This window comes from Dama dama, chromosome 19, assembly GCF_033118175.1.
Source record: "Dama dama isolate Ldn47 chromosome 19, ASM3311817v1, whole genome shotgun sequence".
Classification (NCBI taxonomy): Eukaryota; Metazoa; Chordata; class Mammalia; order Artiodactyla; family Cervidae; genus Dama; species Dama dama.
The window spans coordinates 44,295,325-44,583,682 of NC_083699.1; the positions used below are offsets into that span (position 1 = coordinate 44,295,325).

Sequence of the window (288,358 nt, forward strand, 5' to 3'; positions counted from 1 at the left end):
TGACTACCTTTTTCTTTTTCAATAGTCCAGATTCTCCTGAGAGATAAGTCTCTCTTTGAGACTAATAGTCTTATTCTCAGACATGAAAGTAAACCCAGAACACTAGTATCTAGAATGGCTAAGGGGGAAGCCGTGCAGCTTAACTTCATACCCCAGGTTACACAAAGATCCCGCCACAGGAAACTTCTCATCCCAATTTTCAAAACATTGAAATACAATAAAATATACTGCCAAGAAGAAACCTGAGTCAGACTATAATTCTGTATTCCTCTGTTGATTCAGAGGACATCCTGAGATTTCTCCAGTGTCTCAGGGCCATGATTGCAAATATTAATCATGATGGCTCAGTCAGACATGGACATCGTTGTGGAGGAGACCTGTTGATAACTGCCATGGCTCAGCAAAGCCTGCCTCCATTCAGCATTGGGGAATCAAAACACTTGAGTATGGCATTACAGAGGTCACAACCTAGGATCTACCAAGCTTTAGGCTCTCCTATTGCATGCCCAAGAAAATATTTGGGGGGGAATCACAAAACTCACTTTTTCCATACATTTTGATAGATTTTTGAAGTAGGCTATAGTGAGAGTAGATCCTTAAGAATAATAGAAAAGTAGATCCTTAAGGATAATAGTGTCTTTGGGATAAATAATTCCTGCTCCTAACACTCACCCATTACATATTCTTTTCCTCTCAGAACTTTTAGAAAAGGAGATACCTTTAGAGTCCATCTATGTACACCCATAATATTTATTATTTTACAAATGGAGAGGAAAGGAGGGCACTTGACAAGACTCATGTAGTGGAGCAGAACCAGACTCAAAATCTAAGAGTCCTGGCATGAACTTCAAGATGATTTCTTACATAACCATCTCCCCACTATCTACAGTGAATGGGAATGGGGAGAACTTTTGATTTCATAAATTTTCATTATTTTTACTCATAATTTTAAAAACCCAAATGTTCAAAATGCAAAATCCATGGTATGACATTCAAGACCTTTCTATTATCTGGATCTAAACTACCTTTCAGGTCTTCTCCATAATTAACTCCTACACAATACTTGCCATTCAGTTCAGTTCAGTTCAGTAGCTCAGTCGTGTCCGACTCTTTGTGACCCCGTTAGCCACAGCATGCCAGGCCTCCCTGTCCATCACCAACTCCCGGAGTCCACCCAAACTCATGTCCATTGAGTTGGTGATGCCATCCAACCATCTCATATTCTGTCGTCCCCTTCTTTTCCTGCCCTCAATCTTTCCTGGCATCAGGGTCTTTTCAAATGAGTCAGCTCTTTGGATCAGGTGGCCAAAGTATTGCAGTTTCAGCTTCAATATCAGTCCTTCCAATGAACACCCAGGACTGATCTCCTTTAGGATGGACTGGCTGGATCTCCTTGCAGTCCAAGGGACTCTCAAGAGTCTTCTCCAATACCACAGTTCAAAACCATCAACTTTTTGGTGCTCAGCTTTCTTTATAGTCTAACTCTCACATCCATACATGACCACTGGAAAAACCATAGCCTTGACCAGATGGACATTTGGTGACAAAGTTATGTCTCTGCTTTTTAATATGCTGACTAGGTTGGCCATAACTTTCCTTCCAAGGAGTAAAGCATCTCTTAATTTCATGGTTGCAATCACCATCTGCAGTGATTTTGGAGCCCAGAAAAATAAAGTCAGCCACTATTTCCCCATCTAGTTGCCATGAAGGGATGGGACTGGATGCTATGATCCTAGTTTTCTGAATGTTGAGCTTTAAGTCAATTTTTTCACTCTCCTCTTTCACTTTCATCAAGAGGCTCTTTAGATCTTCGTTTTCTGCCATAAGGGTGGTATTATCCGCATAACTGAGGTTATTGATATTTCTCCCGGCAATCTTAATTCCAGCTTGTGTTTCTTCCAGCCCTGCATTTCTCATGATGTACTCTACATATAAGTTAACTTGCCATATAAGTAAACTTGTCGTTATCCTAAGCAAACATCAAGATTCTGCTTTTCTGCTGAGCTTTTTTTTTTGGGGGGAGGGGGGGGTCCTTTTCTGTAACTTTACTTACACAGTCATTTTTGGAATACCTTCACCTCATTACACCACTAACGCAAATATCTGCATGTTCAAATCTTATATTTTCCTCAAGATTCAGCTAAAATTCTCTCACTCCTACAGTCTTCCCTGACCCTTTATATCTGAAAATATTCTCTAATAGGAAAAGCAATGTTGTTCTACATTTACCTCTCTTATGTCACTTGTTACTTTCTATCTTGTATTATAATTATGTGCATATCTCATTCCTGTTACCCATCCTTACTTAAAAAATAGGCTCCTGATTCATCTTTGTATAGAGTAACTTGAATATAGGAAACACTAATAAATGTTTGACGAATTAGTAATATTTAGTATACATGTTTTGTGTATATGACATTGGCTACTTAGCACTGTGACAACAGATAGTGTTGATAATAATATTAAGCTGGCACAACTACGAGCTTTTTATGCACCAGGCACTATCACAAGGATTCCAAATGTTGTAGTGAATTTTATCTTCATAAAACTCTGCAAGTTTAGTTCTGTTATCTATATTTTTTAGGTGAGCAATCAGAGGTACATAGAAGTTAAAGTATGAATAAAATACAGTCTCTGTCCTAGAGAAACATAAAGTTTATCAAAGGAGAAACATAAATGATTTAAAAATACATGATAAGGTATAAGATAGCTGTCACAGACTGGGAGAACAAAAGCTGAGCAGTTAGCCTTTAGGTTTTAGAAAATAGAGGGTGGAATCCTTCAAGGTTGTCCCCATTTAAAAAACAGAAAAGGGTCCATCCACCACCACCCTGAGAGAATCTGAGGGCAGAATTTCTTCATGAAAAGTGTTAATAAGAAATCATTTCACTGGTTTTGATGAACTTGCTTAATGATGAACTTGGGAAAGGGAAATTAAACTAGTAGGCTTGTAATTTGCTGCTTCAAGATGCCAAGAATTAGATGAGACTAAATCCCTTATATTTGGGGTACCCACTTTCACTATCAAAAACTGCCCTAGTTTGAACGATAAATCATATAAGCATAGAATTTATATTACAAAATTGAATAAGAGTAGCACTATCAACACTGACACTCCAGCTTAATTCTGGTTAACCTATGTAATTGATTAGTTATGTGGGCACATTCAGTTTCTTTAGCTTTTCTATTCTCTACTAGAATGTAGAGAATATACAACATACATTATTGGGATTAATTGACATCAGTGTATTGAATTATAATTAACAATTTAATGAGATCTGCTAATATGTCAAATTAATTACCAGTCTACAAAGATTTTTTTTTTTCCTACACATTTACTGTGGTCTTCTAGAAGTGGTGAATATAAACTAGGAGGAATTTGTGACCTTTTCATCTAATTATTTTCTTACTATTCATCTTTTATAACAGATGCTCTGTCTCAAAAATTTAAAAAATTACAATTGACCATTTAAGACTCTTTTTGCTGATGATACTAAGATCAACTCATGATTATGAGTGAGTCGTCACTGTAAGATGGATCTCCTGACAGTCTCTACTGAGGATATCATTCTGAATGGTCACCAGAGTGTGAGCTCAAGGACAGCAACCATACCCACATGCTCACTATTATATCTTCAGCATCTAGAACAGTGTGTGGAACTTAGAAGGTTTTATTTAATAACTGATTGAGAAAATGAGAGTTTGATGAAATAAAGCTTTCTCCTTCACCACAAAGCCAGTTCATTTGGCAAACACGATACATCAGTCCGCAATCCTAATGGCATAAACAGGGTCATAAGTTACCTACAAGAGCAGAGAGATGATCACAGGCAGTTAACAAATGTGTTCAGTGTTTGATTCTTGGACAAGGACCGTAATTAATAAGGCCTAGATTCAAGTAACTCTTAAGCTGGCTAATAGTAGAGCCACGCTTTCACATAAGGGTCTAGGAGGCTGGAAGAATTTAGCTATAGAGGAAGGAATAATAAAGTAAATGACAAAAATTTCAAAGGGCCAAAAGATGATATGTCAGTGTGACAAAGCCATATGAGAATGACAATGCTATAGAGATGGGGTACTGTCCTTCAAAGAGCAAACATAACTTGCTTACCTACTATGTGCAAACTTCTCATTCTCTTCCTTGGATAAAGGTAAAATTACAGTCTCCCTACTCTCTCTACACTGTTGGTTGGAATGTAAGTTGGTACAGTCCCTATGGGAAACAGTATAGAGTTTCCTCAGAAAACTAAAAATAGAATTATCACATGAGCCAGCAATCCCACTCCTGGGAATATATCCAGACAAAACTATAATTCAAAAAGATACATATATTCCTTATGTTCTTTTTCTTCTAGTAGTCATGTATGGATATAAGAGTTGGGCCATAATGAAGGCTGAACACTGAAGAATTGATACTTTTGAGCTGTGGTGTTGGAGAAGACTCTTGACAGTCCCTTGGATTGCAAGGAGATCAAACCACTCCATCCTAAAGGAAGTCAATCCTGAATATCACTAGAAGTACTGATGCTGAAGCTCCAATACTTTGGCCACCTGATGCGAAGAGCTGACTCATTAGATAAGACCCTGATGCTGGGAAAGAGTAAAGGCAGGAGGAGAAGGGGACGATAGGTTGAGATGGTTGGATGCCATCACTGACTCAATGGACATGAGTTTGAGCAAGTTCCAGGATATGGTGAAGGACAGGGAAGCCTGGTGTCCTGCAGTCCGTGGGGTCACAAAGAGTCAGGCATGACTGAGCGACTGAACAACAACAGTCCTCATATTCACAGCAGCACTGTTCACAAAAGGCAAACCATGGAAACAACCTGAATGTCCATTGAAAGATGAATGGATAAAGATGTGGTATATGTATACAATGAAATACTACTCAGCCATAAAAAATAACGAAATAATCCCATTTGCAGTAACATGGATACAACTAGACATTATCATACTAAGTGAATAAATCATAAAGAGAAAGACAAATGCCAGATGATGTCACATATATGTGGAAGCTAAAACATGATACAAACGAAACTATCTACAAACCAGAAACAGACTTGTGGTTGCCAAGGGGGACCAGGGGAGGGAGAAGGATGGACTGGGAGTCTGGAGTTGGTAGATGCAAACTATTACACTTAGAATTGATTAACAAGGTCCTAATGTATAGCACAGGCTGAAATCAAGATTGCTGGGAGAAATATCAATAACCTCAGATATGCAGATGACACCACCCTTATGGCAGAAAGTGAAGAGGAACTAAAAAGCCTCTTGATGAAAGTGAAAGAGGAGAGTGAAAAAGTTGGCTTAAAGCTCAACATTCAGAAAACTAAGATCATGGCATCTGGTCCCATCACCTCATGGGAAATAGATGGGGAAACAGTGTCAGACTTTATTTTTTTGGGCTCCAAAACTGCAGATGGTGACTGAAACCATGAAATTAAAAGATGCTTACTCCTTGGAAGGAAAGTTATGACCAACCTAGATAGCATATTAAAAAGCAGAGACATTACTTTGCCAACAAAGCTCCATCTGGTCAAGGCTATGGTTTTTCCAGTGATCATATACAGATGTGACAGTTGGACTGTTAAGAAAGCTGAGCGCCGAAGACTTGATGCTTTTGAACTGTGGTGTTGGAGAAGACTCTTGAGAGTCCCTTGGACTGCAAGGAGATCCAACCAGTTAATCCTAAAGGAGATCAGTCCTGAGTGTTCACTGGAAGGACTGATGCTGAAGCTGAAACTCCAATACTTTGGCCACCTCATGCGAAGAGTTGACTCATTGGAAAAGACCCTGATGCTGGGAGGGATTGGGGGCAGGAGGAGAAGGGATGACAGAGGATGAGATGGCTGGATGGCATCACCAACTCGATGGGCATGGGTTTGAGTAAACTCCAGGAGTTTGTGATGGACAGGGAGGCCTGGCGTGCTGCGATTCATGGGGTCGCAAAGAGTCGGACATGACTTAGCAACTGAATGACAATAGACGTGTGTCTACCTGAGTCACTCTGCTGTATAGCAGAGATTGGCACAACACTGTAAATCTACTATAATTTTAAAAAATTTAAAAATTACAGTCACCCTAAGAAGAAAATGGCAAATGATAAAATTTCAACAGAAATGTTTCAGGTTGCAAGTATGCAGTGGAGGTAAGTAAGGAACACTATGAAAGACAGGAAGTGGCAGAAGAGGATATAGGTCATTTGGGTGAATTTTGTCAGGGAATTACCTGTCCACATGGTTTAACAGTGATTTCTCTAGGGACAATTAAAGGTCTAGAGAGACTTGCAGAGCAGTGAGGCAGAGTAATGATGTATGGGTAAGGCATCTGGAGGCCAAAAGACAAACATTTTTGACATTTCTTGTTAAGGACTTTGTTCGCTTGACAATATTAGAGGTTATATACAAGCCATCAACTGACCATTTCAAGGCCCATTTGTTATAATGGCATTGTTGTTGTTTTAGTTGCTAAGTCTTCTCAGATTCTTTAGAGACCCCATGGACTGCAGCCTGTAAGACTCCTCTGTCCATGGGATTTCCCAGGTAAGAATACTGGAGTAGGTTGCCATTTCCTTCTCCAAGGGATCTTCCTGACCCAGGAGATGGAACTTGAGTCTCCTGCTTAGCAGATGGATTCTTTACCACTGAGCCACCTGGGAAGTCCATTATACTGGTATAATTCCCACTTAAAATAGGGTGTGTCAATCTCATTAATGTTTAGGTCTTAAGTAGACACAGGTTGAAATTAGTTAAAACAGAATATACTTGGAAATAGCACTTTTCAACTGGTAGCTCCTTTTCACTTTGGGGATAAGAAATAACATGGCAAAGTGACATGTAAAACTTACTCCTTGAATCTGGTTGTGATCATGTTGAAGACCAGCCCAATTCTTGAGTTCTGGTGACCAGAGTAGACCAAATGTACATCAAGTTTTAAAGATGCACCAGAAAAATACCGCCTCAAAGAAATGTAGACCTTTTCAATAAAGCCATTTCCTCATCCTGTATACTTTTCCTCAAAATTCCAAATACATGAACCGCCAATAATTTTTCTAGTTAAAAACAGCACTTGAATAAGCATTACTAAAAAGTCAATGAATATAACCAAAGCCTGTTGTTAATTCATTGAATAAATATTTAGGGAAAGCTTTCTATATGCCAGGTACTCATCTAGGTTTCAGGGTATGTAGCCTATGGACTCAAAGTGTTCACATCATAGTTTCACAACTATAAAAAACTTGGTAAATCTTATAGTTCAAACATGTATCACATAAAAGTTAAGTGAGTTGAAGACAAGGACCTACTGTATAGCACAAGGAGCTCTGCTCAATGTTACATGGCAGCCTGGATGGGAAAAGGGTTTGGGGGAGAGCAGATCCATGCACATGTATGGTGGAGTCCCTCTGCTGTTTACTGAAACTACCACAACGTTGTTTGTTAATCAGCTATACCATTACACAAAACAAAGAGTTTAAAAGAAATAAAAAATACCAGCGGGAAAACCAATAAATAGATAATTTTATGTCTCAATGCTCAAAATAAAAACTGAAGAATGCAAATAACAAGTATTAGAAGTATTTTTAAAGATATATTTATAGATAAAGTTATACATAAAAAAGTATTATGAATAATTAATGATAAGACATTTTAAAAGTTAAGTGAATAAATATCCTAGAAAACTATTATTTGAGGTTATTCAGATATGACTAGGATCCTGAATATACCAATAGCCATTAAAATTATTGATAAAAATAAAAATAAACAATGATGATTCAACATTTAGGGGGAGAAAAGTGAGTTGAGGCCCAGAGTAGGGGAAAAAACAACTTTTCCCAAATCAAGTGGTGAGTTACAAACAAGAAAGTCTGCTGATGCCTCACTTCATCATGGTCTTCTCTAAATGATATGCGTTCTTTGTGTTAGAGGACTGCCCTTTTGTACTGTACTGCAAACTTTATTCAGAAAGCTATTCATTTCACTGAAGAAGTTCTCACTGAAGGGCTGAAGAATGGTAACTATTCTTAACACATTACCAGCAATAAACAACCTTCATAATGTATTCTGCATAATGCTTAATAGATGTGGCACAAGTGGGTCATTTGAGTGAAGAACAACAAAGATTTCTTTCAATACCAGTTCTCTTACTTGATGAACATCTTTCTGGTTTATGTTTATATTCAAATCCCAATTCACTCAGTGGCTACAGCTACCCAGGCAAAGTAAAATGCAGAAATGAAGCAATTCATATTACTATTGCCAAAAATCCACTATGAGAAAGGGAAAAAAAGATTAATGAGTAATTTCAGCCAACTGAAATTAAATAAGAGCCAACGAATATAATAGCATAATAGTTTCCACAGGTGTATTAACCCAAGGGCATCATTAACAGGGACTTGGAGATTCATGACCAATTGCTGATAATACTGACACCCTACAATCTACCACACACAAAAGAGATGAATGGATTTTTATATTTGCTATCTTTCAGAAAAGCATTTTCCAGATTTTTTTTTTTCACATTGCCTTTTTTCCCTCTTTAATCATTTTATCTCACTGAGACGATTTTATTGGACTACATGTTAAGGAAGCACTGATAAGGGTTGTAGACAGAAACAGAACCAAGCCTGTCACTCTGCACAGGGGGTTCTCATGCGATTTCAAAGCCTTGCTGTTGCAAGACTATGACTGAGGCCCCCTGGCCCTCTATCAGTCATTTAATGTCTGTCTCAATTTAAAATATCTATTGCTTTTCACATGCTTTTCATTTATGCCTATATATTATGACTAGCAAAACGCTTCCAAATTCATCCAGTAAACATTATTTCCATAGAACAGAGTTTTGGACTCTAGGGGAGAGGGCGAGGGTGGGATGATCTGAGAGAATAACATTGAAACATGTATATTATCAATGAAACAGATCGCCAGCCCAGGTTGGATGCATGAGACAAGTGCTCAGGGCTGGTGCACTGGGATGACCCAGAGGGATGGGATGGGGAGGGAGGTGGGAGGGGGGGATCAGGAGGGGGAACACACGTAAATCTGTGGCTGATTCATGTCAATGTATGGCAAAAACCACTACAATATTGTAAAGTAATTAGCCTCCAACTAATATAAATAAATGGAAAAAAAAAACATTATTTCCCTCTCTCTGGAGAATTGCAAACTGTTAATAATTAATACCTGTTATAAAGAGGCTACTGGGGAGGGTTGAGACTTAATTCTGGTATCTTCCTCTGTGAAAGAAAGGACTTGGACAGAACAGTCTATATGACCCCTAACACTGCATGTGGACCATAGTAGCACTCCTCATTAGAGAGTACACTGGCCCTTGGCTATCACACAGGATGTCATTGCTCTTGGCGTCAATGTCAGAGTTCATAGGGCCACTAGTGCTCCTCCAGCCCAAGTCATTTAATTTATATATGAAAGGCCTGAGGCCCACAGAGAGGAAGGCTCTTGGGTCTTAACTTGAAGTTCCTTGAATCCAAAGTCAGTCCTTTTAACCATTAACTTACTGTCTCTTTACCACTTGCCCATTTTTCACGTGAATGAAATACAAAGTACTTGAGTACCAAAATAGATTGAAGAGATGAAAGAATGGTCTAATGCCATTTAACTACTGAACAAAGAGTTACAAATCCCATCAAAACTGTCTCCTTCTACACCCGCCTCACTGCCCCTTTCTCCCCTCTTTTTACTTCTTTCTTTTTCACCACCCACATCACAACAACCATCCAAGCTGGCAGATGACTCAAGGTTGTAATAACTAAAGGTGAACAAAACTCAGTGTCATAGATCTATGGTCCTAGGCAGACTTTGCCCTCACTCTTTCTCAGCCTGGGAAATGTACTTATACTCCAAAATCCAATTAAAATGTTCCTGAGAAAATGTCTCTGAATCGCCATATTATTTCCTATATTTCATTCATACCTATCATTTAGCTATATATCTGTCTCCATAAAGCTTCAGTCTTCCTATCACAGAGCAGTGTCCAGCATATAGCAGGCATAGAGTAATCATATCCTGGACTCATTAATGAGTCCATTAGTCAGCAATTAAATGAATGATGATCCAGATTGTTTCTGGAACTTTCATTTCAGTTGACTTGTTCATTCATTACGGCTCAGTAACAAATAAAAATGAGCTTTGAATATCAATGCTTATGCCACATTGGACCTTCTACTGGGTGCCACAGTGTTGCTCATCAACCTGCTTTATTCTTGTTCTCTCTGAATCTCCAGAAACAAAGGTCTTCACTTTTGCCTTCTGAGATTTGAACTTTCCTTACTCTTTATTTCATATCCCTCTGGTCTTGGGGTATCACACCTCCCTAACTGCCCACATTTCTTCCTGCTACCACACACACACAGTCCTCATTAACAATCTTTGGGCTTGGCTCTGTAGACCTCCATAAGCTGAAGCAACATCCTAACTCAGTCGAGAGCAGGTGGTATGATTTGGGCAAAGTAGTGCTTGAATGACAAATATTCCATAGATTTTGATTTTGTTGTTTCAAGTCCTGAATGTAACTGAATGGTACTGTTTGATCTTGTTACCATCTTCCTTTAGTTTTGTCTCAGGTATTATTTCTTCTTTTAAGCAGGAAACAGAAAGTACCTTGATTCTTGTTTTTCTCCCTGAATAGAGGGTTTTTCTTTTCCCCCTTACGTGAGATATTAGCTTCCAAGGCTAAATTAGCAACATGTATCAAGAATCCACCCAGAATACAAAAAGTCACTTTACCTTTCTATTAATAATAACGAATGTGGCATTTTCTCGACTGAATGTACATATGTTTGAGAAGCACATTTAAAAAGATGATGTATTCTTGCAAGATATATTATGGTGCATTTGTAAACACTATTTCCACATTGATGCACATGCCAAATCATTTGCTACTATTACATTCAGCATTATTTGTTCTGGATAATAGTGCCAAAAGATTAATGTCTTTTAAGTATAGAAAGCAGACAGAAACTAAGATCAAGGCATCTGGTCCCATCACTTCATGGCAAATAGATGGGGAACCAATGGAAACAGTGACAGATTTTATTTTGGGGGGCTCCAAAATCACTGCAGATGGTGACTGAAGCCATGAAATTAAAAGATGCTTGCTCCTTGGAAGAAAAGCTATGACCAACCTAGATAGCATATTAAAAAGCAGAGACATTACTTTGCCAACAAAGGTCCATCTAGTCAAAGCTATGTTTTTTCCAGTAGTCATGTATGGAAGTGAGAGTTGGACTATAAAGAAAGAATTGAAGTATTGATGGTTTTGAACTGTGGTGTTGGAGAAGACTCTTGAGAGTCCCTTGGACTGCAAGGAGATTAAACCAGTCGATCCTAAAGGAAATCAGTCCTGAATATTCATTGAAAGGACTGATGCTGAAGCTGAAACTCCAATACTTTGGCAATCTGTTGCAAAGAACTGACTCATTGAAAAAGATCCTGATGTTGGGAAAGATTGAAGGCAGGAGGAGAAGGGAACGACAAAGTATAAGATGGCTGGATGTCATCACCGACTTGATGGACATGAGTTTGAGCAAGCTCTGGGAATTGGTGATGGACAGGGAAGCCTGGCATGCTGTAGTCCATGGGGTCACAAAGAGTCGGACACAACTGAGTGGCTGAACTGGGCAGATGGAGATGGAAGAATCACTAATGGAATGGTGCCTTGTTACACTTGAGATTTTTTTAAATATACATATTTTTTCAAGGGTGGAGATCATGTAACAGGTGTCACTAAGGCCTTAAATGAGGGATCACAGGAGTCTGAAAGCTATCAAGCTGAAAGGAAATGAAGAACAGGAAAATTCTCTTTTAGTCCAGTAGATAGGGCTTTACGCTTTCCCTGCCAAGGACCCATGTTCAATCCCCGTTTGGGGGAACTAAGGTCCAAAAAAAAGCAATAGTTCATCCATCTTTTTGACACACTGCAAATCAGAATTCAGAAGAGAAATCAATGCCAAAAAAAAGAAAATCTAAGTTTATGAAATTAACTTAAGCATCTTTCTTTATATATCCAATAAGATTAAAATGTCACCATTTCATCACTAGTAAAATTGTTAAGAGAATGATTTGTTCCTATGTAGCATCAGAGAATTTTTTTAAAAGACAGTGTGGTAATGTAGGAAATAAAACAACTTTCTCAGACCCCTGAAAACCCAGTATAAGGTGCTTGACTAGCTTATATTTATATTCATGTATATTGTGAATATCATATATTTAACATCTTAATCACCCTAACATCATGCCGAGTGCTTTGTATACACTATCTTATTAGATCTGCATATGAACACTAAGAAACTGAAATTCCAAGAAGGTATATTACTTGCTCAAAATACACAGCAAGTTAGCTCTAGACTTAGAAATCCAACCAGTCACTTCCCGAATTTAAATCTTTGGCCTTTGCACATGCCTCACAGACATATACTGGGTAGATAAGACATCTTCCACCACAGTGTTTGGATAAACTAGGGCTATAGGAGTTTAAGAAAGACAGCACATTTCTTAACCAGTCAGAGAAGGGCCAAGAAACCTTGAAAGATGAAAAAGCCTTTCCAGTGAAAAAGGGAAAGCCATTTCTAACAGAAGTTTCAGCATTAAACTCTAAGTGGAAAGAGAGTAGAGGGTAGATTTGAGGTGTAGCAAATAGTGTGATGTTCCTGGAGTGGGGAGGGGATGAAGACGAAAAAGGTGCTGAACCGATGAGGGGGCCTTAACACTTCCAAGATTCCCACTAGGGACACAACCATTACCAGTTACAAGGGACCAGTTTTAATTTCTGTGCCAATGACTTTTGCCATTTCAGGTAGTTGTAACAGTGTTGGAAAGAGGAGTTGCTTGCATGGACGTGCCTTGTGGTGTAACTTATTTAACTCTACTAAAACCCTGGGCATGCTCTCCACTGACTGTTTCCATACCTGTACTACCAAACTAGCTCTCTGTTCGCAAAGGCTGAATCTTGTACCTGTGTTTTCTTCCAGACCTACCCCTTCTTTTGTGGCTTCTTTGAGGGTCCCACCTTGACTTTCCAAGTTGTTGAGACCGCACAAAAGAAATATGGGCCACATGCAAATATAGATCTTTGCCCTTTGACCTCATCCACTCAGCAATTTGATCTGGGATTCTCCCTCTCCTTGACCACCACCTTTGTAGCTGACTTGCTTTTCCCTCACCTCCCTAATCAGTATGATGTCAAGATCCAATTTCTAACCTTCCAGATGTGCTTTTCTCTCTCTTCCTTAACTCTGAGCTCTGGAACAACCTTCAGGATAGCAGCCCTTCTATCTCGATGTCTCCCAGGGCATCTGCTCCCACAGAAATCCCACTGACTCTCCCATCTGTCCTTCTCTAGACGGGGGAATAAAGAGAACAATTGGCACAGAACCTGAATAGTGATAGTACAATTTATTAGCCACTTACTCCATGTACTTTGTGTTTTGTATATATTATTTCCAGTGCTTACAACTCTTCAAGTGTGTGAATGATTATTCCTAAGATTCACAAGTTTATAAGTCAATAAAGCTAGCTAGAGCAGTTAAACCTCACATGTGGTTGAACTTGGTAATCACTGGTGAACTGGATTTCAACGCTTCCCTCCCACTGCTCTTTCTCACTTAAACATTTGCTCCTTTTAGTGTTTAATATGTTACTGCTACAATAAACGTGAGAAATTGTTTTAATTTGAATGCTCATAAAATTGCGCCAAGAAATGAAAAATAACGCTGAATGTCTGTGCTCAGGAGAACTAAAGTAGGATAAATACTACCAAGTAGTTGAACTCTTATTATTCTGAAGAATATGCTAATATTTGAACTAGTTTATCAAACCACTCTGGTGGCTATTTAAATGAACAGTTGTATAATTTGACACCGTGGAAGGACACATCATTTCCCTACTTCCGCAGCTCTTGATATTATTAATATGTCTCGGTTAAGCCAGCAGATCTTTTTAATCCTTGTTTACATTCATGAAATAGTGTGACATGTATTAGAAATAACTGTTTGGTAAAAAGTGAGGCACTCTGCAATACTAATTTTGGCAATCTTTAAATCTAAAGATACGCTTAACTTCTATTTTCAGTTCTGTCAACAAAAGGTAATTATTATTAACAGTTTATTTTATGACATTTATGTATTATTATTATATAGTATTATATTACTATTATTATGATTTATTCTCAGGTTAGCCTACAAGAACCTTCACCACTACATTTCTAGCCCACATCCCAGGTCTCCCCATGCTTCTCCTTGTCTCCAACCATGTGCCTCCCATTGTTTCCCCAAGTGCGCTGTACCATTTCCTGCCTCTGTGCGTTCATCTGTATTGCCCTTCCTGCCTGTGAAGACTCCAGACTCCCTTTTCTTTCTGGCTCAGCTGGTAAAGAATATGCCTGCAGTGTGGGAGACCTGAGTTTGATCCCTGGGTAAGGAAGATCCCCTGGGGAAGGAAAAGGCTACCCACTCCAGTATCCTGGCCTGGAGAAGTCCATGGACTATATAGTCCATGGGGTCACAAAGAGTCAGACACGACTGAGCAACTTTCTTTTTTTTTTTTTTTTTTTTTTTATTAGTTGGAGGCTAATCACTTCACATCATTTCAGTGGGTTTTGTCATACATTGACATGAATCAGCCATGGATCTACACGTCTTCCCCATCCCGATCCCCGCTCCCACCTCCCTCTCCACCCGATTCCTCTCGGTCCTCCCAGTGCACCAGGCCGGAGCACTTGTCTCATGCATCCCACCTGGGCTGGCTATCTGTTTCACCATAGATAGTATACATGCTGTTCTTTTGAAATATCCCACCCTCACATTCTCCCACAAAGTTCAAAAGTCTGTTCTGTATTTCTGTGTCTCTTTTTCTGTTTTGCATATAGGGTTATCGTTACCATCTTTCTAAATTCCATATATATGTGTTAGTATGCTGTAATGTTCTTTATCTTTCTGGCTTACTTCACTCTGTATAAGGGGCTCCAGCTTCATCCATCTCATTAGGACTGGTTCAAATGAATTCTTTTTAATGGCTGAGTAATATTCCATGGTGTATATGTACCACAGCTTCCTTATCCATTCATCTGCTGATGGGCATCTAGGTTGCTTCCATGTCCTGGCTATTATAAACAGTGCTGTGATGAACATTGGGGTGCACGTGTCTCTTTCAGATCTGGTTTCCTCAGTGTGTATGCCCAGAAGTGGGATTGCTGGGTCATATGGCAGTTCTATTTCCAGTTTTTTAAGAAATCTCCACACTGTTTTCCATAGCGGCTGTACTAGTTTGCATTCCCACCAACAGTGTAAGAGGGTTCCCTTTTCTCCACACCCTCTCCAGCATTTATTGCTTGTAGACTTTTGGATAGCAGCCATCCTGACTGGCATGTAATGGTACCTCATTGTGGTTTTGATTTGCATTTCTCTAATAATGAGTGATGTTGAGCATCTTTTCATGTGTTTGTTAGCCATCTGTATGTCTTCTTTGGAGAAATGTCTGTTTAGTTCTTTGGCCCATTTTTTGATTGGGTCATTTATTTTTCTGGAATTGAGCTGCAGGAGTTGCTTTTTTTTTTTTTTTTTGAAGAAAACATGAATTCTCATTTATTTTATGGAGTATTGTTAGAGATCTTTCCTTGAAGAAGACTGGACTATAATTACAAGGCAGAATTATCAATCAGTTCAGTTCAGTCACTCAGTCGTGTTCGACTCTTTGCAACCCCATGAACCGCAGCATGCCAGGCCTCCCTGTCCATCACCAAGTTCTGGAGTCCACCCAAACCCATGTCCATTGAGTCGGTGATGCCATCCAACCATCTCATCCTCTGTCGTCCCCTTCTCCTCCTGCTCTCAATCTTTCCCAGCATCAGGGTCTTTTCAAATGCTCTTCACATCAGGTGGCCAAAGTATTGGAGTTTCAGCTTCAGCATCAGTCCTTCCAATGAACACCCAGGACTGATCTCCTTTAGGATGGACTGGCTAGATCTCCTTGCAGTCCAAGGGACTCTCAAGAGTCTTCTCCAACACTGCAGTTCGAAAGCATCAATTCTTTGGCACTCAGCTTTCTTTGTAGTCCAACTCTCACATCCATACATGACTACTGGAAAAACCATAGCCTTGACTAGATGGACCTTTGTTGACAAAGGAATGTCTCTGCTTTTTAATATGCTGTCTAGGTTGGTCATAACTGTCACTGGGCTCTCATAGAGCCCCATACCTTTGTCCTCCATGACTAACACTGCACTGTTAGTTACTAACTGTTAGTTAGTTACTGTCAGGGTGACCTTAAGTATCCCCTTTTAGAATTTAAGCTTTTCAGAGGGAAAGCACCACAGAATCACACTTACAATACCTAGCACAGTACATCATCACATCTAACAGACACCAAACAACATTAGTTGAAGGCAGGAAAGGGAAACTTCCTGAAGGAAAATCAAGGCCCATAGCAGGTATGTGATTTGCCTAATATCACAAAACTGATAAGAGGTATTGTCTCTGTAGAATTCATTCCACCTGCATCCTGAGGTCAGGTCCAATCCATTATTCTACACTGCTCTATCACTAGTTTGGGGGTCTGGGTATTTCAGAAAGAGTGGAGGTATAGAAACATTTTAAGTATTTATTTGATAAACTTAAAGAATTTGAAACAGAAATACTTAAACTAAATATATTACTTTGACAAAAACTAGAAAATCAGGCAAACACACTGACTGCTGAATCACTGACAACATTACACTTATTATAATCTTTCCAGGTAAGTGAAGAACAAGAAGAAACAACTTCTAAAATGTATACCTACATATTTACTGATGTTTAAACCAAAGAGAAGTGATTCATAGCTCAGCCGATAAAGATCTGCCTGCAATGCAGGAGACCCAGGTTCAATCCCTGGGTTGGGAAGATCCCCTGGAGAAGGAAATGGCAACCCACCCACTCCAGTGTTCTTGCCTGGAGAATCCCATGGACAGAAGAGCCTGGCAGGCTACAGTCCATGGGGTTGCAAGAGTCGGACACAACTTAGTGGCTAAACCACCACCACCAAACCAAGGAGAAAGGCGATTCTATAATTCGAATAAATATAGTCAAAATAAACATGAGAATTTTCTTTTTTTTCTCATCCAGGTCAATATATTATTTATCAATAAAACCAAAGGTCTATTATGGTTGTTGAATTTCTAGGGCCATTTTGCCAAAAGCAAGCAAAGTATTTGTGGTATTCACACCACATCTCAATCAAAGCAGTGGTTGGAAAAACCATCGTGATAGACCTGAGTCCTTATTCATCAAGAATTTCTATATCATTCTTTTTTTTTTTTTTTTTTTTCAGGTTTACATTTTTTTTTTTTTTTTTTCCAGTGGGTTTTGTCATACATTGATATGAATCAGCCATGGATTTACATGTATTCCCAATCCCGATCCCCCCTCCCACCTCCCTCTCCACCCGATTCCTCTGGGTCTTCCCAGTGCACCAGGCCGGAGCACTTGTCTCGTGCATCCCACCTGGGCTGGCTATCTGTTTCACCATAGATAGTATACATGCTGTTCTTTTGAAATATCCCACCCTCACATTCTCCCACAAAGTTCAAAAGTCTGTTCTGTATTTCTGTGTCTCTTTTTCTGTTCTGCATATAGGGTTATCGTTATCACCTTTCTAAATTCCATATACATGTGTCAGTATGCTGTAATGTTCTTTATCTTTCTGGCTTACTTCACTCTGTATAATGGGCTCCAGCTTCATCCATCTCATTAGGACTGGTTCAAATGAATTCTTTTTAATGGCTGAGTCATATTCCATGGTGTATATGTACCACAGCTTCCTTATCCATTCATCTGCTGATGGGCATCTAGGTTGCTTCCATGTCCTGGCTATTATAAACAGTGCTGCGATGAACATTGGGGTGCACGTGTCTCTTTCAGTTCTGGTTTCCTCAGTGTGTATGCCCAGAAGTGGGATTGCTGGGTCATATGGCAGTTCTATTTCCAGTTTTTTAAGAAATCTCCACACTGTTTTCCATAGCGGCTGTACTAGTTTGCATTCCCACCAACAGTGTAAGAGGGTTCCCTTTTCTCCACACCCTCTCCAGCATTTATTGCTTGTAGACTTTTGGATAGCAGCCATCCTGACTGGCGTGTAATGGTACCTCATTGTGGTTTTGATTTGTATTTCTCTAATAATGAGTGATGTTGAGCATCTTTTCATGTGTTTGTCAGCCATCTGTATGTCTTCTTTGGAGAAATGTCTGTTTAGTTCTTTGGCCCATTTTTTGATTGGGTCATTTATTTTTCTGGAATTGAGCTGCAGGAGTTGCTTGTATATTTTTGAGATTAATCCTTTGTCTGTTTCTTCATTTGCTATTATTTTCTCCCAATCTGAGGGCTGTCTTTTCACCTTACTTATAGTTTCCTTTGTAGTGCAAAAGCTTTTAAGTTTCATTAGGTCCCATTTGTTTAGTTTTGCTTTTATTTCCAATATTCTGGGAGGTGGGTCATAGAGGATCTTGCTTTGATTTATGTCGGAGAGTGTTTTGCCTATGTTCTCCTCTAGGAGTTTTATAGTTTCTGGTCTTACATTTAGATCTTTAATCCATTTTGAGTTTATTTTTGTGTATGGTGTTAGAAAGTGTTCTAGTTTCATTCTCTTACAAGTGGTTGACCAGTTTTCCCAGCACCACTTGTTAAAGAGGTTGTCTTTTTTCCATTGTATATCCTTGCCTCCTTTGTCAAAGATAAGGTGTCCATAGGTTCGTGGATTTATTTCTGGGCTTTCTATTCTGTTCCATTGATCTATATTTCTGTCTTTGTGCCAGTACCATACTGTCTTGATGACTGTGGCTTTGTAGTAGAGTCTGAAGTCAGGCAGGTTGATTCCTCCAGTTCCATTCTTCTTTCTCAAGATTACTTTGGCTATTCGAGGTTTTTTGTATTTCCATACAAATTGTGAAATTCTTTGGTCTAGTTCTGTGAAAAATACCGTTGGTAGCTTGATAGGGATTGCATTGAATCTATAGACTGCTTTGGGTAGAATAGCCATTTTGACAATATTAATTCTTCCAATCCATGAACACGGTATGTTTCTCCATCTGTTTGTGTCCTCTTTGATTTCTTTCATCAGTGTTTTATAGTTTTCTATGTATAGGTCCTTTGTTTCTTTAGGTAGATATACTCCTAAGTATTTTATTCTTTTTGTTGCAATGGTGAATGGTATTGTTTCCTTAATTTCTCTGTCTGTTTTTTCATTGTTAGTATATAGGAATGCAAGGGATTTCTGTGTGTTAATTTTATATCCTGCAACTTTACTATATTCATTGATTAGCTCTAGTAATTTTCTGGTAGAGTCTTTAGGGTTTTCTATGTAGAGGATCATGTCATCTGCAAACAGTGAGAGGAAGTGAAAAGAGACAAAGAAGGACACTACATAATGATCAAAGGACCAATCAAAAAAGAAGATATAACAATTATAAATATATATGCACCCAACATAGGAGCACCGCAATATGTACGGCAAACGCTAACGAGTATGAAAGAGGAAATTAATAGTAACACAATAATAGTGGGAGACTTTAATACCCCACTCACAACTATGGATAGATCAACTAAACAGAAAATTAACAAGGAAACACAAACCTTAAATGACACAATGGACCAGCTAGACCTAATTGATATCTATAGGACATTTCACCCCAAAACAATCAACTTCACCTTTTTCTCAAGTGCACACGGAACATTCTCCAGAATAGATCACATCCTGGGCCATAAATCTGGTCTTGGAAAATTCAAAAAAATTGAAATCATTCCAGTCATCTTTTCTGACCACAGTGCAGTAAGATTAGATCTCAATTACAGGGAAAAAATTGTTAAAACTTCAAACATATGGAGGCTAAATAACACGCTTCTGAATAACCAACAAATCATAGAAGAAATCAAAAAAGAAATCAAAATATGTATAGAAATGAATGAAAATGTAAACACAACAACCCAAAACCTATGGGACACAGTAAAAGCAGTGCTAAGGGGAAGGTTCATAGCATTACAGGCTTACATCAAGAAACAGGAAAAAAACCAATTAAATAACCTAACTCTACACCTAAAGCAATTAGAGAAGGAAGAAATGAAGAACCCCAGAGTTAGCAGAAGGAAAGAAATCTTAAAAATCAGGGCAGAAATAAATGCAAAAGAAGCTAAAGAGACCATAGCAAAAATCAACAAAACTAAAAGCTGGTTTTTTGAAAAAATAAACAAAATTGACAAACCATTAGCAAGACTCATTAAGAAGCAAAGAGAGAAAAACCAAATTAACAAAATTAGAAATGAAAATGGAGAGATCACAACAGACAACACTGAAATACAAAGGATCATAAGAGACTACTACCAGCAGCTCTATGCCAATAAAATGGACAACTTGGATGAAATGGACAAATTCTTAGAAAAGTATAACTTTCCAAAACTGAACCAGGAAGAAATAGAAGATCTTAACAGACCCATCACAAGCAAGGAAATCGAAACTGTCATCAAAAATCTTCCAGCAAACAAAAGCCCAGGACCAGATGGCTTCACAGCTGAATTCTACCAAAAATTTAGAGAAGAGCTAACACCTACCTTACTCAAACTCTTCCAGAAAATTGCAGAAGAAGGTAAGCTTCCAAACTCATTCTATGAGGCCACCATCACCCTAATTCCAAAACCAGACAAAGATGCCACAAAAAAAGAAAACTACAGGCCAATATCACTGATGAACATAGATGCAAAAATCCTTAACAAAATTCTAGCAAACAGAATCCAACAACATATTAAAAAAATCATACACCATGACCAAGTGGGCTTTATCCCAGGAATGCAAGGATTCTTTAATATCCGCAAATCAATCAATGTATATCATTCTTTAATTGAGAAGAAGTCAGATTTCCAGTTGTGCAGAGCCATCTATGGCATATAAAAGACTGGATGAATTGTGAAATAGTAACTGCACACCAAGGATTTAGGTTGTACATGAGCAATCATTAAATTCTTCCCAGTAGCACTTCCACAGTATTGTGCATCCAGTCAGGCAGAAATAAAGCTGGCTATCAAGGTGATACCAAAGAACATTTTCCAACAGCACTTGCCTACTGAATCCTCCGCTCTGCTGTGGAGTCCTCCAACAGAACTGCTCTAGGTGCCCAGGAGCAGCTTCTGCTTTCCTGTCCCTAGAACAGTGTTCACCTCTGGAACGTACTCTTCCCATTCAGTCTTTTTGCTAAACAACAACAAAAAAGATATACTTTATTGAAGTATAATTGATACACACAGAAAAACTTCACAAAATTAAAGTTCATGATTTGATGTGTTTGGACATATGCACACACCCTTTAAACCATCACCACAATCAAGGTAATAAACATATCCATTATCTCCAAAAGTTTCTTTGTGTCCCTTTATTTTTATTGTTGGTAGTAGTAGGTTGTTTTATCTTTGTGTGTGGGTATAGAAATACCATCTGGTGGCTCAAACGGTAAAGAATTCACCTGCAATGCAGAGACCAGGGTTCAATCCCTGGCTGGGGAAGATCTCCAAGACTCAGACATGACTGACCCACTTCCACGTGTTCATGAAGAGAATGCTTAACATAAATTCTACACTCTTAACAAATGCTTAACTGCATGACATAATATTATTATAAATAATATATAATATATACACTATGTTGTTATGCAGATCTCTAGAATTTATTCATCTTTCAGAACTGAAAGTTTATATCAAGTTGAAAAATCTTTTTTTGTCCAAATTCTGCTAACCTACAAAACTATCAGAAATACCATGACTTAGAAATAAAACAAAAGAGAAAAACTTTCCTGGTTCAACCAAATTCTCTTTACTCTCTTTGAAGAGTTATGATTCAGGTAAACAAATCCCATCAAGAGCTATGTATTGAATGAGTGGTCTCTTCTAATTACTTTTGTATGTTCCTGATCACCCCATAGTGAGTTTTTGGAAGGAGAGAGTCTTGTCATCTCTGTGTCTTTCTCTAGGTCCATAACTCCTCAGCAAATGTGTCATATTCACTGTAACAATCATACCATTGGAAATGGTACAAATGATCTATGTCATTTCCCTATTCTGGCTAAAGCTATGGATGCTCGCTCAGAACCATTGGTAGGAAATGTCTCTGAGCACCTACGAGGCTGAAAATGGGAAACATGCCTCATGCTCCTTTGTAGCATCTTGGGCTGGATGACCACATCTTTGTGACTCCCTGCTCTCTGAGTCACCTGCAAATGAAAGGGGAGCTTTTATCCCAGCATCTCAAAAATCTTCCACTTAGAAGAAAGAGGCTATTTTCTCTGAAGGATAAAAGTGAAATTGCAATGATGTGAAATGTGTCTCACCCAGGTACGGGGCTCTGTAGGAGTCAGCTCTGAGACAGACTTACATGTCTCTCAGTCAATAGGCTACTTTGAAACTTTCCTCTCCAAAATATCTGAAACTGAGCTGACCAAAGCAACTCAGAAACCTAAGGCATGTAACTCGGGTCACACAATGTGCCTTTCAGTCACTGACATCATCTCTTATTATCGACAAATAAGGCAAAAGCACAGTTTGCAGTAGATGAAGGCACATGACTCAAACCAAAGGTGCCTGGCTTCAGTTCCTGAAACGATTATTCTTAACACAGTGCTGGCCACTACCTACCCTAATCTCTCTGAGCTGATCCCTGTCTGTGCATGTGGCTTGTACAGTCCCTTTTCTTCTATGCATCTGCAGTTTCCCCTAAAGGAACAGCACCTTAACAATATCAGCAAACCACCACCAAAAATACTGCCTGACACATAGTTCAGTTCAGTTCAGTCTCTTAGTCGTGTCCAACTCTTTGCGACCCCATGAATCACAGCATACCAGGCCTCCCTGTCCATCACCAATTCCCGGAGTTTACTCAAACTCATGTCCATCGAGTCAGTGATGCCATCCAGCCATCTCATCCTCTGTCGTCCCCTTCTCCTCCTGCCTTCAATCCCTCCCAGCATCAGGGTCTCTTCCAATGAGTCAACTCTTCACATCAGGTGGCCGAAGTATTGGAGTTTCAGCTTCAGCATCAGTCCTTCCAATGAATACCCAGGACAGATCTCCTTTAGGATGGACTGGTTGGATCTCCTTGCAGTCCAAGGGACACATAGTAGGCACACAGTAAACATCTGTTGAATTAATGATTGAATGGAAATTGATTGAGGATCGATGCTTTTAACAGCTTTTAACAGCTCTTGAGCTCAGAGGAAAGGTACTCTGTAAATTAGGACCCAGGGCTGTTAACACGAGTTGGCTGCTGTTCAACCCCATATTGCGTATGATATAAACTTCTAAATACAGTCTGTACACTTAGAGGCTCAAAGGAGCTCTAGAGATTGCATTTACATCCCAGGCAAATGACTTCTGAAATAATGATAATGATAACCCCTTTTAGTTGGAGTTCTTTTCAGTTTGCAAAGCACTTTCACATCCATTATCACATTGACCCCTCCCAACAACTCTGTGGAACTGATCTCACCATCTTTAGGTTGAAGAAATTGGGCTTAGAAAAGGGACGTGATTTGTCACACCAGCTAATAAGCAACAAAATAGGATCTCAACATTAACCCTCCCCAGGCAGCACTTCTGGTACCACATGGCACTTACCTTTGAACTGATTTCCTTTTAAAGAAACAAGAATAATTCAGCCAAGACAGTTTAGTTTTTGACTGGACAAGTCTCAGCGATAACTTTGTAAAAAAGTATCCCACTTCGAAAATGGATTCTTATTAATCTGGCATCTTAACAGGTATTATGTTGCTTTTAAATCATAGTGAGTTGGGGTTATAAGGGACCTTAAAACTCATTTATCCCTTCATTCAGATATCTATTATGATCCTACATCACTGTGAGGTAAATACACAGTTCTGGGGAGGGCATAGTACATAGTGATGTGTTTGCCATCACGGATCCCAGCTGGGCAAGAATACAGGATATGAAACAAACAAAGTGGAAATTGATAAGCAGCATCTGCAAGTCAAAACAAGTGACTGCTTCCAGTTAGGACATTCAGTGAAAGCTTCATGGCGTTAGAAATAGAGAGAATTACACCAGTGAGAACAGATCAAGGAGACAGGGGGCTTGAGAAGCAAAAGCAGAGTCAGGTTGCCTTGTGGGCAGGAGAGAGAAGTGGGCATTTTTAGAGTACAGTCAGCCACCATACCCACAGGGTCCACATCCTGTGGAACTTCCACATCCACAGAACAAAAATATTCTAAAAGTCCCTAAAGTTCTAAATGGAAAGACTTGAATTTGCCATGCTGGCAACTATGTACACAGCATTTACATTATATTAGTTATTATAAGTAACCTAGAGGTGATTTAAAATACATGGGAGGATGTTCATAGGTTATCTTCAAATACGGTACCATTTTATATAAGAGACTTGAGCATAAGCAGATTTTGGTATCACAGGGGGTCCTGGAACTGGTCCCCTGCATATATACCAAAGGATATCTGTATGCAGAGGGGGTGGCACTACAGAAGGCTGGAGCCAGATGGCAGAGGGCCTTGAATGCCAGGTTCATTTGCAGATGAGGAAACCAAGGCCCAGAGTGATCTGGCTCTCCTCTTTTTGTCCCTTTCCCTCATACATTTCTGAAACTGCATCTGCTAATATCTTCTCAGCTGCTAACAACAAGGACAACAAATGTCTTGACTAACAAAAGCTAAAACACTTCCTGTGTATTTTCTCCCCAAACATCACACTGTCAAGAGGTAGAAAATACTACTCAAACGAGGCCCACACACTAGGCTTTGGAAAATGTTTGGACATGAGACAGGTCACAAGTGTGTTTTCTCAGGGAATGCTTCAGCTATTGCCACTTGACTGTGGCACCTCATCCCACGCTAAGCTTCCTCACCTCCTTCTACTTCTTCTAGTGTGCTTGGCTTGAGCATTTCATTGGCCCTGTCACACACACATGTGGCTTCACGTTTCCTGTAACTACGCTAGTCCCCTCTCTGAACCTGGCATCAGTAACTCTTGCAGTCTGACACAAGGCATAAGTAATCTGTTCACTACAACTGGCCATAAGTAATGCTCTTTTCTTGTGAGCACACAAGTGTACATCTACTCTCATGATGCTGTGGAGAACAAGACAACCCTGAAACCAGTCAAGGAATGAGGCAGAGCTGAGAGAGTACAGGTGAGGCAGTTAAGGAGTCAGAAAACCTCGTCTGGTCCTCTCTTTATAGACTCTAGTTTGTTCTGTGACCTTGGTCAACTGTCTCTCCTCTCTGAACTTCTTCGGAGGACAACAATAATATCTAGCTGACCAGCATACAGTACAGGTTTGTCTTAAGTATCCAATGGTTTAATGGATATGAAAGTTGTCTATAAGCTATCCATTGCTAAGCAAACTGGAGTCCTGTTATAATTATCATGATTCATCTTGTCATTTACAGGTTCAGTATTAACCATAAAAGAGACCTCAAAGATCATCAGTTCCAAAACAAAACTTCCTTTTGTTTTCTAAATAAGGAAGCAAGTCTAGAGAAAGGGGAAATGACATGCTCAAATCACACTGGAAGTTAACATTAAGTCTGAAACTAGAGTCATGACTCCCAACCCGGAGGTCACTGTACTAAAACCAAAGTCTATGCTATCAAGTAACCTTCCAAAAAAGGCCTGTATGGGACTTAAAGTATTTTTTCAGTGATATTTTATGTGTTGATCCAGAACAGGGTAAGGGAAGCTATCCACACCATGTACACTTAAATGAAAAAATGAAGGACACAGATCAAGTGATTGGGCAAAGTCCCAACAAGAAGAGATGAATAAGAAGGAAATAGCAGAAAGTCAGCTTCTCCCTGTGGATCAACCTTCCAGGTCAGACGGCATTGCCAAATTCCTGAAACAGCTACATTCTTTTTGCTGCTTCAAAATCACAAGGGCTCTCCTCTTCAGGAGCCTGCACAATACGCATCCATATATTTTGAGCTAAACATTTCATTAGAAGAATCTTATGATCCCACTCACAGTAATTAAAGTCAGGCAGACACAGGATGGCCAATTCTGCTCAACTCAGTTCTCACCCACACCCATTCTGATGATCTTGGCAAAAGCTCATTTCCTGGGAACTCTGGGCAGACAATCACCTCTGCTTAATCTTACTCCTCCCTCAGCCTCCCCCATCTATGATATCACATTTCATTTCAGTCAATGAAACAGAAGGTTCTCTTTAGTATAAACTCTAATTTCCTGGTCCAAAACCTTGGGGGCCACATGTGTTTCATACTTATTTGGGTTTAGAAATATAGTTCAGGACCTTTTTATTACATACTACACAAATCTCTGCAGGATCTGGGGAAGGATCTCATAATCAAACGCTTTACTATTTCTTCAACAAAATATTTAAATGTTCTTAAAAAATGGGCAAAGGAAGGACTATGAACAGCCTTGCTTTTTGTCAAGTCAGGTTTTGCTACTAAATGAGCTTGCTGCACACTGATAGAAACACAGTCAGATGTCCGAGCTTTCTGGACTTGGGAATTGCAGATAAGCGATGTGGATCTGTGCAGTTTCTCTGTTTATACAACCTCTCAGTTTAAGTCAGCTAACATTGATGCTTCCATTTGTCTCTCTAAAAGAGTTATCAGTGTTAGTGGTCTTATACTAGACTGATTTTTCCTGTGGACCTTTGCTTTCTTCATAAGGAAACACCACAGAAAATAAAACAAGTGTATGGTAAGGTGTCATTAGTGGTCAACACTTTTGCCTCCATTTTCAAGAGCTACATCTTTGGTGTTAGCAGTGAGACCAAGTGCCTGCTTTCAGGTAAATTATCAGTGTGACCATGGGACAGACAGAAAGACAGAGACAGGGGTCTACTCCAAAAATGACTCTGCTACAGACCAAGTTATGTCCCTCCAGAACCCATATGTTGAAGCTCTAATCCCCAAAGCAGCTATGTGTTTATAAGGAGGTAATTAGGTAAGGTGAGTTTATAAGAGGTGGTGACCTAATCCAATGGGATTAATACCCTTGTTAGGACAGACACCAGAGCTTGCTCACTCATGCGCACTCCTCTCTCCCCTCATCTCCCTCTCTCCCTCTCTCTCTCTCTCCACCATGCCCCCACCTCCTGGCTGTGGTAGGACCCAGCAAGAGGGTGGCTGTCCGCCTGCAAGCCAGGAAGAAAGTCCTCACAGGAACCAGCTTCACTGGCACTTAGATCTTAGAGCTCCCAACTTCCAGAAATGAGAGGAATAAATTTCTATTGTTTAAGCTACTCAGACCGTGGTATTTTGTTATGGCAGCCTGAAGTGACTAATACAGTCATTGCTATGACTCTGCTTCTCATCCTGACTATCTTCTTATGCTGTGTACAGTCATGAGTTTTCCTCATAGTAATTTTGTTTGGGATATACCATACAAGGCCTTACTATTTGTAGAGCATTTATTGAACACTGAGCTCAGTGTTGGAAGATCTAAATTCTAGATCTGGCTTTCCCACCAGCTAGATGTGTGACTCTAGACAGGTCACTTCCTTTCTCTTGGACTCAGAGAGTTACAGACTGGATAATCTCTAAGTTTCCTCCTGCAATGATACTCTAAGATACTGAGAATTTAACCACACTCAGTTTCCATTTCCCAGAATTGCTTTTTGGTAGTCAGGAACACAAGAATCATTATGCCATCCCTTCTCCTCACTCCAACCCCAAGGCCATTTTGATTGTTCTCACATTTACCTCTAGGGTGTTAGCAGGATCCGTGGAGCTGTGTTTGTTGCTCAAATGGAAAAACACCTCATGGGTGTCCTTGTAAGCTTGACTGTGGTTATAGCCGCCCTATGAATTGCTGATGACCTGCATTTCTGAAAAGATGCTGAGATAAATGTAAATTATGGCAGGGTCAATTTGGGGGCAGGAAGTAGTTCTTCCCAAATTCCCCATCTGGCAAAAGCCTATGAGGTAAGGAGGCAAAGATCAGGGAAATAGCCTCTACATCTATGAACTACCTTCCCGCCAGAGGCTGGGATTAGAAAGGAGATACAAAGACATGGAAATGACTTCTTCCACCAGAAGAGGTTTTGTCCTGCTTTGCTTTCCCCACCTTGTATCTGGCCAGAGATGCCTAATTATGTGACTACTGCCCTTTCGAGTCAGGCAGACAAGTGACCACTTCCTCTGCCCAGCTCTCACTTCTTCCTCCTTTCCTAAGTAAGAGCTATTCTGGTGTTCAGTTCTTCCCTGTTTTCCACCAAACCCTTCATCCCCAGGTCTGACTGCACTGCCTTTTCTCTTCTCCTTATCCTAACACATTAAAGCAACAGCAACCCTATAAGAGGAAAAGCTTAATTTTACCCTCTAATCAATATTCAAACTGCAGTACAGCTGATGTGTTATCACTGACATGAGCCGCACCATCTTTGAGTTATATTGCCATGTTCTTCAAACTTTTACAAAAGTATTTCTGCCAGAGGTTTCCCATTCTGGTTGTCAATCAGAATCACTTGAAAATTTTGTTTGAAATACAGATTTCCAGGCCAAATTGCAGACATCCTGAACCAGAATTTGTAAAGTGTGCCTTAGAATCTGCATTTTAATAAGCTCCCCAGGACTTCCTAAGTAACTAGCCAAATATGAGTCATCTGGAAGTAGTAATGTTGGTTTCTTGGTCACAGGAGCAGAAAACTCATGTCTTTAATTCTGATATTGGTGTCAATTCCCAACCTCTGTTGCATATAACAAAAATTCTAACTAGTTTAACAAAAAAAGGGAGGATTTATTGTAAGGACACTGAAGTGGACCAAGAAAAAAATGCAGTTGGGCTCAAGAACAACTAGAAAGTCAGAACTCTGTCTCACATCGTGACTGGCTTCTGAACATCTACTTCGTTTTTTTGTCTCACCTCAGATAGCCTTCTTCCTCTCCTCAGTGACAGAATGTTAACTGCCATCATTTCCAAAGTGCTGCATTTTATAGACCATACACCCAGATAACTCTCTCTCCCTCTCCCCTTTCCCCCTGCCCTCTCTCCCTCCCTCTCCCTTTCTCTCTCTCCTATTAAGAATTTCTGAATCATGTGTTTTTCTATCAGGTGGTTTCTTTGCCTGCTTACTATGGCTGGCATGAGGTTGACATGGAAGCTCTCAGTCACCCTATGGCCAGAGACTGATGGGTGGCCACAGTTCTTAGAAAATTAGGAAGTTCCTACAAAGGACAGTTGGAGGGAGCAGTGCTGGGTAAACAAAGCAATGGGTGCACTCTCCAATATATCTCTCTCAGTGCTCATCATGGTGCTCTGTTCCTAATAAATGCTTAATGAACATTCATTAATCAGAGCACCGTGCCAGAAGTAGTCAGAAGATCTGATCCCAGATGAGAGTACCAACACCGACTAGCTATGTAAACATCAACTCTCTAAATCAGTTTATCTAAACAGTGCAAATAACTGTATGGTTATTTGGTGGACAGAAAAAATTCAAAAACTTATACATACTCTTTTTTAAGTATGGGAAACCACAAAAAACTCTATAAATACAAAGTACAAGTTTTAATAACCTTTAAAAATATATGTTTGTATTGATACCTTCCGATTAAGTGTTAAAGACTTATGTCCCTGATTTAATAAGGTCACTTTATGGGAATACAAACAGAAACACAGAGTCTACCTTGTTTGAAAATGTTCCCTTTTATCAAAGTTATCTACAGTTTGAATATCATACTTCAAAGAGTCTACTTCTAGGAGCAACTCTGAAAACCCACCACATGCTAAACAATACATGCTAAGCTCTAGACCCACAGGATCTCATTTAATACTGACAACGATCCTTTGAATTAAGTGTAAATAGTATCTTCAGTTTACACAAAAGGAATCTCAGTCTTAGAAAAGTTTGGATAACTTGCCAAGGACACCCAGATAGTAAGTGGTAGAACCTAGATTCAAACCAATTTCTCAATAAAATGAGTGTGCTTGAATTTGTCTTTCTTAAAATGTCATGGAAATTTCTACCCAGAAACACATTACTGCTAATAGTTTCCCTATAAGTCACTTTAAGATATGACTACTAATTCAATAGTATCATTATAGCTAAAATATAACACATTTCATCCTCAAGACTAAAACTGTAAGTGTTCTATACTGAATTATCCCCTGAGCCTCATTCTGATGTAGTTTTAATTGAAAAACACTGTTTAGACTAAATGTGAAAAAGCAAAATCTGTTTATAAGCCAGATATAAAATGCAAGATGATTCTTAGAAGCCAATAAAGATTCAACTTGTAAATTACCGACAAATAAATCAATTTTTATCTTAATTTGTAACACTTTTGGGGTTTTTGGTCCCATGGCCTACCTCTACTCCTCTCTCTCAGCCATTTTAATGCAGATTTTCAAACAAAATCAAAGTCCTCTGACACGATATAAACACTATAATGATTTTATAAAGCATAAAATCATTGAACCATAGAATATTAGAGTCAGAGTGAATCTTAGTAATTATCTGATATAAATCAGTTTATAAAAAACAAACTGAGACCAAGAGAGAAAACTTAAATAGCAAGTCTGTTTTCTTCTCTGTGTGCATGCTTAGTCACTCAGTCGTGTTCCCACTCTTTGCAACCCCATGGACTGCAGCCCACCAGGCTCCTCTGTCTTTGGGGATTCTCCAGGCAAGAATACTGGAGTGAATGGCCATGCTCTCCTTCAGGGGATCTTCCCAACCCAGGGATTGAACCCAGGTCCACAGATAATTCCATACAGAACACTGATTTTGAAGTTAAAAAACACAGTCACGTTGCTAAGTACTATAAATCAATTCCCCATTCTTATCTCAGTTTATCCATCTAAGAAAAATAAGCATACATTAAATGATCTCTAAGAGAACTTCCACCTCTAGGGTATTTTTCCTTAATTTTTCTCACCCATAAAGGAATATGCAACTATATGACACATAGACTCACATCCATATTTCTTCTTATGACTTAAATATTCATATCCACTATTCCAAGTTAACACAATATCCAGATTTTGAACTGATAAATAGAAAGCTACTGGTAGACCAGTTTCCATAATTTTCAGCTTCAAACTCAAGTCCATCCTGAAGAGACCACAGATCTTATATAATTTTCTAGAATATGGAATTTCAGTCTAGCTTCATTGGGCACTGTTGATAATCAGAACATAGGGCAATAGAAGAAGCTGTGTGTGTTGGATCCTATTTGGCATAAGTGACAAAATCCCAGCAATCTGAAGCAAAATGAGAATATACTGGGGGAATACATAAGCACCTTGTAAAATAACTCAACAGCAAAGCCACAACTAGCTTCAGGCACATCTGGAATCAGGTACCTGAGACTCCTCAGAATGCCCTCCCCACTCCCTTCACTGCTTCTCTCTAAAAATGGCTTCATTATTCTCTTGCAATAGTTCACCCTTCCCCACATTTTGAAAACATGTCTTCCAACATCAATGACGTTTGACACCCTAATCTTTTAGCCCATAGAGAGTCACCGACCCTTCTCTTAGCCTGATGATCAAAAGTCTCAGAGAGGTGATTTGGACTTGGCTTGTGTTATGTATGCTGAGCCAAACAATTGGGGTCAATGGTTAGAGTCATGAGGTATTAATGTAGCGATTCTTTTAAAAATTGATGAGCAAAGGGAAGATTACAGAAAAGAGCCCTTGCAACCTCATTGCAAGGTTTCTACTCCAAAAATAAAGTTCTGGGTTCCATGAGTACAACATTGGTATTTCAAATTGAGGGGGAAATTATTTTCTGATGTGTCTAGAATAACTGAAAGATAACAGGGAGCTTGAGATTTGCTGCAGTGGGAAAATTAATGGCTTGAGTGGAAGTTCAACCCAAGCACCATGTGCATGCATGCTAAGTTGTGTCCAACTCTTTATGGCCCTATCGACTGTAGCCCATCAGGCTCCTCTGTCCATGGAATTCTCCAGGCAAGAATACTGAGGTGGGTTGCCATTTCCTTCTCCAGAGGATCTTCCGAACCCATGGATCAAACCAGTATCTCATGTCTTTTCCATTGGCAGGTGGGTTCTTTACCACTAGCAACACCTGCGAACCCCAAGCACATTTCTACTCATATTGTACATGCCAATATGCTATGGAGATTGCAGTCTATTTAAACTTTTTGAACAAAAATATTAAATCAGTCCATCAAAAGCCCTACTTTAGATGGCAATACATTTTTAAATTTATAGTGATTGACACTATTAGTGAGAAAATATAATTTTTAATATAAATTCATCTTTAACACCTTTAGTTCAAGTGAAGTGGCATATAATTATGTTTATTCTCAAAAAATGTCATTACTAGCTATACATTTCATACACTCGGTCACAGTTTACCTAAGATTTCTATTCCTTTTTCAGCTTGTTACCTACGACCCAGCTAGAGTTAAAATACAAGCCCATGACAACAGGAAGGAATGTTCTGTTTCTAGACCCAGATCAACCCAAGCTGTCCAATAATACTTAACCATTTTCCTGAGTTGTGGGGGTTAGAGTAGCTACCAACCAGCACCTAGCATGGCCTGAAGAGGAGACAAGGAGACCAACACTATTTCTGTTGTGCCGAGTCACAGCAATATTGTTTTCCTAGGAGCTGAGTGGAGAGAAAGGAGGTTTGTATAAACAGTTGTTTTGTTTTTTTGTTTTTTTTTTTGCTTTTTTTTTTTTTATTCAACATTTATTTTTATTTTTTATATATTTTTTTAATTTTTTTTATTAGTTGGAGGCCAATCACTTCACAACATTTCAGTGGGTTTTGTCATACATTGATATGAATCAGCCATGGATCTACACGTCTTCCCCATCCCGATCCCCGCTCCCACCTCCCTCTCCACCCGATTCCTCTGGGTCTTCCCAGTGCACCAGGCCCGAGCACTTGTCTCATGCATCCCACCTGGGCTGGCTATCTGTTTCACCATAGATAGTATACATGCTGTTCTTTTGAAATATCCCACCCTCACATTCTTCCACAGAGTTCAAAAGTCTGTTCTGTATTTCTGTGTCTCTTTTTCTGTTTTGCATATAGGGTTATCGTTACCATCTTTCTAAATTCCATATATATGTGTTAGTATGCTGTAATGTTCTTTATCTTTCTGGCTTACTTCACTCTGTATAAGGGGCTCCAGCTTCATCCATCTCATTAGGACTGGTTCAAATGAATTCTTTTTAATGGCTGAGTAATATTCCATGGTGTATATGTACCACAGCTTCTTTATCCATTCATCTGCTGATGGGCATCTAGGTTGCTTCCATGTCCTGGCTATTATAAACAGTGCTGTGATGAACATTGGGGTGCACGTGTCTCTTTCAGATCTGGTTTCCTCAGTGTGTATGCCCAGAAGTGGGATTGCTGGGTCATATGGCAGTTCTATTTCCAGTTTTTTAAGAAATCTCCACACTGTTTTCCATAGCGGCTGTACTAGTTTGCATTCCCACCAACAGTGTAAGAGGGTTCCCTTTTCTCCACACCCTCTCCAGCATTTATTGCTTGTAGACTTTTGGATAGCAGCCATCCTGACTGGCATGTAATGGTACCTCATTGTGGTTTTGATTTGCATTTCTCTAATAATGAGTGATGTTGAGCATCTTTTCATGTGTTTGTTAGCCATCTGTATGTCTTCTTTGGAAAATGTCTGTTTAGTTCTTTGGCCCATTTTTTGATTGGGTCATTTATTTTTCTGGAATTGAGCTGCAGGAGTTGCTTGTATATTTTTGAGATTAATCCTTTGTCTGTTTCTTCATTTGCTATTATTTTCTCCCAATCTGAGGGCTGTCTTTTCACCTTACTTATAGTTTCCTTTGTAGTGCAAAAGCTTTTAAGTTTCATTAGGTCCCATTTGTTTAGTTTTGCTTTTATTTCCAATATTCTGGGAGGTGGGTCATAGAGGATCTTGCTTTGATTTATGTCGGAGAGTGTTTTGCCTATGTTCTCCTCTAGGAGTTTTATAGTTTCTGGTCTTACATTTAGATCTTTAATCCATTTTGAGTTTATTTTTGTGTATGGTGTTAGAAAGTGTTCTAGTTTCATTCTCTTACAAGTGGTTGACCAGTTTTCCCAGCACCACTTGTTAAAGAGGTTGTCTTTTTTCCATTGTATATCCTTGCCTCCTTTGTCAAAGATAAGGTGTCCATAGGTTCGTGGATTTATTTCTGGGCTTTCTATTCTGTTCCATTGATCTATATTTCTGTCTTTGTGCCAGTACCATACTGTCTTGATGACTGTGGCTTTGTAGTAGAGTCTGAAGTCAGGCAGGTTGATTCCTCCAGTTCCATTCTTCTTTCTCAAGATTACTTTGGCTATTCGAGGTTTTTTGTATTTCCATACAAATTGTGAAATTCTTTGGTCTAGTTCTGTGAAAAATACCGTTGGTAGCTTGATAGGGATTGCATTGAATCTATAGACTGCTTTGGGTAGAATAGCCATTTTGACAATATTGATTCTTCCAATCCCTGAACACGGTATGTTTCTCCATCTGTTTGTGTCCTCTTTGATTTCTTTCATCAGTGTTTTATAGTTTTCTATGTATAGGTCTTTTGTTTCTTTAGGTAGATATACTCCTAAGTATTTTATTCTTTTTGTTGCAATGGTGAATGGTATTTTTTCCTTAATTTCTCTTTCTGTTTTTTCATTGTTAGTATATAGGAATGCAAGGGATTTCTGTATGTTAATTTTATATCCTGCAATTTTACTATATTCATTGATTAGCTCTAGTAATTTTCTGGTAGAGTCTTTAGGGTTTTCTATGTTGAGGATCATGTCATCTGCAAACAGTGAGAGTTTCACTTCTTCTTTTCCTATCTGGATTCCTTTTACTTCTTTTTCTGCTCTGATTGCTGTGGCCAGAACTTCCAACACTATGTTGAATAGTAGTGGTGAGAGTGGGCACCCTTGTCTTGTTCCTGATTTCAGGGGAAATGCTTTCAATTTTTCACCATTGAGGGTGATGCTTGCTGTGGGTTTGTCATATATAGCTTTTATTATGTTGAGGTATATTCCTTCTATTCCTGCTTTTTGGAGAGTTTTAATCATAAATGAGTGTTGAATTTTGTCAAAGGCTTTCTCTGCATCTATTGAGATAATCATATGGTTTTTATCTTTCAATTTGTTAATGTGGTGTATTACATTGATTGATTTGCGGATATTAAAGAATCCTTGCATTCCTGGGATAAAGCCCACTTGGTCATGGTGTATGATTTTTTTAATATGTTGTTGGATTCTGTTTGCTAGAATTTTGTTAAGGATTTTTGCATCTATGTTCATCAGTGATATTGGCCTGTAGTTTTCTTTTTTTGTGGCATCTTTGTCTGGTTTTGGAATTAGGGTGATGGTGGCCTCATAGAATGAGTTTGGAAGCTTACCTTCTTCTGCAATTTTCTGGAAGAGTTTGAGTAAGGTAGGTGTTAGCTCTTCTCTAAATTTTTGGTAGAATTCAGCTGTGAAGCCATCTGGTCCTGGGCTTTTGTTTGCTGGAAGATTTTTGATGACAGTTTCGATTTCCTTGCTTGTGATGGGTCTGTTAAGATCTTCTATTTCTTCCTGGTTCAGTTTTGGAAAGTTATACTTTTCTAAGAATTTGTTCATTTCATCCAAGTTGTCCATTTTATTGGCATAGAGCTGCTGGTAGTAGTCTCTTATGATCCTTTGTATTTCAGTGTTGTCTAGTTGTTTTGAATTGTCATAAACCAAACATGAGATTTGTTTGACTTTTCAGAAATGTAATAAATTTGTTAAAGATATTCTGGGTGTGAGAGTTTTTTCTAAACTTTTTGAGTGTAGTTTTTGATTCACAGTAAAATTAAGAATAAGATACAGAGATGTCCACATATTCCCTGCCCCCTCCACACACACATTCGTAGCCTCTCCAATTATCAACTTCCCCCACATCAGTGGTACCTCTGTTACAGTCATTGAATCTACACAAAGTCACCATTTTCACCCAAAATCCATAGGTAACAATAGGGTTCACTCTTGGTAGTATACATTCTACAGCTCCGAATAAACATATAACAACACATATCTACCATGACAGTATCTATACTGCTATAAAAATCTTCTGTGCTCTATTTAATTATTCCTCTTTCCCCACCAACCACTGGCAACCACTGTCTCCACAGTTTTTACTGTCTCCATGGTTTTGCCTTTTCCAACATGACTTAGTTAGAATTATACTGTATATAGCACTTTCAGATTGGCTTGTTTCACTTAGTAAATGCATTTAAATTTCCTCCATGTCTGTTTATGGCTTGACAGTTCATTTCTTTTAGTACTGAATAATATTCCATTATCTGGATGTACTATAGTTTGTTTATCCAATCACCTATAGAAACACATCTTGGTAGCTTCCAAATTTGGGTCATTATAAATAAAACTTCCACAAATATCCATGTGCAGGTTTTGTGTGAATATTAGTTTTCAGCTCCTTTGAGTAAATACAATAGTACAATTGCTATACTATATGGTATTTTTATTTTGCAAGAAGCCACCTAACCATTTTCCAAGATAGCTATACCATTTTGCCATCCCACCAGTAGTGAATGAGAATTCCTATTGCTCCACATCTTTGCCAGTATTTGGTGCTGTCAGTGTTTTGGATCTGGGGCATTTTAATAGGTGTATAGTGGTATCTTATTGTTGCTTTAATTTGCATCAGACAAAAAGTTCAACGCACAGAATAGAGTGCTCAGGAATAGACTCAAAAAGAGAGAGTCAACTGATCTTTGACAAGAATAAAGGCAATACAATGGATAAAGATAGCCTTTCAACAAATGATGTTGGAACAACTGAACAACCACATGCAAAAAAAAAAAAAATTAATCTAGACACAGATGTTACACCCTTCATAAAAAAATAACTCAAAATGGATCACAGAGCTAAATGTTAAAGGCAAAACATAAAAATCCCAGGTGAAATTACAGGAGAAAATCTAGATAGCCTTGAATTTATTATGACTTTTTAAGTACGACACCGAAAGTACTATCCATGAAAGAAAGATTTGGTGAGCTGCATTTCGTTAAAATCAAATTTTTCTGCTCTGTGTTAAGACACTGTCAGCTAGGAGAACACATTTGCAAAAAGTCATATCTGCTAAAGGACTCTTATCCAAAATATACAAAGAACTTTAAAACTCAACAATAAGGAAACAAACCAACCAATTAAAAATGGACCAAAGACCTTATTAGACACCAACTAAAATATACAAATGACAAATAGCATGTGAAAAGGTGCTCCACATCATATGTGATCAAATCCGAGACTTTTAGTTAAAAAAAAAAAAAAAGGAGTATTAGTTTGTTCCATTTTCAACAATAGGTTGAGATGATTATTAGATTTCTTAGTAACACCTGTAACAATATTCTATCTAATGTTTTAAAGTTGATCTGTTAAAGATATTTATTTTACTTGTAAGATAACTATTTATTGGGAATAGCATCTAAGTTGTATTCTCATTCTAAAAATACGCTTTTGGTACTAGTTGAGTTAATTAAGGAAAATTGGTGAGGTCATAGCAGGTTAATTATCACAGTTTTTAGCATGTATAATCTCCATGATAGTTCATTATTTTAAATAAATACAGTTTTCTATAACATTTTTATTAAATGAACTTAATTATAGTATATATAATCTCAAATGTATAAGCCAACTGCCTTTGGAACGATTAAAAATTGTAATGTTGTAATAAAATTTCCCTCACCCTTTTAGTAAGCTGAGACATAAACGCCATTATTTTTTTAATAACTAAACACAGGTAAGTACAGATTTACTCTAATTTTGTGATAAATGAGGATATATAAACATTTACCAACCTTTTCCTTTGTCTATTTAAACATGAGTCAGTAATTACTCCATCTTCCTTTCTCAAAAGTACTTGTGTCAACAGTTTATCAGGCCCTCAGGTTTCTTGTTTTGGAAAAAAAACAACTTCCAGTCTTAGGCTTCAATTTTCATCTTAATCCAGGATAACTGAAATATATATTTAGGATCTATAATAATGTACTTCCACAACACTATATAGTTTAATCAGAATCACAGAATAATAGAAATTTTAGAGAATGTCTAGCCCAAATCCCTTAGTTTTACAGACAAAAGAAAAACAATACTGGAAAATGAAAAAAAGATGCAAAAAATCAGGACAAATTAGCCCAAAGTTAGACTTAGGATGTTAGACTTGGGAATTCAGTGTTCTTCTGATTACCAGACCAGTGAGTTCTGACCTGCCTAAACGTTAAAATAATGTTTTCTTAGGCACAACAGAGCTAGAAGAGGCAGGAAACTATTGTATTCATTAGAATATACTAGGTTGATTTGTTGCTAGATGTTTAAGAGATACAAGCTTTGCCCTCAAGGAGAAAGTAATCTGACAGAAGAGCTCAGGAAGATACATGTGAGAAATTACATAAAATATAGCTTATTTATATTAATTTAGATTAGCAGAAGGAAACACTAGTACACTTATCGGAAGCAAATATAATCTTGAGAAATATACCTACGTAAGAGCAACTGATGATTTCTATCCCTCCTCAGAAATTAAGAACTCTTCATAAATATTACACACAGGAAAAGGACAGGTATACTGGACACAATTTAGAAGGGAAAAGACATGAGGAACCAGTGGTTCTGTGAACAACATAGAAAAGACAAAGCTGGGGCACAGATACCGGAAAATATGGTGATGTTCCCGTAATAAAGGACGCAGTGGGAGAGAGAGTATGATGGTGTGATGCCTTTAGTACATCTCAGATAGGTAATTTGACTCACATTTACAAAAATCATTTTTAAATGCTTTCCTAGGTGTATCAAGAGACACAACTTTTGATGTCTTTACTTCCCAGAGCTTGATTGTATTTCTTCTTAGAGAAGAAATGATGCTAAGGGAGATCACAATATTTCAGATCATTTCAGGCTTCGTAGATCATCATCAGCAGTTGAGTTGGACAGATCCTAAGTTGCTTGACTTTTATATACAGTGAGGGCAGAGGATTGGTGTGTATTCCTATTGAGAATTATGCCAGGCAAGAATGATGTATACACATCAGCAAAGATATTATTTAAAATGTTGGGAGAAAAAAACAGGAAAGAAAATCTGTTATCTAGATCAATTTTGGCGATTAATACTATAGTAAAAAGTTGCAAAAAACTGGGTGATTAAGCTGTTTATCTTCAGATAACATCAAGTTCTTTGCAATGAAAGGGGATTGTAACTCTTGCCTGTTTGCATAATTTATTCTATTTTAATATCACACCGCAATAGTTCTGTTATGTCTTAACAATAATTGTTGCTGCAGTCAAGAACTACTGTCCCTGGAAGCCATGTAGAAAGGAAATCCAGTAGGTTGCAGTCTCAAGCGATGATAAAATATGTGTATATCGATCATACCAGTCCATTAGGAGAAAGACATTCAAAAAGATTCCTATCACATGCATCTGGGTAACTTAATAAGCAATATCTAAAACACTAAAATGCAGCAATTTTCTGATCTTTGATATAAACCAAGTATAAAGAATTAAATCATAAGACCTAAAGGCAATTCTCAAGGGGATGAAAAAAAATTCAAGATAATTGTCCCAATTATTCTCAGAGACTTAAATCATATTTTCATCCTTTTTTGTGTGTGTGGAGGGGTGGTTGTGCACATCTTGGTACTCAGACTAACCCTTGGTACTCAGGGTTAGGGTTAGGGTTAGGGTTAGGGATAATATTTGTAAGGCACACTAAAGAAAACTGAGTTATTTTGGAGATCCTTCAGAGGGTTTGGTTAAAAAAACTGTTAGATTTTTAAAATATATAAGAAATAAAATCACATTAGGGGATATACTAATCATCAAATTTGATAAAATGTATGAATAAAATAATTCAAAAATTTGAAAAGAAAGTTGAACTTTTGTTAATGGCAAAATTTGTCAATAAAATTTTTATTTCAGGTCCTGTCCTTTAAGTGGCTGATTCCTGACAAGACTTCTTAACAATGAGCTCTTCAAATGGTCTATAGACATCATCGATGAGAAACCATTCACAAAAGTAGATGATAAAGAATTTAAGGCCACTTTTTTACAATCATCTAAATATTTAAAACTGTGGAAATTACATTTTAAAGAATCTAACAACTCTTTCTTAACTTTAATTAGCAGATGTAATGGTGATTTTTCATGTGACTTGTAAGTGGGCTTTGAATGCAAAGAAATCTTTTCATATCAAATATTTCAAAACAGTGATAATGCTTAAACTTGCAGATGGTACATATATTGTCAGAACAGCCCCCTGGAGCTAGTTTTGACTCCACTTGAAGGGTACTTTGGCCACAAAATCGGCAAAAGCCTCCCCTACTAATAAGGACAGATTTGAAAAGTGTTATCACCAGGAGCTTACAGTCAGCCCTCCACTGACCCTTATCAGCTGCACCTTGAGCTACATCAGCAATGTTTTCTGGTCAACTGGAACAGGAATTCCTGTCTCATCGAATGTCTCTTTTCCAAAATGATCAGCCCCACACTCGGTACTTGGCAGCTGAGATAGAAATCTAGGTGGAAGAGCACCTCCTGGACACTCGGGGCCTCTTATCAGAACAGAGAATGCCAGCTTTCATTCTGTGAGTTTATGAGTGCCATGGGGCATACCCTCCAATTCTTCTCCAACCACCCTACACTCTGAGGAGTCTCTAAGGAGGCTGTTTTGTCCTGAGGAACTGGCTAAAGGGCCTTAGCTGTGGCAGAGCCTCATCAACTATAAGCTGATCCATTTCTTACTGCTCACCCATGAAACTCTTTCCAGTACACTGGTTGGGAAGTTCTACTTTAGCAAACAATTAGTGTGTCTCCATGACTTTCTTTCACAGGTTTCAATGTTCTCTAGTTTTCTTAGACAAGTGCTAGAGAGCAGCAAATTCAGGACTAGGAACACTCACAAAATGTCTGTTTTCATGTAGTCCAGCTGACTGACTGACGACTTCATCTATCTGTTTGACAACTACTGACCAAGTGCTCATTCTGTCCAGACACTAAATAATCTAAATAGGTTGCAAGTGGAATTGAGGAGAGGTTCTAGGAGCCTTCACTTAGGCACTGGGAGTCTGGAATCTTAACTCTACACTGGAGCAATGGTACCAATCCCTACCCCATGCATGCATGCTAAGTCACTTCAGTTGTGTCCTACTCTTTGAGACCCAAGGACTGTAGCCCTCCAGGCTTCTCTGCCCATGGGATTCTCTAGGCAAGAATACTAGAGTGGGTTGCCACGCCCCCATCCAGGGGATCTTCCCAACCCAGGAATCGAACCTACATCTCTTATGTCTCCTGCACCAGCAGGTGGGTTCTTTACCACTAGCACTGCCTAGGAAGGCCATCACCCCTACCCCACATCATATCAAATATCAAATCAGCTACCAGTGACAACCCACACTCGCTTTTCCCAGGATGTGTGTTATCTCTCCACCAGTTGATATTTAAGGCCTATATCTCTCTGGACATGTCTTATATACTGATACTAAGTGAGGGGAAGCACCCAACTGTCAAGACATCTTCAAAACCTGGATCCTTTAGTACTTCAGCCCTAGAATTTCGTGATGTCTAGCCCTCTCAAAGAGAATCTGCAAGAGGAATAATCTCCAAGACCTGGAAATAAAGTCACCGATGTGTGAAGTAAAGCCCTCCTCACCACCCTTCTCCCCCTGTACTCATTGTTCTTGAAATCCTACAGCACTTTGGGTATTTCTTCAAGGCACTCAACACATTGTACTTTAATTACTTGCTTTATGTGTCTTAGTACCACACCGAGTGGAGAACTCATTACATCCCTCAAGGGCTTATACACGGGCTGAGAATGTACACATTACCTTCTCTATTTAACGGCTGGAAACCAACCTCTCATCTCTAGCTCAGTTACAGTTCTGCCTCTAGAGCATACTTGTATATATTTTCTTGATCCTGACATCCTGACACTTTTCTACTCGTGTCTTCTGGTCTTCCTTGCCGGCTGGGTCCCAGGACTCCTCCAGACTCTGCCAGTAACTGCCAAGGAGATGGCAACTGCTACTCTGCTGCCCCCTAGGGGAACATGGCCATCATAGACAGGCTTTGGTCTACTGAAGATGAACTTAATCAAGATGAACTTTATCCAAGCTATTGATGGACCTACAAGAAAAAAATGTTTATCTCTGTGAATAACTGCAAGTAATAGATACAAGACTAACTGAGGCCCAGGGTTGAAACTGTTTTCCATAATACGGAGCTAATCTCTTAGCTTCTTAGACTCTGGCAATGGTATTGACATAGATCGATGTCAGTTGGGCTTCCTCACTATCTGGACATTTTCTTTCTGGTTAATCTTCAACACTTTCAAATAATTTCTCCAAAATGTTTGATCCCAGAAGAAGGATAAATGATAAAACACTAGGATTAATCTTTCAGCCTTCCCTTTAGTTTCATCTTCTATTCCTATTAGCCAATAGAAAAGCAAAATTAAAGTTATGTGGAAAGAATTTTAATTGTTGGGTATCCTTTCTAATTAAACTATCCACCATACAATGCCTATAAAGTGCTCTGAAAGTCACTAGTGAAAGTAATCTCTTGTACAGAAATGCAAAATATTTTCTATCCTAGAGAGGACAAGGAACTTTAAGTAAATGCATTCCAATAACCATCACAGAAAGAACAGAAACAAAAGAATTGAATATAGATGGAGTGGAGAGTGGAGACATTTATACATCACTAGAGACTCACAATAAAGCCTGAAAAGAAATAAGACGAATAGATTCTTGTAATGCTTTAAGTTCTAAACTGGGAAAAATGTTATTCCTAAATTTGGCATTATCTAACTTTGCAATTAGTGTATGTGGCAGTCAGTAAAGAAGCATATCCATGTACAGGAAAAACATGCTGAGATCATTGGTCAAATCCAAGATTATGGACTTTTTTCTACTAAAATGAGAATATCACAAAATCATAAGTCATAACAAACCCGTCTCTTGCCTCCCCAAAGGACATCATCTATTAATGAAACTGCATATCACTGAACTGACAGAAGAATACACTTGAAACATACATAAATAACATAGAAAGAACCAAAACGACTCATACACCTTCTTCACAGCGACACCAAAGCTGAGCAAGGAAAATCTAAGACATTTAACAATGAACAGAATTTGGCAGGCTACATCAAAGTGACTGCAAGAATAAAACAGGATTTAAGAATGAAAATATTTAGCTACTGAAAACTGTCCATGGAACAACAATCAATGTAAAGAAAACTGTACCCAAATGCACTGATATGAATTCAAAACAGTGAGAGAAAAATTTGAAGATATGTAAGAGCATTTCAACTCCAAAATTTAAAAATCCAGAGTAAAAATAAACAAAGAAACGTGAGACTGTGAGACAAAAGTGAACTGAAGCTAGCAAAGATTAGAAAAGACAAAATCTTCTCAAAGTAGCATTATATTATAAGGTGCCCAAAGGATTAAATTAAAAGCATAAGAAAACAACTGAACAATTACACTTTTAAAACAACATCTTTTACAATAGCATCAAAAAGTCTATTATCTAGGAATAAATCTAATTAAAACATGTGCAAGCTCTGTAATTAAAACTGTCAAATATGATTGAGAGAAATTAAAGACAACCTTATAATGCAGAGATAAACCATATTTAAAGATTGGAAGATGCAATATTTTAAGTTGCATCTTCTTCCTAAATTGCTAAATATTCTTCTCCACAAACTAATTTGTAGATTCAATACCATTGCAACCAATCCCAGCAAGTTGTGTGTGTGTGTGTGTGTGTGTATGTGTGTGTAAACTGACAAAAGATTTTCAACTTTACATGGAAATGCATAAAACCTAGAATACGCTTTGGAGAACAACAAATTTAAAAGTCTTACATCTCCAGGTTTCAGGACTTACTTTAAAGCCACAGTAATTCACAAAGCATGGCATTGTCACTCACGGGCACACCCCCAGGGTTTTACTCTGTACCTAAACTCTGCATGGTACAAGGGCACCTGTCTTCAGCAAGGTGCCCTTGCTGAAGTGCACACACCCCACCCTTTCATTCTGGTAGAAACCTCCCTCCGGGCAAACCTGGAGAATCAAAACTGATTGTATCTTCTGTGTTTACATGACAGGAACAAGAGGCCTTAACCACAAGAAATTGGCGCAAGCTGGCTGAACTTTAAAATTGGAACAAGAGTTGTTCTACAGTTTATTACCATCTCATCGTAATAAGATCTCCACTGCCTGCACCATGGGTGTCGAACCCACTTTCGACTCAGATGCTGAAGGACCATAAAAGGGCAGAAAACAGGTGTGAACTGCACTTTGGGAAATTGTCACCCATTTCAACGGATCAGGATGACAGTACACCCTCACCCTATATGACCTCCTAAACCTGTGCCTATAAAAAGCTCGCCCCCGTGTATAATCTGGGGAAAAGCGCCTTCAGAGAGCGAGCTCCCCTTTCTCCAATTCTTGGCCAATGAATAAGGTTTTCAGTTTGCTGCTACAAAAAATGATTTCACCTTATTGATGAGAACAATAAAGGTAACAGCATTTGACATAGAATGGAGAAATCAACCATAAAACAAAGTATCTAGAAATATGTGTGTGTTTCTATAAAATCACTTGATTTTCAACAAAGGTACCTTTGCAATTCACCAGAGATTGGATGAGCTTTTAATAAAATGGTACTGGGTCAACTGGATAGTCATATGGAAAAAAATATATCTTAACCCACTACCTCACATGCAAATTTTAATTTGAGATATAAATCTAAATGGCAAAGATGAAACAATAAAACTTTTAAAAGAAATGAGAATATCTTTATGACATTTGAGGTAGGGAAAGATATCTTTACAATAATAAAAGAACTAAGAGAAACTGGACTTTGTTACGATTCAGTTCAGTTGTTCAGTCATGTCCAACTCTTTGCGACCCCATGGACTGCAGCACACCAGGCTTCCCTGTCCATCACCAACTCCCAGAGCTTGCTCAAACTTATGTCCATTGAGTCAGAGATGCCATCCAACCATCTTATCCTCTGTCATCCCCTTCTCCTGCCTTCAATCTTTCCCAATATCAGGGTCTTTTCCAATGAGTCAGTTCTTCGCATCAGGTGGCCAAAATATTGGAGTTTCAGCTTCAACATCAGTCCTTCCAATGAATATTCAGGACTGATTTTCTTTAGGATGGACTGGTTGGATCTCCTTGCAGTCCAAGGGACTCTCAAGAGTCTTCTCCAACACCACAGTTAAAAACAATCAATACTTCGGCGCTCAGCTTTCTTTATAGTCCAACTCTCACATCCATACATGACTACTGGAAAAACCATAGCTTTGACTAGATGGACCTTTGCTGGCAAAGTGATGTCTCTGATTTTTAATATGCTGTCTAGTTTGGTCATAACTTTCCTTCCAAGGAGTAAGTGTCTTTTAATTTCATGGCTGCAATCACCATCTGCAGTGATTTTGGAACCCCAAAAAATAAAGTCAGGCACTGTTCCCACTATTTTCCCCATCTATTTGCCATGAAGTGATGGAACCAGATGCTGTGATCTTAGTTTTCTAAATGTTGAGTTTTAAGTCAACTTTTTCACTCTCCTCTTTCACTTTCATCAAGAGGCCCTTTAGTTCTTCTTCACTTTCTGCCATAAGGGTGGTGTCATCTGCGTATTTGAGGTTATTGATATTTCTCCTGGCAATCTTGATTCCAGCTTGTGCTTCATCCAGCCCGGCTTTTTGCATGACATACTCTGCATATAAGTTAAATAAGCAGGGTGACAATATGCAGTCTTGACGTACTCCTTTCCCTATTTGGAACCAGTCTTGTTACAATTAAGTATCTGTATATCAAAGACATTGTTAGGAGAGTGAAAAGACAAGATATATACTGAGAAAAATGTTGACATTTATATGGTAAAGGACTTGCTTCTGAAATATATAGGGAATTCATATAAGGAAAAACCCAAAGACAAAACAGTTTCAAAAATGGACAAATAACTTATATAGGCTGTTTACCTAAGAAGATATATAAATATCCAATCGGCATAAGAAAAATTATTCAAAATTTTTAATAGAAAATACAAACTTAAATGGCAATAAGATACCAATATACACTAAAATGACCACAAATAAATACAATATTAGCAGTATCATATGTTGGCAAAGGTGTGAAAAAACTGGAAATTTCACACATTGCCATGGAAGTATAAATTGGCCAACACTTTAGATAATTATTTGGAATTATCTAACCATCTGAATCAGAAATTCTACTACTATGTGTATGTAGAATATATATATGTATATATGTACACACACGCACATACACTCAGCTGCTCAGTAGAGTTTGACTCTCTGTGACCCCATGGACTGTAACCCACCAGGCTCCTCTGTCCATGGGATTTTTCAAGCAGGAATACTGGAGTGGGTTGTCATTTCCTCCTCCCGGTGAGTGTGTGTGTGTGCATTATACACACACCTGCAAGCGGGACATGTACAAAATGTACACAGGAGCTTTATTCCTAACCATTAAAAGCTGTTAAAAACAGGCAAAATCTGAAAACTCTAGTGTTACCAGATGGATTGCAAACATAAATTTGAAAAGACTATAAACCATTTAGAAGACAATATAGGAAAATAGCTTTAACCATCAGGTCAAAGAGATTTCTGTACATGTTGAAAAGTTTGATAAATTTTATATTACAATAAAATTAAGAACTACTTATCAAAAGATAGTAAAAGGATGAAAACACAAGCCACAGAGAAGGGGAAGGTATTTGAAAAACCTAAAATAATTCTACTCCAGGATTTATGTGCAAAAAATATGTGTGCATATGAGTATGAGGGGGCACGGAGAAGAATGTTTGTATTAGTATTATTTATAATAACTGAAAAGCTAGAAAGAAGTCAAATATTTGTTACCAAAATAAGTTTGTCTTACCTGATATGCAGCAAGCCAAAACACTAAGACACCAAGCAAGGAGGCAAGTCTCAGATCTGCATCCCTTAAAGACCAGCAAGGAGCTCAGGGTATTTATGGGATAAAGAAGCAGGGTATTCAGAGGTATGGAGAGCATGCAGGGCATGGAGAACTCGGGGTAGGTGATTGGGGAAAGATGTGATAACAGTCATTTTGTGCAGGTGTAACTAAGCTATAGGCCTTCCAAGGCCACGAGGACCCTTACACACCCACTCAGAGGGTCAGTGATTTGATCCAGTTTTAACCAGTTCAGCTCCAAACTAGATTCAGCTGACTCCAGGTTCCTGGAAAACAGCTCTCTGGCAAGCATCTTATTGTTTAGAGTATGGGCAGCTTGGAGGACATGCAAGTTTTTTTTTGTAGCAGCTGTAAAAACAACCTTGATTGTGAAGGCACCATGTTACAGGTGAAACAATTTAAGTAATAATTACCTACCGTTTCACGTTCACCAGGCTTCCCAGGTGGCTTAGTGGTGAAGAATCTGCCTGCCAATGCAGGAGCTGCAGGAGACTCCAGTTCAGTCCCTGGGTCAGGATGATACCCTGGAGAAGGAACGAGCAACTCATTCCAGTATTCTTGCCTGGGGAAATCCCATGGACAGAAAGCGTGGTGGGCTACAGTCCATAGACTGTAGGGTCACAGAGTTGGACACGACTGAGTTACTAAGAATACACGCATATTCACCAATAATATATAGTTAATAGTGGTGTATTTATGTAATGGAATATCAGATAACATTGGAAATTAACAAACAACTTCTGAAACCATTTGGACGACTCTCACAAACTCAAAGGGAAGTAGAGGAAATCGGCACAAAAGAATGATTTCATTTATACCAAATTCAAAAACACAGTCAAACTAAACTACATCATCTAAAGGTGAAGAGCATACAGAAATGCTACAAAGAAAAGCAAAGAAGAGATGATAACATTTAGCAGTGTTACATTTGTTTGGGCAAAAGGTGGTTGTAATTGGGAAGAAGCACAGATAGGTCTCCAGGGTACAGGCAATGTTCTATTTCTTGATCTGTGTATTCAGCCTCTCACTTGTGTCCAACTCTGCGATTCCATTGTAGCCCACCAGACTCCTCTGTCCACGGAATGTTCCAGGCAAGAATACTGGAGTGGGTGGCCATTTCCTCCTCCAAGCGATCTTCCCAACCCACAGAAAGTCTCCTGCATTGGCAGGCAGATTCTTTACCACTGAGCCCCTGCGAAGCCACATTTCTTGATCTGGGTGGCATTTAAACTGGTGTTTGATTTCTAAAAATTTGTTAAAGTTGTACATTTATGCATTTTTCCTAATGGGTATTATATTTCATAAAAAGGCTGAAAAAGACCAGTTTCACTATCTGTCTATAATTACACGCTTACTCTTCGAAATATTATCTCACTCAGCTAAAGCTCTAATCCCAAAGGCAGGAAATATTTTTAAAGTTCCCCTTTCACTATAAAATACAAAATAGGGCCGAAAACTGTATCTCAATAATAATTATATCAATGATATAAAATTATATCCCCCTACTCTTCTCATTATACAGCCTATTTTTCTCTTCACCAGGAAAAAAAATTGCAAGTAAATTGGGATAAAAGTGGACAAAGCTGGAAGGTTAGCAAGATAAAACAAGATGTCTTCATGAAGAAGCATCTCCTATAATTTTGTCAGGACCCACATGCTGAGCTGGAAGGTGACACAATGAAAAAGGAAGCATAGGAGCTATTCAGGAACAAAGGAAGGACTATTCAGTGACAGGATAATCCGAAAGAAAATTTAGTCACTACAGAATTTAGACCCAAACAATCAGATCATCACCCTCTGTAGTAAAAACTATGCAAATAAAAAACCACTTTCTTCACAGACATTTGGAGTGAGGAGATTGGATCCAGGCCTGTTGGTTCACAGAGTGGTCCCCATCCACAGAAGGCAGGGAAAGAGTGGAGGAAGAGGCAGGCCACTGCAGACTGGGTGGCAGTTTTCATTTAGGAGGCTTGTCAAGATGAGTCCATCTCCATGCCCGCCCACCACAAACTCAAGTCTGTACAGAGGCCTTGACAGAGTTGTGATGTGTTCAGTACAGATGATGCCAATACCATAATCCCAAGCCTTGCTCTCTCAAGGCTGTGTCCTTGCAAACGACAGCCACCGTGGGAATGGTGGGCCAAATGTATATTTCAAGGGCAAGGGAGGAATCGAGGAGCCTCCAAATGCCTGGGTCAAGCTCACTGGCCAACTAGTGGTTACTTCCTTCTGAGGACCTCCTCCAGCCATGCCTTTTAGCCACCTTTCACTAGCTGTGTAGCCTAGGGAAAAAACCATTCGCTTTAAGCCTCAGTTTTGTCAATTGTAAAATGAAGGAAATAGTCTTCACCGTAACTAGCCTCTAGGATGTTCTGAGAAGCAAATGAAAAAATAATTGCCAATTCATTTTATATGTAACAAAAGGATAAACACATTTGAGTTTTATAAGCTCTAAGAAGGTGATTTTTACATATGTGGAGTGAGTGGTGGAAACCAACATGGGGATTTTTCAAACAATTCAAACTAAAACTATGAATCACTGACATCAATAGTATTGCATAATATCCCTTGGATGTGCTGCATTGGGATAGAGATAAGACTGACAAATGCTGCTCTAAAAGTTATGGTGGGGGTCAGATAGCTAATCAATGACTCATCTGAAGGGTACACCAGTCAACCTTCCAGAATTAGTTTAAGAAGTGATAACATCAAAAGGACTTGTCAAAAGAAAAACTCAGATTGTTTTGCCAATTTAGCCATCAATATCTGAGTATCTGCCAGTTTATTCAGTTGAGATAAATTCATGAGAAACTAGGAAGCAAAGAACATGTCTTACTTTAACATCCCCAGCACTGCACAATGTCTGGCATATGATGTTTATTAAATGACTGAATTAAGTGGATGGTTTTGTCTTTCTTATGCCCATTACATCTATTAAAAACTTTAAAAATGCAAATGAAGCCCTCCCACAACATGGCATCAGTTCTAGTTGATTTTAATGGAATTTCTTTAAATATTCAAGGAATAGATCATTGTTAATATTTAAACCCTCTAAATGGATTTTTAATGGTAATCTTTCCAATCAATTTCACAGGGCCAGTCTTAATATTAAATTTTTCTCTATCACTGTAGTCACTATCAACAAACTATATAATGGAATAAGAGTGGAAATCACATTTGCAGGAATGGGATCTCTGAAGACAATCAGAAAAGTTTACTGATGTACTTATATAATGGAAATAAATTCCATATTTCTAAAAGGGTGTAAAATATTAATCAATGTAACAGACTGCCTCAAAAATAACTGAAAAGGCTGGGACAAATTTTGAAACAAAAGAAAGAAAAAGAAACTTACTACTTCATAAAATAAAACATATATTCAAGATACAATAATTAAGACACTGTGGATCTGAAACAGAAACAGGATGACAGATGAGTGGAATAGAATAGTACATTGAGCTCCAAAAGTTCTACTTCAGAATTTAATACATTTTGTGACATAACAATGAGAAAAGGACAGATATAAGCAATGCTAGGAGGTAAACAGACTAACTTTTCATGAATATAGTAAGTTAAACATTTAAGATAGCCATATACAAAAACTCTAGTAGAATTACAGAATTAAGTCTTTTAAAAATGTACAAAATAAAGCATAAAAAGAAAATATATGTGAGCATTCTTACAATAAAATGTCTTTCTAAGAATAACTTTAAAATTAGTAATCATAAATGAAAAGATAAGTAGATTTCAGGTAAAGAAAAATTCAGTACTTCTCTATATGAAAAAACAATAATAGCTAAAGAGCTGTAAAATGGTGAGGTAAAGATATCGTCGCAAACTTTTTAAAGCAAACAATTGAAAACAACAATTGAAGTGAGAAAAAAAAAGTCTTTTTTGAGACAAAACTAGGAAACACCGATGTCCCAAGTCACATATTTTTGAAGAATTCCTGCCGGGAATGGTAGAGATTGGACCGAGGAAGGGAGCATACTCACTACAGAGCTCAAGTGGGAGCTGCTGATTCTAAACTATGAGGGACACGAAAGGGGGCAAAATCAATTAGCTTGAGTTTGGAGACAAGGAAGCAGCATCTGAGAGCCTCATTAGGAAAGGGAAGATTATGTGTTCAGTCCTTTCCAACTCTTTGTAGCCTACCACACTCCTTTGCCCATGGAATTTTCCAGGCAAGAATACTCGAGTGGGTTGCCATATCCTGCTCCCGGGGATCTTGCTGCTCCTGGGACTGAGCCCGGTCTCCTGCATCGGCAGGCGGGTTCTTTACCACTAGCACCACCTGGGTAGCCCTCAGGGCCTCACTGAATCTCCTTTAATATCACAGAGAAGCAAAGGATAAGGACAAATGAGGAAAGAGACAGAAAAAAGGAGCTTCCAATAGGCAACACCTGCTACCACGTAAAGAGGTGGAAACAATCTGTGATGAGGAAGAAGCTCAGCAGTTGTTAATCTTTCTCAGCCAAAACGATGAACAGGACTCAACCCCATACAACAACAAACCCTGTTTCATGCGGGCTTCATTCTGTGACCCAGAGAATTCCTGGGTTTTCCACACTCCCCTATTACAAACAACTTGCCCAAGAAGAATTTACCTCATTCAAAAACCAAGGCACTTGCCGTGGCTTGGGACCTCACGATGTAATTTTTAATTTTATCAAAACTTCCTGAAAAAAAAAACACACACACACCCACCACTATAGGAGGGGAAAAGACATGGACAATATTTTCAGTGAGATCCCTCCAAAAGTATTTGTGAGCAAGCCATCAGTAGCAGTAGGACCTGCATGAAATAACTGCTGTGTGGTGGAAGTCAACTACTGGACCCTAAAAGATACCAAAACTAAAAAATTATCAACAAGTGCTCATTCATAAGAAGAGAAATACTGTCCTGATGAAAAATTAGTATGGACTGTTCTGAGAAATAGCAACAAGGATAGACTTTCACAAGGTCAAAGTCCTGATAACAACAACAACAACAGCAACTGCCAAGAGTCATATGGATGAAAAAAGCTAAGGCTGTCTGGGCCCTTGAGGATTTCATCAGAAATAACAAACCAAGAATTATTGTCCAGAAGGATAAAGCCCTATCTTGAGAGAAAAATATTATAAACATACCAAATTGAGCAGAGCAAGGACAATGAAAATTAAATGAGCAAAGTCTCTAAGGAAGCAGATCCCAGAAAGCAGTGGGACAGCAAAACACAGTCTAAAGTTTGACTTTGGAAATACACTGTTACTACAAATTTGGTAATGTTTCTTAATGAATTCAGCCAAAAATAACAGGGCAAAACAGCACTAACACATGAAACTTATTCAATACTAAAGTCATTTCAGTGACAACTAATGTTTGAGTCTCACGTACCTTCAAACTGCTTTATTCACTTCCCATGTTGGCCAAAGATAAAATATAAAATGGTATTCTATTTCTACACAAATCTGCAGCAGATATATTCCCCAAGTTCAAACTACAGTTCCAGAAGCACTTTCCAGACTTCTGGCGAAGAAGAAAAGGAAAGGTATACCCATTTGAGTGCAGAGTTCCAAAGAAGAGCAAGGAGAGAAAACAAAGGCTTCCTCAGCAATCAATGCAAAGAAATAGAGGAAAATAATAGAATGGGAAAGACTAGAGATCTCTTCAAGAAAATTAGAGATACCAAGGGAACATTTCATGCAAAGATGGGTACAATAAAGGACAGAAATGGTATGCACCTAACAGAAGCAGAAGATATTAAGAAGAGGTGGCAAGAATATACAGAACTATACAAAAAAGATCTTCACAACCCAGATAATCACGATGGTGTAATCACTCACCTAGAGTCAGATGTCCTGGAATGCAAAGTCAAGTGGGCCTTAGGAAGCATCACTACAAACAAAGCTAGTGGAGGTGATGGAATTCCAGTTGAGCTATTTCAAATCCTAAAAGATGATGCTACGAAAGTGCTGCAGTCAATATGCCAGCAAATTTGGAAAACTCAGCAGTGGCCAACAGGACTGGAAAATTTCAGTTTTCATTCCAATCCCAAATAAAGGCAATGCTAAAACTACTGCACAATTGCCCTCATCTCACATGCTAGTAAAGTAATGCTCAAAATTCTCCAAGCCAGGCTTCAACAGTATGTGAATCATGAACTTCCAGACGTTCAAGCTGGATTTAGAAAATGCAGAGGAACCAGAAATCAAATTGCCAACATCCGCTGGATGGTCGAAAAAGCAAGAGAGTTCCAGAAAAACATCTATTTCTGCTTTTTTGGCTACACCAAAGCCTTTGACTGTGTGGATCACAACAAACTGTGGAAAATTCTTAAAGAGATGGGAATACCAGACTGCCTGACTTGCCTCCTGAGAAATCTGTATGCAGGTCAAGAAGCAACAGTTAGAACTGGAAATGGAACAACAGACTGGTTCCAAATCGGGAAAGGAGTGTGTCAAGGCTGCATATTGTCACCCTGCTTATTTAACTTATATGCAGAGTACATCATGCAAAATGCTGGACTGGATGAAGCACAACCTGGAATCAAGATTGCTGGGAGAAATATCTATAACCTCAGATATGCAGATTTCACCACCCTTATGGAAGAAAGTGAAGAAGAACTAAAGAGCCTCTTGATGAAAGTGAAAGAGGAGTGTGAAAAAGTTGGCTTAAAGCTCAACATTCAGGAAACTAAAATCACAGCATCTGGTCCCATCACTTCATGGCAAATAGATGGGGAAACAGTGGGAGACTTTATTTTGGGGGGGCTCCAAAATCACTGCAGATGGTGACTGCAGCCACGAAATTAAAAGATGGTTACTCCTTGGAAGAAAAGCTATGATCAACCTAGACAGCATATTAAAAAGCAGAGACATTACTTTGCCAATAAAGGTCCGTCTATTTTTCCAGTGGTCATGTATGGACATGAGAGTTGGATTATAAGGAAAGCTGAGCACCAAAGAATTGATGGTTTGGAACTGTGGTGTTGGAGAAGACTCTTGAAAGTCCCTTGGACTGCAAGGAGATCCAACCTGTCAATCTTAAAGGAAATCAGTCCTGAATATTCATTGGAAGGACTGATGCTGAAGCCGAAACTTCAATATTTTGGCCACCTCTTGTGAAGAACTGACTCACTAGAAAAGACCCTGATGCTGGGAAAGACTGAAGACAGGAGGAGAAGGGGATGACAGAGGATGAGATGGTTGGCGGGCATCACTGACTCGATGGACATGAGTTTGAGTGAACTCCAGGAGTTGGTGATGGACAGGTAGACCTGGCATGCTGCAGTCCATGGGGTCACAGAGTCGGACACAATGGAGCAACTGAACTGAGCTGTGTATGAAAGACTGGAACTATGTTTATCTTCTAATTCCATATGTGGCCCCTCCATAACTCCCTCTTAAGATTCTCCCTCATTCTACAACACTTTCCCAACCATCCTCATAATGTTATAAATCTTCTTAATCTTCAAGTTAAGCTAAGGCACTTCAGTCGCGTCCAACTCTGTGTGACCGCATAGACGGCAGCCCACCAGGCTCCCCCGTCCCTGGGATTCTCCAGGCAAGAACACCAGAGTGGGTTGCCATTTCCTTCTCCAATGCATGAAAGGGAAAAGCGAAAGTGAAGTCGCAGAGTCGTTTCCGACTCTTAGCGACCCCATGGACTGCAGCCTACCAGGCTCCTCCGTCCATGGGATTTTCCAGGCAAGAGTACTGGAGTGGGGTGCCATTGCCTTCTCCCTTAATCTTCAAAGCCTTCCCTAAACATTTCAGCCAAAGATTTCTCCCTAAACTCAACTCATGTGATAACTATTGTCTGGTCTTTTATTTGGCCCTTTCTGTATACATCTTTTCCTGCTTATTCTATTTCCTCTAACACAACCAATTTCTCCCTGTATATGACATAAACTTCTTGAGGGAAAAAGTTACATCTTAGAGTGCAATCTGCAGCCACTGTTGGTAATACTTGAAACATTGGAAAATGTTAGCTGATAAACTACTTGAGTAGGTATTTTTAGTTACAAACATAAAAATGATAAATGAAGGACTATAGAAAGACTCATCCACACACTGCTCTTACAAATTTAATTCAACCAACATTTCCTAGGTATTTCCTTACTTTTGGCTAGTCATAGAGATAAACCTGAAATTTCCTCTATTCCCAGAAAATAAAATGTAAGGTAGGATTATTTCCTGCAATGGTTTTCAACTAGAGGCAGTTTTGCCCCCCAGGGATCTCAGTACTATCTGAAGTGTTTGTTTCTGAGAACCAGAAAGAGCAGGATGCTACTGACATATAGTGAACAGAGTAAAAGGAGGCTGTTAGGCACCTTCCAATGCACAGGGCAACTGTCCAGAACAAAGGATTATCTGACTCAAAATGTCAATAGTACCACGGCTGAGAAACTGTAATTTACTGTGCCAATGTTGGGCTGAGATATGTGAAAAGTATTTTCAATATTTTTCATCTTCTAAATTATTACGTTTTCACCTGATTTCTATTTTATATCTGCAAATCTAGGGTTGATGTTCTCCCCTTCCATTCACTCCCATTTCACTAAACTAAAAAAGTTCATGGAGCTAAAAACTGGTTCTCCTCTTTCTTTGAGGTGCTCAATAATTGTTTGTTGAATGGATAATTAAGTACTGAAATACTATCCATTCTTCCTGCACTCCCGCAACACTAGCAGTTTAACGCTTGCTTTCTATAACAACTGACCTTTCAATAATCTCAATGAACCTTTAGAGACAGTCACATCACATGCTTCTTAATATTCAAGACAGTGGCAACTTTCCTTCAAGTACTTTCTATAGGAACTTCTAATATGTAAGGCAAATAAAAATAAGAGAGATGCTTCATTGAGTCGATGCAAGGGATCCAGAGGCTGACTGCCAGTCCATCCCTAAGGTGAATATTGAAAAAAACAACTCTTCTATGGTGAAACAGATCACCAGCCCAGGTGGGATGCATGAGACAAGTGCTCGGGCCTGGTGCACTGGGAAGACCCAGAGGGATCGGGTAGAGAGGGAGGTGGGAGGGGGGATCGGGATGGGGAATACATGTAAATCCATGGCTGATTCATGTCAATGTATGACAAAACCCACTACAATATTGTAAAGTAATTAGCCTCCAACTAATAAAAAATGGGAAAAAAAAAGAAAGAATAAAACAACTCACTTAAATTACACTCAAGTAACAAAAAAGAAAACTGAAGCAGAAAGAGAAAGTAACTAAAGTCAGAAGGCTAGATAGTGGCAGATTACTAAATGAAGCTGCATTCATTAAGCACCCTAAAAGACAGAGGCTTCCCTGGTGGCTCAGTGGTAAAGAATCTGCCTGCCAATGCAGGAGACGCAGGTTTGATCCCTGGGTTGGGAAGATCCCCTGGGGAAAGAAATGACAACCCACTCCAGTATTCTTGCCTGGGAAATTCCACAGACAGAGGAGCTCGGTGGGCTACAATCCATGGGGTTGCAGGAGTCGGACAAGACTTAGTGCCTAAACAGCTACTTAATATTTTACTATGCTAACATATTTGTATGTTTTTATATATGAGCATCTAGGGCTGATGCCCCCCACCCCCACCACATTCATCACCTAAAAACCATGAGATCCCTCTTTACATGGGAATTCAAAACCTGGACAAAATCTGTGGATTAATTAGCCATAGAGACATTTCTTTATAAATCCTTCTTTCTAGTGAGACAGGTACTTCTGTGAGATCAATTTAGACAGGCAAAAAAATTTTTAGGGCTTCCGTTGTGGCTCAGTGGTAAAGAATTTGTCTGCCAATGTAGGAGACATGGGTTCAACCCCTGATTGGTGAAGATCCCACATGCTGCAGAGCAACTAAACCTGTGTGCCGGAACTATGGAGCCCATGTGTTGCAACTTCTGAAGCTCAAGTACCCTAGAGACCATGATCCACAAGAGAAACCTGATTAGATGACTCCATTTATATGAATTGTCCAGAGGAAACAACTATATAGAGACAGAAAGCAGATTAGAGGTTGCCTCTGGCTGGGAGGGTTGGAAGGAAATAGGGATTAACTCTTAAGAGGCGTGGGTTTTCTTTTATGGTGATAAAACTGTTCTAAAATTATTTGTAGAGATGACTGTGAGAGTCAGTAAATATACTAAAAGCCACCGAATTTTACACTTTAAATGAGCAAATTGTACAGTATGTTAATTATAACTCAATAAAACTGTTATTAAAAAAAAAAGAGAGAGAGAGAGAAGCCTGTGAACCATGAGGAAGAGTAGCCCCTGCTCTCCACAACTATAGAAAGGCCTGCACAAAAATGAAGGCTCAGCACAGCCAAAAATAAATACATAAAATTAACAATTTTAACTCCTTCACTTGCACTTCTGTGTAAATAAATAATTATTAATGGGGAGAATGTTGTTGCATAATGGTATTCTGAAATTAGGACAATGTGTAGCCTGAAAAAGCATAGCCTGTAAATTTATTTTTAACCCTCCTAATACCTATAATTTTCATAATACATAGCTCAGAAAGCTTGTCAAAATATTTTTGGTTAGCTGGTGAGAATACTTACAAGGTAGTGATTCTCTAACAAATAACAGGAAAGTAGAAAAGGGATGTCTAAGAGAAGCTCACAGGAGAGGCTGAAGCTTGAAGTTTTGTATTTATCAGAAGATTGCAGGATAAAAGAGGGAGGTAGAACACAGGCAATTTCATGTAATGACGGGGGACCATTCAGCCTTCTCTGCAGCTGGTGTTAAAAACAATCTAAAGGACTTCTCTGGTGGTCCAGTGGTAAGAAAGCTGCCGGACAGTGCAGGGGACATGCTTTGATCCCTGGTCCGGGAAGATCCTACATGCCCTGGGGCAGCAAAATCTGCGTGCCAAAACTAAAGGCTGAGCACTCCAGAGCCCATGATCCACAAGAGAACCTGGTGCATCGCAGCTAGAGTAGCCCCCACTTGCTGCACGTGGAAAAAGGCCACGCACAGCAACGAAGACCCAGCACAGCCAAAGATAAACAAATGAATATTAAAAAATAGAATTTTAAAATAAATAAAAAAGAGTCTAAAGAGAACTGAGTCTGGGCATAGAATATAGGGAAAATGAAGCAGTCAAGGTCAAAGGTCAGAGATGTAGGCCAGGACCTTTTCTGTGAGGCTAAGGAAACCATTCCTGGGCTCTCTGTCAGACTTTGATTGTAGTGGGAATTCCTAGTAATGTACTTTTCACAGCCTTGAGAAATTTCATAGAAATAGCACCTGGAAAATCAGCATATAATAAGAAATTATGTTAATGATTATCGTTCATGTTTTTCTTAAAAATAATCTCCTTGTTACAAACCCCAAGGCCAGACCCAGAAGGGAGTATGACTGGGATCATAGAAGCATGGTGTTGGAATGCCGGGTCAGCATCAGGCATGAATGCCTAGGCACTTGTTAATTGTTCCCGAGACTAGCCCAGAAGGGAACCGCCTGGGGTAAACACAAGGAGATCTGGCTTATGTCAGTGTAGTCCATAACATTTAGGGGGTATGTGATTAACACAGCTTGTGCCTTGAGAAAGATGAGATCCGACAAAGTCTTGTAGTCTGCAATTAGGAATAAAAGCTGCACTCAGAGTGGACTCTGCAGCCCAATAGAGGCTACAGGCCCCCTGACCCCATTGCACCAGATTTCATGTTCTGTCTTCATTCTCGTTGCTCACTCCCAGACCAGGGCCACATTTTATTATGGTTCTTTCCCACATCATCAGCCTAGAAAACCATGAAATGACTGGAAGTTCCGTGAGAGTCCGGAGCTACACTGTGATCGTGTTAGTATCACAGGATTGTAATGGAAGACACTGCTCCCGAAAGTTTCCACCCCAAGGTAAACACATATACTCAAGAGATCAAATTTAAGTGGATTATATACCCAATCTACCTTCATGTCACACAAACCCCCACATGGCTTTTTTCCTTAGAATTCTTATATAAAAAAGCTGAACAAAAGCAATGTGTGAGTTAGCCAAGGTCAATGCTATGTTTAGCAACTTGAGAGCAAAAAAGGTTTCAGTTTTCCAGTAAGATCCTTCTGTAAGCAATAGCTTTACAAAATTCAGCAAACACAGCTGTGTGGATGGCAAAGAGATTTGTGCCTTTGACCACAGGACTGGTCTTGGGGAACTTTCTGAACAATGTCACCATCCCTGGAGTGAAATTTTTAAGAGAAGAGCAGGGAGAGGAAGACGAATATGAGATAAGTAAAAGCAAAGTTTTTCCATTAATCTAGCCTCTTGGAGCACTGCCCCAAATTTCCACCTACCTCAGTTCATCTGCAGCCTTTGCTGGGGTCTCCAAATCACACTTACCAGTCAGAAATTGTCATCAATTAATCTTCCCTCCCATCTAGTTCCTATCTTTGTGTTTATTCTCCCTCTCCAACCAACAGCTCTTCATGGAGGGATCCTTGTCACAAATCTCACTCCTCAATTTATGATAAGAGCAAACAAGACCCAGAAAAGGGAAGAGGACAGTCACTTGCTGAATTTCAATGAGCATTATGGAAAGTACCTGCCAATCAGCATAGATCTGATGTGTTTGTTGGAGGAAATTATCAACTTCTAGCTGACCCTAGAGCTGGACCCTGGCAGAGGCTCCTCATCCTTCCTCTTGTCCTTGAAATGTATGGTCTGCCCACCATTCCCACACTAGGAGCCATTTCAAGGACACAGCCTTGAGAGTCTAATATTGCTGAGACCATCTGGACTCAATATTGACTAAACCCTGTGACAGCCTCTATGGAAACTGAGATTCTGTAGGGGCAGGTATGAGATCTCCTCTTCCTGCAACCATCAAGAGAAATCTAGCCTCAGATATAAGTTCTCTTGCTTGTTAAACCTGCCACCTAGCAACCTGAGTTGTCTGGCCCTTAAGTTGTTCGTTTAGTTTCTGAATTCCCTATGCAGTCATAATGAAAATCTGATTAAATTCACTATTGGTAGGAATACTTCACATGTGATACTGCTACTTCATATGTGGTCCATTTGCCACCTCAACCAGAATTTTTCCCACATGGTCATCTCTCTTCTCCCAGGATTTTGCAGCAACAGAAAACTAACTTTCTCTAAATGATGCATCTACTCTGCTGATGAAAAGCTTCAAAGAAGAGTTTGCCCAAGGTTTTATTATTTATGCTTACCTTTTATCCAAATTTAGGTCCTCTCTAAATGCACAGAATAGAATCTATTCTAAATAATAACAGATACTAGTATTAGAGGCAGGGTGACATCATAATGCCAAGTTCTTAATTTTGGAAACAGACAAACAGTTTCAGATGTTGGCTCTGCCCTACTACTTAAGTGTCTATGGAACTCTGAATGAGTTATCTAATTTCTGAATCTTGGTTTCCCTAAATGTTTAGAATTATTGTGAGATGAAAACAGGTCCATGAGTGAAAGCATCCAGTAAGAAGATCTGCACCAAGTATTCAATAAATGTTTGCTCTGCCCCACACACGCTGGTGCAATTAATAAGATCTTTTAAATGATTATTCTGTAGAAAAGACTACTCTTTGTGTGTAAATAGGTGGATTTATAAATCTGAAATTCAGATTATTTTGGAAACAGGCAATCTTAGATTGTGAAAGCCAGAAAAGAAGGGAACAACCTCAATTCTGCATTTTATGGATAAGGATGTAAAGTCAAAGAAACCAGTTTATGCTTCTACTCACACTTAGCCACCTTAAGCTTCTGTGATAAACTGTTGGAACAAAAGATGACAGATGAAAAATGTATCAATGTGCCCATCTTTCTCAAGTCACATTACAAATCCATTCATCCTAAAAAAGAGAGGGAATGTGGTCTAAAATGCAAATATTTTCATCCCAGCTGCTATGTCAAATTAAGGCTCAATGTGTCTTTAAAGATCTTTGAACAATAATTGTTTAATATGGGAGACTAACATATTAACATTTGAATTTTCTGAAATTTCCTCATTATCCCAGACCACATAAGACACAAAAAGGCATATAGTCTCTCTAGAGTTTGATGAATGTCAGGACCCAACTGTGGATTCAAAACTAGTGGCTCAGACGGTAAAGAATCTACCTGCAATGCAGGAGACCCGGGTTCGATCCCTGAGTCAGGAAGATCCTCTAGAGATTGATATGGCAACCAACTCCAGTATTCTTGCCCAAAGAATTCTATGGCCAGAGGAGTCTGGTGGGCTACAGTCCATGGGATCGCAAAGAGTCAGACACAACTGAGCGACTAACACTTTCATTTTCACTTTCAAACTTAGACTTTCACTTTCACTTGAGAAAGCAAGGGTCATATGACATTAGTATAAAACTTAAGTGCCATATGACAAAGTTGCAGTTTATTAAACATGCTACTTTTGAACTTACTAATAGGATATCATTATAAAATGGGCATACAGAAAGAAACAAAATTAGTTAAATTTTTACAGCTTGATTTCGACTGTGTATAATGTATGTTTTCTTTAAAAAGTGAAAAAAGACTTTTGCAATTAATTAACAGAAGGTAGAACTTAGGACATGTTGCAAATAGTTCTCCATTGGGGAATATTATTCTAAACAACACTTTTTACCTATTGAGGAAACTACAGCCTAAGAGGTACATTTTCTAAACTGGCTATTTTTCTCAGAGAGGACCATTAACTAACTGGATTGAATCAGTTTAAAACTATTAATACATACATATTAACATATTAATAATGTAACAGGAAGAGGAAATGATGTCCACCCCCTTCCTTTAGTCCAAGTAGTAGTCAGAGCTCCATTTAATGGTAAAAAGGTTTACCTGCAGATTAGAACATGCGGAGTCTTTCCTCAACCCCAGATAATGACCAAATGGGAAGTAGAATAGCCACACAAGTAGTCCCTTGGGTGACTCAAAGGAAGAGGTTCTGGAGATTAAGTTTATCAGGATGGAGTTCAGTGCCTTCCCTGAAGACAACTGCCAAGCTCTGGAGCAGCAGCCCTGAAGCCCGCTGACCCAGCAGCTGCTGCTAAGCACAGCTTCCCTTCCCCGGCCGGGCCATCCTGTCCAAGGCTGAACTCCAAGTCAGGAAATTTTTCTCAGCAAGGTAATGATCTGATACCAAATAATCAATACTTACCTGTGCCTAGACAGTGGGCTTAATCCTCCCTGTAAGTGTTACAAAACACCTTAAAGAAACATCCAATTCCTTTTGTGCTATCAAGTGTGTGTGTGGTTTATAAGGCATTGGTGAGTCAGTCACTAGGGGCTCTTCAACTGGCCCTAGAAGCCTCCTCCCTATTTCCTCACAACTGACCTGAAAGTAAAATTAGCCACATATACCTGCCTCTCATTTTCCCTGAAATAACTCTGTATAGTAATTTCTGGGATGTTTTTATTTTTAAAATGACTGGTCCTGTCTGGCTCCATCCATTCTGAAACCAATCGTTACTTGCATGTTACTTCCACTTCAGCTAAGAAAGCCATAGAGTCCAGAATAACTTATTCTTCAAATATGTGAAACCAGGTCCCATAGAGAATTGAAATCCTGTTGAGTTATAGCTCATAAATTCCCACAACCTAAAGAAGCAGATGTAAGTAATACTAAATTGATAACCTCTGCCTTAGGCATTTTATATTGTACTTGAAACAGAGATCATTTTAACCAATCTTCAGGGCTTCAGAAGGACAGAAGTCAGTGATTTGCTTATGTTTCAGACAAGAAAAGGTACCAGACTACATCTCATTTCTACTCACCTTTAAGCATGTCTGACCGAAGAGCCCTAGGTTCATGGCACTGATAGCAAAGCCAAGTGCTTCCTCTTCCACATCCAGGATGCATGTTGCTGCCCCAGCATCCAAGGCTAGAATCGCAAGCATGTCCCTGAATGGAACAGATGGCATTATATGCCCAATCCCTAACTAATGACTGTGGTCAGGGAAATGGCTATCTTGACTGGCCTACACCAATCAGGGTGCATGTCCAGAGCTGGGGATGAAGCTATTTCCCAAGAAGGACATAGATTACGTGCAGGATAGGTAGATACCAGCAGGAAAATTGGAGATAGGGAAGACTGGATATTGGATTTTCACTACATAGAGACATCTGGCCTGAAAGACAACAGCAATCCCAGGGCTAGATCTACTGAAAATTACTTCTGGTATTACTAATAAGAAAACAGTTTCCAGATTACAAACTAACAAATAACAACGAAACTCCAAGGCCAGTATGTTTCTTTTATTATTACTTTTGTTTGAGATGGTTGAATGATTTCATTTTCATTCATAAGCATTACAATAATTCCCATGCAAAAACCAAGACTGCATATGCCTGATTTCAATTGGCCAAAATCCACCCCATGAGACTGGACATTCAAGATCAAAGTGTTGCTTGACCTTTCCAACAGTAGACAGCACAGTACTCCTTTGAGAGATCGGCCGGCCCCCGGCCCCCAGACACTACAGTCTGAAATGAGTCCATACCAAAACAGGGAGCCGATGCCTTGCAGCACCTAAACCTGGCAAGTAATTTCATTCTTGAAGACAGGACACCTCTACACCAAGGCTTCCACCCAGTTATTTCCTGGTTCCTGCTCTATGGCAAAACCTGCTTTTGAACTGGCATGGTATCTTCTATTTGGGGATTAATGTCATTTTTCCTTCTAGTTTTTCTCAAAACTCTCAGAAGAACCAAACAGACTGTACAAAAAAGCTTAACCCTATAATGTCAAAAGAAATACGGTTGACCCTTGAATAATGTGGGGGTTAGGAACACTGACCTTATGAGGTTGAATATCCATATATAACTTTATGGTGGACCTTCTATTCATGGTTCCAAACCCATACATTCAACTAACACATTTAGTGAAAAAAAAAATCTGCATATAAGTGAATCCACACAGTTGAAACCTGTGTTGTTCAAGGATCAACTATACATACAAAGACAACTACTTTATCAATCATACATTTTCCCCAAGTTCAGATAAAGTCACTCAGCAGGTATAAAGCTTGAAAAACTTGTCTTGGTAAGATAGGAACCAGGAAATTCAAAGAGGACCAAATAGGAACCCACATAAAGGAGAACTAAACAAACACAAAGAATCATTCTATTGATTAAGAGAAATGAGCTAAATGAAGAAATGATAGCATTTCAACAGTAGATGTCCATTTATATTGAAACACACGCATTGGAACTCTGACAATGGCAAAGATTTCATTAGTGCAAATAACAATTATAATGGTATGTTCATTAATAGGATTTAAATAAGGCTTCAAATAATTACACACACTAAAACTACCATTTGGAAACCTTAATTCTACTTGGAAAGTTGTCAAAGACACCCTTCCAAACCATCCAAAGTTCCGATTTGGGGACAATTACATTCAATGAAGTTGCTCCAAACATAATTTGTAGCATTATCACTTTCAAAGTCTACATTGTTTGGCAGAGAGGGAGAAATTACCCTGGCCACTGGTCGAAAAAAGTATCAACAAGTCCAGCTGACATACCAGGTAGTTTCCAGATTCAGATGATTTTCAAATATCTGTAGTGATGAGCATTCATTAAAAAAAATAAAGACAAAGAAAAGCAACACCAAACATAGAATCCTGAAGTATCAGAAAGAGAGATTCCCCACTCCCATTAATTTTTCACAAAGTATGAAACAGAAAGAAGGGAGATAATTCATGGGCATTTCATCTATGGCTCAAGTTCTCCTTAAAACAAACAAACAAACAAACACCAAAACAAAACAATAACTACAAAAAGTAAACAGCAAAATCAGAGGCAGAATATGAAATAGTAATATACTGTTTCAAAGTCTACACCTTCCTGCAGAACCAGGAAACTTAAGATGTGTTCTTAACAGATCCGATCCAGGCTGGATATAAAAAAAAAAAACCGGAAAGACACAAACCACACTACATATTATGAGAGTTTCAGAACCAGAGCAAAAAAAAAAAAAAAAGGCAGCAAAAATGCTCAGAAAAATTTGTCGTCAATTCTGAAATGGGGCCTTGTGACATCATCAGGGTTAATGAAGACGGAGATGGACTTCCCCGGATTCTCAGTCACTAGCTGCTGCAGTTTTTTGGCCAGACGGTCATCGGGCTGGTTGGGGTCCCCGCCATCCGACTGCGGGGAGGGGATGCTGGTGGTGCTCCCTCGCCTTTGGAGCTCCAGCGTCAGCCGGTTGGCTGCCTTGACATGCTCGATGGCGGTGCGCAAGTGCTCTGCTGGGTCTGAGCGGACGGAGGAGAGCTTCCGCGCGTGGAGCATGACTGTCTCCTCAGACAGGTGCTCCAGCATGTTGCACTGAGGGATGAAGTAATTGGGACACATCTTGTTGACCAGACAGTGTTGCAGGTCATCAATGAGGCCCAGCAAAAAGTGGGCTGCATAGTCTTCTTGGGCCAAGTAGTTGGCGGGAAGTCTGTCGCAGGCCCAGAGCATCATGCTCCGCAGGTGGTAGGGGCTGATGGCCTTGGGCCGGGACAGGAGTTTAATGATGATGGCTTTGCAGGCCTGGTACGCCTGCATGAGGCTGCTGGAGATACACTTCTTCAACTGCACCTCACTCCTGGCAAAAGACAGCCGCCACTCATTGTCCTTCTTTCCCTTGTAGGAACAAGCTGGTACCAGGTAAAACCCACTGATGACTTCTTCCTCAGTGATCTTCCCATCCCAAAAGTGGTTCTCCATGAGCCAGCTCTGGGCCACTGCCGGCCAACCTTTGAAGGAGACCACTGGGACAATATCGTACAACATGCGACTGCTCCCCACACCCAGAATGATGGAGATGATGGTCCCATTCTTTTCCACTTTTTCCACCTTTGGCATCCCTCTCTGGGGTTTCTTCTGTATCTCTGAGAGGACAATGCTGATGGAGTCATAGAACCAGTCGGCCACTTTGGTTGGAGAGAAAAAGTAGTTGGTGGCACCGTTGATGTGATCTACGATGGTGCAGCAGTCTTTCCATTTACTTATCGTCCCCTCGTCGAAGAGCCGAAGGCTCAGCCAAGAGTGACATAAGGCTGAGTGGCGCATATCCAGTGTCACAGGCTGATTACGGTCATGCAGCTTAAGGGCTGGCACCAGGAGAGTGAAGTCCATATCATAGTCGGTCCCTCGGGCATAGACATTAAGCTCATCTAAATCCAGGTCTACCACGCCTTCTCGGACTCCTCCAGAAAGCAGCAGGTACTCATTGGCCACTGGCAGTTTTTGGTCCAGCTTTTGCACCATTCCTAGAAACAGAAAGAGAAAACATGGTTATAGGGAGCACAGACACAAGACTCTTATGCATCAATACAGGATATGCTGAGCTTCCAAGAGCCATTATTTGTTATCAATACAAAACCACATCTTAGGCTGCTACATGGGCCCAGCCAAGAATACTTTGTTCATTTTTATCAGTGCTAGAACCCATCCTTTTCCAAAAGATGGGAGAATTATGCAGATTCTTCTCTCACAGTGAAAGCAGTATCATTTTCCATCATAAACCGGGGCTCCTCTTCCCTAGTCATCACCTTGGTTACTGGCATTGCCATCCATTCAGTCGCTCAGGCTGAAAACCTCAGTAAATTTCAACTCTTACTTGCCTTTCTACTGCCAAATCTTATCTGTATAACCTCTGCAACACTTCTCATTCCCTCCCTGTCCTCCATCTCTGCTGTCATCACATAAAGCCTGGCTCTTTCATTTCTTGCCAAAGCAGTCACCCTTCCCCAGGCCTTCCTGCTGAAACATTCCTCTATGCAAGAGGAGCTGTGGACACTGAAAGTGGGATACTTTCAGGGGGCAGTGAGGTCATGACTCTTCAAAATAATACTAGTACATTATTGACATTTTTCACTGTGTTGACACTTGAGCTGATAGTTGATGGTACAAAAGTAAAGGAGGGCAAAATTGCTGGTGCCTTAGCATTAGTCGAGACCGTGGCACCAACTGTATTAACAGTCATTGGATTCTTTATTGTTGGCATGCACTAGCATTAAAAAATTAATAATCCAGTTTCACTTAAAATCCTTACTAGAAAAGGAAATTGGATTCATTTTCTTCAGTCCCAAATTTCAAACCACCTTTCTGTATGATGAAATTGCAAACATTCCTGTCTCATACTAAATATCAATACAAAAGTGCTTCAAGAAAAGCCCTCATGTTTGAGTTGGAGATTAAATTTGCTGCTTTATTCATGGACCATCACTTTTAATTTAAAGAACTACAGAAAAACTATGGGTATTTAGACTTCAGTGTATGATAGACATTTTCTCAAAAACTGAACAAATTGAGACTGTCTTCACAAAAACAACTGAAATATTTATTGCCAATGAAAACATTGGGGCTTTTAAGAAAAAAATTAATCTAAAAACTTATCTCCTGCACCATGAACTTAATAGCTTCCCAAATTGTATATTTTTCTAATGAGATTGGTAGTGAAACAACAAATGTGATTTTAGGGGATGATATTATGAGTTCTTTGAGAGTGAGAACCATGTCTCAAATATGTATTAAGCAGGAAAAGAGGTCTGCACTCAGTGAGCACGCAACTCAAGCTGTGACGGAATGACAAAGGAGAAAATTGAGGAAATTAGTAGGCTTAGATATGAAGTACTTATTCAAAGGCAAGACAGAAATGACTGTTCCACGAATAACATATTAATAGAAATTTACTTTCCCTGAATCCTGTCTTTTTATTATGTATTTACCTGTGCTTTATTATCTGACAAACTATCAGCATCGCTCCATGACTTATTTAATATCTTTTCCTGAAAGATCAAAAAGAATGACTTCCCACTATCATTCCATTAGTCATTGCAGTTACTTTTAATTGGCAGTTTTTTATTCATAAGGCAATCCCAATGCAAATAAATAAACTATGTATATGTGTCTGTTATCACTGCATTTCAGAATTTGACATTCGTTGATAAAAATGTGCTCTTTTCATCTTTAAAATCCTATTTTCCAAACAACAAATAGTAAAGGATCACTTTCTTTTTAAAGCAGTCAATAAGTTATCCAACATTAAAGAGGCAACAATTCATCAGAGAGCCTTCAGTGTCCTTGACTTTTTTAGACTGTGCACAGTCTCTGCGCTGTGATATGGCCACCGGATCCTTCTTCAATAAAGGATTTCTTGTTTCAGGTGCTGGGCCTGTCAGTGCAATCCCTTGAGTCTGTGCAGTCTTACTGCACAGAGCCACCTCAACCAAGATCACATCCCGTGGTTGGGGTTAGGGTGACAGGTACACACGCTGCAAGCAATCAGAATGGAAGTGCCCCAGTACAGGATACTCTAACAAGTCACTGGAATCCAGAGTCCCCAGTGGGATCAATTGAGGCTGTCACTGGACCTGCAAGGACACCTGACTCCACCCTCCACCTGATCCTGCTTCTTCTCCCTCCCTTCCACAGGTGCAGGTCCCCAGGGTGCTTCTTTATAAACAATCGAACTCCATCTCAGGGGCTACTTCATGAGGAAGTCAATCTAAAACACTACATACTAACCCAAGCAGCCTTCACTACCAATCAGCACTGAACAATTTCTTTTCCTTTTAAGAGTGGTTTTTAAAAGTCAGACAGCTACCATAGTTGAAAGTTATCATAAACACCAAGACAAAGATGCTTATCTCACTTATCATATTTCAGTATTCATCTCACCTTGACTAAGTAATAACTACTACCACCCCAAGTTTTAGCAGGAGCTCAAAAAAGATAGGATTGAACTTTCAGAATCCCAGGTAGGTGCTGAAAATCATTTGTACTATTTTACAGACTCACATGGAGGTACAGATACTTTCAAAAGGAAACGTTTCAATACTGTAAAGCAATTATACTCCAGTTTTAAAAAAATTAAAGAGAAACATTTGATATTGAAAATAATTTACTCATTATTTCATATATTGTTTCACTCTAGCATGTGGAGTGCCACAAATATACAAGGGGAAAACCATGACATGCTGGGTTGTAATGTTACTGCAAGTTCATGTGCCTGAAGCACAATGAAGCCAAAGAAAATGAAATGTCGGAGTCTGGAGGAGAGAAAGGTTTACTGCAGGGCCCTGCCTAGAGACAAGGTGGCTTATGCCATAAGAAGCCAGAAGCTCCCCGAAAGTTTTCAGCAAAGCATGTTAATAAGCCAGGTGAAGGACAGGGGTTGGGAGGTTGGAGGGGGGTGTCGCAGGACATGTGGTTAGCTTGTGCACAATTCTCTGATTGGCTGATGATGAGGGAACAATGATGATGAGGGGTTGACTTTATCAGTCCTTCGGTTCCAGAAGGCCTGGGGTTATGTGTGTTTCTGGTGATTAAGTAGTTAACACTTTCCATTTGTTGGAGGGGGAGAGGTTTTATACATTTGCAAATGTGCATCAAGTACTATTATCTAGGTACTTCAGAGAGGAGATAAAGCTAAGGATATGGGGGAAGGCCCCATGGGGTCCTGCTTGGTTACAGCGATTAGTAAGAAGATCTGAATTGATTAGTAGCACTGTTATATGGATACCGCACAAAATTCTATACATCCTTTTGTCCTAGACAGGAGCCAGCTGGCTCCGAGTGCACTGGCCAGGATCTGTACACACAACCAGAATAACAAGTGCAGTAATGGGCGGGGGATAATTTGTTTACAAACCCATCCCTGAACTTTACTTGGACTGCCACAATTTTGTTCCAATAATTACAGGTGAGGAAAACAAGATAAAATTGCCTTCTGCCCTCCTCCGGATTAAAGAAGTTCTAACACATTTTCACGTAGTGGTGGTGGTGTTCAGTCACTCAGTCGTCTCCAACTCTTGGCGACCCCATGGACTGCAGCACGCCAGGCTTCCCTGCCCTTCACCATCTCCTGGAGTTTGCTCAAACTCGTGTCCATTGAGTTTATGATGCCATCCAATCCTCTCATCCACTATCATCTGCCTTCAATCTTTCCCAGCATCAGGGTCTTTTCCAATGAGTTGGCTCTTCACATCAGGTGGCCAAAGTATTGGAGCTTCAGCTTCAGCACCCGTCCTTCCAATGAATATTCAGGGTTGATTTCCTTTAGGATTGACTGGTTTGATCTCCTTGCTGTCCAAGGTACTCTCAAGAGTCTTCTCCAGCACCAACAGTTCAAAAACATCAGTTTTTTGGTGCTCAGCCCTTTTTATTGTTCAGCCTTCACACCCATCTATGACTACTGGAGAAACCATAGCTTTGGCAATACAGACCTTTGTAGGCAAAGTAATGTCTCTGCTATTTAATACGCTGTCTAAGCTTGTCATTTCTGTTCTTCCAAGGAGCAAGCATCTTTTAATTTCATGGCTACAGTCACCGTCCATCAAGTCACGAGTGATTCTGGAGCCCAGGACAATAAAGTCTGTCCCTGTTTCCACTGTTCCCCATCTGTTTGCCATGAAGTGATGGGACCAGATGCCATGATCTTTGTTTTTAGAATGTTGAGTTTTAAGCCAGCTTGTTAATGTGTACACTAGAATATTCCTTTTTCCTCCCAATTGTTGCTTATGTATCTAAAATGTTGACCCTTCTTTCAGAATAGCCATATAATGTATTTGCCTAAATTTGGATATTCAGGAGTTAGAATAATGTTGAACATTTCTTATTTCTTTAAAAAGGGAAGTGAGAACTTGAGCAGCAGCGAGAATACAGCTGAAGCTCATTTGCTAAGCTCTTAGGAGTCAGAAACAAGGTCCCAAAGGCCACCCTGTTCCGGAAGCTGATCCCCCGAGACCTCCACATTTACATTTAGCCTGCCTCAGCCCATTAGTCTGCAGTTGTACAAATTATTTGGTAGCACAAATTGGAGCCTTCCCCAGCACTATACAAACTCAAATGCCCTCCTTGAAAACTTTCCTGGGCTAAGTATAAGTGAAAATCAACTGACATCAGCTATCATCCCAGATGGGTTGCCAGGCAACGAAAACACAGCCAGGGGCTGAGAGGGAAAAAAAAATTCTACTGTACACTTTGGCTGTAGGCATTAGTTTCAACAAATGCCATCTCTGAACTGATCCAAGGATTTTTGTATAATTACAGGATATTTTTGTGATATCAAGTGTCTCTGACTGTGTAGCTATTAGTAAATTATCCAAAACCATGAGTGAGAACAAAAGACAGATTGAACACATATCACTGAGCTTGTTAGCAGCAGAGAAAAAGAGGGATGGAGAAAGAGCTTATTCCCCTGGGTGGGTCTCTTCTTTTCAGGGAAGCATTGGCATATGTTTGCTCTTAAAAACAAAGTAAAACTGGCCCCCAGCTTCCCCTCCCGTAATTGATTTCAACTTATTTCATAGTTTCTACTTAAGAGGACCTTAATATTACCGTTTTAGGTACTGGGTCCCAAAGTTTAACGACTGAGTTCCTGTCATCCTCTTAAGTTCTTTGCTTTATAACATCAAGTGAAAAATGGAACTCTGTCTCAGACTCCCTTATATTTCAGTGAATAAAACTTTATCTCATTCTGTTGAATTCAAATTATTAACTTCTATCACAAACATATAATACTGGATGGCTGACACCAGAACACAAGAACTAAGTATCATTTGTCTTCTTCCATCCTCACAGCTTCACTGGCGTACACATATGAGAACCCAACTGGTAAGCAGATGCGTGAAATTAGTACTTGTATGTGAAAGTGAAAGTGACATCACTCAGTCATGTCCGACTCTTTGTGACCCCATGGACTGTGGCCTACCAGGCTCCTCCATCCATGAGATTTTCCAGGCAAGAGTACTTGAGTGGGCTGCCATTTCCTTCTCCAGGGGATCTTCCTGACCTAGGGATCGAACCCAGGTCTCCTGCATTGCAGACAGTCGCTTTACTGTCTGAGCTACCAGGGAAGCCCAGTACTTGTATAGATTCCTTAAAAAAAAAAAAAAAAGAATTCCTAACTATGGTGAGGGGATAAAGATCTATCAAAGAGGTAAAACTTTTATGTCTTGCAATTAAAGCTACAGAATACCTTTTACCTCTCTCTCATCTTTGATTATGTATATAAAAAAGATTTCTATGTAGATAAAAAAGACCTGAATATCTCAATAATATTCACTGTTTCATAAAAAAACTATTACCTTTTCACCTCAACTTATGTGAAATATCAATAACAGTGCCTTTATGGCACTGATCCTTAATAGTAGGAAGGGTACAGAATGGGATAAATTTGACAAAGTCCTTTTATGACTCTGATATATTCTCTAGGGGAGCAGTCTCCTCAGCTATTAATAAACCATATAAAACCTTCTTGGAAGAATATAATAATTTATGCTTGAAGTATTTTTGTCAAGCTTGATTGTCTGAGCTGCATTCTGAGAAGCGGGCATGGCCATCCTCTTAAAAAGTCACCAATCTTTGGGATTTTTAATGACTTCAATATGAGAAAAGTTTTTGCATTTTCTTTATTCACAGATAGAAATGATCTATATGATGTCCCTCACTTTATATGTGAAACACGTAAGTTCAGAAAGGAGAAATAACTCATTCAAGGTCACAGAGCCCGAGGGACAGGATAACAGGACTGTCTTATTCCCACAGTGATTGTGAAGGTCAGGGTGGTACATGCACACCATTCTCCCTATGACAATACCCGACTTGACATGAATGCCAAAATGGCTGGGAAGGGAAGTAGCAGAGGTCTCAAGGCAAAATGTCAGCTTTGCACCTCTGTTGGTCAAAGCTTTAGTGTGACCTTGACAGGCAGCAGATCATGCCTGATCATCCACATTTATCAGAAGGAAGAATGCACCTGGTCAGTCTTACAAGAAGCGACTCATTTTTCCCAAATAAATACACTATGAAACACAGGAAATATAGAAGTAAGACACCAACGGGGCTTCCCAATAATCTGCTGAGTGATCACTAATATTAACAACTATATGTTTTATTAATATAAGTCAGAAAGTCTGTTTTATTTAGCATAACTCTGAGACAACTGCATACAATTTTTCTTTTTTATGTAATTTTAGCTATGTTGCGGGATGGCTAAAAATGTGGGATCTTGGTTCCCTGACCAGGAATCGAACTCAAACCCCCTATATTGGAAGTGCAGACAGAGTCTTAACCACTGACTGCCAGCAAAGCCCCCAACTGCATGTGATTTTGTTTAAACCTTTTAGGGAACTGATTAAATCATGGATGGTAATAACCTATTGGCTACATATAGCAATAGTTCTGATTTGAAAGATGCTTCCTCAAAGAAGTCTTTCTTGATCTTTTTCCATCTTAAGACTAATAATGTCTGCAAAAACATTGGAATTAGAGCAAGATAGGCTTGAGTTTGAATCCTGGGTTTGTCATTTACTACTTAAGTAAGGCTGACAAATTATTTAAATTCTCTGAGCTTCCAATTCCTCATCTATTCAAAATGAACAAAGAAAACTACACTTCTAGGGTGGATATGAAATATCTAAGCACATACTGGACTTCCCTGGTGGCGCTAGTGGTAAAGAGCCCACCTGTCAATGCAGGAGACATAAAAGACAGAGTTTTGATCCCTGGGTCTGGAAGATCCCCTGGAGGAGGTCATGGCAACCTATTCCATTATCCTTGCCTGGAGAATCCCATGGACAGAGGAGCCTGGTGGACTACAGTCCATAGGGTCGTAAAGAGTCAGACATGACCAAAGCAACTTAGCACACATGCAAGCACATTGAATTTAGTTCATTCTCCCCATAAATTCTTCCCTTTCTCCACTACCTATAAAACAGGATTAGCCAAACAACTCCTATCCCACAGAGCTGATAATCTATCTCAAGGCTCTGAGCACGTGAAGGCCTACAAAGCACGTTAGATGAAGGGACGTGAGTGGAGCATCCTTTCCTCCAGCATCCTTTCCTCCCTGCACCCAGACTGAAGCTGGTCCAGGGACACCTCCCCTGGTGGCTGCCACGGGCTAGCACGGCGCACAGACTGGCATGTGAGGGTGAGCGGGATTCCAGCCCTTTCTGTTTTTGTCAGAACAAACGCCCTGTAAAATGAACAGTCTACACACCCCTATAGGACCTTGATTTGAATTCTTACCTTAGCACTTTCTATACCTATAATCATAGTGGCTACATTCATGACTTACAGTCCCTCCTTAACAAGACAACAACATAATGCATTTGGCACAGTATTTGGCAAAGAGGGTCAGTAAATGAAAGATGCTCTCACCCTCACCCATCTGTGAGCTCCTGCTGTCAAGGTTTTATTAATACAGACTTTGGGATGGGTGGGCAACTCCATAGTGGGTGTATTGTTTGGTTCAAGTCAACTTGACTATTTCAGCAACCACAACTTGAGAATCATGGTATTTGCCATATAATGTACTAGGAAATATTATCAGCACATCTCTATAAAACCAAAGATTAGGTTGGGGAAAAAAGTAAAAGCCTCTCTAATCTTTCTTAAAAATTAAAATTCAAGCTCTAAAAGTTGGTGGATTTTGGCAAAGTTTACTAAGCTATTCCGAATAGAATGAACATGGGTTAGAGCTGGTTCAAGTACTACTCATCGAGGACCAACCTAATTAAACACTCTGGGCCTCAGTTCCCTTCTGTGAAATGGGAGAATAGCAACTAAAAGCTTGTTCGGTGGCCAGGAGGATAAAACAATAAAATACACACCAAATTACTTAGTGTGTGGTCTGGTTCTTACATGGCAATCAATAAACAGAGGCTTCTGGAGATGTGCCCACATTATTAATATATTTTTCCCATCTAATAAGTCTTGCCCTTTTCCTCCTTTTAACTTCTTGGGATAGTTAAAATACCTCATAGTTTCTACCAAGCAAGACTTACTGGCAAGACTCAAAGGAGGGCGTCTCATTAGCGCCACCTAGCAGCCTCCCACAGCTACAACAGGGCAGGAACGCTAGGTTTTAATTTACAAAAGGAGTGATCATTTAAGGAGACTCATTCTTCAAAGGTAAAAACAGCAGCAAGTGAAAAGCAAGAGTGATGCCAATATGGTATCATAAAGCTACACAAGGATACAGAAATATATCAGCAATGACCATACTTCCTCTCTCCTGATCTTCAAAAGCAAGAAACTTCTAATGGAGATGTTCAGCATTAAGTTAAATGTATCCTCCCTGGTAGACTGAAGGCAGGGGGAGAGGGGTACAACAGAGATGGTTGGATGGCATCACCGACTCAATGGATATGAGTTTCAGCAAGCTCTGGGAGATGGTGAAAGACAGGGAAGCCTGGCGTGCTGCAGTCCACGGGGGTCACAAAGGGTGGGACACAACTCAGTGACTGAGCAATGACAATGACAACAACAACAAATCCTCTTTGTCTCTGCCTGTGACAGCTGAGTCTGGCCTGCATTCTTTCCTCATTTGGGGATGTATATGCAAACTACTTTATGACTCTGGAACTGGAAAGCTGGGTTTGATAGGCAGGGGTAGAGTCTCTTATTTCAGAGGAGGAATAGTGAAGGAAACCAAGTCCAGTAAATTTCAAGGATGGAAGTAGGAGTCAAAACTCAGATTTGATTTATTCATGCATGTGACCCACAGGTATTGGTGCCTCCTCTGGGCTAGTACTCTGTCAGATACTGAAGACTCAAGAGAAACCCACAGTCCCCACTGCATGATCCTTATCATGGAGTGAGAAAGCCAGATAAAATTGCTTCGATCAGGAGAGACGAGATTATGATGAACCTAAAACTCTGATGTCAAACTGCAGAGTCTTATTTTTCATTCATGCCATGTGACCAGCAAGGGTTGCTGGCTGGAGCTCTTCTTCCCTTTATTCAGGATCCAGACAGACAGAGTAACCCTCATCTAGAACTTCACAGACTCTCTACTGGAGGAAAAGGAAGCCCTGGAAGATCTCTTTCCAGCAGCTACATGCTTTGGCCTGGGAATGATGTCTATCACTTTCATTCACACATCGTTGGCCAAAACTAGTCCCACCCAACCCCAGGGAAGAAATTTCAGTTCTACCTCATTCAAGGAAAGCAGAGAGACAGAAATATCTGATAAGCAGCACAAACAACTCCCACACTAATCAAATAATCACACACTCTAATGAACATATAGTTACAAGCTGAGATAATAACTTTGAAAGAAGCGAATAAAGGTCCTAGCCAAAACAGAGTGGAGGAGGAGAAAGGCAAATTGCTTATCCTGGAGAATGGAAAATTCAAGAAGACCATGAGATATACCTCTAAATATGTGATGAGTTGTCCTGGTAAAGGAGAAATGAACTTTACCTTTATAATTCCACTAAGCAGAAGGAGTATAGATGGGGAAAAAAAAAATCAGTCTAATCTATAAATGGAAAACTCATCTATCTGGTAGAATTTTCTAACAATGCTGCCTACAGCGGGAGGGAACTTCCTGTCCCAAGAAATAAGCAATCAGCATCTTCAGCAGGGGTGAAGACTAAAAATACTAACATGTGATAGAGCCTGAGTACAGATGTCTGCCAAGGTGGCCGCCCATCACCAAAGTCTACTGCTGGAGGCAGACAACGGTAACACAGACTCGTGTAGCCACATGTGACCGTCCAATGCGGGCTCCATAACAGGCGTAAGAAGAAATCCAGGCGAGCATTTGTTATGTTCTAACACAGGAGGCTCTTCTCTCTCATCTGATTTACTCTGTCATTTCTGATCTGCAGCCCAGCTGCTGTCCCACCCCCCAGCCAACTTGCCAATTTTAAAAAGAGATCTCCGTACTAGCAATAACACGTCACAGCAAAAGAAGGATTGACTTTGCAAAGCACATTCTCAAAGTATGTACATCTCGTGCAGAGGGCTCTCTGAGAAGGGCACAAACGCTGATCGGCTCTGCTATGCAGAAGGGCACGGACTGAACGTCCCACCTGTGTCATTTTCTTCTGTCCTCTTGGCACTTTCAAGTAGGTCATCTTGTCCCCATTTCACAAATGAGGAAATCAAGATAACTAACAGTTGAATGAACTGTCCATTGCCATAAAAGCTGAGCTGGGATGAAAATTCAGGTTGATTCCATACTCTTTTCACTATCCCATGATGCTTCCAGTATTAAATGGGCTCTCTTGAGAGAGTAAATAATTTAATGTCTACAGACCTTTAAAACATTACAAGAAAGTTAGTGGAAGCTTCTTTCTCTCTCCAAAAATAAATTCTATTTTTGAGGAAATGATTTTTAAAGCAGATTAAAAGCTTATTTTAGCCACCCCTGGGGAATGAAGTATTATGAGCAAAATGGGTCAAGGATTATAGGAAAGACATGATTACAAATGACTTTTTTAAGGGAACATCTAGTCCTGTGACACACAGCAACGTGAGCATGCACGTGTGTGCTGCATACCTCACTCTTTTGGCAATTTTAAACGAGCATGCCACAAGTGTTTTAATTCCAAGGGCATCCTTGGGATTCCTTCAGTCCCTCAAGACAAACTCTGAAAATGTTCCTATATATTCAGGTACATAGGTTAATTTGCTTACTTTAATCCAATAGCAAAGCCTGAATTTTAAAGTCATTTCCCTAAAGTTTTTACTACTAGATTAAAGAGACAGACCGTAGTCAAGAGCATTATTACCAAAGGACATACTAACCACAAAGCCAGAAGTTCTTACTGAGTTCTGAAGCAAGACAGTTTTTTTTTTCTTTTCTGGACATAATAGTATCTACCACTATTACTTTCTTCCTCCGTGCAAAATTCAGCTCAGATATGCTGAACCATGGGGAAATAAACATGAAGAATTTTGTGTCTTTTCACTGGAAAAAAAAAAAAATCAAACCCAAACCAAAACAACCCAAGTATTATCCTTGAGTCTGCAGTAAGAGATATTCCCCTTGTGACCCAGCAGCCTGAGGAAATGCATCACTCTTGATTAAAAAGAGACTCTACTGGTGGTTTAGACAGTAAAGAATCTGTCTGCAATGCAGGAGACCCAGGTTCAATCCTTGGGTTGGGAAGATCCCCTAGAGAAGGGAATGGCAACCCACTCTGGTATTCTTGCTGGGAAATCCCATGGAGAGAGGAGCCTGGTGGGCTACAATCCATGGGGTCACAAAGAGTTGGAAACGACTAAGCGACCAACACCTTCCTCTTATACTAGCTATGGTATTCTATACTACACACTTATAATTGCTACATTAGCTCAAAAACAACTGCAATTTATACAAACAAGATCCAGCAAAGGGATTTAAAATCTGTCACTGGCTAGCATAAATCCTGTCTTAAATTTTATTTACTTTGGAAATTTTCAAACATACGAACTGTAGAGATAATAGTATAATGAATTGCCATGGACCCACTACTGAGTTTCAACAATTACTTTTACCATTTTTTGTTTCATTTATCCCTACATTTTTTGGCTGTAATTCTTTAAAGTAAAGCCAAGATATACTCATTCCATTCATAAACACTTCAAGATATTTGTCTGACAAAATCTTCTTAGAACTGTAACCATTTTCATAACTAAAGAAGATTTAAAATAACTACTTATTATTATTATTTTTTATTATTATTTTTATTACTATTATTGACTTCACAGATTTTACCCTTTTTCCTAATATGTATGAATATCCTAGTGTGAGCGTGTGTGTGTGTGCGTGTGCGCATATAGGAGAGCTTGTTGATGCCATCCCTACCCTGCAGCGTGGTAGGTGATTTCCTACAAGATGTCAGCTGCCCTCCTCAAGGTCAGTGATTCTGCTCCTCGGCCAGACAGTCATCTCTGCTCTGCACCACTGGGAGGCACAGGGGAGTTCACGCAGAACGGACACCAGTGGAGGGCAGGAATCAGCAGACAAATGTCCCAACTTCCCCAGATTGTGGTGAGACGATTCTAAGATGAGTGCTACCCAGCTTCCCAGAGGGCCCCACGAGATGAGTCTGCTCACCAGCAGCCCCTTAACTGGCTTCTCTCCCTTCGTCTCAACTGCTCCCCTTGTTCCCTCAGGCTTCTTACCATCATCTCGCAAGTAAGCCACTATGTCGAGAGTTTACCAAAACCCTTCAGGGTGAAAATTTTCAATGATATCCTTGGAGGGGCTTCCCAGGTGGCGACAGCTGTGAAGGAGAACACGCCTGACAATGCAGGAGACATAAGAGACGTGGGTGTGATCCCTGGGTTGGGAAGTTCCCCTAGAGAAGGGGATGGCAACCTACTCCAGTATTCTTACCTGGGAAGTTCCATGACAGAGAAGCCTGGTGGGCTACAGCACACAGAGTTGCAAAGAGTCGGACATGACTGAAGCAATGTAGCATATATACTTGGATAGAAATGTCAATCTGACACTTTTCCTGACATGAAGAGAGACTCCAGAGCTACTATATCTGCAACCAAGGGACTCCTATTACATACTCTAAAGAGAAGAAAGTGAGAAACTAGGAGTCTGTGAATAAGCTGACCATAAACTATATGGCAATCTAAAGGCATCTCCTCTTGTTCTCTGAGAATAATTTAACTCTAGGACACTCTCCAAAGCACCAATTTTCAGCCAGTGATCTTAGTCGAAGACTAAAAGAAAAGCTACTATACAATTACAGTGTGAACTAAGATCATAATTTAATACCTGATTAAAAAAAAATTATAACAGTGCCTCTTTCCTTTGATGCCCAAGAACAGATCAGGTAAATAAATGGAGTCTCTTACAAAGCAATTTCCAACAACTGCCAGGAGATGGCACCAATGCTCTGTTCATTTGCTAAGAGTTTCTGGAACCAAAGTCCCTGGTGGCCCAGATAGTAAAGAATTTGCCTCCAAATTGGGAGATCCTGGATCAGTCCCTGAGTCAGGAAGATCCCCTGGAGAAGGGAATGGCAATCTACGCCAGAATTCTTGCCTGGAGAATCCCATGGACAGAGGAGCCTGGCGGGCTAGAGTCCATGGGGTTGCAAAGAGCCAGACACCTCTGAGCTACACACACACACACACACACACACACACACACACACACACACACACACACACACACACACACACACACACACACACAGTCATAAACTCCTCAATGAAAGCTCAGAGTCCATGGGGTTGCAAAGAGCCAGACACCTCTGAGCTCCACACACACACACACACACACACACACACACACACACACACACACACACACACACACACACACAGTCATAAACTCCTCAATGAAAGCTCTGGGGAGACAGAGGCTTAAGCAAGGGACCAAGACTTGAGTTTCCCTGAGTTCCCCTGGTGGCTCAGTGATAAAGAATCTGCCTGTCACTGCAGGAGACTCAGATTCGATCCCTGAGTCAGGAAGATCCCCTGAAGAAGGAAACAGCAACCCACTCCAGTATTCTGGCCTGGGAAATCCCACAGACAGAGAAGGAGTTTGGCAGGCCACACTCCATGGGGTCACAGAGTTGGACACGACTTAGTGACTAAACAACAACAAGCCTTATAAGACTATAATAGCACACCACCCTGAGACCTATTTGCCCTCAGCCACTCAAAACTTCTGTCTTTTGGCCTCCCAAAGGAAACCTGGTTATTCAAGAGCTGACAGGCTCCACCTAGGAGGAGCCCAGACTGAAAGATGCTTTGTCTGGGCAGGCAATATGGCTGTCAACTGATTCTTAAGAGTACACTGAAGATCTTGTTGCAAAGTACAGTTTCAGCTCTCACTGGTTGCAGCTGAGATGAAATAAAGAAAGAAAGAAACATGTATAAGGCTTCAGGGGCTAGGAATAAGGGAGACAGAAGGCAGAGGGAAGTGTTTGACATTATGAAGTTTAAGGCACTGCTCTTCAGGTAAAACTGTTTCACTCTGACTACAAACACACACACACACTCAAAAATTTCAGGAGCCCAATATGGAACTGATTTTTCTAAACCTGGCTTCAATCCATTCCCGTGCTCGATTGCTCACAGACACGTAGAGTCGTGTCTGCCTCTTTATGACTCCATGGACTATAGCCCGCCAGGCTCCTCTGTTCATGGGATTTTCCAGGCAAGAATACCAGAGTGACTGCCATTGCCTTCTCCAAGAAATCTTCAAGACCCAGGGATCAAACCTGTGTCTCCTGCACTGGCAGGCAACGATTCTTTACCACTGAGCCACCTAATCCAAATAAACACTGTCTTACATTTACAGTGCTTTGCAGTTCCTAGAGAATGGTCACAATCCTTTTCTCATTTGTTCTCAGCAGTAATTCTGTGAAGAACACTTAAGTTCTCATTGTACAGGTATGGAAGCAGGTGCATGGTGGCTAAATGCCCAGTCAGAATAAGAATGCAAAATATCCACAGAGTTCTTTGGCCAAAACAAGATTAAAAATTAGTCTGACCACATATAATTATTTGAAAGATAGAAGGGTATGTTATTTGGGTTCTTTACAAGTTATCAATTTGCTTGTTGCAGAGTGAGCAGAAAGGGGAAGAAAGCGCTGAAAATGTAATGCTTGCTTTGCCGGAGGCAATCTACGGATGGTAAATCTAGAGGTCCAAGTTACGCCTAGACTGGGTTACCAACAAAATGTCCATCTTTCCAGGTATAAACAAAAACACACCAATTATAGAAAATAACTTGTCTTTATGTTTCAAGACATACCTAAAATTACTACTTAATTTTTTTCTATATTGTTATAACACCTATTATTAGTGATGATCCCTTGTCTATATTGTCTTCATCTTCATTTAACTTGGGGAAAAAAAAAGTTATTTCATTGTAATAATACCCTCCATAAAGCTTCCAAACAACAAAGTACTTAACATTCTAAAAAATCTGCCACTTCAAAAAATAACATCTCAATTAACAAGTCTTAAAATTTTCTCCACTATACAAAAGTTCAGATTAGTACAACTACACCCATACCTGGGGCTTCCCTGTGGCTCAGACCCTAAAGAATCTGCCTGTAATGCCGAGGACACACATTCGATCCCTGTGTTAGGAAGATCCCCTGGAGAAGGGCATGGCTACACACTCTAGTATTCTTGCCTGGAGAATTCCATGGACAGAGGAGCCTGGTAGGCTACAGTCTCCAGTCCATGCAGTCACAAAGACATGACTGAGTGACTAACACTTTCACACCCATACTTACAATTTAAGGAAGGACTAGGGAATTGGTAGAGAACCCTCCTGCGAATGTAGGATTTTTAAGAGACGCAGGTTCAATCCCTGGGTCAGGAAGATCCCATGGAGTAGGAAATGGCAACCCACTTCGGTATTCTTGCCTGGAGAATTCCATGGACAGAGGAGCCTGATGGGCTACAGTCCACAAGATTACAAAGAGTCGGACACAACTGAAGTGATGTAGTGCACACACACAGGGAATCAAATAAATGTTTCCAAGGAAAACAGACGTGGAAAAAAGTCCTGACAGCTTAATAAACAGCAGAATCTGAGCAACAATTTTCTCCCTGATAATTACTTCCAGTGTCTAGATAAAAACATACTTTATTGTTTGAGCTTGAAAATGTTCACATCAAGAGAAGCTAGACTTGAAAAACATCTAGCCAAAAAGCCCTGTGCAGAGGTGGAAATTTGCAGTTTAAAAGCATAAGTAGCTCATTTAAAAGACGGTCAAATTGTTGTGGTGTTTTAAAGTCCAGGGTGGCACAATGAAGAAAAAAAAAAAAAAAGAGTTAAAAACAGTCAAAAAGAGAGTCTCTTCATGCTGACAAGTCAAAGTGATACTTTGAAAGATGACTTCTTTCTCCTACTTTTCCTCCCATCATTAAAAAACACCGAGAGTTAATGGTCTGAGGACGAATAGGGAAATTCAATATTCTAGCCTCAGAAATTGTAAACTAAAATGGTGGCTAAGAGACATATAAAAGGGCTTGGTTTTTGCTTTAAAAAAAAAAAAACAAAAAACTTTACACTGTTGAAGGATGTTCTTTGAACCAGCTGCCAACTTGGTAACTCGTGGACTCCAGGGGATGAAGTTGAATCTGTATGTGTGCCGTGCACAAAGAATGAGAAGGAATCACAGGTTATTGAGGTCAGAACTTATCTAAGGTTCTGCAGTGCAACTGTCATGGGACCCCGCATGTTGCTGAGGCCGGGTAAGGGGGACACAGCGCAACGCCCGAACAGGTGCTGGAAGCAAGCCCTCAGGCCTGACCCTCCATCCCGGGCTCTCCCCACTCACGCCGGGTCACTGACCCAACAGCGGGAAAATCCCGGCCCCCATGCCCCACCCCACAAGGACTGAAACATAATCTCTAAGGAGATGTGTGTGTTTTAAACCAGCAATTTTTAAAAAATGCTTTAAAAAATAGAGAGTGTCTGTTCCCTCCCTCAATTTCAAAGCAGAAAGTTTAATTACATGGACTCAAGAAAGGCAGAGCTGTCAGGTTAGAGGAAGGGATTCACTGGATCCATGATTCTCTCAAACCTTGAAGAGCTAAGACGAGCCATCCTTCAAATCAGGAAAGATACAACTTTGGTGGGACTTTTAGAAACAGGACAGTAATTGAGATGGGGATCTCTCTCATGCCTCACAATTGGGGGACTCATTTACATCTCCAACCTCCAAGTTATTCAATTTGCTTCGAATGAAAAGGATACTTTTGCTAGATTCCTGCCAATTATTTTTAATGCCCTCTATCTCTCTCTACACATCAGACAGTGGTTGATTTCTGTCTTCTATTTAATCTTAAACTTGAGGAACCCAATTGTGTAATCAACGGAAATCTTTAAAGTGCCTTGTACACACTCACCCTCACTCGGGAGCCCGTAATGTGGGCCTGAGCATCCACTGTGGGGCTGACTGGCAGCCGAGCAATACACCTGTGGCGATGGGCACAATTACAGCTCAGTCCGTGAAATCAAAGATCATGCCGTTTAGACAGAAGTGTACAGTTTCCAAAGCTATCAACTTACTGCCCAGGAGGTGAATTCAGGTGTGATGAGATTTAATACAGACACCCATATTCATACTGTGTCCCTTCCAAAAATTCAATGAAATCAGGTTTCAGTGAAATGGGGAAAAGACTAAATGACAAGCATTCTTTTAAAAGATGATGCCAGCTTGAGAAAGGTCCTTAGAGAGGTCATTAGAACCCAAGTGTGATGTGACTGTGAGATGCAGAAATCTTTTTAAGGTCGTTATAAAAAGGACATGTGTGCAGTGATCCAAGTCTTGTCACGAGACGTTCACCTTTCAGATAAATAACTCCATAATTTCATTTTACAAGGGGGAAGAGGCGGTTTGGTGAGAAACCCTCCAGCAAAACCAGAAGACATTCTCCATGTTTCCACTAGAGGGCACATCTTCCTAATTTTTCTTTAAGGTTGTTGGCCAGGCTTCAAGCTGAAGGATAGACAGGAGAAAGGCCTGAAGGGTGGATATACATTTTACAAATTCATACCTGATTGTACTAATATGCTTCCAGAGTGAGTCTGAGATGGACCTGGGTTTCAGAAAGTGTTCCTTACTGATGACTCCCCAGTGTCCACGTGCTGCTTATGGCAATTCTTTTGAAATGATGGAATGTCATACAACCACTGATAAATTTCCATAGCTTTAAGATCAACAGGGTATACAGAAGAGAAAGTAGATAGGGTGGATGATGTGATGGAGAGATGATGACTTTAGGATATAGAGAAACTCGAATGTGAACTCTAGCTTTGTGACGTCTGGATAAAAGTATGGAACTTCTTGAGATTTTAGTTTCCTCATTAAAAATAAAAAAATGAAGATAATATCGCCTCTTTCACAAGGTTATTATAAGACTTGCCTGCATAAAGCTCCCAATACAGTTTCTGGAACTTTGCAAATGCTGAGAAATTGTAATTTTCTTTTTAAAACAGCATTCTGTTCACACTTCTCTGGGTCACTTAACCTTACTGACTTTTAACTTGCTATTTGGGCATGTGATTTTTTTTTTTAGGAAATGTTCCAGTATTTGCCTATTTATTCAACCGTCTCCCTCTCTTCTCTTTTTTTAAATTTTTTATTTTTGTTTCTCCATATTTGTCATGTAATGTGGGCTGAATGAATCAAAGCTCCCAACAACTCTGCCAACTTTTAAGGGACAGAGAAGCATTTTTAATGAAACGTTAGTGCAATGTACCTGGTTGATAGGAGTGACTGATGGAGGGAAGTGAGAGAAACAGAGAAACACAGGTGTACTCATGGCTCCGTGGGTAAAGAATCCGCCTGCAACACGGGAGGCACAGGAAATGTGGGTTTGATCTCTGGGTTTGGAAGATACCCTGGAGGATAAAATGGCAACCCAGTCTAGTATTCTTGGCTGAAAAATCCCATGGATAGAGGGAGCCTAGTGTGCTACACGGAGAAGGCAATGGCACCCTACTCCAGTACTCTTGCCTGGAAAATTCCATGGATGGAGGAGCCTGGTGGGCTGCAGTCCACGGGGTCGCTAAGAGTCGGACACGATTGAGCGACTTCACTTTCACTTTTCACTTTCATGCATTGGAGAAGGAAATGGCAACCCACTCCAGTATTCTTGCCTGGAGAATCCCAGGGACGGGGGAGCCTGGTGGGCTGACGTCTATGGGGTGGCACAGAGTTGGACACGACTGAAGCGACTTAGCAGCAGCAGTGTGCTACAGTCCAAAGAGTTGCAAAGAGTCAGACACAACTGAGCAACGAAGCACACAGCCACGGATTTTTATGGTCCGTTTCGTTTGATACTGTCTTTTTTGTTCTCTGTGAATTTGGTGTATGAACAAAATGTAGTGAAATCCTTGATCCTGAACGGATTCTGTCTTATAACCACGGTGGTCCTCTAATGACCACGCAGAAAAATCATCTGGAGAAATTTACTAAAACAGACTGTTGGGCCTTGGCCACCATGGTTTCTGAGTCAGTGGTTCTGGTGGGGACCCCAGAAGGTGCGTTTCTAACCATTCCCAGGTGATGCTGATGCTGGTGGTCCCGGATCACACTTTCAGACCTGGTTTAACAGAGCCACAAAATTTATAATCCAACTGCGAGAAAGAACATGGAATCAGCTTAAGAAACCTAGGCACTAATCCTGATCTTCCCTTAACTCACTGTGTGGGTAGGAAGGTTCAGTACCTGTCATGTCCAATTTGCTTACCTGGAAAGAGGAACCATGTCTCTCTACCAATGAGATCAAAGGAAGATCAAAAGAAGAAATGAGTAAACTCAAACTTTGAAAAATTGGAAACCACTCTGGAAGAACAACATCATGGATCAACAATTCAAATAGCCTATGGGTTCATCTGAGATGACAACCTGACTTCCCAGGTGGCCCTAGTGGTAAAGAACCCACCTGTCAACACAGGAGACATAAGAAGCATGGGTTCAATCCCTGGGAAGATCCCCTGGAGGAGGAAACGGCAACTCACTCGAGTATTCTTGCCTGGAAAATCCCATGGACAGAGGAACCTGGCAGGCTCCAGTCCCTGCGGACACAAAAGAGTGGGACGTGACTTAGCACGCAGGCACACCAACCTGATTGCATCAGGGAATGCCCAGATTAGGGGGTCTGCAAGGTGTTTCCAGAAGAGATCAGCATTTGAACTGGTAGCCTCAGTAAACTAGATGGCCCTCCCTAATGTGGGTGGGCAGCATCCAATCTGTTCAGGGCCTGAATAGAACAAAAAGGTGAAGGAAGGAAGAAGTCAGCCCTTTTACTTGCCTCACTTCTTAGCCAGGATATCTTGTCTTGCCTTCTCCCGTCCTCAGGCTGAAATTTACTCCATCGTCTCACCCCTAGTCCCAGGCTTCAGACTCAGACTGAGTTACAGCTCCAGCTTTCCTGGTCTCCAGCTTGCAATCAGCAGATAAAATTCTCAGCCTCCATAATTTCAGGAGTCGATTCCTAATAATAAATCTGGTTTTATATCCTGCTGGTTCTGTTTCTTGGAGAACTCTAATATACAACCATTACTTTAAAGATTTCTTTAAAAGATTGGAAAGTGAGAGTCCTAGGTTTTGGTCTGGGTTCTGCCTCTGACCTACCCTGGACACACACTTGACCTTTCTGGGTCATAGTTTACCATCCAACGAAAGGTATAGAGATAAGAGGATTTCTAAGGTCTTTTTGAATGTAAAAATGCTGTGGTCCTAGATGAGAACTTGAGCAGGGACTGGGGCTGGGAGCAGGTAGGTAGGTCTCAATCTAGGGAACAGCATCTCCCCTCCCAGAGCTGAGGGCAAGCTCTTTTATTCCGTCTGCATGGATCTACCCAGCAGTAACCTGAGGGCCACACATAAGCATTGCCCACACGTCAGTATAGATCAGTCTCAGAACCTAAGGGTGCCACAGCCCTGCTAGCTCTCAGCACGAGCTCACAAACATTCCAAAACCAAGCTCTGTATTGGATATCATTACTGTAAACAGTACATTTGTCATCATTAGACCACCAGAGCCCTATACCATCCATTCGGTTGACAAATGCTTGAGATTCTGGCTCTAAAATGTCTGCTGATCATGCTCTCCCCATACATCCCATGAGCTTAGGCTCTCATGTCTCTCACAAGGACAACAGTAACCTCTTAATTGGACTCCACTTCCCTCCATCATCTCTCAGCATATGCAGCCAAAAGGAGCTCTTTCCAGCGTAGCTCTGACCACTCACATGCTCAAAACTCTAGAGGGTGACCACCACCCCTGCAGCCAAGGCCCCCCACATTCTGAGGCCAACCTCCATTTCAGCCTGCATCCTGCTGCTCCCTTATGCTTCTCAGTGGTTCCAGCCCCACAGTGGATCCCTCAAACTCTACTGGTCCCCTAAACTTGTCCTTGCTTTCCAGCTCCCAAACCTTTACTCATTCTCTCTTCAGGGCCTGACATCCTTGCCTTGGGTCCATACAGTCAAAGCTATGGTTTTTCCAGTAGTCATGTAGGCATGTCAGAGTTGGACCATAAAGAAGGCTGAGCACTGAAGAGTTGATGCTTTCAAACTGTATGCTGGAAAAGACTCTTGAGAGTCCCTTGGACAGCAAGGAGATCAAACCAGTCAATCTTAATGGAAATCAACCCTGAATATTCATTGGAAGGACTGAAGCTGAAGCTCCAATACTTTGGCCACCTGATGCAAAGAGCTGACTCACTGGAAAAGACCCTAATGCTGAGCAGAAGGAGAAAGGAGCAACAGAGGATGAGACAGGTGGATAGCATCACCAACTCAATGGACATGAGTTTGAGCAAACTCCAAGAGACAGTGAAGGACAGGGAAACCTGGCGTGCTGCAGCCCATGGGGTTGCAAAGAGCTGGACACGACTTAGCAACTAAACAACAACATCATCCTTGCCCACAGAAATTTCACCAACTCCATCTAAAAGCTTTTGCCTCCTAACCTTCACAGTCACACGTATGATTTCCTTTCTTTCTTTGTACAATCTTTTGATGAATCTGTTTTATGAGATTTATGTGGTGCCTCATACCACAGCCATCATTCCCAAATTTCACACAAGACCGTAAGTTTTTTGAGGACTCACTCATGTCCACCAGAGTCCTGTGTTTAGGCTCTGACATCTAGAAATAGTTCAGCCTGATATAGAATGTGTCACTGTGATATAAACCACCTCATACACAACTGGCAAATAGTGAAATTATGTTAGCACAATAAAGTTAGTGTTAGTTCATATGCAGTTTTCCAAGAACATTAATATTTTGCAGAACCAAGAAACAGCCAAACAAAACATGCTCAAATACAGCAGACTGCATCAATCCACAGAGCTAATGGCGCTCAAATTCTTCTGGACTCAAACTGACATGTCATCTGTCATGGAAATACTTTTTTTTTTTTTTATTGTTTTCTATGATGTTAGTGCATTTTATCTTTGTCTCCAAAATTCAATGTTTATCCTTTTTTTTCTAAAACCCTTTTCATAAAGCCACCTTTAACTTTTTTTCAAAGGTTAAACTCCTATAATAGAGTGATCTTTTTTTCTTTTTTCAGTATTGCTATAGCTTCCATTGACTTCTTGGTTACAAGATCAAATAGGTTTGGGGTGATCTGCTCCTAACTTTATTTTCCCTACAAGCCCTGCTGTTTTCAGAATGCAACTTCAGAAAACATGAGGCTTTCATGGACTGTGTACACTGTATGGTTACATAAATGCCTAGAGTATTACTCAACCAGGGATAGAAGTTCAGTCGGCTGGTCAGAGGATAGGAATGTTTTACCAAGTCCCTCCATACAAGTCCCTCGGGTGTCAATGGTTCAGGCCAGCTGCGGACAACCTGCTACTCAGACAGGGGCGGGTGGCACTCTTCTGCTGGACCTGGGCGTGGAGATACCCTTGGGGACAACAGAGCTGACCTGCAGTGACATCGGAACACAAGTGACTCTTGCTTTTCCTGGGGAGCTGAGCATGTCTGAAGACAGCTGGTGCCAGAGACCCCCAGGTTTCTGAATAGGGAGAGGACCCCTCGGGGCAAAGGCATAGAAAGTGGGAAGAGAAAAGGAGATAGAAAGAGAGGCGGGAATCAGTGTTCAGGAGGGTCCGCTGTAAACCAACATATGTACTTATACACAAAATCTCTCAGGCTGACATTCTGTCCTCAAATCGCAGAAAGAAAGTCAGGTTCAGGGCTTAACGGTGTGCTGTAGTGACTAACACAAAGTTGCCTGAGCCCCACATATGGGCTTTTCACGGCAGTGCTGGCTTCCAAACGGAGCGCCTCCAGCTCCTCTTAGGTTCCATAGTGAGTGGAGGGTGGGAGAGGGTGACGCGTAAGGAGACACTGCATGGGCAAGGGATGGGCAGTCCCTGGGCTTCGCATCCCCACTTGAACCATTTTTATGTGTTTTACACATTGGGCTTCCTCTGATGCTTCTATGTGAAGTAAGAGTCCTACAGTTTTAAAAGGGAGAAACAAAAAGCATTGAAAATCATTGCATCCTATCAAGCTGGCTCTTTCCCAATTCTGCCTGAGGCTGGCCTTCAGCAGGAAAGTAAATCAGTTGCTTACAAAAGATCTAGTCTATACAGAGCGCTGTTGCGGGGTGAGGGTAGGGGGGGGGGGGGGGTCCCTCAAATTCCCTGCTCTAATCAATCCAAAGCTCCAGAAAGACTTCACTTTATGCCAACTTTACTCGCTCATTTGACTCTCGCTCCCCATTTCCAGGTGTTCCAGGCAGGCTGGGGGCTGGCAGTATGGCGGGAGCCTGGAACACTGATGCTCACTGGGGAGAAGCATCCTGGGGAGAAGCCGGGATCTGAGCGCCTGGGGCCCAGTCTGAGGGAGTCCGAGCAGGACACCCGGGCCCAATCCTGGTGCTCCCTAAGAGAGGCCGGTTCATAGCCCCCAAATGAGCTGGTCAGACAGGCTGTTCTTTAAGGTTCTTTCTGACTAAAAGGAGTGACTGTGTCAGAGCTGAGGGAAAGGAGGAGGAGAGGTTTTAAGAGTAAGTTTGTAGCAAGCAAATGGACATAATGATGGAAGGCTAGTGGGTGCTGCTGAGTGTACAGCGCAGGCCCCACTGACACACGCAGAGGCAAACACAGACCTTTGGGAGGGGCTGTTTCTCTAAAGCTCATGAATACTAAGGAACAGATGGGAGAAAAGAAAGCGAAGACGTGATGAGTACTGCTGTTACTGAAGCAGAATGGAACAGAACACATCTATCTTTAATTCCCCCCAAGACAACAATGCCTAAAACATAGAAGTTTGTTTCAGATCTTTTCAAGGACCTCTCCAAGTCCAGTGGGCATTTATGGTGGCTCAGTGGTGAAGACTCCACCTGCCAGTGCAGAAGACCCAGGTTTCACCCCTAGGTCGAGAAGACCCCCCTCCAGGATTCTTGCCTGGAGAATCCCATGGACAGAGGGGCCTGGTGGGCTACAGTCCATGGGGTTGCAGAGAGACTTAGCGGCTAAGCAGCAACACAACTCCAAGTCCAGTGGTGAAGCTCCGAGTTTCAGGGAAAGGATGTGCAGGGAAGTTTCTTTCAAGTGGTTAGAAAGAAAAGAACGGGTGCCGGATTTACAGCCAGTCTCTGGGCAATGACTGATTTGTCACCTTCTCCTGATATTGATTCTTGCCTCATACAGATGACAAGTGACTGCAGATGAAAGCACGCAGGCCTGGGTGACTGCTCAACCGGGGTCTGAAAGCTTCCCCAGACTCCTGTCCCCCTGGCTGCAATGGCCCGTCCTCTTCCCCCGTGGGGCAGCTCAGCTGGCCTCAACTGCACACACCTTCAGGTACCACCCCGGGGCACCTATGCTGCAGCCTTGCCAGTTGTTTTCCATTCCCAGAAATCTATTTAAGACACACACACACTGAGGAGTGTGCCATGATGCACCCTTCAAATAACAATGTCCCTGTCACTGATGTGAAAACTCTCCTTGATGCTGCTGTCCTCCAGATATTGCTAATGCCTGCATCCAACCACTCCTGGCCTTTTAATAACAGAGCTCATTTAGTGAGCATCTACTTTGAGCCAAGGATTTTTAATGTATTACCATTCACCTTTATACTGCCACTGAGTGGTTATGAAGAAATGGAGGCTTGTGAGGTTAAATAATTGCCCAAGGTCACATGGTCTGTGGGTCTGATCTTTGAACCCAGGTGTCTGATTCAGAAGACAGTTGACTTGGGAATTCTCTGGCAGTCCACTGGTTAGAACTCTTATGTTTCCACTGAGGCAAGGGGCATAGGTTCATTCCTTGTCAGGGGGCATGGGATGGTGAGTGGTGCCACCAAATTCATATATATATAATATATATTTTGTAAAAAGAGGAAGACAGCTGACTTACAAACATCTCACACTGGTCAGTGGGAACAACTAACCACATCCCATTTCCCCCTTTTCTTAAGCTCCTTCTCACAACTCCAGGGACATGACAAGGGAACTAAGGCTTTCAAACATGAGGGGGTGCAGAAACGAAAGAAGCTGGGAAATCTAGGGGCAGCCCAGGAGAACTGAACCCAGAGACAGATATTCAGGCCAGGATTTTCTCTTTTCCCTCTCCTCTTGCCTGAAATTCTACCCATTAGGTTCATTTTCACAACTAAAAAGAGAACATGGAAATTGCTTCTTGGACATTAAGGTGCTAATGACCATTTCCTCCTTGGTGTATAAAAGTGTTCAATAGAAGTGAGACATCCGACATCCCTCCCCCCCGCCCCCCCCAGCAGTGGAGACCACCTGCCTGGCCGGAATGTGAGATCTGAATCAGAGTATATACTGTGGTTTGTGCTGGAAGGCCAAGGACAGACATCAGAGACAGTGAGGCCTCCCAAGGCCAGGTCGAGGACACGATACACCAGTTTCAAAATTGCTCCTCTGCCTTCCTCCCACACGGACTCCTACCCACAGCTCAGGCTAGGAAGACAAGTGTTAGGGCTCAGCTGATGACTGAGTTAAAACGGCACCGGTGAACCAAAGCATTATTTGGGTTTTTGTTTTTTTTTTTAACAAGGAAATATGTGATCTGATTGCAAACAAACAAATATATATTCATCGTATTTCTAAATGTGAGGCTACCAAGAGACATTATTCCCGGCAAGTTATATAGAAGCTAATTACATGAGCACAAACAAGCTTAATAGAATCAACCCCAAGGAAAATGGGGAGGGAGGGAATCTGCTTCGATTCTTCACTCCCACAGGAGTTGTTTCTGAATGTGGCTGAAGAGAAGAGCCTGTGAAACCCTGGAGAGTGACTCTTACTGTTTCACTTTAATTATCTGTTTCTCCTCAAAATAATATGCAATAAAAAAGTAATATTAGTTCATTTCAGACCCCAATTTTTATAGGCATGGTGAGATACAATTTATTATTAAAACTAGATCTTGCCAACTAACTTTATTACTTTTGTGCTTTTTAGACATCTACCTAGAAGTTATTCAATAGACCCAAGAGCAAACGTAAATCATTGGCTTTGTGAAGTGTAAAGTCCAATATCAAGTAACCAGGAGGGAGCATGAGATCCAAAAGGATGAAGAGGACCAGAAAAGGTAAGAGCCTGACCTATTCTTATTGAGCTGGTGATGCTACCTGCAGCCACTGGTAGACCATTTTATCTTTCATGGTTTTGCTTCTCTGTGTGCAAACGAGAAGGAAGCATTCATCACTCACACTCATCCATCACAAAAGTGCCAGGGTCCTTAGAGCGTCTAGTCTTCATTTTCCAGATGACAACACTTAGAGATGAGAAAGCCAAAGCTATGCTGCCTATGGTTAAAATCCACAAAGCTAGTGAGTGTCAGCACCTCGACCAGATCAAGGTCTCCTATTTCTCAGACCAGCACTGACATGCTGGTACAAGAGTCAAGTTCAACCACACAGAAGTGCTGAGAAGGGCTATAAATGCACAAGCCTAAATCCTTCACAGGACAGCCTGATCATCACACTAATACCAATAATCAGTCTGCATGCAGATTCTCTAGTTTCTCCTAAACAGATATGACAGAAGGTTACAATATGATAAAAGTCATTTTTGACACACTTGGAAGCCACTCTAGTATTCAAAAATTAAACTGCCATTTTTAAAACATTATTTCACACTGAATATCCTGAGTTCTCTATTTATAGGCAGATGTAACCAGACACATTCAAATTTTTTTAAAAAATCAAGAATACCTGCAAAGAAATTGTTTAGAAAAGATTTAATTTTAATTAATGCCATACAAAAATGAATCCAATCTGCTTTAAAAACATTGAGTCTGATAATAAATGTCTGATAATCTCTAAAACAACTTGTAGCTGGAGGATTCCTAAGTGGGTATAATCACAGCTTAACAAAATGCATCTCTCCAAGATAAAGAGTACTCTTCTGACTGAGAGCTGAAGGGACAGAAAAAGATTACCCATGGCTGGTTTGGACTTCAAGATTCACATATCTGTACATAAAAGGTTAATTTCAAAAGTTCAACACTTTTGCCGACCCATTTTATTCAAATCCATTTCTGCTTTTAAATAAAAGTAACATTAAAAGATGCTCAGTTGCATCTGACTTTCTGCAACCTCATGGACTATAGCCTGCCAGGCTCCTCTGTCCATAGGATTATGCCAGTAAGAATACTGGAGTGGGTGGCCATGCCCTCCTCCAGGGGATCTTCCCGACCCAGGGATCAAACCTGTGTCTCATGCATTGGTAGGTGGATTCTTTATCACTGAGCCACCTGGGAAACCAGAATTTAAAAGGTTAAGAAAGTATAACAGTCACGGAAGTAATCACTGACTCCTATGTTAAAGCATAACAAAAATATTTCTACTAGAAGGACATCTCACAGATAGCCTAATGACCTTTAGGGCAGAAAGCCCTGGGAGGTACACAGAGGAAAGTCCATCCAAACATTCTTCTTCCTCCCAATCTTCACCTTGTTTCAAGGAACAACTTAAAATAGTACATCCTCTGAGCAGCCTTCCTTGATTCCCTCTAGTTACTACCACGTGCTGCCCCAAGCTTATCCCTGAATACACTCTGCTTACTTATCCAGCTCCCAGTTAGAATGGCAGCTCCTGAGGGTAGGGGGCTGGTGGAGTTCTGGCCTATTCCCTTCTTTATTTCTAGTGTCCAGCACAGTAACTGGCCAGAGTGAACATCCAACTGCCTATTGAGTGAGTGGAAAAATGAATGGGGGGAATAGAGACTTGGAAGAATGTGTGTGGGGTGGGAGGGGGAATGCAATTCACTTTAGACAAATTCTCTTGCCACGCAAGTAAAACACAGAGCATAGAAGAGACCTCAGAGATCATCTGGCCCAACCCCCTCATTTTCCAGATGCCAAGTAATCTTGGCATAATACTGCATGAAACACAAGTGAGTATTTCAGAAAACATGTGAAAGAATATTAGGAGAAGCAAACAATCTAGTAAACCTAGATACCAGCCTACACAATCTGCAAGCAGAATTTAAACAAGCAAAATGTTCACAGCACTAATTTTATTTGGCTTTTCATCAGTGCCTTCAAAACTGTCCACTTATTACCCAGCAGTGTCAAGTCTCCATCATTCAGGCTCAATTACTTAGTATGTAGATCAGGCAAGATTCTCCCTTCCTCTCTGGCCTGTGTTTCTCCAGCTTTTCAATGCTCATTAGCACCTCCAACAGAAGGCTGAGGAAATGAAACTCCAATTTATCAATGTCAACTGTTGAACCAGCAAATTGCTGGTTCCCGCCCCCACATGGAAGTGTTTGGACAATTCTGAATCAACAAGATGTTGGCAGCTGTGTTCCTATGGTTCAGTAATTGCATTGTTTCCTACTGTGCTTTACGGGTTGTGAAATGAATTTATTAAATAATCGACACAAAGGGAACATGGTATGGGCTAGTGCAAACAGCTCTGAGCTGGTGGTAGGAGACTGTTCCACTTTGACCACTAGCCTTGACAGTCAGTTTTTCTAGGCCTCAGGCTCCTAACTACCTAAGAGGATAATTCTGCCCTAAGCAGCAGAGAAATCTCTGGCACCTAAACCACTGTCTTATGGTGCTTGATAGAATACACTAGAATCTGTAACTGACCACTTCATACTGGTAGACAATGGTTATGGAAGGAAAATTCAGTCCACACACATGAAATATATAATGGAAGGGATTTAAACATACCTAGTGTAGAAACCAACACTAGTGTCTTTGGTAAGCTTGCCAGTTGGCGTTTGGCTAGCTGTCTTGGGCTATTAAAACCAGTCGGTATTTTGTAAATCCAGCTGTGTGACAGAATGAGATTTTTAAGTGAAGATGAGAAACACTTGGTATATTATCACAACTGTAAAAGAGGAAAAACAAGTAAGTTTAATAAAAGTCAACCCTGAGCCTCGTTGACCTTATTTCCATTAGTGTTAAACCAGACTCTCAAATCTCAGAAGGCAAAAGGATTTGGGAACATCCCCAAAGAGCCGCCCTGCTGAGGGATGGAAGGAAGAGTCTGCTCACGCGGCCATGTCCAACTCTTTGTGACCCCATGGACTGTAGACCACCAGGTCCCTGTGTCCGTCGGATTTCCCGGGCAAGAATACTGGAGTGGGATGCCATTTCCTACTCCAGGGGATCTTTCTGACTCAGGGGTTGAACCCGAGTCTCTTGCATTTCCTGCATTGACAGGCAGATTCTTTACCACTGTGCCACCTGGGAATCCCAGGAAGGAGAGTCTCACTGGGCCCTAAATAGCTCAGGGTCTTTTCGGTCGTTGGCATATTTTTTTTTTCCTGGATAATAGTGATGATAAGTGATGATAAGACTGGGAAAAAATATCTTCCTTCCAACTGGGAGTTTGGTGCTCACTCAGGGCCCATTGTTTCCAGTTGCTTCCCGTTCCTTCTTAAAAAGCAAAAAAGCTCAAGTAAGGTGGCTTTTTCTCAAATTAAGAAGCAAAATTCCACTCCCTTCCAAATGCTGTAATCAATTATTTTATAAATAGGACTGGATTCATATCCACAGTGGTTTACTAAAGTCTATACGTAGCCCAATGGTTCTGACCAGGTGGTATAATGGCTGACACATCATTACCCCAGGTTTGATCATTTCCACAATGGGTGTCATGATTGTTAATATGCGTCACACACAAACCCATGGCTGCCACACTGAAGTCTATCACAGCTGGGCTAGGTACTTTATTTCCCAACTCCTATCTATACTTTGCAGAAACCATGAGAGGTAGGTACTAGGATCACTATTTTTCAGACGGAGAAGCAGTAACTCAAGGGCATGAAGTTAGGAAGAGATTTAGGAACTCAAACCAGATCTGGCTCACTCCAAATCTCACCAGGTTTCTACAACAGGATGTTGGTGTGAATCTCTGGGATAATTTGTTCTTTCTAGACTGGATGACAAAGTCCTGCAAGGCCCTCTTCCAAATAAATTAATGGTCCTACACTGAGGCTTTTCTTCCCAACAGTCAATGGAATATGTACATAGAAGTTCCACGTTGGAGCTTCCTGTGCTTTGGTTTTGGCTGGATGCTAATTTACTCTCTAATGAGGAGTCCTCCAGCCAAACTGCAGGTCAACAGTCTGATGAGCAGCACAATAGAGTGTGAGTTTTAAAAAGCCACCCATGGAGCTGTCTTCAGAGTTGAGGATCAACATTTAGTTCTCCCTGGAATGCACCGTGGACTGAGACAGGAGGCCAGGGTTCCAGCTTATTTTTGCCTCAGGACTGGGGCTGAGAAACCTGTATCGCCAACTCACAACCACTGTAGCAATTCATTCCCTCATCTAGGGCCTGCTTCCCCATCTGGAAAATGGGGACTTTGGACCAGTTGATGTATTTTTTAAAGTCCTATCTACTGAGGTAAGACTTACATACAATCAAATCCACCCCTTTGAAAGATACGGTTTGATGAGCCTGACAGAAGTACAGTTTTATAACCGGAGCCACAGTTAAGACACAGAAAGATCTCCATCATCCCCCAAAATGTCCTCATGTCCTTCTGCAGTCAGTCCCCTTCCCAAGCCCCAGGCAATCTCTGATCTTTCTATCCCTATAGTTTGATCATTTCCTGAAAAGCACACAGGTGAAAAAGTATGTAGCCTTCTGTGGCTAGGTTCTTTCACTTAATAGCATGGAATTAATATTCATTCATGCTGTTGAACTCATCAAATCAATAGCTGGCTTCTTACTGTTGAGCAGTACTTCCCTGTATGGATGTGATACACTTTGTCCATCTACTCACCAGCTGATGCTCAGTTTGGGTGTGTCTACTTTTTTACCAATGTGAATAAAACTGTAGGCCTTTGTGTGAACATAAATTCCATTTCTCTTAGATAAATACCTACTTAATGGGAGTATGACAGTTGAGCCATTTGTTAAGTGTGGGGCGTGTGTGTTTAACTTTCTAATAATGTGTCTCACTGTTTTCCCAGTGGCTGTGCATTCTGCATTTGCACCAGCCATATATGGACTGGTTGCTATTCAATGGGTAGCCTCAGATAATGACTCTGATGCCTATCAATGTTCCATGAAAGCATTGACTCTTTTGGAGCAGAGGTCCCATGAAATGCATCTTGGTAGCCTTCATAGCACCAAAGACAGATGTGAAGGAAGTGCATGGACTCGATGCTGGGAGCCGTTTCCAGCTTGGCAGTGCTATCATTCTCTTTTCCCTCCTCTAGACATCTTGTTCTGTGAAAAGTGAACACTAAACACTTGCTTTAGGCTGAAATCAGTCTAGAAAGGCCTGCGAAACTCTCACCTGCTGGCTGTGTAAGGTAAAGGCTTTCACCTCCCACAGGCTTGACTTCCTCTTCTGCAAACTGGAGGTGATCATTACCTTCCATGAAGGTTGTTGGAAGATTAAGTGATGTCATGATATGTGCTCAACACACAGTAAGTGTCCAGTAAATAGCAATTTTTACCTTCAAAAGTTGTAAACTGGCATGGCTGATAAAGAAATGGGAGGTGATAAATTGGACCTCCTTCCAAAGGTCCCCAGTGACAATCAGAAATGTGTATTACATTGATTGATTTGCAGATATTAAAGAATCCTTGCATTCCTGGGATAAAGCCCACTTGGTCATGGTGTATGATTTTTTAATATGTTGTTGGATTCTGTTTGCTAGAATTTTGTTAAGGATTTTTGCATCTATGTTCATCAGTGATATTGGCCTGTAATTTTCTTTTTTTGTGGCATCTTTGTCTGGTTTTGGAATTAGGGTGATGGTGGCCTCATAGAATGAGTTTGGAAGCTTACCTTCTTCTGCAATTTTCTGGAAGAGTTTGAGTAAGATAGGTGTTAGCTCTTCTCTAAATTTTTGGTAGAATTCAGCTGTGAAGCCATCTGGTCCTGGGCTTTTGTTTGCTGGAAGATTTTTGATTACAGTTTCGATTTCCTTGCATGTGATGGGTCTGTTAAGATCTTCTATTTCTTCCTGGTTCAGTTTTGGAAAGTTATACTTTTCTAAGAATCTGTCCATTTCATCCAAGTTGTCCATTTTAGTGGCATAGAGCTGCTGGTAGTAGTCTCTTATGATCCTTTGTATTTCAGTGTTGTCTGTTGTGATCTCTCCATTTTCATTTCTAATTTTGTTAATTTGGTTTTTCTCTCTTTGTTTCTTAATGAGTCTGGCTAATGGTTTGTCAATTTTGTTTATTTTTTCAAAAAACCAGCTTTTAGCTTTGTTGATTTTTGCTATGGTCTCTTTAGTTTCTTTTGCATTTATTTCTGCCCTGATTTTTAAGATTTCTTTCCTTCTGCTAACTCTGGGGTTCTTCATTTCTTCCTTCTCTAATTGCTTTAGGTGTAGAGTTAGGTTATTTAATTGGTTTTTTTCCTGTTTCTTGATGTAAGCCTGTAATGCTATGAACCTTCCCCGTAGCACTGCTTTTACAGTGTCCCATAGGTTTTGGGTTGTTGTGTTTTCATTTTCATTCATTTCTATACATATTTTGATTTCTTTTTTGATTTCTTCTATGATTTGTTGGTTATTCAGAAGCGTGTTATTTAGCCTCCATATGTTTGAAGTTTTAACAATTTTTTTCCTGTAATTGAGATCTAATCTTACTGCACTGTGGTCAGAAAAGATGACTGGAATGATTTCAATTTTTTTGAATTTTCCAAGACCAGATTTATGGCCCAGGATGTGATCTATTCTGGAGAAGGTTCCGTGTGCACTTGAGAAAAAGGTGAAGTTGATTGTTTTGGGGTGAAATGTCCTATAGATATCAATTAGGTCTAGCTGGTCCATTGTGTCATTTAAGGTTTGTGTTTCCTTGTTAATTTTCTGTTTAGTTGATCTATCCATAGTTGTGAGTGGGGTATTAAAGTCTCCCACTATTATTGTGTTACTATTAATTTCCTCTTTCATACTCGTTAGCATTTGCCGTACATATTGCGGTGCTCCTATGTTGGGTGCATATATATTTATAATTGTTATATCTTCTTCTTTGATTGATCCTTTGATCATTATGTAGTGTCCTTCTTTGTCTCTTTTCACATCCTTTATTTGAAAGTCTATTTTATCTGATATGAGTATTGCGACTCCTGCTTTCTTTTGGTCTCCGTTTGCATGAAATATTTTTTTCCAGCCCTTCACTTTTAGTCTGTATGTGTCTCTTGTTTTGAGGTGGGTCTCTTGTAGACAGCATATATAGGGGTCTTGTTTTTGTATCCATTCAGCCAATCTTTGTCTTTTGGTTGGGGCATTCAACCCATTTACATTTAGGGAAATTATTGATAGGTGTGGTCCCGTTGCCATTTACTTTGTTGTTTTGGGTTCACGTTTATACAACCTTTCTGCATTTCCTGTCTAGAGAAGATCCTTTAGCATTTGTTGAAGAGCTGGTTTGGTGGTGCTGAATTCTCTCAGCTTTTGCTTATCTGTAAAGCTTTTGAATTCTCCTTCATATCTGAATGAGATCCTTGCTGGATACAGTAATCTAGGTTGTAGGTTATTCTCTTTCATTACTTTCAGTACGTCCTGCCATTCCCTTCTGGCCTGGAGGGTTTCTATTGATAGATCAGCTGTTATCCTTATGGGAATCCCTTTGTGTGTTATTTGTTGTTTTTCCCTTGCTGCTTTTAATATTTGTTCTTTGTGTTTGATCTTTGTTAATTTGATTAATATGTGTCTTGGGGTGTTTCGCCTTGGGTTTATCCTGTTTGGGACTCTCTGGGTTTCTTGGATTTGGGTGGCTATTTCCTTCCCCATTTTAGGGAAGTTTTCAGCTATTATCTCCTCGAGTATTTTCTCATGGCCTTTCTTTTTGTCTTCTTCTTCTGGAACTCCTATGATTCGAATGTTGGGGCGTTTCACAGTGTCCCAGAGGTCCCTGAAGTTGTCCTCATTTCTTTTGATCCTTTTTTCTTTTTTCCTCTCTGCTTCATTTATTTCCACCATTTTATCTTCTACCTCACTTATCCTATCTTCTGCCTCCGTTATTCTACTCTTGGTTCCCTCCAAAGTGTTTTTGATCTCATTCATTGCATTATTCATTTTTAATTGACTCTTTTTTATTTCTTCTAGGTCTTTATTAAACAGTTCTTGAATCTTTTCAATCTTTGTTTCCAGGCTATTTATCTGTAACTCCATTTTGTTTTCAAGATTTTGGATCATTTTTATTATCATTATTCTAAATTCTTTTTCAGGTAGATTCCCTATCTCCTCCTCTTTTGTTTGACTTGGTGGGCATTTTTCATGTTCCTTTACCTGTTGGGTATTTCTTTGCCTTTTCATCTTGTTTAGATTGCTGTATCTGGAGTGGGCTTTCTGTATTCTGGAGGTCTGTGGTTCCTTTTTGTTGTGGAGGATTAACCCAGTGGGTGGGGTTAGACGATTGGCTTGTCAAGATTTCCTGGTTAGGGAAGCTTGCGTCAGTGTTCTGGTGCGTGGAACTTGATTTCTTCTTTTTGGAGAGCAATGGAGTGCCCAGTAATGAGTTTTGAGATGGGTCTATGTGTTAGGTGTGACCTTGGGCAGCCTGTATGTTGATGTTCAGGGCTATGTTCCTGCGTTGCTGGAGAATTTGCATGGTATGTCTTGCTCTAAAACTTATTGGCTCTTGGGTGGTGGTTGGTTTCAGTGTAGGTATGGAGGCTTTTGGACAGTCACTTATTACTTAAAGTTCCATGTAGTCAGGAGTTTTCTGGTGTTCTCAGGTTTTGGGCTTAAGTCTCCTGCCTCTGGATTTCAGTTTTATTCTTCCTGTAGTCTCAGGACTTCTCCAACTATACAGCCCTCCTTTCGAAGACAATGGACTGCTTTTCTGGGCGCCTGATGACCTCAGCCAGCGATCAGAAGCTGCTTTGCGAAGTTTACTCTGCGTTCAGTTATTCCTTTGATGAATTTGTAGGAGAGAAAGTGGTCTCCCCGTCCTACTCCTCCGCCATCTTCGACAATCAGAAATGTGAAAATGGAGTGTCCCGTTTTTCACTGCAGAGACCTCACCATGTTTTCCAGATAAGATTTAAAAGGGTCAAGAGTTCCCTCTCCATGTGTTAGGCTGCTGCATTCATACCTCTCCTTATTTAAACTGTATATACATGTGTGTTAAACACATACATAGAGAGCCACACAATAGTGAGAAATGAACACAAGAAACACAGGCGCTCTCTTGTTGAGCTTACAGTCTAACACATTCCTCTTAACTGACGTGTAGGAAGACACAGGACAAAAGTTTTGCCACAGGCAAAGAGGCAGAGCTTTCTAGATCTCAGCCAAGCAGCTTAAAGTGCGGCAGCATTGATGGGATTGCTTCAACTCTAATTTTCATTTTATTCAGGGAAGTATACTGTAGGGTCTAGAGTTTTCCTGAATGCTAATGCGTGTGTTTTAAAGAGGGAGAGAGGAGAGAGGCAAGCAAGGAGGATGGGGAATCCACTGATGGACATCTGAGCTCTGAATAATGCATTGACACGTTTCATTTTAAGCACTGTTTGTGTTCCATCCCACCCCCCACCCCCCCACGCCCTGCAAACTAATTGTCTGGATGTTTTGAGCGCCCAGCAAGCTGCCTGCCTAATGATGCCTGGGCTCTTAACAGCCTCATGCCTCTCTTTCCTTTAACCAACGTAGTGATGTGGGCTGGTTTCCCTAGTCCCTTCCCCCAAACCATTAGTCTCTCGGCCAAAATAAGAGGGGCAAGTCCCTTTGAGAGACAGGAGCTGTGGCTGCCCTGTAACAGGAGGCCTGCCGGGCTCAGTTTATTTTCCTGCTAAGAAAGTCCTTCATGAACCAGGAGCCTAGGGCGTCACGGGAGCTCGTTAGAATGCACTCTCTGGCTGGACACTAGACCTACTGAGTCAGGGGACCCCAGGAGTGTGCAGGCACATTAAAATTTCAGAAGTACTAGAATGGGATATAAATCCCAGAGTTTTCATTCCATTTTAAGAATCTGACCATAGTTCATGAGATGGTCAAGTGAATTGGGACAAAATTATGTTGGAAAGGCAGTGTGGTGTGAATGAAACAGCCAGCTCCGATGATCTTCACCTTCTGATATTCACACCCTGTGTAGTTCCTGCCCCACACTGAATCAAAGTCGGTCTACGGCAAATCGAATGTGTAGAAGTGACAGCGTGAGGCTTATAGGGCGAGGTCATAATAGGCACCGCAGCAGTTTCCTGGCTTGGTCCTTTGTATCACTTGCTTGTGACGGGGGTGGGGGGCATCACTATGCTGGGGGCTCTTTCAAGAGCTTGTGGAGAGGCCCACATGGAGATACATTGGGGCCTCCCAGCACCATCTGCCAGTCATGTGAGCAAGTCAGCTGATAGCTGTAACCTCCAAGCCCAGCCAAGCTTTCAGGTGACTACGGATCCAGTCAACACCTTACCCGCTACTTCATAAAAGACCGAAAGCCAGAACCACCCAGTTAAGCCACTCCCAAACACCTGATTCCAAGAAACTTTGTGAGCAAATCAATGTTTGATGCTATTTTAACCCACTGAGGGCTTCCCAGGTGGTGCAATGGTAAAGAACCCACCTGCCAATGCAGGAAACAAGGGTTTGATCCCTGGGTGGGGAAGATCCCCTGGAGAAGGAAATGGCAACTCGATCCAGTATTCTTACCTAGAAAATCCCATGGACAGAGGAGCCTGGCAGGCTACAGTCCATGGGGTCACAAAGAGTCAGACACAGACTGAGCATGCATATGATATGAACCCACTGAATTTTGGGGTATTGATTATTCAGTAACAACTAGAATGAGGACAGAGGGCTGGAGAGTGCTGGGTTTGAGTCTAGGCTCCCCCAACTAGGAGTGGTTTTCCATCACCTCTTCACCTTCTTCATGCCTCAAATGCCTCATCCATGAAAGAAACAAACACAGTTCATCCAATCTTCAACCCCTTTGAATATACAGATGCACCATTACCATTATAAATCACTAAGAAAAGGGTATCATAAAATTCATACATCACTGGTTCTCAGATGCCTACCAACTCTAGAGACTAAAATTGTGGGAAGATGTGCATCTTGAAGTCAATGGAATGATGATGATGTTTGTTCTGCTCGCTGAGTGGAGATGGTAGGAGGATCAACAGTACAACAGATGCAGGGGGAACTGATGGGCAGCATTCTGAAGCATCCTTGCTTGAGAAAGGGAAATGACGCTATGGTTCCAGACCAGCTAATTAAATGGGCTCTGCTGGGCTTCATCATTTCATTTTTAATGCTCTTGCCTCAGGCTCCTATCACAATTTATGCTCAAAATGACTTCTACAAAGCCCAACTGAGAGGGAAAAACAGTCAAGGAAAACCATCTATGGCAGTGCTCCCTAAACTTGCTGGAGCATAAGAAACGACTTATTGCATTTGTTAAACATACACCCAGGACCTTTGCTAGAAACTTTGATTCAGTAAATCTGGGGTAGGCATTGGAATCTATATTTTAACAAGGGCCCCAGGCAGTTCTTATGAACACACAAGATTTAAAACACTGATCAAAAGGAGATAATATCCATCCACTTACTAGTATTTTTTCTTGCACCAAAGTATAACAGGAAAGTACAAGTCTGGAATGCCTTAGCTATGTCCCCTCACAAAAAAAAAAAAAAGCCTTTGATTTAGCAAAAGGGTTTAATGAAGGTCAAAAAAAAAAAAAAAAGAAAAACTGTCTTACCAAGGAGTCTGCCATTGTTGGAAAACTTACTGAAGTCACGGAAATGTATACTATTCAATGCTTATAGTGTAAAAATTTGCATAATATTAGAGGAAATATATTAAAGAATGTATCTCCTGACAGGCTCACTGGTTTCTTTTTTTTTTTTAACTGAGGTATAGTTGATGTATAACATTATGTAAGTTTCAGATGTGTAACACTGATTCACAATTTTTATAGGTTATACTCCATTTATTTGCATACAGTGCTAAGTTGCTTCAGTTGTTCACAACTCTTTGCGATCCTCCTAGGTCCATGGGATTCTCCAAGCAAGAATACTGGAGTGGGTTGCCGTTTCCTCCTCCAGGGATCTTCCTGACGCAGGGATAGAACCCGCGGCTCCTGCACTGCAAGCAGATTCTTCACTGCTGAGCCACGGGGGAAGCCCTATATTCCACTTATACTTATTATAAAATATTATCTATACTCCCCATACTGTACAATATATCCTTGTAGCTTATTTTATACAGAGTAGTTTGTGACCTGTTTCCTTTTCTTTTTTTTCCAATCACTGAGCAAAATTGCTAAGCAACCATATTTTCCTTTTTTGCTTAGACTACCAGGAATCTTTCACCTAAAATTCATGCCCCCAAATGATAACAATATTAACAATAATTAATATTTTTGATAGTTAATGCTGTACAAAGCTTGTGAGGTTTTGGCTTTGTTGTGTATTTTAATGGTCATGTTATAGTCACGTGCATTTTCTTAAGATTTTTAAGTTTTTTTGGAAGAAGGCAAGAAACAGATTTTAAAATCAATACTATTTGTTTTTGTTTTGTTCTGTTTCTAATCATGTTAAGACTAAACAGCCACCAACCAGTTTCCAGCCACTCTTCACCAAGTTACGTGGGGTGTCTCCTCTCATGCCAATCCCTTGGCCAGGTTTTAAAATATTATAGGAATGCTAACCCCATCTTAGCGAGGAAAGTTGATTTCTGTTCAAGCCAAATACTTATGAGAATAAACAGAAAATAATTTTAAAGCAGCTTCTCATAAGCCTCTTCCTGTCTCTCCCTGGTGCATAACATCATTTTCTGACAATCTGACCCAACTATGGCAGCTGAGTCAGTCATTAAAATCTTTCCCTGTAAGAACCAAAAAACAACACCTTCCACTTCATTTTTCAACATCTTACTCGTGCGTTTTCAGTTTTGCAACAGAATTTCATCCTTGACCTGAACTTCTAAATATCTCACAAACAATAATTAACTCGCTAGAACCCTGCTGTGCAAAGGTCATCTTCTGACAGATGGGATACCGATCCAGAACACGGAAACTGTTTCTCCTCTTCCCCAGCCTTGCAGAGCAAGACAACTCAGGGCAAGGATTTTCATAATCAACATGGAGTCCATACACACCACGTGCTTGGTCAGTTTGTATGAATGAAAGAATTTAGCTCAGGAATCTGAGGTCCCTCAGATTCTCTGTTTGAAATTCAGTCATTATGCAAGTAAGAACATCAGGCTCAAAGAACTGATCTTTCCCAAAGTTACACCAAAAAGGGAAGCAAGACAGACAAAAACCCAACTTCTCTCTTTCCCCACCCACTGATTCTCCTTGACTTGACCTCTTATACAACCTCTGACTTCTCTGTCAGATCCTTGTTTTACGTCACCACTTCTTGGACCTTCCAATTTAGTTAATCATCTCCCTTGTTTCTCAACTCAGAATCAACTTCTCTGGGAGAAACCTTCCAGCTTGGGGCAGACTCCATTACCTGCTCTCATACCTCCTTGATTCATATTCCTTGTAGAGAATGTATCCCAGCTTGCAACTGTATTTTCAAAAATGAAACTATTTCATGAAGGTCTGGCTTTCTCACTAAACTCCCTGAGAGGAGAAATATATACATGTTGCTGTCATTCACTTCTATACTCCTAGTGCAGGAAGCCTCACTCAACTGATTATTTGTTGAATGAATACATCATTTTAAAACTCTCCAAAAATAAGGAGTGGGTCAGTGGTACAAATATTCTATCTCATAAATAGCAGAGATACAATAAAAGCAGCAAATCACTCCTGTATAATATTTAAAGATATCTCTATTTTTCAGTTCAGTTGTGTCTGACTCTCTGCGACCCCGTGAACCACAGCACGCCAGGCCTCCCTGTCCATCACCAACTCCCGGAGTCCACCCAAACCCATGTCCATCAAGTTGGTGATGTCATCCAACCATCTCATCCTCTGTCGTCCCCTTCTTCTCCTGCCCTCAATCTTTCCCAGCATCAGGGTCTTTCCCAGTGAGTCAGCTCTTCGCATCAGTTTGGATTGAGATAATTCACTCTATAAATAACATGTAATCAATGCTTAAACTCAGATGGCCCTGTTTCAGACTCTGAGAAAAATCAGGGCAGACTTCCTCTTTCAATGGGTTCAACAGGAAATGTTTATTATTTTAGCATGAGACTAAGACAAACTGGGACCACTATGTGCTGCTCACAGAATTTGACAGGATAGCCTGAAATTTCTGAATTATGTAGGCAACTGTTTTCCACAACTGTTAATGTAGACACCTGTTTTCAGGTAGAGGATGCTTGAGAGGATTATTCTTATTCAATTTGCCTCTGTATCTTTATAAAGTTTCATAAAAGCATGTAGCAATATTTGCAAATTTTATTCCACTTAATCCAGAGAAAGGGCCAGGTCACTTCTCTGATCCTCAATTCACTTACAGATTCCTAAAAGAAATGACAACAATTTGATGTCATTGCTTAGAACATTTTAACAATCTGTTGGGTCTAAAACTGTTCAATTTGGCATCAAAGATCGTTTCCAATTCTAACTCTGAAATTAAACTTAAAAAGTAAACGGCTCACTACTGTTTCTCTCCCTTTTCCACTTGTTTAAATATAACAAAACTTTCGTCAGTCTGAGGGTTTACTAGCCTTGATCCTACAACTCATGGTGAGAAACCTGCCCTTCTTTGAAAGACCAAGAACAAAGTGTTAAGAAAAGCCCTCCCTTGGACAAAAAGCTTTTGATTACAGGATGTCACTATTTGGGGAATGTTCTCAGCACAGTGCCGGTGAAGCACCATTATATCTTCTCCTTCTTGGACCTTGAAAAAATGTCCTACCACTCCTAAGTCAGGGTATCTCAGAGGTGTTGGAGTGAGGCACAACCGACGTCAGAGAGTATGCTTAGGTGCTCTGATTTGGCTTTGAGTAGACAGAACTGGGTTACAAATCAAGAGAACCAATTATAAACGTAGCACCATCCTTCCCTGGACCTCAGCCTCCTCTATTATTAAAGAAGGGGCATTACTCAAAGGTCTCCTCCATCACCAGCATCCATTCACTCTGACTCTACTAAGACACACAGAAAATCTCAGAGCTTGTTTCTGGGAAAGCAGAGGAAGGACCAGATACCTTGAGGGGGTTTACTGTCTGTTCCGCTTCTCCACAGAGGCCCACGGGTGTCCTGAACCCCCTGCCCTCAGACTGCTGCGTCACAGGGGCCTTCTAACACCCAGAGGTCATGTGGATGCTGGTTACGGGCTGGACTGTGTGCCCCTCAAACTGACAGTTTGAAGCTCTAACCCCCGGGATCTCCAATGTGACTGTGTTTGAAAACAGGGCCCTTAAAGTAGTGTTAGGGTGGGTTCTGATCTCATGGGACTGGTGTCCTTAGGAGAACCGGAAATGACGCACAGAGACTCGGAGGAAAGGCCACGTGAGGACTCATGGGAAGGTCTCAGGAGGAACCCAATCTGCTGCCATCTTGGACTGCCAGCCTCCAGAACTGGGAGAAAATAAATGTCTGTGGTTGAAGCCACTCAGTCTGTGGTATTTTGTTACAGCAGCTCCAGTCAACTAATACAATGCTGAACTGATTCACCTGTTTAGATGAGAACTTGAATCTTCTCGTCTGCATTTCTTTCTCCAATGAAAAACTTCAGTTCTAAAGCAGAAACGTTACCATTCCCGAGGTCACACAAGTACTTAGTGCCAGAAGGGACGCTAGAGCAGAGCTTCTGAAGGCAAATGGGCAAGGTCAACAACCTGGACTTCTTTCCTTAAAAACAATACATATCCTAACAACACAACATTGAGACTCGGCACAGGCATCAGAGAACGCATATTCAGGGTGCACTCATAATAAGCTTGAGTGACCAGTTATAAATTAAGATTATGCTATTTCACTGAATGAAACCCCATGTTTAAAACACGCCCTGTTAGTATCCAGAAGAGATATTAGGACTTCCTCCCCTCTAGAAAGCCAAGAACTTTCCTCCAGGGAGTGCTCACCACAGCTACTGGCTCTCCCCTCTGCTCTATTCTTTCCCGAAGGGGCCTCCTGAGGTCTGTGTACAGGGAGACACATTCAAACATAAGCCTGCCTGTTTTTGAGGCTAAAACTAGGCATGAGACTCAATATCTGCATTGGAGCCTATCTTCATTTTCCTCTCCTGGTCACACACAAGACGTGAACAGGCAGTCCCCTGACCCCTTGGTTCCCTGCCAAGCCTGAGATGGCGCTCAGGGAGGGATCTAGCTGCATGCTCCCTACCACAGATGTGAGGCCCTGAAAGAGACCTCAAATGAAAGTATCCATACCACACCTTGATGATCAAAACTGGCTTAAGGAAAAAGAGAATGGTTCTATTAATAATTCACTGGTTCTTAAATAGACATGTTCAGGCGGTCTGCATCTGAATCATCTCAAAAGGGTTTGGGTTGTCTTTTTCTTTTTTATTCAAACTTCAAAACTGCATCCTTAGGATGTTCTATTTCATAGGTGGGACCTTGGGCTGTGACTTTTAAGGTGATCCCCAGGTGGTTCAGTGGTAAAGAATCCATCTGCCAAAGCAGGAGACGCAGGAGAAGCAAGTTTGATCCCTGGGTGGCACGATTCCATGGAGGAGGGCGTGGCAAGCCACTTCAGTATTCCTGCCTAGGAAATCCCATGGACAGAAGAGCCTGGTGGGCTACAGTCCATGGGGTCACAAAAGAGGCAGGCACAACTTAGTGACCAAACAACAACAACAACAGGTGAGTATATCATTTGGGAAACACTCAAAACTGCTATACTTCTTTTCAGAGTTTAAAGAAAACAACTGAGAAGTAGCTGGTGTCTACAAATCATCATTCCTATCATTGAGGTACCAGCCATCCAGGTCTATATTAACTTTATTCCCAGGTGGTGCTAGCAGTAAAGAACAAACCCTCCAGTGCAGGAGATGTACGAGTTCGATCCCTGGGGTGGGAAGATCCCCTGGAGGAGGGCATAGCAACTCACTCCAGTGTTCTTGCCTGGAGAATCCCCATGGACAGGGGAGTCTGTTGGGCTACAGTCCTTAGAGTCCTGAAGAGTTGGGAGTGACTGAAGCAGCTTAGCATGCATTGTGAGATAACAGAATATCCCAAAACTCAGTGGCATTTCTTATCTCTCAGTTTCTGTAAGTTGGGAATTCAGGTGTGGTGGGGTTGAGTATTTCTGGCTCAAGGATTTTTTTTTTTTTTTTTAACCAGGCTGCAGTTAAGTCACTGGCTGGGGCTGCAGTCATCTGAAGGCTTGACAGGGGCTGACTAAGCCACTTCCAAATTGTTGACCAGAGGCCTCCATTCCTCACTGACTGCTGGCAAAGACCTTAGTTCCTCCCCACCTAGGCTTCTACACAGGACATCCTACGGGTATGCCTTCCCATGGAGCAAGTAACCCAGCAGAGACAAAAAGGGGGAAGCCACAGTGCCTTTCATGATGCAGTCCCTGAAGTTATACGTATCGCTTTCACTTCTCTTTATTCATTAGAAATAAGTAACTAAGTTGAAGCCACATTCAAGGAGAACAGAACAGCCCTCTTCTTTTAAAGGGAGTGTCAAAGAATTTTAAGCCACTGCAATTTCCATTACCTGTCATACTCTGAGAATGGAACAGAAACTAACAACACTCAGGTATCTCTGGTCTCGAGCCTGCCCACAAGGAATTCTGAGAGCAGGGGTAGAAGAAAAGACCAGAGTACCCAATTATTAATCTTTTATGAAGTCAAGCTACGGAACAGCCAGTTAGGTTAAGGGCAGAGGCAGATAAATGTCAAATTAGAAGTCAAAAATGCTTCGTTGTGAGACCCAACTTCCTCAGTTTTAGCTGTGGACCTCACTTAGCCACTGAGCTACTACCCTCTTTTAAAAAAAAAAAAGAAAGAAAGAAAATATTTACTACTGGGGTGGTGAGGGGATGGAGTTGGAGGCAAAAATTCTACAAATTTACAAAGAAGATAAACTCCATGACAGAGCTGGACAAGTAACAGTGCTAGACATAACTGTAGTTATGATTACTTGCATGTTTCTCATAAGCAAAGGTACCCAGATCAGAAGATGGTGAGGCCGGTATATTCAGGTCCCCTTAGTTCCTTTTGCATGTGTTCTCTGGATTTGTCTGCTCTCCTTCTAGAAACAAACTAGCCCCTTAGTACTCTGCACGGAAATCCCACCCACAGTGACTCTAAACTCAGTTTTCTTTCTGGTGGACCTTTCGTACCTGTACTGTTTACAGAAACTGTGTCTGCACAGGCCCTGCAAAACGGATCTAAACTGCTTAGTGCTACCTGATCAGGTAACTAACTCATCTCGAGGACCTAACTCATCTCGAGTTGTGCCCCTGAACTTGTAAATGCCCACTTGTACTGAAGGCAGGAACAGGAAGAACTGCAAATAACCATGGACATTCTGGAAATATTTTGTGCCTACGGGGATGTCTATATACACATATTTAAGTATTATTTATCTAGACCTGATATATGCAAAAATAAAAACAAAACGGTGAGACAGAGTTCTGCTGTGATCAGAATGGGAACTTCCTTGGAGCTCTGAAGAATCTGATTCAGAGTACAGTTGCCAAAGAAAACGTCAGTCTACACAGCAAACAACCTTATAACCACCGAGGAGTATGCAGGCATCTGAGAAAGCTCATTCCCAATTCTTTTTCAAATTCCTTTCTCCTCCTCTCCTCCTCCCCAGGGTTTTCAGACACTTAAAAGAGATCCAAGAAATCCCACAGTTTCAGGAAAACTCATTGTGGTGAGGCATGTAATATTAAACGACCCCATGGCCATGACAGGAAAAAAAAAAAAAATGAAATGCATGCCTATGCAGAGACAAGAAAAGAGCCTGAAAAACAATACTCAAAACTTTTCCAACCATTGTGGCACGGAAGACATACCTAAATCAAAAGTATTTTTTTCAATGTATCTTTCATTAATAAGTCAAAAATTCAAGGAGTATTACAAGAATAGGTGTAAAGATCTCCTGCAGACATAAAAGATTCTCATGAGAGGGAACACAAAAACTGGAGGTGTTCAAGTCTTAGAAAGCCACCTGCCATGCTCCCTTTTTGCAGAGAATAAAGAGAGAAGGACTGAAATTAGAAACACTTATAGTCACCCCACATTTTCAAAGTCAACTAAGGGGGACAGAGTTTGTTCAAATGAAAAAGAAAATCAAAGCCCTTTTTAATTCAACAACTATAACTTTGTGTTTGAGGGTATAGCGAGGACTTTTTCTTTTTTTGTTCTTTTCTCCCTTCCCCACAAACCCCCAACCCATCCTGTGAGGCTAAGTCAGAATATCTGGGGCAACTGACCAGGAGTTATTCCCATTTAATATATTACAGCCCAATTCCAACAAACCTAGAAAATCCAGAGTCTATTCTCAAGAGCCTTCCCTTGAGATGAGCCTTCCCTGTTTGAAACAGATAAGTGAGGTTTTATGGTCAGAAGTTTCTTACGGGAGGTGAGAAGCTACATCCCCTCGCAGAAAGATGGCACTGGTTTAGGACCTCATAAGCAGCTTTGTCCAGTAGAACAGCCAGATTTCAGAGGCTTTGATGAAGCAATTGTTGAATAAATGAAGGCCTAGAAGATGAGACTTTAGTTGATTAGCTCAACCTCTTAGAAACTTTCACATACAATTTGGGATTGTTAGATACATGTATTTTTTGCAGTCAGTGGGCACTACCAAGTTGCTCTTCTTCATTTCCACCAAAGCTAAGCAGGTTGTAGAAAATATTTTTACAGAAAACAAAAATCAGGAAACCATGTATATAATGGAAAGAACATAGGTTTTAGATTAGAAAGACCCAGGGCTGAATTCACAAGCTCCGTTCTATGGCAGCTGATTGATTTAGGTACCTAAACCCGCTCTGCCTTAGGTTTTTACATTCTTTTTTTTTTTTTCTAAAGCCCAAGAGGTTGTTGTGAAGATAAAATGTTTCCATGAAAATCACTTTGTTTTATTTATTTATTTATTTCATTTATTTTTATTAGTTGGAGGGTAATTACTTTACAATATTATAGTGCTTTTTGCCATACACTGACATAAATCAGCCATGGATTTACATGTGTTCCCCATCCCGATCCCCACTCCCGCCTCCCTCCCCATCCACCAGCCCAGGTTGGATGCATGAAAATCACTTTGAATGAAGTAATGGAGCCACAACAATGAGTGAGACCAGCTTCTGATCCACTGCGTGAAAAAGACAACAGAAGTACAGCAACCAGATGCCAGGTGGCTCCCGATGACCTCACCTCCTGGCAGTCACACCTTGTACTGTCATTTCTCACAACGTACCAAGCTTGGCCAGTGTGACCAACAAAAATGACGGTTTTCACCTCCAAGATCAGGTAACAAAATGCATTTCAGTTGCCATCTAAATTGGTATTTGTCTTTTTGTCTCTCCTTTTCTCCCTCTCTCTGACCATTCAATTTGGGAAAGCCAACTGTCATCATCACCCAGCCCTCTGGAAAGGACCAAGTAGAGAAGAACTCAGGTGTCTGGCCAAAAGTGTCATTAAGCGAGCTTAGAAATAGATCCTCCAGCCTCAATCAAGCCTTCAAATGACTGCAGCCCTGGTCGAGACACCCTGAGTCAGAACTACCTGCCTAAGCCACTCCCAGATGCTCAACCTTCTGAAACTGTGGCAATAATAGATACCTGTTGTTTTAAATTGTGGAGGAATCTGTTTTGCTGCAATAAATAACTACTACATTAGGTTACACATAGAGTTGCAAGGTTTAGAAGAGGAAAAGATCCTCGAAGGTTGAAAGCTGTTTGTCAAAGAATTGAGTTTGGATGGAAGGATGAGTTTGACAGGTGAGAGAGCAGTACTAGGCTACGGACATGAGTGAACCAGGCGGAGGGGCAGGAAATCACCAGACAGGTTCAATGGGCAGTGATGAGAGAGACAGAATGCCAGCCACCACATCTGCAACTTCCAATCCAGGACATGAAGGGTAAGTTGGACCATAAAGAAGGCTGAGCACTGAAGAACTGATGCTTTCAAACTGTGGTGCTAGAGAAGACTCTTGAAAGTTCCTTGGTCTGCAAGGAGATCAAACCAGTCAGTCAATCCCAAAGGAAATCAACCCTAAAAATTCATTGGAAGGACACTGCTGAAGCTAAAGCTCCAATACTTTGGCCACCTGATGCAAACAGCCAACTCATTGGCAAAAGACCCTGATGCTGGGAAAGACTGAGGGCAAGAGGAGAAGGGGGCGACAGAGGATGAGATGGTTGGATGGCATCACCGACTCAAAGGATATGAGTTTGAGCAAACTCAGGGAGACAGTGAAGCACTGGGAAGCCTGGCGTGCTGCAGTTAATGTGGTTGCAAAGAGTCGGACACGACTGAGCAACTGAACCACAATGGATCCTTGAGATACCTAGGCAGTAGCTAGGACTGAGAGTTCCCACTGGTGGGCATGTAGAAGATGGATTAGCTACACAAAACTAGAGGCAAGAAAGTCAAGCAGGAGCCTTTTGTGATGACCCAGGGGAGGAAATAAGGAGCTGACCCAGAGTGCAGCTGAATAAGAGCGGGGAAGAGATGAATGAGAGACACGTCGTGAACATGGTCCACCATGTTAGAGTGTGGCCGCCTACCGGAGCCTGAGGTGTCTGAGCCTCACGTGGTCATGTAACCTGTGTGCAGTCAGTCACATGCCTGAGGACATGACTACCATGGGACACATACTTCAGTCAAAGCTTCGCCGTATCATGCACTTCATGTGCTGCTCTGGCATTCAACACATTGCACTAACAAAATTGATGCCATAAATATTGGAAGTGCTTTAGATACAAAATTAGAGTGAATGTGTAAGCTTTGTTTCCTCTTAAATCACCTCAAATGCAAGAACGGACTCCAAATGACACTGTTATCCCTAATAAAGTCAAACACTAATAAAAGAGAACACCGTGGAGGTGACGCACAGAAAATTCAAAAACCATCTGTCACGCCAGAGACATGTCTGAGGAGGAAAGCCCTAAGAAACAATATTAGTATTATCAATCTTGCCCAGTCATCTATGTTACGGGAGAAAAATCACCCAAATGCCAACGGAGATTCAAACAACCCTGACAGTGTGGGATCATTGGGGTTCTCTGAGAGGTGACCCTGCCCCGTTACTCAGAGGCTGCTGAAGGCACTGCACGCACTGGGAGCAATGAGGGCCACTTGTGAAACCACAGCAAGGTGGCTGACAAAGGGGCCCCACTCGTTGGCCATCTATCTTTGACTCAGACTCTCCAGGAACCGGGGGAGAGAGAGCACACACTGTTAAGAGCGGGAAGAGCCCACACCTACAAGGCTGGCACCCAGCTGGCTTACGACGTGCAGGAGGTCATCTGGCACACACCCATCTGACAGCGAGGGAAACAGGCTGAGAGACATACAGCTACTAGCCCATCACATGGGCTGGAGATTCAATCAGCAATACATCTCGGTTTCTCTAGCCCCTGGCCCAGCAGTCTTCTCATAACCTTCCACCCTAGGGTGGAGAGGAGTAAGAAGACGAAGGAAGATTCTTCCCAAGAGCCTCCAGGGAATGCACTGTGCTCTGACACTCACTGCCATCCAGAAACAAAACTTGAGCCCTTCAATTCTGCACACTGGAGCATCTCCGTGACACCCAGCACACTGCCGGGTCCTGTGAAGTAGAGAGGAGCACGTGAGCGAATGGAAGCAGGGATTGGGGCAGTTGAATGCAGACAGAAAATGGTCAGAGCTGACTTACCAAAGGCTGACCATCAAGGGGGAGTGGGGAGCAGACTTACAAGAGAAGGAGATGTTCCAAGGATGGTCAGGGTCCTGACAGGGGAGGTGGTGGCAGAGGCCATTCAGAAAGCCTGGGAGGCCAGGATGCAGGCTGGCTCTAGGGAGGCCTGATAGTGAAATTACTGAAAAGCCAGGTACACAGACAGGCTTAGCCAAAATGGCAGAGGCTTGGAATTCCAAGAGACATGTGAACTTTATCTCATAGACAACGGGAAGACACAGATGCTTTTACTAAAGGAGTAACTCGACTCAACCCCAGACAGGGAGAAGCTCCATCAGCCCCATCTGTAGCTTGCTAAAAGATCATCTGTCACTAAGGCTGCCCTTGCAGGGGAGCTTCAGAAGACAAGGACTGAAAGCAAGCTCCTTCCTGTCTTCAACATGTCCCAGCAGAATGCCCATTAGCCTTCCAGGCAGCCAAGGTGCTAAAAACCCAGCTTCAGTAAGCTGTGCTTCTCCGACTGCTGTGATGACAGAGGACTGTCATCACTGCTCGGGGGCCAGCCCTGCTAACACCGGGCTGCTTGGGACTAAAGAGATGCCAAGCGTCCTCCTTGTCTCAAAATCAATAGAGGTAGGGATGCTTGCTCACGAAAACTGAAGTTGATAGAGTCACAGAAATAGAAACAGCTCTCTGTTAGGCAAACAGTGAAATCTGTCAAAGAACATGTGTTCAGTATATACATATAAACAATCTGAGCTGGGTCAGGGAAGAAAGAGCTCTGGACATTGGAAGGGAATGCCTGCATTCCCATCGCGGCTCTGCCGCTGACCTGCTGCCCAGCCTGCAGGTGATTTCACTTTTCTGAGCCTTGGTTTCCTCATTCGTTACACAGAAATAAATACCCTCTATTTTGCCCACTTGTCAAGAAGCCTGAGGGGTAGGGTGGAAAGAGGCTTATAGCAACTAGCCTGAGATGTGGGCAGCCAGGGCCACCCTCCAAGCAGAGTCAGACCAGGAGCCTCCTGGACCGTGACTCCCCCTCTGCAGACAGGGTCCCAAATGGCCAGATCTGGGCCAGGGCTCCTGTCCCCTCCAGCTCTGGAGTCACCACTCTCCTTTGACACTTTCGCTTACTTCCTCTGCTGCTGCTGAAATACGTTCTTATGTCATTCAAATTATGATTTTTGCTATTTCGCTCCTTCCAATTCTGCCTCCCTTGGGCGGAAACCTACTCTGAAACCACTGGGCTGGGGTCCTCCTCAGGATGGCTGGGGAAGGTCAGACCCTCTCACTTACCTCATCCCAGCCTCTGCAATGAGGGGGCCTGGATGCCCATCAACATTCAAGTTTCTTTTTATTTTACCTATGGAGGGAATGAGTGTAGACAATTTTTGTCACCCCTGAAGGCTACTTAGTGCTCACGTGAATTCTCCCTGTATGTCGTGAGTCAGATCCCTCACTTGTGTGGTTACTTCAGACGCATGAGCATCTTTTTCCGAAAACCTTGGCAATCTCCTTGTACTCTCCCCCACAACTACCCCCCACCTGCCCCCCACACCACAGTGCTACTCGCCTTGTTCCTTCCTGCCCTTTCAAAGACTGATGGCAAATTAACAGATACACCACCTGCTAGCATGATGCCAAGGTGTCAATACAATCTGGATACACAGGTAAGGGAGGTAAACCTACTTCTGTTCCCTAGCAGACCTCTTTCCTCTCATCTCTCGCCTCTGGAAAGTGGAGCCAGCAAGACCCCTGAGGGAGACAGGGTGGAGGTTTAAGTGCCTCTACCACAAAGCTCTCAAGTTCTGACAGGCTAGGGATCCAGCAGGAGATGCAATGAATGCTTCAACCCCCCTTCCCTGCATTAACCCCCAGGGCCCCATTCCAGCCTCTTCCTTCACAAGGACACCATTCACACATGGCCATGTTTTGCCTAAAAAAGAGAAGCCTGAATAAGCAAAGAGCCCCACTTTGATCTGCCGGGGGAAGTCCACTTCCAGGCCTTCCATCCCTCAGCCAAGCGGTTGGCAGCCTCCTTCCTCATTTCCTCCAAAGGGGAGGCCAACAAGAATAAAGCTCTGGCCCTTTGTTCCCATTTGGAACTTTATCAATGGGTGATTAACTGCTTCTTAAATAAGAGTGATCCTCTACTCCCCGAAGATTTGCTGCTAAGTAAATCGGATTCAAAACTAAAAGAAACACATGTATTCATTGTCCCACTTCCTTGGGAAGCTCATAAGTTACAGACTAAGGGATGAGAAACCTATAGAGCTTTAAGAGAAGAATTATAGGGTGATGGGCAAGTATTCTTCAAATGATACAATTTACTGAGTAAATTTTTTTCCACCATGTAATTAAAAGCCAGGGAAACAGCAACTCCAACCACTTCATCAGTTACTAGTCTTGGGAAGGACATTTCAGCATCCCTAATGCAGGCAACGGCCTTGGCTCTCCTGCCCCAGGACAGAGTCAAAGGTGACCTTTGTGGTGGAGACCACCTTACATCTATAACCACAACTGCCAACAGAGATGTTTCCTCTCCATCTCCTGACTTCTGAGCATCCTCATCTATGCTCCAATCGTAAATCTCCACACCTGACAGAAGGGTTGCAGAGGTGAGGGATGTTTTGGCCTCCTTAGGCCATAATTTGCATCTCAGCAGTTAATTTCTGCACCCTGACAGGCTGATAACCTCTGCTCCATCCCCACCAAAGCACTCTGAAGGGAAGGCCAGGACAGAGACTCATATGTCAAATTCCACTCCAGCCCCTCCCTCTCCCCTCCACCAGAGTCTTGGAACAAGCAGGACACAGCAGAGTCCACACTCACTCTACTGTCTAAAATAATGCCTTTGGCCAAACTGCCATCAAATTCTGACTGGATATGCAACTTTCTCACCTGTCTGGTTTAGACTCCAGGCAGAGTCACTCCTAATTCTAAGAGTGATAACTGCAGTAAAACTCATACGGCATATCTTAGTAATGTGTAAGCCTTTCTCCCTTTGCATTTGATATACACATGACAGTAATACAAGCAAAAGGAATGATACAAAAAACATTATTTATTGAGTACTAGATGCTAGGGCTTCCCTGGTGGTTCAGACAGGAAAGAATCCACCTGCAACGTGGGAGACCTGTGTTCGATCCCTGGGTTGGGAAGATCCCCTGGAGGAGGACATGGCAACCCATTCCAGTATTCCTGCCTAGAGAATCCCCATGGACAGAGGAGCCTGGAGAGCTGCAATGCAAAGAGCTGCAAAGAGTCAGACACGACTGAGTGACCAAGCACATACATACACAGATGCTAAGCTCAGAATATTTCATATACGTTACTTCAATAAATCTTCATAACGACCCTGTGATGTCAGCTGTTTTAGTACCTTGTTTGTTTTATTTTTATATCTAATTACCCGGTCTCCTGCTCCTTTTTCCTCCCACCATGCCACAAACCACATACTTGGATCAATGTGCTCATGTGCAGAGACACAAATCCACACCATGGGGTCAGTGACAACACTGGGGCTACTGCTAACGTTACTCAGCCCACTCGTAGCATCACCTCTTATGGAACAGGGAGCCTGGAGATCTCAGACAAACCTCCTTCTGTTGGAAACATACCCAAAATATTCTGAACAAGAAAGCCGTGCGGTTTCACTTCAAGTCAGACAAACAGCGATTGTTTGGCTAAGTTGTGTTCAGATCATGGGGAGGAAAGAGCTTCCTAGAATAACGAAGCTGGGACCACCTATCGTTTCTGCTCGTTTTTACCCACTTCGTATCTGTATCAAGATGTGAGAGTGAGTACGATACAGGCAGCTGTGTGCATGCGACCTTGATTTCTGCAACCATTTTTGTTAAATGACAGTTAATTTAAGCTCTCCCAGGTGACCTAATTTCAGGGTTTCCTGAACCCCTTTATTTGGAGGTAGTAACCAGAGCCCAGCTGTGGGGAAAACGACCCACATGGAGGCAGATCTCTGGGAATACCCTGGGAGGAGCCACTCCTGAGTCTTCACGGTCTCGGGGTCACAGAGCTGGAAGGAACCTAAGGCTTGATTAATCCCCAAGACAAACACACAGTCACTTGTCAAAACAAGATCCAGATGACTGGATGTTGGAGACCCAATATTATTACTTTGCTGATTAAGGGTTGAAAATAAACTCATCATCAGGTAAAGGCATGGGTTCTCCATTTAATAACTATCCAGAAATTAACAAACATTAGATCTGTCAGACTCAATCTTTTGGGACATGCTTGACATTTATCAGATTGCTAGCTCCCTAAAATCAAACAAAGACAGTAAAAAGAACAGGGGCTTTTGAGTAGATTAGAATTGGTTCCAGAAGGATTTCCCTCATGGTCCAGTGGTTGAGAATCTGCCTGCCAATGCAGGGGACATGAGTTCCATCCTTGGTCAGGGAACTGCATACACATGGGACAGCTAAGCTCAGGTGCCACAACTATTGAGCTTGTGCGCCCTAGAGCCCACGCTCCGCAACCAGAGAAGCCGCTGCGCTCGCTGCAACTAGAGAAAGCCTGTGTGCAACAATGAAGATCCAGAGCAGCCAAAGAAAGAAAAAGAACTGGTTCCAAATCCTGGCTCTGCCATGAGCAGTCAGGCCTCATGGGAATGGCGCCTCTCAAAGGGTTATTTTACTTGTTATGAAGCAGAAATAATAACAACGTGCATGAAGAGCTAGAATTCAATGAGCTAGCACATGACAAGATGTTTCCTGATACACAGTAGGTACTTCATCTTCCTTCACTCCCAGGTTATATGACAATGGAACATCATAACATCCCAAATCAGAGTTCTTGGAGGACACACAATTCCCAATTCAACACAGCACTAAATCAGTTGCTCAGACTGTTTACAAACTCAATAGCCATATCAACCTAGTCGACAACTTACTTTTCACTGAACTACAACATTCTAAAGCTGTTTGCAGAGCACATTCTTCCAGGGACCTAGAGAAGGAAATGATTTGGAAACTATCTGAAAAATGTGAACAGTTGCATCCATTTTACATGGGGCGAAAATATTCTAGCTGAATAAGAGCAGGCAAAATTGACAAACAAATGAAAATTCCATCAACCAGATACAAATAGAAACTCCATTTGGGCTTAACTTCAAAGTACTGTACGCTCTCAAAAATAAAATATAAGCAACCAAAATATATTTATGTCTACAGCTGTGACATTAACATTAGTGACAGCTTGTTTACATGCCTCAGCCAAGAAATGCTTGTCCATCTGGTCACACACCCGGCATTACACACATATTTTAAAGTTACTCGAATATTTCTTTATGGGTTGGTTCATGTAGGCAAATTTGGAATAAGTCAAGTGAAAATACACTGCAAAGAACCTGCTGAACCCACAGAAACTGACATTTTCCTTCCCACCTGCCAGTTAAATGCCTGTTCTGCTTCCTCATTCATTCACCCACCTCTACAAACATTTGCATTGACATTTTGCCAAAGAGTTATCCTACAAATCCCTAACAGGGAGAAGAGAAGGGAATACAACAATTACACATGCATTTCAAACACTGGTGGTGTCTTCAAAAAAATTCTGGCCCAGAGAAGTCCTAACATCAAGTCAGATTTTTAAGTGACATCACTACTTTAGTATTATACATTTATGTCACAGGAGGCTGTCCATTTATAGAGGAGATAATGTGACTTGTCTGACCCACTTCCCTCTCAAAGTTGAGATTGTGTGACAGACCTACTAGTTTGCAGACTGAAGGTACACTTCTGAGTTCATATTTCTAATCTGAAGAAAATCCTGTGAAATGGGATTTATTGTTGAGTCTCTAAGTCATGTCTGACTCTTTGTGACCTTATGAATTGTAGCCCACCAGGTTTCTCTGTCCATAGGATTTCCCAGGCAAGAACACTGAATGGGTTGCTATTTCCTACTCCAGGGGGTCTTCCCAACCCAGGGATCAGACTCGTGTCTCCTGCATTGGCAGGGGGATTCTTTACTGCTGAGCCACCCAGGAAGCCCTGCGTAATGGGATTAACCAACTTCTAACAGTTTAATATACTAGTATCCAGGAGCTTCATAACGTATGTATATTTCTTAAAGCATACACTTACTGTACACAAACAACTAATTGCTAAATTCTCCTAGAACAAAATCCAAAGCCAGTCCACGTACAGCCAGCAGCAGGAAAACCCATCCCCATGACCATGGCACTGGAGAAGCTTCTGCTATAGAAAGTGTTGTTTCCCCTTGAAGCTCTCACTGGCCACAGACAAGGAAAAGCAAATGTATTCAGAGGGCTCCTGGGAGCTTAACAGAAAACTCCAGAATTTCCTAAGTTCTGGATCCACCAAAGGCATGATCTTTTTATTTCTTGAGTAGTTAATCTGCCTACATGAAAAAGTATACTTCACATATTACAGATGCAATATCATCATAAGATTCTCAATGATCCAGCCAGAGAGATCATTTTAAAGCACGCGTGCAAATACATCTCCCTTGTTCAGTCCTGAAAGGCCGTCCTCCCACTGACCAGAGGGGTGACAAGCCTCGCTTTCCCACCACTTTCCTCTGCTGTACTCACACCAGCTACACGTGCCTCCTTGCTGTTCCTTAAACACTCTGAGAATTCTGCCCTGACTATAAAATTCTTCCACAGTGTTCTCACAGGGCATCTGCAAGTTTGTGCTTTAACATCACAATCTTATCTATTTAAAGCTTCAACCTCTTCCCATTGCTAGGTGGCGCTAGTGGTGAAGAACTCATTTGATAAAGCAGGAGACATAAGAGATACAGGTTCGATCCCTGGGTTGGGAAGATCCCTGGGCGGAGAGCATGGCAACCCACTCCAATACTGTTGCCTGGAGAATTCCTTTGGACAGAGGAGCCTGGTGGGCAACAGTCCATGGGGTCACAAAGAGCTGGAGACGACTGAAGCAACTTAGCATGCACACCCATTGCCTTTCACCCTGTTTTACTTTTTTTTTTTTTCATGACATTTACTGTAGTAAGTAGAAAACACAGTGATAATTCATTATCATGTCAGTTATTTAGTGCCTGGTTTCGTTTTCCCCTGCTGGAATGCTTAAGTTCCAAGAGAGTGGGGGTCCTTCCCCATTTTGTTCAGTAGTGTGTGTCTCACATGCCTACAACACTTCCTGATGCCTAGTAGGGCCCATCACATATGCGTTGAATGAATAACTGAATCACCAGAGACCGAAGTGCTTTAATCACAGAACAACTCCCTGGGGCTCTGCTAAGTCAGAGGTTCCTTAGGTCTGGAAATTCCATCTCCAAGGGCAGTCACTCTACAATACCATAGGAAAGGACCTGAACAGGACCCCTGGGAAGGACCCCAGGCAGATGCTGGACAAAAATTCAAGAAAAGTAACAGAAATATGGAGAGATATTGGGCAAGATATACACTGCCCCCAAAACTATTCATCTCATCACTGCAGGGAACAACACCTTCCAAGACACCCTACTGCATAGCCTCTTCAATGTGAGGTTCAAGGCTCTTCCATCTGGCACCCAGCCTTGGTATCTCATTCATTGCATCACTCACCACATGTGCGGTGAGCTGGGCACCACCCTCACTCCTCTACGTGTCAGCAGAAAAGTGCTGCTTGCCACCAAGTCTGGGCCCGCCCCAGCCCCACCAACGTGCACAGACTGTCTGCAACCCTCAGGTTCAGCCCTGCCCACTGTCTGAGTCAGCCAAGATCAAACCTGGCAGAACCAGAAGTCCCACCCATCTCCACGTAGCCTTGATCACTTTTTCTGACCTAAATCCATTGTGCACCATAATCAAAACGGCACATAAGAACGATTCAGAGTATATCACACATAGTATCAGCCACCCCCAAACCACAAGCCACCCCCGACCCTGAGCTATTGACCCACACAGGAGTTTATTTAAGACCTTTGTAACCTTCTTCCATGTTTATAATCACTTTTAAATGTTTTATGTCCTCTGACTTGTAATAGAGGTGAGGGTTAAAAGCACAGACTATAGTTAAACCAAGTCTTCTCTGCCAATGACTAGCTGTGCCAATTACAAGGTTTAAAATGGTGATTATAAATGCACCTACCATAGGTTTGGTTAAGTGTGAGGACAAATGGATTGAAAAAGGTAAAGCTCATGGAACAATAAATATAGAAACACCCCCAAGCAAATACTCAAGACATTACTCCCATAAATAAAATGGAAAATATATCTATACAATGGAATACTATTTGGCTATAAAAAGGAATGAAGTTCTGATACATGTTACAAAATGGATGAATCTTGAAAACCTGCTAAATGAAAGAAACCAGAAACAAAAGGCCACATATTATATGATTCCACTTATAGGTGATGTCTAGAATAGGCAAACCTATACTCAGGAAGTAGATTAGTGGTTGCCAGGGGTTGCTGCAGAAGAAGGGGAAGGAAAATGACTGCCCCTGGCTATGGACTTTCTTTTTGAGTGATGAAAATGCTCTAGAATTAGACAGTGGTGATCACTGCACAACTCTCTAAGCAGACCAAAACCACTGAATTGCATACTTAAAAGGGGAGGTATCGTCCCGCCCCTCCCTCCCCTATGCGCCTCCAGAACTACGCCCAAGTCTTATTACTGTATCCCTCCAAGTCCCCTATAAAAAGCAAGACAAACTAAACACCAAATAAACTAAGTAACCAATGACAAACATGGAGCCAAAATTTTCTAGGAAATATCAACAAAGACTAGAACAACTATGCAGCTGCAAGGAATGACTGGCCAACTTGGGCCAAGTTTGGTCCCCCAGGCGGTTGGAGCAATGCCAACATACACTCATTCACTGTGGCTGAGGGTCAAAGGCAGGTTCTGCCAACAGGGGAGATGATCCAACAGCAGAACTTGGCCACATCAGTTCAGGATTAAAAAAAAAAAAAAAAAAAAATGTGGGTAAGGGGGTCTATTACATTCTTTCAGTTGGGTTCATAATCAGAGTCCTCAATCAGTATGCCCAGCATCAATTTCCAACATGCAGACCTATTTATACTGTCTCCTTTTAATCGATGTAATGGCTACAAAAATAAATGAACTGGAAAGGAGAGTTGTAAGGAGAGAGAATACCATAGGAAACAAACAGGCACATATTTCAAAGTAACAGTTTCTTTCCTGGAACTGGCAGGCAGAAAAGAATTCTTGAATATATTCTAGCACTCAGCTGAACCATCCTTGCCATCAGCTCCATATATTAATACATGTTCTACAGATCATTTTCCCTGCAGAAAAAATGTTTTTAAGGAGGGGAAACTCAGAGGAAGGGAAAATGAACTATAGTCTCAAATAAAAAAAGGAAATTAGTGTTTTCATTTTATGATGAAGAAAAAAAAAACATTCTTTCTTATAGCTCCCAGAATCCAAAGGCTCTTCATATAGGTCACTTAGAACAATTAAAACAAAGAAAATGTGTCAGTATGGCTGACATAATTGGAGGCTGGATAAAGACACAGGTGAAGCCCAGTCACAGTGAATCCTTAGAATGTGCCTTAGAACTTTAAAAATTAACTCCCCACCTTAGACTCTCAGGACAGTCTTTCCAGGTCACTTTAATCAAGATACCCATTTTCTCTGTCTGCAGCAATCTTAGCCCATTTCCAAATTACTCTGGGTTTGCCTGTTTCTATTCTCAAGAGCACTCAGAAATCCAGATTCTTAAAAGTGCTTTTAAACCACCTCATCATCTCTGATTTCTCTCAGCTACTCTTTTTTCCCATTATCACCCTGAATCCTGCCCTCCCCGCCTTCCCCACTCTCTTCCATTTAATGGAGAGAAAATGGAGCTTTGGAGAAGTTGCGAAGCAAAACAAAGACGTCAGCGATTACACTCAGAATAAAGGAAATCAGGAGAGTCTCTGACTGCCCCCGGAGGGGTTGCCCCCAGGAGGCGCTGCCAGAGAGTCTTTTCAGAGGGCAGGTTCAAGGGGGTCAGACAGAGGCTGTCTTTCTTTAGCACAAGCCCTGGAGCCTCCGCACTTGGCTTCAACACTCAGCCCCCATACCTCCTCAGTGGCTCAGTGGTAAAGAATCCACCTGCAATGCAGGAAACACAGGTTTGATCCCTGAGTGGGGAAGAGCCCTTTGAGGAAGGCATGGCTACCCGCTCCAGTACTCTTGCTGAGAAAATCCCATGGACAGAGAAGCCTGGGGGTGGGGGCCAGTCCATAGGGTCTCAAAGAGTCTGAAAGGACGGAGCACCCATACTGTTTAACTATGTGAGCTAGAGCAGATCACTTGAGCACGCTGCATCTCAGTTACATCGCTGGTTCAATGAGAATTCCAATGCCTATCTCACAGGAGAAATAAGGAAACACGGTGGAATCCAGACTCTAAGCACCATGAAGAAAGAGACTCAGTTTACCTTTTTCACAGCTCTACCCCTGCCCCAGCATTGCACTTGGCCCAAAGTCTAGATCATGGTTTCCTAGATGTTTCTCTCGTCCACTAATAACTTGCTCCCTATTTTAAATCTAAATGGGGGAACTGATTAAAGAAGAAAAAAATAATGATGGCATCTTCATCATTATTACCACCACCCTAACATACAAGGAAAAAACATTACATAAAAATAAATTAAAAAATAATATCCTACAGCAGGCAGACAGGAAAAAGAAGTATTTGCATTTCATTACAGCTACCATGACTGCACACTTTTCACAATAGAAGAGATAAAAAGGAAGAAAAGGGAAAGGCAAAAAGAAATATGAATAAATAAAGAAATCTAACTGATATCCTAAATATGTAATCAAAAAGAACAGGCCTTGGAATATATTATAAACTGAAAGATCTGCTCAGAGAGAAGCAATTGAAAGCCCAAATTGAACAGTCTCAGCAATTTGTGGGAGAAGAAATATTCTGAAATGGCATAACGTAGGAGCAAAGAACAAAGCATTTTTATCTGGCTCCCAAACAATGAAATGAACCTGCCAATTCCATGTGGAAGATGGGCTTTAAAGAACTGCAGCCGAGCCAAGGGAGCATTCAAAGTGAGTTGGAATTCATTAGATGCCAGAGGAGAAGCAGCTACAGATTTCTTAACAGGCGTCTCCAGCTCAGGCCAGAAGGAGCCCGAGGCAGCCCAGAACTGGCTGAAGACTCAAAGAAAAACTACTCTTTGATTAACCCATCCAGCCTGCACATCTTGCCCAGCTTCTGGGCTCCTTTCCTCCCACAGGCATTGCTAGTCCACATGGTGATAATCTCTGAGAAAATACAGAAAGGAGGAAAAAGTCCTGGCTGCAGTTAGGAGGGCATGAAATCAGTTCTCACTCTGCCCCTCATGCAGTGAGGATGGATATTCCTCCCTCTGAGACAGTTTCCTCACCAGTGACATGGAAAAAGGCGGGAATGGATCACATCAGGATGTCAGTTCCTAAGTCAATAGGCAAAAATCAAATATGCTCAAAAGAGCCCTGCATGTATACAGACAAACCTATAATTCAAAAAGATACATGCACCCCTATGTTCATAGCAGCACCATTCACAATAGCCACGGCCTAAATGTTCATCAACAGATGAATGGATAAAGATGTGGTACATATATACATATATAGTGGAATACCACTCAACTGTAAAAAAAAAAAGAAAGAAAAAACAGAGAGAATGAAATGCTATTTCCAGCAACATGGATACAACTAGAGATTATCACACTAAGTCAAGTCAGAAAGAGAAAGACAAATACCATATGATATCACTTACGTGGGGAATCTAAAATATGCCACAAATGAGCCTATCTACAAAACAGGAACAGAATCACAGACACAGAGAAAAGACTGGTGGCTACCAAGGGGTTGGAGGAGAGACAGAGTGGGAGGTTGGGGTTTACAGATGTCAGCTTTTAGATCTAGACTGGATAAACAATAAAGTCCTACTGCATAGTACAGAGAACTATATTCAATATCCTATGACAAGTGAAATTCGCTCAGTCATGTCCAACACTTTGTGATCCCATGGACTATACAGTCCATAGAATTCTTCAGGCCAGGATACTGGAATGGGTAGCCTTTCCCTTCTTCAGGGGATCTTCCAAATTCAGGAACTGAACCCAGGACTCCAGCATTGCAGGCAGGTTCTTTACCAGCTGGAGTGGGTAGCCTATCCCTTCTCCAGCGGATCTTCCTGACCCAGGAATCAAACTGGGCTCTACTGCTTTGCAGGCGGACTCTTTACCAACTGAGCTATCAGGGCCTATCATAGAAAAGAATATTTTAAAAAGAATGTGTGTGAGTGTGTGTGTGTGTGTGTGTATGTATAATTGAATCATTTTGCTATACAGCAGAAATTAACACACCATTGTGAACCAACTATACTTCAATTAAAAAAAAAATTAAAACTGAAAAAAAGCAGCTTTGGATATTCGTATACTCACCTGAACAGTGGGGCCGACATGTTTAAATGCATATACCATGATACACATGGGACCTGAGACCAAAGGCTAGAGCAGACTTGTGTCTCCATCAGCCATCTCCTGCCCCTAAGGACACTGTTTCCTGGTAGGACTCCAGACTCCAAGTCACCAGCACCATTTAAATTGCTTACTCTTTCCTTTTTTCCAAGTCATATTATTACACTTCTGTAATTTAAAGGGCACTTCTGTAATGTAAGTCCTACCTCAATCGTTGTTTTGTTTAGTTGCTAAGTCGTGTCTGACGCTTGCAACCCCATGGACTGTAGCCCCCCAGACTTCTCTGTTTATGGGATTTTCCACGCAAGCATACTAGAGTGGGTTTCCATCTCCTTCTCCAGGGGATCTTCCAGACCCAGGGATCGAACCCGCATCTCCTGCATTGGCAGGGGGATTCTTTTACTCCTGAGCCACCTGGGAAGCCCCACCACAGTCACAGGGACATCTAAAAACCAAGAGGGTAAAATAGATGTGAAAGCACTGCAAAAACAACCAAGTGCTTTACAATTATACTATTCATCTGCTATGCTGTGAACTTCTGGAGGATTCATTGAAAAGCATTTCCAAGATCTAACACAGAGTCTTACAGACTTTCCAGAAACTCAATAAATAATGGAGATCAATGGATGAGGCTATGAATCAGCTAACCCTCAATTTACCATCATCTCCTTCAGGGCTTCCCTGGTAGCTCAGTTGTGAAAGACTCCGCCTGCAATGCAGGAGACCCCGGTTCGATTCCTGGGTCAGGAAGATCCGCTGGAGCATAAATAGGCTACCCACTCCAGTATTCTTGGGCTTCCCTTGTGCCTTGGCCGGGAAAGAATCCGCCCAAAATGCAGAAGACCTGGGTTCGCTCCCTGGGTTGGGAAGATCCCCTGGAGAAGAGAAAGGTTACCCACTCCAGTAAAGAACTGGACATGACTGAGTGACTTTCACTCACCTGCAGGTTCTACAGGGCACAAGATGGGTCCCTGGACCTGTCTGTGAGTTTTCACAATCTAGTTGGAAGACAAGCTCCCAGGATACACAGTGCTGAAGATGATACGCCTGCTGGTGCTCTTATGGCACACAGACCACAGTACAGGCAGGGGAGCGATCTGTGAGCGGGACTCCGCAGCCCAGCACCCTATACGGGAGGACACTTGACCCAGGATTTCACAACACAAAACGGTGGGACTTTGGAGCCAGGAGAGCTCTTAAAGAGTCAATTACTCAACCCCCTTACTTTAAGGGTGAGAAAAAGAAGTCTCTGGAAGGGGCTGGGTAGTGGGCTCACATAGCAGCACCACCACCAAAGGCCATGGACCCAGAGGGCTCCCTGATCCCCTGCTGAACAACAACAACAACCTACAGGATAGGTCTTGCCTCACCTCGCTGGGAACAGCAGTAAAACAAGCCTGTTCCCCAACCTTCACTCCAAAGTCGCTTATTAAGCAACATGAGACAAGATGCTAGACGGTGCAGTGAGTGTGTGCATACACAGACACACACACGTGTGCTCTCGTGGATCTTTGTTTCTCCCTCCTCCCTCCACTGCCAGAACCGTTCCTGCTGCAATGGAGCAAAGAGGGTGGCTGAAGAAGGTCAGAGAAGAGGGCAGTGTTTCCAACTTCAGATCCCTACTCAAGTATCACCCTCCCAGACAGGCCTCCCTCCTGGACCTTTCGATTAAATGATAACCCATCCCTGCTCCACCATCTGACACCCTATGCATACACTTTTTCTCTTTCTCCCCTGAGTAGGATGGAAGGACCACGGGCAGTGATCTTTGTCTGTTTTCCTCAGTGCTTCATCCACAGCACCAGTCGTATAGTACGTACTCCAAGAAATGTTTGTTGAAAAGAAAAAAAAAAGAAATGTTTATTGAAAACAATGAATAAAAACAGAAATCAGAGGCTTCACAAAGAAAATATCATTTGACCTCATCCTGAAATGATGGATGGTACTCAGGAAAAAAAAAATGATGCTGATGTGAGTAGGGGCCAGAGTAGACACCATGGGTTCAGGAAGCAGAATCCTACCAGTTCCTTGTCCTAAATGAAAGATAAATAAAGAAAACTAAAGCAGAGATAATGTGCGAAGAAATCCAAAATGTCTAGGAAAGTGTTAACACATAATTCTGTATAAATAGAGCTGGAAGGTGTTATGCCCGATGTCCGAATCCCTGAGCGGGGAGAGAGAAGGCTTCCAAGACAATGCAACTCGCAAAAAGGGAAGTTTATTACTGACTCGAGCCAGGGCTCCTGCTGCATTCAACGCAGTGGTGCAGGGTCAGAGAGCCCCGAGCCCCAGCTGTTACATCAATTTATAGGGTGAACATAAGCAGTTGGTAGCTGGCTTAAGTGGATTGGTTACATGTTTGCAAAGCAATTTTATTGGTCCAAACTTTCGCAGGCTTTTGTTCAAACTTAGGCGTTCGCGGGCTTTTCAGCTTTCCCTCGATATGTTCCCTTTGTTCCCTTTTGGGCGCCTGTTGATTGGCTGGTTCCAGGCGGCCTGATGGGGGTAGGGAATCTTACCATTTCAGGGGAAACCGAAACTTAGGTCCGGGCCGCCTGTCATAGTGTTAGCCCTGGCAGCCTCACAGAAGGCTACCACCCAATTTCAGGAGGCCACTTTGGTAGCCCCAAACTCACACATGACATGACATTAGTTGCTTAGTCATATCTGACTCTTTGCAACCCCATGGACTGTAGCCCACCAGCCTCCTCTGCCCATGGGATCTTTCAGGCAAGAATACTGGAGTGGGTTGCCATTTCCTTCTCCAGAGGATCGTCCCAACCCAGGGATCGAACCTGGGTCACACGCAGATTCTTTACCATCTGAATTACAAGGGAAGCCACACAGGTCCTGTTAGAAAGCAATTCAGCTGGGGAGACGGGGAGGGCAGCAGGGGAGACGGGGAGGGCAGCAGGGGAGAATGATGCCTGAAGTCAGTGAACATAGCACAGGCCTTCAAGCTGTTATTCACAAGGCCACATGCTTCCCTGAGCCAAAACCCCGCCTCCCTCTCACTCTGCCATGGCCAGCCCAGAAAGGCCCGCCAGGGTCTCTCCTGCAGTGTTTTCCACCCCCATTCAGACCCTTGCCACAAACTCCTGGCAGAAACTCATGGTAATATTGAGGGCTTTTTTTTTTTCTTTCTTTTTTTTTGCTTCTTTTTCCCTAGTTATTTATTTTTTAACGTTGTGAAGACTGATTTGGAAAACAAGTACATTTGAACAGTAGAAAAGTCATTAGCATGCATATAAAATAAAGGCAGTAGAATATTGATTGTGGCAATTTAGGAGAGCTGGCACAATGCACCTCTCCAATTTATAGCTGAGAGAAAATACAGTCCACATTGCATATTAAATGGAGAGAACTTGGCTTCAGGGTGCAGGCCATCATGGAGTGGGCTGCAGTCCGTGCCCTGTCTGTCCTCCCCAGGGCCAGCACTGCCAGCACCATCCAGGACAAACAGGCGATGCAACCAAGGCCTGCAGCAACGTCTTCACTTACATCCCTGACTCAGAAGGTAGCCATTTCACAAAAGAGCTAGCCCCGTCTGGAATAAATCCACAGACACTATAGAGGGGGTACAATTAATGTTATGGTGAGGAAGGTTTTAAACACCAATTTTATTTCTCTTTCTTTATTCTGTACACAGAAGCAGACTGTAAATAAATAATGGAAGCTGATGAGCTCTGAAGTGCTGGGGTAGTTTAGAGGAATGTTCTTTAAATTAAAAACTGAAAGGCTATAAACTTTGTTCCTGTTTTGGGGGCAGCACACACTAAGTGACCTTGGGAAAATCATCCAACTTCCGTGGGCCTCAGCTTCCTTTCCTGGCCGCATCCAAGTATGAATTAAACGGATACTACTAGCTCACTGAATTGTAATAACCACTCCAGTATTCTTGCCTAAATCGCATGGATGAAGGAGCCTGGTGGCTACATACAGTCAGAAGGATCACAATGAGTCAGACACAACTGAGTGACTACACTTGCACTTTTTTTCTGAGTTGATACTGCTATTAATCCTACTTAACAAAATAATTTTTCCAAATGCACAAGTAAGACAAAAAAGGAGGCCTCGTCGGACATTTGGTTCTGTCCAAAATGTCCATAAGCCATCAGCGCCATGCCAAAAGATCCTTGAAAGTTGGTCCTATGAGAAACGTCCATAAGCACCTTAGCTCCACGCCAAATGGTTTCAGACAAGATCAAATATCAGAACATTTTGGGTGTTGATCAACTGTCTCCATCTAGGGACATTTTGGATAGTACCAAATATGAACAAATATCAAAAACCTTTCTGCATGGACCAAATGTTTTATGGACCAAATGTCTTATAAACACTTTGGATAGGATCAAATGTCTGCTAACTGAACCAAGAGTGTGAAATCGGTCTCATTTCCAGTCTCACATTCTTAATCCAAACTCTAAACTCAGGTTATTATCTCCAAGTCCTTTCTGGTTCTGACCATCTAAGCCCTCATTTATTTATCTGTGTAAATTTGTTCAAACAGAAAGCATTGGGGCCACCAGAGTTGACTTACCTCCAAATAGCACCCAAGTATGGCAGGAACCCTCCTACCTAATGGTACAAAATGTGTTCACCTCAGCAGCAAATCCGAGAAGCAGTAGAAAACCCTTAAAGCCCCAAATCATATCTGGGTCCTATTCTGATCAGCTGTCTGGGTGAAGGAGGAAACAGACAGAACAGGCTCCATCTTGAAAGCAGGACCCCATCTTGGGCCATACTGTGGGCTTTGAGCTAGATGCCCAGTATCTATGGAAATGACATACCAACTGAAAAACCAGGCCCCCTGGATGGAAGAGCCCCAGAGCTCGTACCTAGACTCTCTGTTGCCTAAAAGAATACCCTAATTATCTGTGTAACCAAATAGAATAATAAATTCTATTATGGTTATTGGGGTGTGACCACAGGCCTATTGATAATTGTCCACTGTTAACTACCTAGGCTTAAGGCATATGAATCACAGGTTAACTTTGATTGTATCTTTCTTTTCCTTTGTTCAGACTAGTTTCAGGGAATTTGGGGAGGTGGGTTTGAGCACGTACACTTAGGGTTTATAAGGTTTTTACAAAAACTGTCGGGGCCCTTGGCTAAAAGGAGACTCCGCCTTGGGCTCGCCAGTGTGATAAATTGCACTCCACTATCTGCATTGTCCTTCTGAGTGAGTTTGTTTCCCAGAATGCGTGGCTACAACATGGGGACACATAAGCAGTAGCATGACCTCTAACAAACGACCCTTTTCTAGTGACAGCCCCTCCTACTACCTTCCGCCATCACAGTCCATCATCATCCAATGTACAATCACAGCTCTGTGATTCAGCTGTTTCCACAGGCTGGGGCCACAGGCCAAGTGCAACAGAGAAGAGTATAATCACACCAGGGCCAGACCCTGCTCTCGGGGCCAAAATACTAAATGAGAAGAACAGAGTTTAGCAGCATCACATGCAACCAAGAATAAATTAAATGTTTCAAGGGTGTGTGTTGTCCACTAAAATTGTGTGAAGTTGCATCAGTAGAAGTGGATTCCCTGGAAATAGACATGTCTGCTTTGATTTGTGACTATATGACCCCTGGAAGTCTCATTTCATTTCACCCAATACACTGACAAACAGGAAGTTCCATTAGTGTGGAGAAGTTTGGTAATGAAAATAAACCTGGAGGAAGACTTGAAGAAACTGGGAGAGGGTCATGGAGGCCAGGAGAACCATCTTCAATGCATGAAAGCTCCCCCTCCTTCCCCCGAGAGGAGGAAGCATATTATTCCATATTTACCCTGATTGTTGAATGATAAAGATGGCAGGAAGTAGAGTGGGGCTCAATTAAAGTTCCCCAAAAGCTGCCTCTCAAAGACAGAAAATGTGCCTGTAGAGCAAGGAACTCCCCAGTGTTAGAGGCACTGAATCAGGACTGAAAAACCATCCGGAGGAGAGGCTGAGGAGTTAAGGAGTCAAGCTTCCATGAATAAGCCAAGGGGCAAATAAGTCCCTGCACCACAATTACTGAAGCCCATGTGCCCTAGGCCCCCTGCTCCACAAGGAGAGAAGCCACTGCAATGAGAAGTCCATGCACCACAATGAGGAGCCGCTGCTCATCACAACTAGAGAAAAAAGCGTGCACAAAGTTACGAAGACCAAGCCCAGCCAAAGGAAAAAAACCTCCAAGATTGAAAGGATCAAAGTGTAATTTGCATTGAATGGTGTCTTGCAAAAAAAAAAAAAAAAAAAATCAAGTCCTAACTCCCCAACTCCCTTACCAGTCTGGGCATGTGCCCTTATTTGGACTAGGATAGGGTCACTGTGAGGCAGGATACAGATGGGCTCCAGGCTAGGCATTTACAATAGGCCTCATGTTCACATTTCTTAGGGCAAAAAAAGATGGGTTTCAGGCCGACACTTCACAACTAGCCTCCTGTTTGCATCTTCTGAGATTAAGAGGTGGGTTCCAGGTTAGATATTTACAACCAACCTCCTGTTTGCACTTCAAAACAGAAATAACAACAGAAACAAGATAAATGGCCAGGCTTTGTCCCCTGAGTACACTTTAAGATAACAGTCTTGGCAGAAACTGAGAGGGGATAAACCCTGTTTGAGTAAAAGATCAAGAGGTCATATATTTCCCTTCCTTGGGGCAAGGGAGCAGAAAGGCTCCTTGAGGTCAAAAGGAGGGGGGCAACACCCCATAACATGAGATGCCAAGGCCCCTCTTAGGCCTCTGGGCTGGAATCCATCTCAGAAAAAGGTGCATACTCAAACTGGGGAGAGTCCTAGAGTAGGTCAGGTGTGGAAAAAGAAACCAGATAATTGATACGGGGCTTCCCAGGTGGTGCTAGTGGTAAAGAACTTGCCTGCCAATGCAGGGCACTTAAGAGACTCAGGTTTGATCCCTGGGTCTGGAAGATCCCCTGGAGGGGGGCATGGCAACCCACTCCAGTATTCTTGCCTGGAGAATCCCATGGATGGAGGAGCCAGGTGGGCTACAGTCCAGAGGGTCACAAAGAGTCAGACATGACTAAAGCAACTTAGCACACACTCACACATTCATGGAGATACAACACTTTAGGGCTTCCCAGGTGGCTCAGACAATAAAGAATCTGCCTGCAATGCAGGAAACTCAGGTTCCAACCCTGGGTCAGGAAGCTCCCATGGAGAAGAGAAGGGTTACTGACTCTAGCATTCTTGATGGAGAATTCCACGGACAGAGGAGCCTGGCATGCTATAGGTCATGGGTGTGTAAAGAGTCAGACACAGCTGAGCAACTAACACAACACAAAGACATGGGTAAACTGCCCTATGTAAGTGATTTAACCACTCTTTACTGCGCTAGCCCTCATTGGGAAGGACGCCCACACCCTTTCTCTTAGGGTGTGCATCTCTACCTTGCTTCTGTCTTTAAACTGTCTCTCCCACTTGTTGTGCTGTGTCTCTAATAATAAACTTTGTATCTCTTTTTACAGTTTTTGCCTCCTTGAGAAATGCATTTTTCAATGAGAGCTAAAAAACACGGAAAATTTGCTTCTAGTCTTTAGCCCTTGCTGGCCTGGTGGTCGGAGAAGGCAATGGCACCCCACTCCAGTACTCTTGCCTGGAAAATTGGATTCCTGGTTTTCATCCAGGCTAGCTACACAGGTTCAGTTCCTGGGCAGGGAACTAAGATCTCGCTTCATGCCACTGCTCACTGCTGCCTCTCTGAGATCAACTGCAGATGTAATCAAGTGAAGATGAGGTCCTAGTACATTAGAATGGGCCATAAAGACAAGTACCAGTGTCCTTTAAAGAAGATGGAAAGCTGGACACCTAGACACAGACACACACAGAGAGAAGAGAACCATATGAAGATGGAAGCAGACACGGAGGTCATACAGTTATGCGACAAGGGGCACCATGGATGGCCCGCAACCAACAGAAGCTGGGAAGAGGCTAGGACAAGATATTTCCTCAGGGCTTTCAGAGGAGGCATGGCCTTGCCAACTCAATGATGTCAGACTTCTAGCCCCCAGAGTTGTGAGGGAATACATCCTGTGAAGCCACCCGATTTGCAACAATCTGTTACTGCAGTGCTAGGGAACTGATAAACCTAACAATCCCCGACCTGGGGACATTCTATCCATGTCTTATGAACTTAGAGTTGTTTTCCAAGTGAAAGTTTTGATGGCATAATAGTAATTTTTGAATCAAACTGAACGGTAAGACACTGGCTTAGCTTCCCCGCCGCCCCCCCCCCCAACTCATTCATGGAATACTTAATACATGACAAAATTTCTGCTAAGTCCTGAGGACACAAGGATGAAGGAGATATGATTCCCACCCTCGGAGAGGTCACTATCCACCTTCTATCATAACTTGACAGATGCCTTTACATCAGTGATGGCTGCTAATGAGACATGTACAAATATGGAGGTAAGGAAAGGAGGAGAATGGTCATCCATGGCTGTGGGTGGCAGGGAAGACTTTTTTTTTTGCAAAGGTTACATCTGGACTAGATCTTTAAAAAGTAGGTGTTTTCCAGGTAAACCAGATAAGGAAACTTTCTAGACATGACAACCCCATACACAGGCCTTGGAATAACTCCTTCAGATATGGGTGGATTAGGGCATGTGCGTGTGTGTTAGTCACTTAGTCATGTCCGACTCTTTGTGAGCCCCATGAACTGTAGCCACTAGGCTGCTCATCTATGGAATTCTCCAGGCAAGAATACTGGAGTAGGTTGCCACTCCCTTCTCCAAGGGATCATCCCAAACCAGGGATCGAAGCCAGGTCTTCTGCATTGCAGGCAGATTCTTTACTGTCTGAACGACCTAAGAAGGGATAAAAAAAATTCAAGAGTGATAAAGAAGCATCTTAATCTGTATGGGAAATAGTCCAGGAAACCTCACAAGTGCTTGGACAACTGTGACTCCAATTTTTCACAATCCTATTCCATTACTCCCCCCATACTCAGAGCACCAAATCATTTTCATTGTTTCACTTTAGAGTAACTGGAATGCCGGATTCCTTCCACCTCCCCAGTTATAGACCATCTTGCAGTTCTTTGGGGGCTATCAACACTTAAAATACTCATGGGTGAAAAGATAGACAGAAGATGCATCAGGTGGTTTCCCCCATCCCAACAGATTTTTAATCCATTCACTTCTCCCTACTCTGGCATATGGAGACGGGAGAGACAGAAATGAAACTAAACTAACAGCTGCTTCCCGATAGTGGAAGAGCATCAGAGGATGTCAGTGTCACACATGACAGCTGGGAGCGTTCTCAGAACTAATTATATAACCTCTGGGATAGAGTGCGTTCCTCCTTCCACAGCATTCTCTTTTATTCTGATAAAAATCATGGAAGCCCAGAAGCATCTATGAGGTGAGGAGGTGGCCCAGGGGTTAGGTGAACTGCAAGTTAAAGCTGCCCCAACGTTAGACCTCAGTCTCCTGACCCCAGGGTGCTCCTGTCTTCATAGCTTTGTGTATCTGTCTTTTGAAGCATGTAAAAGCATGCTGAGGATGGTAAAATGGTTCTGTGGAAGTAAATGGAAACTACTCAACTTACAGGAAGAGTCTATTGGAAAGGCAAAAAGACCAAGTTCTGCTTTCCTTCGTCCTGTAAGTATGCAAGAGAGACTTCATACATGCTATCAAAATAACCACATCTCCACATTCTGAATGCGAGTGTCTTAAGAAATGAGTTGAGGGTCAAATAGGAATGGAAGATGTGGGATGTATGTAGCTTCAGTGCAGCTCATGGAGCAGATCTGGTCCAGCAAACCCTCCAACTCCTCCCTGACCTCTCACCATTCTTCTATGTTCAATATATGATTTCTGTGTCCAATATACAACTACATCTGCCTCCTTTAAAAAGCAAGGAAGTTGCTGATACCAGTGGTGATAATGGAATCAATTCATCAGAAACTGAGAACAGAGTCATTGACCCTTGTGCCCATGGACTTGTCCTTAAATATTGTTATATTAAACTAACTGTTCATCTTCAGGGCTCAGAACTTCTCCCACACGCTCAAGTTAAGAAAGCCAACTGCTAATTTTAAATATAGACTAAAGCTGCAACATAAGCTGGAATCACTTTTTTCCTGAAAGAACTGAAAATACTACCAGCATTGTCCCTCTATGAGGATTAAAAAGCAAAAAGAACATCAATGAGATCTCATCTTCTGGCGACAAGATGTCTCTCTGATTAAATAGGGAATTGATGCAAAGAAACAAATGAAGTTTACATTTAATTAATCTCTTCATCTCATCCTCCCCCAGTCCAGTATGTGTATTTCAGGGATTTCTGCCTGATCTATAATGTTAAAGACACAGTGCATCTCAGCACACATGCAAAAAGCACACACACACACGCTCATGATTCTGAATTACAATATATTCTTTTCCAGATGCCCCAGGTTGTCAATGAATTCTAAACTAACTTAATTGTCTTGCATTTCCATGGAGGCAGCACCTGCTTTTGAGGCACTTGGGTGATCGCATGAAACATAAAGATATAAAAAACAATCTGTCCTCATAACAGGTATAAGACGACTCAGAAGAGCTTCCCTGGTGGCTCAGATGGTAAAGCATCTGCCTGCAATGCGGAAGACCCGGGTTTGATCCCTGGGTCAGGAAGATCCCCTGGAGAAGGAAATGGCAACCCACTCCAGTACTCTTGCCTGGAAAATTCCATGGATGTAGGAACGTGGTAGGCTACAGTCCATGGGGTTGCAAAGAGTCGGACACGACTGAGCAATTTCACTTTCAACTTTTCAAGGAGAGAAGAAAGTTCTTGTCTTAAGAGGAGTCCACTGGTTTCCTGGGAAATTACTGAAACACTAAGAATGCTTTCTGTCTCTCTTCTCTGGTCCCACATGCCTAGAAACAGGTGTCTCACCCTGTGTGCAGAAAGGCTGTAAATTTTCTCTCCTCCCAGAAGAGAAGGGGGGAACTAGGAGGGACTGGAAAAAGTCTTTCCCTTCCCTCTCGTCTCCTCTCCTGAGCACATGCACACCAGAGGACATGAAGCCAGGGGTTAGAGGGAGGTAATAAGCCCAGAAAATACTGAAAATTAGGTTATGAAATGTCTGACTTTAAAATAGAAATATGTCAGTGGCTCACTAATTAGTGGGAGGAACGTTGGGATGGGGCTTCCCTGATGCCTCAGCGGTAAAGGATCTGCCTGCTAATGCAGGAGACGCAGTTTTGATCCCTGGCTTGAAAACATCCCCTGGAGAAGGAAATGGCAACCCACTCCAGTATTCTTGCCTGGGAAGTCCCATGGACAGAGGAGCCTGGCAGGCTACAGTCTACGGGGGTCACAAAAAGAGTCGGTGACAACTTAGCAGCGAAACAGAACACTGGGGTAAAGAGAGGAAAAGGCAGTTCGGATAAGCCAAGCTGTGGAACCCTCAGTCCATTCCATGTAACCCTTCTGGGGAAGAAAAATGCAACAAGTAGAGGAATCCTCGGCCGCACAATTCAAACAGGCTCATGGGCTCACGCTCCTGCTCTTGGCTGAGGACAGAGTCCCAGCAGAGCCACGTGGCCTGAGGCTGGTGCACAGTGGTTTCCAAGCCTGAGGCGCAGTACTTTGTCAGCATCTTATTTGCAGAGCGGAAACCCCTTGTCCTGGCTTCCCCTGCTCTGGGCCTCCTGGCTCATGGATACAGAACACAAAGAGAGGCTGCAAAAGGCTGTGAGGGCAGGCATTCTGGCGGGAGAGTGTGTGGACTTGGGCCTGGTTGTTGTTTGTTTCCATGCTGTTTCTGAAAGGAGAGCTCTTGAGAAATAAGGTTAGTCATGGCTTCTTTGGGGGCCTCAGGTGTTTTATCTGTGAATGGAAGAGACCCCTCTCCTCTGGAATCTGGGTGGACTCTGTGACCACCTGATCAACAGAATACCAAGGGAGGATGCTTTGTGGGTTTTCAGGCCCAGGCCTTAGGAAGCTGGCAGCTTCTACTTCCAGTCTCTTGGCGCATTCACTTTAGAAGCCTTGACCTTTCACATAGAAGTCTGACCTACACGGAGGCTGTCATGCTATGACACTGGCCAAGCTAGTCACAGAGAAAGGCTGGAGATGGTGGGGAAAGATTGGAGGCATGAGGGAAAGAAGGTTTCTGGCCAGATCACAACTGAGATACGGAAACCATGGGTCAAAGCTGGGCTTCCCTGGTAGCTCAACTGGTAAAGAATCCGCCTGCAGTGTAGGAGACCCTGGTTCAAACCTGGGTTGGGAAAAACCCCTGGAGAAGGGAATGGCTACCCACTCCAGTATTCTGGCCTGGAGAATTTCATGGACTATATGTAGTTGCAAAGAGTTGGACATGACTGAGCGACTTTCACTTTTTCTCTATACACTGAATTCCTGACTCACAGGGTCACCAAATATAATAAATTGTTATTTTAAGCTATTAGATTTTAGGGTAGTTTTTAAGGCAGTGATCAGTACCAGTAACGGGGACCTATAAAAGCCCTGCTAGCTCAAACAACTCTGATTCTGGGAACTTCAGGCATCTTGGCGGTCCTCCACTTCTTACTCCATCCTCTCTAGGGCAGCCAAACCCAGAAATCTAAAGGGTTGAGTGGTTGTTTATGTTCATTGTCTCTGTCCATACTCCCCGTTGCCTGGAAACAAGGTTTTCATTTGAGGAATCACCTCTTCCCCACTCTCAGTCCACATAAAAAGAAGAGATTCACCTCCTATTGCACTAGTGGCAATCCCACCCCCATCTCTGTCCACTGGCCTGATCACCTCTCTGGTCACAGTGCTTGCTTCAGGGGTAGGCAATTTATTTACTCAGAGCCAATGAGACATAAAGAAACTTGCCAGGTATGCTGGAGAAGAGGCCATGATTTTACCCAATGAACCTGAAATAGAGAAGAGGCAGGTGGAGCAAATCTACCCTTGGACTTGTCAGTGATGCAGGTCAATAAACTCATATTTTGATAAACACATTGATGATAAGTTTTCTGACACTTTGTTGCTGCTGAAATTCCTAACTGCCAGTTAATACAGAAACAGGTATCACTGGCCCTTGCTTTCTTAGCCAGTCAGGCATCAGCAGCAAAAAAGATAATCATCTTGGGGGTGGATGAAGTGTGGGGAGACATACAGGCAACACTTTAAAACACATCAGGGTTTCACTTTCTGGTCTTTCAAATGACAAGATTGGACTGAGCTACATCGAGGGAAGAAAGAATTCTTTCTTTCTTAGAAAAAGATAATCCAAAAAGATAACCCTAGGAAGAACATCCCTAGGAGTCTGTGAGGGCAACATTTCCATGCTATTTGCAACCACATATAGTCATGGAAGGGCGTCCCAGGTGGCACAAGTGGTAAAGAATCCATCTGCCAATGCCGGAGATGCAAGAGACTCGGGTTCGAGAAGATTCCCTGGAATAGGAAATGGCAACCCACTCCAGTATTTGTGCCTGGAAAATCCCATAGACAGTGAAGCCTGGCAGGCTACAGGCCTTGGCATTGCAAAGAGTCAGAAATGACTGAGCACTATTACTACTACTACATAATCATGAAAAACTGAAGGTATCCCAGCAGATAGGTATTTGTGGCTAGTTAAGCAAACTACCACAGAAAGCACAGTGGGAAACGACAGAGCCAATGAAATAGAAAGTTTGGGGACTATGCTAATAACTGAAAATGCATCCATTTAATAAAACACTATACTGATTAAGCAGGCCAGGCTAGCTATTAAAACAAATGTACCATATTTAGTTATGAAACAAGAGGAGGAAGAATAATGTGGCAAGACTGGGTGGTGAAAGAGACAGATGCAGTGAATGAAATGATCCAGACTCTGAAAGCTGGCTCTAGCTGAGGTCTGATGCTCGGACCTTGTTTCCCATACCACTAAAATCAACCTCAAACACAACATAGTACATGGCTGGTACCACCCAACCTCTAATCACAATGGCTGTGCCAAAGGAGGGAGAAGGCTGCCAATCATCCAGATAAGACTCCTTACTCTGCAAACCCCACCCTAAGAGCCCTTGACCTCAGCTTACACTTGGGGGTGATGGCAAGTTCCACAGAAAGAAAGAGTAGTTGCTCCCGCCACCATCAATGAGTCTATTCCTGCCTGCACAGGCCAAAGCAGCGACATGCCGCTAACATCATGAATAATGGAAAACACCGCTGCTCTCTGGGCAGCCACCAGCACGGTCTACAATCTGCCGAACTGAGAAAGGAAAGGGAATTGAACGGCAGGAAACGGGGCGGCTGCAGCACTCACATTCGATTAGAGGCATGGGAAGCAATTCCCAGAGGAAAATAAATTGTACTGCAATAGTACTTTATGGATGATGCTTGAGTGGAACAAGGACCTGAAATTTGTCAGAATGACTTGCTGAAGGAGGCCAATAACAATCATCATGAAATATATTATACAACCAAATACTGATGATCTTGGCCCAGAACTGCTAAGGCATACAATGATCCCCAAACCATGCAATCACTCTCAGTGCCCAGAGAGGATTTCCCCAACATGGGTCAGGAAGTCCGGGTCTGAACCTCAACTCCATTCCCCAGATGAGCTGCTCTCGGAAGTGACATCCTCTGACTCAACTTCTTATCTGTAAAATGGGCAAATAAACCAGAACATCTACAGCACAGTGAGGACAATGAGTGAGGGCACTGGGTCAGCAGGGTGTTCTGACCATGCTACCCTTGTATTTAAAAACACAAAACCACGCTGAAACAGGCAGAGCCAAATATAGCTTCTCACCACACACCTTGTTTAGGTTAAAATATATTACTTCCAAACTGAGAATGGTCTCCTTCTATATAACACCACCTGGCTCTCTTCTAATCAATGTGGCATAATTGGTCATCTTCATCCCCAGAGCAAATATCCAGTGCAACTTCTCAACCAGACACTATTCAGTTACCAGGAACAACTCTTAATTGTGAGACGTGGATAAATAACTTTCAGAGGTTATTATGAGGCCATCAGTGGAGATTATACAAAAAAGAATTTCCAATTATAATGCTTTAATTCATACGAAAGGTGAGCATGTTCATGAAGGTAGGGCTGAGTCATTCAGCTCTACACACAATCCACCTTCTGCCCACCCCACCCATCGTGACAGTCCCCTGGCATGAAAAGTCACAACTCTTTATAGACTGAAGGTGTGCAGGTTCTCTGGAAAAGGAAGGATAGTAACTTGTCAAAAATCATGGTTATCAAGGAGTTGATGGGACTTGATAAATATGGATTAATAATGTCAGAGAAACCTGACTACTATAAAACACATACTTCTTTTTTCTCAACAAATCTTTCCAGAGCATGTGCTGTTTGCCAGGCGCCATGCAGGAAGCTTGGGATACAATGGTGCCAAGAACACAGAACCTGTCCTCATGGGGAGTACCTTCTATGGAGAAGGTACAGGTAGAGATGTAGGGCTAGAACAGAAAAATGTAGCCTCATCTATGGGCCCACTGAAAGACCTGAAGAATAGGGGAGGGAGAGGGCAGAGAGAGCACGTTCCGAGGTCTCAAGTCAAGAGAAAGTGAGTCCAGTTAAAGGACCTTGAAGGAACCCAGAGTAGAGAACATGAAGAGAGTGGAGGCATGCGATGAGATTGGGTGAGTAGGCAGAGGCCAGGAGATCTCTAAAGATACATTGAAGGGATGACTCTTAATTTCCTGACAGTGGAAGGCATGGAAGGTTTCAAGCAGAGTGACATGATAGGGGCAAAACTTTATGGGGAAAGCAATAGCAATTAGTTAGACTCTACTGGATGGTTCAGAAGACATTCTATTAACTAGAAATACTTGTGGGTACTAAATAGAGACATACAGTACTGAGTTCTAAAGAAAATCAAAGACCTGAACTAATCTTGTGACATAGCCTAGACATTTCATCTGTTTTTTTTAATAACCATGATCCAAGTTTGCGACTCATACTACTGAAGTGTGGAAGTAATTCCTGCCTTGCTATTTGGCTGTTTAGATTTAGATAAAGAAACATTTACTCATTTACTGCTCAACCCATCACCTGTTTCCAAAAAGGATTTGAGCAATACTAAAGGTAAAAAGACAAAAAAACCCAAAATGGATCCCAAGGGAAAGAGGAGCTCACTGCTGACCTTCTGCACCACCCCGGAGGCCCTGGATCAAAAGAACAAAGCTCTAAATTTAGCGCAGAACATTTCAACACAGAGAAGAGAACCAAGGGTCAAAGGATGGTGAAAACAAAGGCAAAGAATCAGTTTCCAGGTTCTTTTCAGCCTCGTGTCTGGACAAGCCCCTCTCCCTCCATCAGATGAGCCAAACAGAATAAAACAATCGAAAAACCAATAACTTGATAGCATTAAAGACTCCACACTATGTCTTTGAAAACAGAGGCCATGGCCAAGATTATTCTATCAGAAACTTCAAGATGCACTCGTGCACACACACGTGTGTAGTTATTAAACATGCTATTGGATTCTGATCTCTCTTGCCTTTTCCTTATGAGGCTCAGCCTAAGTGATTAGCTCCCCAAGCCCAACAGATCCCCAACTTGGCAGTGCTCAGCAATGTATTAAATGAAATATACCAGTTTAGAAGATACCTACCCCAAGGAAGCACCCACCACTCCTGGCCTACACACTAGTCAGAGGGGTGAATGCTTATGTGCTTCACTCCCCAATCTCCCCAAAATGAAGCCCATTCCTCTGGCATCATCTGCCTCCCCGCACCTTGACAACAGACAGGCCACTGTACAAGAAGTTATTATTGATATGATTACATTAGAGTTGAGTAATGGTTTCCAGCACTCAAGGGTATGGCTTCAGACACTTCAGGGAAAATTTCTACAATGACAGTACTTGAGAACTGGAAGGGCCCCTGGACACTTCCTCACTTCACCATGTCATAGCACATAAAAGAGTGAGTGTGACACTGGGGTGAAGGGGATGAGGCTTCCAGGTACAGAAGTCACCAGTCCCAGGAGGCCTCCCTGCCCATTCCCCCTCCCCCATTCATTGCCCCAAACTGAAAAGCTCTGCCTGAAGGAACCACTGAGTTCAGCCTAGTCTTCCCTCCCTTCTCTTCCCATCCCCCCACACCCAACACTCAGCCAACTGCACAGCTAAAGAAACCAAGCAACCTCTTGGTGTTTCTCCCGTTATCGCTGGCTCACCACTCTCTGGTCCGTCCTGCTCTGTGAACTTCATCGATGGAGGCAGGCAACTCCCCTAGAACATTCCCTCCCTTCTCTTCAGCACCAGACACAACCCTGGAAGATGCTTATACAATGCTTACTCTGAAAATGCCTCCTATGGCCCCTCCAGGCAAACATGTGCTTCATGGTCCCCAGTCCGAGAACTCCTCCATCCTGGTGGTTTCCTACCTACTGACCGCACTTCTGCAAATTTCCCTCTAGGAAATGCTCCTCCATTCTCCCTATTTTGTGTGCCACCTCTTTCCTCCTGAGACCCTGATGGACATGTTGAACAATAAGAAAGTAGTTACGTAACATCTACAACATGATAACAGGCTGCACCATTTTAATAATGCAGTTGCAAGGTTTTTCTTCTATTAGGTTTACTTACCTATTAATATGTTACCCACCAACCATTCCCCTATTCTCCAAATGCCAGCTTCATGAGGACTGACACTGCTGTATCCCCTAATACCATGCACAGGACCCCACATTTACACGGTACTCAGATGCATGCCAAAGTGATGGATGGATGAATGAATAAAGGAATGAAAAATATTCAATGGAATAAGAAATTTAGAAAGCTGAATATGAATTAAGATTACCATATGGATGCAGAGAGAAAAGAAGTAAAAAATAACATAAAGCTTGATTTTTTGTTGTTGTTATTATGGAAAAGCTGTGGGTGGATTTTAATTTTTAATTTTTCATTAAATTCTCAATGTTTATACAGCAATAATACTTTAAAAAGAAAATGTTTTTGTGTCACTGAAATCTGGAATGAAAAGGGAAATGTAAAAAATATGCATTTATATATTTAATGGGTACACAAAGAGAAGACCAAAATAAACTTTCTCAAGAGACAACCAAGTGATTAAACATTAAAGTTGACTTTCCCTCTGCACACAGCTATTAAAGAGTAATTAAGACTTTCCACTGTGTTAAGCAACCACTTGCCTAACAAAGTTGCCATAATCATGTTAAGACAAGGCAGATGGAATCAAATGAGATGCAAATGGGGCATAGTCCCCACATGGATTTATGACCCACATTTTTACTGCCAGCAGTTCTTCCCAAGCAAAGGACAACAGGCTACATACATTTATTTACTTCTGTACATTTTTCAGATTCTACAGCTAGAGTGGAAACACTTCTAGATTGATGCTGGAGATAGATATTAGGCCCAGATCAATCAGTAATTAGCTGTGTGACCCTCAGCAAGTTGTTCTACCTCTCTGGACTCCACTTCCCTCATGAGGAAAATCAAAGTATACGTGCCAAGCTTGGGAGACCCTACAGTTCTGTCAGTGAGTGTCATTCTACACTCACTCCCGGCAATGTTAGGACACTGGATGGCAAAGATGGAATGTCAACACAATGTCTAGAATGGTCCCAAGGCACTACCAAACTCAACAGGACCAATGCTGAGTTCTCTCTCTCACCCTAAACCTTTACTGCCCTTTGCTGTGAATGCCTCCACTGTGTTCTGTGCCCAAGAGAGCAACGTGACCATCATCTTAGATTTCTGCTCTCTCCTTTACCACCCACATCCAGCCCCCTCAACTAATCAGTTTCACCTTCCAGCTGTCTTTTGATCCTTTCCAGTTTCCACCATGGTTGCTGCTCCTGCTCCAGTTCAGGTTCCTGTCATTTCTCCTGGATCACTGCAACACACAGCTAACCCGTCTCCTTCAGTTAGTCTATTCAATCTATTTAGCAACGTGGTAACTACAGTGGTCTCTCTAAAGCATAATTCATGCCCCTGCTTAAAACCCTTTTATTGCCCTATATCTTGAGGATAATGCCATACATTTTGAGGTCAGTTCACAGGCTGTTGATTATCCACTCCTGTTGATTTTCAGCCTTGCTTCTGGCCATTTCCTCCTTTCCCTCCATTTTCAGTCATACTAAGCTCTTTGGGCTCCCCCAGGGGCCATGTTTTCCTTGGGCTCATGGCCTGTAAACATAATACACCCTCTGGTTAGAATGCTCTTCCTTTCCCCATTTTCCTACTTGTTGGTCTGGCTACTTTCTACTCTACTTTCTACTCTTGGTCCCTCTGGCTCCGCTTTCTCCCAAAACTTCCTTAGGGCTCCAAATCTGGGATAGGTGCTCTTCCTATGTTGCTCTTGTAGCACCTGATGCTTTACTCAGAATTAGAATAGTCCATTTTCTGAGTGAAACTTGAGGGGAGATGCTTGGTCATCACTTCTTTCCAGAATCAAGAACTATGTCTGCCCGTAGTAATTAATACATGTTTATGGATGAATGCATGAAAGAGACACAGGGAGAAGAAAGAAGTGAGGGGATAAAAAGCAACTGATTTTTAGGCAACTCTAAGACCCTCTACCATACAAGATTCATGTTAGCCAGGACCCACAGATTCCATAAAGGCTTTGGCTGCACATTCATATTTTCTTAGAATACTAACTTAGGAGATGGAATGAATTCTTAGAGATTACCACATCTCTTCTTTTGTGTTGCAAGCCCATCAGCTTCCAATGATGGACTTGGAATCATTCTAGATGATTCCAAGCCCATCTTTAAAGTAATACTCATAACTATCTAGGTCACAATTTTTTTAAAAAATCTGAAATTAGGTTTTCAAAGTAAAGAAGTCTGATAATTATTCTGAGTGTTCAGAACCATTTCAAACTATTTACCCTCCACCAACCACATCATGTGTATGTGAACGTTTCTTCAAGGCCATTCCCAGTTTTCTACTCTGAGCTCTGTCCATCTCAAACACAAACTCATCTGCAAAGGCCTCCTCGGCCATCCATGTCAGTGACAAAGGTGGAGTTTACCCCACTGTCATCCCATAATGCTTCATACAGAGATCTTCTCATGGTCCACACTGTTCATCTGTAATTACTCAAACATATATTGTCTATTTGTAGTTACATATTGTACATACATATTTTACAACATTTATTGGTAGTTATTCAAATGTTTGGTCATGCAATCTAGCTAAAAATCCTACTAAGTGCATCTTTACTAACAAGAATAAGTGACAGCTGAGTGACACCAGGCTACTCACATGCAAGTAAGCATTACAGACTGATGCATAGATTTCACAATCTCTCTCTCGAGAGGTTTCCATGTTTAAATTCTGATGAGCATTTCTGTTATAAAAACTTGGACGGATCAAAAATACCAGCTGTTGAGAATTCGAGTTTCCCCTATAAATCATAACATTCCTTTCATACAAATCTACTATTGGAAAGAAAAAAAAAAAAAAACTACAGAAAGGTAGCATGATGCTGGAGAAAAAACATGGAATTAGGTAGGCACTGTCCCCAACCAAATGTTCACCATCCCCTTTTTCCCAGCTCTCAACATCCAAAATGGAGAACATGAACTAAAGACTTTAAAAGCCCTTTTGACTCTATGCTGCGTTATCTACTTGTAAGTTCTCTTCTCCCAGGCAAATTCAGTGGCAGGACTAAGTTATTAAAAAGGTGGACACAGATGAGTGCCTTTATAGACCTTTCTCCCCCTACAGAGAAAATTGGATGAGAAATAAAAAGCTTAACAACTTCTTTGATACCGGGTCCTTGCTTATTACCTTCTCTAGAATAAAGACTTATTCAGCAGCATCTACTGGTCTAGTCTGCCCTTTCATGAAAAACTAACTTTTTTATGGCCTTAAAAAGCACCCATTAAGCGAGTGAGGTTTTTGAATGTCTGCATTTATATGAACTATGCCTTGCAGACCTTACTGTGAGAATCCCAATTCCACTCTTCAGCCCAAGCTACATGCATGCTGATCATGTGGTGGGCAATTTGTGACAAAGAACAGGATCACTTTGTCAGCAAAATTCTAAAGGACACTCCCCACCCCTAACCTGCTCTGGGAAAAAAAAAAAAAGAGAGACAGAATAGTTACTAAAGAAGCAATGACCAAATCATCAGCAAGCATTCCTTATCTCCCTAAAATTCATAGATTCCAAAATGCACACAGCAGTTGCTAGCTAAGGTTGAAGGTTAAAAGCACCAAAGTAAACTGCATCTTGGGGGTTAGGAAGGGAGAGATTCAGAATGATTCTCTGTCCCCAAAAGAACTTAATAAAGAGAAAAGAGAGGCTCCAAAGGATCACAGAGCACACGTGGCTCTTTTTAAGCCAGACACCACCAGCACAAGGGCTGGCAGCACCACAGCCCTGAAATGAAAGTCTCCAACGGGACCTGGAGAAGACGGAGAGGTGGGGCCCATGGATGCTCCCAAAGTTAACCAAGACGACAAAGCATCTGAGCAAAGGCAGTGACGGGAACAAACCCCAAAGGCCTGAGAATGGCATTCACTGCTTCCTCCATCTCCCATCTCCATATTACTTTCCAGGTGATTAAGTGAGACTATCATTTTTGCCGGAAATTAAAGAATGATTAGAGAGATTATACAAATAAGAAAGACAGGAAAGACCTGAAGACAGGAAACCAATCATTGTGCAGCAGGTTGGAAGAAGGGGGTGAGCCAAAGAAAGGGGTGTCTGCTGGAGGGAAACAAAAAGAATAACAACAACCTTTCTTAATCAACTCTTAGGCAGGAGCTTTCAACCACTCTAGAGAAATTTCTCCCAAAGCAGATGAATCTTTAACTGAGTAATGTCATCAGCAATTAAAATAGATCTGTATTGCAGAGAATATCTCAGAGCAAGAAAGCCTCTAAGTTAGCTCTTAAACCCACAGAGAAGGAAGCTTGCCCTACGCCCATGTCTTCAAATACCAAACCTCAGGGGAGGGGTGGAGAGGGTGAGCTCATTCTAAGAGGAGCCATGGATATGGAGATCCTGAGCTCCCGAGGATTCCACTGGCTCCAAGAGGGGCTGCATCAGTGGATACTACAATGACCATATTAACAGCTGCAAGCTGTTCTCCATAAGCAGAAACTGAGAAAGAGTTTGGGGTTCAAGATGTTTATCAGGGCTCAACCTTTACAAAGTGGGGGGACTTTCCAGGTGGTACAAGTGATATAGAACCTGCCTGCCAATGCAGGAGATGCAAGAGACCGGGTTTCATCCCTAGATAGTGAAGATGGAGTAGGAAGTGGCAACCCACTCTAGTACTCTTGCCTGGAAAGTTCCATGGATAGAGGAGCCAGGTGGCTACAGTCCATGGGGTCGCAAAGGGCTGGATACGACTGAGCACAGCAACCTGTAAGGGAGGAAGAGAAGCCAGGATTGGGCAGAAGACGAGGTGGCAAAGCAACCTCAGTGGACACTCTATAGAGTCTGGGGAGCCTTCATACTCCATGTTGTCTGACATCACCAGATTCATCACCCTCATGCAGGTGCTCAAGAAGGGCATGTCTTAGGGTGAGGAGCTCTCGGTGCAGGCCAGCCCAAGGAGACTGTCACAGAGCTGACAGCTGGCACAAGGCCCTCTGCCGACCACGCTCTGTGCAGCTGTCATCCAGCCCTTCCCTCCAAGGGGACCTGAGCGGTTCATCCCTGCAGTTAGCACTGCCACCTCGTCAAAGATACAAGCTGCCTTGACAATAATCATTAAGTTTAACAATATTAAAAATATAATTTATATAACTGGGCATATATTAATAGGAGTAAAATACAAACCAATAGGAGAATATTTCCATTTGTACTTAAAATAAGTTGACAATCATTTTTCAGGCTAAAGGAAAATTAACTACAAGAAAAAGGTGCTCTTCCCATTTACTAAAAATTATGGAGTTATATATATATCTGTATCTGTATACTAGTGAGTGAGTGATAGTTGCTCAGTCATGTCCAACTCTATGCAACCCCATGGACTGTAACCTGCCAGGCTCCTCTGTCCATGGAATTCTCCAGGCAAGAATACTGGAGTGGGTTTTCATTTCCTTCTCCAGGGATCTGTATACTAAGATAGACAAAAATGTATATCATTATATAAAGGATTGCCTGGATATTATATCTGGGTGCTGGGATTTCAGAGGCTTTTTGTTTTCTTCTTAACATCTTTCAGTATGAAATGAATTTTCTGTGACAAACATCTGTCTTTGTAAAAAAGATGCACACTCACAACAAAAGCCTCATTTCTGGACTTCTGTATCCCACCCATGAATCTAAGCGAGCACCACCATAACAGAGGAAGGAACCTAAGACTAAAGAAAAGTCTCAGATCAGCAAGTGACTCACCAGGGGAACAAGGGCTGATTTCTGGCTGCTCTGTACCTTGGATTCCCCACCTATAAGCTAGGGTGCAGGGAGCTGGAAGATCTCTGTCGAGGTCCTTGCGGGCCAGTGTTTTATGGTGAGAAGACAAAGGTCAGCCACTTCTCCACTCCACTATTTTTTGAAATGAGAAATTAAAGTGACAACCCTTCTCATGCACTCCCCCAATACCCTAAATAAATGGTTTTCTTTGTTGTAAGAAATCTGTACTGACAGTCATGGAGTTTGCACTATCAGTTACCAAAACCCTGCTGGGAAAAAGCAGGCTCTCCAGCAGGTTCAACACGGAAAAAGCAGATGCGTACCTGTGGAAGCAAAGAGGGAGGCTTCTGGAGAAACCTGGCAGATGAGGCCAGTGGGAGTCCTCCAAGTCAGATGACAAAATCTTGATCCTGTGAAACTTTATCATTCGAAAGGCATAAATGCAATATGAACAGAAAGAATGTTGTCTGCTCTTGTATCCAAAAGTACTGGGCTTTGGTTGTCATTCTCTGTGATATCTGCCCTTTATCCTAGTCTTAGAAGAACTGAGACCCAAAGGCAGTAGAAGCCAAAAAAGATCATTCCCATTGCTACTGATTTCTGAAAAGAACTCTCTGCCTCCCTTTGAGGATGTTATTGGAGTAGCCTCTGAGGTTTCTGAGAGCAAGGATCATCTGTCTCACTGAGTTATCAATACACATCTCTAAGGCCTACGCTACCATCTCAGCACAAAACTGGCATTCAATAATTATTAAATAAATGAACAAATGAATGAATGCACATGCTTCTAGGCTAAGTGTAACAATACTGAATATTAGCAAACAGTATGCAATGCTTAGAAATAATGCAAAAGGAGGGCAGTATATTCTTCCAACCCCACACTGGAGTATACCTAACAGGCACACTCAAGGATTACTTGATTTCTCTACTAAGCTATAACTGTGTTTGATTTGCTGTGTCTGATTTGGGTTCAGGCTTTGTGAAGTTACACATTAGCTTGTAGATTTTTATCATTATAGATGCATATGATTCCTGATTGGTAGAAAAGAGTCCCAAATGTTACTGTTTTATTGCCCCATAGGATGTAAACCAGTTTTGCATCTAGCATAGTTAATATTCTTCAGTGCCTAGAACTACACAGTTGCTCTTTGTTCCAGCTTTATCTTCAGACTGGTTCTCTCATTTATGAGTTAAAAACTTCTTAGACATGCTCATTTTATATTTGTATGAGATACCTGCTTATAACTTTAAAAAATAAAGATATTGACAAAAGAAACGCAAGAAAGAAGATCTAGTTTCTAACCTAGTAAGAAAGTAAAACATGTTCACACAAACATTTCTGTTTGAGGATAGAATGGGTACTAGCAGAGATAGGTAAGAAGACATGACAAGTACATGGAATTAAAGAGATTGCTTCTAGCTTAGGTCACAGATAGGTTTAGTAGTTATTGTCAAAGATATATATCCTTGGCATTCCTAAAAGAAGGGGGGAAAGGAAATAATCCATCAGAAGACACCTAGAAGCACTACAGAGCTAGCGCACCTCTGTTACAGTGGGAAGGGTCAGGAGAATAAAATTTCAGTCTCAGGGATATCACTGTAGTATCAGGAAAGCCACTTCTCTAGCTCCAAAGCTATATGATTATTAAATAGTTCCCTGACTTGAAAGTTAATTCACCTCTGTTTCAGCTATCTTCATTCCCCTTTAGGAGCATCTCACCGTGGGAGACACAGACAGGAGGGGCTTCCATCAATAATCAAATCTGGATGAATTTCACGATCTTCTCAGACTTGGTCTGTTTCTATGGGTGTCTTTGGACATCTGAGACTCCTTATCACAGCAAAGGAGCTGGACATGAGTCAAAACCATGGAGATGCATGAGGACACGGGTTCACACACATGAGAAACCAGGTCCAAAGCTCTTAGCATACAATATCATCAGACACATCAGATGAGACACTCCCTTACCTTTCAAAGTTAGGGTCCAGTGTCTACACAATGATGTTAACATGAACTGGTACTGCAATTCCTTAGTTTCTATTGTATACATCTTAAATGAATTATTCCTTAACTTCAAACACTACTGAAACATAGAAGTAAATCATTCCATGATTTTGCACTAACCCTCTCTCCCTTTAACTATCTGCAATTGAAAAAGTGAACTACACCAGTGCTGGGGGTTGGAGTAGAGGTACATGAATTTGTTTCAAAACCAGTCATTGTTCCATCCTAATTGATGTAAAACAAGTATTCTGAGGTTGCACTGAGAATCTATTTTTCTCAGCACATATGTGTACATGTCCATTTCCCCCTTCCCATAACTGTCTCCCCCACAGCATCTACCAGAGCACTCTGGAAAAAAGAACTCAAAAAATACCTAATCAATATCTAAATGAGAAGACAAATCCATGAATCACTTAGAGATGGAAAAGGACAGAGCATCATTCTGACTCCAAAGAGGTAAAACCTGATACAGAAAGACTGAGTGACATTCCAGAGCCAGGAAGCAATGCAATTCTTTTGCTACAAGTGGTATGATTCAGACCCTTACAAGATAATTATATATGTCTCTGGAAGATTAGAGATATTTGAGAGTTGAGATAAGAGCAAAAAATACGATTAAGAGGATAAAAATCGTTTCTGTGAGGGAAATAAAATCATAGCAGCAGAGGTTACATTAGATCAGAGGGAGCCCTCCTGGCTGTCTTCAGGTACCAATGTGCCTACAATTATGAGTTCCATTTAATTACTAACAATAAAATATCCACAACGAAGGAATCTTGACGCTAGACAACCTGCAGAAATAGCACATTTCTGAAACTCTTGGCAAGACATAGTCTATCATTTTTGTCAATGTGGCTTAATTAACAACATGTCTGTTTCTACCCCTAGCAAACATATTTTGGTTTAAAAGCCCACGTCCTCCTCCTTGTTGCCAGAAAGAACATCCACAGCCATCAGTTTCAGTGCTATACTCTGCTCATGAATAAATATCAAGTTTGTGACCTTTATCACATCCTCTGGGCAAGGATTATTATAATGAGACCAGATCAGTGGTCTCCACTCACACAACAGGAAAACCCAGACGTGAGGAAGGCCATTCCAAAGAGAAAGGTGATTAAACATGAAACAGTCCTCTGAGAAGCCCCTTCCTCAGTGATCTTTAAAAGCACCATCTGTCTCGGAGGACTCCGCAGTTGCGCTGTCTGGGGCTGGGACAGCAACAGATGAAAGTTAAGCTCAATGTGCAGGCTCTGGGAGTCTAAGATGCTTTCAAGGCCACAACAGAGCTGGGACTCTGCCACCTCAAAGCTTCCTCAGAAGCAGCAGAGCTATAAATTCCAATAACATCAGAAATGGCTCTGGCTGACTCTTAACAACTCTTCGAAAAGTCACCAGCATCTACGTAGATAAGGCTGGCAGGGTACAGAAGACCAGCTGACATTTGGGACAATCCCACACACTTCACAATTGGTTCCTTTTGATTTTTTTTTTTTTCTTTAAGTCTTGAACCTCCTCGGTTAAATCATTTGCATGATTTTTGTACACAGCATCCAAATTTTTGTGATGAGCTGGGGGCATCAATAAATCACACTAACATTTTTTGAGTATTCAAGTTGACAAAACATGTGTACATAAATTGACCAGTTTTTAAAAAGTCTTTCTTGTACAATATTTCCAAACATACATGATGGAGATAATACCATGAACACTCATGTATCCCTCAAGCAAATCTTAAAACGTTGCCTCATTTCCTTTAGATTTTTGAATAAGAAATAGATACAATGATTCCATTGTACTTAAAGTGCTGATTCCTACCCTGAAATGTGCAAGTGTCATTATCAAGCATGTGTTCTCACTTTTACTCCATGTGTAGTCATAAACAATGGACAGTATTGTGGGGGGGGGGGGGGTTGTTTAACATTAAATAAACAGTGTTGTCATACAAACCATTCTGCAATGTTCTTTTCTAAACTTTACGCTTTTGACATTGACTCATGTTGAAAATGGACTTCCCAGCTGGCACAGTGGTACAGAATCCACTTGCAAATGCAGGAGACTCATGAGACTTGGGTTCAATCCCTAGGTTGGAAAGATCCCCTGGAGTAGGAAACAGCAACCTGCTCCAGTATTCTTGGCTGGAAAATTCCATGGACAGAGGAACCTAGCAGGCTACAGTTTATGGGGTTACAAAGAGTTGGACACGGCTGAGCATGCATTCACACATGTTGAAAATATGACTAGTTCACTCATTCTAACTGCTATACAGTATTCAAATTTGGGCTTCCCTGCTGGCTCCGATGGTAAAGAATCCTCCTGTAATGCAGGAGACATGGGTTTGATCCCTGGGTTGGGAAGATCCCCTGGAGGAGGGCATGGCAACCCACTCCAGTAGTCTTGCTTGGAGAATCCCCACCGACAGAGGAGCCTGGTGGGCTACAGTCCATGAGGTTGCAAAAGACTCGGACATGACTGAGCGACTAAGCATACATAGCACATTCAAATTTAATTTAATTTTCAGAGTAATCTTGTGCCTGAAATGATGAAAGGATAAATATTTTACCCAATTCTATGAAGCAATGATTAACTCTGACTTAATTCTTCTTACTCAAAAGTTCTGGTTTTATTTTTTTACTGCAAAATCCTTGATATCTGGAAGTAGAATGAGATTGGCAATTACGAAGTTTTCACACAAAGCCTTCCTGGCTGCAGCTGGGAAAGGAGAGACAGCGCCACTCTCACTACCGTCTCTAGATCCTCCCCTGAACAAACTCTGCCACCAACTTCATGCAGAGAAGATGCCAAACTGAACGCCTTGGTTTCCTTAAGTTAAACTACATTATGGGAAATCTGAACAGCATTGGGGTATTTGATGCCATTAATTCTAGGCATTCTAACATTAGGTTAATTAACATTGCTATTATGTCTAATTAATATTAGAATTCTAGAATTAATTTTAACATCTTTTGAGGTGTGATGGTTCTGCAGTTACGTTAAAAAAGAAAAACATGCTGTTTAATATTTACAAAGTTTTGCAAGATGAAAAGTTCTCGAGATTGGCTGCACAGAAATATGAATGCGGTACATAACACCATTGCACTGTGAATGGTTACGTTGGTACATTTTATTTTTTTATATATTTTGCCTTAAATTTTGAAACAGGAAAAAGCAATCTTTAGGGGAAAACTACATGTCTGGGATTTGCTTTAAAATAATTCAAGGTGGGGTGGGAAGTTACTGATGAAAAACATCAGCTGAGTTGATAACAAAGTGAGGTGATAACAAAGTGAGGTGATAGGTAAACAGGGATTCATTTTACTAGTCTCCCTGCTTTTATTTTATTTTTTTTTTCCCTGCTTTTGTAAGTTTGCCGTCCACCAAAATATAAACACAAGAATTGTAATAGGGGTTTAGCCCACCCCACTCCCCCAAGTTTTCTTAACCAGTTGTTTTGTTTTTAAGTAGAAACAAAAAGCAGTGTATTTTTTGAAATGCTAATTGTTCTGAGACCTATTTCATCTGTTGTAGTTCTAGAATGGACAGTGCTTCTCAAAGTTGAACGCATGTGCATACGCTTCACCTTGGGACCTCGCTAAAATGTGGTTTCTGTTCAGCAGGACTAAGGTAGGGTCTGAAATTCTGCATTTCTAACATATTCCCAGGTGATGCTACTGGTCCCAGAGTCAAGCCTTTGCAAGAGAAGTCAGCAAAGCTTTATTTAGGATTTTTTTCTCTGGGAATTAAAAGAATGTCAACACTGCAGCCATGATCTGAAGAAAGCTCTCCCCACCCTTTGCACCCCAGGACCAGGTACTGCTACGCACTCAGGGGCAACCTCCAGAATGGACCACAGGACAAAAACAGAAGAATCCCAGGACTCAAGTTTGTTTTTTCAGGGCCAGTCTTGTATAGGTAAACTCATTAATGATGAAAAAAATCTCACCCTGATGGATTTCTGCTTTTAAATCTATTGAGTAATGACTGAACCAAGAAACATGTCTAGAAGTCAAAGCTCAGAGGCCAAGGCAAGACTTGGAAATCATTAACAAGCTGTGAGGTTAAAAGAGCAAAATATCTTGGAAACTAGTAATTCCATCTGATAAAAGAAACAAAATCCACTTAAGTATGCAATTACATAACAACCATCAAATCTCTGAGGAACCAAAAAAAAAAAAAAGGCAATTTCTACCTGTAAAAAATCCTATCACAAAATCCAATTAGTTCAGCTAATGTTTTATGGTCATCAGGTAGACAAAGTCTTGGGTCCTCAGAGACTACTCTATTATCTGTTAGATTAGGCATGCCCAGAGGGCAGGGATTATAATTTATAATCGAGGATTCCCTCCTTTAGCCAGTATGATATGTGGTTAAGCCGTTACCATATGAGCTCACAGTTCCCTGAGAGCTTGCTAAATGCTAGGCAGGCACTAAGCAGTTTATATGAATTATTGTCCTCACTCATTGTCTTTTGCAATCTAATTACAACCTTCTGAATCCCTCCCCTCTTGGCAAATATTCTTCCTGAAAGGTTCATTCTTGCTTCTCTCAGCAGGGAGTGATGTTGCATGGAAGGCACTAGCTCCCTGCCCTTTCAAATCCAGATTCAAGCTATATCCAAAGTGTGGAGAAAAGACTCAGAACACGCCCCTCCCTTGCTATTCACACAGGCCAGGCAGGGACAGCCATGGGAGGGGTATGAAAGAAACCACACCGGCCCTGCCTCAACAAACAGACCAGTGGAAAGTCACCAGCAGAAAAAGTAAAGTATATTTATTCACCACCACCACCCTGACACACACATCCTACAATTCTGTTTAGAGCAGGCAGAGGGAATCCTTCTGACAAGAGGATTAAGGTAGTCTCCATTAAGATGGTTTTCAGGTTGGATCTTGAAAAATAGGTATACGTATAATATATGAAGGAGGAAAAATATGAACAGAGGCATGTGAGAATCTGAGGCAGGGAGTAGCTTGGAATGGCTGGCATGCAGAAACCCAGACAGATGGAGCTCCCTGGGGAAGAGAATTAATGAACTGGTTATTCCAAGACATTCCTTGGCCCTGAATCTATACTTCTGCACTTAATCCTTAATTTTTACTTAATATGTGTTATTCTTTGTAAGAAGTCTCACCGTGCCTAGTCCCAGAAATATTTCCATGAGACTACAGCCTGGAGGGAAAGGGCAAGACACCTGCCCAGGCAGCACCTGTTCTGCCCCAAGAGTGCATCATAGGATGTTACAGACACAGGTCCAAAACCAGTTTCTAGACACTTCTTCCAGGGTGGCTCGAGCCCAAGCCAAAACTAACACCCAAAATAAGTCACAGAGAAGCAAAGCATCGTGAATCAAGAATACAAAGACTTAAAAAGTGTTTTATGAGTTGTCTGCAAAATGTGCCACAGCAAAACATGATGGTAAGTAAAAGTTTCCATTCACAATGAGAAATAATTTTACCAATTTGTAAATCGAGTCCAAAACCTTTCTTAGGAAGGAAGGCTTCAGGGCCTGAACACCTATATCCAGAGAGTGGACACTCAATGTAACAAAACAATAAAAAGTGTGGCTTAGTCAAAATACTCAAAAGAATTCAGAGTTCAGAAATGTATTCTCTGTAAAGGATAGGTCTCAAGAAATAAATTATCTAATGTTATTTCTGAAACATCACGTAGTCATGAAAACAAATCTTTTTACTTTTTTTTATTCCCAGAATACATGGAAACCAGAGCAATCTTTTTCTTGACATTATTTGGTGGTCCTGAAAAAACACCTCCTTGGAATAAGTAACTGAGAATGTCCCTGCCTGAGTTATAGGAGAGTGGTTTAGTCACTAAGTCAGGTCAGATTCTTGAGACTCCATGGTCTATAGCCCTCCAGGCTCCACTGTCCGTGGAATTTTTCAGGCAGTGGAGTGGGTGACCATTTCCTTCTCCAGAGGATCTTCCCAACCCAGGGATCGAACCCAGGTCTCCCACATTGCAGGCGGATTCTTTACCAACTGAGCCACCAGGAATTCTTCTGTATGAAGACCAAATACATCAAAGTTGTCTGTTAATGGTAAAGTATGTGCAAACAAATAAAAAGTCTCATTATTGTGTAGCTAGTCTATTTTCACACACCACAGTTGTCAGGGGAAATCCCCATCAGAAATGGAAGGACTACGAAAATTTTTCCTACTGTTTTCAACTCTACTGGAAAATTATAATTTGAGTGAATCCTAAAAATTCAGGATACCAGATAGACAAAGAGTTTGTATTTGTCCTTTAAAGAAAGCCTGGGTTTCAGAAGGTGGCAGGATTAGCTTTTAAATGCCTGATGGGGCACTGTGACAAAAGGTAAACCTGAGCTTCCTGCAAGATAATTCTCTAGGTATTGAAAAAGTCTGTTTTATAAGAAATGATTGAAGAAAAGACCTCACCTATAATGTTAACAGTTGGCAAACCATGCCTCTTCCTGACTGCACAGGTACAAACTCCATAAATTCTGAAAGCCATGAAGCCACGTGATTGTGCTATCTTGTAAAAACCTTTGAAATAAGTGAATTTCAGCAAAAACAATATATGGCATGAGAAACGGCATGAGGTCATAATGGCCACTCTCACATCTCCCCTGGCAGGTGGTTATTTTACAGAATCTACAGACCTCTCACAGAGGCGTCTATCAGATCCAGGCAGACCATGGGCAGAGGGGGAAAGAATGGTGATTTTAACCTATTAATAATATAAAATCAAAGACTGTCTTCAGGGGAGAAAAAAATGATGGTGACATACTCAAAGTTGTTATACTTTTAGAGGTCATTTTCTCATCATTTCTTAACAGCTTATCTCAAAGGAAAAGGACACCACTCAGGGGAAGATGAAACCAAAGATTTATTTAGAATACAAAACACACCTCATCTTCAGACTCCTAGAAAGTTCCACTAGAAGCTTCCTGCTCAAATTAATTGGCTGAGCCATTTTATTTCAAATAGGTAAGTAAGGTCCTACCTTTGATGTTTCTAAACTTTCTGTCTTAGCTCCCTCCCCAAAAGAGGCAACTCAATCTTGGACATAAGAAGTCCACATCTCTTCCCCCTCCCCTTCTCCCTGTCCTCTCCCACCACACTCCCACACCAGGAGATGTCAGCACCAGCTCCACCCTCCCATCCCAATGGCTGGTACCTTTGACCAACTATTTCTATCTCTCCAGGCTTCTATTTCTTTTCCATAACAAGGATGGTGCCCATTTGTCTTAGGTACCAACTGCACATCAGGCATTGGGCTGAGAATGTTTTATACTTAATTCAACCTCACAAACACCAGTGAATTGCCATGAGGGTCAAGGAAGTTAAGACTCATGCCAATATTTTAGATAGGAAAAGGCAAAACAGGGATTTAAACCAAGGAACTATCCAACTCCCAAGTCCTTGCTCTTTGGTCTTTCCACATCTCTTTCATAAAAAGAAAATGTTGGCCTGCTGATTGCTAAAGGTCCTTCAGATCTGACATCTGACTTCCAACAGCTTTCATCTCCAGGTCCAGAATTTGATCATCTGAACTCATCTTGCCCATGCCAAATTATTTGCCTGCAGCATGCTCTGGACAGGAGAAGACAGGGATCTGAGGATCAGGGCAATTCTGGCACTAGTACTCAATTTGCTTCTCTCTACCTGACGTCTCCCACGCGGCTGGGGCTCTGTGTTTCCTATCGCCTGCCTGCCTGCCTGCCTGCATATTTGCCAGCCCTCAGCTCCCTTCATCCAAGATCTCAGGTCACTTCCCAGCCAGTATGCAGGAGAAAGGTTTAAAAACCAGCCTAAACTAAAAACCTTAAGATAATACGTGCTGACACTCTGCTTGATGCTTCATGCCTCAGTAACATTATGCATTAATTCAGTAACATCTCAGAAATCACATGTTTGTTTATTCATTCACTTGTCCAGCGAAATATTGAGCACCTTCTCTTCGCTAGGCACAGAGTGGCAGTGAGATAACATTTATATACATATGTGGACATGTCAAGCCAAGCACAAAGTGGCAGAGAGCAAAGATTTTCAAGTCTGTCTTAAGCCTGAAATGGTAATAACGGGATAATGCTCTCAAAACATCTCCACAAAAAGTGCTTTCACATACATTATTTCATTTAACTCATCAAGTCTACTATTTATTTTTAAAGAAAATAGTGTCCTTATATTTCCAAAATGCTGGGCAGTACAATCAAGTAAATTTTATCAAGAGTAGCTTGGAGTGTGCTATGCTTAGTCACTCAATCCTGTCTGACTCTTCGTGACCCTTTGGACTGTAGTCCATCAGTCTCCTCTGTCCATGTGATTTTTAAGACAAGAATACTGGAGTGGGTTGCCATTTCCTCCTCCAGGGAATCTTCCCGACCCAAGGTTTGAACTGACATGTCCTGTGTCTCCAGCACTATAGGCGGATTCTTTACCCACTGAACCACATCACCTTTTAAAACTTTTGATGATCCACAGACCTTCAAGGAGAAGGACAGAGTCCTTCCCTATCTGCCCATCTGCGCAAAAAGTATCAGGAGCACAGTCACCTCACAAACAGCAAATGTTCTTTATCCAAACTAGGGCCATTTCTTAAGCCACCCACTTTAATTCAATTCAACATACATTTACTCAATTTCATCTTTATGCCAGAATTTACTTATTTTTTTTTTCTTTATCCTACATAAAGTACATACTTCTAGGGATCTCAGTCTGGTCGTTAGGTGGGGGATAGAGAAGCCCGTGGACAGAGGAGCCTGGTGGGCTGCTGTCCATGGGGTCGCACAGAGTCAGACACGACTGAAGCGACTTAGCATGCATGCATGCATTGGAGAAGGAAATGGCAACCCACTCCAGTGTCCTTGCCTGGAGAATCCCAGGGATGGAGGAGCCTGGTGGGCTGCCGTCTGTCGGGTCGCACAGAGTCAGACACGACTGAAGTGACTTAGCAACAGCAGCAGAGAAAGGCGACAGGGAGGAAAAAAATGAAGATCATTTCCAGGTTAAAGAGAGTAGCTCGATGCTGACGTGTGAATAACCAGACCCCATACTGCCACAGTTTCACATGAGAAATAGTACATCTATATTTTGTTTAGTCATCTTAGGGCTTCCCTGGGGGCTCAATGGTAGAGAATCCCCTGCCAATTCAGGAGACGTGAGTTCAATCCCTGGGTCAGGAAGGTCCCTGGGAGGAGGAAATGGCAACCCACTCCAGTATTCTTGCCTGGGAAATCCCATGGACAGAGAAGCCTGGCGGGCTACAGTCCATGGGGTCGCAAAAGAGTCAAACACAACTTAGTGACTAAACAACAACAATAGTGACCTTATGTTTTAGTTGCTGTCACCTAATCCAAATGTGTGTTTGTCTCTAATATAATCAGGGCCAAACACAATAGGTCTCCAAGCAAAATTCAGGCTGCAAACAGCTGACATATACTGCCTGGATTAGAATAACATATGTAACAGGAAAGTTGGAAAAGCTTCACAAGAGGCACTGGCTTTTCTTGTTTCCAAATCAGTAAGAGAAAGGCAAGAGGGATTTTGAAGGGAAAAAAAAAAATGAACTGTGAGAGAGTGGCAGTGACAGGTGTTAACAAGAAAAGTTAATGTCTTTAGTAGAAGTACTAGTAATAGTACAGAAAAAGCTTGAACTGGTCTTCCACACAAGCTGGGTAACCTCTGCCAAGATATTTAATCTCTGTGTCTCACTTTCCCCATCTATAAAATGTGCTAGCAAAGACCAAGCCTCAAAAAAATGTCAGCTATTCTTACTGTTATAGAGGTGATGGGAGGACCTTGCCAAAGTAAAAATGTGCTACATGAGAAAAGGAAAGCTCCAAAAGCTGCAAACACAGGCAAAAAATTTAGCAAATTACTTTCCAATGGCTTAATCTGATTATAGGCATATTACTTAACCGGTTGAGCCACCAAGGAAGCATTATTTAACCCACCTACACCTTAATTCCTGGTTTGGCAGGAGGGGAAAAAACAAAACCATTTACCTCACAAGATTTGGGGACAGAAGCGCTTTGTACACTATTGAGTGTCAAATATTCCAATTATTAGCCCAAATATTAAATACAAAATTTCTATTTCACAAAATACATGCATAAGACCACCCAGAAGCACATGAGAAAGTGGTGGTTCCCTGTTGCTCAGACAACACCTTGCTTATCCCATGTACTATCCATCATGAGCTTCCAAAGTACCTTCACACCCAACAAGCTCCCTGGTCCTCACATCCCCCAGGGGATGGGAGCTCAGAGACTTTTGTCCCCATTTTACAGATGAAGATTTAGGAACTGGGTCTCTGAACTCCTAACACAAACACATCCCCATGGACCACCCTGCCTGCCTCTAGTAGCATATCTAATCCTAGGGAGAAAAGCCTACAAAATCTTAATTTAGGAGTCTGCTGAATTCTTTTAATTTTCAGTCATTGCTTATTAATACGGCCAGTACAGGCAGACTTGGGGCTAATATTACAGAAATTGAAAAGCAAAAAGTAACTATAATTACCCTAATGCTTCTAATAGAGCTACACAATGGATGCAGAATTATGTACAGAGGGGAGAAAATTGTATTAGACACCTCTAAACCTTTGAAATTGTATTACTTAGAACCTTGGCAAATGAGCAGGAAGCATTTAAAGAAGATTAAGATGAAATTTCCCATTTGGTATGCTACTTAATTTGCAGGAAAATATTTGGCCGTCACCTTCAGTGTAAACGGCCTTTGAAGGGCCTTGCACAGTGAAGGCACGGTCTGCTTTGTCCTGAGCTTCTGTATCACTGATAGCAGCAGGGGCCAGGTGACCAAACCCTGAAAGGGACCAAACCCCCCTGGAATCTCTGAGTCACTCTTCTGAGAGCCACGGGAGGAGATCTGAGCTTCCCCGTGTGTCTTGTGACATAATACCAGGATTCCCACAAATGAGAACAGAAACCACTCTCCAGACACTCCCTCGAAAATTAAATAACTGCCCCCAAACCAGTCACTGCACCAGGTCTCCATGTCTATCCCAGAAACTGTAAACATAGAGCTATTTGATGCACATTTTGGTATCAGTTAAGAGAGGGATGATTCCACTTAAGGGATTCTAGCATCATATACTAGGGCATCCCAATTTCTTCATTTGACAGCTGGAGAAAGTTGGGGCTGGAGAGAGGAAGTGACTTGCTGAAGATGAAGACACATGGTGAGTAATGGAATGAGGTAGCCAATGTCCGTGATACAAAACGATATTCCTTTTCCTGGAACACCTGAGGGACACCCTAAACAATTCTGAGCCTTGTTGAGGCAGGCTTTTCTGGCCATCTCTCAGAGCCAGCCCAGGCATCTCCCACACCCAGGCTCTACTTTCCTCAGCTGGTTTTGGAGTCCAGCATATTGTCACCCAGCTTTCTGATCAGCCCTCTACCTGGTTCCCCTGAAGACAAGTAACAGAGCCTTTTCTGTCTTGGAGGTCTCAACCTCTCATCACAAGCTGCTGCAATCTTTTAAGAGGCTCCCCAAGAGGCACAGTGGTAAAGAATCCGCCTGCGAATGCAGGAGACGTGAGACGCAAGAGATGTGGGTTAGACTCCTGGGTCAGGAAGATTCCCTGGAGTATGAAATGGCAACCCACTCCAGTATTCTTGCCTGGGAAATTCCATGGACAGAGGAGCCTAGTGGGCTACAGTCCATGGGGTCGCAGAGAGTTGGATACAACTGAGCCAGTGAGCACAGACACACACACAGGAATCTTATAAACTTGCTGCCCATGATCTATAATGTACAGGCTAATTTTTTTCCTGAGAAAAATTCCTCAAACAGGAGATAAAGCTCCATCCCTGCATTCACTCTCCTTCCTCCCACACTCCATCCCTCAACCTCCCACCTGAGCAGCAGGAAAAAGCATTCTGACTAGAGATGCCCCCATGTCATCTCTCAAGGGGAAGGCTCCTTTAGGCTTCTTCTCATCTAATCACAACACAAAAAAGGTAAGATTGAGAAGAAAGATAAGGGTTGGCAAAAAAAAAAAAAAAGCTCCTCTTCATCTGCCATCTTGGAGCATATTCTCAAGCCCTTTTCAGTCTCTTCAAGATTCTTCTTGGCATCCAATTCATCATCAACTCCAAGTTCATCAATCCTCTCCATACAACCAGCCAGTCACAGGGATTTCCTACAGAGGCAAGAAATGAAGAGAAATGGAAAGAGTGGGAGGATGTGCTAGGAAATCTCTCCCTGGCCACTATATCTCAAGGGGCGTGTAGGAGTGAAAGTCTTTTCCTAATACTTTTACTTCCGGTTCAGTACCCACCTTCTTCACTTTACCAGCAGGTGCCCAATCTCCAGCACCACTCTGAATTCTCAAAGGATTAGTGTAACCTTAAACTCCATATGCAGACTTTTGAAACTTTCATATTCTCCTATACCTGAATACATACCCCAACCATCTCCAAGTCAGGTCTCCCCAAAACTATTTCCCTAAGTGAAAACTATTAGTATAAGCATCAGATTTAAAACTTCAGCTTTATTTTAGTTACTTTAATCCAGCCGAGCCAAGAGGTTTCTGATCCATGTAGCCCATCATTATTGGAGAGATTGCTCTGTTCCCCTTCTGAAGGCCACTTGGGCTGGGTTCACAGACTGATGAATTAAGAATCATGCTGATTGGTCCTACACTTTTGGAAATTTCTGAGAAACGAAGGCAGGAGAAATTTCTTTTAGTTTCCTACAAAATCTAGCCTTTTATTTACAAAACTTAAAAAAAAAAAAAAATCAATAGGAGCCCCACTGTACCTACTCAAGAAAATGTTCAACCAAAATGTTTGTCAAAAGAATCACACTAGACCTGCATTCAGACAACTTATGTTATGATTCTCTGTTCACAGGATGACCTATTAATCCCATTTAGAGGAAGTAAAAAAGGATTTCAGCCAAAAGCTAGAAGAAAAGGGCAGTTCCATGTACTGTGTTCCTCATTTAACATATTAAATATGTACTAATTTGATCCTTAAAAAAATCCTACAAAGTTGGCATTCTCTTCAAAATCTTTAAAAATTAAAACAGAGTATCAAATTAAAAGATGAAATATCCTTTTATCCACACTTTATGAACAAAGGATCAGAAAGGATAGTTGGCTCAAAGTCACACAAGACAGTTAGGGTCTCATGACCATCCAGTAACTGATTCAGATCTGCCTGACTCCAAAGTGTACATTTTTGTTCTCCAGTGTCCACCTTGGTGCTTGTAATCTCAGAGACTGACCTCCTGTTTATCCCCTCTCTGTGGCATTGATGCCTACCCTCCCTTCCAGATCCAGAATGACAAAAATAACTGGTATGGTTCTTCTCAAACAATAAAATTTGTTTGATCCACAAGTCTGGATACAAAGATATTGCTGCTAAAAACTAAATCCTCCATGCTAGCCTGGTATCCTGTTAGCATTTCATAGATGTGAGCAATGCTATGGCTGGCTAGTTACTGAGCATCTCCACAGGCAATCAGGCAGCTCCAGTCGTTTGATATTAGGAGTTCAACCTTGGGGTTTCTTGGGTGTCACTGCAGGCACTTGCCTATGGCCATGGGACCGCCAGTAGGAGCAGAGGGCATGAGATGAAAGGATTAAAGCTGCCTCCAGACACGACGTGGGTAAGAAAGGGTCCAGGAGAGAAATCAATGGCTCCCTTCTCATCTTTCTACAATGAACATCAAGGTATAACAATAAATGACAGATTCCTCCATAACAGAGAAAGAGAAACAAGACAAGGAAAAAGAAGACAGAGGAGTTAACAACAAACATGCTCCATGAGACTAAACAATCTTCCTTCTGGAGGTCCAAAAACTCTGTGAGGCTTAAGAAGTATTTACTCTAAAAATGACAAATAACAAAACTGAAGTTTAGAGAAGTTATCCAGTTTGTTCAAGGTCACTAAGCTAGTCAGTTAATAGTGAGGAGCCAACAATACAGGTTTCCTGACTCTGGACCCAGGGCTCTTTCTGCTCACAAGCCTCTGTAGAGTTGGAGGTGGCTTCAGTCACATATAGTTAAAATCACTGGGTTTCTTGTTTCCATTCTACTGGGAACTTGCTATATGGCAACACAGAGTGAGAACTGTGACAAACTGGAAAAAGTGGGGGCACTTCTAAAGGACACAGCTGCTGTTCGGTACCAGGTGACTATGAACATACAGGAAATAAGGTATAGTCCTCGTTTTTCAAATTGGAAATCTAGTTTTGTGAAAAATCTTCCAACTTTTAAATGTTTGTTCTATTTAAAAATACCATGTTGGTCGAATTAAATACATATAGGAGAAACGAAGTCCACAGGAAACCAGTTCTAAATCTGATGCAAATTTGCATAGTAAAGGGCCAGACCATGTGGTTGGTTCCTGACTAAAGGGCCACAAAGGCATGGGGTTATTGGTGCTATAAATCCATGTGCTCACCAAGCACTCTCAAGCATATATACTACTACTTTTCAAGTATACATAAATGCTATTATGGAAAAAACTCAAAGTAATTTACGTGGTGAGCTAAATTCATAGGAGCTTTCTATAACTACTCATTTTTCTCCAATAAACTGACAGTAAAAATATAACCACTACCATTTGAATCCTCATCAGTTTTTAATTAAAGACCCTCATGTTTAAAAAAGGTTGGAAAATATTGAACTAGATAATATCTAAAGTGTACACATTTTAATTCCATGGCTGTAAGCTGCAGAGAGGTGGGAGTCTAAGAAGCTAAGTCCCTTGAACACACCAAGGTATATATCCTTAAAACTTAGCACACATCAGGTCATCTCAATGGCTATTGTGATCTGTATTCTACCTAACTGCTCAAGTTCAAGAACAAAAGTGAAGTAGTCATTCATACTAACAATGTTTATTGAACAATTACATTTCAGGCAAGTAGAAAAAGAACAATAATAATACGTCCAAGACAAACTATCATTGAGCTTTAGTGACAACGGGAAATGTCAGACACCAATAATACAAACTCAAAATGGATCAGTGCAATTAAGACACCTGTGAAGCTAGGATGCAGGTTCAGGAGAATGTGACCTGTCCTGGGCTAGCCTGAAGGGCCTCCTGGAGAGGTAATATTTGGATTAAACTGAGATCATCTAGGGAAGTAGAAGTGACGGCGTTGGCTGCATGGGCGAGTGGAGGAGGGATGGGGCATTTCAGGGAGGGCCTCAGTGGTGGGGATGTGGTATTTCTAAAGAACTGATAGCCCAGAGTGGCTGAAACCAAGGGTGCGTGGGCATCTGAGGTCTGAGGTGGGTCTTAAAAAGGCCGAAGGAGACAGACACAGAGCCCTTCTACTCCTGTTCAGAATGTTAAGGTTTTTACTTTAAGAGAGACTGCATGTCAGTACCTTACACGGCACCCCTCTCAAAGCAGGTGTACCGGAAATACACAGTGAAACTGAAGGGGTGGCAGGAGGGGACGCCAGAGATGTAAGCAGGAGCTGGGTCCCCAACCTGCCATAAAATACTCTAAGGAGTCTGAACTTTACGTGAAGAATGATGAATTGTCCCCGAGGGTTTAGGCCTATTTAAAAGGTGACTTAGCGTGGAGAATGGATTTAAGGGATGTGAGACTCAAAGCAGAAAACCAAGGGAGATTCCTGCAGTAACCCAGGAAACAGACAGTAATGGCCTGAACTAAGGTGGTGACCGTGGGAATGGAAAGAAGAAAACAGAATCTAAAGGAGGAAGCAGAAAGGACAGACCTCAGGTCCTTTTCAACTTTGGGGTAGGGGCACGAGACAGGGGCTCAGGATGACTTTCAAGCTCGTCTCATGACTCTGGTGAAAGGCGGCGTGGTTGATTGAGAAGGTGCATAGATTCACGTTGGACACTCAGTTCAAGGCAACTTTGGGTTCACTGAGTCGAACTGTCCAAAAGTCAGTCAAATCCAGGCTGGGGCACAGGCTCGGAAGGCAGCAAGAGAAATGGGAAATGACTTAACAAGAGGATCAAAGAAAGTATGAGCAGAAAAGGGGCAGAAGCATCATCAAGGGCTCGACAAAGAAATACAAGTCCGTCCCTCACGTGGAGATGGAGGAAAAAGGAGAAAACCACCAAGAGTACGTTGCTCTGGAAGCCAAGGGAGGAGAGCTTAGGAGAGACGGATTGACAAGGTCAAGCTGGAGCAGGAAAGACAAACCACAGCACCATGTTGTTCCCTTTTGGCTGGTATTTCCTTCAGGGCATTAATCTACCTATTTTTTTCACTGTCCATCTCCTTCTAAGACTTGTAACCCAGTAACATGAAGATTTATTCTTCACTGTATTCCTGCTGCCTACAGAGGACTTGTTGCACAGAAGTTCTCTAAGATCTCTTCTGAAGGAATGTATGGAGAATGCATGGGTGCATGTTTAGGAAGGAACTGGTAACGAAGGAGAAACTGCAGATGAAAGGAGCAGAAATCATCCCCCAGGAAGAGGGCTGGTTTGACAGAGAGGATGGGACCCAGGAGACAGAAACAGAAGTAGGCTGGTCTTAAATGATACTCAGAAAGATCATTTCCCATCCGTCCTCTTCCCCAAGAACCAGAGATTATAAAATTCTCTCCCATGAGCTTCTACATGGCCATTCCCCTGAGATTTTATTCCAAGAAAATCATGAGTAAGTACTTAGGGGATGAGGCTTCCAGTTCTAATCCTGTGCATCCTGAGCATGAGATTTTCTAGAAGTGACCTCATCCCAGTGACTGATTTTTTTTACAGCATGATGCCAGTGTGCTTCCTTCAGTGGTTTAAGTCAAGACAGTGTACAAACATCTTCCCTGACAGAACAGGGAAACAGGACAGGGTTTTTATTAAAGAATCATTCACTTTTCAAAAGTAGTCACTTACTGCACTAAAGAGAAAGGTCCCTCGGTTCACTTAAAACCCAGTTCAGTTTATAAATTTTGACTTCTTAGTAAATGTCCTAAGAGTACTTTCGACATCTGCCTTTCACTGAAAAAAGATCAGCTCCCCATTCTCCCCTCCCAGTGACAGACTACCTTAACTATGTCCTAATTAAATGTTCTAAATCTGGAATGACATGGGGGGAAAGGGGGGGTGTCTCAGAGCCTGTGCCTTTGTAAGACTTGCCCTAATTTACTCAGCATCAAGGGCCCAGTTGACCTTTATACAGCCTTAAATCAATCAATTAGCTGAGACACACCTTCTTCCTTTCAAAATGAGGAGACCACATGGATAAGATATTTCACACAAATCACTTTCAATAAACATAAACCACAAGCATTACAAGAATGTTTGCCCTGAGGCTGCCAAGAAAGGCCAAATGATAGAATAAAAAGGCTCTGGACCAGAAGCCGGAAGAATCATATTAGCAACTGGCTTGCACTGGAAAATCACACTAACCTCTTCTCTACTCTGCCCACCATTCCCTGCCTTACATCTTCTCCATCAACAATTAACACCACCTCCTGTTTTATGCCAGAGCTTCCTAGCTGATGCAGTGGTAAATAATCCATCTGCCAATGCAGGATATGCAGGTTTGATACCTGGGTCAGGAAAATCCCCTGGAGAAGGGAATGGCAACCCACTCCAGTAATTTTGCCTGGAAAATCCCATGGACAGAGGTGCCTGGCCGGCTACAATCCATGGAGTCGCAAAGGGTCAGATACGACTGAGGAACTGAGCGCAACAACGCAACATGTTTTACACCAGCAACCAGCACAGAACCTAGCATGGTGATGGCACTCATGTTATGGAAAGGTATCAGGGGTTAAAAGCCTGACTGCTTAGGTTTGACTCTAGCCTCTCACCAGCTTGAGCAGGTAACTTAACTACTGTAATTTCTTTATCAGAAAAGTGAGGATGGTAGCAGCACCCCCATTACAGAGCTGTTGTCGGGATTAAATGTGTTAATGATTACTAAGCACTTGGAATAATGCTTAATAAACAGCAGGGAAGAGTTTCCCAATATAATCATTACCGTTTGACCTTGAGCAAGTCACTGTCCACCACAGAGTTAAATTTCCCCACCAGCAGCAGGATGGGCTGGATGAACTAATCTCAGGAAGATCCCCACTAGCTTAACTCCTCTGTAATTCTCTGAATCCTATTACAACTCTCTAAATCCTCCTAAGGTTCTGAGCTCTCAGACTAGCAGCCGAGAAGGAAGATCACCAGGAGTCTTACCAGCCCACAGAGCTTCAACTCCACCCAACCACAGGCTGGACCCAGTATCTCACCGTCTACTCAGCCAGCCCTCTTCCTTACTGTAGCTAACAGACTGTTTAGAGATGAAAACATTCACTGTGATACTCAAACTGTACAGACAGCAGAGATGTGGGAAAAGGACATGCATCCCGGGGGAGGGGTGGGAGCGGGAGAGAAACAGACCAGGGACAGAGACAAAAAGCAAACGTGACACACCAGAAATGCAGTGTACCCACCAGGTTATTTATTTAGCATTCTTCATCTGACAGCAATGAACCAACTTCACACTACAAGGCAGCTGTGTATAGGGAAACATTCCCCACCAAGAAGTACAGCTTCTCAAAGGGACTCCCCTTCACTTTAATCCCAGGCAGATGCTCCCCAGGGAGCAGACGCTGCTGAGGCGACAGTCTCCGGTGCAAACACCTTTCTCAGTTGGAGAAAGGTGGACATTTTTTTACCTCACCTGCACTCTGCCCCAAGCAAAATCAGAGCCAAGAAGATCAAGGTCCGTTTCCATTCTGGGTCTCAGTTTCCATTTCTGTAAAATGGAGGAGGGAGGAACTCAGGCCACCTAATTGCCAAGTTTCCTAACAGCACTGAAATTGTCGTCCGTCAACGATTTCCACTTTACAGGAGAAGTTTTTCTTAATGAGGTTAAAAAAGAAGATTCATAGTTATTTGCTGATTTTCTGCCTGAAGCTAGGTTTCCTGGGTTCACATTCCCAGTCTACCACTAGCTCTGTGACTTTGGGCAAATTAGTTAGCCTCTCTGTGCTCTGGATAGCTCATCAGTAAAGAAGAAATAACACCTTCCTTATAGGGTTGTTGTTAGCATTAATTTAGGTAACAGACATAAAGTATAAAGCACTGTGAACTATTCATATTGGAGTGTGGCTATTATTTTCAATTATAGTTTTCTGATTCAAAGGGAAAATTTACTTGGAAATGGTATCCTAGAAGTAACACAAACACACACAGAGAGCAGGCAGACGAGAATCCTGGGTTCTAACCATGATTCTGCCCCCAGACTAGCTGTATGTAATGAATGAATGCTGGCCCTTCACTAGGCCACAGATTACAAGTCAAGAGGTGATAAACTGGCAGCCATGGTGTTCTGTTTGACCTACAAGGGAGGTGAGAGGTGCTCTCCTTCACCAGTGCAGCCCCCTACACCCCAGCATCCCTGATCTGAAATCAAGAACCACCTGGCACTCACTACACTGCCCACCACACTCACTTTCCTTACTGCCCAGTCCCTGATGGGCCTTTGGCTCCCCGGCTAGGATCCAGAGAAACAACCCCTTCTCCAGGGACTAGCAGCCCCTGGATGACCATATGCCAGTGGGACTGTGTTGCTCCAGATCAGAAACACAGCCTGCCTGAAACCAGGCTGCACACACCACGGGCACAGTTGAAAGAACAAACTGTTGATTTGCTTTATTAATCACATCACCATTCGCATAAGCAGCTGTTATTATGAACAGCTGCAGCTGCTGAAAGGCTGATCTTGAAGCAGGCTAGAAAAGTGCTTCCAAGTTGCATACCAACAACGGGCAAGTACAGACCTGCAGTCTATTGGTTGGGTTCTTCCTACTGGTCCTCAGGGTCTCTCTCTGGACCAGAAATCCTTCTTCTTCCATATCCTGGCGTGGCGTGGGATAAGGGAAGTTTCTAGGATCAGCTTAATACAAAGAATTTGAGGTGAACGTCAAAGGACTTCAATTTGATTCCACCTTAACTATTTAGTGACCCTGAGTGCATTACTTCTCTTGATTATTGGTCTCTTCCTGTGTTAAAATATAGACAATAATAATACCTACTTTAGGTATTACTAGATTATGCTTATGAAAGTATTTTGTAGACTGTGGAAGTCCAGATGAAAAAAATAAAAGCTTATCATCTTCCCATGAAAACTGCAGTTTGACCCATAAATCATCTAATACAGAATTCACTGTTGCTGGCTTAGGGCTATCAGAGGTGAAATCAGAGAATCTCATGGCTATAAAGGGCCTTTTGAGGACCTGTAACGCAACTTTTCTACACTGTCTCCCCTATCCTCCAGTCCTGGAATGCTATCAATAAGAGCCTAGACAAAGGATGGCCCCATTTGGGAAACCTCCACTTGCAGGAAACTTGCTCCATTCCAAAGCAGGTAGTCCATTCCATCTACCATAGGCTTAATCTAAACATAGACCAAGGCCAAGTCAGACTTGCTGTAATTTAAGCACCCTTAAAAGTTGGCAAATGTACCCACCCCAGGGCCTTTGCACATGTTGTTCCATCTACCTGAATACTCTTTCATCTGTCTTCAGATGTCCAGGTCCTTCTTATCCTTTCAGTTCAAATGTGTCTACTCCAGAGAAACCTTCTCTACGACTCTTCACACCATCCCACCCAGTTACCGTCCATCATAATAGTCTGTGGGTTTTGTTTGTTTCTTTGTTTTTTCACGCATCCCTACTTGTGTGTTTACATCTTGCTGAATTCCCGAGAGAACCTAAGTCCCATGAAGACTTATGAGAGACTTGCTTCTCTTATTCACCACTTTGCGTTCTTATGATACAACAGTTGCACCACAGTAATCACATTAGTTCATGACAGGCACTCAAACATATGTTGAGTGAATTTATGAATTAATGAATGAATGCTTAATTCTATGCACATTGTAGATATTTAAATACTCAGAACAGAAACCTAAATAAGATTTATACCAACTCTCACTACTGACAACTCACAAGTAGTAATCATGTCTTCCTGTGTTAAGAAAAAATATATAAAAAATAAACAAATTGAATAACAGCTCCCCAAGCCAGCTTTATTCATAGCAGCACTGTCCCTAGTAATCTGTCTCTTTATCTCATGCAAACGGAATTCATGAAAAGGCACTTAAGTGCATGAAAAATAGATAGCTGTTTCCTGGAGACAGGGCTTGACATAATGGCATAATTATGAACTGTCCTTAAAGAGATCACTCAGCTGGCAAGTAGTCACCCAGGTCCATTGTAAACGCTGTCACAGACCCTCAGAACCAGATGAGCAAGGCAAACAACCAGACATGGAGAATGCACATCTATAGGGTACGTACTGAGCCATGGCACCCTCACCCACTACATACCCCTGGGCCAGGAGAGAGCAGAAAAGCCTGGAGAGGTATGAAAGTTGCCACCCTTGCCTGGTCTGGGGACACAGACTCACCTCAGCAACCATGAAAGATGTCTGGGGAGAAAAGCCACAGGTTCTTGGCAGGCTGTGTGCTGGAGCAGAGGACACTGGAGATCTGAGTGGAGTCCTATTCTATAACCTCCAACTGAGTCATTATCACCTTGCAGCATCTCAGTATTCCCATCTGTAAATGGGGGTTACTAGTTCCTAAACAATCTTTCTCAAAGCCTGGTCCAAAGAATAAAGCCACACCATACCAGATGCTAACGCATGCTGTAATCCACAAAAATGTACTGCAATCTACAAAGCACTGCAAAAAGATAAATTATTGATGGCAAATTATAGTACTTTATAATCATAAATAATTGCTGCAATTATGATTCCAGAATAGGCATCCAAACACCTGGAGGCTGACAGATAAGCACAAGGAACACCTTCATGGGAAAGATGACTTATGCTTTCTGTGTATGCTTTAAAGCCCCAAGCATGGGCATGCAGGAGGTTCACAAGTACCCCAGATGCCCAGGGAAGAAAAATCTCGATCTATGAGAAAGGGCACGTTCCCACAAGTCACTATTTGCTGCTCTCAGACAACAAGCTACAGCAATACTTGAGACATCTCTTAAAGCACCCTATAAGTCTTAAGGATGAATTCTTAAAATCTAGGAAGAAACTTCCCTACGATAAACAGAGACCAGATCAAAATTTCCATCCTTGACTCCAGAGAAGATGTCATAATATGTCTTAATGAGAAGCGGCAATTATAAAGAGACAATGTCAGAAAATGCCCGTGCCTTACATTGCTGTTTAGTCCGTTAAGTCGTGTCTGACTCTTTTGCGACCCCATGGACTGCAGCCTGCTAGGTTCCTCTGTCCATGAGATTTACCAGGCAAGAATCCTGGAGTGGGCTGCCTGAAATAAGAAGCTTTGCACAGAAGGGCTCTTTTAAAATGCATCAAGTCACTAAACTCTGTTAGTACCTACTGTTTACATAACTCCACTCAGTGCTGCAAAGATAAGTGAGCAGCTATTATTCAGCCTATAGCATGGGGAATAGTGCACCAAGGGCTATAAAAGGGGACCAGGTGTTAGAAGAACACAGAGGAAAGGGAAATTTTTTTCCTCCTGGGAGAAATACATGAAGGCTTCATGAGTCAAGTGGCATTTGAACTGGGAGAAGAAAACAAAACAGAGATAAGATTTCTTTAGAAGTTGAGATTCCTAACTGCATCTGTGAACAGGCTTTTAGAAAGCCCTGAAAAAAAAAAAAAAAAAAACAAGTATATTTAAATGAACTATAAAATCACACAGGACTTCAAATAATTGGTATTAAAATACAAAATTCATTTTAAAAAAGACAAATATGTGATGGAGTACCATATGTGATTCTTGCAGTTGATAAAATCTAGCAGCAAGTCTAACATCTACCATAATTTCAAAGCAGCGATGAATGTTTTTTGAGACGTCTGTAATATGAAATGACAATGTCTGTGGTTTCTATTGGCAACAAAAGCAAAATACACAGATACTGCCAGTACTACTATGGTCTGTTACCTACTTTTATAATGAAAGAAAATGCAATACTGCAGTTGTTGTTCAGTCGCTCAGTCACGTCCAACTCTTTGTGACCCCATAGACTGCAGCACGCCAGGCTTCCCTGTTCTTCACCATCTCCCAGAACTTGCTCAAACTCATGTCCACTGAGTCGGTGATGCCATCCAATCATCTCATCCTCTGTCGTCCCCTCTCCTCCTGCCTTCAATCTTTCCCAGCATCAGGATCTGTTCTACTGAGTCAGTTCTTTCCATCAGGTGGCCAAAGTATTGAAGCTTTAGCATCAGTCCTTCCAATGAATATTCAGGTTTGGTTTCCTTTAGGATTGATTTCCTTTAGGATTGACTGATTTGATCTCCTTGCTGTCCAAGGGACTCTCAAGAGTCTTCTCCAACACCACACTTCAAAAGCATTAATTCTTCGGCACTCAGCCTTCTTTATGGTCCAACTCTTACATCTAGCCACGACTACTGGAAAAAACCATAGCTTTGACTATATGGACCGTTGTTGGGAAAGTGATGTCTCTGCTTTTTAATAGGCTGTCTAGGTTTGGCATAGCTTTTCTTCCAAGGAGCAAGCATCTTTTAGCAGTCAATAAAAATAAAGATGTAATTTTTCCCTTTTCAAGTTCAGAGATTCAAAGTTATTGTTTCCCAGGACCCAAGTTAACAAATCCAGATAGAGAAAACAGCCCAAACAAAAGAGAGATTCAGGTAATGCAGGCCAAACCCTCAAATCTCACCAACAAGAAGCGACTGAGGTTCTTCATCCCTCAATCGTTATATTACAAAGTGTCCTATAATTTCCAAAACAGTATTTTTTATAAATAAAAAATGAGTGAAAGAGGCTAGAAAACATCTTTCCACAGGTTATATATAGTTTCTTTCTAAAAGTGGAGTAGATGATAGCATATTGCTAAGTTTATTAAGAAATATATCTCTATATATGCAACAAGATTATGTATGTAAAACTGTATGCAAGTATGAGTGACTGTAAGCATGTTTTATAAACATAGATGCCCAGAAAGAATTGTGCATCAAATATTAATAATAATTAGAATTCAGAGGTGATTTTACTTTTATCTTTGTATTTTCTGTAATTGGAAAATGGGCCAAAAAATACCCCAAAATATTAGGTGACTTAGGGTAGCACACATTCCACACAGTATAAAACAGAGCTGGTACTAGAACTCAGAAACATCTTTCTTTTGCATCTTCAGCATTAGCATTGAATGCACCTGAACACAGGAAGTAGGCATAATTATTTGCCCCAACTTAACTATTCAGAAACTGAGACTCAGAGTCTGTTACGTGACTTGCCCAAAGTCACACAGAAAGTAACTGGAGAAGCTAGGACTAGAGTTCAGTTCTCCTGTCCCTTGAGAAGGCAGAATAGTATCACTGTTGAAAACAAGGGCTTCCAGAAACCAGCAGATGTAACTGCTCGTTAGGCTCAGCAGTCCAGTTCTAGTCTCCAAAGTCAACTAGGATCAGCCCATTGTGTGTATGCGCAGCTCCACTGAACCGGGAATGCACAGTATCAGGCTGAACTGAACATGGGGCAGGATGCTGGAGTGCTGAGCAGCCAGTCTGGGGATCTCTAGGGATTCAGATTCAATAGGTCTGAAAGGGGACCAGAGATTCCAAACTGTTAAAAAAAAAAAAAAAGCTCCAGAAGAGTCTAAAGAGCTAACATTCAATGACGAGTTCCTGGTTTGACCTAAGAGACTCTGCTATTTCTGTGAATAAAAAAGGGGCCCAGTCTAATCACAAGCAAAGCATCATCCAATGGCTGGCACGACAAGGCCTCATGGCAAGACCAGGGCTCTTCTGTCATGAAGGGTAGTGACTGCCTAGAACAATGGAGGGAGAATGGAAACCAACTCAAACTAGAAGCAGGGACTTCCCTGCCCCAGATGCATAATGTTTTCAGAGCTGGAACAGACTTTAAAGATGACTTTGTCTGTTATACAGATACCACAGCACATCAGGGACTAGAACGCAAAGGAAATTACCAAGACTCGAAGGCCCACAAAGCAACGATGCACAATCAGTTCCCTCTGTAAAGATGGCTGGATAAATTCATTAAGGAAAACTAACACTCAAATACCCAAAAGACAAGGCTTCAAAATGGCCTACTCCGTAGATACAAAAAGTGCCTAAAAATATGGCAGGTCTGACAGCACTCAGAAACACCATGGGTCTGAAAGGAGACAAGAGTGAGCAAACTATTCTCTTTTTGGAGGTGATGGGCAAGCAGAAGAGGGAGGGGGTCTCCCACATGAATTAAAGTTTTCGCTCACTATTTTATTCTATGACCCTGCATACTGCTTGGCAAACAGTATAACATTCAGTGATTATTTGTTGAACGCATGAATGTAAGAAAGGCCTGTATATGTACGGCTGAGTCCCTCTGCTGTTCACCCGAAACTACCACAACATTGTTAATCAGCTATTCCCCAATACAAAAAAGGAAGCTTTAAAAAAAGAAAAGAGAGACAGGACAAGAGAGACCATCTCTGCTCCTGCAGGATAAGCAGGGTGCTGAGTAGCACAGGATTCCCCAGGGAGTGGGGTCTCTCTGTTTGTCTGGTCCAGAAGCGATAGAAACAGACTGCCCACACAATGGAAGGAACAGGAGCTTTTGAGTCAGACATCCATTTATGGGTTCAAATGCAAACTCTGTATGGTCTTGGCATAAGTACTTGACCTCTTTGAACCTCAATGTTTCATCTTTAAAAGGGGATTCACTTCACCTCTAAAAGAGGCATGATGATATTTATCCTTAGAAAGTCTCTGGAAAAAAAATTACATGAACAGATTTATGCAAAGTAGCTAGCACAAGGGCCAGCATACAGTACGAACTTAACAAATGGTAATGTGAGTTGGAATTAATCACGCCCTCTACAGCCAGAGCCTTTCTTCTCCTAGGTCACCTCTAAACATGCTCTGTAGTCTTTCAGATAGGAAGCTGCAGAAATAATTCTGGTGTAAGTTCACTAGATTTTCTAAAAATGCCCATTTTTTAAAATAAATAATAAAATCCTGTATACCTTCCTTTTTGGTTTACAAAGTAACATCATATGCACCCGTAACAATTCTGAAACCATGCATTAACAGATGAAAACACTACTATCCATGTTTAATAAACAAAAATATTATTATTTGCATTTAATATATGAAAAAACTGAAGACCACTTAGCCAGCAAGAGGCAAACTAAGACAGGAACTATAGGTCTTAACATTTATTATAAGGACCATTATTTTCTCGACCTGAAATTCAAAACAAATGATCCTTTTATGGAATAAAATATTCAAATTCAGATTGCTCGAGGACTCACCTCAGATGCTGCCTGGATTAATTTCTGAAAGAAGAGAGAATACTGTGTTTTTAAACAATGTCCCTCCTTTGGATTTAATGCATCAACTCTTAATTAAAAACAAAAAAAAAGACCTAGAATCAGGCCAATTTGAGTTTTAGCAACCTCTTCCACTTACTAGCCATGGAACCCTGGATGATTCTTAATCGTAGTAAATTTCAATATCTTTATCTGGATAACGGGAAAGCAATACCTACTCCTAAAGTTATGTGAAATTCCAGGCACCGAGAAGGCAGTCAGTAAGTGATGACTCCTCTAATGACCACACCATAGTACTGACCATTTGGACTGAAGGGGAAGTATATGGACTGCTTGTTTCTTCCTGGTTCTTCTAGCTTCTGCATAACCCCTGTTCTGCATCTGTTCAATGGGGATATAACCAGTCCTCATCCGACTTCAGCAGGGGAATGAAGATAACAAAAGAGCTGGCAGAGATATTATGCAAATACCAAATATTATTAAAACATTAATGAACTCTGGCAATTTCCCTGAATTTTGATAAATGGCGTTTATTATGCACTGCCTCTCCCACAATCTGGGCTCTCAAATATTAACTAGATAACAACAGCAATCATTCTCCAAAAAGACCAAGGTATAGAGAAATAAAAAGTGAGTCTAGATGACTCCCACAAACACCTGCTTCCAAAGGAATCACAATTTCCGGACAGAGAACGTTAGGACAGACCACAAAGAGCCATGTGACCAGTAGTGGGCTCAGACCTACTCCATAGCGTATGCAGACCTCCGCTTTGGTAGGACAGTGGAGTTTCCTGGTGCTGACAGGTCACTGTTTATGACAACAGTCTATACCACCACTTTGCTCTTCTGCATAAAGTTACCTCCAATCTAGATAAAACAAAAAGGATCTTGGAAGCTGGGGGTGCTTATTCCAGGCTAAAAGTCTCAAACAGAGAGTGGCTATTCTTGCCAATAGCCTAAAAAGAGAGGTAGCTCCATATACTGTTCCTAAAAAGACAGTTCTATTAAAGAGGTTTGCACCAAATTCCCCTGTCATTTCATTCTGTGTGAGGGGATAATGTTTTTAAGCTGCTGACAATCCTCAGGTGCTGCTCAAACAGAGGCAGAACAAAGCCAGGAGGACTCAACCCCCTTTCATCTCCCCTCACCCCAACTCACAGAAATAAGGCTCTGGTGCCACCCCCTGTAACACCTTAACAAGCTGAGGGTCATTAAGACACCTCATTCGCATACTCATTAAAGACTCTGAGCTGTGGCAAGTGAAACAAAGTGTACAAAAAGAGATTTTGTTTTTTTAAGCCCAGTGAAAATCCACTTTAGAAAAAAGTAAATCCACACAGGGACCCTTGCTGTCGCCAAACCTTCACTTGTCTAGAGCAGCCAGCACCTCATTAAAGGAAAGCAAGCACTGCACAAATGAATGCAACACCACACACAGGCAGGCTCATTTCGCCATCTGCCTTCTAGTGTCCAGAGGGGTAAGAGGCTTAAATGACATTCTCCTGAATTTTTCTCTCCTGCAGGTGGAAACATCAGATTCCCAGGGGCCAAAAAAGACCGCTCTTGCAAGATCAAGTGGGTAAAAAGGAATAAAAGGGAATTTCGTTTACCTGTCAACACACTCATGACATTCAACACAAAATGAATTAAGCAATAATTCATTCACCATTCGTATCTGGCTAAAGGCTTTGTGAAATCAGTGTATCAGCTGTGGGGTTAACACAGAAGTTGCTAATGAGCTGGATGTTTAAACTTACCCCTTCCCACAGCCTCCCCTTTTCTGCTCCTTGACTATCCCTGACTGATGGTGACCAAGCACCTTTTTCTAGTGAACGACCTAGAGCAGGAGCCATCGAATTGATTTGGGGGCTGTAAAAACACAACGGGCAATTTCCATTATACACGCTGAAGAGAAAGGCAATGATTAAACAACTTAAATAACCGCCCTGAGCATTCTCTGTGTATTCCCACCCTTCAGACAAGCACAGTGCTGGTTTTCAGATCTGAAAGCTTTGTAAGCTTGTAAAGTTTCCCTCTGGAAGCCCATCCCACCACAAGATTAGGGAGTAATTTAAACACGCGCACACACACACATACACACCCCACAGTTATCTAAATACTAGCTGAATCGTCGAATATCTCAACAGAGTGCTTTCCAACCTCATACACATTCTAGGATACACTTGCAGAGAATGGAGCAAAAGGTAAAATCCAGCCCCAAGTTTTAATGTGCTTCATACAATTTCCCAAAACGTTACTCCCCTCCGCGGCCACACGTTCAACTTGATTACCCCCTTCTTGGGCTGTGGGGAGGACGCAAACTGAGACGGAAGGTACACTCTGACAGAACCAGCAACGAGAGGAGACAGCCGGATGAAATCCAATAGATGGCAGGACGAAGGAAAAAACTCAAGTCTTCCTCTGCAGTCAAAGACCTTTTCAATGAAATTTTCCACTACCTGGTAAATTGCCCAAGAATGTATTTCCCGAGCGCAGAGAGACACGCGGCAGGCAGCGCTACACTGGAGTCCCAGTTCGGTGGAGTGTTAACCCCCAGGCCACGTACTGCATGGCAGCCAGAGTTGCCTCTGGTGGAGCCGCAAGCTACGTGGGAGGCTCCCACCAGCGGACTCTCACAGCCATACCCTGAACGACAGGATACTAGGGGATTCGATCGCCCGGCCCGGCTCACTTATTTTCCTATACACAACATTCAACAATCTGTTAGGGACCTGTAGGTGCCAGGCTGGGGGATGGGAGAGGCCGCGCTATTCTAATCCAAACGTCGCCGAGGTTCGAAACCCAGGACACCTCTCTAGGCCAGGGAACAGACAGCACACAAAGAGGAAGGGGCTGGCGCTCCTCGGGGTTAGAGGTCTGAGCGTGGTCGTTTTCGAGCTGGGAATTAGGAATTCCGAGCTCAGCAAGAAACCTGGAGAAGCACCGGAAATGCTTCCAACCGCTTCAATGGGAAATCTATTTGCAAATCAAAGTTGCAGGAACTCCGGGCGCCCAGCCTACTCGAGCGGGTTACTAGGGAACACCCAACAAGTTTGGCCACCGGGGGCTCGGCGTGACAGCGGCGCGCCGCAAGACTGCTAGCAACTTGTCGCTCGGGAGCCGATCCAGAGCCTCAAGCTGTCTCCGTTCCCCGAGCTCCAGAGAGGACCTGAGACTCGGCGCAGGGAAGGGGCACGTCCGTGCCTCCGGAGACAAATCCCTTCATTGAAGGCGCCGCGGGTTCTCATCTGGACCGCGCGGCTTCCATGGGCTTCCCCTCAACAGTGAGCCGTTTCACCACCAACGCTGCACCTGCCTACCACCCCCAGTCGGCGAGAAATTAACAAAAGAGTCAGTAATCGGGGGCGGTGCGGAAAAGGGACCCGGCGCAAAGTATAGTTAGGAGGAAGGGAAGGCAGCTCAGGTTGCGGCGGCGAAGGAATGGAAAAGGCGGAACAGAGATGGGTTATACCCCAGGCACCTGGCTCCGGGAAGAAATAAAGAAGGAAAGAACGCGCGAGAAGGGGGAATGGGTTCTTTACCCCGTTTCCCATCACTCTCTCTCTCTCTCTCACACACACACCCCTCTCTTTTCCTCCTTACCCAGCATGGAAAATATGAAATCCTTAGCTGTGTGAATCTCCAGTGCTCTCTGGTCGTCATATTCCCGCTGATCGTGCTTCGTAAATTCTTGGATGAGTTTGTTCAATTCCTCCACCCGAGCTCCCGACCTGAAATCCAGCTCCGGGAACGCAGGCTTGTTGTTACAGCCCAGGGAGGCTGCCTTGCTGGCGGTGGGAGCCGCCATCTTCATACAAAACGCGCCGAGTAGCAGCTCCGCGGCGGCGGCAGCACCCACCCCCGCCCCCCCCACCCAGCCCCCCTGGGCCTCCTCCCCTCGTCGGCTCCTTGGCTGTGACCCCGGCCCGTGGGCGGGCTGGCGGGCCGGCGTCTGGGCGGGCGGTCCCGGCCGGGTGCGCTCCGGGCGTCCGGGCTTCAGGAGGATCTGGACTGCAGCGAGAGTGCGTGTGTGGCCCCGACACCCTTTCCTGCGGCCCCAAGCTGGCCCAGATGCAGTAAGTCCCTGCCCTCCCCTGGCCCTCGCTGGCCCCGACTATAGCGGTGGTAGAGCCAACCTAAGCCTCCCCCGGGCGAGGAAAGTGAAGTGGAAACAATGTGAAATTCACCAGCTCTGAAATCAACAAGCTGCCGGCTCCGGTGTTACGGAGCCAGCACCAGCGTCCCCCATTTAAAGGGACAGCGCACCCAGTGGAAAGAAAAATAAATAAATGACAGAGGTCTGCGTTCCATACCACTTGCCAATCTGTACTCGGGCCGACGTGAGAGATGTAGATGTAGTCTTTCTCTGCCTCCACTCCCTTAGGGGGCAGGGGTTGCCAAGCGCCTTCAAGGAGAAAGAAGTCTTCCTCTGTCTGATTTTAAGGGCGGTGTCCTGGGCGAGGGCATCCCTATGCGAGCGTTTCCGTCTCAAGAATTCCAGCGCCTTTAGATGGTGAAGGAGCCCGCCTTAAGGAATGTAAAACCAACCTTCTGCCCTTTTCTGCACAGACTGCCAAAAATGTTAGGATTAAACGTATAAAAAAAGAGTGTCCTCCCTGTCCCGTATAGACATTCCCATTAGCCACTATAGTATTCCTACTTTTGCCCTAGGTAATTAAATTTTCCTGGATAACAGCTTATTAAACTTAGTATATAGTGTCTTAATGATGTTCATTCAGCCCGTCCCAATATTAAGATAGGAAAACCAAAGTGTAGGCGTGAGGAAGGGGAACAGAATTAATTGCCCCACGTTCCAGTGAATGTTCAATGAGATGGTGAAAATTCTCATTCAACAGATAAAATTTGAGCATCTACTATTTGCCAGGTAGAGTGGTAGAATCTCTGTGGATAGTGATAAGACAAAAGACAAGGTTCCTGAGATGGAGTCATACTCAACAAGGCAGATTCTACCTAAGTCCAAGGTCCTTCAGATGTTTTTACTGTTTATGAGGGTTTTGATTCAGACACTTAGGAGGCCTCCTACTCTTTGTTGTTGTTCAGTTGCTAAGTGGTGTCCTAGAAAAGGTTTATCTTCCTCGCTAATTCTCCAAAATCCAACTTGTCTCTATCCCACAGGCTGGATATAAGAGCTTTTTCTTACCTGGGTTCTCATAGCCAAGAATACAAACTCTTCTGTTAGTTCAGGCTCTGTCTGCCTTTTCTTATAACATAGAGGTGATAATTCCTATCTTATAGGTTGTTTTGAAGTTTACATGAAATAAAGTGGGCCAAGCACTTAGTGAAATACCTGACATAATAAGTGCTTAATTAAATGTTAGCAACTACAATCCCTGGGCCTGGAAGATCCCCTGGAGAAGGAAATGGCAACCCACTCCAGAATTTTTGTCTGGGAAACCCCATGGACAGAGGAGCCTGGTCAGGGCTACGGTCCGTGGGGTTGCAAAAGAGTCAGATACAACTTAGCGACTAAAACAAAACAAGGACAACAACAAATCATGGAGGAGAAGGGTAAAAAAGTTTTTAAGTAAATTGGTAGTTTCTTTTTTCTTTACAAATTAAATGACTGAGTCAATTCCTTCTATGCCTTTCCCTAAGACCGTCCCCCAAGCTGGTGGCAACATCTTTCTCCTTAGAACCTCCACTGCACCCTTTCAGAAACTTTCATATGCCTCTGATGAATTTTGACCTACTTTTATTATTGTTAATGCAAGTTTCAAACTATGAACTTCCCTAGGATGTCTGCATCTTACTCATCTTCAGATTGATCCCTGCACAAAGGTCCTCAATATTTATTGCATCAGGTGTTTAATGAAGAACTTTGGCATAACCAGTTAATTTCTTTTTGGGTTTCCTTCTCTTTGAAACATGCTTTCTCACCCTGTTAATATTAAAGAGGGAATATACATACCCAGCTAAATGCTGGTGCGCTGATGAGGGAGTTACTTAAAACTCTGGCTTTTGCAGGTCTGCTATGCTGCCCTGATTTCTCACGTGTGAGAGTATTACCGTTACTTGGGCAGTGGAATAAACTATGCAAGCGCTTGGAACCACAATACAAATCGATCCACTCCCATCTGTCAGTTCTCTCATGATCAATGATAGGCATCAGTAAAACAGCTGGTTGAGGCACAATCATTTCATGGATCAGAATGATACTAGTTCATCCATTCAAGCAACAACCTCCAACCTAATAGAGTTTGAACGAATTCAGGCAAAAATTCAAGACACTCTTTCTTTGTTAATTTCCCAAATTGCGAATGATCCAGTGCTCCTCCTTGTGATACTTATAGTCATAGAGGTAAAACAGGTAGTAGGAATTATGCCTTGTCATGCCTCATCCATGAGTCTTGGATGTTTTGAATAAGGAAGTCAACAAATGGTCTCTCTGTTCTTCTACACTATCTGCTCACTTTCCATCAGCCAGATCAGAATTCTATGAGTTATTAAGACCTTCAGTGAGTCTGTGTGTTTGAATAACGTCCTGAATAGTAATCGAAATACCTTTTAAATGCTCTTATACAACTACAATAAGATGATACAAATATCCTTTGTCCAACTGGCAAAACAGGAAAAGAGGGTCAGATCATAATTTCTTGAACTGGTCTTTTGGGAGACTTAAACCTCTGAGTTCTAGTAGACTGAACTCCTCAAGGGTAAGGGCTGTCTCTTTACCTTCCTAAACACCACATTTAATATATTCCTTGGCTCACGTTATGACCTTAATTAATGTGTTTAATGAATGAACAAATTAATACCATCTCTTAAAGTCCAGGAAGTCAACATTTAGGTGATTTGTGCTACAGTAAAATATCTCGGTGTAAACTATCTATGGGGTTTCCCACTGGTGCAGGGGTAAAGAATCCATTTGCCAATGCAGGAGATGCAAGAGACACAGGTTCCATCCTTGGGTCAGGAAGATCCCCTGGAGTAGGAAATGGCGACCCACTACAGTCGGCTTGCCTGGAAAATTCCATGGACAGAGGAGCTCAGCGAGCTACAGTCCACAGTGTCGCAAACAATCAGACATGACTGAGCACATACAACAACAATAACAAAAGCTATCCGTGGTTTCCCAACAATCACTTGAGTTGTTATAAATGTAGGTATTTCTGCTTCTATTTCTGTAGCCTTTTATTTTTCCCTGTGTTTTATATGGCCTAACAGAAGGAATGGAAATGGAGAGGAAGGTGAAGAGAAACAGAATAATGATTAGGAGATATTTAAGAGTGTCTTCAGAGATCCCCTGGTGGCTTAGATGGTAAAGAATCTGCTTGCAATGAAGGAGACTCGGATTTGATGCCTGGGTCAGGGAGATCCATCCCCTGGAGAAGGAAATGGCAGCCCACTCCAGTATTCTTGCCTGCGAAATCTCATGGACAGAATTGCCTGGCAGGCGACAGTTCATGGAGTTGCAAAGAGTCAGCCAAGACTGAGCGACTAACAACATCAAAAGAGTATCTTAGACTTGTAATAAAAGCACAGGTTTCTAGAGTTTTTCAGATGACTCAGGAAAGATCAATAGAGACTGCCATCTAAATAATCACTAAGGTAGGTCATTCTTTTGGGCTTCCCAGGTGGCTCAGTGGTAAAGAATCTGCCTGTAATGCAGAGATGTAGGCTCAATCCCTCGGTTGGGAAGATCCCCTGGAGAAGGAAAGGGCAACCCACTCTAGTATTCTTGCCTAGGAAATCCCATGGCAGAAGTGCCTGGAGGGCTACATTTCATGGGGTGGCAAAGAGTCAGACATGATTTAGGGACTAAAACAAAAACAAAAAAACAGGTCATTCCTTTACTTGCATGTGCAGCCTCAAACAGATAAAGAAACTCCCGGTCTTTCCAAACTGCTGCCTCACTTAGAGGCAGAAGCTAACCTGTTACTTTCCCACTACAAAAGTACATTAGTTTGTGAAAGAAGCTTTCTGCTTACTTCTCTGGGGCTTGTTTGTTTTTAAATACAACTCTCAAGTTCTGTGGCAAACTCTTAGCCACGGATAGCTGGGCTGTGTTAAAAACAGAAAGTTCCACATCTATGTGATGAATTAACAAGATGTAATTTTAAACAAAGATTCTCTGATCTGGCAGAGTTTAAAGAACAGCCCAAGCCACATGATCTGGGCTTCTTAGGCAGTTGAATATTTAATTAAAGTCTAACCAAGGAAGGTAGCCAGAGCTTCTTATGATTTGTAAACATAGGCCGGAAAAAGAGGCAAACACCATAGACATGTAGAATGTTGATGGCAGAAGGAACTTGAGAGATAAATTCCATCCACCACCCTCACTTTGAGATAGGAGAACTGGGACACAGTGAAGGAAAGGACACTTGCCTTCATAGCAGAGACAGTGCTGTTCTATTTCTCATACTAACTTCAAATTTTAGTAAATATTTCTTGCGTTTTCAGACCACCAGAGAGGATGTGGACAATGCTAGGAAACTGGATTAGAATCATAATAAAAACAAGAGTTGAGTGTCCCTTGGGCAAAATGGACTCATTGATCTTGAAAGTTTAAATCTTGATAAACCAGGGATTGCTGACATTTTAAATTACTTAGCTACAGTTTGTATTTTTTGTCCTCCCAATAGGTAGCGGTCAGGGCTAGAGCTGAATTTTCAGGTGCACGTGACTTCATCTGGGGCAAGTTGGTAATTTTACCTCTGGCGAGATTAGGCCACTGAATTGTTAGTGAGGTCCCCAGAGCAGGGTGGATAAGTCCTGACAGTCTATTGGGTTCTAACAGTAGTGTCAGGGGGAAGCCCCACCCCTCTGACACTCACAGTTTCACGGGGGCTCCTTTTCAGTCTCTCCTTGAATCCTATGCCCTAAGAGCCCCTGGGGACCTGGGTGGTCTATCTTGCTTTGCAGAAACTGCAACGATACAAATCACCCAACTCTGTCCTTTTATTCTCTGCTCCTGCTAAGCTCCAAAAAGCCAAATCTGTACCTGTGGAAAGAAGAAAATGGATTCTAGAATGGGGAATAACAATATCCAATAACAATTATTAACCATTGTCTTCCTTACAATGATGGAGCACTTTCTGGTTCAAAGAACTTTGCACATAAAGCTGTTTATCAGATCCTCACAACCTCCTACAGAATAAAGCAGATTGGTCAGGATTGTTATTATTATTCCAATAATAACAAGTGCTGCTCAGAGAGATGGCAATGTTTGTGAGATCATCTGACTAACAGTCATCCGTCAGCTCTCTATTTACATATCATCTCCTGCAAAGGGCTTTTCCTGAACCTCCTCTGCTCCCCACCCACCCACCTAAAACCCATATAGGTCCTGGAGACTCCTTATACACTCACGACTTTGAGCCCCAGCACTGCTGTTTCTCACACTTCACTGTAGCTGCCTCATAACTTGTCTGTCTCCCTCACAAAAATGTATGTTCTATGTAGGCAGAGACCTTGTCTCTCTTGATTATCAACATGTCTGGCACATAGTAAGTGTTCAATATAAGTCTGATAAATGAAAAAGTAAATGAATGATCCAGGTGGCTGGCTCAGGCCCCAAACTCAGGTCTTAGATTTATGGCCCAGGTTCTTCCCATCAAACCTCCCTAACTCTGTCGTTAGCAACTACTGCTGTTGCTGCTGCTGCTAAGTGGCTTCAGTCGTGTCCGACTCTGTGCGACCCCACAGACAGCAGCCCACCAGGCTCCCCCGTCCCTGGGATTCTCCAGGCAAGAACACTGGAGTGGGTTGCCATTTCCTTCTCCAATGCATGAAAGTGAAAAGTGACAGTGAAGTCACTCAGTTGTGTCTGACTCTTCTCGACCCCATGGACTGCAGCCTACCAGGCTCCTCCATCTGTGGGATTTTTCAGGCAAGAGTACTGAAGTGGGGTGCCATTGCCTTCTCCGAGCAACTACTGAGTCTTCAGAAAAACACTGACAATCTCTTGTTTTCGAGAGCTCTGCACCTTACCTAGCATTTCATACACAAAATCTGCTCCAGAGCTTGAGTTGAGTTCCATCATGATAAACAAAACCTTTCCTTTCTCTTCTCTGTCTTTTAAAACCCAAGTGCAATTGAATAAATTTTATGACAAAATAACTTACAAAACATTAGGTCTAAATATTCCATATGTCCTTTTTAAAAACATTTTTGTTATTTATTGGTTGCACTGTGTCTTCGTTGCTGCACGTGGGCTTCCTCTAGTTGTGGTATGCAGGCTTCTTGTTGCTGTGGCTTCTCTTATTGTGGAGCACAAACTGTAGGGCACACAGGCTTCAGTAGCTGTGGCAACAGGCTTAGTTCCTCTGTGGATATGGAATCTTCCCAGACCAGGGATTGAACCAGTGTCCCCAGCATTGCAAGGCAGATGCTCAACCACTGGACTGCCAGGCAAGCCCAGTATGTCCTTTTTTTGGGAAAACTGTTTACTTCACCTCTACACATCAGGTAGAAAAAGCAAATTTCTACCCTAGAAATCTTTTTATTTACAAATGCCTTAACCTGATTGACTGCTCTGGGGAAAGTGTGGGGCCCCTCTTACCAATCCCTGGACACTGCAGCATCTGCATTTAGCCCTTGAACTTGCCACAAGACCAGGCTCTGGGTCCTGTGCACTAATCCATATCCTGTCTCATATATACCTTGGGTACTGGGTCAAGTAGTGAGGAGGTGTGTGTCTGGGTCTGGGTGGGGCAGTGCACAATAGCTTATCAGTAAAGACTGGAGATGTTCGGTTTGGTTTACTGTGAGCAATTAAATGAATTAATTGGGGAAATTATATTATTTCTGGGTGACTACAGAGGATGGTGCTGGGAGAGATGGATGGCAGGAACACAGGCTTCAGCTCAGGGTACAGAAGCATTTTCTATCCACAGGAGCCTCTCTGCCAGAGTATGCTGCCTTCTGAGGTAGTAAACTCTCCCCATCACAGTGGTGTTCAGAGCCTTGTTACGCTCTGTCAGAGGTACACCAGAAGAGTTTCCACAGAAGTTGATAAGGAGCAGAGGCTCTGACCCCCAAGGTGCCTTTCAGTCCTTGAGAAGCTAAGTCTGTGATTCTTTCTCAGTTACTATAATAACTGAGAACTAGTTTCCTGTAAGAGACCTCCTCAAAACCGAACTGTATTTGCACTCTGCACGCAAGGTGTTTTATATCCATTTTCACATAAGTTCCCAGGATCAAGGACTGTGTCTTTCTTTCCCTCAACTTAAAATACCTATGGATTTCATTGTTTCTGGCTGGCCTACTGTCCAATCTAGCAGGCAATTTCATTCCACCAGTTACAAAGAAATTCTGTTGGTATAGACACCTGCCACACACATCACACACAAATACTACATTCAAATTCACATTCAGAGAAGCTCTCGGGAGCAAGAAAAGGAAAGGATTTCCTCAAACAAGTTTATTTCTACACTTATTTTATGATGATAGAAGCTGGCTCTCTGAGCAGGCCTATACAATTGAGCAGGGAGTGGTGGTGATGTCTGTTTTGTTTTCTAAAGCTTGTCAAAAAATGACTCTCTCAGCCCTGTACTATAACAAATTTATTTGAAAACCTTGGCTCTTCCCCCCACAACTTTGCCTGGTACTGTACATGCATAGGCGGAGTTGTTTCCCCTGATCTGAAACCTGGTGTGTTGCGTTGTGGTCCAAAGCTCATTTTAAATTCCAAGTTGTGAAACCTGCAGAGAGGGCATTTGAGAAAAATGCTGACACTCCTTCAGTTCTGACAACATTATCACCCACAACCATAAATATACTCCTCAATGTCTTCTCAGTCTACTTTTCCTGTTAGTAGTTTCTAAGTAGGAAAAAAAGACCCCCAAACCTCTTAAATAATTCTCTGTGCTTCTACATTGTCTAGTGGAAAAAACAAAAGAAAAAAGAGAGTAAAGGAGGGAAATACAGAAAAGAAAGGAGGAAAGAAAAAACTTCCACAGCCCACTTACTCTAATTTCCTATGATTTATGTCCATTTTAACTACCCTAGGACTGAGTTATGTGCGTCTTATTGTGCCTCAGAATTTTTGTTAGGGAGAGGTATGGGCATATAGATACACATTATGGATAAATAAATTCAGTTAAAAGCAAAGGCTCAGAGGTAGGAGATGGACTTGAATCTGGATTTTGCCATTATTTAGTTCCACGTGCATGCATGCTCAGTCATGTCCAACTCTTTGCAACCACATGGGCTGTAGAACACCAGGCTCCTCTGTCCATGAAATTTTCCAAGTAAGAATACTGGAGTGGGTTGCCATTTCCTACTCGAGGGGATCCTCCAAACCCAGGGACTGAAGCCACATCTCCTGTGTCTCTTGCAATGGCAGGCAGATTCTTTTACCACTGAGCCACCTGGGAAGCCCAAAGGAAAATCTTCCTCTTCTCTGAAACTCCTTTTCCTCAAATGTAAATGAACAGAATTAAAGCGCCATCCAGGTGTGATGTTCTAAGACTGTGAGTCTGACAGGAAAAGGCAAAGCCATCTGAACTGGGTACAGTTTCTATCACATTGCATTTATTAGTTTATTTTTCCCCAGTGTTTCCCTGCATAGTTGAATACTCCATAGCTGAACATGCTAAGAAATTTTTTTAGGTTCTTAGCTTTAAAAGAATTAGCCTGAAATCAAGAGAGGAGAATCTGTAAGTGCATTAAGACCCCCTCCTTGGTGCATCTTGGCTAATAGCCTTTTACTCTCTGCTGGCAGGGGATGGGGAAAAGCTGCTGTGGAAACTCACTCAGCAGCTTGGCCCTGGGGCATGGATGGATGGCCTCTGTGCTCTTAGGGAGCAGCCAGGGCTCAGCAGGTATATTCAGACTCCAGAAATTTTCCCCTCAGGAAGAGAGGAAACAAAGGTACCCAAAGAAATTACCGTGGCAAGTATTTACAAGAGGCTGCAAAACAGTGATAAAATAATTTTCTGGCCCTAAAATTAGAAGCAAAGTTTTGATGTTCTGAAGCCCAGGTGCAGAATGAATGTATATATGGACCTTTACAGCCGGTTTATAAAACACAAGGAATTGTGGTTTTGACCAAAATGCCTTAAGGAGTCTTTTTATTTCTTTACAACAAAGGTATAAAAGGAGTCTAGTCCCAGAAATCTGGGGCTGAACTTTTCTTTAAGTACTCTGGAGAAGAGCAAATTTCTAAATCTCAGGTAGTAACTGGTGAAGAACCATGAAAGGAATAACAATCACCACACAATAAATAATATTCCAATGTATAGGATGACAAAACTGGATGCAAAATTAAGGATACTATGGCCAGGCAGGCAAATCACAGATATTAAGGAAGGGTAGGAGGGAGTTTAGAATTCTGCCAGATCAAAAACTAATCATTTGGATAAAAAAGATGAAGTGCAAAGAATGCATGTGACTTGCCTATGGGAACATAATGAATGTCAGGTCTGGGATGTTTTTCTGCCATATATATCAGTACAAGAGCCAAAGTACATAAGGGCAAGTTCAAGCCTACTACATAGCCAAAAGTGGTATTTTCTCTAAAATTGTATTTTTTATTTGTTCATTCTTTCAGCAAATATTTCTCGAACTTTTATTGTGTGTCAGGCATTGATCTAGGCACCAGGAATACAGCAGTGAAGAAAGCCAAAATTTGTGTCTCCTTGGAGCTTATAGTTCATGTAAGTCTCTTCCATTTTTTTCCCAGGTTGAGTAGAAAATTTTATTTGGAGAATAATGGTCTCTACAAATATTGATGAGATTCTTGTTCTAAGTCACTTAATTTAAATGATAAACTATATATATTGTGCTACAAGAAACCTCTCCATCTATATCAGCCAGGGCTTTCTAGAGAAACAGAACCAACATGTACATAAGAGATTTATTTCAATGAATTGGCTTATATGATTGTGAGGGCTGACAAACTCCAAATCTGCAGAGGAGGCAAGTCCTAAGTCTATAGGGCAGGCTGGGAAGCTCAAGCAAAAGTTGATCCTGCAGTCTTGAGGCAAAATTTCTTCTAGAAAATTTAATTTTTGTTCTTTAGACCTTTCAACTAATTCAAGAAACCCCATCCATATTATTGAGTGTAATCTCCTTTATTTAAATTCAGTTGATTATAAACATTAACCACTTTTACAAAATACTTTCTGAGCAATAGCTAGATAAGTGTTTGATAAAAGAGCTAGGTACTATGGCCCAGCCAACTTGACACATAACACTAATCATCACAAACCTTCTCTAGAAATTTATTAAGTGCTTATCACATGCCAAGTTCTGAAGTAAATCATGCACAACCCCTGCTCTCTGAAGGAAAGGTGTAAGTCATTTACTTCAAAAAATACATAAAAATATGAAGCTCTGTAAATCCATAATAGAGATGTAAAGAGCAAGAGATGCAAACAACAAGTAAAGATCAACCCCAACTTTCCCAAAGGAAAAAGAAACAGTGCTTTTAAGTAAAGAAATCAGGAAAAGCTGAAAACACAAATGACAGTTGACCTTGTCCTTAGAGAATGGGTAAAATTAGAACAAGGAAAACGGGAGGGTTACTTCCTACTAGAAGAAATGCCAAAATTGTAGAGTCAGGAAAATGTGTGATGTATATAGAAACATGAAGTGGCTCAGGCGGGCTGGAAATATAGAGCATTCATAAAAATCTCTTTTATTTTGCTAGTGATTACTCAGTGCTTGTTCAAGTACTCATTCCAAAGATATTAAAACATTTGCAGATGAAACAGAGAGGTCAAGAGACTTCTCCAAAGTCACACAGAAAAACATTCATATATAAGTCAATGCCATTTTCTTTCAGAAGCTACTGTTGACTCTTCAAAAATGAATTTTACCATCCCTGGGAAAGGATACTATGTTTTTTTTTTTATTTTTTATTTTTTTTTAGGATACTATGTTTTATCTTTGTTGTTTCAATTTAGCTATCTTTGGATAAGTCGCGTCATTCTTTGACAAATAAAAAAATTTACTAGGTCCTAGTTTTTAGTTGGAGAAGGCAATGGCACCCCGCTTCAGTACTCTTGCCTGGAAAATCCCATGGACAGGGGAGCCTGGTAGGCTGCTGTCCATGGGGTCGCTAAGAGTCGAACACGACTGAGCGACTTCACTTTCACTTCTCACTTTCATGCATTGGAGAAGGAAATGGCAACCCACTCCAGTGTTCTTGCCTGGAGAATCCCAGGGACGGGGGAGCCTGGTGGGCTGCCGTCTATGAGGTCGCACAGAGTCGGACATGACTGAAGTGACTTAGCAGCAGCAGCAGTAGTTTTCAGTTAGCAACCCACTGCAGTATTCTTGCCTGGAGAATTCCATGGACAGAGAATTCCATGGTCCATGGGGTCCCAAAGAGTTGGACACAACTGAGTGACTGAACACGCACACATAGCTTTCAATGAGCATGTAGGTATTGATGCCCCAAACAAGATGTTTAGGGATTTATATATCATAAAATTAAAATCTATTACTTTTACCACTCAACTGAGAACATTTCTCGGTTTGGTGCTATAACTAAATTGCCATGGTCAGGGGAATGGTACCCAGAAAGAAGGTATATATAGGAGCCACAGTGTTCACAAGAAAGTCAATCTCACCCAGGACTCCTGTTATTTCACGGCTGTGTGCTTCATGAATTCCACTTACTATAGTTCCTTGTAGCCATCATGTTTCTGTGCCCCAAGTCCCTCTCTCATTTCAAGGAATAGGTGTTGGTCTCTTGAGTCACTATGAGACAAACATGACCTGTGCCTTACTCTACTGAGAGCCTCCCCTATCCCTGCATTAAAGTCAATCATCCTTTTGCTTACCTTGGAACTCATGTTTTCTATTAATGACCTAATCAGCCATGGGTTTGTTCCCCAAACTGATGATTTTATGGCACTCAAAACAATGCACCTGGTTTGGGAGCTAATGTAACATTTTTAAAAAATTAAGATAATTATTGGAATTGGAGGATTCCAGACACTTGCTGAGCAAGTCTTTGCTCAACTTATACCATGGGTAATTGAGCAGAAACAAAGTAGACCTATCTTCTACCTCTACCTCTCCTACTTTCCACTTTATGAAAGGGAAGCTGAGGACCCCAACCAGGAAGTGATATCATCAAGTGTCTGGTTTCATATCTCCATAAAGTACATTACTTTAATTAAATCTATCAAAGAGGCTAGTTAAAGGGAGGCTGGGGAGAAATGAAGTTATTGATCAAAGGAATTAAATAAATGGTCATCACAAAGAAGTGGATATTCACAGATGTGTAGACCACTGAAGGGTGATCAAAGTTCCGCTTTCTCAGTGGATAGCTGGACATTTGCCCTATGATGATGTTCTATTATTTCCAAAGGTGGGGAGAATTACAAGTGTCTAAAGGTTTAGAATCATATTATTTTAAATTTGCACAATACTTAAGACATTGAGTAAAACCTCATCTTATTGCCAATAGTCACAGCAATCCTATAGGACAGGCAAACTGTAGACTCACAGCCTGTTGGGTTGCATTTTGGAGGGCAGAGTTCAACCCTTCACAGTGGATGAATAACTTGGGTAGCTGTGTGTCTAGGAAGCTGTCTGTGTTTATTTCAGAAGGGCAAGTGCGGAGTGATAGACATGGAGCACCTTGATGAAGATGAATGGTAATCACATCAACTAATGATCTTTATTAAATAAAATTTCTCCTTCAAGAGTGGGTATTAATCTACTGTAATAAGGTTTAGGCTATTGTTTTTCATTCTAGCCTCACATTCCTTCAGATAAAGTCTGAATGTGGTAAGGTCACATTCCTTCAGATAGAGAGCAGAGTCTCCCCTAAAAAGAGTAGAATCTTCTGGACTCCCCTGGTGGTCCAGTGGTTAAGACTCCATACTTCCACGGCAGGGAGCATGGGTCCAGTCCTTGATTGTGGAAAGGAGATCTAGCATGCTGCTTGGCACTGAAAAAAAAAAAAAAGTGAACATCCTCAAAAACAATCATCAGGGTAGAGACAGAGCTCAGAAAAGTACAAACGGCAGGTCTGAGGCAGGTAGAAAGAAGAAGCCTCGCTTGCTTGCAGTTGGAACTAGAAGAGCTTGAAAAGTCAAAAGTCACTTGCAGGTGGGTCAGGCTCCCGTCTGCGGGGTGGGTAGAGAGTATAGCAGTAGTAGAGAAGCATCTGTTTCTTTCAGGGCTTGAGCGCGCACAAAGCTGGGTGGGAAAAGCTGCCGATGTAGCTGATCATCAAATGAGAGCGTGCTGTCTTGTGTGGAGAGTGCACAAGTGCTTTAGCAAGAAATTCCCTTAGGAACAGGAAGTTTCAGGTGGCATGGCCTTGATGGGGACTCAGGCACTTCACTATGGATTCTAATCCTGCCATTTCCCTCCCTGAGGGACTTTTCTCCGAGTTTGTTCAGACAGATTCCTTGGCATATCCTTTGAGGACTAATATTGCAATGATAAATTAATGGAAAGAGGAGGTGAATACCAGAAATGTCTTCTTGAGGTTCTCCAAAGAGGGAGCATTTCCCACAGTAGCCATCCCTCTCAGTGTATTACACAGACAATATCTAGTCTATTTCATCTAGTGTTAGTCACTCAGTTTTACCCAACTCTTTGCAACCCCATGGACTGTAGCCCGCCAGGCTCCTCTGTCCATGGGATTCTCCAGGCAAGAATACTGGCGTGGGTAGCCATTCCATTCCTCAGGAGATCTTCCTGACCCAGGAATCAAACCCGGGTCTCCCGCATTGCAGGCAGATTCTTTACCATCTATCACAACTGGTTCATTTCATCTAACTGGAGATCAAATTACAGTTTTCAGGCCGGTGGTAACCATTCTGTATTCCTGCCTGACTCTTCATTGCCCCAACAACTTTTAGTAGCTAGAGATTTCCAAGATCACATCAAGTCTGAGACAGCATGTCATTCATGCCTTAGTTCAGTTCAGTTCAGTCATTCAGTTGTGTCTGACTCTTTGGGACTCCATGGACTGCAGCACGCCAGGCTTCCTTGTCCATCATCAACTCCTGGAGCTGGCACAAACTCATGTCCATCGAGTTGGTAATGCCATCTAACCATCTCAATCTTGCCTTCACTCTTTACCAGCATCAGAGTCTTTTCCAGTGAGTCAGTTCTTCGCATCAGGTGACCAAAGTATTGGAGTTTCAGCTTCAAAGCTGAATTCAAGCCTCACAATCTCCACAAAAGGTTGTGGGATTATTTCCATTTTTCAAAGTAGAAAACTGAGGTTTGAACTGATGGTATAACTTGTCCACGTGGTAGTCAGAAGCATACCTAGACTTTCACCTGTGTCTACTTCAGTCCAGCTCTAGGGTTTTGACCACCACACTGGCTACCTTCCTGGTTGCCTCCCAAAATACATGGTGATTCAGAGGGTAGGGTACTGGGTGGGAAGTGATATAGCTGCCACAGTAGGCCTGATACCTTGGGTCTGCTGTATGACCTTTAGGACCTCTGAGCCTCAGTTTCCTCCTCTGCAAAATAGGTATTATTCTTCCCTCCTAGTTACAATGTTTTTATGGAGGACATGTATAAAGATGGAATGTGAATAAAACCTCTAAATGTTCTTAAAGATGTGAGGAACCTTAACACTTTTCTAGTATTTTTCAAGAATTAATGTGATTTGAGTTTGTGGGGGGAGGAAGAACCCGATGGAAGGAGGATATCACTTATTCATTCAACAAATACTATACACCACGATGCATTAGGAATAATGAAGAACAGGTATTTAACAGCTTCAGGATAGCTGATCTGTGAAGAACTTGATTTCTTTTTTCACACTTAAAAGAGAAGACCACTTATATCAGTTACTGGGAAACCCTCTCTGAATTGCTGTCTGAGGTATAACTCTGTTAAAAATGAAACAAAGAAAAAGGTCACCTTAACGCTAACCTCCAAGAAAGCTTTGGTCAATTCAGCACCTTTTTCAAGCTGTACATTTCCTCCCCAAATTGTCTACTTAGAAAATTATCTCCCTCTCAGAAGGAAAAAAAGTGTAGACTGTTCAAAATTTTAAATTCTGCTTCCCAAATAAATATCACTATTGAAAAGTAGATCAGCAAATATTTGCTGAATGTTTTATGGGTTCTGTACCACATTAAGAATTGAAAGTGCTGCAAGTGGTAAGGGTAGGTATGGTGAGGCTGACTACCATTGTCTGTGAGACATGGTCCCTGATGTCAAAGCAATAATAATTTCCATTGAAGCTGTGCTATCAAGTGGAATTTTAGGGGTTGACACAGATTAAGACATCTGACTAAAACTAGATGTCAATGAGAGAGAGATGCTTAGGCATTCTAAGGTTTCTGTTCTTGGATTAGGAAGATGAACCCTTTTTGTGCAAGATTCTGAAAATGAAACAAAGGAGACTTAATTTGGCCTTGTGGGCAATTAATAAGCCCATTAAAGGTTTTAGAATAGTAACATGATGAAAAGATATGAAAAATACAAACCAAGTGTCATAGTTAATTTTGAAGGTTTTATTATCAGAAGAGGTGATAGGTAAAGAGGTGCTCTATTTTGGATTGCAAATGTGTTAAAGTAAATGTGTAAATATCTTACTCATTTATTGCACTTAAGGCAGTGGGGAGAAGGCCCAACCAGAAGGTTTTATTATCAGAAATAAATCAACTAAGCGACGTGAAAAAGACGTGTATAAGTAGAGAAATGTATTGGTCACATAACTGGAACATTCAAGTAGTGGACTTCAGTCGTGTTTGTCCAGGCATTCAAATAATGTCATCAGCTCACTTGATTGGCTTTATTCTTAGTCTCCATGTAATATTAAAATGGCTCTCTATGATGATCTAGAGGGGCGGGATGGGGTGGGGAAGGAGGCTCACGGGGAGGGAATATGTGATACTTAGAGCTGATTCACATTGCTGTACAGCAGGAACCAGCACAATGTTGTAAAACAATTGTCCTTCAATTAAAAAAATATTCTATGACAAGCCATAATGGAAAAGGATATTAAAAGAAGAATGTGTGTGTGTATATATATATATATATATGTTTGTGTGTTGGGGGTGTGTGTGTGTAAAGAAATGGCTCTCAGGCTTACATGGTTTTAGAGATTATGGGCCAGAGAAAGAGCCTCTGGAGAAGAAGTACCAGAGTGCACTCTGATTGGTCCAACTTAGGTCATGGGCTCATTTTTTGAAAACTCACTGTGACCAGAAGAATGAAGTTGCTTAATTGGATGGGATTGGGTCACACTCAAGCTCTGAGGCAGGGGAAGTGACTCTGGTCAGGCCTTCTCCCCACTGCCTTAAGTGCAATAAATGAGTAAGATATTTACAGAATGAGGGTGGAGTCACTTCTCAAAGGAAGAGATACTCGGTGCACGCGTGCACACACACACGTGCGCACACACACACACGCGCGCGTATCACCCAAGCTTGACTTTAACACATTTGCAATCCGAAATAGAGCACCTCTCTTTTCTATACACTGTAGTTTGTTTCTTTAAAAATTACTTTTATTCATTTTATTCATTTATTTTTCTCCTGTGCATCTGGAGTGGGAGGCATCTGGTTAGTTCTTGTCAATAAGTGTGAGAAAGGGATGCCTCTTCTGGGTGGGATGGTTAAGAGGTGGGCATGCCTTTTATAGAACCTCTTCCTCTTATCTGTGAGGTGAATGGAGAAGCTTGTCTCTAGGATTTAAAGAAGAGCTTTGTCATGAGACACAGAGTTCCTGGCTCTCTGCCCATGAAATGTCATCTGACAAGCATTACCTACATTGAATTTGTACATGAATGTGAAATGTACATTTATGTGTTAAGTCATCTGACCTTAACAAGTACAGAAGGGTTTAATCTTATCACCCACAACCTCATTTCCATCACATACAACCATGAGAGCGATCTTCAAAGTTTAAAAACAAGTATTCACTTCTTCTTACAGATATACTTTTCCTCCAACATTGTTCCCCAAAATAACCAATTTGTTTCATATGCTGGAAATCTGTGGAGTCAGGCCAGTCAGTCAGTTAGTTCAGTCACTCACTTGTGTTTGACTCTTTGCGACTTCATGAACTGTAGCACTCCAGGAAACCTGTCCATCACCAACTCCTGAAACTTGCTCAGATTCGTGTCCACTGAGTCAGTGATGCCATCCAACCATCTCATCCTCTGTTGACCCCTTCTCCTCCTGCCTTCAATCTTTCCCAGCATCAGGGTCTTTTCAAATGAATCAGTTCTTTGTACCAGGTGGCCAAATTATTGGAGTTTCAGCTTCAGCATCAGTCTATCCAATGAATATTCAGGACTGATTTCCTTTGAGATGGACAGATTGGATCTCCTTGCTGTCCAAGGGACTCTCAAGAGTCTTCTACAACACCACAGTTCAAAAACATCAATTCTCTGGCTCTCAGCTTTATTTCTAGTCCAACTCTCACATCCATACCTGACTACTGGAGAAACCATAGCCTTGACTAGACAGACCTTTGTCCACAAAGTAATGTCTCTGCTTTTTAATATGCTGTCTAGGTTGGACATAACTTTTCTTCCAAGGAGCAAGTGTCTTTTAATTTCATGGCTGCAGTTGCCTTCTGCAGTGATTTTGCAGCCCAAGAAATAAAGTCTGCCACTGTTTCCACTGTTTCTCCGCCTATTTGCCATGAAGTGATGGGACCGGATGCCATGATCTTAGTTTTCTGAATGTTAAGTTTTAAACCAACTTTTTCACTCTCCTCTTTCACTGTCATCAAGAGGCTCTTTAGTTCTCCACTTTCTGCCATAAGGGTGGCATCATCTGTGTATCTGAGGTTATTGATATTTCTCCCAGCAATCTTGATGCCAGCTTGTGCTTCCTCCAGTCCAGCCTTTCTCATGATGTACTCTGCATATAAGTTAAATAAGCAGGGTGACAATATACAGCCTTGATGTACTCCTTTCCTGATTTGGAACCAGTCTGTTGTTCCATGTCCAGTTCTAACTGTTGCTTCCTGACCTGCATACAGATTTCCCAGGAGGCAAGTCAGGTAGTCTGGTATTCCCATCTCTTTAAGAATTTTCCATAGTTTGTTGTGATGCACACAGTCAAAGGCTTTGACTTTTATAGTCAATAAAGCAGAAGTATATGTTTTTCTGGAATTCTCTTTCTTTTCCCATGATCCAATGAATGTTGGCAATTTGATCTCTGGTTTCTCTGCCTTTTCTAAATCCAGCCTGAACATCTGGAAGTTCACAGTTCACATACTACTGAAGCCTTGCTTGGAGAATTTTGATGAGTGCAGCATGTGAGATGAGTGCAGTTGTGCAGTAGTTTGAGCATTCTTTGGCATTGCCTTTCTTTGGGATTGGAATGAAAACTGACATTTTCCAGTCCTGTGGTCACTGCTGAGTTTTCCAAATTTGTTGACATATTGAGTGCAGCACTTTCACAGCACCATCTTTTAGGATTTGAAATAGCTCACCTGGAATTCCATCACCTCCACTAGCTTTGTTCATAGTGATGCTTCCTAAGGCCCACTTGACTTCACATTCCAGTATATCTGGCTCTAGGTGAATGATTACACCATTGTGATTTTCTGGGTCCTGAAGATCTTTTTTGTATAGTTCTTCTGTGTATTCTTGTCACCTCTTCTTAATATCTTCTGCTTCTGTTAGGTCCATACCATTTCTGTTCTTTATTGTGCACATCTTTGGATGAAAAGTTCCCTTGGTATCTAATTTTCTTGAAGAGATCTCTGGTCTTTCCCATGCTATTGTTTTCCTCTATTTCTTTGCATTGATCACTGAGGAAGGCATTCTTATCTCTCCTTGCTCTTCTTTGGAACTCTGCATTCAAATGGGTATATCTTTCCTTTTCTCCATTGCCTTTCGCTTCTCTTCTTTTCATAGCTGTTTATAAGGTCTCCTCAGACAACCATTTGGCCGTTTTGCATTTCTTTTTCTTGGGGATGGTCTTGATTACCACCTCCTGTACAATGTCAGGAACCTCTGTCCATAGTTCTTCAGGCACTCTGCCTATCAGATCTAATCTGATAGACAGAGTCAGGCCACCTCCCTCCTTATCAATTCCTCTAAGTATGGGGAATATTTTAGTAGTGGCTGTGCCTACACTCCCTCTCTCTTCACTGAGATCCTTCTTCTTCATACACTATTCACAGCCTATGACAGATCTCACTAGCAGGCTTACCCTGCTTCCCCTTTAAATTCTTTAACAAACTCATGGACTTCTCTGTTCTGAACGAATACATGCCGCTTAAGCTAGAGTCATACACTCAGGTGGTATTTTGGTTCCTCAGTCACTTTTTGTTGCTCTTAATGATTCTTGCTGATTGCCCAGGTAGAGACAGATCCTTGCACCTGCTTTGTGAATAGCTCTTTGTTTTGAGAAAATTTCCTGCAGTCTCGTGAATTATGCCACTTAAAAATTTTAAATATACCATGCCTCATTTACATAATTATCATGTACCTCTTCTTATTAGTACTTCCAATACTTTCCTTGCTTTTGCATTTATTAAATATCATGGATTAATAATCTTTGCCAAACAACTTGAAACCTAAACACATAAGGCAAATATGCAATAGAATATGAAAAATAATGTGCTGACCCCACCCCGAAGATAGCAGTTGATGTCCTCTGTAAATGGCGAGCCCAACTGATGTATATTGACATTGTTTTAGCCCTACTACCAGTTGTGAATGCTCTTAAGTTGTACAGTCTTGGAGTGTCAAACCTAGAAGCTTATCTCATTTAGTTAAATATTTACATTTTACACATGGGAAAAAAGTAAGAAGTTGCAGGGAGTAATGGATTATGATCATGTGACTAAAACTTTAATGCTAATAACAAGCAGAATTTAATAGTACGTGAAGATTTTCTAGAGGCCCTCCAGTCTGCCCCACCAACTTTTCATAATGACTTTTTATTTTCTCCAGCACAGCTTCTCCTCCAAGTCCTCTAAGAAAATTCTATGTTTGCCTCTTTCACAGGAAAAAGTGTAGAGAGCGATTCACCTGGAGACACATTGAATGTGATGTGCATTTATGAATGTTTCATCAATTCTTAGGCTCTAGGTAATGGGGAGAAAAGAGAGAAGCTGAACAGGTCCATATGAACAAGATCCCTGAGAGAGACAAGAGGAAAATGTTGGCATAGGGTTAGAGATGGAAGGACACTAAAGAAGCTGATTTTTTTGAGAGAATTCCGAAAGTGAAAGCTATTATCAATACTTCCTGTTTGCTCTCAGAATCCAATGCTGATCCATTTGACAGATAGCCATGTCTGAGTTAGCACTGATATTTCCCACCATTACTGAATATTCCAAAAATCACTGAATAGATTACACTGTGAAAAAGTGCTGCATTTCAAACTCTTATTTGAATTATTCCTAATGTCAATGGAGAGAGAAGTATTATTCCTGGGCATGAGGATAAAGCCCAACCAAAAAAAAATTTCTATTACTTTTAAAATGTGTGAGATTAAACCATATGCAGTTGCTATTTTTATAGGCTTAAATGGTTGAATATTGGCCATTGCATAAAGTTAAATATAAAAATTTCATGTTCTATTCACAACATGCATGTGTTCATTTCAGTGTAAGGATAGAATTTTAAATTTCTTACCATTGAGTAGAATTTGTGGACCAGGAAGGTAAACCATGTTTGGCCAGTAATTTCAGTATCCTCTGGCAGTATGAAGGTGAAAGAAAAGCAACAAACATCTCAGAGATGCTAAGCTAGGCAGGGTAAGAATCACGAGGGAGGGACTGGACTGGCTGGATTCAAAGTCAACTTGGTGATGGGTTTTGCAGAATGGTTAGAGACCTAGGTATAAGAATGAGCAGAATAAGGTCCCTCCAGATAATCTGATCCCCAAGTTATTTTAGTCTTGTCACCTCCACAGTGCTGAGTACACCCTGTGTCAACCATTTCTAGGAAAATTTAGAGACTCTCCATCTGGAGTTTTCAGAGACAGAAGGTATATTCATAACAGCCAGGAACATCTATTTTGTCTTGATTGCTTTGTGTGTATGTGGGTGGGTGGGTGCATGGGTGTGTGAGTGTGAGTGTGTGTGCTCGTGCTAGGGGAATTTCCTGGGGTGGAAATTGGATTGTGATTTACTGGAATACTGAAAGCAGAGGATAGAAAGCAAACGGTTAGAAACCAACACTCACTCTGGACAGTGGCTCTACGTATTTTGTAAGATGCCAGAAACTTTCCATTTTTCCCATTTAATTTCTGTTCTCTAATATCTGTTCCTTAGTTTTCTTGGTTGTAAAACATTTAAAATTAGAGCTCTGGTGTCTTGTCCAAGGGATAGACTGGGAAGTGGTGGGAAGTTTTAGACAGGGAGAAATAGTAGGTTAAGTTCTGTGAGGTTTAAGGCAATGAAGGTGAAAGAGGAGAGTGAAAAAGTTGGCTTAAAATTCAACATTCAGAAAACTAAGATCATGGCATTCGGTCCCATCACTTCTTGGCAAACAGACTGGGAAACAATGGAAACAGTGACAGACTTTATTTTTTTGGGCTCCATAATCACTGCAGATGGCAACTGCAGCCATGAAATTAAAAGACGCTTATTCCTTGGAAGGAAAGTTATGTCCAACTTAGAGAGCATATTAAAAAGCAGAACATTACTTTGCGGACAAAGGTCTGTCTAGTCAAAGCTATGGTTTTTCCAGTAGTCATGTGTGGATGTGAGAGTTGGACTATAGAGAAAGCTGAGTGCTGAAGAATTGACGCTTTTGAACTGTGGTGTTGAAGACTCTTGAGAGTCCCTTGGACTGCAAGGATATCCAATCTGTCCATCCTAAAGGAAATCAGTCCTGAATATTCACTGGAAAGACTGATGCTGAAGCTGAAACTCCAATACCTTGGCCACCTGATGCAAAGAACTGACTCATTTGAAAAGACCCTGCTGTTGGGAAAGATTGAAGGCAGGAGGAGAAGGGGTCAACAGAGGATGAGATGGTTGGGTGGCATCACTGACTCGATGGACATGAGTTTGAGCAAGCTTCAGGAGTTGGTGATGGACAGGGAAGCCTGATGTACTGCAGCCCATGGAGGTGCAAAGAGTCAGACACAACTGAGCAACTGAACTGAATTGAAGGCAATGAAGATAAAAAAAGGATCCTGGGTCTGAGAACTTACTGTTAGAAAGATACATGTAGCAGGAGGATGGTTCCTCAAAAGCCCTATAAGGGCATGGATGCTTCGACCAGACACTCTGGTCATAAAAGTGAAAGTTCACCAGTCTTTTCAGGTTCCACATAAATGCATCGCTCTATAATAGTTGTTTTCTCTTTCTGACTTACTTCACTCTGTATGACAGTCTCTAGGTCCATCTACATCTCTACAAAAAAAAGTTCTTTGCAATTTCTTTCCTTTTTATGGCTAAGTAATATTTCATTGTATATATGTACCACATCTTCTTGATCCATTCTTCTAGAGGCATAGACATAGAGAATAAACATATGGACAGCAAAGGAGAATGAGGAGGGGTTATGATGACTTGGGAGATTGGGGTTGACATATATACACTACTATGTATAAAATAGATAACTAATGAGAACCTATTGTGTAGCACAGAGAACTCTAATCAGTGCTCTGTTGTGACCTAAATAGGAAGGAAATACAAAAAAGAGGGGATACATACATATATGTATATGATTTACTTTGCTGTATGGTAGAAACTAACACAACATTGTAAAGCAACTATACTCCAATGAAAATTAAAACAAACAGGCAAAAAAGATCAAATGGGAAAGAAAAGTGCAAGTACATAGGCAAGTGAATATTGCCAGCTGGGTGGGTAAGAGCCTGGGGCAGATGAGTCAAATCTTTACAGAAAAGAGCAGAGCATGCTTACACTGACTCTTGGCTCCTACAACCACGTGCATTGATGCCAATAGAAGAGTAGAGAAGGGCAACCTCAGGAAAGGAGAAAAAAATCATTTGAAACCCAGCTAGGAAGAGAAGAAATCAGCCTGGTTTCCTTTTAAGATCCAAATTAATTCAGAATGTGGATTTTTCCATTTCTCAGAGTCATCTCTCAATTTTTCTCCACTCAAATCTTAAAGAAGGGGACCACATCAAGAAAATATTTGATCTACTCCATAATCAGGCCAAACATTAAGTATTCAAGTCCTTATTTTATTTCGAAATGAGTGTTTCTTGATACCTGGGCAAAATCTGATACTTTTCCTTTAATACATTTTCTTGGTCACTACCAGGACTTTAGAAAGAGCTCTCATTTGATTTTTAAAAGATAATTAGCAAACTGGATATCTATACAAAAGTAATTTTGTACCTCAGCGAAAGAGTGTAGTCAGCAGATAATTCACTCCTGTGGCTTTTCATTAGCCAACTCTCCCTCGGGGCAATTTAGAGGTTAAGGCCCTTCTCATCCACTCTCTCAGCAGCTGTTGGAATTACAGCTGCATTTCACCAGGCAAGGGGAAAAAAAAGATAACTCTCACCAGAACTAACCTTTATAATTAAGGTAGGTGTCATTTATTACGTGTCTCATATGTTATTCATTTTAGATCTATTATTTAATCCTCTCAACAACCCTGTGAGTTAGGGCTCATTTCTATGTTAAAGGAGGGGGAAAAAAACAGGTTTGAGGATATTAAGTAGTTTCCCCCGACTCACACAGTTAATAAATGGCAGACTGGTCATGGTCTTTGTGACTCCAAAGTCTACTACCTTTCTGCTCTGGCCTTACAGCATTCCTCCCCTTTAATTCCACACATAGGATTAAAAAAATCGCAGCCATCATCATGGCTCCTGGGATTAAGCGCATCTAAGAGGAAATGCAAATACCTCATCTCCCAAAGGCGGTACATAACCCCACCTCTACAGTGGTTTTCATAATTTTTTAAATGCAAAAAACTTACCCAGAACCTATGTGGAAAGTAGAAACACACTTTATTAATGTATATTTACATGGTAAGATCAAATATGCTGCATTTGCTTAGTGTAAAGAAGTAAGCTGTTTTTATAAATATGAAAATCTGAAATTAGGAGTAAAATTAGCATTTTAATTTTTTATCAGCTTGACTATCAATGAAATACAGAATATTTGCACAACCCCTAAAGCAGCTTCTGAAAATTATTACTGTAGAATCTTTCCTTCATCTCTTCAAAATGTACCATCTCCTAAGAACCAGAAACTGGGGGAATGAGGAAGAGTTCCTGCTCTTAAGAGCTCATGTTTTAATCAAAAGAGAAAGAGCATGATGACAAATAATGTAAGGATGAAGTGTCAACCGAGGTACAAAATAGTATGGGGGTTTGGGGCAGGATGCTGACTAGGTGTGAGGTGGGGATATTGGTTGGAAAAGAGGTAGCTTTTCAAGAGTGATGGGAATAATCCATCTTGTGATCAAGAAAACAGCTTTCAGATGAAGAGGAAGGCATGATGATGAAGGAAAGGGTAGATGACAGAGCTAAAAGACAACCTGTGTTGTGCGTGGGGCAGAGTTATGATGTTTTGACTAGACAGGAGAGTTAGCATCAGGTGGTAAAGTCTGTGAATGCCCTCCTGAAGAAGTGCAGCTCCTGAGCTATAGGTAAAGGAAACCATCAGAGAGATTTTGAGCAAAGAAATGAAGATAACTAAACTGTCCTTTCCATGAGGTTAGTCTGACAGCAAGCTCCAGTGAAACATGGAGAGAAGAAGGGACAGGCTATTATGAAGGAGAACAATGAATATGATTATCATGACTCCAGTGAGTGGGATCATTCCAAAGAAGGATTCTTCATGAAGAAGCAAGGAGACAAGTCCAAAACTATGGGATGGGAGGAGTAAGGATACAGAGATGTCCTGGGATGCTGGGTTGAATAGTGTTTCTCCAAAAGTCACATCCACATGGAAACCATAATTGTGACCTTATTTGGAATAAGGTCTTTGCAGATATAATCAAGTTATAATGAGGTCATACTGGATTAGGTGGGGCCCTAAATCCAATGACTGCTGCCCTTGCAAGGACAAGAGAGATTAGGAGACATGAAAAGACAGACCCACAGGGAATAAGGCCATGTAACATTGGACACAGAAGTTAAGATGTTGTTGCATGCCAAAGAACACTGAAGCCTGCTAGCAACCATTAGTAGCTAGGAGGAGGCAAGGAAGGAGCCTTCCCCAAACCTTTTAAAGAACAGTGCTCTGTGGACACCTTGATTTTGGACTTCTAGCCCCTAGAGCCATGAGAGAATAAATTTCTGTTGTTTTAAGCCAACAAGTGTGTGGGGATTTGTCACAGCAGCTCCCAGAAACTAATCCACCTGGTAAAACTTAGAATAATAGAGATCACCCTCAGGGTCAAGGAAAGATTTATAAAATCTCAATATAATAACAGGGCTTCCTGATAGCTCAGCTGGTAAAGAATCTGCCTGCAATACAGGAGACCCCAGTTCAATTCCTGGGTTGGGAAGATCCCCTGGAGAAGGGAAAGTCTACCCACTCCAGTATTCTGGCCTGGAGAATTCCATGGACTGTATAGTCCATGGAGTTGCAAAGAGTTGGACATGAATGAGTGGCTTTCACTTTCACTTTCAATATATTAACAAGAAGAGAGACGCTTTCTATGAAAAATTCCACGATGGGCTTTTGTTGGGGGCACAAAGATAAACAAGGCATTGCATCTAACTCAAGAATCTTACGTACTAATTCAAAAAGATCATGATAATCAATAAAGGGACTATAGCAGATGAAAAGGTGACCCTCAGTGGAGAGAAGGGACGTATTAAAATCCACAGGGCTATCAAGTGGCAGAACTGGATTTGAACCCATCTTTCCTGTCTCCTAATTGAGTTCTAAAGAAAGATTTTCATAGGAGAGAAAAGTGAAGAGGAGGAGCATGGCAGGGTGGACGAAGAGGCTTAGAAAAAGGAGGCTGGAGTTCTTCGAGAGTCAGCCCCTGTTTCCTTTTTTTAAAATCTGTACCAAGATGGAAGTGTGATCATCTGCTTGCAGATTCCCAATCCCCAGGTTCTGACTCCCCTAATGTCTGAGAGTGCTGTCCTATTTCTTTTAAATCTTCAAAGAATGATAACAATGACTTCATTGCTTTGACCATATTAATCTCAGCTGCTACAAGAATGAAACTTAGAATAGGTAGGTCACCACAAGTTCAGAACAAATGTGTCAAGTGTTTCAGAAGCTGTGGGCTTAGAGAAAAACTAGATATGCCAGCCAGTAGAGATAACCACTGCCTTGAGAAAGGCATTTGATGTGTGTTTTCATCACACATTAATATCACAAATTGTTTGGATTTGAGGGGAAAAAATCACCATGCTGGTTGTTTAAGTTATTCTCTCTTTCTCTATTCTCTTCTTTCTTAGTAAGAACTAAAATATGAACCAGCCAGAAAGAAGAGATTTGGTTGACCAAGACATGTCTTAGAGTTTGGTCAAGGGCCCTGCTCACAGGTTTCTACACTTGTACAAATGCTGAAGATGGAAAGGCCTTTCCTTATTTATTTGGAGACTTGAAATAGAACTTTGGTAGGTACTGTCTCACTTAATTCTTAGAACAATCTTAGAGATCTCAGTTGACCTTTTCATGTGAGAGATGTTAAGGCTGATTCCCCAGAGAGGGGAAATGACTTGCTAAAAGTAAATTAACACAAGAGGAAATGACATGACAAACACTTGGAGAGATGTTTGGCTTATTTAGTCACTGGAAAAATAGAAAACAAAGCAAACTCATGACACTACATCCATCGAGTCAACAAAAATTCAATATTTTATATATAATTTTATCTTATCTCAATTGATCAGGCAAGGGAAGAGACACGTTCATCCATGGAAGATATAGTAAATGCGTTAAACTGGTAAGTTTCTTTTCAAAGGCAATCTGCTAATTTAAACCACGAGTCATAAAAAACGGTCCTACCCTGTGACTCAGTCATCTAATCCTTACATCCTAAGGATTTGTAGATCTGTTCAAAGACTTTTAGAAGGGTGTGATTCAGAATTTGAGACCTTTAAGATCACATCGCCTGAGCTTTTTCGAAAGCATATGAACAAATGGAGAGCCACAGAGAAATGATTTTCCAAGTTTCTGAGTCAGGGTTGGAATCTAAGATTCCTGCCCAAGCATAAGATTCCTGCTCTGAAGTAGTTTAGTGAAAAGATAAATACAACCCAGATCTCCCCAAATCAAAGAGCTAGTTTAGCATATTGTTAAGAGCCTGGCTTCCTGGGGTCAGACTGTGGCTCTACCAGTTACTGGCTGAGTGGTTTACAGCAGGTACTTAATTTTTGTGTTCTATCAGCCAAACCAGTGTGATAAAAGAATCTTTTGTATATTTCCACCGTTGCTGCAACACCCAGCTTACATGGGCTCTGACTGACTCTGTGACCTTGTGTAGGCAAATTACAGGATACTTCACCTCTAGCCCTGATACCTGCCTCTTATCACCTACCCTGACGCTTCCCTGCTCACACTCAGGTGTGATATGTGCCAAGTGCAGTGTGTGGGAGTAAAAGAGCTCATGGAGCAGATGGGAACTCCTGGATAAACAGTTCCTCTTTTCTCCCCTTGTATAACTATTTGAGATGAGTTTTTACAGCTTTCTTGCAGGATGGTCTCCAGAGGGGATAGTCTCATGAGATGGAGCAGTTGATCACATTTGATGGTAACCAGCTTAACAACGCACCTTCAAACGGACTCTCCACACTACCTTGCCTCGTTTTACTCTTCCCTGCTTCCTTGAGGCTGAGCCCCGAGTAAAGCAATTCGTGGTATTCTTGGCTTCAGACTCCACTTTTCTTTTTGAATTTTTTAATCTATTTTTGGCTGAGCTGGTCTTCATTGTTGTGCAAGGGCTTGCTCTAGTTGCAGTGAGTGGGGGCTACTCTCCTCATTGTAGTGGGTTCTCTTGTTGCAGAGCACAGGCTGGGTGGGGCACAAGGGCTTCAGTAGTTTCAGCACATGGGCTCAGCAGTTGTGGCCCCCAGGCTCTAGACCACAGGTTCAGTGGTTGAGGTGCATGGGCTTAGGTGCCCTCAACGTATGTGATCTTAGTTCCTGGACCAGGGATTAAACCCATGTGTCCTGCATTGGTAGGTGGATCCTTAATCACTGGACAACCAGGGAGGTCCCTCCACTTTCTTTCCTCTGAAGCCAAACAAAGACAGATGGTACCTAGCTATATATGGTTACAGGGAAGAAACTTTTAATGAGTAAAAATAGATAAAGTGCTCAGAACTGTGTCTGACATATAGTAATTATTTTGTAAGCATGAGCTATTTTTATCTACCATAACACTATGTATCACTGTGTACTGAAAATGGAAAATATTTAGATGCTACATGGAGAACTGTATGTGAAATAATGGTAACCAAAAACAGCACTAAGAAACAGGCATCACATAGATTATAACTCCATAAAAATTATATATACCCCCTGGTGGTAGAAGGGATGCTATGGAGCTGGAATTGTGACTCTATAATGGGGAAGAGGTGCTCTGTTTATATTTCCCCAAAGGTGGTTATTTATCCAAAGTGGAATTCAAATAAATAGATTGGATACAGTCTCTTGGAGACTCCGCACACAGTTCTGCTCAGAAATTCAATCCAGTGCTTACAGTAACTCCTCCTAGATGGAAAAGCCTTCCAAGCGGGACTTTTATTTTTTGTATTATAGTTTTAAGCCACTTTCTTATAATTCGCCGTTTATAAAGACTGGAAACCAAGAGGCAGTAGTTCTGATGAAACAATTTGCTTTACCTATGCACAGGGATCTCTTTCTACTTCTTATGGGGCTGTGACATGGCAGACAGCTCTCCCCGACTTGGGGATCAGTCTCCTTTGCAGTGAGTCCTTAGCATGTCACCAATTCAGTAAGGCAATGAGACTGGCTTCTCCCCTCTCCTCTAAGTCCTTTTGGAGTGATATGCAAATTATGAGGACCCAAACCTTGAACTTGACTTCTTTAGAGTCTCATGTACATCTCTCTTGTCAGAGAATGGGTTAAAGTGAACAGGAAGCTTCTTTCTCTGGAGATGGGATTGGGAAAACTCATTCTACCCTCTCTCCCCATTTATGTGTCTGGGAGCCCTGGTCTGTCTTTGGTCACATGACCCATCTTGGTTTAAACTCTCTAATGGCTTCCCCAGGCACTTAGAGTTAAATCCAACTTCTCATCTCCGTTACAAAACCCTTCTTCAACCTGCTCCTGTTATCTCTCAGTCCTTATTTTATACTGCTCTCTCTGGCTCATTCTTTTCCAGCTATATCAGTCTTTTTTGTTGTTGTTGTTTCTTAAATGTGTCAAGCTTGGTTTCACCCACGGCTCTTCAGACTAACAGCCCAGAACACTCATTCCCTTGATGTTTACTCATCCAATTTCTTGTCATCACCCAGATCCCTCCAGAGAAGCATTCCCTGGCCATGTGGGCGAAGATCCCTAAGTCACTCTGTTGCATACTACCCAATTGCAGTTCTCTGGAGGAGAGTCATCCAGTGCTGTTTCTGTGTTTAGTTGTCATTTGTTTACCATGAGGCATAAACCTCACAGGAGAAAGAACCATGTGTATTCTCTCCTCCTCTTCTTCCTCAGAGCCTATAATGGGGCCCAACACAGCACACTCTGTAGGTATACGGGGGCTTCTCTGGTGGCTCAGTGGTAAAGAATCCACCTATCAATGCAGAAGACTCGTGTTTGATCCCTGATCCAGGAAGATCCCACGTGCCGCAGAGCAACTAAGCCCAGGTACCACAACTTACTGAGCCTGTGCTCTAGAGTCTGGGAACTGAAGCTACCGAGCCCTAGAGCCTCTGCTCCACAAGCGAAGCCACTGCAATGAGAAGCCTGTGCCCCACAACTGGAGAGCAGCGCCTGCTCCCTGCAACTGAGGTCTGTGTCCAGCAGCAAGGACCCAGCACAGCCAAAATAAGGAAATAAAAAGTTTATAAACTATATGGCATGAATGTATACTACATATCAATAATAAGTATGTGTAGCAGGAATTTCCAGGTGGCTCAGGCAGAGAAAGAGCTGCAAATGATAGCCTTTCTTCTCTCTCTTGAACTAGAAAGTAGGTCAGTTACATTGCTTTTCTACCCCTTTGTACACCAAAAAATATGTTATTAATACCTTCCAAGCAGTGAAGGAAAAAGAGGGCATGGAGGCTGATCCATCTGTGCCTTGTAGCTTGTTGGCTCAGAATAGGAACTGGTTGAAGAATCACACACAGCTCCAGATTTAAAGGTTTACTGTAAAACTGTAGTCATCAAGACAGTGTGGTCCATACTGGATAGGATAGGCACACTGATCAGTGGAAACACCCATACAAATATGGTCAATTGATTCTGGCAAAGTTCCTAAGGCAATCCAGGGAAGAAAGAATGGTCTTTTCAACAAAGGATGTTGAAATGATTGGATATCCATAAACAAAAACATGAACTTTGACCTAAATCTCATACCTTCCATGAAAGAGAACTCAAAATGAGTCATAGAGCTAAATGTAAAACACAGAACAATAAAACCTTTAGGAGAAGCCATAAAAACATATACTTTTTTGACCTGGAGTTAGCAGGGTCTTTTTTTGTGTTGTTATCTTAATGTTTCTGGAGATCAGAAATCTGGGTTTTGTTGGGCTAAAATCAGGGTGTTAGCAGGGCTGCAATCCTTCTGGAAGTTCTAGGGGAGAAAGTATTTCCATACCTTGTTCAGCTTCCAAAAGATTCCTCGGCTCAAGACCCTTTACTCCATCCTCAAAGCCAATACTAGCATCTTTTTGTCTCTCTCTCTTTCTCTTACCCTCTGCCTCAGTCGGAGAGCTCTTCAACATGACACCAAACACCTGATCCATAAAAAAAATTGACATATTAAATAAATTGGACTTCATCAAAATTAAAAGCTCATACTTAGTGAAAGACACTATTAAGATAATGAAAAACAAATGAATAAATGAAAACATTTGTAAGTCCCATTTGACTGAATAAAAATATTTGTAAATCTTATTCCTGACAAAATACTTTTATTTCTACTATGTAAACTCAATTTTAAGAAAATAAGCAATTTAACTTAAAAAATGGGCAAAAATATTGAACCAACACTTTGCTAGAGAGGAAATAAGAGTGACAAAAAAGCACATAAAGGGATACAATAGGAAAATGAAAATTAGACCACCATGAGTTACCATTGTACAGCTATGAGAATAGCTAAAATTTTAAAAATTTAGAAAAACAGCAACTAACTTTACCAAGTCTTGATGAGTTTGTGGAAAAAACAAAACTCTCTTGCACTATTGTAGAGAAGGCAAAAATTATACAGCCATCTTGGAAACTAGTTTGGCAGTTTCTTATAATATTAAGCAAACACTTGCCATATGACTCAATGATCCACTTCTAGTTGTTTACTCTGAGAAGATGAAAACTTATGTTCATATGAAAACCTGTACATAAATGTTTATAGCAACTCTATTCATAACCACCTCCAACTGAAAACAATCCAAATTTCTTTCAACAGATGAATGGATAAACAAACGGAGTGTATCCATATGATGGAAAACGACTCAGTGGTAAAAAGGAACGGAAAGGGAAACACGGATAGAACTCAAAGGCCTTAAACTGAGAGACGCCTCTTTGAAGGGTTCTGTGTTGCCTGATTTCATTCATATCACATTCTCAAAAAGACAAGACTATAGTGACAGGGACCAGATCAGGAAGTGCAGGGGCTGGTGAGGGATGAAGGTGTGGCTGCGAACAGGAGGGAGTTTTTCAGGGCAATGGAACTGTTCTGTATACCAGTTATAGTAGTGGTGGTAGGAATGGATTCATATGTTAGAATTCATGGAACTGTACACCAAGGTCAGTTTTGTTACATGTAATTTTAAAAAATAAAATTAAGAAAAATATGACTGATACTGAGAACTTGAGTCCAGATTCTGTTGTTTTCTGAGCATGCGGTATTGGACTAGGTACTTTCTTTACATACCAGTTTTCTCATAACCTCACATACATATGAGTATCCACGTTTCAGAGGGATATTTGGTAAACTGAATGGGGCAACATATGTAAAGTTGTATGTGTTGTGGTGTATAGTAAGCACACAATAAACATTAGCTATCAATAACATAGGGTCTCAATTTTCAGAAAAAAAAATCTTTAGTGGAGTCTGTATAGCATGGTAAAAAGAACATGAGCTTCGTGGACAGTCAGACTTAGCTTTGAAGTACTTATCATCTTGAACAAGTTAATTACCCTCTCGGAACTTCAGTTTCCTAATCCTAAAAACATGCATAGTAATAGTCACTTTATAATATTGTGGTGAGCATAGCATAGCAATTATATATGGAATACCTGGCACTTAGTTGGTGCTCAATAAATGATAGCTGTAATTATGATTTAGAGTGTTTCAATAAATAAAACATAATTTCTCCTGACAGTGAAAAATTATGCTTACAAATGGATAATCCCCAATGATTAATTACACAGCCAAAGAAAGGGCTGATGTTATGCAAATGTTTTAGTTTGTACTGGACTGGCCATTCACACACATTTTCCTATTCATAGCCAAAATATTAATTGGTTGAAATGAGTGCTGTTGCATTCTAATGAGCTCTTAAAAGGGCAAAAGGATTTTTCTAGCACAATGCAGAATAGATTTTCTATGACAATGTGTGTTTTTCCATTTTGCTATTTTGTTTTGTAAATGTAGTCCACAGTTCTCTAAGGTGACCTTCATTTTATAATACTTTCCATCTCTCATCTCAAGGGTGAGTTTCAGAGTAAATTAAAGTAGGCGCCAAAGGAATCTTGAGTCAGCTAGAGAAGCCTAGTTATCTCTATGGACTAGATGTTCAGAGAGAAGATGAAACTCTTCTGGATTGATGGTTTTCTGGGTTACTCTCGTAGTCATTATCACTGCCGGCATCACTGTCATATCATCATCATCATCGTTAATCCACCAGGCTCGGGTTATTAAAAAAGCACTCTTTGCTTTTACAGCACCTCTGATCTTCCTGAATATTATTTGTCTTTTTTTTTTTTAACTTCCTTTGTTCTTGATCCACGAAAAGGGTAACAGTTGTGTTAATATGGTAATGCCTGCACATTTAAAGAAAAGATGTCACTCTTTCAGCCAGGTGTATAAAAACACACCTTCAGCCAAAGACATTTCTTATAAGTTAGGTTATTCTTCAATGTTAGTAAAAATGTTCTGAAATGGATGATATGATTTTTATTGTTCCTTATGATATTATAGAGATTATTGATTGGCAAGGAAGAATAGAGAACTTGAAGCACAAAGCTGGAAAAGAATTTAGATATCTTTCTAAGATTCTAGATCTAGAAAGTCTAAGGTTCTAGGAAATTTAGAGAAGAGCATCCTGGACAAGTGTGATGTGCAAGTGAGAGGCCGAGTCAGGATGTGAGCCCAGGTGTCCCGCTGACAGGATAGGCTTGTGGTTGTGCTCAGCTCTGTCTGGCTCTTTAGAGCTCCGTGGATTGTAGTCCACCGGGTTCCTCTGCCCATTTGATTATCCCTGCAGGAATATTGGAGTGGGTTGCCATGCCCTCCTCAAGGGGATTTTCCTGACCTGGGGATTGAAACTGCATCTTCTGCATTGGCAGGTGGACTCTTTACCACAGAGTCACCAGGGAAGCCTGACCACGGCCTAGTAGTCCAGAGTATTAGCTATGTTTTACTTATCTATTCCCCTGGTGGCAAAGATGGTGAAGAATCTGCCTGCAAAGTGGGAGACCTGGGTCAGGAAGATCCCCTGGAGATGCAAATGGCAACCCACGGCAGTATTCTTGTGTGGAGAATCCCATAGACAGAGGAGCCTGGGGTCACAGAGTTGGACATGGCTGAGCGACTAACACCTCTGTGAATACTAGGTAACATATTTTGATACTGCAAACAATGCAACAGTTGACATCATTTCAGGTACCCCCTGATGAACTCATGGGAGAAATTCTCTGAGTACACTCATTAGTGGGATTGTTGGGTCACGGGATACACCCATCTTAATTTGACTCAGCATTACCAGATTCCTTTCCACAAGGTTATATGTTTTACGCTAAAACCTGCAGTGCCTGAGTGTTCCCATCTCCTCAAATCTTTGTCAACGTTTGGTATTATCTTCCTCTCTTATTTTGCCGTTTTGGTGCGTGTAAAGTGGAACTGCATTGCTATAGCTTGCATTCTTCTGATTATTAACATCTCTTCCTTTCATTCTTAAATGACCTACTTAAGGTCTTTCTTTCTTACCAATTACCTTTTCACACCCTTTGAACAGTTTTCTATTTGTTTTTCTGTTTCTTTTTTGTTGATTTTGTAGGAGTTCTTACATCGTCAAGATATTAATCTCTTGACCGTTACAGATGTCACAAACACATTTTTCCATCTCTACTCTGCTATTGTGTCTTTTACTGAGCTGGAATACTTAACTTTGATGGTGCCAAATCTATCAGCTTTTAACTTTATGGTCTGTACTTTGGGATGTCCCTTTGGAAGACTTTCTTTATCTTTCACAAATATATCCTCAGTTCAGTTCAGTTCAGTCACTCAGTTGTGTCCGACACTTTGCGACCCTATGAATTGCAGCACGCCAGGCCTCCCTGTCCATCACAAACTCCCGGAGTTTACTCAAACTCGTGTCGGTCAAGTCGGTGACGCCATGCAGCCATCTCATCCTCTGTCGTCCCCTTCTCCTCCTGCCCCCAATCCCTCCCAGCATCAGGGTCTTTTCCAATGAGTCAACTCTTCACATGAGGTGGCCAAAGTATTGGAGTTTCAGCTTCAGCACCAGTCCTTCCAATGAACACCCAGGACTGATTTCCTTTAGGATGGACTAGTTGGATCTCCTTGCAGTCCAAGGGACTCTCAAGAGTCTTCTCCAACTCCATAGTTCAAAAGCATCAATTCTTCAGCGCTCAGCTTTCTTCACAGTCCAACTCTCTCATTCATACATGACCACTGGAAAAACCATAGCCTTGAAGACAGACCTTTGTTGGCAAATATATCCTACATACTCTTTTAATAACTGTATAGTTGTACTGTTAGCATTTAGATCCTTAATCTATCTGGAGCCCACATTTGAATATGGTATAAGGTTGAGCTACAGCTTTATATTTCTTCAATCTTACTAGTATTGCACCTTCCCTAGTGCCATCTAAGCAATCTACCCTTTCACCTTCCATCCCAGTCCCATTTGAAATGCTTTAGGATATAAATATTTTCCACTAAATCCAGTAAGGGGATCTTCCCGACCCAGGGATTGAACCTGGGTCTCCCACATCACAGGCAGGTGCTTTATCCTCTGAGCCACCAGGGAAGCCCTGGATCATGGATATGTATGCTAAATCCTGAGAAGAATAGTGCTGGTTGGATAGCTTATTGGCAACTGAAGACAAGACCAGGATGCATGAGTTAGGATGCAGGGTTTAAAATCTCTAGAGTCTATTCACAGCATTGTAAAATGAAAAATGAAGCCTGCAATTCAACAGGAAAACACAACCTTTCCTGTTGTGTCAAGATAAGAAGACTAGACCTAATGAACTCCATGAACTGGTTTGGACTTGCAGGCCAGTCTAATCCTCTCTGGACATCAACTGTTTCAATTAGGAAATGAATTTCATTTGATGTAGTGGACTGCCAATTAAATTTTTATGTTAGGAGTTTTTGAAGCTAAAGAAAATTTTAGAAAAACCCCTGGTGTAGATGGTCTCCCAATTTTCTCTAAATTTTCCTGTTAGGGTTCCATCTTTTTATTGAATTTTAGTTATCATCTATTATTAATATGAATTCATCTTTAATTTTTATCTCTAAGTTGGCTATTCAGAACAATGGGTAAGAACTACTATAGTATTTTTGCTCTGCACAATGAGGGCCAATAAATATTTGATGAGCAAAAGGTGGTTGGTGATACCAGCTGAATGGAAAGGGTCATTTTCATTTTTTACTGTCAATAAACCATGGAGGAGAAGGAAAAAACTTTTAAGTGAATTGGTAATTTGTCTTTTTTCTTTACAAATTAAATAAGACTGAGATACTTTCTGAGAATGTTTCATTAAATGAAGTCAATTTTATGAATGTTAATGATAGAAATGTTTTCCATGGTTATCCAAAGATGCATGTGGTACCAGCCTTCTCAATTTACTTACAAATGTCACTTGAGTCAGGCATGGATGCAGCTTTTTTTGGAACAGATGATGGTGTGTGTATGTTCTTTGGAGGAAAGGAGCTCTATTTAGGAGTCATGTGGTCATGGGAAGTCGGAAAGAAATGTAACTTCAACGGGAGCAGGGGCAGCAAAATCTCCCAGAGGGAAATGAGGGAGGTTGTTGAGAAAACACAGTTTCAGTTCATGAAAAACCCGATGCAAACCCTCCAATTCCTGGCAACAAGCCAAGCTTTATTCCTTAGCAAAATACCTTGGGATCTTGAGAGTACTCAGTAGCTATCCATCAGAGGCCAGATTTGAATCCAGATCTGTCTGCCTTCCAAACCCTTGTTCACTTCTCTGTATGACTCTTCACTTGAACAAATCTGTGATTTATTCAGGTCAATATCTGTAAGATTAAAATTTCATCAATCTGTTTAAAAAAAAATACCTTGGGATCTTGAATCTTCATCAAATTCTTAATGAAATCTTTAGCCAACAGGGTAGCTCAGTAGAAGAGCCCAGTTCTGTCCTTTGACATCTGTGGTGAGAAGCCATCAAAGGCAGGAAAAAGTGTTTAATTCTTGGGACAAAATTGTTGCAAAAGGAAGGCCTGTGGAGGAAGGGCTTCTTTAAAGACTTTCTCAAGTCCAGTTCTTGGACATACTGTGTCTCCAGTCGCTGAGGACTATTTCCCTTAAAAGAGTTTGGCATCTCACTTACTATGGCAGATGGAGAAATGGAACCCACCAGAAGACACTGATTGGGCCAAGGACCATTCAGAGCCTGTACTGAAGGCTCCTTACAGAGATCTGAAACCAATGCAGGGGAAGGCAGGTTAAATATTTCCTATCTGATGATTTTTATGAGGTATGGAAAGAAGGGCTTCAGTTTCACCATCTCAGAGCCATTGGATCTAGAAGAGTTAAGGCTTCTTCTGAAGTGATCTTGACCAGACAAAGGAGCCAAGTCAGGCATGATTCCTCTGCTTCCCATTCCTTACTCAAATGCAACAAATATTTTCTACCTAAACCACTGCCTCATTGTGCTTAATTGTTCATTCATTTATTCAATGTGTATTGAATACCTGCTATGTGTCGGGTGCTATGACAGGAGCTGGACAATCATTGAGGATACAGGCTGTGTCCTCAAGAGACTCACGTGGGTTAGAGAGGCAGATAAGAAACTTGGCATTCACAGACATAGAGAACAAACTTATGGACTCAGTGATTGCAGGGGCGGGGAAGGAGTGTGTGGGACGAATGGAGAGAGTAGCATGGAAACACATACATTACCATATATAAAATAGATAGCCAGTGGGAATTTGCTATATGACTCAGGGAACTCAAATCAGAGCTCTGAGAGAACCTGGAGGGGTAGGATGGGGTAGGAAGTGGGAGGCAGTTTAGAGAGGAGACATATGTATACCTACGGCTGATTTATGTTGATGTATGGCAGAAACCAACACAATATTGTAAAGAAATTATTCGTCGATTAAAAATAAATAAATTAAGAAAAAAAGAAAATGTCATTGAACGATTTTCAATATGCAACAGGGGAATAAGTGACAAAGCAGGTTGGGAGGCAGTTTCATATACTGTTCACATGCATAAAACTGGCAGCCTCAGTTCAAATCTTAGCTCTGCCACTTTTTGCTGTGTAATTTGGAGCAAGTTAATTCAACCTGTTGCATCAGTCTCCTCATCTGTCAAGTGAAGGTAACGCCAACCTCATAGATTTGTATAGGAATTTAATTAGTTGACACATGTGAGGTACTTAGAACCCAGCACCTAGCATGCAGTACGTGCTCAACCAAGCTTAGTAATATTGTGATTCAGGTATTAAGGGAGCACAGAATAGGGCAGTAAGTCATCTTGGGAGCAGGTGGTACCCTATGTTTCTTAACAAAATCGAGATATATAGAAACAGCTTCTCTTGCAGTCGATATCTTTCTTGCAGACACTCTGAGCTCTTTACCCGACTACAGTATGTTCTTTCCTGAGAATGATTAGGAGCAGCCCTCAGAGAGCTGAAAAGCCAAGGATTGTTTTTGTTTTTTTCAGCTGAACCTCAGACCATTGCTCTCCTTCTTCAGTTCTCAGCTGAGTCCAGCAGTTTCTGGGCAGAATGAGGAAGAAACAGTGACTGTCATTTCCCCACCAAGCCAAAGGGAAATGAATGATTCACCCCAGCATCACGGAATCTGAATGGGGTTTCTCTTTTCATCTGAAAAAAATTTGGTCTGGAAAATAAGCTAAAAGTATTTCCCAATCTAGGGAGTTCTTGTAAAATAATTTACTCATTTCATATTTTTACACACTTTATTAAATACTTACTGCATGCAGGAAACTGTGGGTTATGGGATAAGAGCCTATATTTATTAATTATTCATCTATATGCCAAGCACTATAGTAAGTACCTTATAAATGAGATAGGTTTATTTTCATTTACGGGAAGAAACAGAAATCTAAGGAGGTTAACTAATAGCATATCCACTTTTATAAAGCAAGACAAGAAAGAGTGGAGAAGAGATTTGAATTTGGGCAAAATGAACTGAGCACCCAAATGCCTAACTGTTATATTTCTCTGTCTTAACAAGATGTAATCACAGTCCATGAGGAGCTCTCACTTTTGTGAAGGAGACAGAAAAGCGAATAGATAATTAATATACAGTGTAATCTCTGCTCCATAAAGGTGCGAACAGAGCACTGTAAGAACTCAGAAGAAGGAATGAATTACTCTGCCTGCAAGAATTAGTTTCAGCTGTAATCATAAAGTACTTAAGACTGTACAGAAGTTCCAAAATATGTGCAAACCTGGAATGATGAAAATCTGTCACAGTGAAAGAAAAGCTCGAATTCTAAGATGACTTAAGATTAAAAGTAGACTAGATACTCAGCCTCTAAATGAGCAAGAGTCAAACTTAAATTTTTGTCTATTATGTCAGGTATTGTATGCTTACTACTGTTTTGCTATACCACGCTTGACCTTGCCAACTGTAAAAATCATGCACTATAAGTCCCAACTCAAATTCTGTCTTTTGGAGGATAGTGACCACAGTTTATCTTTATTTATAATTTAGCGTTCATGTCCCATCCACTCCAGGGGTCTAGGTCACTGATTGGCTTAAGATAGGAGCTCAAAAATGTTCATGTTGAGTCTTTTAGACATTGATTATTCTACTTGTGGTTAGACCAAAGCTTATTGCTTTTTCTTTTCGTTTTCTTCTTTCTCATTTCACACCTCATTTATATTTCTCAGATGTTGCAAAGAAAGAAAACTCTAGAATTCATCCCTTTTAACATTTGGGAAAGAGTCCATCAAAATGAGAGCCTGAGATAAATTCTAGTGGTAACTTCTGGGTTTTCTGTTTGGGGAGGTGGTTTCTTTTATCCGTTATCATAGATATATCTTCATCAATTATCAGAGACAGCTAAAAATTATCTTATACTTGGTGGGAAAAAAACTGGTTCTATATTGTTTAAGACCTGTCCTGACTCCCTACTCAAGTTCTGATTTTGTGAACAGTGGATACCGACTGGAGCATATCCTTCTTCCATCCTTGGCATCAAAACTCTGTTTAGGGGCTTCCCTGGTGGTCCAGTGACTAAGACTCTGCTCCCAGTGCAGGGAATCTGGGTTCGATTCCTGGTCAGGGATCCATCATGCCACAACTAAAAAAGAAGAAGAAGAAAAAGATTCCACCTGTGCAACTAATGAACAAGGACTCCTCAACAAAGATCTAAGATCCCACGAGCCACAACAAAGACCTGGCATGAATGAATGAATGAAAGAATATTTTAAAAATCTGTTGAACTAGAGAGAGAAGAAGGAGAAAGGGGAAGAAGAAAGTGGAAAGGATTGAAAATAATGAAAAAGATTCTCTTGGTCTAAGCTCTAAAACAAAGGGGAGGCTAGGAGGTTCTGCAGAATGCTGTTGATCATGTTATATCACCACTTCTGATGCAGCCACGTACACTGCATCCTCACAAAGAGTCAGTGAGGAATTGAGGAAAAATATCAATCTTCAGTGAATTTCACTCTGTTGCGTTCAAGTCAGTGGGTATCATTATGTCTGATCAATCACCAGCCTAGGTGTAGCTGAGGACTAGCTACTGCCTATCACCCTGTAAGCAACAGGTATATTGGTTAGTCTACTCAGGGACCCAGTCATTGCAGAGCTGCTCCCAGTAACACAGACTTTGACTTTGATATATTTCAGACACACTTCCAGGACATCCAAAAGGCCTCTATTAATTTAGATTTCTCATCATGCTCATAGCAGTTTTCTGCTACCCAAACGCGGCCCTGCACCATCTGTTGTCATAGGTTTTTCTGAGTTTTCCATAGTTTTGTAATAATTTATGTCTTCCAGTTAAAGTAAGGTCTCAGTTTATCTCAGTATTTCATAATAAGTTGTCAGCTTATTTTTAAACAGGTTCGCAGCATTTATTAAGAAGAAAGGAAACTGTTTAACCTGCAATTTCAAAAATCCAAATTAACATACTTTTACTTTTGTTTGAAAATATTTCTTACAGTTCTATAATGCCAGGACTTTTATTTCCAACAGCTCAGATCATGCATCAGATAACAAGCAATTTTGTTTAAAAGGAAGCATTCTTTTTTGTTTTGAATGTTAGTTTTTTTAAACCAGCGATTAAATAGGGACTCATAAAAATGTAATTGAGATTTGAGAGTGAGGGCCCCAGATATTTTTCAATTGAGATGAAATTCATATAATATAAAATTAACTTTATCTTATTTATATTAAAATTGTTTAATATAAATAACTTTATATTAATTATATTAAAATTATTTTAAAGGGAACAGTTTATTGGCATTTAGTACATTCATACTGTTGTCCAACCATCAGCCCAAAATGAAACTGTGTCCACATTAAGAACTTATTCCCTATTCTCTCCTCATTCCAGCTCGGCAACCACAAATATGTTTCTTGTCTTTATGGATTTACCTACTCAGTATATTTCATATAAATAGAGTCACACAACATGTAACATTTTGGGTCTGGCTTCTTTCACTTTGTGTAATGTTTTTTAGGTTCATTCACATTGTAGCAGGTACCAGTGTGTTTCATTTCTTTTTATGACTGAATAATATTCCATTGTGCTTATATACCACAATCTGTTTATCCATTTGTCTGTTGATAGATGTTTGGGTTGTTTATACCTTTTGGCTATTGTAAATAGTGGATCTTCCCTGGTGGCTAACAGTAAAGAGTCTGCTTGCAGTGCAGGAGCTGCAGAAGATGCCAGTTCAGTCTCTGAGTTGGGAAGGTCCCCTTGAGGAGGACATGGCAAATCACTCCAGTATTTTGGCCTGGAGAATCCCACGGACAGAGAAGACAGTCCATAGGGTTGCAGAGTTGGGCACGACTGAAGTCACTTAGCATCCACCCACATTGTAAATAATGTAATGCTATGAATATGCATGCACATGTATTTGTTTGAGCATCTGTTTCCAGTTCTTTTGGATATATACCTAGGAGTGAAATTGCTGTATCACCAAGGCAATTCTATGTTTCCTTTTTGAGGCACTATGAAACTGCTATTGCAGCTGAACCATTTTATACTCCCACCAGCAGTGTATGAGGGTCCCACCAGCAGTTCTGATTTCTTTACATCTTTGCCAATACTTGTTATTTTCTGTTCTTGTTTTTGTACATTATAGTCCTCTTAGTGGGTATGAAATGGTATCTCATTGTGGTTTTGATTTGCAATTTGTTTGACTAGCAACAATACAAATCTTTCCATGAGCCTGTTGGCTATTTGTATATCTTCTTTTGAGAAATGTCTTTTTAAATCCTTTACCTTTTTTTTTTTTTTTTTTGCTGGGTTGTCTTATGTTGTTGAGTTGTGAGAGTTCCTTATATATTCTGAATGGTGGACCCATATCAGATATATGATTTGTGAATATCTTTAATGTCCTTTGATGCAAAAAGGTTTTTAATTTAAGAACTAAAATTTATAATTTTTTTTTCTTTAGCTGCTTTTGATGTCATATCTAAGAATTCATTGCCAAATCCAAGACTGTGAAGATCTACTATGTTTTCTCCTAAGAGTTTTATGGATTTAGCTCTTCTATGTAGGTTGTCGAACCATCTTTAGTTAATTTTTGTAAGCGGTGTAAGTTAGGGGGTCCAACTTTATTCTTTTGCATGTGGATATCTCACCACAGGGATTTGGCTTTGTGTACACATAACTGTTTGGGAGAATTTTAAATGAGGGATTAATGCACTTTATGGGGCTAGATGGAGACTGAGCAGATCAAAACCACAGTCTGGTTCTCACTGATAGGTAATAGGCCGTCCCTTGCCCTCCTCCCCACTCCCTACCAGCTGCTGATTGAACACCTAAGAAGGAACAAATCTGTTCTGAGAGGATGTAACCTCTCACCAGTGTGATAAGAGGTAAACATTTAAAAGTAAGATCAATGTGTTATAGAGATGATCAACCTACTGCTTTGAGCATGTATCCCAGAACTTTGGAAACTGCTAAACCAAACAATAAACAATGCATCAAATCCTGGGCATAGAGCGATCAGGTCCTTGGGGAACTTACCACCTAGTGGAGGAGTATTACATAAATCAGCACAGATATAATGGACTACAAGGTACGAGGAACAGAAAAGGAAGGGAAACATGAGATCAAATAATAAGGAACTTCATCTAGTTTGAGGTAGGGGGTTGCAAAGCTCAGAAAAGCCTTCTCTAAGGAAGTGGCATTTGAGGTAAGATTTGAATGTTTGTAAAGATAAAGATTTTATTTTATTTTTAATTTTTAAGAAGGGGAGTATGTTCTAAGCAGAGAAAATGCCTAAAGAAATCAAGAAACTGGAAGAAGGCCAGTCTATCTAAGACAGGGAAGTGAGGGAAAGAATGATAAGGAATGAAATTAGAGAGGTGGAGGGGAGCCAGATCATGCCTGGGATGGTAAGCCACACAAGGATTCTGACTTCCATTCCAAGAATGTTGTGAAATTATTTGACTGTTAAAGGAGGAGAAACAGAGTTAGAAATAATTTTGTTCTTTTCTCTCCATTTTTCTGTTTAGTCTTTCTTTAAATTAATAAAATTAGTCTTTTGTATTTTATGTGTTTTGCTAATATTTTTCTTTTGTCATTTGTTTTTGACCTTCTTAACATCATTTTTCCCATATCCAGAAATTTTAAGTTTTATGTACTTAAATTTGTCACTCTTTTATGATTCTTGGATTTGTTTTCTGCTTAAAAAGAATGTTTCCATCTCAAAATTATCTTTTCTGTAAGTTCACCGTGTTTTTTTCCCCGTACCTATATAAGGATATGGAGCTTGAAACACAATGAAATATAAAATTTTCACCTCTAGAAAAGGCAAATATTGGGCTTCCCTGGTGGCTCAATGGTAAAGATTCCACCTACCAATGCAGGAGACCCAGTTTTGATTCCTGATCCAGGAAGATCCCACATACCTCAGAGCAACTAAGTCCGTGCATCACAGCTTTTGAGCCCAGGAACTGCAACTGGTGAGCCACGTACCACTACTGAAGCAGGCATTTCTTAGAGCTCACGCTCAGCTACAAGGGAAGCCACTGCAAGGAGAAGCCCGTGCACTGCAACTGGAGAGTAGCCCCACTCACCATAACTAGGGAAAAGCTCACACAGAAAGGAAGACCCAGCTCAGCCATAAACAAATAAATACATTTTTTAAAAAAGGGAAAGGCAAACAGCAAAAAATATGGTAATACATTGCATTAGTGGATGGTGGAAGGCAGTAGACATTCCCATATTTTTGGTGGGTTCCTAAATTGAATTGTTAGCATTTGGTAGATTGGCTCGAGGGCTGAAGGCAGGGCTTTATGGTGTCCCATTCGGCCTCTTCTTGGCCTGCATCTGATCTTTAGGTACACCCATGGGTAATTTCTTTTTATTCTGTTTTACCTTTTCATTGAAGTATAGTTGATTTATAATGTGTTAATTTCTGCGGTACAGCGAAGTGACCCAGTTACACACACACACACACACACACACACACACATATACTTTTTAATATCCTTTTCCATTACAGTTTATCCCAGGATATTGGATATAGTTCTCTGTGCTATACAGTAAGACCTTGTTGTTTATCCATCCTATATATTATAATTTGCATCTACTAACACCCAACTCCCAGTCCATCCCTTCTCCTCCCTCCCTCCCCCTTGGCGACCAAACGTCTGTTCCCTACATCTGTGAGTCTCTTTCTATTTTATAGATTCGTTCATTTGTACTGTAATTTCTTCTTCAATCCATTCACGCCAGAGCCATTTCACTCAGGGGGACTGACTGTTGAACAAACACACAAGAAATTCCATTCAGACCCTTCTTTTGTTAATCATTCCACATGATAATTTATTAATGAACTCATAGGTTCTATTAATTTATTAATAACATTAGAGGTTCTCTCCATTGTTTTAGATACCTACAGGCAGTGGCAAAAAGAAGAAAGGCTCTCCTTCCTGACCTCATTTCTTCCTAATTGGGATGCAGGGCCCCCTCCACCCAAATAGGAGCATACCCCGCCCTGTGGACCAGCACCTCACATCTCAAGCTCAGCACATGTTGGGCTTTCAGAGCAGATTTGAGCCTCAGTAGCTGATCCTGAATAGGCCCTGTGATGGGAGTTATATAGAGCATTCTACAAGATGCTTCCATGAATTTTCCCAGAACTAACATCTCACTCTCTTAGTTTGCTTCTTCCAAATCAGAAGGCATTTGTGGCTTGGCATCCATCCTCAATCTTTTCTGGTTCGTGGGAATGGGACAGTGAGAAGCTATACCATTCTCTGCCAGAAACTTGCTTCTTCCTTGGTTGTCATTTCCTGAATTAATGGCCTGAAGTTAGTTTCCCTCCCTTGTTTCATGGCTAATTATGAACAATTTTCTGATAATAAAAAAAAAACTATTATAAGTGATTGGGTAAGAGAACATTCGTTAGTTGGCTTCATTCAGTCACCTTTATAAGCAGGTTTGTTCCTCATTTGTAAAATAAAGACGTACCACATACATCAGAGACTAAATAAATACTCTTTCTCCTCATCTCTTTCTTTCCTTTTAGTCTTCTTTTATTTCATATATTAGATATGCTTTAGGATAAAATTAGCTACTTTATATTATGGCTTCCCTGGTGGCTTAGCTGGTAAAGAGTTTGCAATGAAGGAGTCCTGGGTTCAGTTCCTGGGTGGGGAAGATCCCCTAGAGAAGGAAATGGCAACCTACTCCAGTATTTTTGCCTGGGAAATATCATGGATTAAGGAGCCTGGCGGGCTACAGTCCACAGGGTTGCAAAGAATCAGACACGACTGAAGTGACTAAACACACATATATTAGAAAACAACATATCCTTATATTTAAAATATTAAATGCATTTTATATGGTAATCTATTGTATATGTGGAGATTTATTTTTAAGAGTCTAATTAGCAAAGTGGGTTATTTATTAGATTGAGAGACATGGTTTGCCAAATTTTATAATGAAGTTTTAATGCAATGTTGGAAAAATATACATTGGCCACATCTGGAGTTTCATAAATCAAGAGTACAGAGAATCCAATAAAAATAAAAAGAAATGCCATTTGATGATAACTGAAAGATTGAAATGTAATAAAGTTGAAAAGGAAAACAGAAAAGGCAGAGAAATCCCGTTAGAACATTAACTGCATCCCATTTTCTACCCTGGAGCAAAGGTCAGAGAGGCTCTGTTAGGACTGGTAAGGGACCTCTCTGGGGAATTCTCCAGGTTCTTTGCTCCATCTGAAGCTGTTAGCCCTGATCTTCATTTTCCTTCACACACTGTGGAGATGTAGTTTAACAATCTTTAAGTGTATGTGAGAATAAAAGCCTATCTGCAAGTTAAAGTGTTGGTTCTCCCTTAGCAATTCCACAGCTTTCTCTGGTCTATCCTGCTTGTTCCAGGGACTGAAAACTTCTATTCCTTCTCTGTTCCTGTCTACACCGATCCTGCCTCTAGTCGGGCCGCTGAGCACTGGAGGAAGGAAAGAGTAATTCTCCCAGAGTCGGATGGATGACTGTCCTTTTGCTTTGTTGAGTTTCATGCTAACTGTTCATGCTTCCTTTCTTACACAGATTATGCGATAAGGGCATAAGAATCAAACTGTAACTATGTCTATTAAACTCTAGCCATATATGAGAAACTTAATCGACCTGGTTCATTTTCCTTTAAGGACTGGTTGAGAAAGCATTTCTCAGTGAAAGCCAAGGAAGTTCATTCAGAGTAATATAAAATAAGATTTCTATAAAATTATTTGAGGGCATAGTTTATAATATACTGAATGATTAGATTTTTAAAATATTAAAAAGTAGAGATTCTTAAGTTCTTTAATCTTGTTACATTAATAGGCAAGATGTAGTATTCAAAATATTCTAATAGATGAGGTATAAAATATGCCTTACGGTTCTTGGTAAAACTTAACTTTATACCTCCCTGAAGGCTTAAATCTAAGCAATTTACTTGGGAAAAAAGAGTCAGTTGAATTTAATGAGTATTATTGCCTGAATAATATCCTGCTGACTGCTGTAATCATAGGTCTTTTTCCTTTTAATTTTTTTTAGTAGGGAGAAGACAGTTATGCTACTTGTAAAACAAACCAAGAAGTCTGTAAACCCATAAAAAATGTGACCTGTTAAAACAATAAGCATGGTAATTATTGCGATACATCATATTTGGAGGGAAGAAGAACATGGACCTTCTGAAAAAAGCTCTGGCTTTTGACTTGTAAGACCTAAGTTATAGGACAGATCCTAACAATGTAATGGCCATGTGAACTTGTATGTGAACTTCTATGGATAATCAGTTTTCACATCTTTAAAATAATGCCCATAAGACCTTCTAAATTCTGACATGGTAAGAAGCTAGATTAAGAATTATAGGTAATAAAATATATGAAAGCATTTTGCATACTGTAAAGTACTAGATGAGGCTTCCCAGGTGGCTCAGTGGTCAAGAACCAGCCTGTTGATGCCAGAGATGTGGGTTTGATCCCTGGGTTCGGAAGATCCCCTGGAGAAGGAAATGGCAACCCACCCCAGTATTCTTGCCTGGAAAATCATATGGACGGAGAAGCTGGGCAGTCTACAGTCCACAGGGTCACATAAAAGGCAGACACGACTAAGCAACTTACCAACAATAACAACAATGTTGGAGGATTCTAATCAACTTTTAATCTACAGAAAATAAATGTTTTCTCAACTTTAATTCAATTAAGATAAGACCTAAAATCAGAGTTCTAACTTATTGTACAAGGTGGAAAGATGATTGGTTGATATAATGGTGATGAAACTGTCTTGCAAACTGCAACATCCCTTGAAAACTATAAGGATTTTCACATCTCTGACTTGTTTTAACTAAAAAAAAATTCTCAGTAAATAGAGTTATTCATACTAGCATTCTCTGCAATGTCTCATTATTTGCAAAATGAGAAATTCAAGTAGAAAATCTGGCTGTAAAACTCCACAATTCTTATATACCTAATCCTTGGTGAGAGATATGTCAATATACAATTACAAAGGAATTTAGATATGCTGATTTGTAAATCATCTTTCTGAAAAACAACTTTTGAATAAATCAGTGTATTTTCCAGGGATAATATTTGCATTTACTTATTTTTTCCAAAGCATCTATGATTATAGAGGTAATTTACAAACATTGTGTCCTCTACAACTCACACTGACTGTGTGAAGCATTATCCCCATTCTTCCATAGGAGGAAACTGGGGCTCAGAAAAGTGAGATTACTTTCCAAGTTCATATAGCTAGAGAGTGGCAGAGGCAAGCCTAACACTGGATCTATTTCTAAACCAGTGCTTCCTCCCTGGTCCCACAGTGTCAGTACTGCCTCTACCCAGTATATCACCAAACCCTGTCCTTACTGTCCAAAGCCCCAGGAAAAATGTGAAGTCATCTAGCAGGAAGATGTACAGTAGCTGATGTAGTTTGAATTGGTAAAGGAGGAAAATGTATTTTTGAGAATTGAGGGATTCTCAATTTGTGCATATCACCTGACTCCCACAACAGAATGCAAGTGCCACCAACGATCTTTGTCTGCTCCATTCAAGTGTATCCCAAGGACCTGGGTGTTCTCGAGTTCAAACATCTCGTGGAAGAGAACCAATAAGTCAGTGAGTATAGCCTTGGGTCCAGTACCGTGCAACGTACTGTGTTGATCCTCGCAACATCCCAGTTAGGTGGGAATTATTCTGCCCATTGTATAGATAAGAAACCATGACTTAAAAGTATGCTAATTGGTCAGAATAGGTGGTAGATCCAGTTGTTATTCAGTTATTCATTCAAAATACTTATTGAGCACTCCAAGTCCTTGGGATACATTGTAAACGGAGCAAAGATCCTTGGTGGAACTTGCATTCTGGTGTGGGAGTCAGGTGATATGCACAAACCTTAATAAAAAGTCACATGGAGAGTTAAAAAGGAGAAAAGGAAAGATATTCCCATTTGAATGCAGAGTTCGAAAGAATAGCAAGGAGAGATAAGAAAGACTTTCTCAGCGATCAATGCAAAGAAATAGAGGGAAACAACAGAATGGGAAAGACTAGAGATCTCTTCAAGAAAATTAGAGATACCAAGGGAACATTTCATGCAAAGATGGGTTCGATAAAGGACAGAAATGGTATGGACCTAACAGAAGCAGAAGATATTAAGAAGAGGTGGCAAGAATACACAGAAGAACTGTACAAAAAAGATCTTCATAACCCAGATAATCACAATGGTGTGATCACTCACCTGGAGCCAGACATCCTGGAATGTGAAGTCAGGCGCGCCTTAGGAAGCATCACTACGAACAAAGCTAGTGGAGGTGATGGGATTCCAGTTGAGCTATTTCAAATCCTGAAAGATGATGCTGTGAAAGTGCTGCACTCAATATGCCAGCAAATTTGGAAAACTCAGCAGTGGCCACTGGACTGGAAAAGGTCAGTTTTCATTCTAATCCCAAAGAAAGGCAATCCCAAAGAATGCTCAAACTACCGCACAATTGCACTCATCTCACACGCTAGAGAAGTAATGCTCAAAATTCTCCAAGCCAGGATTCAGCACTGAACTGTGAACTTCCAGATGTTCAAGCTGGATTTAGAAAAGGCCGAGGAACCAGAGATCAAATTGCCAATATCTGCTGGATCATCAAAAAAGCCAGAGAGTTCGAGAAAAATATCTATTTCTGCTTTATTGACTATGCCAAAGCCTTTGACTGTGTGGATCACAATAAACTGTGGAAAATTCTGAAAGAGGTGGGAATACCAGACCACCTGACCTGCCTCTTGAGAAACCTGTATACAGGTCAGGAAGCAACAGTTAGAGCTGGACATGGAACAACAGACTGGTTCCAAATAGGAAAAGGAGTACGCCAAGGCTATATATTGTCACCCTGTTTATTTAACTTATATGCAGAGTACATCATGAGAAACGCTGGGCTGGAAGAAGCACAAGCTGGAATCAAGGTTGCTGGGAGAAATATCAATAACCTCAGATATGCAGATGACACCACCCTTAGGGCAGAAAGTGAAGAGGAACTGAAAAGCCTCTTGATGAAAGTGAAAGAGGAGAGTGAAAAAGTTGGCTTAAAGCCTAACATTCAGAAAACTAAAATTATGGCATCTGGTCCCATCACCTCATGGGAAATAGATGGGGAGACAGTGGAAACAGTGTCAGACTTTATTTTTTTGGGCTCCAAAATCACTGCGGATGGTGACTGCAGCCATGAAATTAAAAGACACTTACTCTTTGGAAGGAAAGTTATGACCAACGTAGATAGCATATTAAAAAGCAGAGACATTACTTTGCCAACAAAGGTCCGTCTGGTCAAGGCTATGGTTTTTCCAGTGGTCATGTATGGACGTGAGATTTGGACTGTGAAGAAAGCTGAGTGCTGAAAAATTGATGCTTTTGAACTGTGGTGTTGGAGAAGACTGAACTGAACTGAACTGAGGAAAAGAAGTAGAGCAGTGTAAAGGAGGATGTTAAGCAAAAGGGGAGAACTTAAAAATTGAATTTGTATATTTATTTCTGGCTATGCTGGGTCTTTGTTGTGGTGCCACTCAGCATGTGGGATCTTACTTCCCCAGTTCTGTTCAGTTCAGTAGCTCGGTTGTGTCCGACTCTTTGTGACCCCATGGACTGCAGCACACCAGGCCTCCCTGTCCATCACCAACTCCCTGAGTTTACTCAAACTCATGTCCATCGAGTCAGTGATGCCATCCAACCATCTCATCCTCTGTCGTCCCCTCCTCCTCCTGCCTCCAATTCCACCCAGCCTCAGGGTCTGTTCTAATGAGTCAGTTCTTCACATCAGGTGGCCAAAGTATTGGAGTTTCAGCTTCAGCATCAGTCTTTCCAATGAATATTCAGGACTGATTTCCTTTAGGATGGACTGGTTGGATCTCCTTGCAGTGCAAAGGACTCTCAAGAGTCTTCTCCAACACCATAGTTCAAAAGCATCAATTCTTCAGCACTCAGCTTTCTTTCTAGTCCAACTCTCACATCCATACATGACTACTGGAAAAACCATAGCCTTGACCAGACGGACCTTTGTTGGCAAAGTAATGTCTCTGCTTTTTAATATGCTTTGTTGGCAAAGTAAAGTCTTTGCTTGTTAATAAGTTGTCTAGGTTGGTCATAACTTTCCTTCCAAGGAGCAAGCATCTTTTAATTTCAAGGCTGCAGTCACGATCTGCAGTGATTTTAGAGCCCCCCCAAAATAAAGTCTGTCACTGTTTCCACTGTTTCCCCATCTATTTGCCATGAAGTGATGGGCCCGGATGCCATGATCTTAGTTTTCTCAATGTTGATTTATAAGCCAACTGTTTCACTCTCCTCTTTCACTTTCATCAAGAGGCTCTTTAGTACTTCTTTGCTTTCTGCCATTGGTGTGGTGTCATCGGCATATCTGAGGTTATTGACATAGTTCCTCAACCAGGGATCAAACCTGGGTTCCCTGTATTGGAAAGGCAGATTCTTAGTGAGTGGTCCACCTGGGAAGTGCTTGGATTTTTAAATAGGATGGTTTTATGACAATATCCAAAGGTCTAGAAATTGATTCATCAAGGAATAATCTAAATTATGTAACAGGATCAGCAAAGTTAAGGTCTCCCTCAACTTTGTAGTAACAGCTAGTGATGTGTGCTCAGTTGTGTTTGACTCTTTGTGACCCTTTGGACTGTAGCCTGCTGGGCTCCAAGAATACAAGTAGTAACAGATAGTCAACTGGCAGGATTGGTGAGTCTTTTTCATAAGCAGGCATAAACTCCCTTACAGACGTGGGAATTTTGAGGAACTAGAGACCCCACTCTCATATCCACCTTCATCATTACTAACTACCACACTGATCTTGAAGATTGCCTGAATTTCTTCTTTGATTCAACAAACAATAATGTGAGAAGCCATCTGATCAACAACTGAAATGAGTATTTGTCTTGAAGCTGGGAAACCTGGGGTCTAATCCCAAGGGACTCATTAATGAAAATTTGGCCTTGAAAAATTTCTTTTTTCACTCGATTGATTTTCCTACCTGACAAATGAAAGTGCTGGCATCTAAGGGCAACTCTGGGTCTAAGACTTGTGGCTACAAATTTCTGCTGAAAAATTTCTCAATGTCCTAGTTTAAAATCTTAATTTTGTTTTAGTAGAGAGATTGAGACTCAGTGAGACACATCTTTTCATATTTTCTGATGAAATATCAGCATCAAACTTTTCTTTTAAAACCACCCAGGAATGTTGACCGGCACACATGAAGATCCTGCCTTGTTTTGGGTGAATATTGGGAGCACATGCTCTACTGTGGATTGGGCAGCCTAATAGCAAGGCCTATTCATTTCCAAGGGTAGCTCAAGGTGTTGGAATGACTCTGCAAAGCCCCATATGGCTTGGGACCTGGTTACCTTAGCAATCACTTCTCTCCCCATGCAGAGTCAATTAATAGGCAATTAAAACTCTCAACTGCTCCAGCTAATGCATCCCAGATCACAGCACCAGAAAATGAGAAGCAGGAGGTTTTCATTCCTTTTACCCCCTATCTTTCTTTGGTTATATTTTAAAATTTCTAATATACCCTTTCCTCTGGAAACAGTCTCATTTAAGTCTTCTAGGATAGATATACACTTGGTTACTTTTACTTGTTATTTGGTTTGTATATTACTTATTGACTCCTCCAAAAAAAAGTCTTTAATGGCATCTAATCATTCAAGGAAACAAATATGAAATTTTCTGCTTAGTTTCCTCTAAACACTCCTTAGTATAGTCCAAATCTTACCATCCAAACACATTTTCCACACATCTTTTCAAACACTCTTATTTACTTTCCTTCTAACCCCTTTTCCCCTAAATCAAAATTTGCCCGCTCTGTAAATTTCAGCTTAAAGCCAGTATCATGATCACTCCAGTTCTCAATTATGATTCTGAATGTTAGGTCTCACTAGACTTAGAATAATTTATTTTTCATTTACTCATGCTAGTTATCCTCAGTTTTTCTCTCCACGCATGGATCACAACACCTAGAGGGCAGGACCCATGTTTTATATTTCTCTTCATATCTTCAGACCCTACCTAGTACAGTGATAGCCATCACTGAGGACTCCTTAGGAGGGAGTTTAGAAATTGTTGCTATTATACACAGTTTGACAAAATTGGACATTTGTATATTTTGGATAATATGCTTAGTCACGCAATCATAGAACTTTAAAGCATTAGAGACATTAAGGATTAATATACCAAAATTTTAATTTTATAGATGAAAAAAACCAAGATTTACAATGGAAACATTGAGCTGCCCAAAGAGGCAAGAGGAGCTACCCCACATCCAAGGTAAGGAGCAGTGGCTGCCCTTTTCTGGAGCAGCTGTCAAGAGATAGCCCACATCCAAGATAAGAGAAACCCAAGTAAGACGGTCGGCACTGAGAGAGGACATCAGAGGGCAGACAGACTGAAACCACAACCACAGACAACTAGCCAATCTGATCACACAGACCAAGGCCCTGTCTAATTCAATGAAACTAAGTAATGCTGTGTGGGGCCTCCCAAGATGGACGGATCATGGTGGAAAGGTCTGACAGAATGTGGTCCACTGGAGAAGGGAATGGCAAACCACTTCAGTATTCTTGCCTTGAGAACCCCATGAACAGTATGAAAAGGCAAAAAGATCGGACACTGAAGGATGAAAACCCCAGGTTGGTAGGTGCCCAATATGCTACTGCAGATCAGTGGAGAAATAACTCCACAAAGAATGAAGGGATGGAGCCAAAGCAAAACACCCAGTTGTGGATGGAACTGGTGATAGAAGCAAGGTTCGATGCTATAAAGAGAAATATTGCATAGGAACCTGAAATGTTAGGTCCATGAATCAAGGAAAATTGGAAGTGGTCATATAGGAGATGGCAAGAGTGAATATCGACATTCTAGGAATCAGTGAACTAAGACAGACTGGAATGGGTGAATTTAACTCAGATGACCGTTATATCTACTACTGTGGGCAGGAATCCCTTAGAAAAAATGGAGTAGCCATCATAGTCAACAAAAGAGTCCGAAATGCAGTACTTAGATGCAATCTCAAATGCGACAGAATGATCTCTGTTCGTTTCCAAGGCAAACCATTCAATATCACAGTAATCCAAGTCTATGCCCTGGACCAGTAACGCTGAAGAATTTGAAGTTGAATGGTTCTATGAAGACCTACAAGACCTTTTAGAACTAACTCCCAAAAAAGATGTCCTTTTCATTATAGGGGAGTGGAATGCAAAAGTAGGAAGTGAAGAAACACCTGGAGTAACAGGCAAATTTGGCCTTGGAGTACAGAATGAAGCAGGGGAAAGGCTCATAGAGTTCTGTCAAGAGAATGCACTGGTCATAGCAAACGTCCTCTTCTAACAACACAAGAGAAGACCCTACACATGGATATCACCAGATGGTCAACACTGAAATCAAATTGCTTATATTCTTTTCAGCCAAAGATGGAGAAGCTCTATACAGTCAGCAAAAATAAGAATGGGAGCTGACTGTGGCTCAGATCATGAACTCCTTATTGCCAAATTCAGATTGAACTTGAAGAAAGTGGGGAAAACCACTAGACCGTTCAGGTGTGATTTAAATCAAATCCCTTATGATTATATAGTGGAAGTAAGAAATAGATTTAAGGGACTAGATCTGATAGAGTGCCTCATGATCTATGGACAGAGGTTCGTGACACTGTATAGGAGACAGGAATAAAGACCATCCCCAGGAAAAAGAAATGCAAAAAAGCAAAATGGCTGTCTGAGGAGACCTTACAAATAGTTGTGAAAAGAAGAGAAGTGAAGAGCAAAGGAGAAAAGGAAAGATATACCCATTTGAATGCAGAGTTCCAAAGAAGAGCAAAGAGAGATAAGAAAGACTTCCTCAGCGATCAATGCAAAGAAATAGAGGGAAACAACAGAATGGGAAAGACTAGAGATCTCTTCAAGAAAATTAGAGATACCAAGGGAACATTTCATGCAAAGATGGGCACATAAAGGACAGAAATGGTATGGACCTAACAGAAGCAGAAGATATTAAGAAGAGGTGGCAAGAATACACAGAAGAACTGTACAAAAAAGATCTTCACAACCCAGATATTCACAATGGTGTTTTCACTTACCTAGAGCCAGACATCCTGGAATGTGAAGTCAAGTGGCCCTTAGGAAGCATCACTATGAACAAAGCTAGTGGAGGTGATGGGATTCCAGTTGAGCTATTTCAAATCCTGAAAGATGATGCTGTGAAAGTGCTGCACGCAACATTTCAGCAAATTTGGAAAATTCAGCAGTGGTCACAGGACTGGAAAAGGTCAGTTTTCATTTCTAATCCCAAAGAAAGGCAATCCCAAAGAATGCTCAAACCACCACACAATTGCACTCATCTCACATGATAGTAAAGTAATGTTCAAAATTCTCCAAGCCAGGGTTCAGCAACATGTGAACCATGAACTTCCAGATGTTCAAGCTGGTTTTAGAAAATGCGGAGGAACCAGAGATCAAATTGCCAACATCTGCTGGATCAGTGAAAAATCAAGAAGAGTTCCATAGAAACATCTGCTTCTGCTTTATTGACTATGCCAAAGCCTTTGACTGTGTGGATCACAATAAACTGTGGAAAATTCTTCAAGAGATGGGAATACCAGACCACCGACCTGCCTCTTGAAAAATCTGTATGCAGGTCAGGAAGCAACAGTTAGAACTGGACATGGAACCACAGTCTGGTTCCAAATAGGGAAAGGAGTACGTCAAGGCTGTATATTGTCACCCTGCTTATTTAACTTTTATGCAGAGTACATCATGAGAAATGCTGGGATGGAGGAAGCACATGTTAGAATCAAGATTGCCAGGAGAAATATCAATAACCTCAGATATGCAGATGACACCAACCTTAAGGCAGAAAATGAAGAAGACCTAAGTAGCCTCTTGATGAAAGTGAAAGAGGAGAGTGAAAAAGTTGGCTTAAAGCTCAACATTCAGAAAACTAAGATCAATGAATCCGGTTGCCTCACTTCATGGCAAGTGGAAATAGTGAAAACAGTGGCTGACTTTATTTTTCTGGGCTCCAAAATCACTGCAGATGGTGATTACAGCCATGAAATTAAACTCCTTGGAAGGAAAGTTATGACCAACGTAGATAGCATATTAAAAAGCAGAGACATTACTTTGCCAACAAAGGTCCGTCTGGTCAAGGCTATGGTTTTTCCAGTAGTCATGTATGGATGTGACATTTGGACTGTAAAGAAAGCTGAGTGCGGGAGAATTGATGCTTTTGAATGGTGGTGTTGGAGAAGACTCTTGAGAGTCCCTTGGACTGCAAGGAGATCCAACCAGTCTATCCTAAAGGAGATCAGTCCTGGGTGTTCATTGGAAGGACTGATGCTGAAGCTGAAACTCCAATACTTTGGCCACCTCATGCGAAGAGTTGACTCATTGGAAAAGACCCTGATGCTGGGAAAGATTGAGGGCAGGAGGAGAAGGGTACGACAGGGGATGAGATGGTTGGATGGCATCACCGACTCGATGGGCATGAGTTTGGGTGGACTCCAGGATTTGGTGATGGACAGGGAGGCCTGGCATGGTGCAGTTCATGGGGTTGCAAAGAGTCGGACACAACTGAGCGACTGAACTGAACTGAACAGAAACTGTAAGTATATGTAAAATTTGAGTCTAATCTCAAATGTCCTGTCTTGAAGTCCATGCTCCTTCCCCTCCCAGTAGTTTGAAACATTCTCCCCACTATGACATGTTTGATAGATGATGTTCATCTGAATGAGGCTCTTCCATGGGCATAGCCAGGGTAGTCTACAGGGCTAGAGGGAGCAATACAGCGACATCTATCTCTCCAGCTCTGCAATGATGTCATAATGCAAGTGAGAGTCACATTCATGTATCATCTTGCCTGCTCTTTGATTTTTGAAAAGTTGCAAATGTCAGTACTTTAAATATTGCTAGTATCAACCCATCAGGGAAGATGGCTTCCCTGGTGGCTCAGCTGGTGAAGAGTCTGCCTACAATGGAGACCTGGGTTCAATTCCTGGGTGGGGAATGTCCCCTAGAGAAGGGAGTGGCAACCCATTTCAGTATTCTTGCCTGGGAAATATCATGGATAAGGAGCCTGGTGGGCTACAGTCCACGGGGTTACAAAGAGTCAGACATGACTGAAGCGACTAACGCACACACACACAGTATCAAGTGACTCATATGAAACTGTCTGCCCACATTGCTGCCTAAAACTACTGTCTTTTGACCACCATTCAATAGTACATTTACGAACCCACATTGATAAAACTCTCCTCGATGCTGTCAGATAGGTTGGAAAGGTTTAGATCAGGTCAAACCTGGTGCTTACAGTTCTTTCATGTAACACTTTCAAAGCATAGAAGCAATGTAGAGAGGTAGAATGGCTGGGACAGGGAGGTGGAGAGAGGGGGGAGTTTGTGGTAGTGGGAAGGGGAGCCCTGGGGATCAGATTACAGAGCTGTGATGGCAGATCCAGCGGCGGTGAGGTGATCACAGCCTGAGTAGGTAAGTGGACTCTGAAAGTAGTTGCGGTTGGGGGAGATGGAGAGGAGAGTAGAATCATGTGGTACAGGTACACAGACAGTTTGGGGGGCAGGCGGAACAAGCAATCACTTTTGTGCAGGAAATGATTAGAAAGGCAGGAAAGACCATCACTGCAAAAGTGGTGGGATTGAGGACTTCCCTCGTGGCACAGTGGATAGGAGCTCTGCCTGCCAATGCAGGGGACATGGGTTCGATCCCTGGTCTGTGAAGATTCCACATGCCATGGGGCAGCTAAACCCATGCGCCACAGCTACTGAGCCCAGGAGACTAGAGCCCACGCTCTGCAACAAGAGAAGCCACCGCAATGAGAAGCCGGCTCACCACGACGAAGAGTAGCCTCCATTCTCCACAACTAGAGAAAGCCCGGGTGCAGCGAGGAAGACCCAGTGCAACCCCCCCAAAAAAGTGGTGGGGTTGAAAGGCTGAGTGTGAGAGGAAGGAAAGATGAAGGGAGGAGAGGAGGGAGGAAGGGAAAGAGGGAAGGGGATTTTTTTTTTAGCATAAAATGAGCTGGTTTCTGGTAGGCACTTTCACATACTTCCTTTCATTCCAGAGAGGGAGAAAATGCAGTTGCTGAGGGACAGAAAGGACAAGAAGAGGCTCCCCACTGGCTGCTCCAGGGTGTTTGTGACTGTGACACAGAGTTCTCATTGCCCCACCATCTCTGCTGGATGACTACAGTTGTTCTACAAGTAGGAAACGTAGCTGACAACCTAATTGTACCTGGAATGAAATTTCAAAGACTGCTTATAAATCACTCAGCAAAGCAAAAGTAAAAAATTCCAAGTGTTTTGAGAATAAAATAAATCTTAGATATTTTAAAGAAACTCTGTATCTCAGTTTCACCATCTGTAAAAGGGGATAATAATATCCCTTTTATTTTAGTATAAGGTTAATACACTTATATGATTGGGGATGATGTTAGAGGATAATAGTAGTACCTGCATAGTATTATTACGAGGAATAAGTATGTTACTATTTGCAAAGTGCCTGGCATATTGTCCTAAATAATGTTTGTTGAATAAATAAAGATGAAACAGCAGTAGATTCACAAATTGTCAGCATTGGAAGAGAACATAGGACGAGGGGCAAAAGCATTCCTCTTAAAAAAATTTTTTTTAATTGGTGAATAATTGCTTTACAATGTTGTGTTTGTTTCTGCCACACAACAATGCCCATCAGCTGTAAGTATACCTATGTCTCCTGCGTCGTGAACATCCCTCCCAACCCCTCACTCCTTCCCACACCTCTAGATTGTCACAGAGCACTGGGTCCAGCTCCCTGCACATACAGTGACTTCCTACTAGCTATCTATTTTACATATAGTAGTGTATATGTTTCAATACTGTTCTTTCAATCCACCCCATCCTCTCCTTACCCTGCTGTGTCACAGGTCTGTTCTCTATGTCTGGGTTTCTATTCCTGCCCTGCAAATAGCTTCATCAATACCATTTTTCTAGTTTCCATACATATGTGTTAATAAATAATATTTGTTTTTCTCTTTTTTGACTCACTTCATTCTGTATAACAGGCTCTAGGTTCATCCACCTCACTAGAACTGATTCAAATTTGTTCTTTTTTTATGGTTGAGTAATATTTCATTGTACATAGGCACCATAACTTCTTTATCCATTCATCTGTTGATGAACATCGAGGTTGATTCTATTGCCTGGCTATTGTAAACAGTGCAAAGCATTCCTTTTAAAAGATGCAGTTGGGTTTCAAAAAGGGGAAGTGACTCACCTATAGTTTTCATAGTTAAATCAACGGCAGAGAGAGGAGGAATGAAGCCTTCTGATTTCCATTCAAGTGTCCTTTTTAGTAAGAACTGCATGATAAGCAGCAATATAGTATAGGTTTGACAAATACTAACTGTAATATTTAACCAGACTATTAGCTCCTGTAGGGCTCTGTCTGGTCTATCTCTGCATTCACAGTGATAGTCTGGACATCCCGTATGCAGTAGAATTTTACAAATGTTCACTAAACTTAGCTATTCCAAGGAATTATTTCACATTTGAGTCACCACTCGTCAAGTCTTAGAACTGATAAAATAGAAATAATTCGAATGAAGCAGAAACTTTCCAGCTCCGGCAATTTTTCTAATCCTTTTTAAATGTTGTGTGTAAAATCCATAGCCCAGCACAACACAGCACTCAATAAATGCTAGCTATTATTTTTAGGCACTTGCTTACGAGGCCAAGATATGATGGTATAACTTGGCCACCGGAACAGATGCCCTGCCAAGTCTGAGTCTCTTTCCTTTACAGGTGTTGGCAGAGAGCAGTTGCCAGTGGGAGGAGAGGGGGATGCCTAACATGGCAGAAAGGGGTACAAGGAGGTGATAAACTATTGCCCAAATGTTGGGCACTGTTCCATTTAACAGTAATTGATTACTTTGATAGCAGTGAAAGGTAATCAGTCCTCTAGTTTTCTCAATCCGGATTGTCCTCTACCCCCTTTAAGGTTTTAAGATGTTTGCTTCCTGTCAGCACTATTTTTATTTAATGGGATCCTGTCGGGGATTTTCCTGTACTTTTCCTGTTTACTTTTCTTCCTGTTTCTCAAAAGCAGGAATTAAAAGATAAAGATGAACAATCATAAAGCACTTTGTAATGACGTTTACAAATTCTTATTAAATCTTTCAAGGTTTCCAAACTTGCCAAGCCCTCATCACACAATACTGAGTGGACAAATAAGAGGAAACCAGAAGGGGCTCTGTGACATTTGGGCTGCTACAAAAATTTGCTCTTGCATGGTTTGAATCCTTCAGCACTATTATTTCCTTCACAGGAGGCATTTTTGTCTTGATTCTGGCATTCAACTCTTTGGCATCTGTCTTATCTTACCTCTTGGGTAAAAAACGATTCCATTTTCTGTGTTTTGATCTTAGACAATGTCTCTTAGCTGCTCTGAGCCTCAGCTTCCTGTGATAAATGTAGGACGTGTTCTGTGATGAGGAAATTAGGAGACAAGGGGTAATGGGAGGGAAAATGAAGGCCAGAAGGCAGAGAAGATATTAGCATTGATGGCTCCACCAGGAGGTTTTGAGGATCGCCAAGTCCTTGCAATTGGATTGACTCCTCCACTCACCAGATCTAAGGTAAATTACTTCACTTATGCCTAGTCCTAATCATAATTCTTGATTTCAATATCTCATATACATTTCGCTCTCTGATTTAACCTACCCTGGGGACTACTCCCCAGGACTACTCTGAAACTCCTCTGCCCTCATTTCTTCTCTGTTGATATTCACTTTTGAGGTGATATCATTCAATTTCAGGGCTTTAAGCACCACCTATGAACTGACAATTCCAAAATCTCTTATCTCCAGCAGAGTCTCCCATGTGAACTCAATGTTCATTTAGCCAACTGCCCTCTCAATGTCCTCTTGGATGTCTAAACAGAATCTCAGGCTTAACATGTCCTCAACTGGACTCTTGGTTCCCTTCACCTCACTGACCTGCTTCTCTTCTAGTCTTGACCATTGTGGTACATGCCAACTCTGCCTTTCTAGTTGCTCATCATTAAGTCCCCTCTCTTTCTCCTCCCTCACATCCAATCAACTGGCACAACTTGTCAGTTCTTTTTTCAAAATAAATCCAAAATTTGACTGCCTGCTCACTACCACTCTGCTTTCCTAGCACCTTCTCAACACAATAGACAGGCATGACATTATGTTACTTCTAGTCTTTAAATCTTTGAATGGATTTCCATTTGAACTCAGGTGTGTTGCTTGCTCAGACATGTCCAACTCTTCATGACCACACAGACTGTAGTCTGCCAGGCTCCTCTGTCCATGGGATTTTCCAGGTAAGAATACTGGAGTGGGTTGCCATTTCCTCTCCGGGGGTTCTTCCTGACCCAGGGATCAAATGTGGGTCTCCCACATTACAGGCGGATTCTTTACCACCTGAGTCACCAGGGAAGCCCATTTCACTCAGAGTAAAAGCCAAAGTCCTCAGAGTGCCCAAGGCCATGCATCGTCTGACTTCTCTCACCTCAGGGACATTATCTCTTGACTCTCTCTTATTCTCTGACAGAGTCATTTCAACCTCTTGGCTATTTCTCGAACACTCAAGGCACATCTCAGCCTGAGGGATTTTTTTCCTTCAGTGTTTTTTTTGCACTTGCTGTATTTCTGCCAGGAATGCTCTTACCTCATAGCCTCATGACTTGCTCTATTTCTCCAAAATTCAACTCAAATACTCTCTTCTAAATATTCAAACTTTAAAGTTTGGGGATGAGGCTTTCCCCATCAATCCTTCATAAAACTGTATGTATGTGCACATATACTCACCCCCATCCTTATTCCTAACTCTGTTTTATTTTTCCCATGGCACTTTCCCCTATCTGATGCACAGTGTATTTCCTTGTTTATACCTTTTTCTGTCTTTTTTGTTTATTTTGCTCACTGCTATATCCCTATTATCTGAGATAGTAGGTAGAAAGCAGCAGTGTTCAATAAATATTTAATGAATAAATGAATGAATGGGGCTGCCGTGAATGTTAAATTAATTCCTGTGTATGTTCTGGAATCAATAATATTTTATCTGAGCATTTCTCAGATTTTCCTAGAGTGCCCTCTGCATCCCAATAGTTACTCTGGGACCAGCTGTGTTGTACAGTGTGGTTCTGATCCCGTGGCTTCTGTTGATGGTCTAAGGATGGGTATTCTGGGCTGATTGTTTCTTCCTTAGAAATTTGATACTGGGACCAAGGGACCAGGGCCATTTACTGATTCTGTAACATAACTTTCCACAGCTGTTGCAGATCTTGGTTTCAGCCAAGAGGACCAGATGCAGAGGTGTCTATTGGAGAGAATAAAACAATGATGAGAGAAGCAGAGCTGGCAGGTGGCAAGAAAAGCTCTTCTGTGCACTAGTCCCCATCACCAGGTATTCCTCAGGCCCAAACAGATCCCTAAACTTTCCGCTACATTAAGGAAAACACCAGCTCAATGTCTGCCCATGTAATAGGTGGTTAATAAATACAAACTGAATCTGAATCTTGAGTGGGAGGAATCATAACTACATCTGTTTTACCTTTAAATCTTCACAACAAGTCAAATCAAGCCAAGGTATAAAAGTAAATATGAACTTCCCTAGTGGTTCAGAGGTTAAGAAGCATCCTGCCAATGCAGGGGCCATGGGTTTGGTCCCTGGTCTGGGAAGATTCCACATGCTGTGGGGCACGAACCTCGCAAGCTGCAACTACTGAAGCCTGCACATACTAGAGCCTGTGCCCAGCAACGAGAGTAGCCAATGCAATGAGGAGACCGCACACCGCAACTAGAGAGTAGCCCTTCCTCCCTTGCTGCAACTAGAGAAAACCCACGCAGCAACAAAGACCCAGCACAGCCAAAAATAAATAAGTAAATACAAATGTTTTATGAACATTTGTCATTGCATCTAATCTGACAGAGAAGGGACTCTGTTCTTTGTTTTGGAAGGCAGCCTGAACCACTGGAAAGACAATTGGTCCCCAAATAGGAAACCTGAGTTCTGATCCAGCTATGAACTTGGGCTGGTTATTGTCCCACTCTACAGCCTTGCTTTCTCATCTGGAGAACAAAAGGGGCTGCATGAGATGGGTGGCAGTCTATTTTTCAGGCCTAGATTTTATGAATAGAAGTTGGAGACCTAAATGATTTCAGGCACTCTATGGAGACATGTTCTTTTCCTACTGATACACGCTTAAGATGTTTCAACGACTTGCTTTTGTGTGTGTGACTGCAACATCTCTGAACTCCTGCAACTGTAAGAGAGTTTTTCAGTTCACAAATCTTGATGAGAGAGAGAACTTGTCTTCTACTATAGACATTGAAAAATCCAAATATTCAAAAATTTCTCCTGGGCCTAGAACTAGGTTACTGATAGAAGCAAAGACCATTTATCCCATCTACGGAGACCAAACTGGGAGCTTGTGACTCCCTTGGTTCACGTCCAGCCATGGGTCCATTCCAGAGGCAGGTGATGGCAGCAGCTGCTGAAGCTTCCAGGGCTGACCAGTGTAATCTCCTGTGTCAGGGCTGAAGAGAACGGTGGTGGCTGCTTGGCAGCCAGTGTTCGCAGAGGCACTGTGGAGACCCCAGGGCATCAGATGGGTAACTTGATGGTGGTGGTTCTGGCTGGTCCCAGTCCCCACAATCCCTCTTGCTTCTTCAGGCTTCCTGTGATTCTGTGAGGTACTCACTAGTCTTTGCATGAGCTCCTTTTTAACTTAAATCTGTCACAGGTGGTGCCCCACCCCCAGTGCTGCCAATAAGAACCTTGATTGGAAAAACTAGACTAAATGAAGTCAGGAGAGTCCTAACTTCTCAGTGAGGTTAAGGTGATTAAACAAATGTAGTCAAAGGCTCTCTCTGACTTCTGCTCTGTGATTTTCACAGGAAGAATTTAAGTTTCATAGTAACAGCAGAACCAGAGAGGAACTGACAGATTATTTAATCCAAGTTTCTCATTCTCCCCCCTGGAAGGTCAAACCCAGTTATAATGGGAAAGAACTTGTACAGAATCACACAGTGAGGTCCAGAGGTGGGACCCATCCTTCTCTGACACTCTTCAAGACTTTTCTTACCACCCAGATTGCCTCTTGTTGGTTCACACATCCTTTTGTTTATATTTTTTTCCCATTTGAATCTGTCTTTTGCACCTACAAATCCAGGGTTCTTACTTACCTCCTATTCCACCACCAATATTCCTATCTCTGTAGGTGGCACTTGTCTAGGTAAGGCATTTTGTCTTCAGGTATCATGAAAAATTCTGTTTCCTCCGGCAAGCCTCAAGGATGCAAGGCGTGAGTGAGGCCCCCTATTCTCAGTAACTGAATCTCCTCCTCATGGATTCATGGTTAGTTTGGCCTCAAGACTGTCATTATTATTATTTTTTAATTTCAACATTTAAAATTTTAAATTTTTATTAATTTTTAAATTAAAGTATCATTGGTTTACAGTGTTGTGTTAGTTTCAGGTGTAGGTGTATAGAAATAGATGCAAAGACATAGAAAACAAATGTACCGTGACCAAAGGGGAAAGGGAGAGGGAGAGATAAATTAGGAGTTTGGGATTAACACATACACACTACTGTATGTAAACTAGATAAGCGACAAGGACCTACTGTATAGCACAGAGAACTCTACTGAATATCTTGTAATAACCTATAAGGGGAGAGAATGTATACACACACGCACATATATGTAACTGAATACTGTCATTATTTCAATGCAGTGGAGAAGATCCGCAAACCGCGAGCCCTTCGAGGAAAAACACAAAGTCATCAAAATTCTCTAGCTGTGCCTAGAGTTATGCTCCTTGGCTGCGCCTTCAGAAATGCCAACCCCGTCTGCTCTTCTGAGGGTAAGGGGAAGAGCATCCTTAATAAGACAGCAGTGAAATTATTACCTGTGAAGCCACGAGGGGAAAGAGCTCAAAGTTAGATTCAGACACAGGCAGGCAGGCAAGATACAACTCCTTGCAGCAATTTCGAGGAAAGCTGTCCTCATCTGTCTGGTCCAATTTCATCTGTGTTTGTTACCTAATCAGCGTTGCACTCTGAGATGTATTGTACTGAAAATAATACAATCATCAATACCTTTCTATTTCTGAGTAGGTAGTGTTTCTGTGTCTTTTTTTTTTAAGAGTTCTGTAAAACAGGCAGAGTAAGAATTATCCTCCTTTTACTGTTCCATGCATCAACTCAACAAATAGATTTTGAGTTCTTAGGACCTGCATGTACTCTTCTTGGCACAGGAATACAGAAAAATCTGATAAGGTTCCTGCCCTCAGAAAGTTTATATGCTGTTAAAAATGACTATTCAAAGCACACTGGGAATTGTTAATAGCTTGGGATTATAGAAGCAATAAAAGGACATCATCCCTCCTGATAATTAGTGAGCTCTTCGTAATTTGCTGAATCATTTTGTGTCCCTTCTCTTTGTTGAGATACATGGCTTATAAAATACAATGCACCTGGAAAAGCTTTCAGCTTTCCTTCAGCACCAGAGTGTTGGAAACTCCAAGAGGAGGTGATGAGATACTCTAGCCATTCATTACCCCCTCAGCTCTTGGCATTGTTATTATACCCCGGGAGTTCTAAGATCTTGGCAACCTCTGAATTTTGTTGTCTGAGCTGCAGGTGTTGTAGACAGCCCAACAGATGACCATTATGAACCTGGCAGCCACAGACCAGCTTCTGGAGAGAAGAGAAGATACAGTCACTCCGACTCTCAGCATAGGCCTTGATACAAAATGTGAAGCTGGCACAGAAGGTTGATTTAAGTGGGCCATGCACCTGGTACCATCTTTTCTATATCTGCCAGCTGTTTTTTCTTGGCTGGAATCACCAGAAAAGCTTGCCCTGATCCCATCATACACACAGAGCTATACAGACAAGGTGAGGCTCTGGCACAAGTAACACACCTCAGCTGGCATGGGTGTAGGTCAGGGTGCCCTTTCCCAGTCTTGCGTGCACCATGAAAGTCATCAGGATTCTGGCTGACAATTCTAATACCATAGTTTCCAGAGAGGATGCCTATAGCCACACAGACACTGACTAATGAGGAGCGTAGTTGAAGCTGAAAGAGAAACTACACAAAACCCAGTTAACATTGCAAGGCATCATGCCAGGAACTAAGAGTAGATCAAAGAAATATTTCCATGTGCTCATCTTCAAGGTATTCAATCTGATTGGTGAGATAGGACATAAAGAGCAAAAGATGATCAAGAGATAAATGATAACATTGAAAGTAATGACTTAATGAGGGCAACACAATCTTTGCCAGTGAAAATTATAGATGGGTGAGTTTATGGAGATCAGAGCAAATACAGACTAGCTCTATCTTGGTGGTTTTTAGAAGGCAGAGATAGGTTGATTTTTAAATGGGATTAAGTCTTCAGAAATGGTGAGTGAGTTCAGAAACAGTGAACCAAATTGATGGAGATGAAATTATGTATATAGGATGAGAAAACAAGTATTTGAGGCAGAGGAGGCCAAGAAGGAAGCTAAGGGTGGCCATATTGGTTTTGGTACCTGAGACATTATTGGGGTACCACAGGTGTGAAAAGCTTGAGTTCTGAAGCTCTGTCCCTGACTGGCTGATGTAACCTTGGCCAAGTTATTTCACTCTTTAAATCCAAGTTTTTTTAAAATATCTGTAAAACAGGGTGAATAATGTTACTAAATTCTTTCAAAGGGTGAAGTGAATTTATCCACAGTGTATAAGTATAGAGTGTCTGACAAAGAGCAAATATTTTGCAAATATTGGCTAATAATGGTGGCTGTGTCAATGCTAGTAAAATCTGTTGGGACCATACCTTAAAATGAAGCTTGTGAACTGCAAAGTCTTAGCAATATCTTCTTCTTTTTTAAAAAAAATCGGGGTATAATTGTTTTACAACATTGTGTTGGTTTCTGCTGTATAAGAAGTGAATCAGCTACACAAACACACCACGTTTTCTTTTCACACCAGGCACTTGAAGCTGAAAGATTAGAAAACCAGTTAGTGACTGCATGTGGGCCAAATGAAGGGCTCTGATCCCGTCTTATGCCTCCTCCCTACCGCACTGCATCACGGCCTATACTTAAAGAGACAGGCATGGTTAACGTGGCCAATTAGCAGCTGGAAGGGGCAGATTTGAACTCAATTTCCCCTTAATTTGTTATCAATCTTTTGATTCTGGGTAAACTGTGCTATTCTGTTCAGGGCTCTTTATGCAGTTGCCAGCGTCTGATAACCAGCTGCAGGGGCAGCACTGAAAGTCTGGCATTAGACAGTGAAAATCTCCTGGTACATCCCACGAGGTTCTGGCAGGCAGCCCACACCTCGGCCAGGGCCAAGCCCTCCCTGACCATGCGTCAGGTTAGCAGAAAGTGATTCATTTTTGTTATGCATTTGAAGAAAGCCGGAGAATCACAGAGCTCTGATGAACATATTTAATTGGGGCTTTCTCTCAGGAGGAGAGAACATGACCTCTTGATGTCTGTCATATGAGGAGAGAAGATGAGAGTCCTAATGACCCGAGCACAGCAGGGCTCTGTTTTCACCACAGGAGACAGAGCTGTGGGCCAGTGCCAGGCTGTCAGGAGGAGACATTTCCGAGAGAAAGGTTGCCTGAGGAAGAAGGGCCCTATCCTTCCAGAAAGCTGGAGAGAGAAGCACAATTAGGACGGCTTTTCTTCGAGCCAGGATGTATGTGTTACTTCCGTATGAGCCAGGTTGCACTACTTGAGTATGATGTATGTTTTCCAAGTGACCAAAAAGATCTCTTTTTTAGTCTTTGGATCCCATTGTGCTCTCAGCTTGGGTTGGTATGCCTGGGTCAAGGAGAAATGGCAGATCTAATACATTCGATTTCAGGAATGTTCATTGGGTACATACTGCACAAAAGGCTAGGAAGGTGTTTGAAAATACTGGATAAAGGTGAAATTGACAGTCCTTGGCTAATAGAAACTCACAATCTGCTTAAAAAGCCACACAGTGGAAGGTAATATGAGCTTCTTGGGACAGCTGTTCTGCCCACAGTTGTTCTAGATTCTTTATTTAGAGCCCCTCATACCCAGGGGAAGGAGGTCTCAAGTGGAGTTACACAAAGCAGGTAACCGTCCAACTCTCACAAACTGGTCCATGGGTGGACCCTGGACCCAAGCTGGGCCCACCTATTCTCTCTCTGTCTGTATGTCTCTCTGTCTCATTTAAAGCTAAGGACAATAAAGATAGAGACTGGCCGTCAATGCAATCACAATGCATTAGTGGCAGTACTCTAGACAGAATGTTCATGAACCCCAGAAGTTTCTTTACTTTCCAAAGTCAACACTTCCTTAAGTTCTGAAAATCTTTTGCCAGTCTTCCTAATAATTTTCATTTACCTTAATTAGTTTGAATTGGTTTTCTTTCGCCTGCATGCAAAGAGGCCCAACTCATTTAAGATTTAAGTTCTAGACATCCTCACAGGGTAGAGTTCAGAAATGGCAAAGATGTTGCACCTTTATGTACTTCTCTGTAACTAAGGGATCCTAACTTGGGGGTCAGAAATAATTTTTTTTGGTTCTAGTCCTAATAAAAACTGGATGACCTTGGTCATATTATTCTCTTTAAGTCTTAGCTTCTATATACATAAGTTATAGAGAAGAGACTTAACCTTCAAGACCTTTTCAACTCTATGACCACTGACTGGTAGAAGTCATAGCTTATGATAACCATCTGCACAAACAATAGTGAAATAGGCCCAGTGTCCCAAAGAATGTAGAAGAGCACTATGTTATACACAAGAGTTCAGGAGCCAGACTAAAATAGAGTCCTTGCCAACAATTGGAGGTTTACTATTGTTAACTCTCCCAACAGATGATTTCTGTCCATCTTCTTTTAGTGGATATGCCTGATAGTTTTTCAGTCAAAGAGAGAATTGGCAGAAATAATTATATACAGTAATATTAATAATAACTAAATACTTTGAGAACTTAATGTCACCACTGAACTGAGTGTATGGCTTTATGATACCATTTAATTTTCTCTACACTGTAAGGTAGTAGCTATTCTTTACACATTTTGTGGGTGAAGAAATTGAAGCTTACAGAATAATTTAACCCAGGTTACACTCCACTTCAGCTCTCAACATCCATGATCTTAATATGCTCTAGTGAACTACTTCAGGATGATACTCATGTCAGATTTAGTATTTATGTTAATATTATTATTAATATTAATAATATAAATATGCATGCTAAGTCACTTCAGTCATGTCCGACCCTTTTTGACCCTATGAACTGCAGCCCACCAGGTTCATGGGATTCTCCAGGCAAGAATACTGGAGTGGGTTGCCATTTCCTCCTCCAGGGAATCTTCCTGAGGATGGAAACTGCATCTCCTGTAGCTCCTGCATTGCAGGTGGATTCTTTACCACTGAGCTACCAAGGAAGCTCTATTAATATACTTAATATTTATCAAGTATTCACAATGTATGATGAGGTAGGCTAAAAGTTTATAACTTAAGGTAAACTTTAGGAACCTAGTTAGGGAGACAGATTTTGGACTCGGGCTTCCTAAGAACTTTCTGACTTTTGAAGCCATCCAAAAAACAAAAGGTATTGACTGAAGTCATGAGTTTCCTGCCACTTAAATATATTCACCTAAGTTGGATGATGCTTAGAGAAGTTTTAAGAGAGTGTGAATAATTGTGCTGGGGAAAGAGAATGAACGTAGGTAATCATTGAATATATCTTGAATTCCTAAACTCCTGTGAAAAGGCTGAGGTTGGCTATAAAAGATATGGCCCGGGGGGTGGAAAATTGCTCCTAGATCTATCAGAAATCTGTCAATGAACATGGAATATTACTAGGGTTTTCCATTCAACCCCATGACTATTATCTTGCCCAGACTGTAAATCAATTAAATTAATGCAATGAATTTGAGCCTAAATTCTCACTGAGAGAAGGGGTGCAATTTATCACATATATAGATGTGCCCTGGATAGACCTCCTGCAGCTCAAATCCGGGATTGGTTTTTGCTACTTTGTAATGCAACCCCTAGCTCTACTATTCCTCTTGCAACATGAGTTTCCCTGAGTGTCAGATAAATCCCAGTGCTTCAGTACATTTCTTCAGTCAAGGAAAGATCATGGCTTACAAGAAATATTTCCTTGGCTACTGAATTTCTACCACAAGTTTGATATTCCACCAGCAACAACAAATGTCGCTCTTACTGAGTTAGTTGGTTCTCAGCCCTGACTTTGTTTTAGTGCTGTAGGTGAGCATGCGGCGAGCCATTTTCTTTTCTTAAATGGATATGCACAGGACTTCTGACATTAGTATTTGGGGGTTTGTATCATCTTAAATGGGCTCAAACATTGAATACATGAAAGAGCATGAGGTTATCTAAGTTCTGTCCAATTGATCAAATGAGAAGAAACCAGAGCCAGATAATTGTTGTTTTTCAGTCACTCAGTCGTGTCCAACTCTTTGCGTCCCCATGAACTGCAGCACGCCAGGCTTCCCTGTCCATCACCACCTCCTGGAGCTTGCTCAAACTCATGTCCATTGAGTTGGTGATCCATTCAACCATCTCGCCCTTTGTTGCCCCCTTCTCCTGCCTTCTGTCTTTCCCAGTATCAGGATCTTTCCAATGAGTCGGCTGTTTGCATCAGGTGGCCATAGTATTGGAGCTTCAGCTTCAGCATTAGTCCTTCCAATGAATATTCAGGACTGATTTTCCTTAAGATGGACTAGTTGGATCTCCTTGCAGTCCAAGGGACTCTCAAGAGTCTTCTCCAACACCACAGTTCTAAAGCATCAATTCTTTGGTGCTCAGTCTTCTTTACGGTTCAACTCTTACATCCATATATGACTACTGGAAAAACCATAGCTTTGACTATATGGACCTTTGTTGTCAAAGTAATGTCTCTGCTTGTTAATATGCTGTCTTGTTTTGTCATAAGGCAATGGCACCCCACTCCAGTACTCTTGCCTGGAAAATCCCATGGACAGAGGAGCCTGGTAGGCTGCAGTCCATGGGGTCGAGGAGAGTCGGACACGACTGAGCTACTTCTCTTTCACTTTTCACTTTCATGCATTGGAGAAGGAAATGGCAACCCACTCCAGTGTTCTTGCCTGGAGAGTCCCAGGGACGGGGGAGACTGGTGGGCTGCCCTCTATGGGGTCGCACAGAGTCGGACACGACTGAAGCGACTTAGCAGCAGCAGCAGGTTTGTCATAGTTTTTCTTTCAAGGAGCAAGTTTCTTTTCATTTCATGGCTGCAGTTGCCATCTGCACTGATTTTGTAGTCCAAGAAAATAAAATCTGTCACTGTTTCCACTGTTTCCCCATCTATATGCCATGAAGTGATGGGACTGGATTCCATGATCTTAGTTTTCTGAATGCTGAGTTTTAAGCCAGCTTTTTCACTCTCCTTTTTCACTTTCATCAAGAGGCTCTTTAGTTCTTCTTTGCTTTCTGCCATAAGGGTGGTGTCGTCTGCATATTTGAGGTTATTGATATTTCTCCCAGCAATCTTGATTCCAGCTTGTGCTTTATCCAGCCCAGCATTTCACATGATGTACTCTGCATATGAGTTAAATAAACAGGGTGACAATATACAGCCTTGATGCACTCCTTTCATAATTTTGAACCAGTCTGTTGTTCCATGTTTGGTTCTCTTCTTGACCTGTATACAGGTTTCTCAGGAGGCAGGTAAGATGCCAAAAATTAATATTTAGTATTTCTATTGGATAAGCTGTCACTTATTCTTACTATGTCTACATGATTACCAAGTTCAACAAACTTATACACAGATAGGAACACTGAGGAAAAAGTGAAGGGAGTTATTTATTTTTCCAGCACAACTGGAACAAGAGTGAGGGACTGTGGAGTTCACAGCCAACCAAGTCGCTTTCAATACTCTCACACGTCTTCATCAAGTATCGCTCCATGTGGCTGAGCCAGAACTGTGGATGCAGCAGGATGATTTGCCCACATGAATACTGAGAGGGGACTGGAAAGAGTAAGATTCTCAGTCTCTAGGCTCAGAGTCCTTTGGGATGACTTCTCAGAGGATTTTGAGGCTTTATGCTGATCCCCAGGTACTGCAGGGCTAAAGAATCTGCCTGCCAATGCAAGAGACTCCAGTTTGATCTCTGGGTCAGGAGGATCCCCTGCAGGAGGAAATGGCAACCCACTCCAATAATTTTGCCTGCAAAATCCTGTGGACAGAGGAGCCTGGTGGGCTACAGTCCATGGCATTGAAAAGAGTCGTATATGACTGAGCAAGTGCATGCTGCTTCTTATCCAGTCAGTGTGGGATGAGGCAGGACCTGGAACAACGAATGGCTGATGTGGGGAGAGATCTGTTTAAGAGCTTTTGGGCATAGCTGAGATAAGAGCATATTCTCCAAGCATGACTTTTCTTAAGGGATTATTCTTTCTTCTGAAACAGAATGAAGAAGTGGTTTGCACATGCATCTAGCAGATGGAGGGATGAGAAGAAACGTTAGGACTCCACATAGAAACAGAAGGAACTATTTTTCTGAAGTTCTTCAGGAGACCAATTCACGAGATCTTTTTTGAACTCGAGTAATGTGGTGTGAAGAAATGAGGCAGGTTCCTCAGCATCTTTCAGGACCTGTTATCTCTCTTTTTAAAATTAAAAAAAAATTATTCATTTATATAGCTGGACTGCTTGGCATGTGGGATCTTAGTTCCCCAAGGAAGGGTGGAATCTGTGCCCCCTGCATTGGGAGCACAGAGTCTTAACCACTGGACTGCCAGGGAAGTCCCCTGTTATCTCTTTATGCTTCTGACAGCTTGAAAATGCAGCTTTGGGAGCCTGAAGGGAAAAGACTTAGGCACCTTGGTGGAGGACTAAAGCAGTTAGGGCAGAGAAGAGGTACCACATCACACTCAAGGAGCTTTGTGGACAGTGGACTACATTGATAGGAATGTTTATGTATATATGTTCAGTTGCTCTGTTGTGTCTGACTCTTTGTGATCCTGTGGACTGAGGCCCACCAGGCTAATCCATGAAATTTTCCAGGCAAGAATACTGGAGTGGGTTGTCATTTCCCACTCCAGGGAATCTTCTCAACCCACGGGTTGAGCCCACGGCTCTTGGGTCTCTTGCATTGGCAGGTGTTTCTTTTACCACTTTACTGTCTGGAAAGCCCCCAGAATGTTTATGAGTTCACCTGAGATGCCCATTTGGGAATGGTGATGGGAGGGGGAGGACTTTGTAGGGAGGTGGGTTTTTGTATCTGTGTGCAGATGCAAAAGCCTGAAAAATATGGGTTATTCAGGTTAAGAAATAGTGAAAAACATGAAATAACATGGAGGCACTGCCCTTCCCTCTTTCTGCCTTTCTCAACAGCCCAAGGCTCCTCTTTAGAAATTTATCCTTTTCAGGACTGTGCTTGATGTCCATTGATTTTTAAATATGTAATTAAATGGCTATGGAGAAGATAAGTACATGATATGATTTGCCATCAACTCTAAGCTTTTTGGTTTACAATCTGCTTGCTTTTAAACATTTTCAAATTGCATTTCCTTACTATCTACAAACTTCAGATCTCTATAATGGATGCTGCAAAACACACAACAATAAATAAGATAAGGTTCCTGGGCTGCAGAAACTAACACCAGATATGGGAGAGAAGACATATTCACAGTTGCCACCATAGAAGACTCCAAGTGGCTTGAATGATACGAAGGATGCATTTTAGGAACTGAGGCAGGAGAAAGCATGTAGGAATCATATCTTGCTGGTGACAGCAAGGAAGACTTGATGGGTGAGCTGATATATTTCTTAGACTTAAAAGCCACCCTGGCAGTGAAATTTATTTTCATTGCAATAAAACTATTTTAATTACATTAAGTCTATACAAATTTCTAATAACAGAATGTTTATTTCTGTAGTGACATTTGTTCAATAAATCTGAAAACATATGCTGATTGTCTTCTGACTTGAACACTTTTTGGTAGAGGGTGTCAAGCAGTTATGCCCCTACAAAGTCCCAAGAAAATTCTGCCTCAGTTTACTATCAAGTCCTTATACCTTCAAGTCTTCACTTAATGAGTAGTTATAAAAAGAGGCATCATCTCTCAGGATATAATGGGGAGGGAAGTGGGTCTTTCTTTTTCTTTAATTAATTTTGGGGCTGGGTCTTCCTTGCTGCTTGAAGACTTTCTCTAGTTGTGGTAAGAGGGGGATGCTCTCTCATTGTGGTGTCCAGGCCTCTCAATGCAGTGGCTTCTCTTGTTAAAGAGCTCAGGCTCTAGGTGCAGGGGCTTCAGTAGTTGCTGCTCGCAGGTGTAGTTGTGACATGTGACTTGCAACATATGGGTTCCTCCCAGACCAGGAATTGAATTTGTGTCCCCTCCCCTGGCAGGTGGATTCCAAGGAATCTGGGACCACTAGGGAATTCCCAAAAGTGGGTCTTTAGAATCAGTTATTTCCTTAGGATATATGGCTAGTCCATCAATTGACCCCAAACTGTTAGTTTCTCTTTCTATCTGGTGTGTATGTCATTCCAGGTTCTGATCAGTCCTTCCTGTTCAGGTGGAATTACTACTTATTCAAGAACTTTATGGCTTACTCTAAATTCCTTAGATCCATCCCTTCTTAATTCTATAGCTAGAGAGCAATATATATCTATTCTTGTTATGTAGAATATCTGCAAATATTTTATCCTCAAAATCCACACCTTACAGATAGATATATGCTTATTAAGTGAACCTAAACCTGCACATGTGCTAACAAAATATACTAACATGTTGTGATGGATGAATTTTTGTCCCCACCACCCCAAATTAATGTTAAAATCCTAACCCCTCATGTGACGGTATTAGGAGGTGGGGGTGTTTGAGAGGTGGTTGGGTCATGAGAAGGCTCTACTCTAGCCTTCATGAATGTGGTCAGTGCCTTTATAAACGAGACCCCAGGGAGCTTGCTAGTCCCCTTTCCTCTATGTGAGGATACAATGAAAATTTGGCAGTCTACATCTGGAAAGATATGCTGCCATAGAAACTGACCTTGCTGGCAGTCTGATTTTAGACTTCCTGTCTCCAGAACTGTGAGAAATAAATGTCTGATGTTTATGAGCCACCTATTCCATGGTATTCTGTTATAGCAGCCTGGCAGGCTGAGCTGACTAGGACATACTTAATGTCTCTATCAGGCAAGCAGCCTGGTCTGGTTTAGTCCGGTCTAGCAGGAAACCCGAGCTCAGCCTCAACCAGCTGTACTTCAACTCCTCTGGTCCCTGTCTCGCTCTTTTATAAAACAAGGGAGGGTTCTTGTTGTTTAGTTGCTAAGTCGTGCCCGAGTTTTTGTGACCCTGTGGACAGTAGTCTGCCAGGCTCCTCTGCCCACAGGATCTCCCAGGCAAGAATACTGGAATGTGTTGCCATTTCCTTCTCCAGGGCATCTTCCTGACCCAGGAATCGAACCCACATCTCCTGTTTGGAAGGTGGATTCTTTACCACTGTGCCACCGGGAAAGCCCTAGAAATAAGGGAGTAGCATTCGTTTATTTTTGAAGCCAATGGGTAGGACTTACTGGGTTGGGTATTATTTAAAATATTAAAATTATGTATTATATATATTTTTGGTAAAAATTCAAACCATGTTTAAGTAGAATGAAAAGCCCAAGTTTTGGTTCCCCACTCACCTCCTCTTCTCCACCCTACATGTAATTTTATGTAGTAAAGTCTTTATGGATTTCATTTTTTTTTTCTTTTTTTTTTTTGGTAATCCTGTTTTTTATGGATTTCATTACATATGTATTTATCTTTGTACAAGACCACTAAATTTCTCATAAATGATACCATATTGTATGTAATTTTATACTTGACTTCTTTTTACTAGAAAGTATAGTACTGTGATCTTCTCATTTCACAACACTAGAACTCTCCATCAATTGGTGTCAGAGACTTTATATTATAGAAGTACTGCAGCTTGTAAAGCACTCCTTTGTTTTTGTGAATACTTAAGTTGATCTCAGTTTTTGCTATCACAAATAATGTTACAATACATATCTTGGCACACACCTCTTTGTATATATATGTCAGTATTTCCTAAGGAAGTGGAATTTTTGCCCTACAGATATAAATATTTAAATCTAGATAGAGAGCTGAATGGGTGGGGTTTCATCAGAGGTGACTGGAACTCATCCTCTGCTTTATGATCCATATTCATGAAAACTACCCCTTGACATTTATACTTAGGCGTTCTACAGATATTTCAATGTCCAACATTATTCCTATTTCCCTCCACATCTCTTTCTTTCCCAGGTTTCCCCATTTCATAACTTGGTGCCATCATCATTTCTGTTTTCAAGTCTCCAAACCAAAAGTCATTCTTTTGCCTTTTTCGCCCTTTTGTCTTTCATGATCATTCCTTCTGTAAGTGTTGATTCTGACTTCAAATTAGTATTAGAATCATTTTCTTTATTCAAACTCCACCATAATCACTTTGGTCCAAGGCACCATTCTCTCTTACCTGGTCTATGGTAACAACTTCCTAGTAGATCTTCCTTCTTTTATTTCCCCTCTCCTGCCCCAAATTTAAATGTTTTCTCTTTACTGAAGCCAGAGTAATATTTTTAAAATATAAATTTGATAATATTATTCCTATGCTTTGAATTCTTTAATGACTTCCCATATCACTAACAATAAAACAAACTCCTCTGCATGGCCTTATAGATGCTACATGAGCTTATGTAATCTTACCTCTTGGACTTCACTTGGGATCCCTTATTACACTTTGGCCATTTTTATCTCGATTCACTTACCTAAATTTACCAGTTCTGCTCCCACCACAGAGTCACCACATTTTCTCCGCTTGTGCCTGGGAAGCTCTGTTCTTGTTCTTTGCATGGCAGGCTCCTTTTAACTCTTCCGTTCTCGGTTTAATGTCATCTTTTCAGAGGTGCCTTCCCTGAAGCCCTGCCTTTCTGCCCCAGCTACTCTCTATCATATTGCTGTGTTGATTTCCTTGACAGCTCATATCAGAATCCAAAATTATCTTGTTTAATTATTTGTTTATTATCTGTTTACTCCACTTACAGTTAAGTGCTATCAAGGAGTGGACATGACCTTTTTCTCTGCTTTGGGCAGATAGCAGACGCTCAACAAAAGGATGCTGAGGGAGTGAGGAAGCCTTCCCAGCAGAGGTACTACCTGCTCTGGGAGAGGCATGGAGAACGGGAGCCCTGGGTGAGATCTGGACCACAGAGAATCAAGGGTAATTGAGTGAGGAGAGCTGGACAGGAGAGAACAAGAAAAAGGCTGGAAGAAAAGTCCCTGCCAGCTTGCAGAAGATCTCTCCAGTGACAGAGTTGATCCTCTGGGTACTCTGAGCTTGGCTCCCCATCACATCACATTATATTGCTGTCAGCAAGAGACTCAGGCACTAAAGGCTGCCCATGTATCCTAGCATTTGAAATTTGGTCCAGCATTTCATTTTTTGAAAGCAACTCTTGGCACATCAACTTTATATTTCACTTTCAGGAAGACTCAGTACCTCTTTAAATTCACAACTTGTTTTTCAAGATTTGTGATGATTTGACTTCATGTGATCACTTTGAGTTAGAAGAACTTAATAAAGTGGTTTCCAATAACCTAGTGGGCTATTACCCATTTTCTTTAGTCAGCAAAGGTACAGATTTCCCTAACAATTAAAAAAAAAGTCCACAGTGATTCGAGAACCATTAAGGTATGTGATAATCTCATTAAATTTCTTAGTATAATTAGCTACTTTTTTTCCTTAAGGGATATTCAGATGTGTTTCAATTAAAAGATATTTTTAGGCTTTCTGAAGTATGTAATTTCTTTTGTAAAAAGAAAAAGCTGTTTCCTTTTTGTTGTTTGAACAAAACTCATTTGTCCCTTTAAATGATTTTAGATATTTGTTTCTTATTTACTTAAAACCATACACTATGACATTTAAAGATCAAAGAATTATTTATTGACAGCACTTATAGAGAAAATGCTGAACTTTCTGAGTTTCAGTATCTGTCTATGGTCAAGAACAGGGGATCCTTACATTGGGGTCTAGGGGCAGACTGTGGCCTGAGCCTGCTGCCATCCTTGGGAAAATATCTAATTGCCCCACTTCTCACTGGCAAGAACTGCTAGAGAAAGATAGTTTATTGCTAACATGGAAATCAAAAGAAAAAATGTGATTTGCTTTATAGGTAATTTCTCAAGAGGACTTAGCTACAAGAGTGGTGTCTATCTTTACTGAATATATTAGTGCAATTAGTACAGGCATTCTCTCCATATTTTTTATATGAACAGATTTTTAGCAAAACATGTTTTAAATATCAACCTATTATCTCCTTTATAATTATATGAATATTCTAAACTCTATGATTTAAGCTGGATTTTCTATTCTCATCCCCCAAATCTGTTCTTTGTTATTACCATTAGATTAAAAAAATGAAAGTGATTGCAATTGAGATGCTATTTGATTCTTATTTTAGCCCAAAGTTAGCATATTAGTAAAGCAGCATATGAGTGTCCTGCTGTGTAAACTATAACTAAATTTTCAGAATGGGCTTGTAACAACGGAGACTAACTCTGCTCTATCATTTATGACTTTCGTTATTGTTTTTCTTCTTTCTGTTGTTTGGAATATTCTTGAAATGCGTTTTTCTAGATGTAATTTTGGGAAAGGAGGGAAAAAGAAGAGGAAGTATGAGAACAGAAGGGGAAAGAACGAAAATAAAGAGGGACAGAGAAATAGAGTAAAGGAATAAAAAGAAAACTAAAGTGAGCTTTATTTTTCTTTTCAAGGTCCTACACTGTCTTCTATAATCATAGTAGTATTAGAATCATGGGGTTTCTCTTGCAACAACCTAGTTTGGTTTTTTATTTCATTTAAAAAGAAATTTTATTTTGAAATAATTAACCAGAAGATGCAACGACAGTATGAAGAGGTCCAGTGCATTCTTCATCAGAAGGGGAAAGAAGGAAAATAAAGAGGGACAGAGAAATAGAGTAAAGGAATAAAAAGAAAACTAAAGTGAGCTTTATTTTTCTTTTCAAGGTCCTACACTGTCTTCTATAATCATAGTAGTATTAGAATCATGGGGTTTCTCTTGCAACAACCTAGTTTGGTTTTTTATTTCATTTAAAAAGAAATTTTATTTTGAAATAATTAACCAGAAGATGCAACGACAGTATGAAGAGGTCCAGTGCATTCTTCATCAGTTTCCTTCATTGGTTCTATCTTAACTAGAGTACACGTCAAAACCAGGACATCGACGCTGGTTCCACATGAGTGTGTATTTCGATGCCATTTTATCACATATGAAATTGGTATATAACTACTGCAATTGAGATGCAGAACTAATCCATCACCACAATGATCTCTGTCTTTCTACACGCTCCTGCCCGTCCTTAATCCCTCGAAACCACTAATCTGTTGTTGATTCCTATAATTCTGTCATTTCAAGAATGTTATGTAAATGGCACCGCATGGTATAGACTACATGGAGGCTGACTTTTTCCACTCAACATAATTTCCTTGTGACCTATCCTTCTGCGTGTTTATTATGAGTTGTGACCTTTTTGCTGCTGCAAGTTATTTTAAGAATTGTGTTTAAATCACTTGATGAGTGCTAAAATGCTCTCTATTCAAAAAGGTATTGTTTAGATAATTCTATGCTAATCCTGAGAAAATCAGAGTTATATGATATGGTCAATTTCCACTGGATTCTGTTCCGCTGCACAGGCTACATCATCTCCTAGAAGTGCCTTTCTTAACTTGGCCCCAGTTCAAATCTTCCTTTCACAAAATCCCTTGCTAAACCTCACAGTGATCTGATTCCTGTTTCCCCTATCTTGTCAAAGAAGTAATGATACATTTTCCTTCCTCACTGTTCTCACTGCATGTTCTTTCCTTTAACCACCATGTTACTATGTTTTTCTCCTTCAGGACATGGAGTGCCTGTTGAGGGTAGGGAGTGGCTCTCTGTAGCTCCTGATAATAATGGTTTGTACTCAATCATTGCTGGTCATAACCGATTCTAAGTGAATTAGGTTAGGAGTTCTTGTTTTGTTAGTGTATGGAAGTCACATGGAGAAACTTTTTGTAAAAAAAATCTGGTCCCTGGGTCTCACTTTCAGAGATTTTAGCTTAACAGATCCAATGAGTATCTAGGGCATTAGGGTTTTAAAACCTCTTTAGTTGGTTCGAGGCTTCCCAAATGGCTCAGTGGTAAAGAATCCTCCTGTCAATGCAGGAGACGGGTTTGATCCCTGGGTCAGGAAGATCCCCTGGGGAAGGAAATGGCAACCCACTCCAGTATTCTTGTCTAGGAGACCCCATGGACAGAGGAGCCTGATGGGCTACAGTCTATGGGGTCATGAAAAAGTTGAAAGTGATTTAGAAACTAAACAATGATAACAAGTTGGTAGTAGAATAAGTGATACTTTTTTACTTTTGGTGTAAAGTTGGTGCTAATGTGCCATCAAAATCTGGAACCACTACAAGAACTGATTATTAGAGAGGATTTAATCTCTAAAGGAGATACTGTCGAAGTCTGTTTTCCTTTTTAACCTATCTCCAATACTTTTTTGTTACAAATAAGCATTAACCCACATTTTGGTGTTTAGATACCTCCTGTGCATGTGTGCGTGCTAAGTCGATTACGTTGTGCCCGACTCTTCGTGACACTGTAGACTGTAGCCCGCCAGGCTCCTCTGCCCATGGAATTCTCCAGGCAAGAATACTGAAGTGGTTTCCTGTGCTCTTCTCCAGGTTAGATACCTCCTGTAGGTTTACAAAAAAGTTTGTGTGTAAATCAAAATATGATTTTGTGAATTTTGCCTGTCATGTTGGTTTTATGGAATACATTTTGCAAACAGGAAAAGTCTGTTCTCTGTTCTCCATAAAATTTAAATCAATTCACAACACATTTCTGAGGCTTCTAAAGAAGTCATTAGCCAGAGTCACTCAACCTTGGCTGCACATTAGTGTCAGCTGGGAAGTTTTAAAATTCCCAGTGCCTGGGCTGCACAACACACCCATTAAATGGGAATCTCAGGGGATGAGACCCAGGCATCAGCATTTTGTAAAGCTTCCTGGGTGATTCCAGTGTGCAGTCAAGGTTGAAGAGCCACTGTCATAAATTGATAGAGCTCCTTTTGGACATGTCTGATTTATTTTTGTAAACATATATGTTAATTCCTTCGGTTTGCATAAGTTAACTTTTATACTAATTGGGTGAAAAGTAAAAAGTATCACTTATTCTACACTCGTGCTTTCAAAAAACCTTAGGTATCACTGATGTATGCATAGCATTTTACTGTTGACAAAGTGCTTTCGTGTCTACTAGTTTAGCTGTTTCTTATGACACAAAGCAAAACAAAGAAAGCGATATAGAAAAGAGTATTGTTAACTTTGCACTCCGGTTTTGCAGAAGAGAAAACCAAAGCATAAATAAAGTGATGTAGGTCCCATAGGTAGCTAAAGTGTTCCAGGGCCTGTGATGAGGCAAACAAGGTGCCTGGAGCTTGAAGGAGGCCCTCATTTCTTAGGGTTGTACAAGCACAGGTTGGCACTGTGTGTGAACACCACCTACTGTGCTCCCCAGGGGCCTCATCTCATCCTTCTCCCAGCTCTGAAAGTGAGATACCATCAGGCACACAAGCAGTTGGGAGGAGAGAAGCTAAGATCAAAATCTAGGGTACTTGTGATTTCCTCACTCCAACATCTTTATACACATATATTAGGAAGTGCAGAATTGCCTCTGCTTTAATTTAGTATAGTTGGCTGAATAATACCCCTCACCCACCACCCCAAAGAAGTCTACACCCTAATCCTCAAAACCTGTGAGTATACTGTTTTACATTTGCAAATGTAAATGTAAAGGACTTTGCAAATACGATTAAGTTAAGCACTTGGAGATGAGGAGACTCATCTAGATTGTTCCAGTTGAGCCTAACGTGATCACAAAGTCCTCAAAAGAGGGAGGCTGGACAGACAGAATCAGAGAAGGAGATGTAATGACGGAGGTGGAGGCGGAAGTGGAGGTTGAAATGACGCCATTGTCGAAAGGAAGCCATGAGCCAAGGAGTGCAGACTGCCTCTAGAAGATGGAAAAATACAAGGGATGATTCACCCCTAGAACCTCCAGAATGAATAAAGTCCTGCTGAAACACTGATTTTAGTTCATAACACCCATATTCAGACTCCTAACTCTCCAGAGCTATGAGATTATAAATTTGTGTTGTCATTACACGTATGGTAATTTGTTATAGCAGCAATAGAAAACTAATGCACTTAGTTTAAAATTTTTATTTGCTTGCTGAATATTAGTAGTTTACCAAAGGAAAAAGTTGGCTCGTGTTTAGATGCTATGTTATAAAAAAAAAAAAAAATTATCTTAAATAATTAAAGCCTGTTCACTGTGCTAAGTTGTCTCTGCTGTGGGAGACACCTGGGAACTGAGCCAACATTGAAAATAGATTCTCAAATTATCTTGGGGTGTGCACTCACTGGGGCAAATGGTAGGCAAAATCACTGACTCTATTTAGGACAGTAAATTCTTTGTGCTTGCTCTTCTGGTTTGCTCACTCTGTCTCCCCTATCTCTCTGTCCCTGTCTCTGTTTGTCCCTGTCTCTGTCTCTGCCTCTCTCTGTCTATCTCTCTTTCTGATAAGCACATGCAACTGAATGATGCTGCTCCTTCATAAAATTAATTTTCCATCTGAACCAGCAGAGCATTAGAGATGTTTGTTTGTGGTTTCATTGGTGGCAGGCAGAGCCTAGAGTAGCGGTCCCCAACCTTTTTGGTACCAGGGACTGATTTCATGGAAGACAATTTTTCCTTGGATGAGGGGTGGGAGGGGGGATAATTTCAAGATGATTCAAGTGCATTACATTTATTGTGCACTTTATTTATAATCTAATGCTGCCGCTGATCTGACAGGGGGTACCAGTCTGCAGCCCAGAGGTTGAGGATCCCTGGCCTAGAGAGGTGAAGTGCTGGGAAGATGATGTGTGTGTGTTAATTGCTCAGACATGTCTGACTCTTTGCGACCCCATGGACTGTAGCCCTCTAGGCTCCTCTGTCCATGGAATTCTCCAGGCAAGAATATTGGAGTGGGTTGCAATGCCCATCTCCAGGGTATCCTCTTGACCCAGGGATCGAACTCAGGTCTCCTTCATTGCAGGCAGATTCTTTACTGGCTGAGCCACCAGAGAAGATGATGATTGAGACATATTCTGTGCGTATCCAGACTTAGACCCAGGAACAGCAGCTGGGAATTGAAAACGTGTATAATATCACAATGTGTAATAACTTTCTAACATGTCAAGTATTTCAGAAAAAAAAGAAGAATAGAGATGATGGTCTCCTCAGAACCCCCAAGTATTCAAGCAGAGTTCAATCAGCTACAATGTGGGGAAGAGATTATAGCTCTGAACAGAAGATATGAGGGGTGCTAGATGCCTTTAATCCTGAAATTCTCCATCACGAGATTTACACTGTTCCATTTCTCTTTGTGATTTCAAAGAGATAGAGTAGCCACACCTGATAAGATTCCTTGCTCACCTTAGACATTCCAAAATGCTGTAGCACAGGCTTCTTCTCACATAAGATATGATGCCTTGTTAAGTAATAGTTTTCCTATAGAATGGAGTTTAGTACTAGATATTTCTTTGTGCATCCAACAGAGTCCTTTTGTTTTGAAGTCTAAATTCTAATAAATGAGAAGTGAAGGAAAGTGTTCTGGTATGACTTTTGAGGTGGTTCCTATTTTTCTTTTCCTGTAATGTGGGTGCCACAACATTTTACAACCATTGGCTTTTGTGTTTAAGAGACCATGAAGGAGGAATCTTCTCCAGACTCTTCTGGGGCTGGCTGCGGTCCATGTCTCTCAGGGTCCTGCTGTGCGTAAATCATGTACTCAGATACATCCAGAGAAAGCCATCCATCACAGGCTGGCAGTGACATGGGCTGTGCTGTCTGTAAATCTGGTGAAAATAATGTATTTGTGCTGTGAGATGACATCTCATAATGAGATTGTGATATTCCATAGCATGTGATTTGCTATTTGTGACAAAGATGAATTTCACAGGAGCACAGCTGTTGAGAGGCTGCTGGGCTGGGTGGATGCATGTAGTGGAAAGGCCTGTCTCAGGCCACCCAGTCGTAGTTCTTCTCTACTGGAAATAATTTCTTGGGACTGCCAGGAGTGAGTTGCCAAACTGAAATTTCTCTAAAGCACTGCTGAGTATTTAGGCAAAGCAAAATCTCTAACGGGAAAAAATGTATGGAAGATGTTCATCAATATTCTGTTTATTGCATTAACAGTTGATGGCAACAAGCCAATAGTCCACAACCAAGGTTATGTGTCTGACTCGTGCTTTCAACACTTGCAATTCGTGCAAAGTAAACACTGCCTTTCTGTTCAAAACAGAATAAATAACCTAAGATGTTCAGATCCTAATTACCAGAGTCATGTGTGGAAGTATTTTAAACATGCATCACTTTTAAGGATCCTAAATTATCCTGAGTTCTTGCAGTGTAAAGTATAGTTCCTAGACCAGTAGTACTGGTATCACTTGGGAGCTTATTAGAGCTACAGACTCTTGGGTCCCTTCCAAGACCTACTGAATTAGAATCTGCATATTAACAAGCTTTCCAGGTGATTCTTAGACAATTTAAATGTGCTGATCAGCATCCATAATAAAGATGATTTGTTGTGGTTCAGTTGTTCAGTTGTGTCCGACTCTTTGTGACCCCATGGACTATATAGCAAGCCAGGTTTCCCTGTTCTTCACCATCTCCCAGAGCTTTCTCAAACTCTTGTCCCTTGAGTCGGTGATGCCATCCAACCATTTCATTCTCTGTCATCCCCTCCTCCTGCCTTCAGTCTTTCCCACCATCAGTGTGTTTTCCAATGAGTCAGCTCTTCATGTCCGGTGGCCAAAGTATTGGAGCTTCAGTTTCAGCATCAGCCCCTTCAACGAATATTCAGGGTTGATTTGCTTTAGGATTGACTGGTTTGATCTCCTTGCTGTCCAAAGGACTCTCGAGTCTTCTCCAAAACCACAGTTCAAAATCATCAATTCGTTGGTGCTCAGCCTTCTTTATGGTCCAACTCTCATATCCATACATGACTACTGGAAAAACTGTATCTTTGACTCTAATGGACATTTGTCAGCAAAATGATGTCTCTGCTTTTTAATATGCTGTCTAGGTTTGTCATAGTTTTTCTTCCAAGGAGCAAACATTTTTAAATTTCATGGCTACAGACACTATCTGCAGTGATTTTGGAGCACAAGAAAATAAAAATCTTTCCCTGTTTCCATTGTTTCCCCATCTATTTGCCATGAAGTGATGGGACCAGATGACATGATCTTCGTTTTTTGAATGTTGAGTTTTAAGCCAGCTTTTTCACTCATCTCTTTTACTTTCATCAAGAGGCTCCTTAGTTCCTCTTTTCTTTCTGCCATAAGAGTGGTGTTATCTGTATATCTGAGGTAACTGATATTTCTCCCAGAAATTTTGATTCTAGCTTATGCTTCATTCACCCTGGCACTTTGCATGATATACTCTGTGCATAAGTTAAATAAGCAGGGTGACAATATACAGCCTTGATGTACTCCTTTCCCAATTTGGAGTCAGTCTATTGTTCCATATCCAGTTCTAACTGTTGCTTCTTGACCTACATACAGGTTTCTCAGGAGGCAGGTAAGGTGGTCAGGTATTCCTATCTCTTTAAGCATTTTCCACAGTTTGTTGTGATCTACATAAAGTCCTTAGCATAGTCAATGAAGCAGAAGTGGATGTTTTTCTGGAATTCTCTTATTTTTTCTATGATCCAACGTATGTTGACAATTTGATCTCTGGTTCCTCTGCCTTTTCGAAATCCAGCTTGTGCATCTGAAAGTTCTCAGTTCACATGCTGTTGAAGCCTAGCTAAGGATTTTGAGCATTACCTAGCCTCACTATAGAGCCGCTGAGCAGGTGACCCACAAACTAGAGAACAATTATACTGAAGAAGTTCTTGCACTGTTGCGACAGTTCTCAGGCTCATAACAGATTTCCCAACTTGGGGATTCAGCAAAGGCACTGAGAATCCCCAGGGAATTTGACTTTAAAAGGCCAGTGGGCTTTGATTACAGAACTTCCACAGGACTGCAGAAACAGAGACTTTTTGAGGGCGCAAAGAAAATTTTGTGTGCACCAGGACCCAGGAGAAAGGAGCAATAACCTCATCAGAGCCTGAGCCAGACTTGCCTATGAGTGTTTGGGAGTCTCCAGCGGAGGCGTGAGTTGACAGTGCCCTGCTGTGGGGTCAGGGACACTGACTGCAGCAGTCCTGCAACTTATGCTGGCATAAGTCCTTTGGAGGAGGTTGCCTTATCCCTACAATAGTTTGGCTTCAGGTCAAACTACAGGGAGGGAACACAGCCCCACCCATCAGCAGAAAATTGGATTAAAGATTTACTGAGCATGGCCTTGCCCACCAGAGCAAAACCCAGTTTTCCCCACAGCCAGTCTCTCCCATCAGGAAGCTTCCACAAGTCGCTTACCCTTATACATCAGAGGGCAGACAGATTGAAAATCACAATCACAGAAAACTAACCAAACTGATCACATGGCTCACAGCTTTGTCTAATTGAATGAAACTATGAGCCATGCCATGTAGGCCACCCGAGACAGACGGGTCATGGTGGAGAGTTCTGACAAAATGTGGTCCACTGGAGAAGGGAATGCAAAGCTCTTCAGCATTCTTGCCTTGAGAACCCCATGAACAGCATGAAATGAAGATGATAATAAGACACAAATAATTCCAAGTAAGTGTATATAATTTTTTGCATCTGCTGAGAACCATTTTCGCAGTGATTATCAAACTTGAGCTTTCTAATAATCTTGTTTAGTAGGAAGTTATCATTATTCTCATCTTACAGTTGAAGCAATTGAAGTTCATTGTGATTAATAGTTCTACCCATGATATATGCAGGTCAATAGGAAGCCTAAACTCAAGCTTATGTCTTCTCTCAAAGCCCGGTTATTCCTTTCTTACTACTGGTGGAGCACATGCTATGAGTTTGTTTGCGTCTGTCTTCAGAAGTGAGGGGAGACTCTGTGAAGCCATTCATACACTCTTGGTTATCCCCATCGTGAGCAAGAAGAGGCAACTGTAAATGACTGCCTGGACCTAGTGTAACTGTGTATTGGTGAGACTCTGCGGTTTTCTGATTCCAACAGGATCAGACTTGACCTTTATCATATTAATTCTGAATTTGAACAGGTCCAGCATCAGCCACTCAGCAATCAGCTTGGTGATACACAGACCTGTGACTATCTATTACCTCTGTAAGTCTTTTGAGGACCCTACTGCTCCAGGAAAATTTCCCAAGCCAGCCACTGAACTACAGACCCCATAGCAAGCACTCTGTATCACATACTGCCTCCTGCAAGAGTCACTCAAAAATGCTTTTGATGATAATGGCATGACTTATTAGCCACTAAGTGTAATGTATAATGTAACCGTTGCTCTGGGGGACTTTCATGCTTTGGCCCTGGCATTCTCACAAAGGACCTTATGATAGGATGAAGCCAGGAGTCAAGAATGCTAATGAGGCACGGGCTGAAAGAGTTCTCCAGCCTCTCTTAGAACCCGGTACTCCGAGGAGCCTGAGGCTGTGGGAGACCCTCCTGGGCTTCTGAACGCAGAGGCCAGTGGAAAAAAGAGGAAAAGTTTCAGGGCATGTGTGCAAGGACAGACTAAGTGTATTAAACACAGACCTTTTGTTACTCTAGTGCGTAATGTGTTATTTTTTATTAAGAACTTGATATGAAATTTTAAACAAAGGTTTAGTGTCAAAAAGAGCAACCTGGTTTATGTATTTGAGGGATTTTGAGAAAGAAAAGTAAACTCATTCAGTTCCTCATTTAATACTCTCCATTAACATCTTTGAAAGTTAATCAACTGTGTATTAATATATAACAGGCTGGAGGGACCCTTAAGGGTATTTTAAACTTAAAAAGAAATGTGGAGAACACTGAATTTTTTCCTGAACCTAGAAGTGGATATTTCAGAATATATAAGACCTGTAATGGGAAAAATAAACTATGATGCTGACTGAGAACTTAACCTGTGTTCTTATAGATCAGTGAATCTCCCATTTAGATTGTGGAAGATTCAATTCCAACATGCATAATTCATGGAAGGAACTTTCTTAATTGTATACAATCTGTATGGGTTTTTCTAAACATAAAGAATTCCCTTGAGAGATTGAACAGTTATTTTTATGCTCCACTGGCTAACCATTTCTTTCCTGTAATTCTGAGATGATAAAAATCAAATTCTGACTGCATTTCTATCGCCTTCCATTTTCATTCTCCCAAAGCCTAATCATGCAAAAACTCAAAGGCAGAGCCTTTCTGGTTTATGGGATCACATTTTGTAATGATGTTATTTATGCTTGCATTTTTGTTAAAATATTAAACATGGTAACTGACTTCTGTCTCACCTACAGCCATGCTGGGGGAGGTCTGCCTTCATTTCTGAGAATGATTTTTTTTCTTTGAAAGCTGACTTGCCTTACGAATTCTCATTTATCCTTTTCACCATTTCTTTCACAGAGGCGAGAAAGGGCTCAATCTATAACAAATCAGAGAGGAAAGAAATGCTGTGGAAGCTTCTTTACAGTGTTTTCCATGACCAGTCTCCTCTGCATTAGAGGACCAGCCCTGCTCAATGCAGTGTTTATATGTTTAGTGCAGATTCTAAAACCCACCTTGTTCACTGCCATTTCACCACATAGCATCTGAAGGAAAGAGGTCATCAAAGATATTATTCATATGAAAAACAATGATGAATTCCAAGATAGAAAATTGGAAAACACAGTATTTTCATATGGAGGGAAAAAGTATCCAAAATTTCAAAGTAGACTAGAAAAAGTTAGAATACCCTAAAAGAGGTAGAATGCCCCAAAAGACATGCTGTGCTCCAAATTTTCCTCTTCTTTATTGGTTTTCCAGTTAGGATGTTACCATAGATCAGGTACTTTATTGGTCCAGTTTAAGAGATGAGAAAACCGAAGCTCAGTGGGGTTGAGTGACTTGCCCATGGTTACACAGCTAGCTAGTGGCAGAGATGGGATCCAAATCCAGAACTGATGTTTTTTTATTTTTTTCTAATTTTTAAAATTGAAGTATAGTTGATTTATAATGTTGGGTTAATTTCTGCTATGCAGCAAAATGACTCAATTATACATACATATACATTCGTTTTATATTCTTTTCCATTATGGTTACAGAAAGATATTACAGGATTTTGAATATAGCACAACTGATGTTTTTCTAGATTAGAGTGTCACTCAAACTAGATGCTGGGTGAAATGTGCTTTGTAAACTATCAATTTGCACAGTATGAATTGGGAACTGGGAAAACTTCTGTCTCCTTCATGTGTATGCTCTCACACCTTTCCTCAGGGCTTTTCCTCCATTCTGAAATGGTTTGCCACTTGTCTCCACCAGTTGAAAATCTGCTCTTTTTTCAAACAGCTGTTCTAAGAAATTCCTCTCCCCCATTTTCCCTTTTTCTCCCCCATTGGAATTAAACCTCTTGCAAGTGACACATGAATATACATTGCTAAAAAAATTCTAAGAATACTGAAAAAGACCTGAATCCCTTCCTATCCCCAATCCCAGCCTCTTTCCCTGAGGTAACCACATCAATTTTTGCTAGACATTTAGTTGCATTCATGTACATAGAAATGCATGTTTTTTTAAAACATGGATATTTTAATTTTGTTCTACAGCTTCCTTTTTTCACTTGTTCTCTGTGATGACCTAGATGGGTGGGATGGGAAGGAGGCTCACGAGGGAGAGGGTGTATGTATACATATAGCTGATTCATTTTGTTGTGCAGCAGAAAATAACAGAGCTTTGTAAACCAATTATAAAAAAAAATTACTATAAAAAAAAAGTCTTGAACATCTTCACACGTCAGTATTTGTGGAACTAACTGCTTCATTCTTCTAAATATCATCAGAACTTCTCGTTGATGTTGAATTTTCCCTCCCACAAATACTGCTTCTCTCTCCATTGATTCAAGTCTTTTAAAATGCATTTTAATACATCACATAGTGCTCACATTTCTAACAATTTTATAGTTTTTATTGCTATTGTAATTTTTATTTTTATTTTATATCTTCTAATTGGTTTTGCTAATGCTTAGGAAAGCTACTGATATTACTTATAGCCACATCGCTGAACTTTCATAATCTTCATAATTTAAACATTGATTCTCATGAATTTTATGGATAGATGATCATATAATCTGCAAATAAGGAGGCCTTTTTTGATTTCTTTTTCCATAGTTAATGCATTGACTTGTTCCTTTATTTTGTCTTGTGCCATTGGGTAGGTGCTGAGAAAGAGTGGGCTGGGGTGTGCATCTGTAACTTCTTTTGTATTTAATTGGGAGTGTTTCTAATGTTACTATAACACTTATTTTTGGTTCCTGGCATATGGCTTTTTCTAGCTTTGGAAGTTTTCCTGGGGTATTTTCTGATGACTTTTAATCAGGAATAGCTGTTGAATTTTATCAATTTTTTCCCTCTGAACTATGTTCTTACCTCTTCAGACTCTTATGCTTTAACTTCTTTTCTCTGTTAAAATAGTGAATTACCTGCACATTGTCTCTGCTTGGACCATTTTGCACTCCTTCTATAAACTTCTCAGTTTTACCATTTTTTATGTTATTTTTTTGCATCCTGGCCACACTCCTGTTCCCCTCAAACAACCTGAAGTGTCCTTGAAAATCATATCACTTTCTTATTGTGGATTCTCAATTAATGTTGAATTATATAAAAATCACCTTTAGCATCATCTTCATGTCAATAACATAATAAATTGTCATAAAAAATCAATCACATCTATTTTGCCACCTGAATGAGGAACACTGGAGCCAGTCAGTTAGATGTTATTCTTAAATTTTAAATATGTGTAAACTGAAGCTCAGTTTCAAGAACTCAAACCAAGTTAGGACCAAAGCTACGTCTCAAATTGGAGTTCTGTCACTCTAGGGCAAATGTTCTTTTTGCTGACCTGTGGATGACAATTGCCCTTGCTTGGTGATATTCATCATCAGAGGCAGCATTCATATTTCCTGTATTTGTTGGAGAATCTGGGCAGTTTAGAAATGGAGTTTCCACTACCTGAATGGTGCTTCCTAACTGATGGGGAAGGAATTGATCTGATGGTTAAGTCTTCATGTTCAGTCCCATTAATGACCAATGATCAGTCAACCAACTTAATTCAGGTGCTGATATAAATATATCCAACAAGAAGGATTGCATGGAAAAGACTTGCTGCTCCTTGCAGGGGCCTGATACTAAAACCAGGCCAAGTACCAGAACTTGACCCCTCCAAGAATCACAGAAGTTCAGAGCAGGGACCTCAGAGAGAGTCTATACCATCTCCTTTTTGTACGGATGGACAAAATAAAATTCAGGAGAGAGAAATGACTTTCATAAGTCAACCCGTGCATTAGCAAGTGTCTCAGGTGGTCTAGAACTACCTCTTTCCATATGTTTTACTTATTTGTTTAGTTTCAGAGTCAAGAGAAATGCATGGCTAGATAAATCCTTGGTCCTTATTTTACAATAGCAGGTCACTTAAATTGGGCAAAAAGCAGAAACACTTTTATATTTACTTATTTATTTGGCTGTTCGAGGTCTTAGCTGTGGCATGTGGGATCTAGTTCCCTGACCAGTGGTCGAACCAGAGCCACCTAAACTGGGAGCTTAGCCACAGAGTCTTAGCCACTGGACCACTAAGGAACTCCCCAGATACAGTTTAAAACAAGTTTGGAAATGAAAATAATGGCAACAGTAATTATAAACTCCATGGGTTATGGGAAACATTTTATAAACTTGGATATTTCCTAGAATTGAACCATGAATGAGATCTATGTTTTTCCTTAATGAAACCAAATCTAACGTACTGTCAACTTTAGATGCATAGGCACAAGACTATGCACCTCATGCCACTCAGTAAATAATTCCTAAAATTAAAAAAAGTCTTTCATTGTCTCAAAGTTTGCTTTTTAAAAAAGCATCAAGCAGATTATGCTTCAGAGTCAGTTTGGGTTTCCATAAAGCATCAGCAATGTTGTACTATCATCGCTGTCAAGATGGAAAGCAAAACTAAGGGTAGGGAGCACTGGTTATCCAAGTGGAGTACTGGAAAGCCAATTTTTTTGAAAAAGATGTTCCTTGGTTTAATATATATTAAATCTCTACAGTATCATCAAAGTTACTTGCCACAAAGCTACTTTGTTTTACTAGACATACCATAGAGATATTTAGACAGATTTTCTCTGTTTTTTAAAGCTCTAGTTCTTCAATGTATCCATCCATACAATTGTCTTATATCATCATTAGAAACAATGAGAAATAATATATTTTAACAACATCAAAGGGCTTCCCTGGTGGCTCAGTGGTAAAGAAGCTGTCTGCCAATGCAAGATATGTGGGTTTGATCCCTGGGTCAGGAAGATCTCCTGGAGGAGGAAAGAGCAACCCACTCCAGTATTCTTGCTGGTCCCATGGATAGAGGAGCCTGAGAGGCTACAGTCCAAGAGTTTGAAAAGAGTCAGACATGACTGAACGATTAAGCAACAACAACATCAAATGAAAATATTATTCTAAAAATATACTCCATATGCATAAATAGAACATTTGGAGGAATAGTGGTGTGGAGGGTGCTTTGGGTTTGTTTGGAGTGTATGTGGAGTGGGATAGGTTGAGACCCATCACAAAAAATTTTTGCTTTGAAATCACATATAGACTATGTTTATTCCAGAAGCCTCATCACCTTTCTCACAGAACTATACAGCAAGATCTTCATGACCCAGATAATCACGATGGTATGATTACTCATCTAGAACCAGACACCCTGGAATGTGAAGTCAAGTGGGCCTTAGGAAGCATCACTATGAACAAAGCTAGTGGAGGTGATGGAATTCCAGTTGAGCTATTTCAAATCCTGAAAGATGATGCTGTGAAAATGCTGCACTCAATATGCCAGCAAATTTGGAAAACTCAACAGTGGCCACAGGACCGGAAAAGATCAGTTTCATTCCAATCCCAAAGAAAGGCAATGTCAAAGAATGCTCAAACTACCACACAATTACATTCATCTCACACGCTAGCAAAGTAATGCTCAAAATTCTCCAAGTCAGGCTTCAGCAATACATGAACTGTGAACTTCCAGGTGTTCAAGCTGGTTTTGAAAAGGCAGAGGAACCAGAGATCCAACTGCCAACATCTGCTGGATCATCAAAACAGCAAGAGAGTTCCAGAAAAACATCTATTTCTGCTTTATTGACTCTGCCAAAGCCTTTGACTGTGTGGATCACCACAAACTGTGGAAAATTCTTGAAGAGATGGGAATACCAGACCACCTGACCTGCCCCTTGAGAAACGTGTATGCAGGTCAGGAAGCAACAGTTAGAACTGGACATGGAACAACAGACTGGTTCCAAATAGGAAAAGGAGTATGTCAAGGCTGCATATTGTCACCCTGATTATTTAACTTATATGCAGAGTACATCATGAGAAACGCTGGGCTGGAGGAAGCACAAGCTGGAATCAAGATTGCCGGGAGAAATATCAATAACCTCAGATATGCAGATGACACCACTCTTATGACAGAAAGTGAAGAAGAACTAAAGAGCCTCTTGATGAAAGTGAAAGAGGAGAGTGAAAAAGTTGGCTAAAGCTCAACATTCAGAAAACTAAGATCACGGCATCCAGTCCCATCACTTCACGGCAAATAGATGGGGAAACAATGGAAAGTGTCAGACTTTATTTTTTTGGGCTCCAAAATCATTGCAGATGGTGATTGCAGTCATGAAATTTAAAGATGCTTACTCCTTGGAAGGAGAGTTATGACCAATTTAGATGGCAAATTAAAAAGCAGAGACATTACTTTGTCAACAAAGGTCTGTCTAATCAAGGCTATGGTTTCTCCAGTGGTCATAAATGGATGTGAGAGTTGGACTATAAAGAAACTGAGCAGTGAAGAATTGATGCTTTTGAGCTGTGGTGTTGAAGAAGACTCTTGAGAGTTCCCTGGACTACAAGGAGATCAAACCAGTCCATCCTAAAGGAAATCAGTCCTGAATATTCATTGGAAGGACTGATGCCGAAGCTGAAACTCCAATACTTTGGCCACCTGATGTGAAGAACTGACTCATTTGAAAAGACCCTGATGCTGGGAAAGATTGAAGGTGGGAAGAGAAGGGGATGACAGAGGACGAGATGGTTGGATGGCATCACTGACTCAATGGACATGAGCTTGAGCAATCTGAGGGATTTGGTGATGCACAGGGAGGCCTGGTGTGCTGCAGTCCATGGGGTCGCAAAGAGTCAGACACGACTGAGAGACTGAACTGAACTGACCATTACCTTTCTCACTTTGACCATTTCTATATTTGCAAGGCCTCTAGTATTCAGCCAGTAGCATCTTTGTTTGTTTGTGTTGCTATGTTATTTTGTAACTATTAATATTTTCTAATCCTTTTATGCTTGATTTTCCCAACAAGACTGGCTATAAGATCTTGAGGGAAATGGCCATTTTTGAAGCCTTCTGTAGGTCTTTTCTGCAGTCAGAAAGTGTTCCATTGACACATGAGTATGTTGATGTGGCTCAAATTGTAGGAAATAAAATCAAACAAAAGTGTTAATCAGATCTATAAACCCAAAGCACAAGTCTGTGCTTCAAGCACCAGGCAGCAATGATGGCATTCAAAAGAGCACAAACAAATGTGAGGCTTATAATGTTTCACCCCTTGCAGGGTGGGGCCAGAGAACAAATACTTTCTCCTTATTGAGTATCTAAGAATTTGCTGCATGTAAATTTTCTATGTATTAGTGTCCCTATAATCTAAAAGAAACCAAAATAAGACAAAAAAGAAGAATCAAACTCATAGGTCTTCCCATGAGATTTCCACAGTTGCCTGAAGAAGTCTAAAAAAAAAAATCCCCCCTAGGGTTAAAAGGCACCCTACTCCAGTACTCTTGCCTTGAAAATCCCATGGACGGAGGAGCCTGGTGGGCTGCAGTCCATGGGGTCCCGAAGAGTCGGACACGACTGAGCGACTTCACTTTCACTTTTCACTTGCATGCATTGGAGAAGGAAATGGCAACCCACTCCAGTGTCCTTGCCTGGAGAATCCCAGGGACAGGGGAGCCTGGTGGGCTGCCGTCTACGGGGTCGCACAGAGTCGGACACTATTGAAGCGACCTAGCAGCAGCAGCAGCAGGGTTAAAAGAGAGACTATGCCTAGCAAACAACATGCTGCCACCTTCTGGTAAGAGTAGTTTCCACTAAAAGAACAAAGAGAATTATTACAACAATAAAAGTTGCATTAGCTTTTTAGCTAATACTTTCACATGCATTATTGCATGTAATGCTTGCAAGATCTTTTTAGATGTAGGTATCATTACCTATATTAGACAGAGAAAAAATGGAGATTAAGAGAAGGTATGTAACTTTCAGAAAGTCACACAGCATTTGGCAGACACAGGAATTCAGCCTTATAAAGATAAAGATGCATTATTCATTAACAGAAGTAAAGAGTGAACTGTTATTTCATGCTTTGATAAACATTAGTCATAGCTGCCAAGCATTCAGCAGAAATGTATAGATTCTTTTGGCTAATCATTTCATGTCACAGTCTTATATGATGGACACGTACTCTTACTTTCTGGCTCTGCACGGTACAACAGTATCCTCTTGAACTGAGTTTTGGTGTTGGAAATGGCAGAATTCCATTCTTTTTGGTGGTTGAGTAATATGCACATACATATACACCGTCTACTTAATCCAGTCATCTGAGGATGAACACTTGGGTTGCTTCCATGTCTTGGCTATGGTAAATAATCCTGCTATGAACGTTGGGCTACATGTATCTTTTTGAAATGATATTTTCATTTTTTTTCTGGATATATGCTCAGGAGTGGGATGGTTGGATCACATGGTGCCTCTGTTTTTGATTTTTTGAGGACTCTCCATACTGTTTTCCAGTGACTGCACCAATTTACATTACTACCCTCAGAAGATGAGGGCTTCCTTTTCTCCACACCTTCTCCAACATTCGTTATTTTGTACTTTTTGGTGATAGTTATCTTGGCCAGTGTGAATGTTTATTTTCATTTGCACTTCTCTGAAAGTTAATGATGTTGAATAATTGATGCTCTGATCTCTTTAATGCTATTCAGTACTTTTCCAACCACCGGTGGGCTGATTTCCTTCAGTTTTTATGATAACTTATTGTTCTCCTTCCTGCTATTCTATCTCACTAGTTTGTCCACATAGAGAACAGGAACTCATCTTTATTAATTTCTGTAACTTCCAACAAAACTTTGCATACATTAGGTGCTTAGTAATATTTGACTTTAATTGAATTATCACAACTCCAGAAAACCTCAGGAAGCACCAACCAGATTATAGAGCAAGGATAAATATTTTCAGAATATGGGGGATATAGGGAGACAGATGCCCAGGTCACTCCTTATAAAATCAAGGACGACATGACCACAGACAGGAACCCCACCTCCACTGATATATTTGCTCTTCTCTGTGCAGAAGCAATACTGTTTAGAAACATTTTTCTTGTAGAACATCCTTTCACGCCCATCCCTACTTTTGTACAAATTGTCAAATGCCTCCTAACAGAAAGTGTTTATGTTAGGGTCCCTGTTTGACTAACGTGTTTGCAATCAGCATATTGATTTGCAATAAGGCTTGTCTGGTTTTGTATCTGAATAATACTGGTTGCAGAATAATATTCATATAAATATTCTAGAGCTATTCTAGCCTTGTTCTGTGCTTTCTTCACTCTCTCTCTTCCCTTCTTTCTTTTCTTAAATTTTTCTTAAAAAAAAATAACTTTTAGTGCAGAAAAGTTGTAAAAATAATACAAAGAATTCCCATAGTTTATTCCTATAAACTTATATTAAGTATTTTGGAGGGTATTTTGCATCTAAAAAATGATTTGCCAAAATGCAAAGATCAGAAGATGTCTAAATATGACTTCAATATTACAAGATAGAGAATTTACAGTGATATAAAAATGATTATGTTATTTATGTCATACCTGAATAGTCTAGTGGTTTTCCCCACTTTCTTCAATTTCAGTCTGAATTTGGCAATAAGGAGTTCATGATCTGAGCCACAGTCCGCTCCTGGCCTTGATTTTGCTGACTGTATAGAGCTTCTCCATCTTTGGCTGAAAAGAATATAATCAGTCTGATTTCGGTGTTCACCATCTGGTGATGTCCATGTGTAGAGTCTTCTCTTGTGTTGTTGGAAGAGGGTGTTTGCTGTGACCAGTACATTCTCTTGGCAGAACTCTATGAGCTTTTGCCCTGCTTCATTCCATACTCCAAGGCCAAATTTGCCTGTTACTCCAGGTGTTTCTTCACTTCCTACTTTTGCATTCCTGTCCCCTATAATGTAAGGGACATCTTTTTTGTGTGTTAGTTCTAGAAGGTCTTGTAGGTCTTAATAGAACCGTTCAACTTCAGCTTCTTCAGCATTACTGGTCCAGGGCATAGACTTGGATTACTGTGATATTGAATGGTTTGCCTTGGTAACAAACAGAGATCATTCTGTCGTTTTTGAGATTGCATCCAAGTACTGCATTTCGGACTCTTTTGTTGACTATGATGGCTACTCCATTTTTTCTAAGGGATTCCTGCCCACAGTAGTAGATATAACGGTCATCTGAGTTAAATTCACCCATTCTAGTCCATCTTAGTTTGCTCATTCCTAGAATGTCGATGTTCACTCTTGCCATCTCCTGTTTGACCACTTCCAATTTGCCTTGATGCATGGACCTAACATTCCAAGTTCCTATGCAATATTTCTCTTTATATCATCGAATCTTGCTTCTATCACCAGTCCCATTCACAACTGGGTGTTGTTTTTGCTTTGGCTCCATCCCTTCATTCTTTCTGGAGTTATTTCTCCACTGATCTCCAGTAGCATATTGGGCACCTACCTACCTGGGGAGTTCATCTTTCAGTGTTCTATCTTTTTGCTTTTTCATACTCTTCATGGGGTTCCCGAGGCAAGAATACTGAAGTGGTTTGCCATTCCATTCTCCAGTGGACTGCATTCTGTCAGACCTCTCCACCATGACCCGTCTGTCTTGGGTGGCCCCCCATGGTATGGCTTACTTTCATTGAGTTAGACAAGGCTGTGACCCATGTGATTAGATTGGTAGTTGTCTGTGATTGTGGTTTCAGTCTGTCTGCCCTCTGAGGTCCTCTCTCAGTGCCAACCGTCTTACTTGGGTTTCTCTTATCTTGGATGTGGGGTATCTCTTCACAGCTGCTCCAGAAAAGGGCAGCCACTGCTCCTTACCTTGGATGTGGGGTAGCTCCTCTCAGCCACGGCGCTCCTACACCATTGCAGCCACCACGCTCCTGCAAGAAGAGATAAGAAAGCCTTCTTCAGCAAACAGTGCAAAGAAATAGAGGAAAACAATAGAATGGGGAAGACTAGAGATCTCTTCAGGAAAATTAGTGATACCAAGGGAATATTTCATGCAAAGATGAGCTCAATAAAGGACAGAAATGGTAGGGACCTAACAGAAGCAGAAGATATTAAGAAGAGATGGCAAGAATACACATAACTGTACAAAAAAGATCTTCACAACCCAGATAATCATGATGGTGTGATCACTCACCTAGAGCCAGACATCATGGAATGTGAAGTCAAGTGGGCCTTAGGAAGCATCACTATGAACAAAGCTAGTGGAGGTGATGGAATTCCAGTTGAGCTATTTCAAATCCTGAAAGATGATGCTGTGAAAATGCTGCACTCAAGATGTCAGCAAATTTGGAAGACTCAGCAGTGGCCACAGGACTGGAAAATGTCAGTTTTCACTCCAATCCCAAAGAGAGGCAATGTCAAAGAATGCTCAAACTACCACACAATTGCACTCATCTCACATGCTAGTACAGTAATGCTCAAAATTCTCCAAGTCAGGCTTCAGCAATACATGAACTGTGAACTTCCAGGTGTTCAAGCTGGTTTCGAAAAGGCAGAGGAACCAGAGATCCAATTGCCAACATCTGCTGGATCATCAAAACAGTAAGAGAGTTCCAGAAAAACATCTATTTCTGCTTTATTGACTCTGCCAAAGCCTTTGACTGTGTGGATCACCACAAACTGTGGAAAATTCTTGAAGAGATGGGAATACCAGACCACCTGACCTGCCCCTTGAGAAACGTGTATGCAGGTCAGGAAGCAACAGTTAGAACTGGACATGGAACAACAGACTGGTTCCAAATAGGAAAAGGAGAACATCAAGGCTGCATATTGTCACCCTGATTATTTAACTTATATGCAGAGTACATCATGAGATACGCTGGGCTGGAAGAAGCACAAGCTGGAATCAAGATTGCTGGGAGAAATATCAATAACCTCAGATATGTAGATAACACCACTCTTATGGCGGAAAGTGAAGAAGAACTAAAGAGCCTCTTGATGAAAGTGAAAGAGGAGAGTGAAAAAGTTGGCTTAAAGCTCAACATTCAGAAAACTAAGATCATGGTATCTGGTCCCATCACTTCATGGCAAAAAGGTGGGGAAACAGTAGAAACAGTGGCTGACTTTATTTTTCTGGGCTCCAAAATCATTGCAGATGGTGATTGCAGCCATGAAATTAAAAGACGCTTACTCCTCGGAAGGAAAGTTATGACCAATCTAGACAGCATATTAAAAAGCAGACATATTACTTTGTCAACAAAGGTCCATCTAATCAAGGCTATGGTTTTTCCAGTGGTCATGTATGGATGTGAGAGTTGGACTGTGAATAAAGCTGAGCGCCGAAGAATTGATGCTTTTGAACTGTGGTGTTGGAGAAGACTCTTGAGAGTCCCTTGGGCTGCAAGGAGATCCAAGCAGTCCATCCTAAAGGAGATCAGTCCTGGGTGTTCATTGGAAGGACTGATGCTGAAGCTGAAACTCCAATACTTTGGCCACCTGAAGCAAAGAGCTGACTCATTGGAAAAGACCCTGATGCTGGGAAAGATTGAGGGCAGGAGGAGAAGGGGACGACAGAGGATGAGATGGTTGGATGGCATCACTGACTCAATGGACATGGGTTTGGGTAAACTCCAAGAGTTGGTGATGGTCAGGGAGGCTTGGTGTATTGTGGCTCATGGGGTCGCAAAGAGTTGGACACGACTGACAGACTGAACTGAACTGAAAAATGATGAATCTGTAGCCATTAAAAATCAAAGTCTTAAAGAAAATTTGAAGAAAAACACAGTGTATTAGTTTACTAGGGCTGCCATACAAGATACTACAGACTTGGTGGTTTAAACAACCGATTTTTTCCCCATGGTTCTGGCCTTGGCTTGCGTATGGCTGCCTCCTCCTGTGTCCTCACGTGGCCTTTTCTCTGTGTGCACATCCCTTGTGTCTCTTCCTCTTTTTATAAAAGATACCGGTCATCCCTTGATTAGGGCTCTACCTTTATGCCCTCATTTAACCTTAATTACCTCTTTAAAGGGTCTTTCTCCATAATCACATTGTGGATTAGGGCTTCACCATAGGAATTTTTGAGGAAACATACTTCAGCCCATAATACTCAAATATCTTAAGTAAGAAAAGTATATCCATAAAAGCATGTTTATAATATGTCTTCAATATTTGCAGGGAAAAAATGTGAAAGTTTACATGTCAAAATTTTAACAGGTAATATTTCTGAATTGTGAAATGTGAGCTGCATTAATTTACTTCATACATTATTACAGCTTTTTCCATAATAAGCTACCATTACTTTTATAATTAGCAAAATGTATTAGAAGTAACACACAAAACTTGAATAGCTTATAGGTTCTTTCATGTAGATTAATATATTTGAGCTCTGCAACTATACTTGAGGCAGGAACAGGAATTATGTTTTTCAATTTATAAATGACAAAATTGAGGCTTGGAGGGGTTAAGTCAAAATACTCAGCCTAATACTCTGAAATGGATCTTTTGAGTATTAATTCAACAATTGCTCCATTATACTACAATTCTCCAAAATACTTCCTGTAGTTAAAGAAGAGTCTAACGATACTGTATGATTATCCCCAACAATTTATTAATGATGCTTATAAAGGCAGAGAGAATAATATTAACAACAACAGCAGCAGTGGCGGCAGCAATATCAGAGAACAAGTACATCATAGGAAACACTTGAACTGTTTTAGTCTCCTGGGGAAAGACTTGGGCTGTAAATAAATGTAAATAAACAGTTATGGGTTGTTTGACGGTTATGAAATTGTCACTACTTGCTTTTTTCTACACCCTATTCTTAAGACTGTTGTGCATTTAGGAAAATAAAGTGTCATTGTAGGAAGAGAGACTCCACCAACTGTTTCAATAGAGACTGTTACCTCTGAGAATGCACACCTGTACACATCCTCCTGGTCAGAGGCTTCTGATCTGTGAGATGCTTGGAGGAGGTGGATGGGGAATTGAGGAGGCTAAAGATTATGACATGGATTCCAGAGACCTGAAGTATATAAAGGTCTTGCTATTGCAGGAATGTTAAGCATGACCACAGCTCTAGGTGGAGATGATTCCGAATATGAGGTATCCTTTAACTAAAAAAAAAAAAAAAAAAAGTGAATTATTGTTCTAGGTCAATAATATTAAAAAAATCCATTTGAGATATATTATCTTCCATTTAAGTCTCCATTCCTATGATAAAGTCAATGATCACAATAATCACCATGTAAACTTATATTTTCTGAAATTAATTCTTTGTTAGATTTCTGAGTATGTCAAAATCTATTAATACATTGAACAACTTGAACCCACAAGATGTAGAACAACTGACTGTACTGGGCATCACTCTGGGAAACGGGGAGGTGGGGAAGGAGGTGCGCTATTGGAGCTTCTTCTTCAAGAAGTGACGTCTTTCAAGCACCTAATATGGACCCAGGATTTTATGTGATGAACTTTTTTTGCATGTGTCCTGTGGACAGACATGAGTACTTGGTTTAGTGGACAGTGCCTCCTTGCTCTGGGCCAAATGAACGTCATCCAGACATTGTAGAACTCTGTCGATTTGTGGAACAACAGGCAACTGGAATAAAAAGGATGACAAAACGTATTTTAAGATGTTCAAAAAGGTTCCATTACTTGGGCTGATTGTCTGGAGACAAGCATCTGGGCATTACCATTCAAGGAGGCTTCTGAATAGCTGTCAGGCCTAATCGGTGTGAGAGATGAAAGAGTGACCCAGGGTTAAAGGCTCCACGTCTGCTGCAAATCCCCTGAGTTATCTCATCTGTCCAGTGGCACAGACTTTCTGCAAAGCAAGCATTATTTTATAGCTGACCCTTTAACAAAGGGGAAATAGCAACTGTTAGTAAATGCAGTAAGTAGTTGTTCTGGGATCATGCTGCTTGGATAAATCCTTGTAGAGGTTTTTTTCTCTAATTTTGGAAGGATAGACAAACATCTGGAAAGCCCACACAAACTATGCACTAAGAAGCATTGCACTGTAGTGTGGATTACTGCCTGGGTTCTGAAGGGGACACACATACACACAGAAGGATACCACACGCCTCAAGTTCTACACAATGGTCAGCTGCCTCCAACCAGAATTCTGCCTGGGAGAATTAGAGTCTCTGCCTCACTTGTAGAAATTTGGGTAAATTTTTCTCTGGGCTTCAGTGTTCTTGTCTGTAAAACAAAACAAACAAATCGTCAAAAGAGGTGATTTGGACTGGTTGGTAAATCCTTGACAGACCATCATTTCCCCTTCTTGTACCCATAACATGGGTCATGGCATTTCCAGCAGTCCTTGTACAGCCTCAGAATTCTCAACAGCAATTGGTCTGAATTAGCAGATGAGAGGAAGGCCATTTGACCTACTTGAAATTTAGTGATGCCTCTGGTCCTGAAAAGGACCAGCAGTCAAAGCTTAGTGGCATTGACTCAGGGTGGCATTTCTGGCACAACGTGGTTTCATTGCCATCAGCAGGACATAGTGGGAACAATAATGCCATGATAGTTTTGGGGGAAGCCTGGGGTTTCAGAGAGGACACACATATCACTCCAGGGAAGAGGAGTGCACATCAGAGCCAGAATCTGAGAAGCAGAGCAGAAAACACAGCAACTGAAATGGGGTGTTCATGAGTATATGCCTCAGTTCAGTTCAGTTCAGTCCAGTCACTCAGTCATGTCCGACTCTTTGTGATCCCATGAATCGCAGCACGCCAGGCCTCCCTGTCCATCACCAACTCCCGGAGTTTACTCAAACTCATGTCCATCGAGTTGGTGATGCCCTCCAACCATCTCATCCTCTGTCATCCCCTCCTCCTCCTGCCCCCAATTCCTCCCAGCATCAGGGTCTTTCCCAATGAGTCAACTCTTCACATGAGGTGGCCAAAGTATTGGAGTTTCAGCTTCAGCATCAGTCCTTCCAGTGAACACCCAGGACTGATCTCCTTTAGGATACACTGATTGGATCTCCTTGCAGTCCAAGGGACTCTCAAGAGTCTTCTCCAACACCACAGTTCAAAAGCATCAATTTTTCAGCACTCAGCTTTATTCACAGTCCAACTCTCACATCCATACATGACCACTGGAAAAACCATAGCCTTGACTAGATGGACCTTTGTTGACAAAGTAATGTCTCTGCTTTTTAATATGCTGTCTAGGTTGGTCATAACTTTCCTTCCAAGGAGTAAGTGTCTTTTAATTTCATGGCTGCAGTCACCATCTGCAGTGATTTTGGAGCCCCCCCCCCCCCAAAATAAGTCTGACACTGTTTCCACTGTTACCCCATCTATTTCCCATGAACTGAGGGGACTGGATGCCATGATCTTAGTTTTCTGAATGTTGAGCTTTAAGCCAACTTTTTCACTCTCCTCTTTCACTTTCATCAAGAGGCTCTTTAGTTCCTCTTCACTTTCTGCCCTAAGGGTGGTATCATCCGCATATCTAAGGTTATTGATATTTCTCCCGGCAATCTTGATTCCAGCTTGTGCTTCTTCCAGCCCAGCGTTTCTCATGATGTACTCTGCATATAAGTTAAATAATCAGGGTGACAATATACAGCCTTGAAGTACTCCTTTTCCTATTTGGAACCAGTCTGTTCCATGTCCAGTTCTAACCGTTGCTTACTGACCTGCATATAGGTTTCTCAAGAGGCAGGTCAGGTGGTCTGGTATTCCCATCTCTTTCAGAATTTTCCACAGTTTATTGTGATGTATACAGTCAAAGGCTTTGGCCTCAGTCAACCCCAAATATACCAGGAAATAGGGTGATGGAGTCTTGGCAATAGTAGGAGGAGGGAGAGTTAGAGAAAAATCTTTATAGTGATACCCTCCCACAATGTCCCCTTTAAAATCTAGGCTGCTACTGTCTGGCAAGATTTCATTTATATGACTATCTGTATTATTACTACATAAGAATCAACAAAAAAATTTCTGAAGTGAAATTCCAAGTGCTGAAGCAGACCACAGAGATCATTTCACCCATTGATTCCCAAATGCTTTTACCTGCACTAGGACCAGACTGGCTTCATTAGACCCTTTGAGAGTTTTCTAAAAATAGGATTCCTGGGCCCAGTTCTCAAAGATTCCAGTTTAGGAGGTTGGCTTGGTTTTAACAAGTTACTAGTGGTAAAGAAACTGCCTGCCAGTGCAGGAGACATAAAAGACACAAGCCTGATCCCTGGGAGGGGAAGATCCCATGGAGGAGGTGATGGCAACCCTCTCCGGTATTCTTGCTTAGGAAACTCCATGGTCAGAGGAACCTGGCAGGCTGTAGTCCATAGGATTGCAGGTTTAGACTGGACCGAAGTGACTGAGCACAGGTGATTGCAATGATCATCCACAGTCTTCCTTTGTCACTTACTATTCCTGAAGCTTGTCAGTGATGCCCCATCTCACTTCTAGACTGTGATTTTTAAAGAGACAAGAAGACAGCTTGACCTCATCCTGCTGGCATCCTGTACACAGTTGTCTCAGGATGCATTCCCCAGAAGGTGTCCCTGAGACACGGAGTGTCTCAGTCATTAAGTGAGTCATTAAGACAGTGGTCCCAAGAGAACCTAACAAGGTAGTGAGGGAAACCAGGTGTGGAAGGGGAAGAAGCCAAGCAATTTCTGGCCACGTCCAACCCCAGCCTGACTTCGCAGGCACATTGGAGTGTAACACACATCAGACTGTCCTGCTGGAGGCAAGGCGCCTCTCTTTCATACTTCCTCTCCAGTCTGGCATTGACCAAGGGCCATCCCAGCAGAATGTAAACTCTAGATATCCAGTTTTCTGCATGAGTAAACAGTGCATCTGAAAAGGGTCACAGGTGGGACCCTTTAGAAGCCAAAGCATGGTGGGATTGGGGGAAAAGTGTGCTGAAACAGTCAAAGGAATGTTTAGGAATCTGCCAGAGCAACACAGTATCTAGCATGG

The 288,358-nt window shown here is 41.3% G+C and overlaps 1 protein-coding gene across 3 annotated transcripts; it reads right to left on the reverse strand.

Annotated features, from left to right (window-relative positions):
- Positions 1–63,154: 63,154 nt before the first annotated feature.
- Positions 63,155–183,704, reverse strand: MB21D2 (Mab-21 domain containing 2). 3 transcript variants are annotated; one of them, XM_061166836.1, is made up of 3 exons: positions 182,889–183,080; positions 86,081–86,213; positions 63,155–66,183 (listed from the first exon to the last, which is right to left on the reverse strand). In XM_061166836.1, the coding sequence occupies exons 1-3, from the start codon at positions 182,946–182,948 to the stop codon at positions 64,919–64,921; spliced, it is 1,458 nt and encodes a 485-aa protein (XP_061022819.1). In that variant the 5' UTR covers positions 182,949–183,080; the 3' UTR covers positions 63,155–64,918. The 3 variants fall into 3 exon arrangements, with proteins under 3 accessions (XP_061022819.1, XP_061022818.1, XP_061022820.1); XM_061166835.1 differs by lacking the exon at positions 86,081–86,213 and having other exon boundaries at positions 182,889–183,704; XM_061166837.1 differs by lacking the exons at positions 86,081–86,213; positions 182,889–183,080 and adding an exon at positions 171,674–171,716.
- Positions 183,705–288,358: the final 104,654 nt, after the last annotated feature.

Bases quoted from the DNA above. Each gene is read 5' to 3' on its own strand.
- MB21D2 (XM_061166835.1), bottom strand. From the start codon at position 183,099: ATGAAGATGGCGGCTCCCACCGCCAGCAAGGCAGCCTCCCTGGGCTGT. The intron at 66,184-182,888 runs GTAAGGAGGAAA...TTCTGTTTCTAG, and splicing joins TTTCATATTTTCCATGCTGG to GAATGGTGCAAAAGCTGGAC.